General features: G+C 40.6%; 10 protein-coding genes across 25 annotated transcripts; 6 read left to right on the top strand and 4 right to left on the bottom strand.

Moving 5' to 3' along the window:
- The first annotated feature begins 848 nt into the window (after nt 1-848).
- Nucleotides 849-3,050, top strand: LOC138359108 (mucin-2-like). The gene has a single exon (XM_069317817.1). It carries the CDS (start codon nt 849-851, stop codon nt 3,048-3,050), a length of 2,202 nt encoding a protein of 733 aa, XP_069173918.1.
- Nucleotides 3,051-32,505: 29,455 nt separating this feature from the next.
- Nucleotides 32,506-41,677, top strand: slf (C-type lectin domain-containing protein slf). Of its 3 annotated transcripts, none has more exons than XM_069317875.1 (4): nt 32,506-32,687; nt 37,666-37,796; nt 38,183-38,401; nt 40,741-41,677. In XM_069317875.1, exons 2-4 carry the CDS (start codon nt 37,667-37,669, stop codon nt 41,121-41,123), a joined length of 732 nt encoding a protein of 243 aa, XP_069173976.1. In that variant the 5' UTR covers nt 32,506-32,687; nt 37,666; the 3' UTR covers nt 41,124-41,677. The 3 variants fall into 3 exon arrangements, with proteins under 3 accessions (XP_069173976.1, XP_069173975.1, XP_045623203.1); XM_069317874.1 differs by lacking the exon at nt 32,506-32,687 and adding an exon at nt 32,739-32,800; XM_045767247.2 differs by lacking the exon at nt 32,506-32,687 and adding an exon at nt 33,294-33,347.
- Nucleotides 41,678-50,413: 8,736 nt separating this feature from the next.
- On the top strand, nt 50,414-100,851 carry PhKgamma (phosphorylase kinase gamma). 4 transcript variants are annotated; one of them, XM_045767249.2, is made up of 12 exons: nt 50,414-50,713; nt 52,727-52,879; nt 53,030-53,158; nt 56,119-56,239; nt 56,777-56,940; nt 70,171-70,261; nt 74,138-74,167; nt 76,793-76,899; nt 78,872-78,969; nt 90,068-90,109; nt 90,391-90,549; nt 94,770-100,851. In XM_045767249.2, the coding sequence occupies exons 2-12, from the start codon at nt 52,756-52,758 to the stop codon at nt 94,914-94,916; spliced, it is 1,212 nt and encodes a 403-aa protein (XP_045623205.1). In that variant the 5' UTR covers nt 50,414-50,713; nt 52,727-52,755; the 3' UTR covers nt 94,917-100,851. The 4 variants fall into 4 exon arrangements, with proteins under 4 accessions (XP_045623205.1, XP_045623204.1, XP_045623206.1 ...); XM_045767248.2 differs by lacking the exon at nt 70,171-70,261 and adding an exon at nt 61,986-62,076 and having other exon boundaries at nt 50,415-50,713; XM_045767250.2 differs by lacking the exons at nt 70,171-70,261; nt 90,068-90,109 and adding an exon at nt 61,986-62,076 and having other exon boundaries at nt 50,418-50,713.
- Nucleotides 100,852-103,087: 2,236 nt separating this feature from the next.
- On the bottom strand, nt 103,088-146,296 carry LOC123773458 (OTU domain-containing protein 3). Of its 8 annotated transcripts, none has more exons than XM_069317882.1 (10): nt 146,178-146,296; nt 130,694-130,814; nt 127,354-127,471; nt 123,770-123,924; nt 122,310-122,458; nt 120,432-120,544; nt 113,970-114,095; nt 110,760-111,066; nt 109,373-109,545; nt 103,088-106,919 (listed from the first exon to the last, which is right to left on the bottom strand). In XM_069317882.1, the coding sequence occupies exons 4-10, from the start codon at nt 123,922-123,924 to the stop codon at nt 106,749-106,751; spliced, it is 1,194 nt and encodes a 397-aa protein (XP_069173983.1). In that variant the 5' UTR covers nt 127,354-127,471; nt 130,694-130,814; nt 146,178-146,296; the 3' UTR covers nt 103,088-106,748. The 8 variants fall into 8 exon arrangements, with proteins under 8 accessions (XP_069173983.1, XP_069173982.1, XP_045623207.1 ...); XM_069317881.1 differs by lacking the exon at nt 146,178-146,296 and adding an exon at nt 143,155-143,309; XM_045767251.2 differs by lacking the exon at nt 146,178-146,296 and adding an exon at nt 140,131-140,434.
- LOC138359109 (spidroin-2-like) lies at nt 141,072-141,626 on the bottom strand. Its single transcript, XM_069317819.1, has one exon. The coding sequence runs from the start codon at nt 141,624-141,626 to the stop codon at nt 141,072-141,074; it is 555 nt and encodes a 184-aa protein (XP_069173920.1).
- On the bottom strand, nt 142,154-142,708 carry LOC138359110 (spidroin-2-like). Its single transcript, XM_069317820.1, has one exon. It carries the CDS (start codon nt 142,706-142,708, stop codon nt 142,154-142,156), a length of 555 nt encoding a protein of 184 aa, XP_069173921.1.
- A 68-nt stretch (nt 146,297-146,364) lies between the features above and the next one.
- Nucleotides 146,365-169,731, top strand: LOC123773460 (PTEN-induced putative kinase 1). 2 transcript variants are annotated; one of them, XM_045767255.2, is made up of 11 exons: nt 146,365-146,786; nt 147,179-147,490; nt 156,628-156,820; nt 157,281-157,688; nt 158,292-158,460; nt 159,273-159,452; nt 160,780-160,902; nt 162,009-162,183; nt 166,016-166,273; nt 167,016-167,117; nt 168,781-169,731. In XM_045767255.2, the coding sequence occupies exons 1-11, from the start codon at nt 146,646-146,648 to the stop codon at nt 169,015-169,017; spliced, it is 2,298 nt and encodes a 765-aa protein (XP_045623211.1). In that variant the 5' UTR covers nt 146,365-146,645; the 3' UTR covers nt 169,018-169,731. The 2 variants fall into 2 exon arrangements, with proteins under 2 accessions (XP_045623211.1, XP_045623212.1); XM_045767256.2 differs by having other exon boundaries at nt 146,379-146,786; nt 158,295-158,460.
- Nucleotides 169,732-172,873: 3,142 nt separating this feature from the next.
- Nucleotides 172,874-230,509, bottom strand: LOC138359136 (exportin-4-like). The gene is made up of 23 exons (XM_069317877.1): nt 230,259-230,509; nt 225,482-225,587; nt 224,993-225,168; nt 224,760-224,867; nt 223,776-223,892; nt 218,291-218,447; nt 216,534-216,646; nt 215,476-215,633; nt 214,658-214,832; nt 211,082-211,258; nt 209,554-209,643; nt 208,206-208,368; nt 205,278-205,455; nt 203,279-203,438; nt 201,190-201,359; nt 200,325-200,430; nt 197,771-197,951; nt 196,291-196,466; nt 193,979-194,134; nt 193,584-193,799; nt 190,416-190,568; nt 188,894-188,986; nt 172,874-186,622 (listed from the first exon to the last, which is right to left on the bottom strand). Exons 1-23 carry the CDS (start codon nt 230,418-230,420, stop codon nt 186,428-186,430), a joined length of 3,486 nt encoding a protein of 1,161 aa, XP_069173978.1. The 5' UTR covers nt 230,421-230,509; the 3' UTR covers nt 172,874-186,427.
- Nucleotides 230,510-233,719: 3,210 nt separating this feature from the next.
- LOC123773462 (putative defense protein Hdd11-like) lies at nt 233,720-238,242 on the top strand. Of its 3 annotated transcripts, none has more exons than XM_045767259.2 (5): nt 233,720-233,838; nt 234,393-234,604; nt 235,928-236,052; nt 237,561-237,662; nt 237,891-238,242. In XM_045767259.2, the coding sequence occupies exons 2-4, from the start codon at nt 234,394-234,396 to the stop codon at nt 237,657-237,659; spliced, it is 435 nt and encodes a 144-aa protein (XP_045623215.1). In that variant the 5' UTR covers nt 233,720-233,838; nt 234,393; the 3' UTR covers nt 237,660-237,662; nt 237,891-238,242. The 3 variants fall into 3 exon arrangements, with proteins under 3 accessions (XP_045623215.1, XP_045623213.1, XP_045623214.1); XM_045767257.2 differs by having other exon boundaries at nt 237,561-237,655; XM_045767258.2 differs by having other exon boundaries at nt 233,726-233,838; nt 234,390-234,604; nt 237,561-237,655.
- Nucleotides 238,243-246,972: 8,730 nt separating this feature from the next.
- Nucleotides 246,973-273,065, top strand: LOC138359135 (chromosome-associated kinesin KIF4A-like). The gene is made up of 11 exons (XM_069317876.1): nt 246,973-247,171; nt 250,678-250,837; nt 251,737-251,937; nt 252,174-252,369; nt 254,633-254,787; nt 256,865-257,043; nt 258,612-258,786; nt 263,616-263,788; nt 265,181-265,342; nt 266,800-266,907; nt 272,709-273,065. The coding sequence occupies exons 2-11, from the start codon at nt 250,682-250,684 to the stop codon at nt 272,929-272,931; spliced, it is 1,728 nt and encodes a 575-aa protein (XP_069173977.1). The 5' UTR covers nt 246,973-247,171; nt 250,678-250,681; the 3' UTR covers nt 272,932-273,065.
- Nucleotides 273,066-277,861: the final 4,796 nt, after the last annotated feature.

Below are 277,861 nucleotides of genomic sequence, written 5' to 3' on the forward strand. Positions count from 1 at the left end.
CCGACTCCGACTGTGTGTGTGTGTGAGACCATAAACTAAGGACCACGTATATCACCACCACAAACCTGACAGAACCTTTCCAAGCATTTCATCAAGCTGCTCAACTCTCTCTTCCTCGGCCAGGTGTGTAGAGTGAACGCCACGTGTGTGTGCCAGGTGTGGCCTTGCCCCCTCGTGCTCACGTCTACACAGATCTTGACCTTTATATGCTCGGCACTGACCTCTGACCCCTGGCGGGAGGCCACGAATGGGAAACCCAACCGCTCATTAAAATAATTTGCCGGCTAGTCCAGCAGTTACTGGCGTCTTAACACACTGGTACAGCACACACGCAGTCACTAATATGCTCTAACAGTCACTAGTATGCTTCAACAGTCACTAGTATGCTTCAACAGTCACTAGTATGCTTCAACAGTCACTAGTATGCTTCAACAGTCACTAGTATGCTTCAACAGTCACTAGTATGCTTCAACAGTCACTAGTTCCCATTCTCGTCCGTTTATGCGTATTTATATATCAATAAACTTATTTAAATTACAATTTTCAGTGTAACTTCTCAATTCGTCATAAGATAAGTAAACCTTGTACTGTGTCATCATTATCTCCTATATAACAGCTTAGTGCTATGTTGAACCTGCTTTCATTATAATAATTGTGCGGCCAATTCATCTATTGTATGTATAATACTCTTGATATGTAAATAAGTTTATATATTTACATATTTAGGGTGTTGTGTTCAGGCCTGAGTCCCTCTAGTACACACTATCATCTTGAGAATACTTTTAAGAAAAAATGAAAGATTTCTAATGTTCCAAAACCTTTTATTTTTCCTTTCGTGGGTGATAATGATGTGGAGAAGAGAGTCACTGCCAGCACAGCTCCACACCCTCCCTGCCAGCACAGCTCCACACCCTCCCTGCCAGCACAGCTCCACACCCTGCCAGCACAGCTCCACACCCGCCCTGCCAGCACAGCTCCACACCCTGCCAGCACAGCTCCACACCCGCCTTGCCAGCACAGCTCCACACCCGCCCTGCCAGCACAGCTCCACACCCGCCCTGCCAGCACAGCTCCACACCCGCCTTGCCAGCACAGCTCCACACCCGCCCTGCCAGCACAGCTCCACGCACACCATGCCAGCACAGCTCCACACCCGCCCTGCCAGCACAGCTCCACGCACACCATGCCAGCACAGCTCCACACCCGCCCTGCCAGCACAGCTCCACACCCACCCTGCCAGCACAGCTCCACGCACACCATGCCAGCACAGCTCCACACCCGCCCTGCCAGCACAGCTCCACACCCTCCCTGCCAGCACAGCTCCACACCCGCCCTGCCAGCACAGCTCCACACCCTTCCTGCCAGCACAGCTCCACACCCTGCCAGCACAGCTCCACACCCGCCCTGCCAGCACAGCTCCACGCACACCATGCCAGCACAGCTCCACACCCGCCCTGCCAGCACAGCTCCACACCCGCCCTGCCAGCACAGCTCCACACCCGCCCTGCCAGCACAGCTCCACACCCGCCCTGCCAGCACAGCTCCACACCCTTCCTGCCAGCACAGCTCCACACCCGCCCTGCCAGCACAGCTCCACACCCTTCCTGCCAGCACAGCTCCACACCCGCCCTGCCAGCACAGCTCCACACCCGCCCTGCCACCACAGCTCCACACCCGCCCTGCCAGCACAGCTCCACACCCGCCCTGCCAGCACAGCTCCACACCCGCCCTGCCAGCACAGCTCCACACACACCATGCCAACACAGCTCCACACCCTCCCTGCCAACACAGCTCCACACACACCATGCCAGCACAGCTCCACACCCGCCCTGCCAGCACAGCTCCACACCCGCCCTGCCAGCACAGCTCCACACCCTCCCTGCCAGCACAGCTCCACACCCGCCCTGCCAGCACAGCTCCACACCCTTCCTGCCAGCACAGCTCCACACCCTGCCAGCACAGCTCCACACCCGCCCTGCCAGCACAGCTCCACACCCTTCCTGCCAGCACAGCTCCACACCCTGCCAGCACAGCTCCACACCCGCCCTGCCAGCACAGCTCCACACCCTCCCTGCCAGCACAGCTCCACACCCGCCCTGCCAGCACAGCTCCACACCCTCCCTGCCAGCACAGCTCCACACCCGCCCTGCCAGCACAGCTCCACACCCACCCTGCCAGCACAGCTCCACACCCGCCCTGCCAGCACAGCTCCACACCCGCCCTGCCAGCACAGCTCCACACCCGCCCTGCCAGCACAGCTCCACACCCTCCCTGCCAGCACAGCTCCACACCCGCCCTGCCAGCACAGCTCCACACCCGCCCTGCCAGCACAGCTCCACACCCTGCCAGCACAGCTCCACACCCTCCCTGCCAGCACAGCTCCACACCCGCCCTGCCAGCACAGCTCCACACCCGCCCTGCCAGCACAGCTCCACACCCTGCCAGCACAGCTCCACACCCTCCCTGCCAGCACAGCTCCACACCCGCCCTGCCAGCACAGCTCCACACCCACCCTGCCAGCACAGCTCCACACCCGCCCTGCCAGCACAGCTCCACACCCGCCCTGCCAGCACAGCTCCACACCCGCCCTGCCAGCACAGCTCCACACCCGCCCTGCCAGCACAGCTCCACACCCACCCTGCCAGCACAGCTCCACACCCTGCCAGCACAGCTCCACACCCACCCTGCCAGCACAGCTCCACACCCGCCCTGCCAGCACAGCTCCACACCCACCCTGCCAGCACAGCTCCACACCCGCCCTGCCAGCACAGCTCCACACCCGCCCTGCCAGCACAGCTCCACACCCGCCCTGCCAGCACAGCTCCACACCCGCCCTGCCAGCACAGCTCCACACCCGCCCTGCCAGCACAGCTCCACACCCGCCCTGCCAGCACAGCTCCACACCCACCCTGCCAGCACAGCTCCACACCCACCCTGCCAGCACAGCTCCACACCCTGCCAGCACAGCTCCACACCCTTCCTGTTCTCCTATACTGCTCTCAATGCTGTTTTCAGGTTTCCTTTGTGTTTGTTTAACAATGTACTGCTAAATATTGTTTGATAAGTGAAGAGGTTTCGGTTATTTTTCTTTTATTTGTAAACATTGTGATTTGTTTAATAAATTGTATCATCTACTAGTTAAGAATGGCCCGGTTGATAGACACAAGCTCAGTCTTCAGGACTCTGTGGTCAGGGGACTACGAGTACCAGGAGCCTCACAGAGCGGACCATCACCAGGGAAGGCCGGCCGCTGCGGGAACACAACACTGGAAGCTGTCAGTAGGCTATGGAATTCAGTTTGCTGGAGCCGCTAAGACTTTCAGACGGCCAGACCGTCAGTACGTCACAGCTCAGGGAAATAAACGCATTTTTGCTGTGGTGGAATTGTGCAATGATGAGACTGGAGCAACGGCTGCTTCCCCAGTGTGTTATCCCCAGGCTCCTGGTGCTCGGACTGGTCCCCCAGGCTCCTGGTGCTCGGACTGGTCCCCCAGACAGCAGTCACCAGGGACTAAGGCTCGGGACCTCCCAGACAGCCGTTGTGAGGGGCAGTGCTCGCAGTGTTACCGCGGGTGGTTGAGAGGGTGTTATCATGGGTGGTGGAGCCGAGGGCTGCCATTAGCGGTAGGGCGGCGGCGGTGGCCATGACAGTAGAGGGTGTCATTAACACTCAACACGCCGACAACCCTCCCCCCCCCCCCCCGTTGAAACACCGCCTCTAGAAGGTCAGCGAAATGGGCTTATGTAACCCCCATGGGCGTGAGTCACCCATGGTTGGGCCTGTGGGAGTGGCGTGGGGGGCTGGAGGCAATGTATGGGGGGAGGCAGAGGCAGTGAGGAGGACAAGGTAGGGAGGGAATTATGGGTAGTGATGGAACAGGATTTAGGATGGTTAAGGGTGGGAAGGGGTGACCTCTGACCCGTCAGGACTCAAGGCCAGTAATGACCTAACTACTGCCTGCTGGAGACGGGCTGTCCTCCGCTGCCTCTCAACAACACTCACAGCCATCAAAACACCCCTGAAATTGTACTTCTAAATTGCCTTAAAATGTCTGTGAACAACAAAATAAGCGCGAGGTAATATCCCCGGGTCAGGCAACAGTGACCTTTCCCTCACTGTTAAAAACGTTAATATCTTCACAATAACAGCTCGCCGCCTTGATGGTGCTCAGTATTACACCGGAGCTCACACACAACAACCTCCACTCCTGCTACAACTACCGCTACCTCTACTGTCATTATGTCTACTACAATAACTACTACTTCTAGCGGCCAACTACTACATAAGAACACAAGAATATAGCCCAGTTGCCTTTATTCTTGTGTTCTTATGTTCTATTGATATTATTCTTTGTATTACTGTTTCGTTCTACTGTTAATACTACTACTTCTACCACTATTACTACCACAACTACTACTAGTGCTTGTACAACTATTAATAGTTACGACATGGTAAAATAATTGCAACGTGGAGTTCTACTAAACACACGAGGGAATCCTGAGGCTTCCACTCTGTGGTGCGAACACCCACCGCATAGGTTCAAATCCTCATCACGGCTCCTACGAATTTTCTCACTACGACTAACACTAATAACAATAAAACTACCTTAAACTAAAATCAATAATGCTCACCAATATATATAATTCTGTGTCGATGTGACCGAGTCCACACCATGTGAACCTGAGGCTTATATACCTTCTCTACAGGTGCCTCCCACATGCACCAACAGCCTGGTGTACACGCCAGAGAGTGCTAAGCGGCCCAGCAACACTCCCACAAGGGGCGGGAACCGTGCCTAAATATATTCCGGTAAAGAGGGCCCGGAGGTGCGGGTTGCAACACGGGGCCTTGAGAATGATCACGGCAATAGGGCCAAATGTTACCACGGGCTGTCATTCTTCACACGCATCGCCCAGGGTAATCTGCCTGGCCTCCCAGGTGATGGCGGCCCGTGTATGGGGCCCATGGTGAGGCTGGTGTATGGGGCCCCATGGTGAGGCTAGTGTATGGGCCCCATGGTGAGGCTGGTGTATGGGGGCCCATGGTGAGACTGGCGTGCTCAGAGACCTGCCCGCGGCCCGTGCTGGGGGACCCACACGCTGGACTACGACAACAGATACAAGGATTTCATCATAAGTTTCGTCCGTTGGAGTGCGTTGAGGCCGTGTGAGCTCCACCTGCTGACTAATCCTGGGCGGTGGGGAGGGGGTCGTCTCCCACCATAACCCTTGGATGGTGGGGGCGTTGCATAGGCCCTTATATTCACCACTACGACCCATGGGCTGTGTAGGCGGTGGTCAGGAGCAGTGGAAGGGGGGGGGGTGTCTTATCCCCTACCACGACCCCTCGATAATGTTCAGGAGGGGGGGGGGGGGAGAAGGTGGTTGTTATCTCTACCACAACCCCTGGGGGTTGAATGGGATGGTAAGGAGAGGTGGGGTCGTTTCCCCCACCACTTACTCTAATCATTATACTACAACTTCACTGGTGTTTTATTTAGAGAAAACTTTCAGATGTTATTCAGGTTTAGAAAGAGTGGCAAGTCTTCCCACTATCAATATTAATGGTAATAATGAATGCTGACATGTTATACATCTCTCTCATGTTTTATGTTACTCTCATTAATGCTGTCTCATTCGTGTTGTTTGTATCATTCATGTTTTCGGTCACACTGTCGGGCTCACTCACATTCTCTTTCACCTTCACGTTGTTGGTCTCATTCATACTTGTTGGTCTTACTCCTGTTGTCGGTCTCATTCATTGTTCGTTTCTGGAAAAGCAACAGCGAGCAGGACCCCAAGCACGCACCAAGAGGCAAGGAACCACCACTTGCATGATTGCTCTAACATCCTTCCTACGGGGTCTGACACTGTCTTATATATATATATATATATATATATATATATATATATATATATATATATATATATATATATATATATATATATATATATATATATATATGCGAACAAGCCTGAATGGTCCCCAGGACATATGCAACTGAAAACTCACACCCCAGAAGTGACTCGAACCCATACTCCCAGAAGCAACGCAACTGGTATGTACAAGACGCCTTAATCCACTTGACCATCACGACCGGACATAATGAGGTGATAGCCGAGGCTATATGAACCACCCCACCGCCGGCACTCGGATAGTTATCTTGGGCATAGCATTTTACCAAATCACCTCATTCTTTGGGGCACACGTGAGGAACACAAATGCGAACAAGCCTGAATGGTCCCCAGGACATATGCAACTGAAAACTCACACCCCAGAAGTGACTCGAACCCATACTCCCAGAAGCAACGCAACTGGTATGTACAAGACGCCTTAATCCACTTGACCATCACGACCGGACATAATGAGGTGATAGCCGAGGCTATATGAACCACCCCACCGCCGGCACTCGGATAGTTATCTTGGGCATAGCATTTTACCAAATCACCTCATTCTTTGGGGCACACGTGAGGAACACAAATGCGAACAAGCCAGAATGGTCCCACGACATATGCAACTGAAAACTCAGTTCGCATTTGTGTTCCTCACGTGTGCCCCAAAGAATGAGGTGATTTGGTAAAATGCTATGCCCAAGATAACTATCCGAGTGCCGGTGGTGGGGTGGTTCATATAGCCTCGGCTATCACCTCATTATGTCCGGTCGTGATGGTCAAGTGGATTAAGGCGTCTTGTACATACCAGTTGCGTTGCTTCTGGGAGTATGGGTTCGAGTCACTTCTGGGGTGTGAGTTTTCAGTTATATATATATATATATATATATATATATATATATATATATATATATATATATATATATATATATATATATATATATATATATATATATATATATGCTGCCTGTCCATAACAAAACAAATTATTAGATTATCCACCGCCTATCTGGAGACGAACTAGTATATAGGAATGAATATAAACATTCAGTGTCTAATTATTGACGCTGTAAATTAAGTTGTGAGATTACTGAGTCCTAATGTGTTATTGACGGTGGTGTTGTGGGGGGACTCGTCACGGTGGTGGGGTCCCGTTGATGACAATGGAAGGCGTGATTGTTAGTTCTCTTGAGGATGTGAGCACTTGGCGGTGAGAACTGTTGTGTTGACGGCGTCGGATGGTCGCTTCTGACGCTGTTGTTGCTATGTTCACGTTTTCTATGGTTAGTTGTAAGTGTAATTTGGGATGCTTGTATCTATCAGAGTTTGGCTTCCTTCAGTGATATATTGGAGATATTAAGCAAGTCATTTTGCCTAGTTGTTTTAATTATAATAACTAGTTTCCTACTAACAAGTAGTGCATTTCGACGGGTGAGTTCTTGTTTGAGGTTGATTTTGGTCGTTTGGCGTCTAAACCAATGGTTGCGATAATATTGGATAGTATCTGTAACTTGGCAGTGGATGCATAATTGATTTATGTCTTTCCTACTGTGTGATGCTTGTTAGGTACTTCCCAGTCATATTTTGGCCATTAAGATGTTTATTTTTGTTTTTATTTACAGGACATTATGCCGGACCATCAACGGGTAACGAGAGCACTCTTTCCCTCCATATGATAACATATCATACTTTCATCCACGGGATATCGCAGTGTTTTCCTCTATCAGATAACGCAAACGCTTCCTCGACGAGGCGCCCAATATGAAGGAAGGAAATACATATTACAATACATATACATATTTTATTACTGTATTGGGGTTGAACGTCAGAGGCTTCCCTCGCACTTCTCTCTATATATCTACTGGAAGATTATTTACCATTCTGAACGTGTTATGTTTGACGGCAACATTTTCTTAGTTCAGCCCAACGAACCAAAACTGTAAATAGACTGTTGATGTACATGTTCATTGATGCTGTAATATGCGTAGCGAGCGAACTTTGGCCTTCAGGTCATGAGCCTCTTATATGAGTATGTAACATTTCCAGCAACACTCAAAGAACGGATGGGTATGGGGCCCCTTACTGCTCCCTAGATGGGTATGGGGCCCCGTACTGCTCCCTAGATGGGTATGGGGCGCACTACTGCTCCCAAGGTGGGTATGGGGAGTATAGATTTAGACCAAAGTGGTGAATCTACCAGGGCCGGAGCCAGGCTCACAGGAGGACCTTAAGGGAAGGTCTTGCTCACCTGACTAGCGGAACCCACTCACAGGGTTGTGTGAACCTGTGTGTCACCACCTAAAATATAAAGCACTTAACTGAATGTAAAAAAATTCAAGGACTCTGCAAACGACGTGGCTGTGAAAAAGTTCTTTAACGACGGATCGGTTGATGCTGGAGGAGGTTGTGTGTGACAACCTGCTGGAGTGACAGCCCCGGTAACGCAGCTGCTGGGGGAGGCTGTGGAGGGCGCTGAAGGAAAAATGGTGCGTGTGTGAGGTATGGAGATCCTGGTGTTGGCCAGAAGATTGTGAGGGAAGGCGTTTACCAGTGGTGGTGGCACCGGTGTTGGGCCAAGCTTGCCAAGGGTGGCAGGTCACGACCACCTGGCCTTCCACCTGAGATGCCAAACCTGTACAACCAGGATGTACGCTTCCACAACACTTACAGTAATACATTATCTGAATCCCCTGTTTTTGTGAGTTCTTGTGCACGCGCGCGCTCAGGTGGTTACAGCCTTGGAATTCGAACACGTGCCTAATGACGGCTCTCTAGACTATATCCACTCGGCGGAAACTAGAGGTAACAAAGACACTTGGTAGGATACCATTAGGATAGTGAGTGTTCTGGTGCGTATAGTCTTAACCACACACACACACTCACATATACAGAAAACGATAAGGAAACGTGTGAAGTTCTCAATAAAAGTTTCCATTAAATATTTCAAGCTGGATCCAGATCTGCCTATAAAACTATGATTTCTAAGGAAGCGGACACGACCAGAAGAGTGACTGGGCGAAATGAAAGTGACACTGGAAGAAGGAATGAAACAATTACTTATCCGGTCCCTTAGATAGGTAATATATATAGAGTATTAACAGTAAAGAGCCCGAGGATCCAGCCTTGAGGGATCCCGTTTGCCACACATATATCCAGCCTGACACTGCTCTGACCATGACCCTTTGTTTCCTGTTCGTCAGGTATTCCCTCACCCTGAAGATGCTGTGTTCAGTTATTCCAGCTTGACTCTCCAACTTATATTCCAGCCTTTTGTGAGAGAGAAATTCAGTTTTAACAGTTTAGGAAAATATGTTTGTCGTCATATTTTCGTGTTTTGGTGGCAAATATTTCTGTCATGTTTATCTGGCCTGACGTTCCTTCTGAACCCGTGTTGTTGCTGCGTTATAATGTGTGCAGGTGCCAGATATCCTCTTCCTGATTACCTTCTTCAACACCTTGCAAGTATTGCATGTTAGTGACGCCGTTGTATAACTTAATGCTTCCTCTCTGGCTCAGTCTCGGTAGCGCAGGTGGGTTCGTTCTTGATTCACAATCACGAATACAGAGTTTGAATTCCATCCAGAAATAGCTGGATGCGTTTCGTTTTACCTACTGCCGCTGTTCACCTAGAAGTAAATAGGAACTCGAGAGCTGTATCCCGGGGAACATCAATAGTTCGGGACACTGGAAATAAGCCTAAAGCATATATTGATACACAGGTGTCTGTCTCTGGTAACAAGAATTATTAGTGGAAGATTTCCGGTCTTGAGTGTGTTCTTGACGCTGTTCTTCAGCGGATAGCACAGTACTTCTGCTGCCTCCTTCAGGAGCCATGCTGATGCCTAGACAAGCACTACAGCTGTTGTTGCCTATATACATCCTCCAGGTGTATACATCCTCCAGGTGTATACATCCTCCAGGTGTATACATCCTCCAGGTGTATACATCCTCCAGGTGTATACATCCTCCAGGTGTATACATCCTCCAGGTGTATATATGTGACCTACTCATCAACAACTGCTGGAACCTTTCGTTGAGTGCCTCACACACTTTGTTGTTTCTTACCACAACACCTCCACACCCACCACAACACCCACACACCCACCACAACACCCACACACCCACCACAACACCTCCACACCCACCACAACACCCACACACCCACCACAACACCCACACACCCACCACAACACCTCCACACCCACCACAACACCTCCACACCCACCACAACACCCACACACCCACCACAACACCCACACACCCACCACAACACCTCCACACCCACCACAACACCCACACACCCACCACAACACCTCCACACCCACCACAACACCTCCACACCCACCACAACACCCACACACCCACCACAACACCCACACACCCACCACAACACCTCCACACCCACCACAACACCTCCACACCCACCACAACACCCACACACCCACCACAACACCCACACACCCACCACAACACCTCCACACCCACCACAACACCCACACACCCACCACAACACCTCCACACCCACTACAACACCCACACACCCACCACAACACCCACACACCCACCACAACACCCACACACCCACCACAACACCTCCACACCCACTACAACACCCACACACCCACCACAACACCCACACACCCACCACAACACCCACACACCCACCACAACACCCACACACCCACCACAACACCCACACACCCACCACAACACCTCCACACCCACCACAACACCTCCACACCCACCACAACACCCACACACCCACCACAACACCCACACACCCACCACAACACCTCCACACCCACCACAACACCCACACACCCACCACAACACCTCCACACCCACTACAACACCCACCACAACACCTCCACACTCAGCAAATCTGCAAAAAATGTCCTTGTGTTTCAATTATGTGTGATCCAAGGTTGTGTCGTGACCCACGGTGAGGGAGACAGGATCTTCCCTCACAGTGTTACCTCACACTACCCACCATGAGGGAGACAAGGTCAGCCTTCATAGTGTTCCCTCACACCTGCGGTTGATAGGCCCAATAAACCTCAGGCTCATTTTGTTCTACCACAGACGTGGCCAGACATTTACAATGCTAATCAGTATATATACATTTTCTTCTGTCCTCCATGGACAGGGTGACACACACACACACACACACACACACACACACACACACACACACACACACACACACACACACACACACACACACACACACACACACACACACACACACACACACACACACACACACATACGCACACGCACACGCACACACACACACACATACACACACATACGCACACGCACACACACACACAAGAAGAGTAAGGGGAAACATGATTACTACCAACAAAATCCTCAGGGATATCGATCGGGTAGACAAGGATAAACTATTCAACACTGGTGGTACGCGAACAAGGGGACACAGGTGGAAACTGAGTACCCACATGAGCCACAGGAACGTTAGAAAGAACTTTTTCAGTGTCAGAGTAGTTAGTGGATGGAATGCATTAGGCAGTGATGTGGTGGAGGCTGACTCCATATACACAGCTTCAAATGTAGACATGGTAGAGCCCAGTAGGCTCAGGAATCTGTACATCAGTTGATTGACAGTTGAGAGGCGGGACCAAAGAGCCAGAGCTCAACTCCCGCAAGCATAACTAGGTGACTACACGGCTGGAGGGGGACAGTTTAGCAATAGGATACTCAGTCCTGCTTCACTTTCCCACGTGCTCCAGACCCGTTACAAGAGGGAAGGTTCTGGAAGCCGCCGTCGGCCCCTCAAGGCTGCCTCACCGGACTCCCAACGACCTCAGCTTCGTCTGTTTCAGACACGATCGCAGCGAATTTTGGTATTAATAAATATTCTAAAATTTAAGGGGTTTGGTGATGTTCTAATTCCTTATTGTATTACGGAATAAAGACCTTAAGTATAGTTACTTTATATTTTCTTGCATGTACGTGGGTGTTCGTGTGTGTGTGTGTGTGCACCATAAAGATGAGTGACTGCACCTCAGTACCACAAGGGTGAATGTAAAATATACCTCAGTTTACGCTGTTCGTTTATAACTGAATGAAAGTGCTTGGTATGTAGTGCTTCAGCATTGTCTAATCCCCGTTTCTACCCATAACCGGAGGCATTATGTCCAGCATCTCCCAAATAACTGACAGATACAAAAACTGTAGGAGATTAGACATAGCAGAATCCCTACATATCAAACACTCGTCCAACTATTAACATTCAGTTTAAAGTTTAGTTAAGAATTGATCACCTACAAGACCAAGATAGACGTGCTAGCTCACGTCACGTCAACTGTCCCAGCCAGCCAATGAGAGAACGAGGGTTGATTATGCGGGTCCTGAGAATAGGTCAAACCTGACCTATGACAGGGAGAGAGACGGGAGTAATCACCCGCCATCACATTACCAAGAATTTTTCCTCCTATGTCAGAAAGGAGAGCAACGAACCAAGCTGAAATAATGAATACAGGCTGACTGTATATATATATACTGTATATATATATATATATATATATATATATATATATATATATATATATATATATATATATATATATATATATTTTATTAAATATGACCGAAAAATTTTCGGTCATATTTAATAAAATATGTCTACAGGAAAGACTGCTACCAAAATATACTAATATATATATATATATATATATATATATATATATATATATATATATATATATATATATATATATATATATACATTTTTGTCTTGCCCGGGAGATCCATTTTTACAACTATGAACTCTAATGACTCCTCAAGGATTGGAACCCAGGCGGCCAGAGTGATGCCACTGGCACTCTAGTATCGTAACTACTACATCAGCCATAGTCTGAAGTGCAGGAAGGTTCAGAGTGTTATAATTCATTTAATTAATCGGGAACTTATTTTTAAGGCCAATACTGTCGTAATAGAAAATAGAAGCGGCTCGCGGAATTGACATTCTGTCCCGTTTTCTGTTAGTGGATCCTCTGGTAGGTTAGGTTAATGAACTTTAGTACAACAGTTTCTTGATGTTGAGAATTAATTTGATTTTCTTTTTCACTTAAATGACAGATTTTTTGTATGAATCTTCTTAACTATTTATTGATTTTTTTTGTTCAGTAATTGTGTTCAGTTTTGCAATTGGAGTATTATCTCCATGATGTCTTTTTTGACAAATATATTGAAGATGCGAGTCTTTTTTCTCTGATATTACTCTTCCTCACACACACACACACAGCTCCATGTAGCCCCAGCATAGAGTCCATATCTAGTCAAGCATAAGACTAAATTGGAAAAAGTTCATAGGTTTGCCACCAGACTAGTACCCGGGCTGAGAGGTATGAGCTACGAGGAGAGACTATGGGAATTAAACCTCACGTCGCTAGAAGACAGAAGAGTTAGGGGAATATGATCACCACGTACAAGATTCTCAGAAATTGATAGGGTAGATAAAGACAGGCTATTTAACACAAGGGGAACACGCACAAGGGGACACAGGTGGAAACTGAGTGCCCAAATGAGCCACAGAGATATTAGAAAGAACTTTTTTAGTGTCAGAGTAGTTGACAAATGGAATGCATTAGGCAGTGATGTGGTGGAGGCTGACTCCATACACAGTTTCAAGTGGAGATATGATGGAGCCCAGTAGGCTCAGGAACCTGTACACCAGTTGATTGACGGTTGAGAGGCGGGACCAAAGAACCAGAGCTCAACCCTTGCAAGTACAAATAGGTGAGTACACACACACACATATATATAAATATATATCAGCTGGCGCTGTAAAGTGTAGACATTATCCTGGCAGTCAACAAAACACTGCGGCACTTACAGTCGGCATGAAACTTACAGAAAGTGAAATTAGTAAGACCAAGGACGTGTGGTGGGCGTCGACCACTGCGCCACCCCAGCCAGAGGCGGCCTCACGCACACACACACAGCTCAACCCCCGCAAGCACAGATAGGTGAGTACACGCACACACACCCAGGAAGCAGCCCGTAACAGGTATCTAACTCCCAGGTACCTATTTACTGCTAGGTAACAGGGGCATCAGGGCGAAAGAAACTTTGCCCATTTGTTTCTGCCTGGTCCGGGGTCTGGTGTGTGTGTGTGTGTGTTAAAGAGAAATGTATGTAGTAGATATAATAGAGGAAAAAATAGGTCTGGAGTTAGTACATTAGACAACCGACGGTTAGAAAGGCGGGGTCCAAGAGCTAACAGCTTGATCCTGCTGGCACAAATAGGTAAATACATCCCTTCCCTCACCCAAACACGCCCAACCACCTCTCACTCGCTCTCCATTTGAGACCACTAATAAGGGGCAATTTCTACACATAGTCACTATTTCTGTGTTTTACACAGGACCTTCAACGTTGCTGGCACCTATCATGACCATTATAAAAGTTGGCCGCGGATCCCAGGTCACGCTCAGTAATACTATGGACTTACATCACCGAAAATACACAGAGATAAAAAGTTGTAACAAAAGGAAAGGCGAAGGTATAGTTGGGTGTGGGACCCTGGTGGTGGTGGTGGTGGTGACGAGATATGTTGTCTCTATCATATTCCTGTCTGGGTCTTCTGTCATTTGGTGGGGGGATTATATATGACTACTACCATATGTTCCCCCCTCCCCCAATTGCTATGGTACCTGCTATGTATTCACTGAAACCGTCACAGCCCTGGATAACCACCTTTTCAAAACTCCATTCTCTTTGTATCAGCAGAGCTACTCCATCTCCACCTCTTCCTTCCCTCTCTTTCCTAATTCATAGTATTCCTGTGGAAACACTGCATTTGTTATGGTTTTCCATCTGGGGTTCTATTATATCTGGGTTTTCATCTCGTGCCGATTCTCCAAGTTCACTGGATTTGTTTGTAATCCCATCTACATTTGTATACATTGCGTCGAAGCTCACTTTTTCTTCTCCACCCTGATAGTCTTTCTGCTGATGAAGGAAGTCGTTCCATAGGTGTGGGGATTTGTGAGTTGATTAACAGTGTCTCAGAGGATTCTGGGGCGAGGGGTGAGGGATCAAGGGAGGGGGGACAGTGAGGGTATGGGGTGAGGAGTGACAGGGAGTGTATGGGGTGATAGGGGAGTAGGGATAGAGAGGGAAAGGGGTGAGAGGGGACGTGAGATGGAGAGGGTATGGGGTGAGGGGAAAGGGGGTACAGGTAGGGTATGGGGGTTAGGGGGTAATGAGGGGACAGGGAGGGTATATGGTGAATGGTGAGGGAGGGTTGAATGAGAATTTGAATGGGGACAAGGGAGGGTTCAGAGTAAGATCGAGGGTTTCTATGGGGAGGAAGGTGAGGGTGTTTTGTCCTCTCCTCTGGTGTTTCTGGGGTGCTGGTTGGGAGTTTCCCACTCCCCTCCGGGACTGTTGAGTTTGTGGTTGTGGTTCCTGGTTCTCTCTCTCCCCCCCCCTCCCCCACCTTCCCTGCGCTTCCTCCTTGCTTCTGCTGCCCTTACTCTCTCTTCCTTCATCATGTCCCTCTGGAGGAATACTTCCCTTTATCCTCTCACAGAGAACAGATGGTTCTTCTTTCATAGAATTGCCTCCTTCATGATCTCGTTTGTAAACACTATCGATCAGGCGATCTCTGTCCTTGTTTTACCAGCCTAACAAGTAAACCTCTATGGTTTTTTCAGCCCCTTCCATCTGTAACCCCTATGGGATCTCTTTCACTGCTTCATTCCTTACCATTCCATTCTGTCTTACTGGAGCCTTCCTGTTCTTTAATGCCCACTACTACCACGGATCTTTTCCTCTCCAGCAGCTGACTAGTGCACCTTGCTGCTTCCTGTGAGGTAGCTGCTTGCATGTGTACTCACCTAGTTGTGTTTGCGGGGGTTGAGCTCTGGCTCTTTGGTCCCGCCTCTCAACCGTCAATCAACAGGTGTACAGATTCCTGAGCCTATCGGGCTCTGTCATATCTACACTTGAAACTGTGTATGGAGTCAGCCTCCACCACATCACCCCCTAATACATTCCATTTAATGTGTGTGTGTGTGTGTGTGTGTGTGTGTGTGTGTGTGTGTGTGTGTGTGTGTGTGTGTGTGTGTGTGTGTGTGTGTGTGTGTGTGTGTGTGTGTGTGTGTGTGTGTGTGTGTGTGTGTGTGTGTGTGTGTGTGTGTGTGTGTGTGTGTGTGTGTGTGTGTGTGTGTGTGGCTTAAATGACACATCCCGTCAAGAGTTTCTCATCTAACGTTAAACGATTGTCTTGCCTTATTAGAGTGGTAACTGCAGGAAGTGACGGTTTACGTCCTAATAACATAATGTCAACACTTTATGCCACACAACCCGCGCCTGTTGGTGCCGGTGCCAGTCAGAGCCAGCTGGTGCCTGGAGACCAAGTATTGCCACAGTACGAGTCTGGCATTGTAAAACATCTTTCTTAAGGAGTTATCATTAAATGTAATTATATTATGCAAGTGGCTTCTTTTAGCATTTTACTTTTTTTTAATAATACTGTGTTTGTAACAAGTAGTGAGAGTTACAGCATGTACCACTATCACCATCACCACAGGTCTCCTTCACTATCACCACCACCACGAGGCTCGCCATCACTATCACCACAGGACTCCTTCACTATCACCATCACCACCACCACGAGGCTCGCCATCACTATCACCACAGGACTCCTTCACTATCACCATCACCACCACCACGAGGCTCGCCATCACTATCACCACAGGACTCCTTCACTATCACCATCACCACCACCACGAGGCTCGCCATCACTATCACCACAGGACTCCTTCACTATCACCATCACCACCACCACGAGGCTCGCCATCACTATCACCACAGGACTCCTTCACTATCACCATCACCACCACCACGAGGCTCGCCATCACTATCACCACAGGACTCCTTCACTATCACCATCACCACCACCACGAGGCGCACCATCACCATCACCAGTACACAAGAGAGGACGTCTCAGCTCACTGTCTTCCTCACTATCCCAGCGTTCCTCAAACTCTACATCAAAACTCATAGTTCATAACAAAAATATAATAAACAATAGTCAAACGCAACAACCTTTCTGACCGCCAAGTTTTAGGTCATCCCGTATAAAAACGAGAGTATCGAAGTCCGATCTATCATACGCTGCGATGTTCTTTTGTTCAGCCCCGCCGGCCCGCACTCCCCGGAACTATTTCTGACCTTATTGATCAATCTAACCTTGTGTTTTGGGTCACTTGACTTGTAAATGTTTTGCGCTGCGGGGAAATGCAAAGGATATCACGAAGGACTTTTTTGGTATATTTAGATTAATGCGTTTTGTCAGATCGCGCCACTAGTTCGACTTGATGTTTACGGTTTTGCCTTTGTGTATAAACGTTTAGATTTCATGACTTTGTGCCTTCGATGATGTCAACAACTAGTTTTGGGGTTTCTTTCTAAGAACTATACATAACTTGACGTTGCAATTGCAGAAGCTAATATCACGCAACGTCCGCTGGGGCATCAATGAAGACCTTTCGTAGCCCTTGGAGTATATTTTTTTCCTACAGCTCACAAGATTGGCATGTGGTGTACCGCTCACGAGATGAGTACGGTACACTATCACTATCTTGTATTGTGATTTGTGTATATGTACTCACTGAATTTGTGCGCCCCTTGAGGGACTTGAAGTTGGGGGGGGGGGGGTAGAAATAGCCTAAGCTACTCTATCCCTTTGAGATGTATTTTTGTATTGTCTCAATAAACATACTTGAACTTGAAGTGGACGTTAATGTTTTTTCAGCAGCTTTATTTCCTTAGTTTCCGAGCTGTTTTCTTTACCGTGTATGTTGTAATAAACTATTCCTATATTTACAGTTGTTTCTCCCTGTGAAGATTATTAAACAATGGTGATTATAAGGGCGCGGAAGTTTAGCCTGGCCAGGGCCGCCAGCAGCCCTTGGGCCCGCCCCGGCAGCACCCAGTCTTTAATTTGGCACCTTTGTGGGACCTTGGTATAAGCCTAACATGTATATATACACTGGCTGCCTGTCCCTCTACACAATGAATTATTATTACCTATTATTTTATCATTTAATTTAAATATTAAATAAAATAACTTATTTAATTATTATAGTAAGTACTTAATAATTTAATAATCAGTAGTAAGTACATAAAATGATTAAAAAGTACAGTTTAGTCATAGGAGATTCCTAGATTGGAATTCACTACCAAATTTCAATATATCCAAGTATTTTTAGTGTGAAATGTTGTTATTATATGCATAAATTGTTGTTTTAATAATATTACGCTTAACCACTTGGGCTGGACGGTAGAGCGACGGTCTCGTTTTTTACAGGTCTGCGTTCTATCCCCGACCGCCCAAGAGGTTGGGCACCATTCCTTTCCCCCAGTTCCATTCCAAATCCGTATCCTGATGCCTTCTTCCGAGTGCTATATAGTCGTAATGGCTTGGCGCTTTCACTTGATAGTTCCCCCCCCTCCTTGAATAATATTACGAGAGCAGTATTTACGGGCTATTCATGCCCGTGCCACATCTTGGGTGGCTTAATCTTCATCAATCGAGAGCAGTACGTCCTAACCAGACATTATATGATGATATCCTAAACAGTTGATAAATAAAAGTAATTGCGGAACTCCAGTTATCTAATACTTATCATAAATGGTATAAAACCTTATCATAAGCCAAGGGATTTGTAGATCAGTGTTTAAAAGGGAATTTAGAAGTAATAATAACACAGCTGATGCCATCTGTCGGCAGAAGAGAACACTATCAACTGGCTGGTCAACAGTGGCCATAAGGTACAGCTTACGCCATCTGTTGACATCAAATTACACTTATAACAAATTACCCCACAAAATACCACTAACGCCATCTAGTTTTTTTCCAACGCACTATAAATAGCCAAACAGCAACCCATAAGGCGGGTTGTTGTGCTCGGGTAGGAGGTTCCAAGCTCCGCCTAGATATTCTTTGTTGACATTCACACAACAGCCAATCACAGGAAGGGATCAGCTAAAGGCTCCATCCACTTAATAAATCATCTTTATTCAGCACACCATCCTTGCTTATGACATTCTGCTTCAACATTAATCTACCTAAAAAGTGAAATGTTTAGTATTTAAAAATATTAATATAGTGATAATTAAATACTGCAGGATGTAACGAGTGTTACAGAAACATGGACTGGCTACCTAACGTGTGACGTCATCAGTGGCGGTTGCCTCACACAAATAATGATACGCTGCTCTGCCCTCTTATTCGAGTAAATTATTCAGTTAGATGGAGATTTCTGTCAGGTGCAAAACAGAAACTGTTGTTCTTTTTCACAACAACCTTGTTGTTGTGCACAAGGACCTATTTCTCAGTTAAAATTTTATTCATAAAAGAGTGTTGGTATTCCCCGCAACAGCCAATCACAGGAAGGTATTTCCGGAAGCTCCGCCTCCTTATGGACTCAGCACATCGCTCTAGCTCATGGCTCGCTGTTTCATCTCTTGTATATACAAACTGACTTTTTTCGATAACTGTTATAATTAATAATAGGAGATATAAAAGTTTTTACACAATTTACTAAATTCTGCCATTAAATGGACTTTGTCTGGTATACATACAAACATACACCAATTTATTACCATTCATCCATTATTAATTTCAAATGTAATGTATACTGTCTAGTTTATTCCTCTCGCCATTACTTGGTGCAATATTTGAAAGTTGTCTATTTATTTATCGATCTATCTATTATCTTGTATTTATATTTACAAGTTTCTGTGCTTGGAAGGAAACTCTGCATTGAATTGGGACTAATTTATTAAATAATATTATTTAGTATTAATTAATATTTACAATTATTATTAATTACAATTATTTATAGCTTAGATACTTTCATGTAACTCGCAATCGTACATTCTTAACATTAATAGCCCAAATTAGCACATCTTGCTTTTAAATTAGCCCAAAAAGTAACAAGTAGCGAAATTAAAAATTTGGGAGCGCGGGGCTCTCAAAAGTAGCCCAATTCGCTATTTGTAGCCCAATCTGGCAACACTGCACGAGATGAGTACGGGGCGCACAGTACACTACCACTCACGAGATGAGTATGGGGCGCACGGTACACTACCACTCACGAGATGAGTACGGGGCGCACGGTACACTACCACTCACGAGATGAGTACGGGGCGCACGGTACACTACCACTCACGAGATGAGTACGGGGCGCACGGTACACTACCACTCACGAGATGAGTACGGGGCGCACGGTACACTACCACTCACGAGATGAGTACGGGGCGCACGGTACACTACCACTCACGAGATGAGTATGGGGCGCACGGTACACTACCACTCACGAGATGAGTACGGGGCGCACGGTACACTACCACTCACGAGATGAGTACGGGGCGCACGGTACACTACCACTCACGAGATGAGTACGGGGCGCACGGTACACTACCACTCACGAGATGAGTACGGGGCGCACGGTACTCTACGGCTCACGAGATAAGGACGGAGCGCAAGGTACACTACCGCTCACAAGATGAGTACGGAGTGCACGGTACTCATGTGCACTCTTCCCCAGCCCCCCCTTCTTTCTTCACCCTTTTCATTCTCTCCAGCCTCGCCCCCCCCCCACACACATGATAGGGGGCTTTATAGCTGAGTGGACTGCGCTCTAGACTTGTAATCGTAGGGTCCGGGTTCGATCCCCGGTGATGGCAGAAACAAAATGGGCATAGTTTCTTTCACCCTGATGCCAATGATCACCTAGTAGTAAATAGGTATCTGGGAGTTAGACAAGTGTTAGACCGTGCGTGACCTCAGGGCCGTGCGTGACTTCAGGGCCGTGCGTGACCTCAGGGCCGTGCGTGACCTCAGGGCCGTGAGTGACCTCAGGGCCGTGCGTGATTTCAGGCCGTACGTGACCTCAGGGCCGTGCGTGACCTCAGGGCCGTGCATGACCTCAGGGCCGTGCGTGACCTCAGGGTCGTGCGTGACCTCAGGGCTGTGTGTGACCTCAGGGCCGTGCGTGACCTCAGGGCCGTACCATAACACCCCCAACAACACCCCCCTCCTGAGGTCAACACAATCAACAACCATCACACAGGTATCATGCTTGCATTCCCAAACGCGTGGCTGGCTAACCTTGACGGTGTCTTGCAACTCACGAATGGCAGGTGACTGCCTATTGCAACCTTGACTGCAGAGTGCACGGGGAGCGCTGACAACGCACCAGAGGTGGCCCCGTGAGCGCCACCTGGCCGGAATCTGCGCTTGTCATCGAGGAAGCGCGTCAGGGAGTCGTCACCCCATTGACGGGCCGGAGTGCAGTGGTTCGAGTCGCTGATCTGTGACCCTTTAGCTGCTCTTGCCCACAATCAATAGGGCCGTCAGTCACGACCACAGGGTGTTGAAATTGTGCGAAGACGGCACACGAGTGCGCACGCACACATGCACACACACACACACACACACACACACACACACACACACACACACACACACACACACACACACACACACAGATGACGCAAAATTAATGAGAAGAGTTGTGACAGACGAGGATTGTAGGATCCTCCAAGAGGACTTAAACAGGCTACAGAGATGGTCAGAGAAATGGCTACTGGAGTTTAACACCAGTAAATGTAAAGTTATGGAAATGGGATCAGGTGACAGGAGACCAAAGGGACAGTACACAATGAAGGGGAACAGCCTACCTGTAACGATTCGAGAAAGAGACCTGGGAGTGGATGTGACACCTAATCTAACTCCTGAGGCACATATAAATAGGATAACGACAGCAGCGTACTCTACACTGGCGAAAATTAGAACTTCATTCAGAAACCTAAATGAGGAAGCTTTTAGGGCGCTTTACACTGCCTACGTGAGACCCGTCTTAGAGTATGCCGCGCCATCATGGAGCCCCCACCTGAAGAAACACATAAAGAAACTGGAGAAGGTTCAGAGGTTTGCGACGAGGCTTGTCCCAGAGCTACGAGGGATGGGATATGAAGAGCGGCTGAAGGAACTAAACCTTACGACACTAGAGAAAAGAAGGGTGAGAGGAGATATGATAGGGACATATAAAATACTCAGGGGAATTGACAAAGTGGAAATAGATCAAATGTTCACACGTAATAATAACAGAACGAGGGGACATGGGTGGAAACTGGAAACTCAGATGAGTCACAGAGATGTTAGGAAGTTTTCTTTTAGCGTGAGAGTAGTAGAAAAATGGAATGCACTTGGGGAACAGGTTGTGGAAGCAAATACTATTCATACTTTTAAAACTAGGTATGATAGGGAAATGGGACAGGAGTCATTGCTGTAAACAACCGATAGCTAGAAAGGCGGGATCCAAGAGTCAATGCTCGATCCTGCAAGCACATATAGGTGAGTACATATAGGTGAGTACACACACACACACACACACACACACACACACACACACACACACACACACACACACACACACACACACACACACACACACACACACACACACACACACACACAAACATACTCACAATTCAGTAATGATCACATTAACCTGAAGACAATAAACCTAAAAGGAGATGAGACATGGAGAGCAAAGCTGGTAGACAGGGAAGAAAGGAACACTGTGGCGGAGGAAATAGGAAACACTGGGAGGAGGGAAGGTGTCAACCAGCAAGACTAGGTTTGGTCTTCACACACTGAGGCCAACGTTGAGGGAATCGAACATGAAATGCGAAATGGAACAGTAGTGACTGTATTTCAGTCTTTGAATATGTGGTGACAATAACAGCTATATGAATATGTAGTGACAATAACAGCTATACAAAATAGAAGACTATGAAACAGACACAAAAGTATGAGGTCAGAAAATTCCTTGAGTGAATACCATAATAAAGTCAGTGCGATACATGATAAATAAACTCTAACAAGCTAAAGGAAGATTGAATCCTTCTCTTAGAGACAAAGAATCCAAGAAGAGATGAGCCCACCATGGTATGATAGACCAAAGCACCAGCAAAATAGCATTTCCTACTTTTCTATGCAAAGGGCATAGAAAAGTAGGGGATTACAACGTACATAAATGAACAAGTATAAAGGAATTAGAAGAGCATCTGAGAAGCGGTATGAGAATGACAAAGTAATCTAAGGATCATCAGATAACCCCAGGTTATTAGATCAGGTCGTCTCGAGATCTGTTCCTCTGGTGACCTGGTCCTCTTGTGACCTGACATCTGGGCAGTCTAACCCCTTACCAAAATACCTGCCAACTCTGTGATCATGTTCCTGTTGACTGGCTTGACGATACCCCGCGAGTATTGCCCAATGAACACTGCCAGCACAATGTTCACTTGCTCGTGGAAAACACCATAAATGGAACCCACTCAGGCCTTCCATGACGGGGGAGAAAATCAAACGTTTAAATTCTGGTCCAAGGCTCCTCCGGGCGCGGGATGCCGCGCTGACCCGTCCACCCGCCTGGGGGCTCTTCGTCCCCCCAGGTGATTGGGGATCCAGGACCCCTTAACAAGACCTGTTGACCAATACGAGCTCCGTAATGCGCAGTTATGTTGTCAGCGGTAACATGTAGGTGGCCTCGCTGCTGTCCCCCGCTCTTATTGCTGCCCTCACTGCTGTCACCCGCTCTTATTGCTGCCCTCACTGCTGTCACCCGCTCTTATTGCTGCCCTCACTGCTGTCACCCGCTCTTATTGCTGCCCTCACTGCTGTCACCCGCTCTTATTGCTGCCCTCACTGCTGTCACCCGCTCTTATTGCTGCCCTCACTGCTGTCACCCGCTCTTATTGCTGCCCTCACTGCTGTCACCCGCTCTTATTGCTGCCCTCACTGCTGTCACCCGCTCTTATTGCTGCCCTCACTGCTGTCTTTGCAGCTCTCACTCGGTCTTAAGACTGCACAGTCAGTAAAGTGTCATCCGCCTTGCAAGATGAATTGTTGACTATCCTAGCAGCATTCAAAATGATTGAATGCTGCTGGGATTGAATGATTGAAATAATTAGGCTTTCCGAATTATTTCAGAAAGAGTGTATGAAATAATTAATAGACAGTCTAATTATTTCATGCACTCTGTCCTCACTACTAGCATTAAATAACTTACAGTTCAATTGTAACATATTTGTTTCAGGAAACAGACGGGTATTTAGGCCTAATGTGGGGATTAAAGTGAAAATGTAATTGTGGATCCTCTGTCCCATTGCCTGAGGGAAGAAGATAATGTTGATGACTTGGCTAAGATTGCAGTATATGAAGATAATGTTGAATATAATATTTGTCAAATAGACCCCTTAAATGTGCCATTAGACGGAAATCTTGAGATAAATTTGAAGTAGAATAGTGCAAACAGTATTTATGCTTGAGACTAAACATGTGTATGGGGCAAGTAACAAAGGCAGTAGACTGGCAGACCTTGTCACAGCTGCAATACGGCTTGGCTACAGGTATCTCTGGCACTGTGCAGGGAACTAGATGAGGCAAAGTGTAGAGTGGAGGGGGGGGGGGGATATAGACACACACTAGAGCATTACATCTTACACTGAACAAAACTGAGCTATTGAGAAATAGTTCTAAATTCACGCTGCATGACATGCAAATTATCTTATTGCAGATGATAAAATATATGAAATCCTTGCACTGTATCCCTATTTCGCTTCCAGTAGATAAATGGCATATATGAGACTAATGTTTAAGACGAGTAGTGTAGAGCGATTTATAATTTTTGTTGTGAGATTTATAAGTAAGTAATTATGAAAAGAAGTGTGAGATTTTTAAGAGAAGATAAATGTCAGGAGAAAGTACAAGGCCAATACGGCTTGGAGGGAATATGAGGATAAGAATTGTTACACTAAGTGTGTGTCAAGAAGTAAGGGGAATTTATAGCTTTTTATTGATGGTTGAAAGGTTGCATAGAGCGCCACGAGCAGGTGTGTGTTTGTGGGGGGGGGGGGGGATGTGTAGGGGTGTGTAGAGGTGTAGGGGAATGGATGAAAGGTACGAGAGTGAACATAAGTAAGATGCCTCGCTGCTAAGTCAGGATGGTCAGTGGGATCCTTACAAAAGCCAGAGAGGGAAGATGGTGGTCGGGTAGTAGCCATGGCGGGTCGCAGAGGGGGAGGAAGTGATCCTCACCTGCTGCAGGTGTACTGTACAGGTGAGCCACAGGTAGGCTGGCTGGCTGGGAGGGAGGACTGACGCTCCCCACCATAACTAAGCCAGAAACCAGCGGTGGTCTTGGCCTGAGACTGGTGGGGGCAGCAGGGCAGGAGCAGGCAAGGCCGGCCTCTGCACACACCTGTGTACGCTCCTCACTAATCACACACTACACTCACCCATGGCTTAATGGCTTCTTATTGACAATGTAATGTCTTGTTAATGACCACCTGATGCTCCAGCACACTCACACTATACGTGTCACCTTCACCACACTGTTACACTAAGTGTGTGTCACCATACCTACCACTACTGCTCCAACACTCACACTATCAATAACGTTACCCTGTCAGGTGTGTGTTGGCAACACATTTAAGGATCACATGTTTACAGGAAATACGTCAAGCGGAAAGATGTTGCACAGTAGTCAGGAAGTTACTGTGTAGTGGGTTTGTTTCCCTTGACCTGAGTGACGGTGATGACAGTGACTGGAAGAGGCACTGGCGGGCCCGTCACCGTGCCAAGGTTGGCCAACTTAAACCTTACCTCTTATAATTGTCAGTCAACACACCTGTGATGGTTGGAGAGATACACGTGGTGAGGCTCGAGCACCTGGTGGGGTGTCCTCGCTAAGGCTCACCTGTGACATGTATGTATGTATGTATATATATATATATATATATATATATATATATATATATATATATATATATATATATATATATATATATATCTGTCTCTCTCTCTCATTACCTTGGGCCCTCGTGCCCGTCCAGTGCCGCAAGCGGAACTCCTGCCTTGGCCGCTGCTGTTTACCTAGACATGACTTAACAAGGAAGTTAGCTGTAAGAGTTCTAGAGTCATCCGGATTAGCGAGGGGGTGTGGAGGGGGATGGGGGATGTAAAAAAGGCCTCGTCAGAGAAACTTGTCTAACGGGTCAGGGTTGGGCAGGCCTTGATGCAGTCTGCAGGAAAAGTGGAGGGAATTAAAAAAACACTAAATTGCTTGGTCAGAGGCGTCTCAGTCGAGGACTCCTGGGTCAATGTGTAGCATCTTCATGTATTTCCCGATACACTGAGAACATTATTCCCCGGGCAGCGTATCTTGGCCAGCTTAAGGAGCAGCTGTGTACTAGGCAACACTGCCGAGAGATAAATGAAACCAACAAAGCAAATTTTCAAAACATGAAAAGTACCCATCTCAAACGAGCTGAGATGGGTACTAGTCGTAGGTGAATTAATCTCTTGGAGAATACATTCGCAGCCAATTAACCTCTGAAGACGGGAAGAAACATAGAAAGGAAAGCTAGTAGAAAAAATGTAGACAAACTCTTTGATTTAACCTGTAAACGTGAGAGGAAGAGCGAGAAAACAGAAAGTGTATTACTAATGATTGGGGAAACACGGTTTTAGTAGCTAATGCTTGATGTTACAAGTGACTAACTCCAGTAAATATATGGTAGTATAGACGGCTTTTAGAAACAGTCCTCCACTCGTTAACTATTTACCCAACAGTAATTGGGGACCTGGTTGTAAACTGATTCGCGGATCGTGTTCCAGGTAAGACTAGTGTGTAAGCCTTACCATGAGATATGAGAAGGGAAAGCTCTAGGCTGGCTAACAGGAGTCAGAAGCCGCCTATTCCTGTACTCAACTGAGATAGGAAAAAACATTGTACAAGACGTAATACAGAAAGCAACATTCCATGTTCACTAGAAGAATTATAGAGCTCATAAGGACAGAGTGCAGCCATTAATATTGTTCGACGTCAGCAATGTTACATCTTCAGGAGCACTAACTGAGCTTAGGAGAACACTCTATTTCACTAACACACCTTTTCTCAGCTTACAAGGTTGTTGTTGTTTTAGATTCAGTCACTGGAAACAAAACGTTGGAAGTAGCACGGGCTATGGTGAGCCCGTAGTGGATTTACCTGGCACAGGAGCGGGGCTGCATTGAGCCCGTAGTGGACTTACCTGGCACAGGAGCGGGGCTGTAGTGAGCCCGTAGTGGACTTACCTGGCACAGGAGTGAGGCTGTAGTGAGCCCGTAGTGTACTTACCTGGCACAGGAGTGGGGCTATGGTGAGCCCGTAGTGTACTTACCTGGCACAGAAGCGGGGCTGTAGTGAGCCGTAGTGGACTTACCTGGCACAAGGAGCGGGGCTATGGTGAGCCCGTAGTGTACTTACCTGGCACAGGAGCGGGGCTGTGGTGAGCCCGTAGTGTACTTACCTGGCACAGGAGCGGGGCTGTAGTGAGCCCGTTGTGTACTTACCTAGCACAGGAGCGGGGCTGTAGTGAGCCCGTAGTGTACTTACCTGGCACAAGGAGCGGGGCTATGGTGAGCCCGTAGTGTACTTACCTGGCACAGGAGCAGGGCTGTGGTGAGCCCGTAGTGTACTTACCTGGCACAGGAGCAGGGCTGTGGTGAGCCCGTAGTGTACTTACCTGGCACAGGAGCAGGGCTGTGGTGAGCTCGTAGTGAACTTACCTGGCACAGGAGCGGGGCTGTGGTGAGCCCGTAGTGGACTTACCTGGCACAGGAGCGGGGCTGTGGTGAGCCTGTAGTGTACTTACCTGGTACAGGAGCGGGGCTGTGATGAGCCCGTAGTGTACTTACCTGGCACAGGAGCGGGCTGTGGTGAGCCCGTAGTGTACTTACCTGGCACAGGAGCGGGGCTGTGGTGAGCCCGTAGTGTACGTACCTGGCACAGGAGCGGGCTGTGGTGAGCCCGTAGTGTACTTACCTGGCACAGGAGCAGGGCTGTGGTGAGCCCGTAGTGGACTTACCTGGCACAGGAGCGGGGCTGTGGTGAGCCCGTAGTGGACTTACCTGGCACAGGAGCGGGGCTGTGGTGAGCCCGTAGTGTACTTACCTGGCACAGGAGCGGGGCTGTGGTGAGCCCGTAGTGGACTTACCTGACACAGGAGCGGGGCTGTAGTGAGCCCGTAGTGTACTTACCTGGCACAGGAGCGGGGCTGTGGTGAGCCCGTAGTGGACTTACCTGGCACAGGAGCGGGGCTGTACCCGCCAAACACACACCGAAACTACGACGTTGGTACAACGTTCGAATAAATTTTAACATCTAACTAGTTATAACAACCAATATAGCAAGTTGTAACAACGTTCTAATACGTCATAAACACGTTAAGCTAAGACGTAACAACTTTATTACAAGTTGTAACAAGCGGAAATTAGACAGTTTCGGTTTGTGTTTCCTGGGTAGTGAGCTCGTAGTGGACTTACCTGGCACAGGAGCAGGCTGTGGTGAGCCCGTAGTGTACTTACCTGACACAGGAGCGGGGCTGTTGTGAGCCCGTAGTGTACTTACCTGGTACAGGAGCGGGGTTGTAACTTGTCTTACAAGGATAAATCAAGACCTACATAAAAGTGGGTAAACCCCACTCTACCATTCACCTAACTCCCATAATCGTAGGGAGCGGCGAAGGATAGGGTGAGGTGAGTGTTGCCTGACTTCGGCTTCTAGTTGTCCGCCAAGTCTTACATCTTCCCTCTGGGTCAATGGAGGACCATCAAACAGTTGTAAGCTCCAAGCCGAAGTCATCTAGATTTTAATTACTGGTGTCAGCTCCCAAATGATCACAACCTCAACCATACGAAGCCTCGTACAACCGTCGGTGGTGTGATGGTGGTGGTGGTGTGAGGGAGGTGGTGGTGGTGTGAGGGAGCTGGTGGTGGTGTGAGGGAGCTGGTGGTGGTGATGTGAGGGTGCTGCTGGTGGTGGTAGTGAGGGCCCAGGAGGGGTGACAGGGACAAGGGGTCAAACACAGCCTGGAGGCTGGTCTGGACGCCTCCACAAGTCCCTAATTGAGCACACACCTTCCTTCTCAGAACTCCAAGTTGTGCTTTATTGTAAAGCTTGTGGGTACTTTACTGTCCCCCGTGTGGGTACTTTACTGTCCCACGTGTGGGTACTTTACTGTCCCACGTGTGGGTACTTTACTGTCCCACGTGTGGGTACTTTACTGTCCCACGTGTGGGTACTTTACTGTCCCACGTGTGGGTACTTTACTCTCCCACGCGTGGGTACTTTACTGTCCCAGCAGCAGCAGCAGGACCACAACTCTGGCTTTCCCAACTACCTGGCTGACCTTGGTGGCACACACACACATACAGGCTCCTGTTGCTCTACCTCTATATTCCCACACAACACAAACATGGTAGACAAAATGTTGTCCCGCGGCGGCCAGAGCTCCTCCAGCATCCAGGACGGGAGACTCCCAATGGTTCCCCATCTCTGTTATTACCATGTGGCGCCAGGCCTTCCCAAGTGGTGGCTGTAGAGCCGGGCTGGCTAGAGGCTCCGGCTACCATGGTGGCTGTACAGCCGGGCTGGTCCGTGCTGGCCGGAGACCTCTCCTGCCACCATGGTCCTGGACGCACACTAATGAGGCGGTTGTCACCATAATGTTGACTACAGTGACACCGTCTGGCCAGGTCCGCCTGCCCCTCACAACCCTCTATGGTGATGACGCGCGGTGAGCAGTGGTGATGGTGAGGGTCTTGGTGAGATGGTGGTGAGGGCTGTGGTAGTGTCGCTGGTTGTGTGATGGTGACACGGGTGGCTATGAGGGGGGGGGGCAGAGGAAGTTAGGGACGCGGCTAAATGAATGATATTGAAGATTCAGCCGCCACAAGAGGCGGCACGGGCAAGAATAGCCCGTCACTGGTAGACTTGTTGGAGTGTGTGTGATCATTGGTGGTGACGCCACCTGGCTACGTGTTTCATGTTCTTGTTGCAGTACCACCTCCTCTCCCCCTCCCTCACCCCACACCTTCCACCAATAACACTGCAGTAGGCCTACTGGGTCGTAGGAGAAACGCCTTCTATATACCCCAACATAGGCCTACTGAATCATGTGATTCAGGTCTTGGTCAGTAGGCCTACTGGTGTGTGCCAGGCTGGTCATTGTCATACAATAGGCTTAATGGGTCGCACAAGACACGAACACTGTATGGACCAATAGATCTACAGACCTACGTCATCGTCAGAGGGAGGCACTATGTGCTAGCTGAAGTGTGGCGGTGGATCCTATTGATCCCTGGTAGGTCTTGTGGGTCGCCCGTAGCAGGTCCTGGTGATCCCTGGTAGGTCTTGTGGGTCGCCCGCGCCAGGTCCTGTTGATCCCTGGTAGGTCCTGTGGGTCGCCCGCAGCGGGTCCTGTTGATCCCTGGTAGGTCCTGTGGGTCGCCCGCAGCGGGTCCTGTTGATCCCTGGTAGGTCCTGTGGGTCGCCCGCAGCGGGTCCTGATGATCCCTGGTAGGTCCTGTGGGTCGCCCGCAGCGGGTCCTGATGATCCCTGGTAGGTCCTGTGGGTCGCCCGCAGCGGGTCCTGGTAGGTCCTGTGGGTCGCCCGCAGCAGGTCCTGTTGATCCGGCCAAAAGGTGTACTGGTGTTAGTAACATATGAGTGTGAAAGAGTGAATAATACAGCAGAAGCTACTGAGAGACGGGACGCCTGGCTGCTCTTGGCGTGTGTCATCACTAGAGACTGAGCCCAGAGCCAGGCGCCACAACCACGTCCTTCCCCTCTCTCTGTCTTACGGCAGATGCTCCATTGTTTTACAAGACGGTTCTTCAGAGTTCGTTTTATAATTGTTGTGACGTTAGGGTCTTAGTCTATTATTTGGATTAGGCTGTCTTAGTCTATTTTTGGGTTAGGTTAGGGGAGGTCACTACCAGGGAGGCCAATACCTTTAGGCTGGGCTCTGAGTGTTTAAGACCTCTTGAAGCTCTCCACAGGTATAAATTCCACCTTGTACTCTTTGAGCAAGTCCCAGCTGTATTATAATTATATTTACATGTGACAGAGGATTACGTGTGTGGATCATAAGAGAGGAATTAGCTTGTGTGAGACAGGCATTTCCACCTTTATTGAATATCTTTCTTGAGCTGGGACCTTAATATGAGTCCAATGTCTTAGTCTTATTCTCAAGTCCCAGAGATCTCACGACAAGGTACCAGGAGGAGGAGGAAGACAAGGTACCTGCAGGAGGGGGGGAGGACAAGGTACCTGCAGGAGGAGGAGGACAAGGTACCTGCAGGAGGAGGAGGACAAGGTACCTGCAGGAGGAGGAGGAGGACAAGGTACCTGCAGAAGGAGGAGGAGGACAAGGTACCTGCAGGAGGAGGAGGACAAGGTACCTGCAGGAGGAGGAGGACAAGGTACCAGCAGGAGGAGGAGGACAAGGTACCTGCAGGAGGAGGAGGAGGACAAGGTACCTGCAGAAGGAGGGGAAGGACAAGGTACCTGCAGGAGAGGGGGGAGGACAAGGTACCTGCAGGAGAGGGGGGAGGATAAGGTACCTGCAGGAGGGGAAGGATAAGGTACCTGCAGGAGAGGGGGGAGGACAAGGTACCTGCAGGAGGGGAAGGATAAGGTACCTGCAGGAGAGGGGGGAGGACAAGGTACCTGGAACCCAGCATGAACGGGATTTCCAGGCCCCGAGCCACCAGTTGGTGCTCACTACTGACGCGGGACGACATCGCCCACTGCAGGGAGAGGTGATCCCCCACCAGGGGTACAAGAGGATTTTCGCCTACACGTGCACTGTTGGTTGGTGTTATGCTCGCCCTGCCTCGCGGGGCCAGGGCGGAGTGAATCTTCCGACGCCTTTTTTTTGTAATGTTGGGCAGCCGGACATGACCATACTTGCCTCCTACCACCACCACCACCGCCCCCATCACCACCGCCACCATCACCACCACCACTATCACCACCACCATCACTACCCCACCACTACCACCACCACTATCACCACCACCTCCACCACCATCACGAGGATAAATTCGTATTTGCCGTGTTTGCAGATGACGTAAAGCAGAAGAGGAAAATAAAAACAGAGGAGTACTGCAGGAAGTTACTGGAGGACCTTGACAATCTCCAGGAATTATCTAGCAAATGGTTGCTGGAATTCAATTGCAACAAGTGTAAGACAATTAAAGATGGGACAGTGAAAGAGGAGACCAGAAGGATCTACACCATAAGGAGAAGAGAGCTACAATAATCAGAAATAGCGAATGACCTGAGAGCGGCTATAGTTCCCGACACTCACACCGGAGGCGCTACAAACACGCTAATATTAGCAGCAAGTGCGACGCTGGTCAATATAAGACCATTGTTTAGAAACTTAAATGGGTTCACCTTAATCAGCTATACACACACCACACACATGGGTCACCTTGTACACACACATGGGTCACCTTGAACGGATGGGTCTGCCTAATATAGACATGGGTTTGCGTTGTACAGTCATGGGTTCTATCTTCCTAATCACTATTTAAAACAAAAAATTGCATTCTTTCATCACTAACATTCCTCTCTGTTCTCTTGCTGTGATTCTCATTTGTAGTGTGTTTTATGACACAAGTGGACGACTGTGTATTCTCTCAGTGGCTGTCAAGTGTAGACGACTCTGTCAAGAGTGGACGACTCTCCGTGTCAGTCAAGAGTGGACGACTCTCCGTGTCAGTCAAGAGTGGACGACTCTCCGTGTCAGTCAAGAGTGGACGACTCTCCGTGTCAGTCAAGAGTGGACGACTCTCCGTGTCAGTCAAGAGTGGACGACTCTCCGTGTCAGTCAAGAGTGGACGACTCTCCGTGTGTATCAAGTACACAGTGATTCACCTGTACTGGGTGTCGTGGGGTGTCTGGCTACCCTGACTGATGACCAGGAATGTGGTGGATGATATACTGGGTGTAATATATGGAAGGTTAGGTGGTATAGTGTTGAACCAGTGGGAGACGTTGGGTAGGGAAGTGGTAGTGGTGGTGTGGTGACGTAATTGGTCAGTGGTGGACCAGTGGGGTGAAGTGAGTTGAGGTTGAGTGGTGGTGGTGTAGTAGTGAGTTAAGGTGTTGATGGTGGTAGTGGAGTGGTGTTGATACGTGTAAGGTACTGTGACAATGGTAGTGCTGGTAGATGTGAGATATTGTGGTGGTAGCAGTTGGGTTTGTGGTTAGGTAGTGGTGGTGGTTATTGTGTAGTTGACAGGTGTGTGGTGGAAGAGGGGGAAGGGACTGTACGGGTTGAATGGATGGTAAAGGGTTGATGGTACGAAGGAATAGTTGAGATGGTGATTGTTGTGTAGTAGGGAGGTGGTGTAGGTTGGGGGTGGGGGTGGTGGGGGGGGGTGTATGTGGTAGGGGTTATCGTAGTGGGGGTGGTGTAGGTCCCACAAGGTTAGCTGAAGGTGGGGTCCAGTATATAAAGGAGGCGGACGAGGTGCAGCGCGCACTCTACCCCTCTCCACCAACTAGGTAGGTAAGGCGACCTCCTCCTCCACCACTGCTGGTGTGTCTGAGAGCTCTCTCTCCACTCTGAGCCTCCACCAGCCCACCTGACTGTGTTCTTGTGCCCATGTGAAGTGCTGTGATACCTCCAGAGTTTAGGTTACCTAAACTGTGACTGGCCGAGCGGATTGAATACAAATCTTATCTTGTCGAGTCTTGGGTGACGGCATCTTGCAGGACCATCACCAGTGCGTCGACGCTGTGAAAGTGATATGTTCGTGACGCGAATCTCTAACTACAGTCCTAACCTCCACATTTTCCTTTTACTAAAATCTAGAAAGTACAGAGGTTCTCTGCATTTCCTCGATTGGGTATATTGGTGTTTTTCCAGGTGGGGCCCTGCTTGCAGATCCCCCCCCCCCCACATGGTCTAGTAATGGAGGAATGTTAATGATACGTGATATTCTGAAGGCATGTCATATAGATTTCTGAAGGATGTGGTGACAGTCGCCGGGCTGAGCGTATGCTGCTGATGTGATGGTGTTTACATGTGACACAGGTGGCAGTTGTGTTTCTCTCACTCACACAAGGTAGTTCTTTCCCTTCATTGTATATTGCATCTTTGGCCTCCTTTCACTTGCTACGATCATCATGACCTTGCATGTGCTGACTTGAAATCTAGCAATCACTTGTGAAACCAGTCTTGCAATACTAGTCTTCCTGGAGCATCCTGCAATAGTCGTTCCCCTTGACTGTTCTCGATATTTCTTCTTCGTCTTCCAACAATGACACGAAGATGTCCAGATCTTTTTGTATTTCCCGCGTCAACTCACCTAGCTGAGTTTATATCGCTAAGCTTCAGCTCCAGGGCTCGCCTCATGCTGCCTTAACGCCTTGTGTAGTTGGGGATTATCACGCCTGCTTTTGATACCATGTTTAGAGTGCGACTCGACCAGCTTCCTCAGCACCCTAGCTCTGATAATGTTATTCCTGCTAAGGTTTCCAACTTCCCTCCGTGTGGCGTGTTTCTGCTCTCTCCCGCCTCATGTATTGTGTTTTGCCTGACCACAAACTTACTACCAAATAAACCTATTGAAGAGGCTGATACATAAAAAACAGCAATATTAAGGTGATTTAATTTTTCTAAATAGTCGCATTTTTAACAGATTGATCGATTCCGTTAAAAATGCGACGTGTTAGGGGAGATGACGGGGTTTTTCTGTATAACTTTTCGGAAGACTTTGTGAGTGAGAATAAAGTGGCCTCAAGTGGCGCCCTCATGTCCTCGCTGTGAGGGGACATGAGGGCACCTTGGTCCTGTCCCTCCTGGTACACTCACTCCCGGGGCCGGTCTCCCTCACCAGTCATCAAACATTCACGAAACCTGTACATCTTTCACCAATCATGGCAACTTTTGTTTACATTTATTAAACAGTGTATGAGCTCTGATGCCTTACGAGATTGATTATAGCAATAACAATCTTAGCTTGTGACGTTACGAAGCTCGTAAACTGCTTATTACAAATAAACAAAATCCGCCGTCACTGAGGACAACTGTAAAGATTATGAAAGTGGAAGCGTAAATGTTTTAGTCCACTCAGCAACTGCTTCACTTTCTCCACCATCACTCCAACCCGTTACGTCTGTACAGTAATGGCCGTCCATGAGGAGCGTTGTCAATGATCTGCTGTTTTTTTTTCCACATTTTTGAAGGCCATTGTGGCGACTGGCAACCCCTTGTGTTGATGTTATGTGTGTGTTGGATGGTTAGGTTCACTGCGGTGGTTCATCCCACACTGTGTCCTTGCCACATGACTTGAGATGTTTCACAAGCAAGACCTTACCGTACCCTCTGGTATCCTCTTCCAAGCCGACACTTGCATTGTTTCTTATGCTTGCTAGCGTTCAGTATTTGCATATTGTTTGCTGGGCCACGACTGTCATCTGTCCTAGCCTCCAGGTGTGTGTGTGTGTGTGTGTGTACTCACCTATTTGTGCTTAGGGGGGTTAAGCCTTGGCTCTTTGGTCCCGCCTCTGTGTGTGTGTGTGTGTGTGTGTGTGTGTGTGTGTGTGTGTGTGTGTGTGTGTGTGTGTGTAACATGAATGCACGCACACGCACACACGCACGTTCAAGAGATTCACGCAAAGTAGTGAGTGTCGGAGACATGGCTGTATGAACCAGCGAGAGTGAGACTGCCAGTTAGGAGGATGTTGAGCCTTCACTAAATGCTCACTTGAGGTTAAGTGAATGTGTTGTGGTGTCTTTGTGGCCCCCGGCAGGCTTGGACGGTGTGGCCTCCCGGGCAAGCTTGGCCGGTGTGGACCCCAACAGGCTTGGCCGGTGTGGCCCCCAGCAGGCTTGGCCGGTGTGGCCCCCCAACAGGCTTGGCCGGTGTGGCCCCCCAACAGGCTTGGCCGGTGTGGCCCCCAGCAGGCTTGGACGGTGTGGCCCCACGGTTCTGACCAGTGAGGCAAGACATAAAGGGAACACGTGTTCACATCACGTCAGCAGGTGTGGGGGGCGGGAGACCCCCTTCACTGGGGTCCACGTGATAGGGGAAGGGAATTACTTGTGGTTGACATACGGCTACAGAGGGGGGTCTGGGGCGGGGGATGGGGGGAGCACATTTTGATAGGAATTAGAGACTTCTTTCTCTCTCTCTCACACACACATATGTTTGTCACAACACCATCGTGATCGCCATACACGGGATGCATACTTACTCCCGTTGAAATCTCCCGCAAGTAAAGCCACAGTTCTCCTTAGCCTACCATCTTCCTCACCTTCAACACGACCCATTTACATTACACACATTACATATAAGGACATTTTAGGCCATAGTGTCTATATCTAGACCAAAAAATATATAATTTTACTGACAAACATATTTTCCAATGGAAAATGATGTTTGAGTGCATAGTGTCACTATGCACTCATAGTGACACTATGAGTGTATAGAGCTGTCAGTGACTGACACAACATCAGCATGTAACAGGTGGCCGCTATGTTGTGGTGTCTGTCATGTCAACCATGTAGGAAATAAAGGTTATGTGTACAGTTAACAGTTGAGGTGTGAGACCTCCCGCTCTCTAAGGATGGCAGTCACCATAGCTCAGTTACCGGAAAATTCCAGGCAACAATTTATCTCTGAGAAAGTGTGTGATGGTGAGCTCCCTGGTACACCGCCCCCGGTCACTTGAGAGTCTCACCATATCTCCGAGGAGATATGGTGAGTTTCACCATATTTCCCAGATTTCCGCGGTCAGGGGAAAGCTTGAAGGCAATCCAAGAAACCCACAAGGTAACCACAGCGTCGTCGTAGCGACGTTATTACGTTTCAACAACGTAAAAAATAAAGTTTATGTTTTCTTAAATGAGTTAAGACATCAGCTGACGGAGCTCCGTGTTGCAAGGTTCGTTGCAACTCCTCTTGCAACGAACTCCCGTTGACTCACCACCGTCTCCTTACCAACAACACCTTCCTCTAACATAGACTAGTTGTCACGATGTTGGGCATGAGGCCAGGATGTTGGGCATGAGGCCATCATGTTGGGCATGAGGCCAGGATGTTGGGCATGAGGCCAGGATGTTGGGCATGAGGCCAGGATGTTGGGCATGAGGCCAGGATGTTGGGCATGAGGCCAGGATGTTGGGCATGAGGCCAGGATGTTGGGCATGAGGCCAGGATGTTGGGCATGAGATCAGGATGTTGGGCATGAGGCCAGGATGTTGGGCATGAGGCCAGGATGTTGGGCATGAGGCCAGGATGTTGGGCATGAGGCCAGGATGTTGGGCATGAGATCAGGATGTTGGGCATGAGGCCAGGATGTTGGGCATGAGGCCAGGATGTTGGGCATGAGGCCAGGATGTTGGGCATGAGGCCAGGATGTTGGGCATGAGGCCAGGATGTTGGGCATGAGATCAGGATGTTGGGCATGAGGCCAGGATGTTGGGCATGAGACCAGGATGTTGGGCATGAGGCCAGGATGTTGGGCATGAGATCAGGATGTTGGGCATGAGATCAGGAAAATGGGCATGTTGGACTGCATTTGTAATAATGTAGGTTCTATTAATACTTTATGCTGTTAACATTCATTACCAATTTTAATAATAATAATAATAATTAACGTGATGTATAAATGACAAAATCAGCAAGAGCCGTGAGTAGGATCTGAACCAATGCGCTACAAACTTAGAGCGTTTGCCTGGGAGTACACAGTGCATGGGTTCGAATCCTCCTCACGGCTCTTACTGATTGTCTCAATAATAATAATAATAAAAAGGAGTGTAGGGGTGGCGGGGGTAAGAGAGGAGTGTAACAAGGTGTTGTGTTGTCCTCCTCAGAATGCGTCTGATACTGGTGCTCGTAGCGCTCGTGGCGGCCGCCGCCGCTGACAAACTTCAACAGCAACAACAACAGAAACCTGCAAAGGGAACCCTCCTTGCCCTGCCAGTACCTGAACTGTGTGCTTCACGTGAGTACCCCGACTGTCCCTGACAACTGTGTGCTTCACCCGACTGTCCCTGACAACTGTGCACTTCACCTGAGCACAATAACAGTCATGGTGACTACCACCACTAACTGTAAAACGCACGCCAATGTTGTCTATAATGTAGAAGAACATTGCATGTGAATATGTGGTAGTCGCCAGTCGGAAGGTTGTAGCAGTATATATATACAAAGTTGATCTCATACAAAGTGGAATCAAAGTACCTCAAACTGTCAGAGAAATCACTGCATGAATCATATCACTGATCTTCCACTAAGAGCGGTGTTTAGTGTTTACTTAGATAAGTTTGATGCAACAATTAATTATGGTTAATTAATCATTAATGCTGGTTGACTGTCCATGTGCCTCAGGTCCTAAACAATGGCAGTTCGGCATCCACAACTACTTCTTCTCCTGGGACCAGGAGCGCCCTGGCTTCTACGAGGAGGAGAGCGCTAACCCGCAGGAGAACGTGGGCAAGAAGGTGAACTGGCTGGTGGCGCGCAATGAGTGCCGTCGACGCTGCATGGACGCCGTCGGTATTGAGACCGAGGCTGAGAACAACATGATCTTCGACTTTATAAAAAACCGTAAGTTATTATGCTCCTATGGTCCTCTGTTGGTGGTGCTCCCTCCCTCGTCCCCTTGTTGGTGATGCTCCCTCCCTCGTCCCTCTGTTGGTGGTGCTCCCTCCCTCGTCCCCTTGTTGGTGATGCTCCCTCCCTCGTCCCTCTGTTGGTGGTGCTCCCTCCCTCGTCCCCTTGTTGGTGATGCTCCCTCCCTCGTCCCCTTGTTGGTGATGCTCCCTCCCTCGTCCCCTTGTTGGTGATGCTCCCTCCCTCGTCCCTCTGTTGGTGGTGCTCCCTCCCTCGTCCCTCTGTTGGTGGTGCTCCCTCCCTCGTCCCTCTGTTGGTGGTGCTCCCTCCCTCGTCCCTCTGTTGGTGATGCTCCCTCCCTCGTCCCTCTGTTGGTGGTGCTCCCTCCCTCGTCCCCTTGTTGGTGGTGCTCCCTCCCTCGTCCCTCTGTTGGTGGTGCTCCCTCCCTCGTCCCTCTGTTGGTGGTGCTCCCTCCCTCGTCCCTCTGTTGGTGGTGCTCCCTCCCTCGTCCCTCTGTTGGTGGTGCTCCCTCCCTCGTCCCTCTGTTGGTGGTGCTCCCTCCCTCGTCCCTCTGTTGGTGGTGCTCCGTCCCTCGTCCCTCTGTTGGTGGTGCTCCCTCCCTCGTCCCTCTGTTGGTGGTGCTCCCTCGCTCGTCCCTCTGTTGGTGGTGCTCCCTCCCTCGTCCCTCTGTTGGTGGTGCTCCCTCCCTCGTCCCTCTGTTGGTGGTGCTCCCTCCCTCGTCCCTCTGTTGGTGGTGCTCCCTCCCTCGTCCCTCTGTTGGTGGTGCTCCCTCCCTCGTCCCTCTGTTGGTGGTGCTCCCTCCCTCGTCCCCTTGTTGGTGGTGCTCCCTCCCTCGTCCCTCTGTTGGTGGTGCTCCCTCCCTCGTCCCTCTGTTGGTGATGCTCCCTCCCTCGTCCCTCTGTTGGTGGTGCTCCCTCCCTCGTCCCTCTGTTGGTGGTGCTCCCTCCCTCGTCCCTCTGTTGGTGGTGCTCCCTCCCTCGTCCCTCTGTTGGTGGTGCTCCCTCCCTCGTCCCTCTGTTGGTGGTGCTCCCTCCCTCGTCCCTCTGTTGGTGGTGCTCCCTCCCTCGTCCCTCTGTTGGTGGTGCTCCCTCCCTCGTCCCTCTGTTGGTGGTGCTCCGTCCCTCGTCCCTCTGTTGGTGGTGCTCCCTCCCTCGTCCCTCTGTTGGTGGTGCTCCCTCCCTCGTCCCTCTGTTGGTGGTGCTCCCTCCCTCGTCCCTCTGTTGGTGGTGCTCCCTCCCTCGTCCCTCTGTTGGTGGTGCTCCCTCCCTCGTCCCTCTGTTGGTGGTGCTCCCTCCCTCGTCCCTCTGTTGGTGGTGCTCCCTCCCTCGTCCCTCTGTTGGTGGTGCTCCCTCCCTCGTCCCCTTGTTGGTGGTGCTCCCTCCCTCGTCCCTCTGTTGGTGGTGCTCCCTCCCTCGTCCCTCTGTTGGTGATGCTCCCTCCCTCGTCCCTCTGTTGGTGGTGCTCCCTCCCTCGTCCCTCTGTTGGTGGTGCTCCCTCCCTCGTCCCTCTGTTGGTGGTGCTCCCTCCCTCGTCCCTCTGTTGGTGGTGCTCCCTCCCTCGTCCCTCTGTTGGTGGTGCTCCCTCCCTCGTCCCTCTGTTGGTGGTGCTCCCTCCCTCGTCCCTCTGTTGGTGGTGCTCCCTCCCTCGTCCCTCTGTTGGTGGTGCTCCCTCCCTCGTCCCTCTGTTGGTGGTGCTCCCTCCCTCGTCCCTCTGTTGGTGGTGCTCCCTCCCTCGTCCCTCTGTTGGTGGTGCTCCCTCCGTCGTCCCTCTGTTGGTGGTGCTCCCTCCCTCGTCCCTCTGTTGGTGGTGCTCCCTCCCTCGTCCCTCTCTTGGTGATGCTCCTTATATTGTCTCACTCATTACTGTGTAACTGACCAGGTGTTGGAGCACAGTAGTCTACGCTCTTCCCTCACAATTGAAGGACCCGGGTTCATTCCTCGGGCAGGATAGAATTATGGGGAGACGTTTACTTTCACCTGATGCCCTTGTTCACCTAGTACTAAGATGGGTTCACGGGAGTTAGGCAGTTGTATGGGTTGCATCCTGCGAAGGTCAGTACATGACCTAGGAGGACGTTGATAAGCCTAACTCCAGGCCTCCTGTCCCATACAAGACGAATGAATTTGTATTTCACTTTTATTATTATTTAATTTATATTATTATTTATTTATATTATTAATATTTAATTTTACAAAAAATTATTTTGTAAATGTATTTCACCTTTTGAGAAATACCTGTGAAGAATGAGGTTTATGTTATGTAAGGTAATATCAAGGTAAAGAAGACTGTATTTGGCACGTTTAACCTTGCAGGCAACATCACCTACATCTGGACGTCTGGACGTCTGTGTGACTTCACAGGCTGCGAGACCCGCGATGACCTGCGTCCCCTCAACGTCAACGGATGGTTCTGGTCCAACACCAACACCAAGACGGCGCCCACCAACAAGACGCCACCTGGCTGGTCCTACCAGCCATGGAGCCAAACCGGCCACACCGGCAAGCCACAGCCCGACAACGCCGAGTTCGACATTAACCAGACCACCGAGTCCTGCCTGGGCGTCTTGAATAACATTTACAACGATGGTGTTAAGTGGCACGACATTGCCTGCTACCACCCGAAGCCCTTCGTGTGTGAGGACAGCGACCAGCTGCTGGAGTACGTCAAGGCCACCAACCCCAACATCCAGCTCTAAGTCTCCTGCTAGCAAGCCGCTCTCACAACCTCACCATCAACAACACTCACACTTCACCATCAGCTCATAAACAAGGGGCCAAACTTACAACAACAAATGTTACCCTTCATAAAAAACATCCGCCAAAACGCTTTAATGACAAGAACTCTTTTAGGCGCCAGTGATAAACTATTTAACTGACTCTCAAACACCTGCTGCAGACCTCCTCCCTGGGATTTACATATATATATTATATATATATATATATATATATATATATATATATATATATATATATATATATATAATATTAGCGTGTGGCTCTGTGACAGTATGGGGTTTCATCCAGTAGTGGTTCATTCATCCATCTTGGCGGTAGGTTCATCCAGCCGAGGGCTGATGGTAACGTCTGGTGGATGAGTTACACCACAAGTGGATGATGATGCAGCCCGTGATGACCCAGGTTGAGTGTGAGTGACCAGGTCACCCCACCAGGTCACCCACACTAATATTTATTGTGTGATACATTACTTTATTACTATTAACTATCTTGTGTACAATAAATAAAGATTAAATTTGTGTTTCATTAGTCTAAGAACATTTGTAGCAGGAGTATCAGTGGGGGGGGGGGACACTAGTGATACATGTATCACTGGAGGGAACACTTGTGACAGGTGCATCACCGGCGGGAAGTATTTGCAACACCAAATATAAATATGTACAATGAGCCAGAATTTTGCTAAAAAATAAAGCTCATGAATCAGATTTCCGATATTTACGATATTTTGAAAACTGCAGGAGGGTTTGGGCAAAATATGACCCATCGCCGTTTTCAGTAATTAGCATATTTTTGGTATAAAAGGTCGTAATTTGAAAATGAAAATAGATGCAGAGAGTCAGAATTCGGCTCAAAAATCACGCTCAGTAGTCAAATTTCCGACATTTTGGATATTTTGAAAACTGCAGGGGGGTTTGGGCAAAATGTGACCCATCGCCGTTTTCAGTAATTAGCATATTTTCGGTATAAAAGGTCGTAATTTGAAAATGAAAATAGGTGCAGAGAGTCAATATTCAGCTCGAAAATCACGCTAAGGAGTCAAATTTCCGACATTTCAGATATTTTGAAAACTGCAGGGGGGTTTGGGCAAAATAGAACCCATCGCCGTTTTCAGTAATTAGCATATTTTCGGTATAAAAGGTCGTAATTTGAAAATGAAAATAGGTGCAGAGAGTCAGAATTCGGCTCGAAAATCACGCTCAGGAGTCAAATTTCCGACATTTCAGATATTTTGAAAACTGCAGGGGGGTTTGTGTTGGGAAGAAAGCTTACTCTCTATTAATTGATTGATATTTAATTAATAGATTAATTTAAATTAATCGAAGGACCACCCTATTTTGACTGAAAGGGGAAACAGATAAAGTTAAATGATAAGGACTGAAATACCAGTGCCTATGGATAGGAAACTATTAAAGATTATTCTTTAAACTTCTATGGGCTGTATAATATATTAATGTTCGAGAATAAACTTTCCGTCCTTCACAAAATTGGGGGTTAATACCAGAAGTAATCTACTCCCAGTACGCTTCATCGAGGCTGGTTCTTCCTCGAATAAAAATTAGTTATTCTACTAAATACTATTAAGAAACATTAGATAAATTTATCAATGGTCAAAAGATTATATGTTGATTAACCAAGCAATTATTCTCATTTGACATTTATGAGGCTAACATATTACGTTAGATATCTCAAATCAAATAAACTAAATCTCTTCGAGTGATCTAGAATTTTCTCAGTTAAAGAATTAATAGAAAAGGTTTCTGCTGCTTAGCTGTAATAGTGAACGGAGAGGTAGAGGTGCAATGGCATCGTCTGCTACTTGCTGCAACGCGTGGGTTCAAGCATGGCGAGGGAACATGATGACCACGACCGCTTACAACACAAGCTGAAATTTCAACTGAATATACTAATTGTTTACCCCTATTATCTAATATCCTCACTATGCCATAAAAGGAATAAATTTAATTCCTTATGGACGTACTTATTGTTTGGGGAGGTCGCGTAGCATAACGATGGACAGTGCACAGTACAAGGATATAAAGAGTGCTCATTATAAACAATACTAAGGCACTTAACCTGCTGGTTGTCCACCGAAGCAATCCTAGATTGCTACTGGAGCAATTGCACGCTCCTAGGCCGATTAAATGCAAGGGCCTAACGTAGTATTGATGGAAATCAACTCTCCCGGGACGCACGATGTGATTGTTGGCGTCTCTAGCGAAGCAGCATGGCGAATAATAATGGCGTTCAGCAGGGTTGCCAGATGTAAATTGCGGAAAGTAGCGAGCTGACGGTCTAAAAGTAGCGGATTTATAATAAGAGTAGCCCAATCTTTTTTAGTGAATGATATGGGTTTCAAAGTAATATATTTTGATATATATAGTACACTACACGATGTTAATTGTTTTATTAATATTATTTCTGCACACACACATATTATATATATATATATATATATATATATATATATATATATATATATGTCGTACCTAGTAGCCAGAACGCACTTATCAGCCTACTATACAAGGCCCGATTTGCATAATAAGCCAAGTTTTCATGAATTAATGTTTTTTCGACTACCTAACCTAACCTAACCTAACTTTTTCGGCTACCTAACCTAACCTAACCTATAAAGATAGATTAGGTTAGGTTAGGTAGGGTTGGCTAGGTTCGGTCATATATCTACGTTAATTTTAACTCCAATAAAAAAAAATTGACCTCATACATAATGAAATGAGTAGCTTTATAATTTCATAAGAAAAAAATTAGAAAAAATATATTAATTCAGGAAAACTTGGATTATTAGGCAAATCGGGCCTTGCATAGTAGGCTGAGAAGTGCACTCTGGCTACTAGGTACGACATATATATATATATATATATATATATATATATATATATATATATATATATATATATATATATATATATATATATATATATATATATATATATAATCTTTGGACAACACCCACCAGTGGGACTCGAACCCAGAAAGCACAACTACCTTCCAGTAGCTGCCATAACTAGTATGCTTTAACCCACTACACCATCAGACCTTACAAAAGAAGTAGATAGTTCGAGATATATATCCCAAACATCTCTACTTCCCGAAGGCACCAGATGAGTGTGGGGTCAGTCTGCATTTTTCGTCAAGCCACTGTCAATGTGAGAGAACTCGTGTCCAGCTATATATATATATATATATATATATATATATATATATATATATATATATATATATATATATATATATATATATATATATATATATATATATATATATATATATATATATAACTTTTTAGACACTCAACCCACCAGGGGACTCGAACACTGGCCAACAAGGTGGCAGTTGCATGCTGTATCCACTACGCTATACTTCAAAGCCATAAGAGAGGTAGGAATTCTGGGGTATTTAACCAACCAGAATTCCAATCCTCTCCCAGGCGATGAGATAGTGTGGGACCTCGGATGCTCTTTCATCGGTTCCTGTTATATGGGAAAACTCAGTGCCAAATGCTTAATGCACAGACTACCCTATTCCAGTAGCTGAAGTTTATAACTTTTTAGACATGTCTAAAAAGTTATAAACTTCAGCTACTGGAATAGGGTAGTCTGTGCATTATATATATATATATATATATATATATATATATATATATATATATATATATATATATATATATATATATATATATATATATATATATATATATATATATATAAATATATATATATATATATATATATATATATCACTTGTTCCCTTGTAACTCACTTGTAACACTTATATGCTGTGCTTCCTATTTTAACCTGCTATGTTAAATGGGATTCTTGTATTGTGATTTGTGTATTTGTACTCACTGAATTTGTGCGCCCCTTGAGGGACTTGAAGTAAGGGAGTAGAAATAGCCTAAGCTACTCTATCCCTTTGAGATGTATTTTTGTATTGTCTCAATAAACATACTTGAACTTGAAGTGGACGTTAATGTTTTTTCAGCAACTTTATTTCCTTAGTTTCCGAGCTGTTTTCTTTACCGTGTATGTTGTAATAAACTATTCCTATATTTACAGTTGTTTCTCCCTGTGAAGATTATTAAACAATGGTGATTATAAGGGCGCGGAAGTTCAGCCTAGCCAGGGCCGCCAGCAGCCCTTGGGCCCGCCCCGGCAGCACCCAGTCTTTAATTTGGCACCTTTGTGGCACCTTTGTGGGACCTTGGTATAAGCCTAACATGTATATATACACACTGGATGCCTGTCCCCCCTACACAATGATTTATTATTACCTATTATTTTATCATTTAATTTAAATATTAAATAAAATAACTTATTTAATTATTATAGTAAGTACTTAATAATAAGTAGTAAGTACATAAAAATGATTAAAAAGTACAGTTTAGTCATAGGAGATTCCTAGATAGGAATTCACTACCAAATTTCAATATATCCAAATATTTTTAGTGTGAAATTCAGTTATTATATGCATAAATTGTTGTTTTAATAATATTACGCTTAACCACTTGGACTGGACGGTAGAGCGACGGTCTTGTTTCCTACAGGTCCGCGTTCAATCCCTGACCGCCCAAGAGGTTGGGCACCATTCCTTTCCCCCGTTCCATCTCAAATCCGTATCCTGACCCCTTCCGAGTGCTATATTGTTGTAATGGCTTGGCGCTTTCACTTGATAGTTTCCCCACCCCCCCTGAATAATATTACGAGAGCAGTATTTACGGGCTATTCATGCCCGTGCCACATCTTGGGTGGCTTAATCTTCATCAATCGAGAGCAGTACGTCCTAACCAGACATTATATGATGATATCCTAAACAGTTGATAAATAAAAGTAATTGCGGAACTCCAGTTATCTAATAATTATCATAAATGGTATAAAACCTTATCATAAGCCAAGGGATTTGTAGATCAGTGTTTAAAAGGTAATTTGGAAGTAATAATAACACAGCTGATGCCATCTGTCGGCAGAAGAGAACACTATCAACTGGCTGGTCAACAGTGGCCATAAGGTACAGCTTACGCCATCTGTTGACATCAAATTACACTTATAACAAATTACCCCACAAAATACCACTAACGCCATCTAGTTTTTTTCCAACGCACTATAAATAGCCAAACAGCAACCCATAAGGTGGGTTGTTGTGCTCGGGTAGGAGGTTCCAAGCTCCGCCCACAAGTGGTATGAGGGTGCATAATCAATGGCATATCATTGGTAGAAACTCTTTGTTGACATTCACACAACAGCCAATCACAGAAAGGGATCAGCTAAAGGCTCCATCCACTTAATAAATCATCTTTATTCAGCACACCATCCTTGCTTATGACATTCTGCTTCAACTTTAATCTACCTAAAAAGTGAAATGTTAAGTATTTAAAAATATTAATATAGTGATAATTAAATACTGCAGGATGTAACGAGTGTTACAGAAACACGGGCTGGCTACCTAACTTGTGACGTCATCAGTGGGTGTTGCCTCACACAAATAACATCGGCGATACAATGCCTCCGTCCTCTTATTGGTCTACATTATTCAGTTAGATGGAAATTTCTGTCTTGTATAAAACAGAAATTGTTGTTCTTTTGTACAACAACAAGGTTATTGAGCAAAAGGACGTATTTCTTATTTTGCATTTTATTCATATAAGCGTTGGCATTCCCCGCAACAGCCAATCACAGGAAGGTATTTGTTGGAAACTCTACCTTCAACAAAGTTGATTCCTAATGAACTCTAACAATAAATTCGTTTAATAAACGAGTATTTAGGGTCAAGCTACAGATGAACATTATAGGATAACGGTGTTTTAGCTTGCAGCTTCGTTAGACAGAATCCCTGGTCTTAATTTTAAAAATAAAGAACTAAAAAGCGTATTTTATTGCTAACTTTTCGAGAAATAAATCCCAGTCGCATATTTGCCAACATTTATGCATTGATTTTTTGGCTTAAGTTCTTATCATAATCCCTTTTGCAATCTCAACACCATCTGGCTCGTATCTTGTAACTATCTTCGTTACTTAGCCTCAAAACCTTACATTTGTCTTACATATCCTCAACAGTAGATCAAAAAAAAGTAATTGCAGAATTCTAGTTACCTAATACCAGCTTGGTATAAAACCTTATTATAAGCTACCAGACGTATAGATCAGTGTTTAAAGTAATAATAATACATTATTATTAATGTAATAATATTATTAAAATAATAATAATACAGCTGATGCCATCTGTCGGCAGATAAGAACACTATCTTCTGGCTGGTCAACAGTGGCCATAAGATACAGCTTACGCCATCTGTTGACATCAAATTACACTTATAACAAATTACCCCACAAAATACAACTAGCGCCATCTCTTTTTTTTCCAACGCACTATAAATAGCCAAACAGCAACCCATAAGGCGGGTTGTTGTGCTCGGGTAGGAGGTTCCAAGCTCCGCCCACAAGTGGTATGAGGGTGCATAATAAATGGCATATCATTGGTAGATATTCTTTGTTGACATTCACACAACAGCCAATCACAGGAAGGGATCAGCAATAGGTGCCATCCACTTAGTAAATCATCTTAATTCAGCGCACCAGTCCTGCTTATGGAATTCTGCTCTAACTTTAATTTACCCAAAAAAGTGAAGTGTTAATTATTTAAAGTGTTAATAAAGTGATAATTAAATATTGCAGGATATAACAGATGTTATATAAAAATGGGCTGGCTACCTAACTTGTGACGTCATCAGTGGGGGTTGCCTCACACAAATAATGATACGCTGCTCTGCCCTCTTATTCGAGTAAATTATTCAATTAGATGGAGATTTCTGTCAGGTGCAAAACAGAAATGGTTGTTCTTTTTCACAACAACCTTGTTGTTGTGCACAAGGACTTATTTCTTAGTTTAAATTTTATTCATAAAAGAGTGTTGGTATTCCCCGCAACAGCCAATCACAGGAAGGTATTTCCGGAAGCTCCGCCTCCTTATGGACTCAACACATCGCTCTAGCTCATGGCTCGCTGTTTCATCTCTTGTATATACAAACTATGACTTTTTTCGATTACTGTTATAATTAATAATACGCGATCTAAAAGTTTTTTACACAAAATGGCTAAATTCTGCCATTAAATGGACTGTGTCTGGTATACATACAAACATACACCAATTTATTACCATTCATCCATTATTAATTTCAAATGTAATGTATACTGTCTAGTTTTTTTTCCTCTCGCCATTACTTGGTGCAATATTTGAAAGTTGTCTATTTATTTATCGATCTATCTATTATCTTGTATTTATATTTACAAGTTTCTGTGCTTGGAAGAAAACTCTGCATTGAATTGGGACTAATTTATTAAATAATATTATTTAGTATTAATTAATATTTACAATTATTATTAATTACAAATATTTATAGCTTAGATACTTTCATGTAATTCGCAATCGTACGTTCTTAACATTAATAGCCCAAATTAGCACATCTTGCTTTGAAATTAGCCCAAAAAGTAGCAAGTAGCGAAATTAATAATTTGGGAGCGCTGTGCCTCTCGATGTCGTGAGAATATTAGCAATAGGCTCAGATAAAGAAATATTAATTTATGTTAACACTACCGCTAGTGAAATTAATAACTACTGTAATTAGTATATAATAATGATGTATTATAATACAATGGTAGTGTGTTACTGTTGGAAATTTCCAACAGTTTGGGCAAAATGTGACCCATCGCCGTTTTCAGTAATTAGCATATTTTCGGTATAAAAGGTCGTAATTGGAAAAATGAAAATAGGTGCAGAGAGTCAGAATTCGGCTCAAAAATCACGCTCAGGAGTCAAATTTCCGACATTTGAGATATTTTGAAAACTGCAGGGGGGTTTGGGCAAAATATGACCCATCGCCGTTCTCAGTAATTAGCATATTTTCGGTATAAAAGGTCGTAATTTGAAAATGAGAATAGGTGCAGAGAGTCAGAATTCGGCTCGAAAATCACGCTCAGGAGTCAAATTTCCGACATTTCAGATATTTTGAAAACTGCAGGGGGGTTTGGGCAAAATGTGACCCATCGCCGTTTTCAGTAATTAGCAGATTTTCGGTATAAAAAGTCGTAATTTGAAAATGACAATAGGTGCAGAGAGTCAGAATTCGGCTCAAAAATCACACTCAGGAGTCAAATTTCCGATATTTCAGATATTTTCAAAACTGCAGGGGGGTTTGGTCAAAATAGGACCCATCGCCGTTTTCAGTAATTAGCATATTTTCTGTATAAAAGGTCGAAATTTGAAAATGAAAATAGGTGCAGAGAGTCAGAATTCGGCTCAAAAATCACGCTTAGGAGTCAAATTTCCGACATTTCAGATATTTTGAAAACTGCACTGGGGTTTGGGCAAAATATGACCCATTGCCGTTTTCAGTAATTAGCATATTTTCGGTATAAAAGGGCGTAATTTGAAAATGAAAATAGGTGCAGAGAGTCAGAATTCGGCTCAAAAATCACGCTCAGGAGTCAAATTTCCGACATTTCAGATATTTTGAAAACTGCAGGGGGGTTGTAATAGGAGTGCCTCCACTCCCGTCAAGCACAACTAGATGAGTACATCTCCAGAATGCAGCCTGCATCAGCTGTCTAACTTCCAGGTATACCTGTTTACTGTTAGTTCAACAGAGGCATCAAGTGAAAGAAATTCGGCCCATTTATTTCCTTCTCGGTCGGGAATCGAACCCGGTTCCGTGGACTGCGAATCTTAAACATTGTCCACTCGACCGCGAGACCCTTCATGTCCCTATTTTTGTTTATATAGTTTACAGTTAGAATACTAACAGTTGAGAGATTCATTACCTGCTGCCACTTACTATTAGTAGCGATATCTTAACTTAATCCTGACAATTACAATGTCACACTGTCTAGTGAATATGTTGTGCTGTCCGTACAGCCGTACATATAATAAATAAAATAAATGTTTATTTAGGTAAGGTACATACATACAAGAGATTTTACAAAAATTGATAGATTTATAGATAGAGCTAGTACATACAATGCCTAAAGCCACTATTACGCAAAGCGTTTCGGGCAGGAAAAACATTAAAGACTAAAACTTAATACTACTTAATATAATGACTAATATAGTCACACTCTGATTTGTTACACCGATAAGAAGAACTAAACAACTCGGTAATTCTGAACGAAAACTTGTGGACTTGCTTCGGTACAAATACAGATATTCGATTTGACGATAAAGCTGAAGCTCACACAACAATATAATCTATGCATTTACACAAAGGATCCCCAGACTGTCCCTAGTTAAGATATGGTGGCTGGATAGGGTAAGAGTGGAGGTGGAGGCGAGGGAGGAAGTATTGTGAGGAATGAGACATTGTGGGAAAGAGTGAAGGACGAGGGTGAGTAGGTCAGCTGCTTGAAGGTGATCCCTCCAGCTCCTGCCTCCTCTGGGACACGCGCCACCTTCAGGACACACGCCTCCTGCAGGGGCACACACGCCTCCTTCAGGACAGCACATCTCCTCCAACGCGCTCCCAGAGATACATACTGAGAAATTAAACAAGGTAGAGACCGTATAATATGTAGATAGCATGTGATATTTGGTGTGCAGGGCTGGGCTGGTTATCAGAGCCAGGTATGCAAGACTGCACGAGATATGCAATAGTATCAACGAGGTTTCAACACACTGTATTTGCACTCTAAATAATTAAAACTAAATTGTAACAAATTAACTGTCAAAAGTGATCTGGGAGCATGAGGTGGGTGGACTAGTTATGGAGTGAGGAATGTGTGAGGAACAAGGACAAGGCTGACCTACATACCTGCACTTCACACCAGGACAGACACGTGTCATGTGTAAGCTTAAGTATTTGGCTGGAGTGGTAGCAGTTTAGTACATTGTTATGAGTACTGCAGGAGTAGGACAGTGCTATTGGTAGTAGTTCATGTGTGGAATAATTTAATTTGTTTTTTCAGCAAGATTTTAACATTTTACTCTTTAGTTGGGATTGCAGAAATTATCTCCTGTTGGTGTTTGTGCTGCTCGCAGGTAGAGTGTAACTGAGTGTACAGTGAATGAATCGTCAAATACAGTTAATGTATTTGAAATTAAAACACTATTAATACCAGGAACTATACTTTAAAATTTACTGAAATATATATATTTTTCAATAAATATGCAGTGTAATTACATGCAATAAATAAAACTGAAGTTGTGGGAGAATGTGAACTTTCAGGAAATGGAATATTCCATGAGCAACATAAGTACAGTATGTGTGTATCGTGGCCTCTACTCTTAATTTAGGTACAGCATTTACGTCTGTTCTCATGGTGTGGTATATACACAGATATAGATCCGTCTTGCCCATTATGTAAACATAGGTTACATACTATTGTACTGCCAGTCGCGGTGCATATCCTGACACCATCAGACTGTTTAAACATCAGACAAATGAAAGGAGAGCCACTAGATCTTTAAGTTGCAAATTATCTGTTATGCACGTACTGTTAGAAACACTAACTCTCTTGCTAAACTGTTGCAGTTTATATGAAATTCCAGGATAATAAGGCATGCATTTATTTCTGCATGCAAAGAAGGTCTAAACTCCTTAAGTTAGGGCCAACTCCTTCAGGGTACCAAGAGAGAGATGGGCACTGAAGCACACAGTAATAATCAATGATATACCGTACCTGTATATAAACTTGTCAAGTTACAGTGATGGAGTAATTTATGAGACAGTCATGGTGCAGTGAGCCATATGGTCAGGCTTGTGGCAGTCTCTTGTCGAATGGAGAATGTTGAGCAGCTGCGATGAATCTGGTGAAAGAAGTGATTTCTAGTTGGATTGACCTCTGACTTGCTTAGCTGTTGATTGATTGATGAAGATTGAGCCACCCCTAGAGTTGGCAAGGGCTTGAGTAGCCAGTAAGGATTAGCTGTGTGTTTGGCTGCTTTATATAGTCAGCCAAAGCTGTAGCCAGATTAATGGTGCTTCCAAATTGGCTGCCAGCTGAGCAGGAAATAGTTGTTTGAACTGAGGAGTAGTTATATACTGTGGAAGCTGCTGTTCAAGATGCTACAAATGTCATAGTAAACTGTCATAGTATACTGGCATGGCATTGTCATAGTAAACTATGTAGATTTCATTGCTTATGTGCAGAGGCAAATCCCAGGTTTCACTCTTCAGAGTTCATTCAGTTAATACTGATTTAAGAATTAATTTTTAATGAAGGACAACAACAAAAATACACACACAATGGGCAATTTTTAAATGAAGATTAATATTTATGTACAATTTCTTGGGAAGTACCATAACTGTTGTTTTATTGGGAAAATAAATAAACAATTTTCTTGGCACCTAGACTGAAGTTGGTTATGGTAGGGAATGCCAGTTTTTTGTGATGTGACCATAGCCAACTTAAGCAGCAAAATGGTTAAGTAGTACAGTACTGTACTACTTAATCATTTATCTGTAATCATATTAAGCCCTACTTTATATTTTTTTGAGGAGCTTTATATTTATATCAGACAGGAGCACAATTTATTTTAATAAGTGTTTGTTCTCATTTCTCTGTAGTACTGTATAAGTCTCAGAAACACTACAAAATGGCAGTTGACGATGATGGAGATGTGCTGCCAGATCGTGATGCAGCTAAAGGATTTTATGCTAAATATGAGCCAAAGGAAATTCTTGGGCGAGGAGGTTGTTCTGTTGTTCGTCGCTGCATTGGTATGTATAATTCTTTATTAAGCATTATCATAGCATTATAGTTAACAAGGCACATCCATAATAGACTAGAATGTAATTGGTTGCCATATGCAGATGATCATTCTTCTCTAAAAAATATTTTATTTATTATAACAATAACTTTCTTTGCAGAAAAGGAAACTGGCCAACAGTTTGCTGCCAAAATTATTGATCTGAGCGACTCCTCTGATGAGGGTGTGTATGAAGCCACTATTCGGGAAATAGATGTATTGCGCATGGTAGCAGGGCATCCATATATAAGTAAGTACATGTTAAATAATATGCTGTACTGTATTAAGAGAGCTAGAGGTAATATTTTTAGCACCTGGTAATCTCTGATGCTTGGAGAATTCAGTACATTTGTATGTGTGTTACTATTTATTTGATCTTTCTAAATGGGTACCTTTTAGTTTTTACTTAATTATGTGGTACATTTCTTTAAAAAAAAAAAAAAATGTGATGCAAGATATCTGGAGATTTACATGTTTTAACTTGAAACTCTCAACAATTATTATGCTACTGGATAAACCTATAAATCTTGATTGCAAACAATATCCTAGAAAGTTTTACGTTGGATTTTCTGAGCAAGGCTTCCCTTGATTACTGTTGTGAGTCAGGGCCATGGGTCCACCTAAAGTAATGCTAACACACCAAGCTCTGGGCCACTTTGTTCAACTGAGACATCTAACTTTTTAAATTGCCTTGTCCTGTTGTACAGAGGTGTTGTACACTAGATAACATTCCTCAATCTACTAAAGAACATGAAACTTTGGTGATACCAAAGAACATATCAAACCACCAAATGATCATTGAAACCACTAAGACCACAAATTACAGTACCACACTGAAGATGCAGAATTAGCAACTTCCCAACACTGACCATCACAAGATGTAAGCAATAGCTAGTACATTCAGGTCGGAGGAGGTAGCATTTCATATTTTGTGCCTTGTATCAATCATGCAAAGCTCTTAAGTTCTGCAGAGGCTGTTTCAGTGAAGCTGACAGGTTTTTCTTAGAAGCTTAGGTTTTGTATTCAGAGTTTCATGCCTTGGTTTTCATTTCACGGAATGGTTCGAAGTCATTGTGAATTTTAATACCCTCAGCATAGTCTGACTCCTTTTGAGTTGGGCCACTGCCTTGGTGGGGGGCTTTTGGGATTTTGTATCTAGATCAAAGTCTTGATGCTGGTTTTGTTTACCAACACTACAGATATGTAGTCTTATTGGTTTAATTATGTGCTAACCTTAGATAGCCAGATTTTTCACATGTGCTCACGTGAATGATTTTGATTTTCTGGGAAAGTTCTTCTGTATCTCCTAGAGCTACCCACCCGGAATCCTCCAGATCCATGTACCACACCAGGCTCTAATGAACAATGAATGATCTTGAATGTTTACCATAGACTAGGAACAGAATCTGGCCACCTCAGTAGAGGCATAACAAAATGTGAAAGCAAGATAACCTTACTAAAGGAAAAATCCACCAGACAGGTAGAGTGTACCGAAATAAGCAACTGCTTGGATAACGTTTGCAACCTGATCTGAACAATGTACTCATATTGTTCAGGTGCATCTTCTAGTTGGCTCCACTTCCTTGCTGCCAGATGACAGCCCAGGCAACCTGAGGAACCTGGACAGCAACAACAGTCATTTATGCACTTGCTGTGCTTGTCTGCTGTCCTCTTGTTGTCTCCTAACTGTGCAAACCCTTACCTTTTCAGCTAAGTGTTGTTCATTCCTTGAATTCTGTTGTGTGCTTGGTCTTTTACTGATTTTTACTGTTTCATTTGTGTGTTTTGTTACTTGTCTCGGCTGCATGTGGTCAGAGTTGGCTTCTCTTGTTGTCACTGGTGTTGCCCCTGTCCTCAGTCAAGGTCATCTTCCTGTGAGAGGGTTCAGGAGTCTGCCACCTGCGGTTACCTCTCGAGGGGCTTCTTCATGAGTAGTGTATGGGCTTTGGCTCCTATTGGACTCTGTGGTTGGGGTGGGTGGGAGTTTGTTTCTGTTGGTACATTGTGTGTAATTGGCAAGTCTAATTACCTAAGTGTAGTTACAGGACGAGAGCTACACTGGTAGTGTCCCGTCTTCCCAGTACTCTTTGTTGTTTAACGCTTTGAAACTACCGACGGTTTTGGCCTCCACCACCTTCTCACTTAGCTTGTTCCAACCGTCTACCACTCTTTTTGCAAAAGAAAACTTTCTAATGTTTTCTCGGCACCTTTGTTTCCTTAGCTTGAATCTGTGTCCTCGTGTTCATGGCGTTTCTGGTTTCAGGAATTCCTCTTTGTCAATTTAGTCGATTCCTGTTAGTATTTTGTAAGTGGTGATTATATCACCTCTTTTCTGGGGGGAGCCCCTTCAGCTCCCCGGAGCTATCCAGGCTGATATGAATATCATTAGACTTTGGCATCAGTCAGCGTGAATGGAGTTCAGCATCTTCATTGTTGTTGGTGCCTCTCATTATTTGAGTATGTGGTGGAATTCTTGGCTGTGCCCCTGGGCCCTTCTCTTTTCCTGATGTCAGGCCTTGGGGAGCCTGTAAGGAGGCCCACAGTAGTGCCCATGCCTTTTTAAGCATGGGCACTACTTTTTAAGTCCTGTGGACTACAAACACCTTGAGTGTTCTGCATTTTTACTCTGGGGCCTCCTCAGAAGGCATTTCTAGAGACCTGCTGGTTTGTGGATTTGCCTCCCCTTTGTTGGGCATCTTGTTTGCTCACGAAGACAAAAAAAGTCTTCTGGAAAAAATGGAAAATGGCATCACACAAGGCTCTGTCCTAGGACTGATGCTGTTCCTAGTCTATGTAAGTAACCAACCCAAGATATTTAGTTCATGTGTGTCAGTATTTGCTTATTACACAAAACAAATAAGTAGAACCTGTGAAGTGCTGTAGTGTGTTGCAGGAAGACCTTAAATTCCAAGAGTGGGCACTTAAATGATTGTTGAAGTAATTGTGGGAAGCCGGCAGCAGGTGTAAGGAAATGTGTCCAAACGTATCTGTCCTGTGCAGTAATGAGACCCAGGAATTTCCAGTTGTGAGCTGACTGCATGTGATACTTAATCAGCACCTCCGCTTTTCAAACAGGAATTTTACAAGTTAATATCTTGGCTTTCACAACACTGTACTGTATGAGTTGCCAGCACTTTGTTAGGTGTATATATAAACTATGAAGATTGGTACAATATATGAAATTGATGTTGTATTATCTTCTTTTTTCAGTTGAACTTCATGACGTATTCGAATCATCAACATTCATATTTTTAGTGTTTGAACTTTGTGAGCATGGCGAGCTGTTTGATCACCTTACAACAGTGGTTACTCTCTCTGAGAAGAAAACCAAGTAGGTATCTGCAAAATTATTCTTTCTCATTTACACATTCAAACACTTAGTTTTCGTAACTACCTAATGTAACCTAACCTTGCCTCGAGCCTGGCTAGGACTTGGATCACATAGGTACCTGAATGTGGCCATTGACCTGGATGTCCTTTCCCCAAATGTGTACACAAGTATGAATAATGTATAATGCAGTGGAAAGTCACTTGAAAACACATTCATACTGGATTCTCATTACCCAGTGAACTTCACTGGGTTAATTTTTTTAACAACAATTACAGTACAGTATTATAATGCATTTTTTAATAAACAGAAATATGTACAAAAATGCTATTTTCTGGATCTAATACAGTACTCTGGCATTAAAACTTATAAATTTCAGGTATCAGTATTTTATGATCAAGAGTTACTTGTACAGTAAAGTACTTTAAATATTATGTAAGTTGGTGTTACATACAAGTCAATGGTTCTTAACACTGAAATAATTCTTTTCATGATAGTTATGTATTGGCAATGTACAATTTTTTAATTCTTACTCCTCAGGCTAATCATGCGACAACTGTTTGAAGCACTCGCTCATGTTCACGGGAAGGGCATTGTGCATCGAGACCTTAAGCCTGAGAATATTCTTTTAGATGACAACTACAATATCAAGCTCACTGATTTTGGCTTTGCAAAAGTACTGCAACCAGGAGAAACATTAACAGGTATGTTGCATTAACAGTTTATCTGCAGTGCTTTGTAGGTTTATCCCCCACATTATTCTTGAGACTTTAGACCTGCATGTACAGAGGTGCTATCATGGTGATCAAGGTAGTTTTGTATGAAATTTTCCTTATAATATGTTTGTTTAAAAGGATAAAGAGTCCTTTAGTCCTGGTGCCGTTTATGATTTGTATCTTAATTTAGACAAGCACTGAAAATTAAGTTAAAACTGTCTTCGCTCGGTAATCTGAATCATGTGGGGCCCAACCCCATTTAAATTAACCAAACATTTGACTTGGCCGAATTTCTTACCAGGCATTTCCAAACATGATCAAATTGTTTTTTGTACCACAATGAACATAATTCATATTTCCACAGGCAAACTCCTGCCGTTTACTCAAAAACGATGTGTATTTCATAATACACATCGTTTTAACGATGTGCTTTATAAAACGATACACATCGTTTTAACCCAAGTGATGTGTGTGTTTTTATGCTCAAAACAAATTTTAACTCAAATTCTTTTTCTGGTTAAAAAGTCAAGAACTCGAATGAAAATGTATTGGTCGAGTTACAGAAGTTTGGATTACCGAGCTCTTACAGTATCAAGAACAATTGCTTTGCTTTTCAACTGTACTGTACAGTGTACTAGGTTCTTCTGATTACTTTGGCTAGCAATTTCTTTGCTTTATATTTAACTCTTCCGAAGAAAGTTATTATGTATATTTAACTTTTACCCCAAGAGTAATGAAGTTTGTCTATTTTCGTCATTTTTAACCAGAATAGGGGTTTGTTTTGGGGCACTTGCCTTTCTGGGTGCCTGTCCCGGTCGATGGCAGATATAGAATGCTCCAAAATCACACATGCATTACTATAGGCTATTGCTCCTCGTGCCTCTCTGAGGGGGGCCAGGTTCTGACTCATGGTCAACCGTTAGGCCTAGAACTTCACCCACATCGACTGGTGCCAAAGTTAGGGATACAGTAATTATATCAGCCTGGATAGCTCCAGGGAGCCTCCGGGACTCACCCAGAAAATGGCGTTTCATTATATTTAACGCTGGTTTTTTCAGTATTCCTCCAGTAGATGAGGGATATGTATGATGGAGAAAACCTCTTGATATGAAATACGTATTGTATTGCTTTAAGAGGCATTATTGTGAGAGTGGTGATGAGGTTTGCAGATGTAGTGAAAATATAGAGACAAATACAGTAATAGTAAAAGGAAAAGAAAATTGATAAAGAAATTCATTGTTTAAATGTTGAAAATAGCTTTGAACAAGTATGTGTAAATGATGTGTTATATAGTATCTGGACAAGAGGAACTTCCAGTCTGTGATATGTTTTGTTTAGGACCACATTTTGATGAATATTTTACATAACTATTACACAGAAATATTAAAAGTCCCATAAAGTTTATTTCTCAATCTGAGTGTTGTTGCTTTCTTAATTCTATTATGTTGTAAAATTTTAGGTTGTGTTTATATTATAGTACTGCAATGAAACGTTACTGAGGATATAATGTTTAGAATGTAGCTGAAGTAAAGAGGTGTACAGCAGTCTAAATCAAACTTATATTTTTGGCATTAAATTAGTTACATTTAGTTTCCAGTTTGAAATGTGATATATATAGGAATGATAAGAAGACAATTTAAAGAACTAATATAAAGTCATTCTTTAGTTGTATTTCCTAACAATTAATTTGGTATTTCTAGAAAAGTAGGAGTGGCCAGTGACAAATGAGTGCCTGAAAAAAAGAATTGTTTTGAGTTTGCTGGATGGGTGATTATCTTCAGGTAAAAGGATATCATTCATTTTGGAATGATTTCTTCATGGGTGGGTAGGAACATCAGGCCTTACATGAGATTGCAGTGTGAGAGGATGGACTCCTGAGATTCATCTTGAACATTTCCTCCATTAACAGTTATGCTTACCACGGTCAGCATTTTGAAGGTCCCATAGTTCACGTCCATACAAGCTTAGACATTGACTGTTAAATAACTTTACTTTTGACCAGGTATCAAGATAACTAAATTCGCTCATAATGACATTTGTCTGACTTGCAGGCCTCTAATACTATAGCATCAGAAAAATGGACAAGTGGCATTTTGAAGAAATAATGTCCCAGATTCTTTTCAAAAGACCTTATCAGAATATCTCTGCCTAGTAGTTTTAGTTTGGAATCAATATAAAATGAATCCCATGAGTTAAAGGGGACTACAGTACCTACCTTTGCCAGGATTGAATGTTGAGTTGTATTCTGCACAATATCTTTCACATATTAAGTTTTCCATGGCATGTTTAGTTCGTGCAAGTAGAACTCGATCATCAGCATAACATTACTAATTGCCTTAGTACTGCCTATGCAACAGCCAGCTTGAATGGCTCTTAACTTTCTTAAAAATGGATCAATGTAGCATATAATATGGGACTAAAACATCTCCATGATTGGCCCTATTTTTTAGTGAGAAATTTTCAGAGAGGACCTTACTTCATTTCACATTTAATTTGTACACCTGATATGAATGTATAAATATCTAACAATGACAGGGCATACTTTTCTGTTAAAAAATTCTCTAAAATGTTTGGTGTGTTCAACTTTGTCAAATGCTTTGGAAACCTCAATAAACAGAGTAGCCCATACATCACATCACATGTAGTAATCACAGTACTACAACTGTGAGTTGTAGTACTGAATAGTTTCTGCTACCGTGAAACTACAATGTTATTGAGTAGCCAGTTTTGTGTACAAATTGAAAGTCAGAAGTATCCAGTTCATCAGCTAGACACTCAATGACTATATCATATTCTTTGTTTAAAGTGGGTTTATGCACACACTTCTCAGGTTGTCCATCTCTACTGCTCTACCTGTTGATTTTTCGCGTTCATACTACAGTACTGTATATCATCTCTGCTGATCTCCCACTTTCTTCTCCACACCCGCTCAACGTTACCTTCACAAATACTATATAAGCAAGTCATTCCCATTTGTTTCATCATAAATACATAAATGAATACAAATAAAAATAGAAGGAATATGTTTATAATTGGGGGGGGGATATATAGATTGAGCAGTACTAATGATTATGGCATGAATGATCTCATTGTTTTCCCAAAAATTCAGGAATATTTACCTCTGAAAATACTATACTGTATTAAGCAAATGCACTATATCTATAGTATATCTATATCTATACATGTCCTGGAAATACAGCCGGGTTTGTTTTCAACTCGCAATCGAGAATTCTGGGTTCGAATCCCGGACAGAAATGGTTGGGCGCATTTCTTATTACCTAATGCCCCTATCCACCTAGCAGTAAATAGGTACCCAGTAGTTAGCTTGTTGTGGGGTTGCATCCTGGGGAGGGTCAGTAATAAACCCTGCAGGAGGGCCTCAATATAAGCCTAACATCAGCTGTCTGTATAAACTGGTTGCCTGTCTCCGACACAGTGAATTATTATTGTTAATTATTATTATGCTTGCTGATGATGCTAAGCTACGAGGGAAGATAAGAGACCTACATGATTGGCATGTTCTTCATGATGATGACCTTGCCAAAATAAGTGTATGGAGCAACAATTGGCAAATAGAATTCAATATGAATAAATGCCATGTTATGGAATGTGGAATTGGAGAAAATAGGCCACACACGACCTTCAAACTAAGTGGAAAAGCATTAAAGAACTCTGACAAAGAAAGAGATCTATGGGGTGGATCTGGATAGTAGACTGTCACCAGAGGACCACATAAAGGACATGGTGTAAGGAGCATAGACTACACTTTCCAACTTTAGACTCACTTTTAAATGCATGGATGTTCACAATCCATGAATGAAATGGATTCACAACTTCACAATGGAAAAAAAATCACAACTTTTGTAAAACCTAAACTGGAATATGCAGCATTTATTCTTGCAATAACAGGACAGGAACCGTGTTCCTGTTCTATACCAAACCTTGTTTGTTAAACCTTGCAGTTAAACCTTGTTCTCCTTAGTTAAACTCTTATGATAACCTTGTTGCACTCACTTTAGCCAAAAATTACAAGAACTATCCACAGGATTTCTTAGTCATAAAGATCAAAGTATGGTGGTCAAACCAACACCATACTTTGGCTGGAATGTTCCTCCTACATTTTCCTTAAGATGTTAACTTTTTGTGGTACAGTATAAAGAAAATCCATTATTACAGCAAGTAAACATTGACATTTCAAATCAAATGCTCTGGGTCCAAAGATGCTGCATCACTGAGCAAAAAGCCAATAAGAAGCAATGCCATATCGTCACACCATTCCTAGGTGGTGGCGAAGGCAGCAACTAATGCCTTTAGTTTTGTATATGTTTTGTAAATTTAGTTAATTTTATATTTTTATTTAGGGTATTTTTGGGTTATGAATTTTCAGATTCTAAATGCTTGACTGCAATTTGCAAGACTCTGGATGAATAGTGGTGGAAATTGTTATAAAAGACCTGACTAGATAGGGAAAAATAGTGAATCTGAACTTGAAAAATAATAAAGAATCCTGCATATTGATAAATGATTAAAATATGAACAATACTGGCCTGTAGAGAACAGTGAAGGCTTTTACAAATTGGCAATTAGCACTAAAAATTAAACCTATGAATCTAATTGTTCTGAAATTTAAGTTATACAGTATTACAGTATATATCTTTTAGATGTTAAAGTTTTTAAACCATTAGGAAATGTGTAGACACAAAAATTCCTCCATCCTCACCCACTTTGGCTTTACAGTAGAGTGACGGTCTCGCTTCATGTACGTCAGTTTTCAATCCCCGACTGTCTAAGTGGTTAGGCACCGTTCCTTTCTCCCGTCCAATCCCAAATCCTTATCCTAACCCCTTCCAAGTGCTACTATATAGTAGTAGCACTTGGTATAGTAGTAGCACAAACCATTACTATATACAGTACTGTAGTAGTAATGGTTTGGCACTTTTCCCTGACAATTTCCTCCCTTCCCCCTTAAAAAAAATCTTTTATATTAAATTATTTACTGAATGGCAAATGTAAGATTTAGTTGTGGTATGCAGAGTTGTGTGGAACGCCGGGCTACCTAGCACCAGAGTTGCTACGATGCAATATGATGGAGGGCGCTCCGGGATATGCTCACCAAGTTGACTTGTGAGTATAGGAAATCTAAAGCAGTAAATGTCATCACGAGAGGAATTCTTTTTAACATTTTGAGGAAATATTTTTATCTTTGTTACAAGATCTTGTAACATCTTGATTAGATGTTACAAGAAATTATTTAGCAGATCTGTATCTGTCAAGTTTTGATTTATCCAAAATTAGAAGTTTATATCAAATTTAAGAAAGAGTGAAAGATATGTAAGGAAATTTGTAGTAGTAATATACATATTTGAGTATTATTGCTGTCAAGTATTTTTTATTTTTTATAATTGTTACAATAGTTCATTAAATGTGATTGGTGTACAGTATATAGTACTCTGTCATCACTAATCTGATGGATGGTAGTCCATTGCAATTAAAAACTCTCAATTGTCTCAGTAAAATATCTAAAAAGATAATATGCTGCAACCAGTTGAGAATATTATATATTGCTCAGAGAATTATAAATTACCAAGATGTCAATTGCAGTACAGTATTCTTTATCATTGCAGTATATATTGTGAACCATTTGTTTTCTTGTGTGATGTTTTGATTCTAAATTCTGGGATTTTTGTTTTGTTTTGAAATTTTCATTGATAGGTACTGATTATACTAAACAATAATGTGCTGAATAATCTTAAGGTTCCAACCTCTGGTTCAAGTTGTCATAAAATTAATACACTAAACAATGCCTCGACTTTTTATTTTAAAGGTGATGTTACTTGGAATTATATACTGTAGATAAAAGAAATAATAGGAAGGTGTTGTGATGGCTGAGTAACAAGCTGTGTGTGATTTGTACCCAAGATGCACCATTCTCTCTTCTGGGAGTGCAGTGTTTAACCTCTTTGCTTGGTCTTTTCATATTAATCTTCAATGACATCACACATTCATACCTGAACAAGGCTACTAATCAATATTGAATAAACAGACCAAATTAGATTAGTGGTGACAGAGTGATCTTTGATATTGGAAAGTTAATCTGAGCGTGTAATTGTTGAAAGATTGATTTTGGTGAAGGGATGTCAATTCTACGAAATTGTCTGATGATGCTGTGCTGCGAGTAAGGTATGGCAAGATGTGACGAAAGGTGTTCATGATGTGTGCTGCTGCATGAAATGTTTCTATTTGTGTTTTTGAGTTGATGAATTATTAATGTGGCATGTAATGTTCCTGATCAGGATTTGCTTTTTACCAGTGCATGATATGAGGCATGGTTACAGTTTGTAAATAATAAATATGTTCTCACTTTAAAGTTTACTTTTCAAACTACGTACTGAACTGTGTTCATATATTCTCTCTTCTGATGATGTACTGCCTCTATAAATTTGCATGACATACCCACCTGGGCTTGAAAACAGGTAGGCTTACTGTATTTATATTCATATTGTCCAAATTTAAATGTACTGAGGAATACTATTGTAACTTTGGTGTGTTGTATGTTTTAAATCTTTGGGATCCATCCATGATGTACATGTATGTTTTTGTTTATATTATAAGGTAGATTTTCTAAACTGTGTACAAATTTTGTGTATATTTTTAAAATTTTGTGTATGTGTATCTTAGTGTATCAAGTAGTGTATGACTTAGTGTAACGATGATGAACACTTGGGGACACTGTTGTTTGATGTTGAACTTGCTCCTTCACCACATGCAAAAAAATATATATAATTTTAAGAATTTGTGCTAAGTTCTGTAAATATTCAGTATTGTGTCAGTGATATTATAATGTATATAGTTTGATGCAGCATATTTATGAAAGTTAGGAACAGTCAAGCCATTATTATTTTTGTTTTTTTATAAAATACAGTGCTGTTTCTTAGTAGTTTGCATAGGTGCTACAATACACTGTAGCACTTAACTTCTAGTTATCTTCACAATGTAGATAATTGGTTCAGTAAATAGTTATCTTTCTCTCTGTAAGTGCATAAAAACAAAATTTTTGCCAACCTACAACTTGGTAAGATGTAGGTTGGCATCTGTGGGCTTAATAGAATAGACACTAGGTGGAAAAAAAAATGAGCATTTGCTTATTGAACTGCTACTGTATTAAAATTCACCACAGTTATGTGTATACAAAATTTTGCTATGAATCTAGAGAACATTGTTTAGCTCAAATAACTTCTCTTAACTTGTTTCTAATTTTGTCTCCTACCAGTTTTTTTATAATATTAAATGGGTAATAACTGCACTGTAGCCTGCATAGTTCCCGAGATGAATTGTCATTGGTAATTTCTTGTTCAGCTTCTCTGTCAGCTCTTTCATATTCGTGTAACTCCACTGAGACTTGGTAACCAGCAAAATTATTAGGATTTGTGCTTGATAGTCTATATAATTGCTGCTGGATTTCCATGATTATGTCATAGTGTGTTAAGCTGCTTTATTGATTTATGAACACTTTTGAGAGTCTTTGAATATTATATAGCTTTCCCAGTTGCTACTAAAGATACCTCTAAGTGGCAATGAAAATAGCATATTCACAGTCTTCACAGTCTGCTGTGAAGACTGATAAATCCAGTGACAGATGGCAGTGAATCATTCCCTCACTCAAGTATTTACAGCCATCGCTGTATATATGCCTCACACTTTTGTCTTGATGTGCACATTCATTGAATAGATTTCTGATAGAATATCAGAGATCTGCAGTTACTGGATGTGTGTGTGATTGCTCTGTAGAATTTGATTGGAGGCATGTTCCAAGGAATCACTACACTGCGGTGAAAGGGGTGCATATCGGAGACTAAATGAGTGAAGGACAAGTAGGATTTGGCTCCCACTCCATATGTACAGTTGCTTGTATAAGTGTTCACATTGTTAATGAGGCAGTAATATTGGTGTGTATTCCTCCTGTCATATATAATGATGGGATGCCAGCTTTTGCTTACAGACTCTTGGTTAGTGGTGATTTAATGGCACCAAAACTAATCCCGAGACCCATATGGTGAATTGGATTTCTTTTTTATCGGTTTTAGCTACAGCAGAGTTCATGTGGCAACAGTGATCCAGTTTTGATACTATAAAAGAATTGTGATCTTAAGAGCATTGTCCTGTCTGCACCTTTTTTTTTTTTTTTTTTAAGCAATTCTGTAATACTTTAAAAAGGTTAAGAGCTTTTATAATTATAATGGTTAATATCAGATATTGGCTATAGTATCTTTCCAAGTCATTGTGTTAAAAAGAAACCCCGAAATTTTGTCTTTTTGTGTTGTATCCTCTATTTTATGGTTTTTGCTGAATGGTACATGGTAACGGTACATGAATGATATTGGTACATGATTTGCTTATATAAAACTTGAAGCCATGATCCTCCAGTCATTGAGCATCATTACTTGTACCCTCCTGTATTGTTTACTGTATTACCATTCTTTCCTTAATGACTCTTACCAAAAACTCTATTTACAGCCTATTATGCACACTTCTTGGAAATGTGATAGTAGTAGTGTCATTTATCTCTGAAAGGAAGCAAGTTTTGTTTGGTACATTACCCTGTGGGATTCTCTTCATATTAGATCTGTGCTGTGCATTTACATATTTACAACTCTTTACTTGAGATGTTCTGTCTCAGGAAGTTTTCCAAAACCTTTGCTAAGTTACTCTGTAAACTTAGAGAATATTCTCTTAACATTTTCACATTCTGGAGAGGGTGGCCATTTTCTTGTTAGAAGCAAGTAATTATCAAAAGAAGGCACCAAGCCAGGAAGATTATGTAACTTTCTTATATGAAATGAACTGCCCATTTGTCTCCTTGCACAGCTATATGTAAAAAAAATTATAATTGCTGTTTGTGAGCCTATTTATAGAATTAGAACACTACTTTTAGTATGTAAATACACATAAGTTAATATTTTCTAGTATAGGCACAAAACAAATCAAAGAAACAATGTTGAGTGTGCAAAGTACCCCTTGTTTACAAAAGCTTATTAATATTTCTACATTACACTTGCTTATGGTCATAAAAATATATTTTTCTGTGAGGAGCCCCTCCGGCTCCTTGGATCTATCGTGCTAATATGCGATACATTAGACCAGGGCATTAGTCGATGGAGTTCAGTCTACTAGGGACCACGAGCCAGAATCTGGGCCTCTCAAGAGAGGTGCAGGGAGCAATGACCCCTTGAAAAGCCCCCCTGTGGTTGGGGTTTTTCTTAATCTGCCATCCACCAGGGATAGGCCTGACCTGGGCCTGGGGCCTGACAACTGAGTGAACAGCGCTTCGGATTCGTAATCCTGAGGTTCCGGGTTCGATCCCTGTTGGAGGCGGGAAACAAATGGGCAGAGTTTCTTTCACCCTGATGCTCCTGTTGCTTAGCAGTAAATAGGTACCTGGAAGTTAGACAGATGTTACGGGCTGCTTACTGGGGGTGTGTAACAAAAAGAAGGCCTGATTGAGGACAGGGCCGCAGGGACATTTAAGCCCTGAAATCATCTCAAGGTAACCTCAAGAAGATAGGCATGAAGAAAGGTATGCATAACAAAGCAGACCCTACTTGGTAAGAAAATTGCAACCAAAAACCGAACAGAGTGGCAGAACTCCCTCAAATCCCAAGGAAACAAGCACACAATCAAATGTCACTCCTTGTAGCCGCGCCGCTCGTCTGCGTAGCCCTTTCCTCCCTAGGAAGGGCAGGGGGGGGGGGAGGCCCGGACCCCCTGTGTTGGCTACCCAGCAACTCACGTTCATTGGCTAATGCTATCCAGGCCAGTTGTCAACTCTGGCCTCGGTTTCCTGGCAGTGTTTTGCTTTAGAGGTGTCCTCTGCTGTTCGTGGTGTGGTGGCCAGGTGCTCTTAAGTGTACCAGGGCTGCATGCACTTACAGCAGCCTTTAATAAGTGCCCTGTGAGTACCACCCTTTGGTGTCAGGGTTCTCTTCCCTGGTGCTTTTGGGACGGCATTTCCGTAGGGGTTTTTGCTTCTCGGCATTTACCGCGCCCTTGGGGCCAGCTGGGGTTTCGTGGCTCTTGTTTGGCCTTGGTTAGGGGAGTGGTATTATTGCTGGTTGGAGCGTCAGGGTGTTGCGCAGCCAGCTTACCTATGCAGAGGTCATTTCCTGTTTCCTCTGAAGACTTTGTACTTTTGCAGGGTTTTTCTTTTTCTTTCTGTTTTGTTTTGGTTGCATGGTGGGGGGGTCTGCCTGGTGTGATTATAGGACCACTTACAATAATTTGGTGGCCCTCTGCTAGGCCCCCTGTGATTGTACACGTCGCAGGGGGTTTCAATGTTTTGATATCCCCCCTTGTTGGCTTTGGGTCTAACCGGTTAGCAACATCTTGCCCGGGCTTCCTGTAACAGTCAAACTATGGGCCCTGGCCCGGTCCATCGAGCCCCTATCGGGGCTCTCTTCTCCACGGCACGGCACTTTATTCAGTTGCAGCCTTCTCCTTCTTTTCTGTGAAAGACAAGACGGCTGCTTTCCAGAGAGGTCCTTGGGTCATTGTTGCTTGGTTGGTCAGGCTGGGGGTGCATCACATGTTGTCCGGTTGCGGCTCTTCACCGTTACTTGCGCACCTCGGCTTTTGTGGCCAGAAATGCGCTTTGGGTTGATCCGGTTTTCCCTCGTTCCTTGTTCCAGGGCTCGGATCTCCTAGGTCGTCCGCAGGGTTATAAAGTCTACCTAGCCTGCAGTCTGTCCTTGTGCCCATGGCGTTTGGAAGTTTGCTGCTTTGGCTGCAGTCTTCGGCAACATGTCTTGGGTTGATATTCGGGCGTGGGGATTTTTGGAGGTCGAACAGGGTCCTGGGCACCCGTTATTTGCTCAACATTCCTGTCTCGCCTTCGAGTTGAGGAGTGTGTGGCGGCTGCATCCCGGGTGAGTCCCTCTTTTCCTTATTTATTGGTTATGTAGCTGCAGGGAGCCGGAAGGGTTCCCCCACAGAAAACGAGCATTGAATGTAATGAAATGCCATTTTTCTGGGTGAGCCCCAGCAGCTCCCTGGCACCCTCCCTCCCTCCCTACTTCCCTCTCTCCCTCTGGTCAGTGGTTTTTGCATTGTTTTGATGCTTAGCCTCCAAACTGGAGTTGCTGGGTAGCCGGTGCAGGGAATCTGAGGCCCCCCTCCCCTCCCTCTCCTGGAAAGGGGAGGGCTGCACTGACGAGCGGCACGGTGGCGAGGTGTGACGTTTGCTTGTTTCCTTTCATGGTCCCTGCTTCTCTGTTCAGTTTTTGGTTGTACTTTTCTTACCATGTGGGGTCTGTTTTGTTATGCCTACCTTTCTTTGTGCCTAACCCCGGTTGATGGCAGATAAGGAAAACCCCACCCGTGGGGGTTTTCCAGGGGCTATTGCTCCCTGTGTCTCTCTGAATGGGCCAGGTTCTGGCTCATGGTCCCCGGTAGGCTAAACGCCATTGACTAATTCCCTGGTCTAATGTATCGCATATTTGCCCAATAGCTCCAGGGAACTTCCGGGGCTCACCCAGAAAATGGCGTTTCATTACATTCAACGCTGGTTTTTTTAATGAGCTGAAATGATTTATAAATTTCACTACAGATAGAACAACAAAATTACATAAACATTTATTTAAGAAATAAGTGATGTATAATTGCAATGTGGTGCCATTAAGTGTAAGTGGGGAAATGATTGAACACAGTCTTCCTATAGGCATGATGAGGCAATGAAGTCAAACTATAACTCACAAACTATGCAACCAACTTGAGCAAAGCCTCAGTAGCCGGAGAAGTTGACACCAAGGCTGATGATGACTTAACAGCCAAGAACTTCATGCAGACTGCATCTGTGCTGTAAATAACTTGTGAGCAGAAAAGTTACAGAATATCTCCTTCAACTTCATTAACAACCGAGGCCAAAGCCAGTAGAAACTGGCAAGGTCTGGACATGGAACTGCCATGGTCCAACATCATGGGGTAAGGCAGGAGAGAACAGCATCAAAAAAAGGTTCCCAACAAGAATATGCTGAATACTGGGAAAAAAACCCTTCCTACTTATACACCTGAGAGCAGTAATAGAAATTTAATTTCCCCAGCAGAAATATGGAATTGTATGCTGGCCAGAAGGTTGCCTGACCCCTATACCATAACCAGGAATCGGCTGAAGATTCAAATTTGAAAGTACCCAAATCCATTACAAATTCATGGTCCCTGCTTTGCTGCAGGAGTAATGCCAAGTCTCATCTAGCTTATGCCTAAGCTAATTGTTGTTGCAGAAACCTGTGTAAAGGACAAATCTAAATCAAACACAGGCACATATAAATGCTCTTGAGTGGGGACAGAGGAGGAATCTTTCCTAGAATGGGTGGGGAGATTCTGCATATACCCTATTTGGAGATATAAGCCTTCTGCTCTGAGGACTTTACTACAAGATATGTTAAATACCAACCAAAGCCTGTCCTCTGTTACCCCAAAGACCTTGAAACTTACAACACAGATGTAGGAGGACCAGGATCAGAGCCCAACACTAAACACTATTCCTGAACTGCCCTGCCTACACACACTCTCATGTGCTTAATGGGCCTTCACAAACTTGCAAAGGAATTAAACCAGGGAAATTGATAGGGCAGATATGGCCAGATTACTTGGAATGGGTGACAAGAGAGGATCACAGGTGAAAATTAAAGACCCAAAGATGCCACAATACATTAGAATTTTGCCAGTGCCAGAGTAATTAATAAATGGAATGCATTAAAAGTGATGTGGTGAAGGTAGCTATGATAGGACCCACCCAATAGGCTCTGGAACGTGAACACCAGCTGACCGAAGGTTGAGAGGTGGTACAAAATGGCCAAAGCACAAATCCCAAAAGTTATTGCAAGATCTTGTATAAAATAGTGCATACTGGTTTGACTTATCAGATTATCAATGCAGTTATCTCATGGGTGTGTGGGTCTAAGGCTTTGGAGTACTACCCAGAGATATGCTTGGGGGAGCCACTGAAGGCTAATAGGAAAAAAGTATTTCATTACAGTCAGTGCTTGATTTTTGGCATTTAGTGCAAAGCTAATGGAAAACTTGTATTGTACCTGTATTGAGTTGTCATTATTTATGTATATAGTCACTTTGCAAGCTGCCAAGTTTAAAAACTTGTACTTTCAGTGTCTTCCTTTTTTGTTTTCACATTCTTTGAAATTTCATTTTTTTATTATGTTGGTGCAGACGTTTGTGGTACACCAGGATATCTAGCACCAGAGGTTCTGCAGTTTGCCATGTATGAAGGGTCCCCAGGATATACTCATGCTGTTGACTTGTGAGTCTAAACTCAATTCTTGTCACATTTAATAGATTAATACACAGGACGCTCAAAGGATTCTCTTGCATTTGCATTCATTAAAAATATTCGGCTAAACTTGCTGTTCGCAGTCCTCTTTTCGTTATTATTCTTGGTAATTATTTTAATTCTCCACAAACTGCAGCAATGATCATTACTCAAGTGCCAATATTTATTTAATTTACATTTGAAATTCAATTTAATTAGCTTATCAATACATTTGGAATAAGTTGAATATTGAGACTATTTGATATTATTAATTTTATTTAAAGTAAATGGAGATCAGTATTATTTATTTTGCCTTGTACACAATACACTGTATTCAATTATTTTGTTTTACAATGCATCTCTTCAGGTATTGTTGTACAGTATATTTGTCTTCTAGTACTTGTCTCTCTTATGCAAACTTTTGTTTATTTTGTCAACTTCTAGCAAAATGAATTCCTGAAAATAGATGAGAATTGCATTTTGGTGAATCACAACATTTAATACTTGGACTGCGGATGTGTAATATTATGTGGCTAGCATGTGGCTGCCAGCTTAAAGCACCTAGGCTGTGGTTATCAATACCATTAGTAGATGGCTCTCAAGCTCAAATGAGATGCTAAAAAGAATCCCATTCTCTTTATTACAACTATAAAGCTAATAGATTTCTTGTAAAAGTGTAACCAAAAAAATTAAATTTTGTCAGTCTGTAAACCTGTATTATTATATATACAATATGCTGTAGTTCATGGGTAATATGTTAAGTGTAATACCATCCATTGATGCAGTCTGCCCTATGTTATCGGTGGTGTCAAAATCGGTTAGCATGACTGAATTCGCCAGACCATCTTTTAATAATCTATCACTTTTAAAAGAACAAATTAATACCTTGCTAACTATATACTGTACATAACTCCAGTCCAAGTGTTAATTTTGAATTCTACATTTCATAATGATGAGTAACAAATATGATTGGGGAAGATTCTCTACATACCTTTAAAATGGAATACAGTAATACTTATGATTGGGTTTTGTCATCAAGAACTTGGTAATCAAATTCCTCATTTAATTAAGGCTTAAATTATCCAGAGAGATTGGAGACTTTTCCACGAACATTGTATTCACTCAACATTGAACCCACTTAGTAATTATGGTTTTATTGCAGTTGGAGTCTGAGACAGTTACTAAAAGTGGTCTTCATGGTAATATTGGAGAAGTTTTTATGAATTTAATTGGATAGTAACCATTTAGATCATTTCCTGTTGAGCCCAACAATATCATACAAGATAAATAATTTCAACCATATAGCAGTCTCCATGATGAAGTGGTAACACTCGCCCAACACTTCACGAGCGATTTGGCCTAGGTTCATATCCTGGCTGGGGAGGATTGACTAGGTGCCAATCCTTAACTGTACATCTCTGTTCACCCAGCAGTGATTGGGTACTGGTTGTAAGGTTTACTTAATGGGTTTGCTTTGATTTTTATTTATTTGTTTATTTAGGTGTTTATCTATACAGTATCCTTTTCTGAATGGCCTCTCAGAAATGTCTTCACACTTTCGTGTTCCGATGACACTGTACTACTTCATCTGCTACTCTGAGCTTCCCAGTCTGATGACTCAGTACTGCATAGTCCCATCCTGACTTTTCAGCAAAGTTTTGTCCAGCCATTATTTCTGAGTCATTGAGGCAGAGTGATTCACACACCCATCTTGGTTAGTCATTGTTTTTATTACAGTATATTCGAAGCCATTCATTTCTAAAAAAAAATTTTTTTATACCAAAATCAGTGTTATAAACATGGAAATGGCTTCACAAAGAGAAAACTAGTATAAACATTTTTACATTATGCATCACCAGTCGATGGCTTCTCACGCAAATTGTACTTCACTTCAAAATTTATTTGCTGGTAGTTAATATTATTCTAGTAATTTTGTCCTTTCTGCATTGAAAACCTTAATTCATTATAATTCAAAATAATAATTCATTGTGTTGGGGGACAGACAACCAGTGTATATATACTGTACATGTTAGGCTTATATCAAGGTCCTTCCCCAGGATCGAATTACTGACCATTCCCGGGATGCATCCCCACAACAAGCTGACTAAGTCCTGAGTACTTGTTTGTTGCTAAGTGAACAGGGGCATTAGGTGATTGGAAATGAATCCAACTATTTCTGTCCCGCCTGGGATTTGAACCCGGGATTCTCTATTACAAGTCGAGAACAAACATGACTACTCCTAAGACCCTACACACATCCCATGACTGGTAGTGGAAACATCCACAGATACACACAATAGGCTCGGGAACAGTGATACTGTTCAATCATTTGTGCATATTTATATAAAAAAAAGTATTCATATATAAATAGCTGCATAACTTAGAAATGTTTATATATAAAGAATTTTCAAGGCAGCATCTCGTACACCTGGCATTGATATTCATTCTTGTTTACTACTGTTTACTGTATTGTTCTTGAAACTCGTTTATTTCAAAACATTTTGATATCAAAATGTTCTGAAATAAATACCTATAAATCCCTTCTCTAAAAGAAAATTAATATAGACTACTGTATTTCTTGCTGAACAAGCAACCAAAATTGGTATATCGGCTAAAAAGGAGAATTGCCACTCCTTTCCTCGGAATGCGGAAGTATTAATATACATTTTTGGCTTAAAAATCTTACATACATAAGTTTGTCAAGAGGGAGAGCTGGAGGAATGGATGGAAGATGACAGTGACACAGATTTAGAGTGGAGCCACAATGTGCGTGCTCCTGTGTTGAATACTGGAAATACAAAATGTATGGAGAGAACACTCTTGTATAAACATGAGTATTGCTTGCTTGACATAAAAGATAATGTACTGTATATGTAATGCTTATAACTTAGGTGATAAGATTGACAGGGTAGGATAAGTGAGAAAATTGGATTTAAAGATGGTAGAGGCTCTGTAGATTCAAATTTCTGTGAAGAAAGTTGCACCAAAAAAAAGTAGAGTGAAGGACATACAAGTACTCTATTTTCTGTATAGCAATTCAAATTATTCTCATTGTCCATAAATGGTTAATTTCTCTGGCACTCTCACTGCAGTGATACTTTAATATCTGCTGCATATTCATCACTGCTGCATTGCACATTCTATGACTTGACTTTTCTAATTTTCCTAATTCTATTCTCTTGTTCCAGTCTGCCTTTCCTATATTTTACTCTTTGGGTTAAGAATTCCTACAGAGGCAGTTCCTATTCTTACCACAATATCTCCTGTTTAGTGGCATGTGGATCACTTTGGAGACACTCAGGCTAGTACAGTATTCCTTCAAATGCCTTTGACCCTTGAAGGTGTTTAAAATGTATTGAAAAGATTCTAGATAAATCTGTCCTCTTCCCTCTCTCCCATCACAGGGATAGGGAATGAGGTAACAAGGCATCAAAATTTGTGATAAAGTAAATAAAGTGTTATTGTATATATTAATATACTCAAGATATGAACCATTAGAATGATCTGAAGCCAAGTAGGAAGGACTACTGATTAATCCTATTTTTTCCTTTTTCTTTTGTATATATATCCACTGCTTGGTGGAAGCAGCAGCACATAGGGAAGCAATAAGTTTGGGCTCTGTTTTGTGTTGAATGTTGACACAGAGTGCTTAAGCTTCTTTTATCTTAACTTTTTACATGATGGTTGCATTGAGGTGAAAGTACTCACAAATAAAAGCATGGGAAATGTATTGATGTTTCTTAATGTGTCTGCTTGTGAAGGAGCTTGTAGCATGCATAGTTTTGTTGTATGAAATTACTTCTCTTAATCAAGTTGTTTTGCGTCAGTTGTCATGTGTTGTTATTAATATTTTTCTCTCCTTTTCAGATGGGCATGCGGTGTTATTATGTACACACTGTAAGTTGTTACACACTTCCTTTCCCAAGTTTATGATTATAGTTAATGATGGACAATTACCAAATTTGGGAAGACATTGACAAACCACAGTAGTGGATAGATAAATGGCTGCTAAATTTCAACCCCCCCAGGAAGTGTAAGGTAATAATGATAAGAGGTAACGGGAAACTAAAAGAAAGCTACACTATGAAAGGTAGGCAACTGCTGATATGACAATAAGAGAGAATCATCGAAGCAAGACATATCTGCACTGACTCCAGAAGCACATGTAAATAATATAACTTCTTCAGCAATTGGGAAACTTGAAACATAGGTACAACATTAAAAAACATAAACAAGGAGTCTTTCAATACACGTATGTCACTCGCCATACATCAGACCAATCCAAGAAAGTGCAGCACAAGGATGGAATTAATATCTGGTAAAGTCCAACTTTAAAAAAAAATTGTTTATGTAATATCCAGAGGTTTGCTACAAAGCTACTACCAAAAATATGGTCTAATATACAAAGACAAATTAAGGAAGCTTGATATATTAACACCTGAGAAGGGAAGGAACAGAGAGGATATGATTGCCATATACAAAATATTGAGAAGAGATAATTTGGACAAGGATAGTCTTTCAATTTAAAGGTACATGTATGGAGCAAGAATGTATTAGGAGGTTGGAAATACAAATAAACTGAAGAGGTGCAAGAAAATGCTTAGTGTCCTTGTTGTCAGGGACAGGAAACCTGTATTTACACTTGTCAAGGTCTCTTGGCCAACTACCAAACTTTCTCAGGATGTAATCCACAACAATTGTCCAACTCCCTGGTACCTACTTACTACTTGGTGAACAGTGGCATCAGATGTAAGGAAACATGCTTCCTTACTCTTCATTGTTCTGCCAAATCTCTGATTTGTCCAGGAGACAAACTTGAGAGCCATGGTTGTGAGCCAATGAAATAAACCACTGCATTAAAAGGTCGTCAACAAGTGGAGTACACTGAAAAAAATGGCAATGAAAGCCACTTCCATCTCCAGTTTTAATCCCTTCAACTGTGCATCACCTCCACAGATCTTATTACCATTAGAACTTCAACTATGTATTACATTCAGAGATGTATCAAGATTTAAAACTTGCACATTGGCTGGTTGTCATGCTAGTCAAGTGGGCAGTGCAGTGGTAATTATGAGTAATTATGTCAGAATATCAAGAAATTTCAACATGTACAAATAGTGAGGAGGTGGGGAGTCTTTTGCAAGCATACAGCTTTTCAGTTTTTTAACTGGTAATGTACAAGAGGAAAATCGTGGAGAGCTAAGCAAACTGAAACTAAATGACATTAGAAGGGTAGACAATAGGAGATATGATCACAGTGTACTGGTGCTGAGAATAATACATTGGATAGAGAGTCTTTTTCCACATTAGAAACAACAAAATGAAAGGGCACAGTTGGGAGTCGGAAACAGATATGCCATAGAGATGTAAGGAAATACTGTACTATAATGCAGTGAGAGTGGTAAATAAGTGGAATAAGCTTAAACCAGAGGTTGTGGAAGCAACCACCATTCACAGCTTTAAGAGCAAGTATCATACAACACTGAGAAGTCGGGAGGTATAAATGCACTGGATACAACAGTAACCATGAGCTGGGACTCGAGAGCTGGATCTTGCTCCCCGTTAATAAATATAAGTCACCCTATACACACAAAATGAGCGTGAAACAAGGGAAACCAGGCCACATTCAACCTACAAATTATGTGAAAAGACTTAAAGTACTTGGCCAGTGAAAGAGAAAGAGGTGGTTGTGGATAGCAAAGTGTTGTCAGACAGCTGCACCAGGGACATAGTAAGAGGGGACCTTTGCTGCTCCGATCAATTTCAAAGTTCCTTTCAAATACAGTACTGTGTATATGGATAGAGAAATGCTTAACAAATTATATTTGAGAGACTTGAGTTAGAACCGACACAGTTGTATAGTGTTCGTATCTCAAAAAAGCACATTCACAAAATAGAAAGGTGTAAAGACGTGCATCTAAATGGCTCCTGAACCTAAATAAAAAGATATACAGTGCATGGAGAGATGGAAGCCATTAAATGCCAAAAAGACAAATAGAAGAAAGAGGTGATATGATCATGTACAAAACTGTAAAGCAATACTGTAGATAAAATTGATAGGGAATTTTTTTTTAAAAAGGCTACATCAAGAACAAGCAGTTTTAGACTCAAATTTCTTAAAATTAAATGCAATTCTGAAATTGATCAGTATTACAGCTTCTCCTCTTACTGTGTTGTTGGTGTGGTCCATGGAGTTGTGTCCATCTTGGTCTGGGTTTGTCTACCTGGTGCTGTATGCCTGTCTTTCTCTCATCAGGTTGTGTCATGTAGCTAACTTAGTTTCAACTCAGTTTTAAAAGTTTGTGATAAAGTTAGTGTCTATCAGTACACAAGATAAAAATTGATATAAATATAATATTTTAGGAAAATTTGGCTTGTTGTGCAACTGCCTTTTTATGGCAGTTGCACAACTGCAACCTTATCTACCTTATATACCTACTATACCTTATCTATGTATCTTTCACTATATATATATAATTTATTTATTTATGTATTATTATTTTCTGATTTATATTATTTCAGCTTGGTTGGCTGCCCTCCTTTCTGGCATAGAAAGCAAATGGTAATGCTTCGTAATATTATGGAGGGCAATTACTCTTTCCTCTCTCCAGAATGGGAGGATATAACAGGTATGAAAGTGTTAATGCTCCTTTAGGTTTTACGTCTGTATAATAATTGTTTAATGGTAGTAGGTGTTTTACAATTATAGAGCTATCAACATAGTACAGTACACTAATTCCATATCATGAAGACTTGGAAAGTCTCACACGGTGATATTAGTTTTGTTCATGTATCAAACTGATGCTGAAACTTTAGTACTATGTCGATAAGATTTGCCAAAGCCACATTGAGAACAGGGCTATTGTGGTTTTTAAATGACTGTGCTATACTGTATACAGTTTTGGATTTTCATACCAGAGGCAGGCTGTGAGTGCATGGATATCCATGCTAGGCACATTTTATATAGATAATGTGGATTTTGCCTGGCTAAACATGTGGATTCATGCTTATGTCGAGCCACACTGTGAGTGGTCTCTGCATGGATAACCCCAGATTGATTCTTGTTATATAGATTATTTAGAGTTTGCCAAGTTGTAAGTTTGACCTCAAAACATGTAGATTCTGATTTGCTATTTTAGTATTAATTAGGTATTTTAGAGCTTATCTTATTTGGTTGCTCATTAAGAAAATTTCTGCTGTCCTGTAACATACAGTCGGGCAAGACGAACATACAGGCCCCCGATACTGTATTGGAACTTAAATCACAGGGAAAAATTTCACATAGTCCCTGCAGGTTCGTTTAGGTGCTGGGGCCTCATTTGAGAATTTTCAATATGGCCCTGAATGACCACAAAAGATCAAATCATGAGAACTCAAAATCTTTTCAAGCCCTCTTATTATCACAAGTAACCATCAAGAGAGCACTGTCGCACATGACCAGTTTGCCTACTTGGATATCCATGCCAACTGCCACCAGGTGGCAGCACCATATAAACTCTCGACCTAAAGTAATTAAATACATTCTGACTGTTGTCCCATGTGCATTGTAAAGCATATGACATGACAGCACTCAAAGATGCTAAGTAAAAGCCTTTGATTCCTCACTTTCACAATTTAAGCTTTTCATTAATGATGTTGTAATTGTATTAGTAGAACAGCAACAGTTTTCATTGCAGCAATATAACTGTAGAAGTTCCAGCAAGCCTTTAACTATTTGCCAACACTTGCACTGCCAGGGCTGACAGCTGAGTGGACAGTGCTTGGGATTTGTAGTCCTGAGGTTCCGGGTTCGATCCCCAGTGGAGGCGGAAACAAATGGCCAGAGTTCCTTTCACCCTCTTGCCCCTGTTCATCTAGCAGTAAATAGGTACCTCGGAGTTAGATGGCTGCTACGGGCTGCTTCCTGGGGGTGTGTAACAAAAAGGAGGCCTGGGCAAGGACCAAGCCACGGGGACGCTAAGCCCCGAAATCTTCTCAAGATAACCTCAAGATCGCCAGACAGAGGCTAAAAACTAGGGAACTCGGGTCATGTTGAAGAGTACATCAAAGTGTTGCAGAGAAATTAACTCCAAGAGCTATTGGTTCTTGTTAATCAGCAGCAGGTAATAGAACCTTCAAAGCTGAAGCAAAAAGCTATAATTTGAGACATTCAAATTATTGGCTACCATACTGTTAAGCAAAACTAGAGAGAAAGTCAGTTTGAAGGAATAACCAGTCAGCTAAACTGAATTGGCCTCTGCCAAACTGGGTGTAAAATGGGTGATCAGGCAAATATTGAGGCTTCCAGGCCCTCCAATTCTATTGTGGTAAACAACATTGCCACCTGGTGGTTGTCGGGTAGTAATAGTTTATGAATCACTAGTTGAGCAGTAATTGGCTGTTCTGGCAAATGCAATGATCACTTGAGGGGAATGTTGAGTGGTTTGTTCCTATTGTTTTGTCTTATTGCAAGCAGTTCTTTATTGGCCCTATTGTTTTGTCTTTTTCCGAAACAAATGTGATAGTGTTTTTTTTTTATTATATTATTATTTATTATCTATATATTAGGACGTCGTCCATAAATACAGGTAGCATTTATATATCTAATGCATATTACCACAGATACTCCAAAAGACCTCATCTCCAAGCTTCTTGTTGTGGATCCTGCAAAACGCATCACAGTTCAAGAGGCTCTGACCCACGATTTCTTCCAGATTCTGGTAAGTGAAATGTTTGGTTCCAGAGGCAACTTTGATACTTGCATTTCTCCACTTTGCCTTCTTTCTTTTGCCTTCCACCTAAGCCTTTGTTCTTAAAAAGGTGCTCGCTGACTGCTCAAACTGTAAACAAATACAGTACAGTATTTGATATATGATTGCCGAATTTAATCTGGAATGTGATTTGTTCTTCATATTGTGTGATAATCCTTTGTGATTTAAAAAAAAACTTACTTTAAAATTCCCTAAATGAGCAATAAAGTGTTATTGTCATAATATTATTTTTTTTCAAATAATATTAATAAAAGAATACCTGTTTGTTTTGTCTGCAGAAGCAAACATTTATCTCACTTAAGGCTGTTTACTAATGTTTAATGGGCATTATCTCCTGACATAGTTATCTAGTTGTGACCTCATTTCATACATGATATACAACCATTGAGGGATAGAGTAGTTTATTATGCTGTAAACATAATGGTTTTCTATGACTGTTAGAGAGTTAAGGAGTTCATCAGTTATATGAACTTAAGGTTAAGGTAAAGGTTAATTAGAAATGAAACTGAGCATATGAACATGTTTTCCATGTAAACTTTACATGATCTCTCTTGAATATTATTGCAACATGCTAACTTGAGATCAGTTCTTCAATACTGTCTTTATAGCTTTGCTTGTACAGTTTTGCATTCTGCAGTAAAAATGAGCTGATTTTTTTTCTTTGCAAATTTTGCTGCCTTGCATTTCTTTATATTTTAATTTTTACACCATGGTTTCTCTGCTTACTGGATGGAATTCTACCTTTCATCAAAGGCTATGTATGTGTATACAAACTTTTCTTAATAGTACTGCAGTGCTAAATTTCAAAGGTTATAATATTTAGCAGTACTGTATTGAAAGACACCTGGCATTTAGTCATTGACGTAAAGGTTCTATACAATACATAAACTTTGATACCTGCTTGCTTGATTTCTGCTTGATGGGGTGCTGGGAGTTCTACTCCCTAAGCCCAGCCTGAGGCCAGGCTTGACTTGTGAGAGCTTGGTCCAACAGGCTGTTTCTTGGAGCAGCCTGCAGTACACATCCACAACAGCCCGGTTGGCCCGGCACTTCTTGAAGAAAACTATCTAGTTCTCTCTTGAAGATGTCCACGGTTGTTCCGGTATTGTATTTGCTTTCTCAGTGCATGGAAGAAAAAGGTGACTTAAATTTTTTGGGGGGATTGCATTCCTAGAATATCCTTCTAAAACCTAACCAATGGAAATCAAATTGAAAAGGCATACTGTATTAGGAAAATAGGATTATGTTTGGAAGCATCCAATGATCCATACTCAGCCTGTGTTAAGTGAAATACTACACATTCTCTTTTAGAAATGAAAAGAAAATTAATAGCCAGTTATTTCTGAGAAGCTTTTTTTTACTATTGCATAAACCACGAGCTGCCTGCATCCCATTTACATTCTTACTGTCATAGCTATCTCAGTCTTCCTGCTATTGGCAAATTGATTCATACTAAAAATCCACTTGAGTAGAGTCAAGTTCTAATAAGGTACAGTGTAACCTTGATTTGATAAACTACGTGGGGGATCAACCCCGATTCATTGGAGCGAGGGATTTGTTGCAACCAGAGGTGTCTTCTGGAGGCATTTGTGAGTTGTTGTTTTTTAAGACAAGAAACATACAGTACTATTGCTTTGTTTATTCTAATATTGCTCTCTCTACAGAAATGATTAAAAATGTAATTGGAGGCATATTAAGAGTTGCCATCTATACCCTGATACGTCCCATGCTCTGTGGGCTAATTTCACTCAACTAATTTCATAATTCAACCTATCACATGAAGGACAACTACCAGGAGAATCTGTGAAAGGATTCCATCTCATCCAATGTATTTCCCATGTCCCAGCCTCAAAACCTCATTTTCAAAGAAAAAAAGGACCCCATGTTTCAAAATAAAAATAAACCATAGAATTTTATTATTAAATATGCTCAGTGACCTTCCCGAGGCCTTAACTCCTCCTTCTAATATTGCAACCATCTATGAAAATCAGTAAAAATGTGATTGGAGTTATATTAAGAATGTTACCATTTATATCCTAATATTTCCCATGACCTGTGAGCTAATTTCACTGAGTGACATTTTAATTTCAACCTGTTATGTGATAGACAACTACCAAGTGAACCAGTCTGTAAAGAAACTTCACCACATTTGGCTTATTTCTCATGCCTCGGTCTGCAAAGGAACAAGCGGAGAGGAGTGATAGAAAACATTGTCAATTCAAGATGAAAATGAACCATATAATTCAAATTTAAATATCCTTAATAGCTTTACCAAGACTCCAACTGTTTGTGTTAATATTGCATCCATCTGTGAAAGTAATTTAAAATGTGATTGAAGCCATGTTATGGAAGTTACCATTCATGCCCTAATATTTCCCATGCTCTATGGGCTAGGTTCTCTGAGTGGCATATTTCAACCTATCATATGAGGGGGGCAACATTCCAATCAGTTGATAAATTCTAGCCCAACATCCTAAGCAAATCTGCTCATTGCCCACATCCCCTGCTTCCCTGAACTTTAGTTCAAGTATGCGAATTGAATTGGGTGAGGAAATCTGGCTTGTAAAATATGCATTGCAACTGGAGATTCACTGTATCAAGGTTTGAATCGAGGTTCCACTGTACATGGGACTTTGGTAACTGTTGTGAGTTTCATCCTGAAGAAAGTCAGTTGGCTTTGATAAGCCTAATAGACTTCGTGTCTTAGACAACAAAAAACCAAACTACATTTCTTGTGTTGTCCGAATTCAAACTTTTCTTGAGCTACATCCAACTTAGTTGCTGCTTATGGCAAGATTATTATTAATTATTATGTTATGAAACTAATTAAAATTTAATTATTAATTATAACATAAAATTTTCATAAATTTGATTTAAATTTATAAATCATGATCCTAATTTGATCCTAACCAACCTCTGGTTAGGATCATGTGCAATTAGAACAGATTGACACTCTGTACTCAAAGTCTCATCTTAATTCAAATGGTTTGTGTGTGTGTGTGAATGTGGTTTCATTTCCTGTTTAACACTACACATTATATATTATCTCTCATAGTCTTCTATTCACATCCTCTCCTAATAGTTCTATCTGTGTGTAGCAATTTATATCTCTGAATATAGTTCTCTGCTAATAGCTCCCTGGATTCCAGTCACACATGTTTTTGTGAGTGCAACAATGCAATCTAATTGATGTATAAAGTATAGCTCTTAATTTGTGCACTTTGTTCTGACACTTCTGTTAGTGTAGCATGACTTAAATGAATTTTGGTAATTTCTTTATGGTTTCTCATTGTTCTCCCAACACCACCTACCTTCAGTATTTCAGTATGCTACTGTTTATTACCCTCTCTCCCTCTCCCAATGAACTCTACCAGCAGCAACTTGTTGCAAAGAGGTAAAAGCTACAACCCTTGTGCTAGATAAGTAATTACCTAAGTATAATTACCCAAGTGTAGTTACAGGATGAGAGCTATGCTCGTGGTGTCTCATCTTCCCAGTACTCTGTCATATGATGCTTTGAAACTACTTACAGTTTTGGCATATACTGCCTTTTCAGTTATCTTGTTCCAGCTGTCTACCACTCTATTTGCAAATAAAAAATTTTGAGTATATTTTTGGTATCTTTGTTTTCTTAGCCTGAATCTATGGCCTCTTGTTCTTGAAGCTGCAGGTTTCAATAATTCCTCTTTGTCAATTTTGTTGATTGCTGTTGATGTCATGTATGCAGTGATCATATCACCTCTTCTATCTTCTAGCTTTGGCATACTTAACACCTCAAGCTCTCTACATAGCTTGTTTTTCAGTCCCAGAAGTCATTTAGCTGCATGTCTTTGCATCTTTTCCAGTTTATTGATGTGGCTCTTAAAATATGGGCACCATACAACTGCTGCATATTCCAGTTTTGGTTTCACAGAAGTCATGAACATTTTCTTTAATATTTCCCCATTCATGTACAGTATTTCAAAACGATTCTGAAGTTGGAAAGCATAGAATAGGCTCCTTGTGAAATATCCTTTATGTAGTCCTCTGGTGACAGTCTACTTGCTATCCACCCTTCTATCTACCCTGGATCTGATTTTTTTTTGTCAGAGTTCTTTAATGCCTTTTTACATAACTTGTTGATTGTGTGTGACCTTTTTTATCCTATTCCACATTCCATAATGTGGCATTTATTCAAATTTCATTTCATTCGCCAAGTGTTTGCTCCATATACTTATTTTGTCCAGGTCATCTTGAAGGGCATGACAATTGTCTAAGTAGCTTAGCATTATCAGTAAATATGTTCATGTACTGTAATTCTATATTCCTCTGGTAGATTGTTTATATAGACAATGAACATCACTGGTGCTAGAACTAAACCATGTGATACTCCATTAGTAACATTTCTGCATCAAATGCTTTGCCTTTAATTACAATCGTCACTTTGTTGACAGAAAATTTTCATCTATGTCAGAAATCGCCAAGTCTCCCCTAGCAGTATGTTTCAGTTTCAGTCAACCCAACCATCTCTTTCCTGTAAAATCTCTGGCTCTATCATTTCTTATTCAGGATCTTCCTATTTTAAAACCATACTGTCTGTTATTATATAATTTCTTTCTAAGTGTTTTGCCCATTTGGATTTAATTATTTAATTTAATGTTTTGACTACAACGCTTGTCAACAATACAGGTCTATAATTAGTCTTCCTTACTCCATTTTTGTGGAGAGCGCCTCCGGCTCCCCGGAGCTATACCAGGCTGATATGTATGTATTAAACCGTGGCAACAGTCCTTCGACTGTAGTTGTAATGCCTACCGGGGACCACGAGCCAGAACCTAGTTCCCTCAGAGGCATGAGGAGCAGTGGCCTATAGAAACCCCCTCCATGTGGTTGGAAGCATTCTATGTCTGCCATCTACTGGGTTAAACATCCAGAAAGGTAGGTGTTTCAAAACAAACACCACCTGGTTAAAATTGCCTCCGAAAACTGAACTATCAAGCAGAACTCCACAATCTGAAAACAAGCAGACAAGCATGACATCACGACCGCTACCATGCCACTGTCTGCGCTGCTCCTCCCTCCATGGGAGGGGAAAGGGAACCCCAGACCTCTTGTGCCATCCAACCCTAGTTCTGAAGCTGATATGTTGCATGGCGGTCGTTCGACTCTGGCTTCTGTCTCTGAGCAGTGCTGTACCTTTCCAGTGTTGTTCTGCTGTGTGGTGGTGTGCAAGCCATGAGTAATTCACAGAGTACTAGGGCTGCATGCGCCTAGGGCCACCTTCCCTAGGTGCCCTGTAAGTACTGTACTTGCGGCTCTGAGTTGCCTTCCACAAGTCATTCGGAAACTACCTCTACATGGTCTTTTGCTGCTCAGTGATTGCCTGCCCTTGGGGTCAGCTGGGGTTTTCATTTCCACTGTTTGACCTTGGGTTGGAGGGTAGTATCGTCGCTGGTACTGTGGCAAGGTACTGTGCAGTTTGTCACCTATTATACAGCTGCCGGTTCTGCTCCTCCTCTAAACGTGCTTTTGTAGGGTTTTTCTTTTTCTTTTTGTTTGTTGCCTGATGGGAGAAATCTGACAATTGGTTATTGTCCGCCCTCTGTTAGTCTGGTGGTTCCCCACTAGGTCCCCATGATTGTACACGTCACAGGGGTTCGCCTTTAATTGATCTCTCGATAGTTTGGGCCAACCGGTTAGCAATACCTTATCCGGGCTTCCCTTGGCAGTCGGCCTAAGGACCCTGGAAAACCCCATTGGGGCTCACTGGTCCAATGGAAGTGTCCTCTGGGTCCCATCTCACCTTGTGCGAGTTAGAAGGTTGCTTTCCACCCCCCCCCCCCCCCCCCCTTGTCTCAGGCTGACATTTACCGGTTTTGCCTCCGTCATGCTGCCTGTTGGGTCGGTGACACCTTCAATCTGGAGTCCTGCGAGTGGTGTTCCTTGCTGGTTCTCCATTTCACCCGGTCCACTAATATTGATAATAGTATGAAGGCAGCACCAGTGTTGCATGCAAGGTTTCAGATGCTGCAGCGAGCTATGTTGAAAGATTTTCGAGAAGCCCCGCGGCTGCCTGTCTTTGGTTATAGGTATGTTAGGACTATAAGACTTAGGGGCGTTAGTTGCTTCGACTTAGGTTTCATCCTCCCCCCTCATCCTTCTCCTCCTGTGGTTTGTCCTGCTCCTTCCCCCCCCCCCCTTCCTTCCCCTCTGCTTCTGGCTCTCAAATGTCTGAGGGTTTCAGAGTCGGGGCAGGGTCTAGATGGTGGCGAGACTCAGGCGGTCTCAGAGGCTGCCCCTTCCAGTTCGGCGACAGAGGCATTCGAGCCTGCTCCTCCAACTGGGGCTTCTGGGTCTGACCAGCGGACCCTCCCCTCTTCCCAGCTTTTCTGGTTGACTGATTTTTTTCTTCAGGGGCAGAGGAGGACAGCTCTGACCCGGGTCCTGGCGTGGAGGATTCTGGGGCTGGAGAGGAGTTGACTTTGGGTGCTTGGGCCCTGTGTGACCCCGCTTGGGTGTTGGTACCCTCGGCATGGGGCTTGTTGCAGGGGTAGGGGTTTTCTTACCCCCCTTCCCCTTCCCTGTATGAATTAGATAGGGGTTCAGCTCCTCCTTAGGTTCTTTAGTCCCTTCCTTCCGGAGGTTTTCGGCTTTCCGTATCACTTATGTGGGATACGGAAATTATGCTGCATAATTCGGGAGGCCATTACCTCCTGGATGACCTGGAATTTGCCTCGATAACGATCATTTCCTTGTTTGAGCTCCGTTCTATTTTTCATTATTGGGTGCGTTACGAGGTACCGGAGTCATCCTGGTTAGCAGACTGCACTTTCTTTTCATTGGGGGCGTGGCATTCGTTTTGTTGGACCTGCATGCTTGAGTGGCGGGAAACGTCTACTGTGCTTTAGGTTTACCTTGGGTGCAAGTTGGGACACCTCAATGCGTGCTTGTTCACTTGCATTCTTCCTAAGGATATTGGTCAGGTGCAGCTCCATGTGCAGGTTCCTGTCCTTTTGGCATTCCTGGTGGTTGCAGATTTGTGCCCTAGGGCACAAGTACCCCAAGTGCCCCAAGGCACACAGTGCCTTGGGGCACTTGGCTTTGGTTATGCATTTCTTTTCCCCTGCTCGAGCTGCCTTCAGACTGTCTTGAGGAGGATGTGGAGGCGCTGGGAACCAGGCCTGTGTCTGGCGCACTTGCCTCGGCGGCTCGGAGGTCAGCTGCCTTGTTGAAGTTGTATGCGCCGATTCTGAAAGAGGTGGTGTCTCTGTTCTTTGCTTTCCACCTCACGTGCAGGCAGGATGTGCTCTTTCATTCTATGGATTCCGTTGGACTTTGGCTCCTAGATTTTCATTACCATTTTGTTGCTGTTTGCGTATTCTGCAGTTATGCAGTATCTGCAAGCGGCTTCTACTAGCTGTTGCCCTATGTCAGACTGTTGGTTCTTTTGGGGGACTGTGGAGGTCATTCCTGAGGAGGTCGTGCCAGGGTTCAGGGTTCCTCCGGTTGTGGTGGGCCAGTGGTGCCAGCTTTGGAAAGGAATTTTGAGGGGGAGGGAGTGCCAAGCCATTATGTCAGCTTCGGAGCCAGCGCTTCCTTCGGACCCGGCGGCGTCTGATCGGTGCGGTGATTGCTCTGCACGTCGTTCGGGTTCGCGTTCAAGTTGGCCCTTTCATGGTTCACCCCATTGACAAGGCGGTGGGGGAAGGGGAGACTCGCTCTGTTTGCTCACGCCTGGTCCCACAATTTGTGGGCATTTTGAGTCGTTTCCTCTGGCCTGCATTGGTGTTGGGTGGCTCCTACTCCTTCGGGGGTTCGAGATTCGTGAGGCAGGCCTCCTCTGTGCTCTGTCTGGTCATCTTGGAGTGGGTTCGCTTGGGCATGGTCGAAACGACCCTGTCCCTCAGGTGGGTTTCCCACCTGTTTCCGGTTCCGAAACGAGACTGTGCGGATCTGAGGTTCATTCTGGACTTGGGCTGTCTAAACTCCTGAGTCTTTTGCCCTTCCTTTTGGAAATCAACAACTAGTGCTAAACAAGTATTTAATCAAATGTTTTCTGAACCAAAACTTTTCCAATTTGTATACATTTTCATTTTCTATTTTGTTGATATATTTAGTACCCCTATTAATATTCCCCTTGTTATACCATATCATCCATTCAGCATTCAGTTGTGTCTCCCTTTACTCTTCAGCTTTCTAAAGATTGTAACGAAGCATTATAAATCTCTTTTATGGGAGGTTTCTAATGGTCATAATTAACTTCATTTGTACACTTTGTAGAGAATTTATGTTCATTCTATAGTACAGTGCACAAAATTGTGCTGCATAATCTCTGTGGGACCTAACAAGAGACAACATAAAGCTGGAGAATAGCATTAGCTGTCATGATAATACCACTTCTATTTATGAATCGCTCAACTCCATATACCTTGCCTGTGCTCATTATGATACCCTGTAATAATTGTATTACTTATAATCATCATGCCATCTTGTAATCATTACTCCACCCAAATCATATCTTGAGTTATGTAAGCCCTATAATCAGAGCATTTCTGGGGAAGGCCCAGTCGGCTCCCCAGAGCTATCCAGGCTGATATGTATCTAATAGCTTTCTGACACCAAAGTGCATGGAGTTCTTGTCTACCAGGGACCACAAGCCAGAACCTGGCCCCCTGAGAGAGGCACGAGGAGCAATGGCTTATAGAAACCCCTGTGTGGTTGGTAGCATTCTATGTTTGCCATCGACTGGGTCTGGCACCCAAAAATATAGGCGCCTCAAAACAAACCCCTATTCTGGTGAAAATATTGCTTCCCAAAAGCCGAACGAGTGGACAGAACTCTCCAAATGAAAATTAGCAAACGAGCATGATGTCATCACGTTGCTGCATCGCTGTCTGCACAACCCTTCCCTCTCTAGGAGGGAGAAGGGGGAGCCCCAGACCCTCATGCCGGCAATCCAACCGCCAGTTCTTGGCTGATGTGATACTGGCAGGTCAGGTGCCTCAGGCTCCTGTTTTGATTTCAGTTACTGTGCCTTGTGGCAGAGTAATATTCTACGGTACTCAGGCTGCATGCACCTAGGGTTTCCTTCCCTAGGTGCCCTGTAAGTACTGCCCTTGAAACTTGAGGCCACCTTCCACAAGTCACCTACCTCTGCAGTGTCGTTTACTGCTCGGTACTTGGCCGCCCTTGGAATCGGCTAGTTTTTGTTGCCTTTGTTTGGCTCTGGGTAGGTAGTTTTCGTTTCTGGTAGGGGCACCGGGTACTGCACAGCTAGTTATCACCTACTATAGCGACTGGCTCTGTTCCGCCTGGGTACGTTGTCCTCTTGCGGGGTTTTCCTGCCTGGTGGGGGGGTTTGCCTTTGGTTGGTTGCACCTTTTCTACATTTGTGGGTCTTTCTATATACGTGATTTTGGTTGTACCCCCCTGCTAGGCCCCCCAAGAGTGGACACATCCCAGAGGATCAGTCCGGCTCTCCTGGTGGTTCATGTTTGGGGGAGGGGGGGGGGGTTGTCCAATGTCCTGGCAGACGGCCTGTTCCAGTTCATTTCCCTGTCCACGGAATAGACGGTCGACGCCAGTGGCTCTGCCGGATATTCGGGCCTCCGGAAGTGGATTTCTTTGTGTTAGCGTGGTCGAGGCGTCTCCCAGTATACGTTGCACCTTTTCCTGACTGCGAGGCCATCGATGTCGACGCCTTCAGGTAGGACTGGGTGAGGTGGGGTTACCTGTATCTCCTTAGAGTCCCTGAGTCCTGGAGGCTTCCCGGCATCCCTCCCTCCCAGTCGGCAGTGTTTTTCACATTGTTTTTACATCCAGCCTAAGAACTGGCGGTTGGATCGCCGGCGCGAGGGTCTGGGGCTCCCCCTTTCTCCTCCCAGGGAGGGGGGGGGGAGGATGCACAGAACGGTGTGGCAACGGGATGACGTCATGCCCGTTTGCTAATTTTTGTTTGGGGAGTTCTGTCCACTCGTTCGGCTTTCGGTAACAATATTTTCACCAGGATAGGGGTTTGTTTTGTGGCACCTACCTTTCTGGGTGCCAGACCCGGTTGACAGCAGGCATAGAATGCTTCCAACCACACGGGGGGTTTCTATAGGCCATTGCTCCTCATACCTCTCTGAGAGGGGCCAGGTTTTGGCTTGTGGTCCCCAGTAGGCAAGAACTCCATGGACTTTGACTGATCTCAGAAAGCTATTAGATACATATCAGCCTGCTTAGCTCTGGGATGCCTCCAGAACTCACCCAGAAAATGGGGTTTCATTACATTCAACACTGGTTTTTTGGCCTCATTTACTGCATTTCCTTTTTTTTATTATTCCCTTGTTTCTTAGCTTATTTTCTTTTTTACTTCATGCTAATTTCACCAAATATTTCGGACACACATTGTGGGATGGAGTTGTTTTCACTTGCTTATTTTGTATTACATTATACCTTTCAACATTATTTTGCACCTGTAATTTTGAAGAGGTCATTGCACAACTTAAAAATGTTGTATAATCCTGTAGTTTCAATGTAGATTATGGGTACAGCTGTTTATACTCAAGTCTCAGGGCCATAGGTTTACCTACCTATTTGACCTCATTCTTACTCATTTTGGCTTAATAATATTATCTTTTGCACCCTATTTATGGTGTGTGCAGTTATTAGTGAAGTTTGGAGAAACTAAAGTAAATAATAACTTCATGCATGATGAATCCCAGATATTATGTTTGATGCATTTTAAACTTGCTTGTATAATCAGTTTTATTCTTATAACTATTTAATAATTACAGGATTAGCAGGGATAAGTGTGTATTGTATGGTTGTCAGTCTTATGGGCGACAGAGATGGTTGCCAGTGGTATTATATTGACACATAGATTAGTTGCTCTTTTATTCATTATTCCACAATTCTTTTGATTGTAGATGATAATTACATACCAATTGTCCTTATTTATTACAAGCACTTGTTTCAGTAACCATAACCTGTGTTTCTAGGGTTAAAAGGTATATTTTTCCTTGTACTGCTTTCTGTTTGTGCATGAATCTGTTCTGTAGCTTTTCATATTATATGCATCTTCTAGCCTAGCCGGAGTCAAATAATTGTCGCCACTCTCAGAAAGGAGGTGAGTTGGATACTTATATTTGTACAATTTTGTTTCTATATGTTTTCGAATGGCATATAAATTTCTAATATTAGGTCACAATTTTATTCGTATATATTTGAGTTATGCAGTGAAATTCTCATGTCATTTTTTTTTAATATTTGAATAGATAAAAACTCTTATATTTCTTACAATTTTGTGTGCTATGTATTCATAAAAGTTAGCTTCAAATTGGAATGTGTAAAAAATCATTAAAATTTGAATGTAATTGGAAAATAATAATGTTTTTCCTGTTTCATCAGCATTACAAAGGTCGCCCCTTCAATGCCAAGAAGATGTTTCAATTTGGAGTATTGTGTGTACGTGCGGTGATCAGAATACAGCGCCTTCGCTTCACTCCAGAACCCGTATCTCTGGCAGTTACTCGGGTTGATCCATACAGGATAAAGACACTTAGAAAGGTTAGTATTACCTTGTATGTGAAGTGTTAGTGGTAATTATTACAGTACTGTATATTTAAAAGTTGGCATGATAGATGGGTGATGAACGTTCTGTTCTCGGGCTCTCGCATGTTAACCACTGCACTGCGCACCTGGTTTCAGCAAAAACTTCCTGTTGACAAAAGTGCAATTGTCAAGGACATATTTTTGTTGTTTTTATAAATATTCGGGTAACGTTATTGTCAAAATGTTTCCAAACTCAACTATTTCCATTTCAAAACACAAAGTAATGAAAACATTAAAAAAAATTAAAATATAGCCTAATTAAAAAAATAGCACAACTCTCAGAGTTGTTTCAAAAAGTTTCACAAATTTCTTCTCCAACATCTCATAGTGACAGATTTCGCCAATCGTTTCCACAAAAGATACAGTACCGTGAAGCTATACTCTACTGCCCAATTTCAACAGGACATTCTGCATTATATAGTAAGATGCATAGAAGTTTTGAAATTAAATTATAACCAGAACAAAGATACAGTATTTGAAATCCATTGGGTATACGGTGAAAAAGTTGATTCCCACATCTACGAATCAACTGATTTTAAACTCCTTTTAATGAAATTGAACAGTGGTTCCACCATTACATTCTAAGATAACATTTCAAAGCACAATATACTAAACTCCCCTCGAAGGAACAAATTTGTAACACCCTGCCCAGTGCAACCAAATATCCATTGCATCCAAATTTGCTCAATTCCACAGTTTTTCTTATTTTTGTTTTATTGTGAATGGTAGAACAGTTTTTAATATACCATAACAATTTACAGACTATTCATGCCTGTGCCACCTCTTGGGTGGCTTAATCTTCATCAGTCATCATAAAAATGCCCTTTTTAAATATGCAAAAAAAGAGTAAATTTGTATAAAAAATAAATTTTTTACTTTAAAGTGAAAATTCAGTTGCATTGTCACCTTCAGCGGTCCAAATAAGATATCCCTGTATTACTGAAGGAATTTGTATTCATGAGCATTTTAACATCTGGGTTACTTGAAGTAAAGTCATCTGATGCATGCTTGGTGCATCTGACAAACAGGGACATCTGGGGACAGAGTGGCAATGTTGTTAAACATTAGCAAGTCTCTCAGTGCCCACACAACTACTATGAGCAGAGTATGTCGCCTGCCTACTGCTCAACATGTCATTTTCTCCTAGCACCAATGCTTTAGCAAACAGGTTGTTAGGGGTATGAATCCTTGAGAGTCCTGGTGTGTTGGGCTGCAGCTTGATGGTTTGAAAGTTAAACTTTTGGCAAATCACCAGAAAAGGATATTTCATTACATTTAACACATGATTATGTGGAGAGCCCCTCCGGCTCCCTGGAGCTTACCGGGTTAATATGTATGTATTAGACCGTGGCATCAGTCAGTTCGATTGGAGTTTTATGCTTACCGGGGACCATGAGCCAGAATCTAGCCCCCTCAGAGAAGCACGAGGAGCATTGGCCTATAGAAACCCCCATGTGGTTGGAAGCATTCCATGTCTGTTATCAACTGGGTTAGGCACCCAGAAAGGTAGACGTCCCAAAACAAACACCACCTGGTTAAAATTTGCTACTGAAAGCCAAACTATCAAGCAGAACTCCCAATCCGAAAACAAGCAAACAAACATGACGTCACAACTGCTGCTGCACCACTGTCTGCGTAACTTTCCCCTCCCTGGGAGGGAAAAGCAGTGAGCCCCAGACCCGTGTGCTGGCCATCCAACTCCAGTTCTGAGGCTGATGTGTTGAGTGACAGTCGTTCGACTCTGGCTTCTGTCTCTTTGCAGTGCTGTGCCTTAGCGGTGTTGTCTTGCTGTGTGGTGGTGAGCAAGCCAGGAGTAATTCACAGAGTACTGGGGCTGCATGCGCCTAGGACCATCTTCACTAGGTGCCCTGTAAGTACAGAGGAACCTCGATTAATGAATTTAATCCGTTTCGGCACTGAGCTCGTCATGTGAAACGCTCATTTTGCAAAACGAATTTCCATCAGGCGTCTTAGGCGTCCGAGAATCAGCGGGAACACGAGGAAGCACAGTGTGGTTTTCTTGTCAATTGAGACAAATTTTCTTCGAGTGGCTTGCTTGTTACCTGAAATGCTCATAGATGGGGCTGCTCGTCACCCGAGGTTCCTCTGTACTGTCCTTGCGGCTTGGGGTTATCTTCCACAAGTCGTTCAGGGACTACCTTTGTAAAGGTCTTTTGCTGCTCGGTGATTGCCCCCCCCCCCACTCCCCTTTGGGATCAGCTGGGGTTTTCATAGCCGCTATTTGACCTTGGGTAGGAGGCTGTATTGTCGCTGGTATGAGCTCAAGGTACTGTGCAGCTTGTCACCTACTATCACAGCAGCTGGTTCTGTTCCTCCTGAAGGCATTGTACTTTTGCTGGGTTTTCTTTTTCTTTTTGTTTGTTGCCTGGTGGGAGGTCTGCCCCTTGGTCATTGTCCACCCTCTGTTATTCTGGTGGTCCCCTGCTAGGTTCCCATGATTGCACATGTTGCAGGGGTTCAGTTTTAATTGTTCTCTTGGTAGTTTGGGCCAACCGATTAGCAGTACAATACTTTAGGGTTTCCTTAGCAGTCAGCCTAAGGGCCATGGGAAACCCCATTGGGGCTCATTGGTCCAATGGATGCGTCCTCTGGGTCCCATCTCGCCTTGTGCAAGTTGGAAGGTTGCTCTGTCCCCTTGGCTCAGGGTGACATTCACTGGGTTTGCCTGCATCATGCTGCCTGTTGGGTCGATGACACCTTTGACCCAGAGTCCTGTGAGTGGTGTTCCTTGCTGGTGCTCCAATTCACCCAGTCCACTAATACTGATAATCGGATGCAGGCGACTTCGGCGTTGCATGCAAGGTTTCAATTTCTGCAACGCATTAGGTTGGTTTGCTTTCTGGATGCCCCGCAGCTGCCACGCATTGGTTATAGGGGCCTGAACTTGGGTGCGTTAGTTGTTTTGACTTTGGTTTCGTTTGCACTCCCTCGTCCTTTCCCTATTGTTGTTTGTCCTGATCCTTTCCCCCCATTCCCTGCTGCCAGCTTCCAAACATCTGAAGGTTTCGGAGTCGGAGCAGAGTTTAGATGGTGGTGAAACTTGGACGGTCTTGGGGCTGTCCCATCCGGTTCGGCGACGGAGGCATTTGGGCCTGCTCCTCCAGTCAGGGTGTCGTGGTCTGACCAGCGTACCTCTCCTTTTCCCAGATTTTAGTAAGCTGGGGAAAAAAAAGACTGCCTTTTCTTTAGGGGCGGAGGGTTTAGAGGACGGCTCTGCCCCAGGTCCTGGCATGGAGGATCCCAGGGCTGGGGAGGAGTTGACTTGGGGGGGGGGGCTTGTTCCCCATTTGACCCTGCTTGGGTGTTGGTACTCTCGATGCAGGGCTATTTGTTGCTTGGGGAGGGGTTTTCTTACCCACTCCCCCACACTCTGTACGAATTTGATATGGGTTTGGCTCCTCCCCGGGTTCGGTTCCGGGTTTCCTTGGGTTCTTCGGTTCCTTTCTTCCAGAGGTTTTCGGCTTCCCACATCCTCCCTAATGAGGTTCGGGAGGCCCTTGTGGCATACCTCCTGCACGACCTGGATTGTGCCTAGATACTGGACCCTTCCTCATTTGAGTTCGGTTCTACTTTTCCTTATTGGGTGCGTCATGAGGTTCCTGAGTCATCCTAGTTAGCAGACTGCTCTTTGTTGACCAGACCACACACTAGAAAGTGAAGGGACGATGACGTTTCGGTCCGTCCTGGACCATTCTCAAGTCGATTGTGGTCATCCTAGTTAACAGACTTATCAAGTCAATTGTGGTCCAGAATAGTCCAGGATGGACCGAAACATCGTCGTGCCTTCACTTTCTAGTGTGTGGTCTGGTCAACATACTTCAGCCACATTATTGTGACTCATCGCCTGCCTACTAAGTGGGGTTTTTATTATGTCTACCTTTCTGGATACCTAACCTCAGTGCCTAACCAGAGGCCATTGCTCCCTTGCCTCTCTGAGGGGACTAGGTTCTGGCTCGTGGTCCCCAGTAGACTGAACTCTATTGATTAATGCCCTACATTAATATATCACATATCAGTCCGACAGCTCCAGGGAGCCTCCAGTGCTCAACCAAAAAATGGCATTTCATTACATTCAATGCTGGTTTTTCGTTACCTCTTCGCAAATTTTGGATCTGAATGGGTCACCAGTGTTCTGTTATTTTACTCGTAAACAGGTAATCGACAATTGTGCTTTCCGCGTGTATGGACACTGGGTGAAGAAGGGCGAGGGTCAGGACCGTGCTGCACTCTTCCAGAACTGTCCCAAGTTAGATTTTCCACGTACTCCAGTGGATGCTCCTCTGATATTGAGCAAAGCATAAAGCTTCTGCTATAATAGACAGAAGAGTAATATAATGTACAGTACATGGAATACCAGGTTACCTGTTTCTTTGATAAACTTGATTCGGTTCCACATATTATTCATTGTCTAGTGGTGAAACAATTTGCTTTAGTAGGAAGCACTTTAGAAAAATCATCAGTTAATTATGAGTATAAATTTTTACTTCTTAGGTTATTATGGCAAAAACTATTTTGTTCATTGTTATCATAATTGATTATGACAAAAAAAATTGTCTCATTTCTGGAATAGTTTTCACAAAAATTACTGTACACTACGGTACTTAAAGTTAATTGATAAAAAGTATCTTGTTGGTTTTTGTTGCATATGCAAGACTTCGTATTGGAATAAGTAATATTTATTTCAGAGATTAAATATTGATTATCTACTTTATAATTGAATTCAATTGCTAATATAATTTATATTTAATTTTAGCCATTTATAATTGTATAGTGCATAGATATTTTTTCTAAGAATATCTATTTCTTGTATAATTTTATGCAAAGTGTAGATATGTGGTGTAGCGAGATACTGTATACTGTAATAAAAAGAAAATTGGCATCTATTGATGTTGTAAGTGTGTCTAGGCAGATTTCATATACAATAGTAGAAGTTCATTAAACTTTTGGAGGGAATAACAATTCAACAAATGTGAAACATTGGAGTATGAATTTACAGTACAGTATTTCAGTCTACAAATCTATACTTGAGCATCATTTGATAGTGTACAGTGTATGTAAACTTGGTGTGTGACTTTTAAGGTATTTTTAAGTTTTATGTTCTTATGCTCGCTTCCCTGAGTTTTTCAGTTATATGTGACAGGTAGAAGCTATGAACTTAAGCAGCATACATTTGTGAGTAAACAGTAATGTATTCATAATACTGAGTAATATGTTCACCAAATGTCTTGAAATCTGGATAGAAAACAATACTAGCCTTTTTTCTTTTTTTTCATGTAAGTTAACATAGTTTTAAGTAGCATTTAAGATATCTGCCACTTTTTCATTGTGGAAAATGAGGCTACTGTATATGTAACATAGACCAGTTATTTCTTCCGTATTTTTTCAAGAGTAGTTGCATCAAAATTCCCACTGCTGTCCACAAAGTGGGGTTTAACAAAAATGAAGTTGTGTAATTGTAAAGCAATATGTTTTATGCAGGAAAAAAAAAAAAAACAAGCCAAAAAGGTTCACTTCAGGATCCTGCATGAAAAATTATTGCTGGCATGGAGGGAAGGTAGGTGGCAGGGACCTCTTTGCAAACCCATTTTATTGCATAAAAAGATGATGCAAGAGTTATATAGTATGTGTTCGCAAATTCCCTATTTTCCTAGTCACTTTTATTAAATATTATACAGTAATTTAGAATTCTCTTCACCTATGTAATTTTTGTGATGTACTGTATAGTGTAATTTTTGTACTGTACAGTATATTCAAGAGTGCAGATGTGTACACACATCCACATATAAAAACATACTGAGGAATATTGCAATAATTTGCCCGAAGGTCTGTGTAATCATGTCATACCTGTAATAAGTTTATTGTTACCAATTCACATGCTTCTTATTTCAAATGTGCCGGTCAAAGTGCATTCTTAAAGTGACATGTCATATACCAGATATAACATTTTATGTTAAATTTAATAACATGTATTCAAAATCATTACAGGATTATTTCTGAAGCCCATATTATGCACAACATCTGGATAAGCATAGTTGAATAATGCATCAAATACTTAGATTATTTGGATTACAGTATTACTAGATATGTACACTATGTTGGTCACATAATATATACATTTTACGTTTTAATGTCATAAAAATGTTGTTATAAATACTGGAAAGAGTTAAGCATATCATATCTAACAGCATTATCTTTGCAAAAATATTTAATATTGAATTTCTTATTTGGTTGAAACCTGAATTTCAAATTAATTTTAGGCACCGCAGTATATAAAATATCTTTGAGTACAGTATTTACACAGGTAAAAGTGGTTGTTTGAATGTGAATTCTTTGTTATGGCACCCAAGCAAGGAGGAACCTACTAATTTTGACCCCATAGCACGTGACATCTAAGCGATCACATCAGACACGTATTTTTTACCAATATTCTACCTAATAATTTAAGTATAATAATTAGATTATACTGTGTTGCTTCTCATACATATCAAACTCCTTTTACATTAGTAAATGTATCGGTTAATTCTTTACTAAAAATTAAAAGTGCTTTTTATTTTGTAAAAAAAAATCTTATTATAGTGCTGTTATTTAAAAGATCCTTAAAACTATATTGTTTTAATTATTAACTTGTTTTATGTTTTCTGAACAAAATCTTTTAAATTGAAACACATGATTAGTAACTGGTATATGGACTGAGGGAAGGGGCACATTCTTCACACTGCTGAATTACTGCTTGCTTCTGACACAGCAGTATGTGTGTGGTGTATTTAATGGTTAGACAAATACTTATTCATGGTAAATCTAACAAGAATTGTCAATTTTTTTTTTCTGATCCCTCATTTTGTAGTGGATCCTTTTGCCATTTAGCCGACATTCTTTATTATTACATTATGGACGCATATAATGAGCATGTGATATTTGTGTATATAATACATGTACCAGTATTATATTGTAGCTGGTAGCATTTTTACAGTGCCACCTCATAACTATTTACAATGTATGCAATACCACTTTGAAGGAATTTCTGCAGTGTTCAATAACAATATAAAATTTCTTCTCTGCAGTTATCATTTTATAGTTAGTGTTGTAAGATTTTGTCTCGCTCTCATTTTCAAGCACCTAATATCTATATCTGTGAAATGGTGTAATTTTGAGAAATAGCAGTTTAAGTACAGTATATCAGATGCTCTTGTCTGTTGTGCACTACCTGAAATACAGATGTAAAGGAAATACCAAATACATCTGTTGGCTTAACATATAGACATGTGTACAAACCAAGAGCTATACGATACCAATAAGAAGAGGTATAGAAATACAGTACAAGATGTTTCTGCCTTGGATAAATATTTCTGTTAGGTACCAAATATGTTCTAATTTTTTTTTAGAAAATTGAAAAGAATTTTTTACAAAAATAGTTACTACTGTATACATAGTGCTATTTGGTGAATTCCTCACAAATATAAATAATAGAATTATAATCAAAAGTTCAGTAATAAAATATACAGTATTTAAAATTTTCACGTCTATGCAAAGGTTTTTAAAACTAAATACATGCAGTCCCAGTATGTACAGTGTTCATTAATAAATATATTAATTATATGATTCTTTAACTATATCTATTATGCTGGTTTTATATAAGTATAGAAAAATACCAAATTGAGAGTAGGCTTTGTTTGTAGACAATTATGTGGCTGTGAGGATTTTATCATGTCTAACAGAGATACACCGTGCTTATAAATAGTGTAAGTTGAATGATTGTGTGTCAGATATGAGACAGTTTTAAGCAAGTTGTAATTTACGTACTTGAGGGATTTAGTCAGTGGGGGTCACAAAAATAAATTTTCTTTGTTGGTGTCATTTACAGTGGTCATACAGGTAATTGTATTGTGGTGTTGGTGATGTAGTTGTGTGTGTGTGTGTTCAGAGAATAAGCCAGCATTCTAGTTCTGTTCTGTTAATTGTTACTGTTGATTTTTTAAGCTCACTTTCTGTATTCCGTAACTAAACACAATGTATAATTAATGTTTAGAAAGGAATTAGTGATGTTTTGATACTCATCTTCTAGGAACTGCTAATTACATACTCTAAATGCCCCGAAAAAGAATCCAAGTACCATGCTTCATTCTTTTTTTCTGTTTTATGCAATATGTTCAGAGTAAAATTGTCATTTATGTACGTAGGCTTCCTGTAGATTTTAAACTTGGCTTGCTACATTTTTCATTATTACTGTGTCAAGGACAGTCATATTTCTTTTAAGTAAATTGTATAGTATGGTCTACTTACCATGTCTATTCCTAAGATTATCCAGGTGATGTGGTGTGGTGCACTAATCAAAATATTGTCAACAGAAGAAAGCCATTTCAGTGCTGGAGAATGGTCCTGTTTCAATTAATTTTAGAAATAAATTTGCAAGTGCATCACTAATTGATGATAGAATTGAGAGCTGAAGTAGAAGTTTAATAATTGTACCATATATACAAATTGACAAATTGATTAAATCATTGAACAGTAGAGGAAGGGTGTCTAGAAAACGAGATATAATGATCCTTACATCAGGCTGCGAGCACCTGCGTCCAACAGCCTGGTTGACCCAGCCTGTACTCCAAACAAAGACCCAAAAGTGATTCTATGCACCCCCCCAAACCCCCTGTTTATGAATGAAAGATGGTTTATACACTTCTCACGACCGATGACGTTCGAACAGTTTCAGAACAAGTGCTTCACTAACGAATTTTGTTCGAACCACAACGATGTAAATGCTTCACCCACTTACAACAAATTAAAATAATCCCAAACAGAACCTAAACACCTAACCTAACCTTATATATGCACAATATGCTAATATATTATAATATTAATTTATATTTGAGAAAATTCCTGTTTTGAATGAACAGCATGTAAAATTTATGAATGAGTGTGGGGTCGACCGCTGGATGTAATGGACTTGAGTCGAGGACGGGTTGGGTTGACCAGATTACCAACCAGGAGGCCTGGTCAGAGACTGGGCTGCGGGGATGTTGATCTTCAGAATGTATTTATGATTTGTAACCGGTAACTCCTTGAAGACGAACACTTAACACATCACAGATTCCTTCCTAAACTTTATTTATCCTATATATTTCAAGAGAGAATGCAGAAAGTAAACAACAAAGATCTACTGTAACACCAAAACATTTTTCCAAGCAGACAAACAAAAGACAACATATGCAATAAAGCCAATACAGTGTGTGTGCACAAACATCTTTTACAATCAATGTGCTCATCAAAAGCAGAACTGACAAGGTCACCATGGCATAGGTTTTCACTGCACCATGTAGTTCAGTAGTTGACAAAGTTTACATGAAAGAAACATCCAGGAACTTGAATGACAAGGTTAACACACAAGTATGCCTGCCTTGTAGATGACACTACTTGCATCACACACAGGAACCAGAAGCAACACCTCATCAGCTTTTAAGATGTTAAACTCATCAGAGAATAAAACAACATTAGAAGATAGTGTATAGAATCCATTAGTGTCAAACAGAACTGAGGAAAATGTAGCACTGCTATTCCACTTTCCAAATTAATACTGGTACAGTACTTTAAAATATAGTGCATTTAAACCTCACACCATCAAACATTTTTCCCTTATAAATCCTAGCCCTGTGTGTATCTCTTGTTAGATTTGATGAAGCCCTCACAAGTAAATGTTATCTGCAAATAAAGTCTACTTTTGACTGTCATTGTTGGCAGTTTGTACTCTGGTCACTAAACTATTATAAAATTGGAGCAGAAACCATTTATTGGCACCAGGAAACAAGAATGTAAGAGAAGCCTGAGGACTGTTCTTAAGAGAGACATGAGAGAAGAAGTACAAAGAGGGGAAAAGCATTAAAAAGTAAAATTCAGGAGTTTGAGAGAGATGTACAGTATACCAGTGTTAATGGTTACCGAGTATGTGAAAATACATTCCCATCTGAATATCTGTGCAGTTGTATAGCTAAAGCTTCTCTAAGAGTTCCTAAACAGTGTCCAGTGGTAAAGCTGTATTGGTTATTTGTATAACAAATACTTAACAAGGCATTTAAGAATCTCATGCATTCAAGGAACACAATTTTTTTTTTTTTACTTGCCCCTCACTTATGTCCCCACTTACAGCCTGGCACTCCTACTGTGTTCCAGGTCATTCTAGTCTTATAAACCATCCTGTATTTCTATTTAAGAATTATTGATGCTAATAAATTCAACCAAATTACAGTATACTCTTTGATTATCCTTCTTGTTATCCTAAGACATACAAGAAATATTGTAAAGTGTTTATAGACTGAGAAAGAATACGACAAGTAAATAAAGAATAATGAGGTGGTATCGAGAGTGTGAAAATTTTATTAAAGGTTGTGAAGAGATCTTGTTCAGGAAATACAGCACCTCTAAAGAATCAATGGTTAATGTACAACTAATTTAGCATTAATGAAGTAGTATGCCAGGGCTGTGTTATGCCCTCATTTCAGTGTTCAGTATGTTCATAGATGGTGTCATGAGAGATCAAGATAATGATAATATTAAGAGAAGGGTAAGAACTTAGTATACTATGAACAAATGGAGTGAAGAATAATCTGATGTATGCATTTTTTTTTTTTGGCAGGAAATACCTGTAGATATACAGTGAGTATGGATATAATTAATGTAGTGGTAGAGAAGAAAGGAAAAATTATGCAAAGTAGATGTAAACAAAGAAGAAATCAGTTTAACTCTTAATTGGGATTTGTGTTAACCAAAAACTTATAGCACTTAATTTGAGAAAATGCACCGACTTTTGTGTCTTGGAGCCGCCCTTTCTTATGTCGTTGCTACAGTCTCCTCTGCTTGGTGCCCTCTTTTAATGATTTTTTTCTTTTATACCTCGTGACTGTAGCTCATTGTGAACCTTCAATTATGTGGCTGAAGTTCTCTTTCTCCATCTGCATTTAGAGTTGCCGTTTTGTGGAAGCCTGCTTGTCTCGAGTCAGAAGCCGGGAAGGTGGCCACTGCTGTGCAGGAGTAAGCTGCACATTTGGCATTCTTGTACATGCCTGCTGTCCGTGTCTGGGACCTGGGGTTTATGGAGCTCCATGTGGGTGTTATTAGCACAATGTTTCTCCCTGTTGTGACTATGGCCTGCACCTCTGCTCCATCTGAGTTCTGAGCCTAGGATTCCATCTGCCATAGTAAAACCCATCCTTATTTTTTCAGCATTTCTGTTATATATCATAAATTTCTTGTGTGTAATCAGATTTTCTGTGAGGGAGCCCCTACGGCTCCCTGGAGTTTATCAGGCTAATGTATGTTATATTAGACAGGGACATTAGCTAAGGAGTTCAGGCATACCAGGGACCAGCGCCAGAACCTGGCCCCTTCAGAGAGGTTTTAGGGAGCAATGGCCCTGGAAAATCCCCTTGTGGTTGGGGTTTTCCTTATCTACCATCAACCGGGGTTAGGCACCCAGAAAGGTAGGCATAACAAAACAAAAACCCCACATGGCAAGAAACTAAAACAAAAACCAAACAGAGATAGAAACTCCCTTCAATCCCAATGAAACAAGCAAACTAACAAACATCACACTTTACTGCCGCGCCGCTCGTCCATGTAGCCCACCCCTCCCCGAGAGGGGGAGGGGAGGGCCCCGGACCTCACCACACTGGCTGCCTAGCACCAGTTCATAAGCTAATGTCAACCGGGATAGATGCTTCTCTGTGAGTTTTAACATCTGATACAAGCCACTGAACATGGGGTGGCTGATGCTCATATCAGCTATAGCCTACAGTTAATCATGGGCTGTGGCCAAGGGTCAGTGGTCAGCCAGGGCTGAGAACTGGCATTGACCACCCTCATGATCAGGCCATGAGTAGACATGCCAAGTCATTTTCGTTAAGTTGATTACTATTTAAAAAATTATGGGCATCTTACTAAATGGGAGCATTACATATGTAAAATATGGAGATACATTCCTCCTCACTCCTTCATTTGTAAATAATTGCAAGTAGGGTTTCATGAATAAATGAAACTAACCAAAACGTTTGTACAACTAACAGAGAAAAAGGATCGCTGTCTTGAGAAAGAGGAAGTAGAACAGCTGCTGGACTCTGATTCAGAGGAGCTTTCTGAGATTAAAAATGAATTTGGCTGCAAAGGGAGTAAAGGAGCTTTCCACCCAAAGCTACTCCAACAGAAACAATGGCAGAGGTCTTCTAAGAATATTAATGAAGCCACAGCAATTTTGAGACAATAGACCCCAACTCCGGGAGAGATGAAAAACTTCTACATCATCCATAACTTACTTTTTCTAAAGTCTTGACCCAAAATCAACAAATTCCTCAAATCACAACTTCTATTTAGGTTCTACTTCAGCATCACCTGCCTGCTCTTCCAGCAGTAATTAATCTCAAGTCATCAATAAACCTCTGTTACAGTATGATACAACTTCAGTATTCAAGGTAAATGAAACGAGTGTTCATTTATTTTCTTAAAAATTTATTAAATGTTGAGAATTTTTGGTGGCCAGGAACCTAATTCCCATTCATTTCATAGCCCCTGTGGGAAAGTTCCAAAGAACCAAACATCTTATAAATGGTTGTCAGGAATGAATTGTGTCTTAAGTTGAGGACTCCAAGTACAGTATGAGGGAGAGTTATACGGATCAACAAAGAAGAGACCTATGGAATAGATGTAACATCAGCATGATCTGCAAAACTGGCAAACATAAAGATAACATTCAATAATTTAAACAAGGAAATTTTCAAAATACTATACATTAGACCATACATTAAACCAGTCCTACAACAATAACAAAGCATGAAACTCAAATTTAATAATTCACAAGAAGAAAATTGAGTCAAAATATGCTAAGAAACTGGTACAAGAGATAAGAGGTACGAGCTAGAAGAACTGAATCTCTCGGCACCAAAAGACAGGACAAGAAGCGATATAATGATAACATACATGACACCGGGGAATTAAGACTATAGACAGCAGATAAACAATGCCTTTTCCAGCTGAAATAACAGAACAAGGGCACACGGGTAGAAATTTTTTAACACACAACCAGCTTTTTGAAAGATTAAAGACAATACTTGTATGTATTGAGTAGTAGAACAAATTACAGCAGAAATGCCTCAAAACAACCTACATTCACTGCTTCAAGAGAAAGTCGACAAAGAATTGGAATGTTGGGAGGTATAAATGCACCAGGTGCAAAAGCTATGTTAAACTTTAAAGCCAGATATTGCTTACTTAAGATGCTGATGACATTACTCAAAAGAACAGGAAAGAGAACATGTCAGTTTCACTCTAAAAGATGAATAAATCTGCCAGATTTGTATAAATTTTAATACACAAAATATATGACTGGTTTAATTACTGTGTATTATTTCTTTTCATTATGTTTGTTTTTCCAAAGCATATTTCATGCTTTCTCTCTCAAAAATCCCTGACACTTTTAAAATTATTACTGCATCTTTTTATCATCGTATATTATGATCAAAATACACATGACTTGACTGAATTTTCTTAATAAAATGGAAACATTATTTAACCTTTCTGATTTTTATATAAAATACTTAATTGCACCTGTTTAGACTCCTTATACAGGGTTTACTGTTTTCATTCCAAGTAGAGCAGGACAAACAATTTTCTCTAAAAAAATTCTATTTAGTGAGCATACAAGCCCTCCCAAGTAAAAATTCAATAGCAATATGCACAACATTTACAGAAGTATATTAAATATTAATCTGTTTATTATACAAGTGAAGTCACCAATAGGTTTCACAATGCAGATATTTAATCGTTACACACTAGCTACAGTTGACCCTCCAAAATCTGGATTATTATATATAGTGCTGAACTATTCAGTGCAAATAGTACAATTGCAAATAATCTTAATTTTCTAATAATTACCATTCATACCCTAAGTTTCCCCATTGGTCTATGAGCAACTTTATCCCAGCAAAATTTTATTTTCAATCTGTCATACATTTGCTATCCACCAAGAGAACCTAACTGAAGAAACTTCTGTCATCTGAATTATTTCCCACACCCTAAGACTTGCTTGTTCAAAAGTATGGTCTTGATCCCTAAACAGCGTAAATGAATCATGCCCAGAACTCTTTTGTTCAAAATTTTCAATAAAATATCATGGGGCTCCTTTTTAATTAATACTTATGGCGATACTGTACAATGAACAATTTTCAGAATGAGGTTTCTGGCACCTCCACTCCGACCTTTACTGTATGACAAGAATAACAAATTTTAAAAACAAAATACCACCTGATGGAAATTACTTAATCCTGATTTTATGATGTATTAGAATCCTGTCTAGAATCAGATTTTTTTTGACACAGAATATCAGAGTGGAGATCTGATGGTCAGATTTGGTCAAATGTTTAATGCAAACGTTATATGGAGATCTGGATTTTGAAGGGTCCACTGTACATACATGTGACAATTTAAAATAGAAAGAAAACTAATCTTTCTTAACATTAAATGTTTGTGTGCTTGTGTTAACTAAATACAATATAGTACAGAACTTCAAGACTAACAAAAATTGTACTTGATGTAGCTATCTATCCTCTGATGTCATTTTTCTTTGGCCCCAAGTACATAGCACATCCACCTAGTGCCTCGTTTCAATGTCTCATACTCCACATAATCTACAGTAATGCTGGAAAAAACTAATATTTTCCTTCCATTTCTTATTGAGAAAGAAACAGACAAGTATTGTACTTCACTTGCAACACATCCAGTCTAACAAAGTATCTCATCAGAGTCCACATGCATGCCAGCTTACACATGCAGGAAAAGATACTGAAAATTTAAAGCTAAAGCTCTTCTCCCTTTGTTTGAAAGTATATTTCATATGCAATGCCAACAAAAAAATGGTGAAATTTGTATTCATGACCTACGTGTCCTAAGTCACAGAACTTCCTTTTAAGATCGGTTAAAATTGATTTGAAGGTACTTTTTGTGCTAGTCTACAGTGTTCAGTGAGGTACTTGTACAGTCTACAGTGTTCAGTGAGGTACTTGTACTTCAGTCAATTATTCCAATAGAGCTGCTAGATCATAACAATATTTTCCTGCTCACAAATATACATATATAGTATTAACTGTAGAAAATTTTACTTTATGTATCCACAAATTTGTATTTTTGTAGGGTTAAAGCAATTGTAAGTTCAAATATCAAAAAGGTATAATAATTAAATAGATCCCACATTGGTTTCAATATAATGTTTAATATGCATTGTGTCCAAAAGTCAGTGTTCACACCAAAGCCTCTAATTACAGAGGAAGTTCGTTCTTATTTACTGATAAGCTTTTCAAATTCAGATGACAGCCAAGTTTGTCTTGATATCAATAAAAAGCATAATTGTCAGAAAAATGCAGATTCTCAAGACATTCACAACAGTATATACTTAGATACTTAGGATCACCCACAAAATAAATAAAATCTCTAATTCGTAAATTATAAACTACCTTGATTACAAGGCTGAGTGTGCAGTCAAATAAGGTTTGTTGGAAATAAACATTACAATGCGAGCCCAGAAAAATGTAAAGTTGCTCACTTAAAAAATATTATTCATCTACTGTACTGTATATTTGATCACACTGAAGTATTCCTTTGGTGTTTTTACCTATGGATCCAAGGGGTCGAGCATGTAGCCATAAAGATTTTTACATCGTTACATTGTTTGCTCAAGATTGTAGTAAAAGCTAACTTAATGTAGGACTAGTTTTATGACTTCTCTATTTATAATTACTTATACAGCATACCAGTAAAATATACCAGTATTGGAACACACATCATTTCTGAGAAAAATATTGAATGCTGAGCATCTGTCACTTTGTGAATTTTAAAACTAGTGGAAATTTATAAACATCAAAATATAGATTACAATGATATATCCACATTTATGTTAAAACTATACAATACTTTTAGCAAATATCTCATGTTGAATATTTTTGTATAGCTTCTGGATTATGTCAACAATATTGTCATACATACTTTATGAAGCTAACATTAATGACATTGTTGTAGCCATTAAGTCAGCACTCCATTCCTGGCCTTGATATAATGGAACATTTACTAGTTATCATTTCAAAAAAGACCTTATCAACTAATAACTAGATACTCAGACACCCAATATCTTTAACAATGATTACCTCAGACTCATCATTAGAGTTGGAGGTTACCTCATCAGTATCAAGACCAGCTTGGTGTTGTCGTTTACGATCGTGTGCTTGTTGTTTCCTTAACTGCTTCTTTAATTCTTTGCGCTTGGCATTGGAGATATGCTGTAAGAAAACAATGTTAGTGTCATTATATTTTTACACAAATTGGTAAAAAAAAAAAAAAAAGATGCCATACTGCGTCGTTAACGAGCATTCGTCTACTAAATTTTTTACGCAATACTGCGTCGTTAACGAGCATTCGTCTGCTAAATTTTTTACGCCATACTGCGTCGTTAACGAGCAAGTGTTAAGAGAGAAATACAAGCAATGAGCCACAACCAGATCCTAGTGGTATGCAGGCAAAATGTAGGAGAGAAAGTACCGCAGAGAAGTCATCACTGCTTGATGTTATAATGGAAGGGGACGTCCCTTTCAAACACTAACACCTCCCCTCCCTCCCCCTCCTCACTGTCTTCCATACACCAACAAGAATCATCAATAAAGGTAAGCTATAACTTGTACATACTATAGTACAAAATATTTGTGTTTATTATGTATGAAAGGTATTTTGAAGTTAATATTTTTGGGAATGTGGAACAGATTAATTCAATTTACCTTATTTCTTATGGGAAAATTCGTTTCGTGGTTATGAATTTTTGAGTTACGAGCCATCTCTGGGACTGGATTAAATTTATAAATGAAGGCACCACTGTATTAACTTTTTTATATAAAATGTACCTGTATATATACAGTACAATACAGTATATACGACTGTAGATCATAGATTATACTTCATTTGACATCCTCAAAATACAACCAGCACAAGCACAAATGTGTACAATTACTGTTCTGTATTTATTTTACAATTTTACAATAATGTTAATACTTCCTACTTTCACTTAAGGTAAAGTGATTCCTATCATCTTCTAACTACTGCACTCTTAGTCTATAAACAAAAAAAATCATCGAGTAATTTTTGGCGAGGGTGAAGGTATCTCCATTATTATACCATTTCTAAGAAGTTGGTGCATTCTTCCCATATAATTATAAATACAACTTTAAAAATAATGAAATGCTTCTTTGTGGGTGCCCCTCAATGGCTCCCAAAACCTTATGTGCTGATACCCCATCTTATGACCTATCAGCATCTGGTACCACAGTAATGGCCCCTCAAAACAAGGAGAAGCTGAACAAGTCATTATACCCGACACAAAGAAAATCCTGCCAATATGGCTAAAGAGAAGTGACAAAAACTAAAAAAAATGAACAGATAAATATTTTATTAGAACGAATAGCAAACAAAATCACAACTACAGTACTTCAAATACACCAAAATAGCACCTCGTCGCTATCCCCTCCTGCCACAAGATGGTGACGCTAGTCAACCAGAAGCAAGGTGAGGCCATCAGTGACAATCTATACTGAACTAACATGCCTAGAACCATCAGGTACATAGGGTAAACAGGGCAGTGGCTCCCTAGGGCTTACTTCCTGCAGTGTCTCACATAAGAAACCCATAGCACATCACCACAAGACGTGAGAACCTGAAATGAGAAATTTATATAAAGGAACAAAAAGAAGCTTACCCGAGAATGTCAGTGCCCTGGGACATCAGGCCCAGCATACATATACAGCACGAGACAATTGGTAGAGGAGTAAATGCTGATCTCATGGAGAGGTGAATCCAAAGAAAAAGAAAGAAAACACTATCAGTAAGTCTCCAACATGAAAGGCCCAAGAAGAACCTGAAACAGGACATGGAATAGAAATTCTATTGGGACCATCTCAGGTGAAGGGTATCTACAGAAACCCTTTCAGTCCAAAATTAAACTGCCCATACCACTGTTGGCATCTTCACTGAGGGCAAACTTTTCACAAAACCACAAGAAAGAATTCCTGTTTACCACCATCTACACTGAACAGACTGAAGCAGGAAAAGGTGATCCAGGAGAACAGTCGCTACCCAGCAGATCTAGGCTGCCATGAAGACAAAGTTCTGACAAACAAAGAGTGCCCCTGTCCACAAGAACCATCACCAATGGGAAAGAGAATGAGCAGATTCCTCCATGTGCAATTAAATTCACAAGAAGACATGTCAAACAAGACAGCAAACAAAATCCCATCAGAGATTTTGGAATTTCATTCTTACAAAGAAGAGTGAACCAGCCAGCCACACTGCTCAATGAAAGTAAAGTTTTTAAGGATAAAAAATAAGTAGTTTAAATGAATCCAGTCTTGAGCCTTCCAAATCACTATAGAGAACAATCAAGAAGAAAGTGATTGGCTCAAGGTAGGGGATCAGGTGTTGGCATGGGTGCTGCCATCTGGTAAATTATTAGAGGGGCAACAGCTATTGTGGGCTATTTGGCAGTCTCTGATGCAAAGTAGGTCTTGAAAAGGTTTTTAGTATTTATGAGTGAGCGTTCCGTGATCAACCAACAGCGACTAACTGAAAAGATCTCTGCTGCTTTGCTGCACATTTTTGGGACCAGGATAGATCTTTTCTTAGGAAGCACCCAAGTGAAACATCTTAGAATAATTACAAATTAATAAATGTATCTCTTCACATAATATACCTGTTGTGCACGTAGGCGTTGCTGAATCTTCTCTTGCGGAGTCTTCTTCTGATAGCTTGGATGAATAGAAGGTGGAGGAGGTGCAGCAGCATTTTCTCCGAATATACGAGATCCTGTACCATTTGGAGCCCAGAGACCACTACTACTGTTAGAGGTAGTTTGTGGGTATTCTCCTAAACAAGAGATGAATTTATACTTAAAAAATTAATGTTACTATTCTTTTATATAAAAAATAAAACAAGTCTTTATTATAAAAAATCCTATTCTAAAGACAAAATTTTATTGGAGATTAATGGTTATTTGATTAAATAATTACCCAATTTGGATTCTGTGGAAATGTGGAAATGCACTCCACAATTATTTTTTGGGTTCTGATTTAGTCCATTTACCTGAAGCACACAGCTTAGTCATACTATACTTTAATTAAACAGACTAATTCCATGCAGAGTGTCAAGGTTGAGATAAAGGTGTAGATATAATAACATGTACATATAGTATCCCTAGACCTCACAATAATGTGAACAGGTTTTTTCCAAATATGCTCACTTCATAGAAAGAAATGGAGACTGTGTTAGCTTGCATGATTACAGCCAAGTAATCATGCAAGGTATTAATCCAGATCAGCCATCTTTGATATCTGATTAAAGCCTCCTTTGCCAACAAGTCACCCTAATTACAAATACAAATTAATAGAAAAATAACTAAAAGACAATCTGCAGTTGGTTGAGATAGGGAAAACTTGAAAGAAATTTTGGCCTATGGTGATATCACTGTAATCCTCTGCCCCAGACGGTGTTATTAGGCCTGAAAGTGCCACTGTAGTTGCCACCTCTAGACAGCCAGAAAGAGGCCAATAGTGAATCTCAAGAATCTCATCTCAAGCTGCCCACATGACACCAAACACCATCATTTCACTGCCTTCACCACTACAGCATGCACCACCAAGGATGTGTGGAAGCTGCTTTGATGTATGTTGCAAGTGTGACTATTGAAGCAGCAAGTATTTTAATGATTTTGAGCTTAGTCCTTCGGTGTTGATTGATCTCATGTATGGTGGCCATGTGGTGTTCAAGAAGTCTAACTGGCTACATATCACTGCTACAGTGACTAGATTACTTCTGGGATGGGATCGTGGACAAAGTATCACGTGAGCAAGCGACTGCGGTAAACATCCACAGGATTTATCTTCAGGAAGTAACAATACTTGATATTAATTTACTGCTTCCATGAGCACCTGCAGGAGCAAACCCACATTTACAGGTATTTAACTGCCCCACACACACCACCACTTTTTTTTTTTTTAATCATGCAAGATACAAATGATAAATGTCATTACATCCATACAGTGTAAAGTTTGTTACCTTCTCCTTCCACATCATATGCTCACCTTTATGCTGCAGAACAATATAATTAAGTATAGATTCAATAGCTTCATGGACATCGTATTCGTGAGCCTGAAGTTGATGACGGATCAACTGCAAATCGTCACATTCTGTCTGATCCATGACCATCTGTTCAGCTTTGGACAAGCCTTCATACACTGGTTCAGAATAATCCAAACCATCCGCTGACCAATTGTATTCTTCACTTGTATAGTCTTGACAGTAATCTTCAGGATAATCACTTGCATACTCCTTATCTGAGGTTTTGGTTCCATTTTTCTTTTTATCTTTACACTCTTCTGATTCTTGAACCTATGGTTGATAAATAAAAATTTAAGATTATGAAAAGACTGATTATACATCATAATAAGTACAGTTACATAGATCACCGACGGTTTGTTTCCGAGTTGAAAGGTAAAGTTATACACTGATTTTCTCAGTGAATTATAAAAATTATGTTGAATATAATAAAACAATTTTCTGGGCAGCACTCTTCCTGATGCATTGGCTCTGATAGAATATACAGACCCACATAACTACCAGGTACCTGGACTTTCATAAACCTAACAAAGAGCAGACCAGAACCTGGTGTGTTTGAAAGAGACAAAGGAAGCAAGGAAATCTAAGAATCTCAAAACTGGGTAAAACTTCCAATAAAGCACAGTAAAACTTTGTACAGGCATACCTCAGTTTAAGAGTTTAATTGGTTCCTGGAGACACCTCGTATTCCGAAAACTCGTATTCCGAAGCTAATTTCCTCATAAGAAATAAAGGGAAATGAATTAATCCGTTCCTGACTACCCCAAAAACCCCACATCAAACTAAATTTTTATACCTAATTCATCTAAATAAACCTACAAAACTATGTTCAAGTTATTACTTACCTTGCTGTTGAATGCTGTAGGCGTATGGAAGATGGTGAGGAGGGGGAGGAGGAGAGGAGTTACTGATTGGAAGGGGAGTCCCCTTCCATTATCACATCAGGCAGTGAGGACCTTTCTGGTGTGCTCTCCCTGGGACGTTTTATCTGAGTGCCACTAGGTCCTGGTTGAGGCTCACTGCTCGATTTCCTCACCACAAATCTGTCCAAACCCTGGTTTTCTAACAAATAATGGCCTCCGAAACACTATCACCCTTAACTCCTTGTCGTGTATCCAAATTAATAACTTTTCCACTTCTCCAAGTATTTGTGGTCTTTGTTTCGTTATTGTTCTGACTCCTTTTGCCACTTTAGCACTCAATCTCATTTTTCTTCTTAAGTATAGTGCATATTGTTGATGTGGCTTTGTTGTACTGCCTACAAAGTTCAACAACACGTGTACCGTTCTCATGCTTCCGAATGATCTCTTGTTTCTCCTCTATTGTCATCCTCACATGGGCTTTCTGGCATTTATCCTTACCACTGGATTTCTTGGGACCCATGGTGCGATATATGATAACAAATTGTATAGTCAAATCACCAAAAATCCAACAAAACACTGAAAATCCATGAGAAGAATTGATGTGGGGTAGTCACTGGGCGCGAGACAATGGTAAACTGAGGGGCGGAGGGGCGACGATCGCCGAACCACCACGCGCTGGGTCGGCCTGTACGCATATCAACAAACTCGCGTCCCGAGGTAACCCTCGCGTTCCGAGACATATTTTCCGAGGAAATCCTGCTCGTATTCCGAAAAACTCGCATACAGGGACACTCGCATTCCGAGGTACCACTGTATCACGATTAAAGAGAAAAAAGATGGTATTGAGGGAAGTGGTAATTTGCCAAATGTCAACAAACCATGCACTACTATCCAAGTACACCACCAGGTGACAGCAAAGGTCACTCAAGAGTTCAACCCGCCTGTTTGCCTTACTCGCATGCCTTCCCCAAAATGTCCCGAGCTCTACAAGAAAGAAGGGTAAAGGACAGGTACTGTATTGGGAATTATGTACATCTTCCAGGAAAGGACTTCATTACATTCAAAGATTAATTTCTGGGCTGGCTTTAGTTAGCTCCCCAGTGTAAAACTTTTGCCAATTGATTGGAACCCAAATTGTGCTGCCTGGATGGGGTCACAAGTGCTGAAAACTAAACACTCATAAAACTCCTTGGAAAAAACAGCAATGTATCCAACTGTTGAGCTAGCCTTAAGAGTGAGATATCCTCCAATCTTATATACTTGTCAGTATCTGGAGGCAGCCAAGGTTTGTTTGTTTACCCTGTTACATTATTCCCCTGCATAGCAATGGATATGCATCTTCCTACCGCTTTCAACATCAGACGGGTGCAACACTCCACCACGGTCTTCCCCCTGCCCTGCCCGAGAGCCCGACAAGTCAGGTGCTCGCCAGTTACTTGTTCAGCCTGGCTAACTACCCTTATTCTGCCGGCTGACTATTTCAACCCTGCTACCCACCAGCATGACGTCACCCGCTGGTGTATATAAACAGTGGCTGGCGACCCAGCACTCAGATTACTCCTGATGCTCTCTCTTGGTGCATATGTCTTCCCTCACTCAATGTGGTCTCGTCTATGACGTGTGACGGAGGAAGTACAGCACAGTGTATATAATTCTATAGTAACTATTTTTGAGTAAAGTAAAATAAAGTGTTTTTGTTCAGACATCTTCAAGAGAAAACTAGATCATTTTCTCCAAGTAGTGCCGGATCAACTGGGCTGCGGTGGATATGTGGGCCTGCGGGCTACTCTAAGCAACAGACTAGTGGACCAAACTCTCACAAGTCAAGCCTGGCCTCGGACTGGGCTTGGGGAGTAGAACAACTCCCAGAACCCCATCAAGCAGGTATCACCGCAAGGGACATAAAACAAATTGAAAAAACTGCTTATCTTTTTTTCTTTAATGTGCGTTAGGCACACAACACCTGCCAGGGAAGTAGCTGCGCTATCTCCAACACGTCACAACCCCACAAAAATTTAAGGGGAGTTTGTGTACTGTGATGCATTTGTGCCTAGGCAGGTAGTTTCTATCAGTAGTGAATTCAATCATGTTCACTATGCAGCCCCATCTATTGTCAAAGAGAAATCAATTTGCAAGGATACTTGTCCCTGTAGCCATAAAAGACATCCAAACCTGACATATTCAATATCCTGATGGTATCAATGTAAAGGCAGAGGGGAGTTACTGGGGAAACATTGCTCAGAGCCAGTATAACACAAACATATACCAAATGTATTAGATAAAACTATCAGTAGGCATGTAGAAGTTACTTACAGATAATTTGATGCAAGCAGGACTAGATGAACAGTCACCAATTCTCCGCACACTGTTATAATGGTCTCCATTATGGTATGATATGTGAAGTTCTGCCATATTCTTTTTGCCGTCTCTTCCACAAATCTTCAGGATTAAAATAATGACATAATTAATAATTCAGTTTTTTAAATTTCAGAATTGTTCTTAGAGCTTAGCTAATACAATTTTCTACAGCTAAAATAATTAAAATCTTACCATCAACCCATTAAAAAGTTAAATACAGTATATTAATGTGTGTGTGTGTGTGTGTGTGTCCCTAATGCTGCCAAAAAACTGTCTTAGTGAGATATTAAAGCAAATGCAGTAAGGTGACAGGAAACAATTGCAACTTACTGAGAGGGTTCTTCTTTAGATGTAATCACTTAGCCCCCCCCCATTGCAATACACAGGAATTTTTCCATCAAAGTTGTTTGACACTATTGTACACTTCTCAAGGAGGGAAGGAGATTAATTATGGAAGGGTGAGGGAGGAAAGGAATGTTTCCATCAAGATATTTGCACAACCAAAACAACTCAACTCTGGAGGTGGCTGACCAGGCAGAAGGGTAAGTCTCTGGGTGTTACACAGTGGTGGTCCAACACTAAAGTAATCTCAGACAAATAGATATATCCAGATGGTGATACCCACTGTTGGACAGCACGGCTTGACCAAATACACAAAAGATAACTGAATGCCTACCACAGAAAACTCTAGTTACTGGATGATGATAACACACATACACATCCCTCACACCCATGCACACATGTGCTGAAGCATTTACAGATGTAGCAAAAGCCTACTGCACACATGGTGAGAAGACCCTAAGGATAACAAATGACTTTGTGAAAGAATCAATGTCCATTTGGCAAGACTTGTCACTTATGCAAGTCAGAATGAAAGATGGAAGCATTATTGTGGTGAGGTGGAAATCAGTGGTTGTACCCTAAATATAGTTTGCCAGGACACAGTTTGATGATCTGTGTTGCCAAGCTGCACCTAGAAGGTAAGCACTTCCTGTTTACAACCTGGACGGGTTTGAGTGTTCTTCTGTGTTTACCTAGGCAGTATGATCTAGAGGGAACAATTTGGGAGGCTCTCCAGTAGGCCACTGTGGAAGTTTTGAACTGCCAGATTGTTGCCAATCCTGTCCAGAGGCAAGTAAGATCTTGGCTGCTTTAGGGATCAAGTGGGATAGCTCAGAAACCAATATCTTCTAAGAAACCCATATTTTGTGAAAGAATCAAATTTTTACATTAGCCCACCCCCAAAAAAAATTAGAGCATAATTATATATGTTAAATGTGCAGCCCTACTGTAAAGCTGTAGTTAATTAATACACAGTATAACAAAATATTTATGATGGGTTGGTATTAAATGCAACTTTCTCAAAACATCTTAATAATGTTCAATATACAGTACATGTCTTTTTTTATTATAGCATTCTGAAAATTTAAAAAATCCTACACCTTGTGACTCAGTTGCACAAGCTGAAAATATTCTGCTTTTGTCTCTAACTAAAGTCTTAGTCCTTCTTTTCCATAATCACCACTACCTAAAACCTCATTCCCATAATGAATCTGAAAACAATGCAATAATTAGCCTCTTCATCTTCTACAGCCTCACAGAATTTTCCAATGAACCTACCTTTATCTACGATCATCTAAAAGATATAGAAGCACTTCTAATTGCGTCCTGAAAAACCATACAATTATTTGGTCCATCCAATTGGACTGGTCGGTACATTGATGCACTCGTTTCGTGCAGGTCAGCATTCGGTCCCCAATGGTCCAAGTGGTTGGGTACAGTTTCTTCACCCCGGCCTCGTATCCTAGTTCCTATCCCTTTCATGTGCCTTATTGTCAAACAGGCTTAGTGGTTTCTCTTCATAATTACTTAACCTTACCTTGATCACTACTCTGTTCCAGCATTGTCCCCACAACACTCTTGCATCATTACCACTACACCAAGGCTCTACTAACCTACAGAAAATTTCACCAATGAAGCTTCACTTATGCAACAAATATATTTGTTAATATTCTTAAAATAGAAAGTATTTGCTGCCTAGTAACCCTTGCAAAAACATGTCTACCTTCCACCATTTAATATATAATTAGACCTTACCTCATAATTATTTTGAAGCTGTGGAAAGTATCACACATAGCTCTTCCATCATCTAGAGAAATGCAAGTTAGTCTTTGATAGTGTAAACAGGCTAAAAGAAACATAAACAAAGAACATAATCCCAAACGAGCTACTAAAGGGATTTTGTCACATCATGACCCCTTTAAAAAAGAAAAAAAGCCGTTTCTATGCTCTACAACCAATCCTGCAATAACAAATTATGCTGGTCCTATCATGATTCTGTTCAGTGTTATAATTTCATCTCTTATTTGCCCTAATGATAGCATTTTAACTAAAATTCCCAGAACATGCAAAATTTGTATACTCCATACTGATACATATTAACCCTTAATCAAGTCCATCATCTTGCTTTACATCTTCCAACCAATCCCATGCATGTGTTCAACAAATATTTAATTGCCATGGCAATGAAAGTCCTACACATTTTCTTTAGCACAAAACCCTCAAGTTAGGCAATGCCTTTTGCAAATATTTATTACCCAGTTTACTCCACTACACTTCCCTAACATACTCAATTAATTCTTGAGTATGTTATTCTGCTATTTTGTATGCAGTAATAGGGATATGTTACATAACTAATTTTTAGATCAATAGGGCCAGGTTCTGGCTCATGGTCCCTGGTAGGCTGAACTCCATAGACTAATGCCCCAGTCTAATATATCACACATTACCCTGATAGCTCCAGGAAGCAGAAGAGTTATCCCCACAGAAAAATAGGTTTTGCATGAACTTTTTCACACTAGATTTCATCTCTCTTAAACATTAAACTGCTCCCATCTCCCTCAACTGATAGGGGTCTGGTGCCCTGTATTGCCCTGTATTATTCAAAAGTCCTAAAGATTCTATTTGAACATCATTTGACACTAGAGCCCTCTGGCAATCATTTGCCTTAATGGAAAATAATCAAGAAAGTCTGAGATTCCTTCCTCGGCTTTATTAAAAATCCACACACCATGTCAGGTGAGTCACCATCCATTGACTGACACCCATAGTAGGAATCCTTGATGATATGTAAAATTTCAAGGACTTTTATGGACCATGAAGATATTTGTGATGAGAAATTTATTACAAATATTTAACTTTAAAAATTATTTCTCAGAATATGATTGTCAACATTATCCTAAATTCAACCAATATCCTAAACTTAATGCCAGAAAACTTTGAGAGGAACTTTCCTTGTGTTCTAGACACTCAAAACCTCAGAATATAACATACACTTCTTGCCAAACTTGCTGAGGAAGCCATCATTACCACTCTACTCTCCTGACTTTATTATTGTAACATTTTTCTGTTACAGTAAATGGCCAGCTGCTATTAATGAATAACTGTACAAACTCAAGTGAATATACAATTTTACAGCACTCTTATCAAGTATCTTGCTCATGTTGCTGAAATTGATAATATTGTTATGTATTGTATTATTAATTATGACTTTACTGTCAATATTTCCAGAGCTCAATCATTAACCATCAGTTTCAAAACTAAACAATTATCAACAACCTTAATCTTCATTTTTTTCAACATCAAGATTTTTTTACCGATTCCTGGAATCAACAAATCTTCATGTGTGTCCAAGTGTTTCCCAAAAATATGTTGTTTTTAGTTTCAATATTACTTCTACCTTTAGTCTTCTCATCTTTAATTAAAGGCATGTGTATTCATATATAATATCCCTTTCACCTAGGGGTCTGGCCATTTCCATGATCCAGTTCTATATTGGATAAACAATGGTCTAAAGTCATACGCCTTCCACATACAGTCTCCTTTCCTTTTTATCTCCATGTCCAGAAGCGAAAAAATTTCTTAACACTTTCGCGCTCTCCGCAAAGGTCACTCAGCCAACCGAATGTGCGCGCTGCGTTTTTATCGCTTAAGCGTAAAACCAAAAATGTGTATACAGTACTCTTTTTACTCTTCTGACCTTAGTTCTCATGCTACGTATTTCATTTTGGTACCAACGTGTTCGCAATAAAATTCTCTAGAAGAACATTAGTAAAATAAGTCATGAAACATATAGGGATACCAGCACCAAATAAATAACTACGTAGATGACTCGCCGTGAGCGCCCATCAGCAACAAAATGTTTTTACTCTTGGGATTGTAATCACCTCCACACTTGTTCTACAGCGGTAATTTTGGTATCAATGGACTCGCAATGAAATTCCCAACACGGTGATATGGATATAAGCGTAGAATAATGATGCAGCCCGCCCGCAAGAGTGTGGGAAGTGGTGAAATTGTTACCCGATATCGGTGACGGGACGACGCACGGCGCTTTGAAAGTTTATACTTATTTCACTCTCATGACATTAATTTTCTATGTACGTCATTCATTTTTATGTCAATGTGTTCGCAATAGAATGTTCTATGTGCCCATAGGTAAAAAATATCAACAAAGCGTAAGTTAGAATAGCGACAAATATAAAACAACGCTGGAACATATCAGTGAGCGTCAAACACACACGAAATATTTTTACTTTTGTTATGTTTGTCAAGATTATACTTGTTGCACACAGTTATTTTTGGTTGTATATTGATCGGAATAAAATTCCCTAAACAGACATATGCATATAATACATGATATGGGGGAAGAATTACCAGTATAAACGGCTAAAGTCACCCACCTGCAACCCGTTTGGGACAAAATACCATTTGATCGAAGTTATCCACACCTTTCATGAACTTATTGTACCATGCAGCCTAGTGGTGAGAAAGAGAGCCTCATAGCGCGCAGTTTGAAACAAACCCAAAGTAAATCGGATAAAAATTTAATTTTATACAAATATTTTAAAAGTAGACATAACTTTATGTCCACTATGCGTTTGTGTTAGACGAAACCGAACGCGCCAGCGCGTCCAGATAGCGCGAAAGTGTTAATTAATACTGTACTCAAATGAAATCCAGACCATCATAAAATATATTTTGACTCTAGGGCCCTGTACATGGTATTGTGGCAATTATCAACACATTTTTCAAATACTGCATATACAGATATTAACTATTTTCTCCCACGTATTGCAACAAATTTACTCTTCAGATATAAAAAATGACATCAAAATTCTTAATCCATGCTCATTTGCCATATGTCTATTACATCCACTTGGCAGTTCAGTATTCATTCCCAAGTCTTGCATAATTCCTCAAAGATTATTTGTCACTTCCTTAATTCCAAGACCTAACTCTTATCTACACTTCCATTCTTCCTATATCTCTATCAGCTTCACCCTTGTGCACTATTTTGTGTACTACTATATCTTAATGCAAATAAAAATGTTAACACTCTGCCTATTTTATAGCCAAACAGTTTTAATTTGATTACTAGATTTACTTCATTACAAAACATATGCATGTAGAACAGTGGCTCTTAACCCAAGGGAACATTTCAATTTTCCAGAGGGGGCTCAAAAATTCAAAGACTGTGTTAACACATCTGACTCTGAATATATACTGTAATTGCTGTGGAACACAATTATAATCTTAAGAATTTAGGGAGACACACCTGACGAGGGAAAACTGGATGTAGAAAGTTCTCTGGACTCGTGAATTAAAAGAAATCGGTGCACCAGTAGGCCAGATTCAGGGGAAGAAATTATTTCAAGAGCATGATTATCATACTTGTTTGTAATGGTAAATAATGGAGGTCTCATGATGAAGCGAGGCTGTGAATTCACAGAACTGAAATTTGGTGACAAAAAGTAAGAAAATCAACAAACTATTCACACACGTTTCAATTGATTTTTATATTAAAATGCACGCAAAAGCATGTTCAATTATTGATGCTAATATTAACAATGTTTGATATAAAATAGCAAAGAATAATGAACTTCAGATTCAACAAAGTCCAGGAGGGAGCAGAAGGATCGTACTAATCTGGCCATTCAAGCAGGAGTTAGGTTTACTGCCAGAGTAATGTTCATGTATCATCAATGCTTATGAGGAAGAATCAACTCCAATATTTCTATGGATTATGAATGAGCTTGTGAAAATGCATCTAGAAACAGATGGGGGGTGCCACTAGTTGAACTTTGTGAGGGAACACCAAGAGTTGAAGCTTGATCAACAGGGGACGTTAGGGGCCAGCTTCAAAAAGGTTAAGAACCTCTGGTTTGAAATGCACAAACTAAACCTCTGTAAGACTCACAAACTTTAAGGACACCACTTAACTGCCACCAGTACTTGCAAGTAGGGATATGTCTGAGTAAAAATTATTTATGCATCTTCTAACTTGTGCAAAGGGAAATATAAAATGGTAAAAACAACCAAAACAGAAAAAATATAAAAAAACAGTTAAATACAAACCTGCCACAATGGTGCATTCAATTGGTGGATCACAACCACAACTTCATGTAGACGGGCAAAGGCAACAATACAATCATTTCCTGCATACGTGCCAAGTTCAGCCAGGTTGCTCACTGTGGATACAAGACTGCATTAATTGAAACTGAAATAAAAGCATAAGCAGCAGACACTGAAAGAATACTTTGCATAAGTATTCTCACACTAGAAACAGACATGTTGATACCCACACAGACCTTTGAAACAGAAGAGAATGAATTAAGGGATATATACAAAACCCATGACATTTAAAATAATCAGGAAGAGCATAAACAAATTAAAGGAATCAAAAGTTCCAAGTGCAGATGGCATTCAATCCAAACTCATAAAGGAAATGGCCAGTGAACTGTGTCTATCATTCCAACTCTTATTCAGAAACTCCCTAGACGAAGGAAAAGTCTCCCTGGATTTGAAATATGCAAATATCATCCCTCTCTTTGGGAAAGGCAGATAAAGCTACGTGCAAATATTGCTTGTTTGTGAGTGTTTGAAACAAACACAATGCTAAGACCCCTAGAGGCAAGAATATTTAGCTATGCTACAGATCCCTATCCTTACATTAAATTACTGACCAGTACTTTTCCAAAAAAAAAAAATGACAATACATACCACTCCCCACACTTACAACAGCATATTTATTAACAACACTTCTTAAATTTCAATAAACAAGACTTTCAAAATATTTAGTGTGGCTATGAATAAATTAATTTTTTCATAACTACCTCTATACATTACATGACATGGCAATAAGCTTCACCACATCTTATACAAAATTAATGTCCTTGTAAATTCAGTCATCATATGAATAATAAATAATCAAAATTTAAATGATTATAGGAAATAGTAAAGAGTAACAAAATCTTCCATAAATCAAATGCAAAGATTTTAATTAACTAATTAATTAAAATACAAATGACTGGGTGTTTAGCAAAATATAATATACCTTTTTGAACCAGTCACTTGGTTTTTTCATAAGCCAGAACCTATACAGTCCACCCGTTTTTCTCAACCTTTGCATTTTGCAAGGGTTGCACAACATTATCTGAATGCACACAAAATAGTTTTAAAAATAAGGTTTTGTCTTTCAATATAATTAAACACCATGCTCTGAGCATAGGGACAAGGTCCCCAAAACATAAGCCACTTTCTAAATGTCAGATGTTTATGGAAGGCCTCAAATACAAATTGGGAAACTGTATACCAGCAGGATTGTTAAATATTGCAAAGTGTTGTACCTAAAACATCGTGATGTGATGCACACCACCGGTTGATCAAATGACGTTATGCACAGTGCACGAGTTAATACCCCATCAGGCTCTCGTCAACCTTGTTACTGCACTATGGCAAGATTCTTTGCAAATGGTCTTATCAAGGATTTTTAGGGAAGGTAGACAGTAAGAAGTTTAACTCGGATCACCACTGAGCCACTGAGGAACTAGCTCTCTATTGGACAACAGAGTGAACAATATCTTTTACACCTTCAGTGACTACTACCACCTGGTATCAGCATTTGTATATAACTTTGTTATATATGTGTATATAACTTATATGTTAATATAACATATAACTTTGATTCTGAAATGATAGTTAGCAGAGCAATAATTTGCATTCCTTGTGTTTCTAATTATTACTTGCAGGGGAGGGGGGTGTTGAAGGCATTACTCTCTTATCAGATATTGAGCTGGTCCCTCAGTGGATTATAAAACCATTTGCAAAGATACTTGCCATAGTAAGGAACAAAGTTGCTGAAAGCTTGACGGGTGGACCATATGGGCCCTGGTACAGGCAGGATACAAGGAGCCTTACCTCAGAAAATTAAACATCTAAATAATCACGACTCACAGTGTCTATCAAATGGGACATCATCTTCAACAAATGGCTCAAAATCATTTCGGTGCTGTCTCATATAAGCGACTACATCTTGTCTATGCTTTTGGTGAGTATTTGGTGTACCATCTAGCTGGTCCCCAAGAGCTCGAAATAAGCAATTTCTGGAAAAAAAAACATATGCTGAATAAAATATTCAATCATAATGGCTCAAACCAATATTTTATGTTAAGCAGACGAGGAGTCACAATAACGTGGCTGAAATATGTTGACCAAACCACACACTAAAAAGTGAGGGGACGATGATGTTTTGATCCATCCTGGACCATTCTCAAGTGATTGTGAATGGTCCAGGACGACCATTCAATATGCAACTTCACAATTGACTTGAGAATGGTCCAGGATGGATCGAAATGTCGTCGTCCCTTCACTTTCTAGTGTGTGGTTTGGTCAACATTTTATGTTATGTTTTCCTTTTCATACCGAGGAAGCTAAAAGTAAAATCAGAATCTCCACAGAAAACATATTCACTTCACAGGTGGAACTCCGAGCTTACTGAGAACAGTAAAGCTTTCTTTTTTTTAGCAGGCCACTCTGATGCTCTCTTAGGCAATACCTGCTTGATGGGGTTCTGGGAGTTCTTCTATTCCCCAAGCCAAAGGCTTGACTTGTGAGAGCTTGGTACAACAGCCAGTTGCTTGGAAGTAGTGCTTACTACTAACTACTACTTACTACTACTAGTGCTAACATTAAGGTTATGCTTGCCGGTCGGGGAGCCAGTCGGCCGAGCGGACAGCACACTGGACTTGTGATCCTGCGGTCTTGGGTTCGATCCCAGGTGCCGGCGAGAAACAATGGGCAGAGTTTCTTTCACCCTATGCCCCTGTTACCTAGCAGTAAAATAGGTACCTGGGTGTTAGTCAGCTGTCACAGGCTGCTTCCTGGAGGGGGGGAGGCCTGGTCGAGGACCGGGCCGCGGGGACACTAAAGCCCCGAAATCATCTCAAGATAACCTCAAGATTGCCACATGACCTTAATGTTAGTTTTGCAACCCTTTTAAATGGCTGAGGAGCAACCTAACACACATCAGTCCACAGGAGTACTTGCAACTGTTAGATTTAGCTCTCAACCCTCTCTTGGATCAAGTTGTGTGCAACCAGAAGGCAGGCAAGTCACAGTCTCTCACCTTGGAGGTGCCTTGAAATAACTGTTGCATGTGCTTTTACAAACCCAAATTAAATTTATTTAACAAATTCTAATACAATACTGTATTTATATAAATTTCTGAAATTTTCTGCACTAAGTTGATATTTGATTTGAAAACACAAGAAATTTTTTTTTTTTTTAAATTTTAGCCAATAGAAACATTGGTGTGTGCAATCATGTGAAACACCACTTTCTCACCACAGATGAGAAAGTCAGATTAGTCCCAATACTTATTTCATTATGCCTCAGAAACTACAAACAAAGCTTACCCATCACCAGGAATTTCTCTGAGAGTGAGTCCCATAGCAACTAACTGCTGCTTTAATGACATAAAACTTGGGTCTTGTCCACCCTGGCTGGCACGAGCTTTTCTTGCAGCACGCTGTGCATTTTTGATGGCCCTTTCCTCACGCTTACGAGCCATCTGTTGGACAAGAATAGTGTATACATTAAAGATTCAATGTTTTTCAGGCTAATTAAACAATCTAAAAACAAACTTTTTTTACAATTATTGTTTACACTTTCCTATAAAAACATGACAACTGAAAAGGGACAAAATGTCTCAGATCAATTTCATTCAAAATAAGTTTTAGAAATTTATTACAAGGGGGGCCAAGAAGATTAACAAAGAGCTCCAACATAAAAGAAGTTTGTTATTCGGTAATAAAACAGACTGAAGTCTCCCTCCAGTAGAATAATTGGGACTACCTTATCGACTGGATGGAGTCTTCTGTTGTGCTACAATGCAATTTTTGGCTGTTGTTAGGTAGACAAGAGAAAATATTAAACAGAAAGAACACATTTTCAAACAAATTTTAACACCAAAATTGCATGGAAACTATAGACATTTAATATATAATAAAAACTATTGACTGAAAACAGTACCGAGTGCAATGAAATGCTTGTCAAAGCTGCAACAGTAGCTCTACTAAACCATAATACTGAATTCACCCAGTGAGTTGCTTGCATGTCATACTGAGTGACTTTCAGCATTACCAAGATATGCAACCTTCTAAAGTCTCCTGCATTCTAAGAGCAGGAAGCATAATGGAAGACACATCTCAATTCACCACAGATGAGAAACCACTTTCTATAATATTAAAGAATATCTCAAACCACTCACCACCCCTTCTAAACAATCCCTGGGACCTCTAGGGTAACCCTGCATCGTTCTGAAATTAATTAACTATCAAGTACCCACTACAGCCAACATTACAGGAGTTTTGAGTGTTCTCACAGTTTATCCTGGTTTTGTCTGATAGGGATGGAGTATGCTGCTCTGAGTGAGGCCTCCCTCCATTCGATATACAACACATTCAGAGTTCCTCAGGTAAGTCTAGTCTGTCTATCTGCATGGAATCACCAGCTGCACATGTACATGGTACTGTTCCTCAATCATAAGTTTGTTGTGAAGGTGCTGTGGGTCTATTGAAACCAGTAGGAGTAAATTAATCTGTTTCCACAAAGTCCAGATGCTTTTGGTGTTCTTTGGAAGCTAGAAAGCTTTGTGGGTCTTGTTATCTTGCTAGCTTTCTTGGTGCCAATTCTGACTTGGTTATCTAACACAGAGGATTAGCCCTCATTGATACAAAATTACCTTTCAGCTCTTCACCAATCATCATATGTTGAGTTTCAAATAGCATCTCTACAACTGCCTGCATGGGGAGGTAGTAATGCTTCACATCCAAAACTTCAGGGACTGTTCTCGTCGCCAGTAACAGAGAGTCTGGCGAGTTCTACAGCTTTATATTGCCCAGTCTCAGCCTTCTGCTCTCTGTTCTCTGTTCCTGTCCTCTTCCTCCTCCTCCTCCTTTTTCAAACATGCAGCTCATACCCAATACTATAGCCTCATATCGGGCTGCTTTCTTTAACCTAAGCCAAAGAGCTTACCCTAAGTGCATGACATGCACAAATAAGTGACATACATGTGATATACTTTGTTCCACATCAGGAGATGGACTGCAGAAACTAGTCATTTACTAGTTTGCAAATCATAAATATATATAAGAGACAAACAGTTCCACAGCATGAACAACAGATCCGAACCCAAACAAAGCTCCAGGAAAAACAGTCAAGCATGAGATGCATACAATGCCCTAGATAATCAACAACATGCAAGCCAAAGACAAGCAGCCTCTGAACTGGGACAAAAGGTGCACTACAACCCAAAAAGCATGCCACATAAATAAAGTTTTTGAACAGAAATAACAGAGGGATATATATCGCTGAGATAAGAAAGACACTGACACTATTAGCATTGAGACCGAGGCAAACACATGGAATGGGTAACTAGTCTGAAGCCCCAAATAAAGTTTTGGAAAAAACAGCCAGGCAGGAAGCCTGAATAATACCCTGGAGAAAATGGCAAGAGATATTCCAGAGACAACAAGGATGTCAAATGATGCCCAAAAACACAACACAACACACTGCAAGATATACTCTAAACATGGTGGAGAATACACAACACCCCAGGAGCAGAATCAGCACAAATAACAAAGATATCTTTCAATTAATTTTCAATCAGTTTCAGGGCCTGAAACACTCTTCCAAAATACAAGTGACCAAAGCAGCCTTTTGAACTGGGTAGGCAATACATTATGGTACAACTACCAAAGATAAGAGGTAGACCACCTCCGTGCTGCATAAGGCTGAATTTACACAGTAAACTGGCTTTCAAGCAGAAAATTAGGCACTAGGGCAGGTGTACATGCCTAACAGGGAGAAGAAAAGGCATGAGGAATTACAGAAATAATTAACTAATAACTTTACACCACTCACTCCACACACCCAGATAAATGGACAGGAATCTGACACCTACTGAAGTGAAAGAGCACCACAAACAGTCTCAAGTAGTATGTGTGTGGTGCTCTGTGCTCTGACAGTACTATGTTCTACCTGCATCACTTTCCTCAACAGGTCTTACTTTGGTGACCAAGCCTGATGCACTACCTAAAACACAAAAACACTTGAAAGGAGTCCACCTATCAAAAGGCATCTAAAAACCATACAGAATGCAACTTCAGTGGTTACAGATCTTCACCAACAGCTTCAGGGAAGAGAACCCTAAACTAAAACCAAAGTAGATTAAAGCAGCCCAAAACATGCAAGGTGACTAACAAGCATATTTTGGGAAGTGTTCAGCAAACACTTTCACACACACACACTTATTGGAAATACAAAGCACTGCTAGACACCGAATTAAAACTGGCCTCTGCAGGACACTAGACGGAAGAAGAAATTAGTCATTTCTTCGTTTTCTGGTGTGTGATTTGGTCATCACATCTTCAGCCACGTTCTTGGGACTCATCATCTGCTAGTCAGGTCAGGTTAGCACCAGGCAAGAAAGGGAGAGGGTAACCTCACTGGAGCCCTGGATGGCTGACATTGGCATCTTGTCATGGTGGGATAGTCATTGAGGTGGAGTGTTGGTTGTCCCAAGTATTTAGAGATTGCTTTTTACTGCACATTTATCTAGCATGTTTTGAGCTTTTATGACTTTTTGGCTTTCAGGGCAATTTTCCTTAGTAGTCAGTTGATCTCTGATCACTACCTATATGAGTAGGCAAGATTCTGGTCCTTGCTTCAGATACCTGGCCAAAACTGCCACAGGTATCTGGCAGCTTGGTTTTAGACCTGAACTCCTTCCAATGCTGAAGCTCTGGGAAGTTACTGGGGGGGCTGCCTAAAAAAAAAAAAAAAAAAAAAAAAAAAAAAAAAAAAAAAAAAAAAAAAAAAAAACCAACCTTCATGGAGAGAAGTGGATAAAACAACAGTACAGTATTTCTACTGCTCAGAATCAATATGCTGCTAAACTAGGACTGCTCAAGTCACATTAAGAGTGCATAAAACTTACAATAGTGCTTTGTGGGGTGAGTGTGCAGCCCAGTTCCCTTCCCACAGTGCCTCTCAGTGAGACTTCACGTGTAGTGAGCTTTCGAACTTGTGCTTCTACGCATGCGCCAATATTTGAACTGAAATTCAAATTGTAAAATTGAGTCAATCAATGAATGAAGCTTTAACTAAGCAAAGTTAACCTGTTCTAACCTAATGCCACTTAACCAAGTTATGGTGGATTTGACTGGACCAAATGTGGGTAGATTGGGCAACCTTAAGCACAGTAATAGACATTCCTCAGGATGTAATGCAACTCCACCTGTAAGTGACCTGGCACTAAGGTACCCAAATGAAGAATAAATATTAATTACAACAATTATTATTATAATAATAAAATTAATGAATAATTATTGCTCCTCCAATAATTATCTCTTCCTCTGCTGGGTTATGAAGGAAGCCGGACTCGGGTGAATGGGGGCTATGACAATCTCTGTCTGGAACCCGTAGGTGCAGGGCTCAGACATCCACCTCCTGGGGCTCGTGTGGCCCAAGCTCTGCCTCAGGAGACTGGGGTCGTTCCTGCCCTTGCTGGGGTGGTTCTTTTCCAGCTCCCACCACAGCAGTCTCTGGGTTTGTTGTCCCTGTGCCTTCTTTTACCAACTTCGAGGTAAACTTCAGAGCTGGAGCCCCTAGGACAGTACGTTGTTGAATCAACTACATAATGACAGTTCCTGCGACGGCGCTGGAACCAATCGTATTGGCATTTGCCTTTCCATTGGAGAATTTCTGCGCTGTGGATAAGGGGGACCTGCTGCATGGGTGACAGCTTCTCCCCCGTATCATCCTACCCTGTCTTTGCGCCATGAGTAGGTCACTCCAGACCGACAACCAGAGCACAACTCCATAGTCTCCCGAGACTGATGGATGCCTACTACTACTACCCAAATGAAGATGAATATTACAAAACACTAAAAGATATTCTTCTTAAAGCTTTCAAGAACACAATGACAACCCACAATGGATCAACACGAGATTAAAGGCTTTACTTGGAGAAAATAAAATACCCTGTATGTAAAACTAAGGCCACTAAGCCTACTAATAGGCGTCAAAACGTCAAAAGTCATTTACTCCTATACCTTCCTGTGTACAACAAAAAAGTGAACCTACCAATCAGGTCCTGTGACCCCTCTTTACACTACTGATTCTCCTCAGATTCTAATAGGTTATGTTTAGTTTGCAATTTACTTATACTGTATGGACAATATATTCAAATTTGGCTTGTTCCTTCCACAGATTTTTTCCTCCAGCTGTAGAGTTATCACTGTGAGTTCATAAGCATTGTTATCACTACAAGTCCATAAGCTCTACTGGGCTACACCCTGATATTTAGAAATACTAATCCACCAGTAATCTGTTTATCAGCACTTGATAATTTATATTCCCACTGGTAATTGGTTTTTAAAATAACTATTGGGCACTGAACTTCATAAATCATTGCCAATTGATTACCTGTTGATGATTTTGAAATTTACCCCCTGCAGCTCTCCCCAGTGAATGTCTGATCTGTGAGAGCTTGTCTTCATTGTCTGAAGGCTCTCATACTGTCACAAAAATACAGTAGCTATCGTGCCCTGCACCAGGTACTACATATCTCTGTTAAGTACTGTAACAAAAGTGCTATTGTACATTATTCATAAACATCACATACATGTACATCACTATCCTCTGCAGTTTTGCCATTAATTTAGTATACTATGGCTTTTAAGTCACTATACCAACAATACTGTGATCTGCCTTACAGCCATGCACTGTTTTATCACCAATAATAAACTCTGGGTCTTGCAAATCACTCCCTCAGTGAATATTAAACAAATATTGTGCAATAAACTTCATAATTCACTGTCCCTTATTATTTTATCATTAATTATGGGCACTGTGTCACTGTTACTCACCACTACTATTTAGTGGGTCACCTCACAAATTTTAGTTGTCACTAATATCAATTGTTTATTGTTATTCATTAAAAATGTTCATTGAACACCACTCACTCACTTTCATCGTCCTTCATGTACTACAGTTCTCAGTAATCTTATCAGGTTCTTCACAACATCACTAACACTACATATTGGTAGCTAGAACAGTTAGAGTAACACACACTGCCTCACTGCTTTCAAAAACTATTAAAAATTTCCTGTCTTGAAGTGACCAACTGCCAGCCCTTAGCACTTCTGTGCTTGTCAATAGTGTACTGGAGGTCTATTATCCAAAGGCCACGTCCCACATGATGGCACTTCCGAAGCCTGCCAAACAAAGCTTATGAACCAGACTGCTGAAGCCAATTGCCGATCCTAGTAGGAATACAGATGCTGCCATACATAACTAAACTGGCAAACTGATACTGGAGCCTCGGCTTACATACTTTAAGGGGTCCCATTATCATTGCTTACATGTTATCATCACTTCTGTGTCACTACCGCTGCTCATACTGTGATTACCCAAGAGCCTTCAGACCTTAACTGATCTGTGCTGACTCCTCTCAACCTAAATTAAATATACATTTCTGCAACAAATTTCTTGAATATTACTTATTTCCAATGATCTGCTAGTCAAAGTTATTGGTTCAAACCATATTGTCCACCTGTTCAGCACTAACTGATTATAAATTAAAGGAGAAATGAGAAATAAACAGGCTCATCATGTTACACTTAAGAGATTCCCCCATATGGATTATGCAGTACAGTTTAGGCAACTCTATTATAGAATGGATATAAATTCTTTAGTTAATGCCAGGAATTAGAAAGATCAACTTACTTTCTAGATAGAGGTAGCATAAAAGTTGATATGAATGAAGTCTACAAATGGATGAAAGGGTTTAATAAATGAATATAAATAGGGAGAAAAAAATACCAATTAAAATCAAACTTAAACAAATAAATTCAAGTTTGATAGGTTTAAATTTAGAAAATAAATACGGTAGGCAAACACTGCCTCTGGAATAGGGTTGCAGATCTATGGCACAAATTACCAAGTAATATCACAAACAATTCAATGGAAAGGTTTAAACATCATTTAGGCATATACAGTATACTAGTGGAAGTGGAACTGCCAATAGGTCTCCTACAGATTCTTTTAGTCTTATGTTCTTAGGCCTAAAATCAAAAGCAAAGATAGCCAAACCTAAAGTAAGAGTCACCAGTCACTGGAATACCAGTTACTAATTGGAAAGTTGCAGCCAGTACAACAACAAAATTCCCATTCTCTTCATTACAAGTTGTTTGTTAGGCAAACTATGGTATGTTAGTAAGAGTTAAATTAGACTAAGATGGGTTAGGTTAGCACGAGTTAGAAAGTAAACTCACTATGTGGCACTGGTACTAATACCAGTGATTAAGCTGCCCTAGATCCTTTATGGCAGTATATGAAGTACAGGGTATAATTTTCAGTGGCAATGCATGCTGAATACTGTATTTCACAGATGCTCTGCAAAGAGATAACATAATTAATCATTACAGTTTCTGAATAGTATCTCAGCAAATAATGCATTGGTATAATATTGAATTCCTATTGTATGGCAGATGATCATGTTGTATGCAACCTGTTGATAAGAACCACACATGTCTGGGTCATCCAATAAGGTCATCGTACTCTTAGACATCACTTTTGTTAGACTTACCATTGAAACGTTTTCACAAAATATATTGAGACAAAGAATACAAGTTTTAATGCCCAAGCCCAATGTGTGACTGTTCATGTTAGCAGTGCAATGACTAATCCTTCTCACATCCTGGAGAAGGATTAGTCATTGGCAAGGGGGGACCGCAATAAGCAGAACAGTCTTCCTGTACCCAACAATGGAAACCAATATGCACAGTAGACTAAGCTAGAACTGTAAAGATTCTATTGATTCCATTCTAACAGACCAAATAATTCATCAATGCTGTAAATTACTTAACTAAATAAATATTTGGGACCCAGTCCTTGAGCCCATTATGTGCCTCTGTAACCTTTCCACCTATGCTCACAGGACAAATACAGGGTACATAATAAATTATCTAAATCTATATGAGGTAATTAAAAACTTATAAATAATCTTGGCATTATTTAAACAAACATTACCATGTCTAACAATTAATAATATAATAATCCATAATTTCATAAAAAAAAGCTACAGTAATTCAAATTCTCCTCGTTACTGTATAAAGAAATAAATCACTTCAAAAGAATTGGATAATTTCCAGGCAACATTTTACTGAAGATGCTTTGTCAACTTGGGAAATATTTTATCTCAACCAGGAATATGACTATTTACTAGGTATATGCTCTATAGTCTATGACTAAGGACATACAATTTGAGGTTATGTAATGTGCATAAAAAATATGACTGGCCTGTGTTACCTATCGTACGTTACGGCTCGTGATCCTACAGCAGCCAAACTTTAATAAGTCTAGGGATACGACACAACTGCTGTTCTCAATAGCGAATCACCAGTATAACCCCTTGATAAGTAATGAGCACATATATAACAATCTTCGTTTAGGACTGAAGAATAGATGAATAAATTATATACATATATATTCAAGACAGTATAATATAAAAACACAGAGGGTAAAGTTAACTTATAGAATATGATTGTATAGTCATGTCACAATATATATAATAGTAATTATGGCAACAAATGAATAATAACAGACTTATCTCCCACTTGTTACTCCTCCTGGTCCAGTATCAGCTACTGAACTCTCGCTCTGTCGCCACCCACATTCTCACCTCCCGTCTGCCTCATCCCAGGATGAGGGATGGAAACTAAGGACTTTTTAATATTATAAACTAATTGAACAACCACTTGTTCTCAAAACACATAAGACTGCAAGTTACATATAATAGTTGCTTACAAAATATATAAGTATAATGACACCTGTTTAATTACAGTATATAAAACAATTCTTAACTAAATAAAAGTGACATCTGGAATTCTCAAACTGAACAGGTCCAGCTTTCCCGTATCAATCAAGTAATAGACGTGTGCAGAGACAACCGCTCTCCTGTCCACTGACGCTGCCAAACCACACGACAATTTACCCAAAACACAATATGTGTACATATACATGCAATGATAAAATAAAATAATATTTATTTTAAATTTATATACGTATTCTGCTAGGAGTACGTAACACTTCCACCTCCAAGAAAAAAAATGCAATAGATTGAAGATCAATGGCATTTTTTCAAAGTAAAATGTATGACACTTGAGATTTATGGTATTAATTACACCAAACATGTATAAGTAATAAGAACACATTTCTGGACAAAAATGAAAACACTCCAAATATAGTCTTACAGGAAACTCAGAAATTTCAGTCTTATGACTATGTTCAACATATGTGTCACTGGAGTATGCAAATTTATCTCTCCAAGGTACTATCTCATTTATTTCACTTTGTTTTATATCATATTTCACACTCCTATCTACAACAGTATGAATAGAATTGTCAATAAAGGTAGCTGCTTTCACACAGTTATCATGGCAATTTTGCTTTTCATATGTTTCTACTATTTCTCCAAGATCAGTTTCATTTTTCCATTTGATTCCTTTTCCACATGGTGAATTTTCCCAAGACAGCCTCGATTTTCCATTACTCCCCTTTTCTGGAGCTGAACTGCTTAAGTGAAGCAGGCTGTATGTTGAGTTGAGTTGGGACTTCTCCTGGGTATGCTCTGACACAGACATCTGCTCATCACTCTTGATCCTCTGTGGAACACATACTCTCGCCCAATGGATACTAAAATTAGAGAAAGTAGCATTAAACCTCACAATTATGCATAAGACTTTCCCATTCATAGAACCTTCCGAAACACAAGACACCGACTTATCAAACCTTTGACCTTCCAACCAAGAAATACAACCCAAGACAAGTGCAAAGACTACCTGATCGAACTGACTCAGATGATCCATAAGGAACACAGAAATCAATTGCCTCATAACTCTGTCATAACGATCAGTGAAAGAAAACAGGCATATGCCTAGGCACCATATCTCAATCATAACTCTCAAGACAAGTTCACACCCTCTGATGGTGAACTTGAACACAACACACACGTTCATCAACCGTCTAGTCTTCCAAGAGACTAAATAAAACATGCCGAAAACTTTACAACCCTCACCATCACTTCCCAAGTGATTTACGTCTGATGACAACCAATCATCCAAGAGGTTTAAGGGTCTTAACATCTTGAAGATGAACAGCAGATTACCTGGAAAACGCCCAAGGACAATCTGAAACCCTTCACAATGATTAACACTAGGTAGGATAACCTTATCCTCCAACTTGAATTGCACACCTGGAGCCTCAAACATCTGCTCCCCAGTATGATTTAATCTTTCACCCACAATATGACTCTGAAAGTCAACTCCAATATGACTCTGAAAGTCATCACCACACTTAAGTGGAACATACACTTTTAACACTCGTGCATCAAAATTAACTGGATCTGAATATAGAGACACTGCTCTAGCATAACTCACCACTTCCTCAGAACTGGATGCACAACCTACTTGAGTAAACTCTCTCTGCTCCACCACAAGGCTTGACAAAGATGTCCCACAGTCCATTACTTCACAAGAAAATGGCTCCTGCAGAATAAAAGTAGATTTCAACATCCTACACACACTCTGACTCAATGTACACAATGAGAAATACTTCCTCCATATAGAATAAGAATCACAACTCCGCAACTTAGATCCAAATGCTACTTTACCACTCTTAATGATTTTACCAAAATTTCCTCCCATGACTTCTGGAGCTGCTTGGAGTACTGTCTGCTCACAATCAACAATATCACTACCAAGCTGGGTCACATCCTCACAGACAACTGAAGAGGGAGGCTCAATGGGTCTCCATCTACTCAACAGAAGCTGATCCTCTGGCTGCTTTCCCACACTCTCCAAAACTGGATCTACAGTACAGACTGTCTCCTTGCTTCTCTCTGAAATCTTAGGGTCAGTTCTACTCAAAGCACATAAATGAAGGGAATCTGAAGCGAGCGGGCAAGTAACAGGTAGTTTGACCTCCACCCCTATTATATCACCTTGACTAGGGTGAGGCGGGGCCTCTACAACGGACTTACTCTCGACAACTGATTCTAAACTTGGAGTGAGCGGGAACACTTCTGCCAACCCGACATCTTGTCCTAAACCATTCACTTGGCTGGAATACAGAGTCGTGGCTTTTAAGTTTCTCTCAACTCCTGGCACAACGTTCGTAGTGAGCGGGCAAGACAATGGTACATGGACATCCTTTCCCAATTTATTGGAATAAAGCAGAGTCATAGTATCAAGCTTACTCTCAACAACTAAATCGGCCACACAGGAATCTGGAACAACCACATCCCACTTCTCCACTGAAGGGGTACTGGTTACTGGAACAAATGCTTGAGTAACAACATCAGAACTGACAACTGGATTTATATTAGTACTGACATCAGCACAGGTAGAATGGACAAAACCATCTTCTACAACAGGTTCATTCATAGAACTAACTTCAGCACAGGCAGAATAAACATGGTCTGCAACTGGCTGTTTACACAAACGGGGATCAATCTCACCCACAACATGATTTATGGCCACATCATTACCCAATATAACATCCACACCTGGGATGGGCAACTGTGTACTAACACCCACAGTGCATAAACGTGGTGTAATGGTGGATCTGAAATTAATGTCTATTAGAGGTACAGTTTTACATCCTGCAACACTCTGAAGAACAACAAACTTTCCAGTATCTCTCTTTTCAACATCAGAAAGAATACTGGATGAAATTATGGTTTGGGAAGCACCTGTATCACGAAGAATAACCACTGGCTTCCACTTCCCATTAATACACAAAACTTCACCTGAAGACATATATGGTGAATACTGTTTCACCCAATTGGGGTTTACAGTTACATGTTTATTAGTAAGTTTATTTTGCACACCTCTGCAATAAATGAGACCAGTTGGTCGTAACTCAGGGTGCAATATAAAACATGAATGAATTCCATGGCCTTTTCTCTTACAATGGGAACAGGACCTTACAGTGGACACACTGGTAGAAACAACTGTAGGTTTAGAAATAACCTTATTATTATTTGACATTCCTGACAATGAAGTAGCAGGGTTAGGTTTTGTAAGAGGAGAGCTCATGGGAGTAACTGGAGTACTAGGACTGGATGGATTCTGATAAGGAGTTCGGTGAGCATGATAATTTATTCTACGACTAGACTTAGGTGAAGTGGCCGTAAACGGGGCCTTAGTCAACAACTCATGCTCATCCGCGAGCTTTGACAGCTCATCAATATCTGTTACATTCTTTTGTTCTGCCATAAAAGTAGACAACTGGTCTGGAAGACATGACAATACTTCTTCCATTATAAGAAGATTCTTTAAAGCATCAAAATCAGTGACTGCAAGTGACTTTAACCATCTGTTGCAAAATTTCGTCTTCTGACGAGTAAAATCTGCTATTGTCTGATCACTTGTCCTCCTTAGATTTCTGAACTTTTGCCTGTGTGCCTCTGGATTTAGTTGATAAGCATTTAAGATGCTTTTCTTTACAAAATCATAATCAAAACTATGAGAGTCAGGTAGGGATGTGAAAACCTCCTGACTACGCCCCTTGAATTGAGACTGCATAATGGCTACCCACTGATCCCTTGGCCAGTTCATACTGATGGCAATTTTATTAAAATGTGCAAAGAAAACCTCAGGATCTTCCTCATTGAACTTGGGCAACTCTATATACTTATTCATCCTGATGGGATTATTATCACTATTTGTTGAAACATTACTAGTATTTCCATGCCCAGCTGCCATACGCTGTGATTCAAGCCTGAAGTTAGTGTCAGCCATTTGTTGTTGAATCTCTAATTGCCTAGTTTGTTCCTCGGCTTGTTGCTTCTTTGTGGCTTCTATTTGCAACTGTACCGCAATTTCTAAACGCCTAGTCTCTAGCTCCCTTTGCTGAGCTTCAGCCTCTAATATTTGCTGTTGCTGTTGAGCTTCAATCTCTCTTTGACGAGCTTCAGCCTCTAATATTTTCTGTTCTTTTTGAGCTTCAAGCTCTAATTGGCGAGCTTCTAACTCAAGACGCTTTAACGTCATCTGATCACTCGACTCCTCTCTTAACTCCTCTAGAATTTCTTCACCTAACTCCCCATTCTCAACAAAATGCGTCACAATGACTTTCAATATTTGGGCTTTAACCATTCTATTGCTGGCGGTCAAATCCAAATGATTTGCCATTTGTATTAACTCAGTCTTTTTAAGGTTCTGAATCCCTTCAAAGTCTGGGTGAGCCACCAACGCTGCAACTTTCTCCTCCATCGTTACTAACACTTGGCACTTTATTCACAACAATAATTAAAATAATGGCACTGCACTACACTTCACTGTAAAATTGTCACCACACTGAAAATTTGCTTGGCCTCACTGCACAAACAAAATATATAGGATGACTTACCTCAAAATCGCGAAACGTTGTTACTTGACACACAGGAAGGCTTGCTTGGCACATGGAATAGTTCTTAAGAAACACACAGAGACACTTGACACTGGTACCTAGGAAGGCAAGGTTAGATTAGCATAGTTAAGTTAAAGTGGGACAATATTTCCCGGCACAGGCCCCCATAACTCTTTGTTACCTATCGTACGTTACGGCTCGTGATCCTACAGCAGCCAAACTTTAATAAGTCTAGGGATACGACACAACTGCTGTTCTCAATAGCGAATCACCAGTATAACCCCTTGATAAGTAATGAGCACATATATAACAATCTTCGTTTAGGACTGAAGAATAGATGAATAAATTATATACATATATATTCAAGACAGTATAATATAAAAACACAGAGGGTAAAGTTAACTTATAGAATATGATTGTATAGTCATGTCACAATATATATAATAGTAATTATGGCAACAAATGAATAATAACAGACTTATCTCCCACTTGTTACTCCTCCTGGTCCAGTATCAGCTACTGAACTCTCGCTCTGTCGCCACCCACATTCTCACCTCCCGTCTGCCTCATCCCAGGATGAGGGATGGAAACTAAGGACTTTTTAATATTATAAACTAATTGAACAACCACTTGTTCTCAAAACACATAAGACTGCAAGTTACATATAATAGTTGCTTACAAAATATATAAGTATAATGACACCTGTTTAATTACAGTATATAAAACAATTCTTAACTAAATAAAAGTGACATCTGGAATTCTCAAACTGAACAGGTCCAGCTTTCCCGTATCAATCAAGTAATAGACGTGTGCAGAGACAACCGCTCTCCTGTCCACTGACGCTGCCAAACCACACGACAATTTACCCAAAACACAATATGTGTACATATACATGCAATGATAAAATAAAATAATATTTATTTTAAATTTATATACGTATTCTGCTAGGAGTACGTAACAGCCTGCAGAGAAGAATAAAGAATAACACACAAGAGTTCTATCTGAAATTTATAATATAATTCATTGTGTCAGGGGGACAGGCAGCCAGTGTGTATACATATTAGCTTATATCTTTGTCCACCCCCTGCTATCCCCACCCCCAAGGGTTGAATTACTGACCCTGCCCAGGATGCAACTCCACAACAAGCTGACTAACTTCTGGGTGCCTATTTACTGCTAGGCGAACAGGCACATTAGTTTAGAGGAAATGCACACAACCAATCATGTCCCGCCTAGGATTGGAATGCGGAAAGGTCATCAGTAGTTGTTGGCCTAGGATGATCTCAATAAGCTTAACAGGCTTCCTGTTCCTGACTATGGAAAAACCAAGGCAAAGTATTGGTTTCCTATTGATGGAAAACCATTACCTTGCATACAAAATTGTCCCCAGGGAAAGCTTTACTATATAGATACAGGATAATGCAATACAGTATTCTATGAAAACATAACCTGTGCAATTCGTAAGGCTGTCTACACATTCACCCATCCAGTACTGGCTTTAACCTGATTAACTGAGTGACACACACATCATACACCGCCTAAAAACACTAGCAACATACTGTATATATCATATATCAGGTCGTAACTCGAAAATTTGTAACTCAAAACGAATTTTCCCATAAGAAATAATGTAAATTGAATTAACCCATTCCACACACCCCAAAATATTAACTTAAAAGATACATTTTATACTGAATATCACTTTTTTTTTTTTTACTAGCTACAATACAGGATGTATATCTTACTCTCATTGAGGACTCTTGTTGGTGTATGGAAGACAGTGAGGAGGGGGAGGAGTGAGGTGTTACTATTTGGATGAGGAGTCCCCTTCCATTATAACATCAGGCAGTGATGACTTCTCTGAGGTACTCTCTCTCTTCTACGTTTTACAGGCATACCACTAGAACCTGATAGTGACTCACTGCTCGCTTGTCTTACTAAAAATTTATCTAAAGACACTTGTTTTTCTTCAACATTTTAACACTTGTCAGCGAGACATTACATTGTCATTTAGAAGGTCAATGCAACGACCTGCAGCAGCTTTATCTGGGTGTGTTTGATCTTTATCTGGGTGCGCAATTTTTGTTAATAAAACTTTCCATTTCTTCCCATACTTCACACATTTTCTGAATGAGGAAGGGGCATTTTCTTCTGCCTATACTCATAACTATTTTCTTAGGTTGAACCTTACCATTGACCTTCTTGGGACCCATGGTGTAATATATAATAATTACTTTTATGTTAAAAAAAAAATAATAAGTTGTTTACAAGCGGGATCATCACTAAGCGCTGGCACCAATCACTAGGCGCTCGGTTGACCCCATACGTGTATCAACAAAGTTACTACTTGAGGCAATGGTCGCAAGTCGAGTCGCATTTTCCGGCGAAATTGGGATTGTAACTCGAAAAATTCATAAGAAGGGGCAGTCGTAAGTCAAGGTGACACTAATTTTGTACAGCAAATGACTCACATACGAATTTTAAAAATAAACTCAAGCCATAATATAGTATGCAGCAAGAAAAGGAAGCACACTACAGTCTGGGTGTACAAGTTAAAAACAAAATAGATTTAAAGAGAAATTTATGGGCAAAACAACTAGAATACAATATGCCCATCTACAAAATTACCATGTCTTTCTGTACACTTCAGTACACTACTGAAAATACTGAACTGCTTAACAAATCATAAACAATGTAATGCTGTATGTGCATTAGTCCAAAAATTCAGGTACTTGTTCAGGAATCCTATGTTTGTGCTGGCAATAAAATTGTAACAACACACTTTCTGCACACAATGATATATAAAACAAACAATTTTTATAAACTGCTTTTGTTGGGTTTATTAATGGAATAGTGATGACATAGCCCACTTAAATTCATCTGAGGTCTAAGAACCTACTCCTGAAATTGTGTAAGAATATTTTCAAGATATGTGGCTTTAGGTGCTTGGAGGAAAACTATATGTACTTGGCTCATATAAAATAGTAAAAAACAAAGCCACTTTATAATAAAATATCAAATACAAACTGGTAAAATGTCTGTCAATCACACGGAAATAGAGAGAATGCAGTTGTGGATGTCAGCTCAGAGAGGGAGAGTGAAGTAAGTGTGAGGAGAGCATCAGGTTAGGAGGGAATGAAGTTAGGAGTGTGTAAGGAGGAATGTGAGATGGGTGAGCCGAGAATAAGGTGGGTGAGCCGAGAGTGAGCAGAGTGTAAGGTGGGTGAGCTGAGGTGAGTGTGAGGCGGGTGAGCTGAGCAAGTGATGGGTCCATGCAGCAGGATGAGTGTAGCCTTACCTTAAGGTATGGAGCAGTGCTGGCACCACAGACTACACTGCCAGCTTTACCCTGGACACCGTGATAACGTTTCCCCCCGCGGCCCCACCGACAGGAAGGTCCTCAACTGTCCGCTGAGCGGCTCACGCTGCTTCTCTAGAGTGCGTGAAGGTGGCAGCAGCTGGCGGTGATTTTTACCCCCATTTATGACAGGTGTAAGAGGAGAGCGGCCCAGAGGGAGCTCAGGCATCAGAGGTTTCCACAGATGCTTTCTCCCGGCGACGCCTCCACCCAGTGTTTTGTTTACCGCGGCCTTGCTTCCCCTGACGTCACCAGCAGGAAGTGATGCCACCCGGGTAAACACCGCTCGGCCCGCTCGGCCCGTGTTCCGCTCGCCCCACTCGGTCCATGTTCCGCTCGCCCCACTCGTTCCACGTTCCGCTCGCCCCACTCGGTCCATGTTCCGCTCGCCCCACTCGGTCCATGTTCCGCTCGCCCCACTCGGCCCGTGTTCCGCTCGCCCCACTCGGTCCATGTTCCGCTCGCCCCACTCGGTCCATGTTCCGCTCGCCCCACTCGGCCCGTGTTCCGCTCGCCCCACTCGGTCTATGTTCCGCTCGCCCCACTCGGTCCAAGTTCCGCTCGCCCCACTCGGTCCATGTTCCGCTCGCCCCACTCGGCCCGTGTTCTGCTCGCCCCACTCGGTCCATGTTCCGCTCGCCCCACTCGGCCCGTGTTCCGCTCGCCCCACTCGGTCCATGTTCCGCTCGCCCCACTCGGTCCATGTTCCGCTCGCCCCACTCGGTCCATGTTCCGCTCGCCCCACTCGGCCCTTGTTCTGCTCGCCCCACTCGGTCCGTGTTCCGCTCGCCCCACTCGGCCCGTGTTCCGCTCGCCCCACTCGGTCCATGTTCCGCTCGCCCCACTCGGTCCATGTTCCGCTCGCCCCACTCGGTCCATGTTCAGCTCGCCCCACTCGGTCCATGTTCCGCTCGCCCCACTCGGCCCTTGTTCTGCTCGCCCCACTCGGTCCATGTTTCGCTCGCCCCACTTGGCCCGTATTCCGCTCGCCCCGCTCGGTCCATGTTCTGCTCGCCCCACTCGGTCCATGTTCCGCTCGCCCCACTCGGTCCATGTTCCGCTCGGCCCGTGTTCCGCTCGCCCCACTCGGTCCATGTTCCACTCGCCCCACTCGGTCCATGTTCCACTCGCCCCACTCGGTCCATGTTCCTCTCGCCCCACTCGGCCCGTGTTCCGTTCGCCCCACTCGGTCCATGTTCCGCTCGCCCCGCTTGGCCCATATTCCGCTCGCCCCACTCGGTCCATGTTCTACTCGGTCCATGTTCCGCTCGCCCCACTCGGTCCATGTTCCGCTCGCCCCACTCGGCCCGTGTTCCGCTCGCCCCACTTGGTCCATGTTCCACTCGCCCCACTCTGCCCATGTTCCGCTCGCCCCACTCGGCCTGTGTTCCGCTCGCCCCACTCGGTCCATGTTCCGCTCGCCCCACTTGGTCCATGTTCCGCTCGCCCCACTCGGTCCGTGTTCCGCTCGCCCTACTCAGTCCAAGTTCCACTCACCCCACTCGGCCCGTGTTCCGCTCGCCCCACTCGGTCCATGTTCCACTCGCCCCACTCGGTCCGTGTTCCGCTCGCCCCACTCGGTCCATGTTCCGCTCGCCCCACTTGGTCCATGTTCCGCTCGCCCCACTCGGTCCGTGTTCCGCTCGCCCTACTCAGTCCAAGTTCCACTCACCCCACTCGGCCCGTGTTCCGCTCGCCCCACTCGGTCCATGTTCCACTCGCCCCACTCGGTCCGTGTTCCGCTCGCCCTACTCAGTCCAAGTTCCACTCACCCCACTCGGCCCGTGTTCCGCTCGCCCCACTCGGTCCATGTTCCACTCGCCCCACTCGGCCCTTGTTCTGCTCGCCCCACTCGGTCCGTGTTCCGCTCGCCCCACTCGGCCCGTGTTCCGCTCGCCCCACTCGGTCCATGTTCCGCTCGCCCCACTCGGTCCATGTTCCGCTCGCCCCACTCGGTCCATGTTCAGCTCGCCCCACTCGGTCCATGTTCCGCTCGCCCCACTCGGCCCTTGTTCTGCTCGCCCCACTCGGTCCATGTTTCGCTCGCCCCACTTGGCCCGTATTCCGCTCGCCCCGCTCGGTCCATGTTCTGCTCGCCCCACTCGGTCCATGTTCCGCTCGCCCCACTCGGTCCATGTTCCGCTCGGCCCGTGTTCCGCTCGCCCCACTCGGTCCATGTTCCACTCGCCCCACTCGGTCCATGTTCCACTCGCCCCACTCGGTCCATGTTCCTCTCGCCCCACTCGGCCCGTGTTCCGTTCGCCCCACTCGGTCCATGTTCCGCTCGCCCCGCTTGGCCCATATTCCGCTCGCCCCACTCGGTCCATGTTCTACTCGGTCCATGTTCCGCTCGCCCCACTCGGTCCATGTTCCGCTCGCCCCACTCGGCCCGTGTTCCGCTCGCCCCACTTGGTCCATGTTCCACTCGCCCCACTCTGCCCATGTTCCGCTCGCCCCACTCGGCCTGTGTTCCGCTCGCCCCACTCGGTCCATGTTCCGCTCGCCCCACTTGGTCCATGTTCCGCTCGCCCCACTCGGTCCGTGTTCCGCTCGCCCTACTCAGTCCAAGTTCCACTCACCCCACTCGGCCCGTGTTCCGCTCGCCCCACTCGGTCCATGTTCCACTCGCCCCACTCGGTCCGTGTTCCGCTCGCCCCACTCGGTCCATGTTCCACTTGCCCCACTCAGTCCGTGTTCCGCTCACCCCACTTGGTCCGTGTTCCGCTCGCCCCACTCGGTTCCGTGTTCCGCTCACCCCACTCGGTCCGTGTTCCACTCACCCCACTCGGTCCGTGTTCCGCTCGCCCCACTCGGTCCATGTTCTGCTTGCCCCACTCGGCCCATGTTCCGCTCGCCCCACTCGGTCCGTGTTCCGCTCGCCCCACTCGGTCCATGTTCCGCTTACCCCACTTAACCCGTGTTCCGCTTACCGCACTCGGCCAATGTTCCGCTTACTCCACTCACCCGTCTTCCGCTCGGTCCGTGTTCCGCTGGCCCCACTCGATCTGTCCGTGTTTCACTCGGCCCGTGTTCTGCTCGCCCGACGCGGTCCATGTTCTGTTCGCCCCTCTTGGTCCATGTTCAGCTCGACCCACTGGGTCCCTGTTCCGCTCGACCAACTCCGTCCATGTTTCACTGGACCCATTCCACGAAAGTTAGACAGTTTTATTTCCATGGAAATGTGGATGACAATTTTATTAATATTATTATTATTATTATTATTATTATTATTATTATTATTATTATTATTATTATTATTATTATTACCTTCAATTTATTTATTATTATTATTATTATTATGAAGAAGAAGAAGAAGTATTGCTTTAGGTTAAGGTTTGGTTAGGTGTAACACGTTGATCAGTCACAACGCTGTAAATGCTTCACACACTACAAATACCAGTTTAGAGACTTGTACACATTTCAGTGCGAAGAGCAAGGCAAATAGTTCAGTCTGAAGGGTAGAAGCCCATGCAGTTGTTTATGCGGACTCCCCACTCAAAATATAAGCCATCGCCCATTGTCAGGACAACTGCACTTCCAGCTGTCCCCTTGGAGCGGTGTAGGGAACCATCAGTGTATATGATTTGAGAGAGAATGCTCTGTGGACAAAGCATCAGTATGGCTTAAGGTGTTGAGAGTTTTTTTTTTTTTTTTTTTTTGCCTCAAGACGAAGCTTGGGCTGATGATCTCTAATTTACTTCTTGGATGGAAATGCTAGCTATTATTCCCATCTCACAGGATGGTTAGTCATACATGGAATTAGGGGGAGATAATACCTGCCTTAATACAAAAACAAATCAGCTATGACTAAAAATCAGGTGATAACATAAAATGTAAGGTTAATCTATTAGCTTCCACTAGCAAAATCAGGGTACAACGCAAGAATTTCTTCCAATATTCCTGAGTGTATGAAGTAATTACAGATTTCAAGGTACCTCATACCATTACGGCTGAAGTCACTTATCACAGGGCAATCACAGATATAGTGTTGGAGAGTATGTCCCAGCTCTTGTTCACATAGTTTACAATTGCAATGTTCCCCATTGTTACAGATGCACTTAATGGGCTCAGGGACTGAACCCCACAATTTATTCAGCTAAGCAAGTTACAATCTTGATGAGCTAGTTACAAAATTCAATATACATCGTCACATCATCATTCAGTTCGAGGTCAACCACAAGTACAGTTTCTAAATTAAGCAACTGACATATGTGGAGAGCTAGTGTCATAATTGATATGCTTGTCCTGCACAACGTCCCCCATCGGCAACTTTGGATAGGTTACATTTACTTAGTTACTACCTACAGTTAACAAACTGGGGATATTTGGCTAAGATTTCTGGTAGCAGATCATTTTGAATGGAATATATTTACACATCTGGTACATTTGTTATAAAATTGTCTATGAATTTACGTATCTTTTCGCACTCCACATAGTGACGGAGGGTGTGCAAATAATTTTGTTGACAGCTTACATTTAGTCAGGTCTACATCAGCAGTTACTGAGAATTCCCAGAGATACTTGTAACCGAGTCTAAGCCGAGCAGTAGTAACATCTCGAAGTCTGCTGATTTTATTGGATGATCCATAAATGTGTAGCTCCTCTTGCATGATAGTATGATATCGCATCAGCGGCCTATGCGAGGCTGGCTAACATCAGAACTGCTTTGAGAAACCTGTGTAAGGAATCCTTCAGAACTGCTTTGAGAAACCTGTGTAAGGAATCCTTCAGAACTGCTTTGAGAAACCTGTGTAAGGAATCCTTCAGAACTGCTTTGAGAAACCTGTGTAAAGAATCCTTCAGAACTGCTTTGAGAAACCTGTGTAAGGAATCCTTCAGAACTGCTTTGAGAAACCTGTGTAAGGAATCCTTCAGAACTGCTTTGAGAAACCTGTGTAAGGAATCCTTCAGAACTGCTTTGAGAAACCTGTGTAAGGAATCCTTCAGAACTGCTTTGAGAAACCTGTGTAAGGAATCCTTCAGAACTGCTTTGAGAAACCTGTGTAAGGAATCCTTCAGAACTGCTTTGAGAAACCTGTGTAAGGAATCCTTCAGAACTGCTTTGAGAAACCTGTGTAAGGAATCCTTCAGAACTGCTTTGAGAAACCTGTGTATGGAATCCTTCAGAACTGCTTTGAGAAATCTGTGTAAGGAATCCTTCAGAACTGCTTTGAGAAACCTGTGTAAGGAATCCTTCAGAACTGTTTTGAGAAACCTGTGTAAGGAATCCTTCAGAACTGCTTTGAGAAACCTGTGTAAGGAATCCTTCAGAACTGCTTTGAGAAACCTGTGTAAGGAATCCTTCAGAACTGCTTTGAGAAACCTGTGTAAGGAATCCTTCAGAACTGCTTTGAGAAACCTGTGTAAGGAATCCTTCAGAACTGCTTTGAGAAACCTGTGTAAGGAAATCTTCAGAACCTTGTAAACCACATATGTAAGGTCAATCCTGGAGTATGCGGCCCTAGCATGGAGCCCGTACCTAGTCAAGCACAATTAAGACGAAGCTGGAAAAAGTTCAGAGGTATGCCACTAGGCTAGTCCCAGAACTAAGTGACATGAGTTATAATTACAGGCTGCGTGAACTGCACATCACTTTGCTGGAAGACAGAAGAGCTAGGGGAGACATGGTCACCACATACAAAATTGTCAGGGGAAATGACATAGTAGACAAGGATGGATTATTTAACACTGGTGGTACACGCACAAGGGGACATAGGTGGAAGAGTACCCAAATGAGCTACAGAGACATTAGAAAGAACTTTTTCAGTGTCAGAGTAGTTAGTAAATGGAATGCACTAGGAAGTGATGTGGTGGAGGCTGACTCCATGTACAGTTTAAGATGTAGATATGATGGAGCCCAGTAGGCTCAGGAATCTGTACATCAGTTGATTGACGGTTGAGAGGCGGGACTAAAGAGTCAAAGCTCAACCCCTGTAAGCACAACTAGGTGAGTATAGATGGAATTGCTGGTGTTGATTTCACTTTACCTCAGATTTACAAGATTTTGTTGAAATTCTTGGTGTACTACTGCTCTCAGACTGCTTAGTGACAATCGAAGGTTATACTCAATTTCTCCTTAAATTGGGGGGCTTGAGAACGGCTGAGTCTTGTAGGGGGATGAGTAAGAGTGAGGGGGATGAGTGTGGGGGTGAGGGGGCCCCTCGTGCCGGCGGTGTTGTGGCCAGTCAGCTGACACACTCACAGCTGTGAGGGAGTCCCGCTGCCCTCCCCCGCGGTGCCGCTCTGCTTCCTGCTGCGTATTTACTTACAAATCACGACCGTCGGGTTTTCTGTCCACAGTTCTATCGGGATTCTACACTCGCCACAAGGCCAAATACGGCCTCAAGTTTTGTTAATATCAGTGAGGTGAAGGAACAACGGTGGGCGTGTGGTGGTTGGTAGGAGGTGGTGGTGTCCGATTATGGGCGGCGGGGCGGGCTGAGGCTGAGGCCAAGATGTGGAGCCTGCGAGCTGTGATAGAGAGCGCCGTGCACCACGGCAGGCGAGTACTTGAAGCTCAACGGCGACAAATAAATCAGGTGCAGCAGTCCCAACAGTCGGCCCGACCCCCCGACGCTCGCCACAAGCTGAGCAAGGTGAGTCTGGTGTGGTCCTATAGCCTTGCCCCACCACACTACACACTACACTTGTACTATCACACGGCTTCCCATAGTAATATAAATACACCATATAACCTGAAAAAAATCATAAATGTTTTCTATGGTATTAGGATGAGTTGCAATGCATTCAAATAGCCTTGGCATGATTTGCTGAGTAAGGTTTGGTTAGGAATATGCACACAACTCGTCTTGCACTGTCATTGTAGAAGCTCTGCCCAGTTTTTTAATTCATCAAACGTTTTATAGAATTATTTTAGTGGTAGAATAACAATCATGATAATCTCTAGGAATTAGTGCAATATCATTTTCTAAGTGTCAGCAAGATAAAAACTTTCATAATTGCTTATCAGACACTTTTTCTCTTACAGTGGCAGAGTGAAGGGGGTCCCGGGGTGAGCAGGAGCGCTGCAGAATGTGCTGGTGAAGGTCAGGCATGTGCTGGTGTAAGCACTGGCTTGTCTGTACCAGCAAATGGCTTGGTTAGTCGCTGGGTTCAGGGCTTGGTTCGCAAAGTCTCTGCACCTCTCTGGGCTGAAGCTAAACGATCCACGACCAAACGACTTGTGTTTGGGGAAAGTGCCCCCTATTTTGCACTGGTGGGAGTAACACTAGTGTCAGGGTCACAACTGGGGTTAGTTACCAAGGAAGATGAATTGGAAGCCCTCTGCTGTAATATTAGAGTAAGTACAGTATTTATAACTTTTTTTGTTAGTTTTTTTTCAAGAGATGACTGTAAATTGGATTGATTTTTCATGCTAATCAAAATTATGCAAACAGTGAAGTCACACTACTTCACACCTTGATATTTATGAAAAGGAATTCTGTATGTAATGGACAAAGTGTACAATGGTTAAGGTTGTTCATTACAATGTATCTGTGGAAAATGGAAAATGTTAGGTGTCTGTGGAAAATGCATTTTTTTTTTGTGACAGCTTCACATTTAGCTGGTTAGGTGTAAATCCATCCTTAAACAATATTAAATGGATAAAAAACTGCACATTAACACTTTGAGCTGTCCGGCGTGCACGCCCCAGCCCACCCCAATGTGGACCTGGCATTTCCCGTGAGAGTGCAATCACACTAAAATGTATGTACTCTTTTTTTTTCAGTTTTCTCACATCAATTTTCGTGTTACATCGTTCATTGAGGTATCAAATTGTTTGCAATAGAATTCTCTAAAGAGATATATATGAATAGAAGGTAAAACAAACAGGCGCACTATCCACAGCAAACCAGAAAATCCGCAGAGCATTACCCATGAGTGAGCACCCATCCACACACCCACACTCAAATGTGTATACCATAAAATATATTATATCATGTGAAAAACCGGCTTTGTCATTATTTTACATTTGTTATGCATTCCTGACATTATTTGTGACAATATCATTCGTTTTTGTGTTGCTTCCTTCACATAAGTGTTTGTACCACAGTATGATATATATAAATAAATTAAAAATCTCGTACGTTCGTGTTGATATCAGTTATATTTACAGGGGTTTGGATATCATGCATAAAGAAATTGTCTGAATCTTCCACATTCATGTTGTTTATTGGAGTGCTAAACATGCCCTCATACTGCTTTTTTAGGATTTCACTAACTTCTTTGTCATCCTCCGTGTATGAACCTTCACTCGTACAAATAGGCCCAATACTGGACCAGAAAGTGTCCTTATTTTTACCAGACTTGTAGTAGACATGACACTTCAGACCCTTCTTGATCTGAATTAGGGAATGGTTCAAGTTCCTGGTCAGACGTTGGGTTTGTCCACAATACGAGGGATTCTCCTACTAGCAGCCAGCTGAGTAATCTGTAGTACAAGCCAGCATGTACAGCTTTATGCCATGCTTATCAGGTTTATTTGAATTATAAACCTTGAAAGCTAGTCAGTCCCTCCATGACATTGTGTCACATGGGCCATCACAGAAAATAGGAAGACATTGGTGCACATTTTAAAACACGTCCCATAATGATGGTGAAAAAATTGAATTTTAACAAATATTTAAATTTTGGATGCAAAATGTGTCCCTGCTGGACAACCATAGAGTTATTTATATACGCAATATCCGTCACCGATGGCCGAAAGTGTTACCAACTACTGCTGAAATTATGACAACTCAGGAAGGTTGACGCCTAGGTGAGACAGCATCTTATAGGAGCTTCCAAGAAAGTGCTTGGGCAGTAAGGCAACTCAGAGTTTGAAGCCTTGTCTCTTTACATAAACTAGACCCTTTGAGAGGTAGTTTATTTATAGACGCAATGCCTTTTGACTGTCCTAGGCATTTGTCCTAATCAAACTTTAGGTGGTGTCTCGGTACTACTACAAATTCACATTAATTGAATGAATTGTCAGAAATGGGATATTTAAAGATGTTCAGCACTTGAGATTACAATAATGTTCAAGGTTCAGAGAAAATCTAATGTCTTAACATTACTTTATTAAATAACTGTATAAATAAAACTAAATACGGATAAGTGTTACTTTACATAAGTGTCAATGAAAGATAGTTTCACAGATAAACATACTGTATAGGTCAAATAGAATGATACATGGGAGTTCACACAGAACAGAACAGTTTCCTACACTTAACACTGTTGATTAACATTTATCTATGCTGTTTCTATCATTACAGCTGATTGTGGAGAATTGCCGAGTTATCAAGGTACTTTGGGATAACGGTATTGCCTTCAACATTGGTATCATGGAAATCAATGACTAAACTAGAATACAGTATTTAGATGTTACTAGAAGCACTGCATTTCTGGGATTAAATGCATTAACATAGATAATGTATAGAGTAAATGTGTTGACTTATCAATGCTAGAAGGAATCTATTCTCACCTTACTTGATTGGGTGATGAAAAGGAAATTTGTGGCACCTGGTTACAGAGTACAAGATACAGAAAGAGATCTGGGCAAATATTTGTTTGAAAATAGGGTTGTTTTATTTATGTAACATGTTGCCTAGTTATATAATAATGTGGAATCACTGGATTGTGCAAAGTACTTAAAGAACATTTTGAATTCAGTGCCAAGTATCAACTTTTGCAACTAGAGTTAATCACGTAACCTGGAAGTGGACTGTTAGTGTGAGGAGGTGATTGATTAAAATGTTTTGTCTCGGGTTTTTGTATACTGTACAAGCAACCCTCCCCAGATACTCATTGCGTGTCAGAGGATAGAAGAAAGGCAAATAATTTTTTTTATATATAAAATGGCAAGGCTTTCTTCACTAAAAAAATGAAAAAAAAGATTCGCAGGAAAGGGTATCTGACTTTATTCCTTTTACTTTCCTTTGAATGGCCTGCACATCACGTGAGAAACCCATTCCCTTCCCTTCCCTTGTAGATTTTTAAGGCATGAACTGTAGAATTAAAACACAACTATTATACCGTAGCTATAAACTGTAGGTAGGCATATATACCATAAGTTCCAGGGGTACGTTACGTTTCAAGATACTGTATACAGTATATAGATTGTGTGATAACAGGTTTCATGATAAATTGACATCAGTGATTTTAGTCCTCATGATAGTATCGAGTATTTATCTTGAGTGCCAGAGTTATGCCAAGTTTAACCTATATATTTGTCAAAGTGTTTCAGATTACATATGGCCTGATAAGACAAAGCTGGGGAAAATAATCATAAAAATTAACCAAAAAGAAGCATTGGATAAAGAGATAATGACAGTGAGCTGACCAGAATTGACCGAGACACCAAAATACTACAACTAGCATTGAATACTACAACCTGTTAACTATATAATATTTGAAACAATACAAATCAAATGTACATGTATTACAGTATCTCATAAAAGGAATTACTAATTATAATAAATGAAACTTTAAAGAACAAATTATCTACCAAATATATTTAGAAATACTGTATCGCATTCTTCCCTCCTTTAGATTGTATGCTAATAATAAGCGAATACAGCAAATAACTTAAGTACTTCTCATCGCACTAATTACACATTACATGATCCCAGCTATAATGATCTCCCAGGAGAGGTGGAATATTGTCACTGGGTATCCCATATGACAATTCACAATCTTGAATATTAGGTGTAGTTGGGGACTCCATCATTCTTGTCTCTATCATGGACTGGAGAGGGCAGATTCTTGGGATCAGGCCCTACATCATGTTGCTTCATGGGAGGTGTCAAACTTGGACATAGAGTAAAATCACAAATAGATACTGTAGATTGGTGTCCAACTGGATATATAATGCTTGCATAAGGTGGATTTACATCACTGAGCACAACGTGGTCAACAATACAGAAGGAAGAGGCCAGGAGAAAAGGAGGAAGTAAGGAAGGGGGCGAGAGAAAAGAAGGAAGGAAGGAAGGAAGGGGGCGAGAGAAAGGAAGGCAGGCAGGCAGGGGGCAAAAGAAAGGAAGGAAGGGGGTGGGAGAAAGGAAGGAAGAGGCGGGAGAGAGGAAGGAAGGGGGAGGGAGAAAGGAAGGAAGGGGGCGGGGAAAAGGAAGGAAAGGGGGGCGAGAGAAAGGAAGGGGGCGGGGAGAAAAAAAGGAAGGAAGGTAGAGGGCAGGCGGGAGGAAGGAAGGTAGGTAGGTAGGTAGGTTAACCTTAGAGTAGAGGTGCGGTAATAATGAGGTGGAGTGAGGGAAGAGGTGATGGAGTCAGCGGTGACAACAGCGCCAGAAATAACCAGGAGTGGTGCTCAACTGGGACATCCCTGGATCATGACCTCCATCATAGTTACTTCCTTCACCTGAGTCGTTCCATTATCCATCTCGAAGGTTTTCATCTAATTATATTGATTCTCTCGTTTTTTTTAAAGATGACGTGTTTTTACCTTGTATTTTCACGTTTAGAACAATATTGTTTGTGTCGGTTATCATCTTACTTTAATAGCATATCACTTGTACGATAAGTCGATCGATAATGGTAGCGTTTTCCCAATTATGTAACAAATGTTTACCAATTTCGTACTCGCACAGAAAATATTATTCTCTGCTAGTGTATTTTTCTCCTAAATAAAAGCGTATTCCGTATAGATGTAAGGCTTACTGTACACTTACTTGGGAAGGGGGAGTGTTATGAAGTTGTCAGCGCTGGAAATAGTGTATTTTCTAAAAAAAAAAAAAAACTCATCACTTCAAGACCATCTGGATAGGCTTTTGAAATGGTCGAATGATTAGTAGATGCAGTTTAATGCTGACAAATGTAAGGTTTTGAGGGTAGGCAATGATGGTAGTTGAAAGATATCAGCTGGATAGTATTCAAATTGCCAGTCTGATTGCGAAAAATATATGGTTGTCATGATTAGTAAGACTTCAAAGCAAAAATAATCAATGTTTAAATGTTCAAAATACAAATCAAATAGAATACTGGAATATGTTTCTAGAAGCGTTAGCATTGTTGTTGTTAAAGATTCGCTACTTGGAACAAGCAGTTCCAGGTAGCACGGGCTATGGTGAGCCCGTAGGTACTGTAAGCGTTAGCAATAAAACGCCTAATATTATTCATCGGCTATATCTTCCTCGTGTTAGGGCCTATTTAGATTATACAGTTCAGTTTTGGTCGCCATACTCTAGAAAGTTCATAAATACCTTGAACGCGTTCATCAAAGAATGTTAGTTATTCCCACAAATTAGAAACCTCCCGTAAGAAGAGATTGAAAAACTTAATTTATGTTATCTATAGAAAGGCGAAGAGTTAGGGGTGACATGATTGAAATGTACCAGTGGCATAACAATTAGGGGATAATAATGTTTTGAAAATAGATCACGAAACAATGGATATAAATTGGATAAGTTTAGATTTGGTCGTCTTTGAGAAGGCTGGAAGGCTTCTAAGACGCAGGAAGGAAGTCGGGCAGGCTTTGTGAAGGCTGGAAGGCTTCTAAGACGCAGGAAGGAAGGCAGGCAGGCTTTGAGAAGTTCCAGCCTTAAGACGCAGGTTCACCACCCATACTGCAGAACTTGTCATGGCTGCTGGCCTGGTGGGTAATGGTGACCCAGCTCGTCAGGTATCCTCCACTATCCTGTTCACACTGGTTGTACTAGTTTCACTTACCGCGCTCCATAAATCTTATTATATGATACATGGGTATGATAATTTGGTATTCTGACAATGTATGCTGGAAGAATTAGAAAAATGGTTGCAACATGATTGATGCTTTAGTCCGTGAGATTCAGTTGCCACTTCAATTCATTCTCTTGACGCAGACGTGTTAGTTGTGTGTGCTTATTAATTCCAGTAATACCCAAATGAAATTATTATTATTTATGGCTGTAAGAATAAAATGTAGAGGAAAGGCCAAAGTAAAATGATAAATACGTAAACATTGGTTAATCGTTGTGACCTTGAAGCTTCTGCGGGAAGTGTGTGTGGGGGAGAGGATACAGCAGCCTCCGTGAAGCGTTCCCAATACTCACGCAGTCCACACAAGAATAAACTTCTTGGTGTGCAATGGAACAAAAGCGATATTGAGACATGACCCTACCAATAATTATATATTTATGATCGTATCCCTTCACTGTACGTACTGGTAAAGTGCGCAAGTCAAATGTTATATACAAAATAGCTTTAAATGTATATATACAATAAAACATAATGGAAGTGAAGTACTGTAGTTTCATTGCGCCAAGCCATTTGCAACTAAAATCACGAGGCTCAGGAAAGGGGGGATCTTAGCTTTACATTATTATGCAATTTGTACACATTACGAAACTCACAAAAATAGCTACAGGTACAGTTATTTCACGGGCCAGAGCAATAATGCCCATATTACTGCCAACTTTACTCAGGTAGTAAGTGCTAATCTGACTAGTCTACTCGTTTTAACTCGAACCAAGAAAAGGCCAATAAAGTATTTGGAGAAGTTGAACAGTGACCAAAATTATCCCAGGACTAGGTCATGTGTAATACATGCAAGGAGCAAAAGCTTCAAGCTCAACAAGCCAAAATGTAGGGCAGAAAACATGAGATGCTTTTTTACCCAAGCGACCAGCTTTCTGTCCCTGTTAAGGCCATTAAATAGATGGTGGTCCTCACGTGAATTCAGGTAAAATTCTCATACCAGAAATGGTCGAAGGCATCAGGAGTAACAACACTACAAACTAGACATGATGTGGCTTATCTCATTGAGATCATGGATGTGAAATATTCAGCATCGAGTCCATAGACTTTAACATTACAGTAGTTTAACACAGTACTAGTGAATTAAGATACTGTACAGTACTTTATTCAATTTCAAAACATGTTAAGATGACATAAAATATTAGCATTCTGGGCACAACATTTTGGTTACTTTGATGGGGGAAGAATATGTGGGCAACGGGGGAGAGGCGAGAGAAGGGCGTTTGTGGGCAGGGAGGGAGAAGACTGAGGACTGAAGACCTGTACTCGCCAGGAGGAGACGAAGTATATATATGCTGGAGGAAATGGGGGAGTGTTTGACGGTGGGGCGGGGATTGTGAAGATGTTTTAGATATTAATAATAATTTATTGTCCAAGGACAGACAGCCAGTGTATATAGACATGGGTGACGTGTATTGAGCCCCCACCCCCTTAGGGTCAAATTACTGACCCTTCTCAGGATGCAACCCCACAGCACGCTAACTCCTGGGTACCTATTTACTGCTAGGTGAACAGGTACATTAGGTGATAGGAAACCGCACCCAACCATTTCTGTTCTGTCTTGGATTCGAACCTGGAGTTTCCGATTGTAAGTCAACAAATTTGACTGGTAAAGGCACTCTCAGAACTTAGGGATTAATGAAGATTGTTACAGCAATTTTTTTAATTATTTTTTATATCACAAACTTGGCTACACATTTACAATGCTAACTAGCATAGATTAATGCCATAGTGTCATTAATGTGCGTTTACAAAGGAGAAATGCAATTCGGATCAGCTTCCACATAGTTGAGTCGAGTCGAATCACCCCCCAGGACTTCTTCCTGCCCCAAGCAGGAAGAAGACCTGGGGAAGACCTAAGCCCTCCATCCCCCACTCCACCTCCCCCTGACAACCCATTCTCGCAAATTTAATAAGTCAATATTGACTTATTAGTTGCGTGCATAGGTGACATACTAAACATAATAATTTCCCTTGAAAAGCTTCATAGAAAACACCGACCTTACCTAACCTACTTAGTATGTTAAAATAAGCATCTTATAGCTTCGTAATTACAATTGTTACTTAACCTATTATAGGTATAGGTTAGGTAATAATTGTAATTACGAAGCAATAAGATGCTTATCTTAACATACTAAGTAGGTTAGGTAAGGTCGGTGTTTTCTATGAAGCTTTTCAAGGGAAACTATTATGTTAAGTATGTCACCTATGCACATATTTAATAAGTCAATATTGACTTATTAAATTTGCGAGAACGGGTTGCCCCTGAACCCCTGGCAACTACCTCACAGGAGGATGAGCCTACCCAAGTAGCAATGACCATGGAACAACTTCCTACACTTGTGGGGAGTGAGGGTGAAAATAGATATAGGAAAGTGAGCTTCAAGATAATGTACTCAAACATTAATGGGATTACCAATAAAGCAAGTGAACTGGCAGAAAGGGCGCAAGAAGAAAACCCAGATGTAATAGGACTCATGGAAACAAAATTGTCAGGAGTCATAACAGATGCTGTGTTTCCAAAGGAGTACTATATAGTAAGGAAAGAGAGGGAAGGGAGAAGAGGTGGAGGAGTGGCCCTGCTGATAAGGAAGGACTGGAGTTTTGATGAGATGGAAATTCTGGGCTGTGATGGGTTCAGAGATTACATAACAGGAACTACATGGAGAGCTAAACTCTTGGAAGTGGCAACAAGGAACTTTCTGAGCCAGCACGTCAGGGAACCCACAAGAGTGAGAGGCAATGATGAACCAGCTAGACTCGACTTAATATTCACCCTGAATGAGTCAGAAATAAGGGATATCAAAGTTGAAGCCCCCATAGGAATGAGTGACCACAGTGTATTGACATTTGAGTACATGGTGGAGGTAGGGATAACCTATCCAAGGATGGGATCGGAAGGGAAAAGACAAAATTACCGAAGAGGAAATATGACGAGATGAGGAACTTCCTAAGGGGAATACCATGAGAAACGGAACTTAGAGACAAGACTGTACAGGACATGGGTGTGTGGAAGACCTGGGCACTGCTGGGCACCCCTATCTACTAGGGTAATAATTCCATGGAATTGCTTACCTGCCAAAGTCATAAATGCCAAAACATTGCTTTATTTTGAATTTGAACTTTAAAAATTCCTCAGGAATAATGGGGTGGGGGTACCTTTGACAAGCCACCAGCTTCCTAGCCTTGTTGAGCCCACTAGATATTGTGGCTCTCAAGTAGATTCAGGTAAATGTTCAGACTTGAAGATCTGGTATGTAGATGATGTCTCCTCTGTTACGAAGGCCAAACTGATCCTCCCGAGGATGCAACCCCAAATCAGTTGCCTAACTCCTGGGTAGCTATTTACTGCTAGGGAGAACAGAACATTAAGTAAAAGGAAATGTACCCAACCATTTATGTTCTGCCTGGAAACTGAACCTGGGATTCCTGATTGTGAGTTGAGAACTGCAAGGAGCCAAATGAAGTAGAGTATTGTACTGTTCAGTACATACTTGTATGTATCTTGTTTTATGATACTGTAATGAAACAGCCTGCAAAAGGGCTAAATTATAATATTATATACTTGTGCATTGTGTGAAGGCAATTTATCCATGCATGGAAATTAGCCCATAAAAAATTGATTCATTCACATTTATGTTCATATTCTTGACAGTTGAACCTGTTTATTACAGTTCAGGAAGGAATGAGGTTAACAGAATATTTTTGCAGGAAGCCATCTCTCGAGCAGGATGGCTACACAATCCTGAATACTGGCAACATCAGAAAGATTTGAAAGAAGGGAAGGATGAATCATTTGAAGAGTTTGAAGCTGAGCATGTCTTTTCCTTGACTGACTTTGTGCTAGGACCAGTCATTGATAAGGGCTGCAGTGCTGTAGTATACGCTGCCAAATGGAATGCAGGTGTGTGTTACTTTTAAACAAATTTGTTTATGGTAAGTGTGAAGGAAAATGATAATGGTGCATATATTAAGGAATATATAATTATAAGTAGGCTATGGTTTTAATCTTACCTGCCAAAAGTCCTATATGTAGGCATAATTTATATTTTCTTATTTTATAGTCTCCCCAATTATTAATCTTTTATTATTTTACCATGCTTACCCTTTTATACAAGGTTTCATTCCGTTAAATTTACAAATTTGTATTATAAAAGGATTACTTGAAATGTAATGGTTGAGAAAGGTGTCAGATTTGTGGAGTCAGTTTAAAATTCCTTGCATTTTGCATTTTTATACTTGGTGCAGCAACACAGTCTTGTATTAATGGGAAGGCTTGCTCCTTTCCATTAATTATTTACTTTTAATTTCCTAGACATTTAGGTTGCTTAATCAAAGAATATATTGCTCTAAATTTATTTAAGATGAGCCCGAAGTTAAGGACTTCGCTTCTCAACCTCTGAAGCGACAAAGGTCAGAGTCTCCAATAAGGCCACTCGAACAGCACGAGGTGGTAATGCAAGATGAACAAATGGCATCATTCTTTGTTCCTGTCACTGAAGAAGTAGAATCTTTCAGTGGTTCGGATGAAAGTCGAATGAATCTGGATCGTGAATTTTCTTTAACTGACTTGCGTCAAATTGATATAGATGAGTTGAGTGTAGAATTGGAAGCAGAAAGTTTGGCCTGCAATACTCAGAAGCCACAGGATCACACTAAACGTGTCAAGTTCAAGACAGAAGAGAAGTCGAGCAGCAACATGAAGAGGACATTGACCATGGAATCTGTTCAAGGGGCTGTGGCCAGTCCAACAACTACACATCATGAATCGGGTAATAAAGAAATATATTTTGGAAACTTCAATGAACAAATGTTGCTCTCTCTTGCTCGTATCTTTTTCTTTTAGAATTTTCTTTCTCTTCTCATCTTTTAATTGTTCAAATGTCTCCATTCCTCTGCACTTCTTAATGAACTTTTCTGTTTTCTCCTTTATAGTTCTCTTTTACACTATATTTCTAAATTTTAAATATTTTTGAAGAGGCCAACTGTTAAAAAATGCATGGTTGAAATTTTACATATACAGTAGCTATTTAATAAATGGCTGTGGTTGGAAGAGTCAGTGTGAGACAAACGTAGTTATGTAAATGTTATCTTGTAATTTGGTATAATAGACATGTAGGCTAAGACAAGATTGTTAAAACTGCATTATTTTAATAAACATACTGTACTTCCATTGCTCTATAATGTATTTTTGTCATGTTTTAGAATGATCTCCCTCTAGTATAGTTAGTTCAGATAGCATTAAGTGAATGCACGAGTCAGAGTTTTAAATGTTTTTTACACAAGTTCTTAATTTAATGAATCTTTATTTAATATTTTTTTGCAGGGTAATTTGTGTGTTAAGCAAGAATAATTTTGGTTATTTTTCTTTCCAGCAGTGGTCAAAGAAAAGACTAATATACAAGAATACCCCTTAGCAGTGAAGATGATGTTTAACTATGAAGCTGAGTCCAATGCTCCTGCTATTCTTAGAGCTATGTATAAAGAAATGATTCCAGCAAGAAGTTTACAATTGGATGAAGAACAAATTGAGTGGCAGGAAAGGTATATATTTCTTTATCTTACAAACTATTGAGAATTTACATTAAATTTGTACATAAATTGTCAGCAAACATATAAAAAGAATGAGGTGATGAAAGATCAACTTGGGTAGGTTAATCAGTAGATGCTTTCCTTTTAAAATTCAGTTTTTGCACAGGAGGGTATTGGGGCTGATGAAATCATTGGAGGGTAGTGGATGGGTAGTGTTAAGAGGAAGGTAGTTTATTCTTCAGTAATCTCAAGGATTTGTTAATTGGAACCTTGGTGGAAAGTGAAGTAGTATCTGTATTATCTACCTAGGTATTCTTACTTTGTCCCTTATTATTTGCATTAAGTTGCCAATGTATTCAAAATATGTATTATTGATGGTGCCTAGCAGTTTAGACAAATTTTGCTAAAATGTCAGCAAGTCTGAGGGGCGATACTAATATTAAAGTTGATTGAATGTATGGAAATGTTAGGTTTGTGGGTTTAAGGTAAACTATAAATGACTAGGTCTGGGATTAGGAACAAAACAATTCAATGATAATAAGACATGATGAGGTATAGTTATTGTATTTTTCTCAGGGGTTCTAGAATTTGTGCCCAATAGTTCCTTAAAGATGAGTGGCAATATATCAATTAACTACTTAAACTACATATACCCATTAACCTTAATTAAAGAAATGAGGAATTAACAGGATCATCAACACCAACACTAAAAACACAGCACCTGAGCATCTGTTCATGCTCTGGTGTAATGGTTATAAATACTGTGTAAATGTGATTTAATTTGTAAAAAAACTTTCATAATTAGATGAATTTTTTTTCATCAGGTTTTGCAGTAAACACATGAATCTACCACCCCATCCAAATATTGTGGAGATGCCCTGTGTATTTGTTGATCGCATACCCTTCCTAGAAGACTCAATGCACCTGTATCCAGATGCACTTCCAGCACGAATTAACCCACGAGGATATGGCAGGAACATGAGTTTATTTTGCGTTATGAAAAGGTGAAAATTGTCTTGACATTGATATTCTTAATTGCGTGGTACATACAGTATTATGACTAAAGCACGAGGCACCATGTATGTCTGGTGAGAGACTAGGCATGACTTGTCAGTAGGCACATGTATGTAGACCATATGGGCTATTATTGACAAAGGCAGTTGGCTTGTTAGTGACATGGAATAATTACCTTGGCTACCTAGAAGTGGATCGGTGTCCTGGTGACCCTGGTTGGTGGTCTGGTTAACCACGCAGTTAGACACCACTTCTCGCTGTCTAACATACAGTTGTTTATCAAGTTTCTTTTGAACACTTAAGAGGTAACTTTGTGGTGCAGTTGTTAAGGAATTATTAACTTTTAACTGAAAATTTAAAAGAAAATGGAAAAATGTTAAAATGTTTCTAAATTTAAAAGTTTTAATTGCAAATCACAGAGTGAAAGAAACATTAAAATACATATTGCTAAATTTAATGGGTGGTGCATTCATGTGCATACATAAATTTTGTGCTTAATTTTCACATGTGCATAAATGAATGCACTCTTCAGAATTGCTTGGTTCACCACATGATACCTGCTTGATGGTGTTCTGGGAGTTTTTCTACTTCCCAAGCCCGGCCCAAGGCCAGTCTTGACTTGTGAGAGTTTAGACCACTAGGCTGTTGCTTGCAGCGGCCCCGCAGACCCACATACTCACCACAGCCCAGTTGGTCCGGCACTCCTTGGAGGAAACTATCTAGTTTAGTTTTCCTCTTCAAGAGGAAACTATCTAGTTTCCTCTTGAAGATGTCCATGGTTGTTCCGGCAATATTTCTAACGCTCGCTGGGAGGATGTTGAACAACCGTGGACTCTTGATGTTTATACAGTTCTCTCTAATTGTGCCTATGGCACCCCTGCTCTTCACTGGTTTTTGAGTGTGTTTTACTTTTTGTTATTACTTTCCTTGCCAGGCTGTTTTTGATCTGGTTACATTATCATAATTTTAGTTGTATATATTTGTGATTCATTTATTTTTGCTATTAGTGTTAGGTGTTGCTGCTAGAAGAAATTAAGTACTGTACTGTATTACTAATGCAAGTGAAATAAACAATGAACTTAAAAGTAGATAGAGAGAAGCATTTGCTAATCTTAATGCACTACTGATTGTTCATGAAATGTTCAACTCTTGCTGCTTTTAACAGACCTGATACAGATATTACTTTTGTGTTACTTAAGATTGTTCACTATTTAATGCATTGATTTTTTTTTTCCATCAATGAGTTTGGAAATAATTTATGTAGGTTGCCTTTGAACCAGGACAATCTCTACTATATATTTTGTGCATCACTTGCAGGTATGATATGAGTTTGCGTGAATACTTGACTAGGCACACTCCTCCTGATCATACATCGCTTCTACTGCTGACGCAGCTGTTAGAGGCTGTACTTCATATCAATAACCATAATGTGGCTCACAGGTAATAGTAACCAGCAAAAGATTTGAGATTTCTTTAGTAACAAAGATCATCTTGTGTTATGCAGCACTGAAATGTTTTATAGAATACTGGAAGATATATTTATGGAATAGATACTCATCAGCGCAGAGGCTGAAGTGTGGGAAATATGCAGACATTGATAGATTATGTGCAGAAGTTATGAAATGCTGCCGAGTAAAAATAATTGATTGGTTGTCGAGAATTTGCCAGAAACTAAATTGGAAAATTGTACTGTGCAATTACAGTAATGGGAAAAAGTGCTGTGATTTTCTTAATAATGTGTAAACATTTCATACATACAGTATCATAACTGTATCCCCTGTTTTCCAATATCAGCCAAGAGAAAAACAAAATGAGCAATATAGTGAAAGAAGGTTACTGCAATTAAAAAATAGATTGGGAAATATCATTTCATTTTATTATTCAGCAGTATAAGTAGTACTGTATACCTCTTGATTAGACAATGTGAACAGTGCTTCTTGTAAATTGTCATAGGGATTACTGTATGTTAAAACACCAGTACATTTGCCTCAGTGTTACAAGCTTTCCACCCAGCACTGACTCCTCCTATGTCTTCTTAATTGTCCACATTCGCCTGCATGTCTGCCCATCTTTTTTGGCCTACTCTTTACTTCTCTTAGATTAGCTTTAGTGCAGTCTCTTCACCTTGTTTTGTCATCATTTTGTCACCAAACCCAGACCATATATAAGTAATCGTTTCCTAGTCTTGTGGTTTATTGACTCGTGTGTCCCATGATATTTTCATTCCTTTCTAACACCACACACGAGCTAGATTATCCATTTCCACTGCTCTACTTCTTGGTTTTTCACATTTATGCCATTCATTTGTCAACATTTGTAAACAACTGTTGTTGTACACTTTCATGCACACTGTAGGCTGTATCTATTTCAATTTTTTTTCTAATGAGATTTTGTAGAACCTGATTGACCATATTGTGAATTTTGTGAATTGCTCTTTTATTTATTTTTGGAACATTGGCTCCACATCCAGTTGATGTGGAAAATGTGGTACTGATTAGCTGTAAACTTTGTGCATACAAATTGTAAAAGGATAATGTTTGTTTCAGAGATCTCAAATCAGACAACATTCTTCTCTCACTGGCTGAAGGAGAGCAATACCCATTGCTAGTTTTGACTGATTTTGGTTGTAGTGTTACTACTGATTCATCCAACATGACTGTACCTTTTCCTTCTCGTGAATCAGACCCGAGGCAAGGCAATGCTGCATTAATGGCTCCCGAGGTAAGAAATTGCTGATGCATGAATTTAATCGGTTAGCTTAATTATAAATATTGCAGAAGTGTCAGTTTCTGTATAATACAGTATTAATAGTAGTTTATTTGCATTAATTAATAATATAGCCATGTAGTAAGGAATGACACATTTGGCCTAGGATGCACTACCACTTTACAAGTGGTTTAATGTTTCACACATTTCCTTTTCATTTTCCGTGTATCTGTCCCTCATTTTCAACCTCTGAATATTATCCTTTACCTGCAACTTGCTTTTAATGAATTTATAGAAAAGGCCTGGATCTGATTTACATTTGTCTGCAATACCGTTCTCAAAGTTCCTCTCTGCCTCTCTCCTTATTGACGTGTAGTTGTTTCTTGAATCTTTGTATCGCTGGTATGTTTCAGAGTTTGGTCTCTTTCTATAATGATTCCATGCTTGTGTCTTGATCTGTCTGTCTGTTTGCATGTCTGTTTTGGTATGAATGTTTGTGTGCCTTTATCGTATATTTTGAAAAATTTGGCATACATTTCATTTACTTCCTTGCCTAGCAACAAGTCTGTCCAATTATACCCCATGAAAAAAATTTCTAAGTTCCCCATAGCATCCTCTCTTAAAATTGGGTTTAACAGCTGTTTCACTTTCCCCATTCCCTACTAGATTATATCGCATAGCGTATTTAATGTCCAAGAGGACGTGATCACACTTTCCCAAGGGAGGAAGGTACCGCATGTCAAATACCTCTTCTTCTTTCCTGGTGAATACTAGATCCAGTACTGACGGAATATTCCTTTCCCTCATTCTTGTGGCCTGCTTGACGTGTTGATACATGAATGTCTCCAAGATGAGGTTTACAAACCTGCCTGTCCAAATGTCCTCTGTTCTTGCCTCGTAGGCCTCCCAGTCTATTGCCAAAGTTGAAGTCCCCCAGTATCAACAATCGGGATTTATCTTTGCCAGCTCTTAACATAATCTCTATCATGACCTTTATGAGGCCCTCTCGTTTGTCATCCAGTTCTTCCTTTGTCCATGTGTTGCTTGCTGGTGGGCTGTAGGCATTTAAAATTATCAGCTTATCATCTTGATTCCAGAGCTGCAATGCCATTATGTCAATATCTCAAGGGTTTTCAAATATTGATTCTTTACCTTCAGGTGTTCTTTCACCAGCACAGCCACTCCTCCCCCTCTTCCTAGTTTTCCTGTCACATCTCCAAACTGAGTAGCCCCTTGAGAATACGACCTCATTTAATATATTTTCTTCAAGTTTCGTCTCTGTTAATGCAACAATATCTGGGACTTTGAGCTGAATTATATATTTCAACTCCAATATTTTCAATCTCACTCCATCTATGTTGGTATATACTGTACTACTTTCAGGGATATGTTCCCCTTCCCTTTGTTCTTTACACCCCTTCCTTTAATGATTTTGTTGCTTTGTCTTTATGTACCATTTCACAAGCTTTCCAGTCCCTGACACTGTAGAAAAAAGAATTCCTTTCTTCTTCATTTCTATCCCCATTTAGATGTTTTGCTTCAATCAGGCTCATTTTCAGTTTCTCTCTGTCCTCTTTTGAGAGGTCTTGTCTTATTGACCAAAGTTTGCCATCCTCGTCACATTGCAATTTTCTGGTATTCCGAAGCACTTCTGTCATATACTTCACTCCATTAGACGTCACCCTTAAGGGGTGGTTCTTGTCTTTCTCATATTTTCCTATTCTCCTAAAATCACTAACATGTTCCTTTGAATTTAGGCCTTCTCCTAATCCTACTATTTTTTCTATGATTATCATCTCTTCTACTGCTCAGTCCACCCTAGATGAAATTTCCTTCTCTAAACATCCAAAAATTATTATGGACTTCTATCGACAGTGTTTTGTACCCGTTTACTGTTGGTTACCAGTTCATTGCTTGCCTAAGATCCGCTTCTTGTTTATCATTTCTTGTTTGGACTTCCAAACACACTTCCTTAACCACCGTGCTGCGCTGAGTTTATTGTGAAATTCCCCCTGTGCACATGAAATAACGTGTTCCCAACAAATTCTTTTTTCTTCGTAAAATGATAAATTCCCTTCCCTGAACATATCTATGTAAACATAAATACCAAATTCCACTTACTTTGGCTGTGGGGACGTGGACAAGGTGCGCTGTGATGTCATCAGGGGCTGGTCGCCCGTGCGTGACACGCCCAGACACGGTCGCGCGGGCCATTCAAGCACCGGATGTTGCCACAAATATATTTTCAATTATTTGTTCTATGTATTTCCAATGCGGTTCTATTTGTTTTTTTTTATCGTATATGCATATTTGTGTCCTTTACAATATGTATACAGTAGAACGTTCATAATGTTCCATGGAACTGTGATACATGTCATTAATGTGTCAACAATAAATGTTTATTGTCGCAATATTACTTGTTAAAAATTCACTAAAATTACAATATGTACAGTTTCATACACTATTTACACAGTAACACACTGTATTACACACTCAGTACTTTGGAAGTGAGTAATAATTAACGAAGTAGTCCATGGTACACAGCGCGACTTCGATCTCGTTGCACCAGGTACAGATAGATTTTCCCTTCCTGTTTCTTCGTTCAGTGTGCTTGCAAATAACGCACTCGCGTACACCCTTGGCATTAGTACCTGTAGGTGGTATGTAGCCAAGCTTGTAAAACGTAAGGTAGTCTTGAAAAGATTACAGGAAAAGATCACTTTGTAAGGTCCCACACACGAAGAGATTCAGCCAGCCGCAAAGTGTGTCCATGAGTCAAGAAGAGATTCAGCTTTTCTTGAAAATATCTATGGAAAACACCACCATGGAAGCCGTTAACACTGTTAATCTATGATACTTCTATCAGATGAATCATCACTGAATGTAGTAAACGATTCATCTATGTATCATCTATAAAAATTGGAGATGACATGGGTGGGCAAGAGTGGCGCTCAAAGCTACAACTGGATATGCTCGCTATATTGTCCTCGTCAGTGCTGTATCACTTACATCCGACCTTTGTGTTAGGTCCTTATTGCGCCTAGCTTCACCAATATTATGACCCTTCTGTTCTTCAAACAATAAGGTTTGAATTTTATGGACAGAGAACGATATTTCAACACTGTCAGACAGGTGTTTGGGAGCCAGAGGCACGTGCACCACTCATGGTTGCTCACTCAGTACTAACCCAGCCAGCAGCCCTAGGGCATTCTGGGGATTTTTTCTAAGATGGCTGCCTCTCACTGGAGGTCCTAAGAATCCATTTCGTACACAACCAACCGCGCACACATTTAGAATGGGTACGAAAAAATCAGAGTTTTCTTGGTTGGCGCAGTTTCCCACCGATTGAGAATACTCGGTTGGTGCAGTTAAGTGATTAAGGAATCCAGAACCTTGTACTGTACCTGTATATCACTGGTTAGACCAATCCTGGAGTTCATACTTTGTTAACACAAGACAAAGTTAGAGAAGATTCAGAGTTATGCCACCAGACTAGTCCCAGAGCTGAGAGGTACAAGTTACTGTACTAGGAAAGGCTGCAGGAATTAAACCTCACATCCCTGGAAGACAACAGAGTTGGGGGAGAGATGATCATCACCTACAAAATTCTCAGGAATTGACAGGGTGGACAAAGACGAACTATTTTGCATGGGTAGAACACAAATAAGAGGACACAGGTGGAAGCTTAGTATTTTACCAAGGAAATAGTTTCAGATAGTTAGTAAATGACTAATTTTTGTGTAATAAAAACTATTTGTACTGTAATTTATTTAGCAATTACGAACATATTTCCTGAATTTGCATATAGGTGCAAACTAAATGTATAATTGGCTTATTTTGTTCACAGGTTAAGACTGCTACACCTGGCCTCTTGCGATCTGTGAACTTCACTCACTCAGATCTATGGGCAGTTGGAGCTCTGGCGTATGAAATTTATGGACTTGAAAATCCATTTTGTGGTTCTCAGCAGAATACATTAGGAAACAGACCCAAATATTTGGACTCTGCTACCTACAAAGAGTCTCAGTTGCCTCGTTTACCAAAGTGTGTTCCGTCTTCTGTGAAACACTTGATTCATGACCTTTTACGCCGTAACCCAAGAAATGTGCGTACTTTATGGCTTTAAATTCTAATTAAGTAGATGTTAGAAATGTGGTGTTTTGATTGGCTTTGAAAGTGATGCTTAATTTCGAGGTTAGGAAACTTTATGCTTATTTTCCTGAATATGGAATAAATATGGATAAGTTCAGATTTGGAAAGGACCTGAGTAAATACTAGTTTAGGAAAAATGATTATTGATTTATGGAACAAATTGCTAGATAAGATAATAAATGTGGGTTTGCTAGATTTTCAGTGGAGGTTAGACAAATATATAAATGGGTTTGGTTGGGTATAAATTGTTGTTGTCTTGCAAGGGCCAATATGCCATCTGCACTTTTCTTTATTCATACAATATGTTCTTGTTTTATAAAGTACTGTATATATAGTACAGTATTTGTGCAAGTATACATTTTTTTTTTTTTTTTTTTTTTTTTTTTAAGTTTTGAACAGCTGAGTGACAGTTCTTGGTGATGCATAATTTAGATTTACATTTGTTTTCCCCAGAAGACATTCCCTGCATGAATAAAAGACAATTTAGTTTTGGAAAATACTGGTATTACAATAATCTGTTACTGGAATGCATGATTGGGGCTTGGATTGTAGTGAACCCAATATGTGGGATGAATTGAAATGTAAGTACAGTATTCCTAGCTCTCTTTGCAGTAATGCAAGGCTAAACTAGTACTGTATCTCTTTATTTGTGAACAGGCATGTAAATTTATTTTAAAATATTTTCCTTTTGCCAGCGACCCAGTGTAAACATTGCAGCAACATTATGCCAGTTGATACTCTGGGCTCCAAGCAAATGGTTGAGTCGACGTGCACTTACGCTGCCCACGCACACTGAGGTAAGAATAAATCATACAGTATTTAGTAATGTATGATGTTTCTTATAACTTTTCATGGAGCATCACTAGGGCTATGTGAACCATATCTGTTCATTTATCTATATATCTTGCCATTTATAATTCTGACGTCTTGTTTCCTCTCGAAACTTTCCTTAATTAAGGGAGATATCCAGTACGGAGCATTTCATGGTAGTTCTTCATTAATTTAATCTATTTTAGACTTTTCATTCCCTACATGCCTTGAGGCCACCTTGGTTGTGCACTCTACCTCTCTGGAACACAGTACCAAGTCTTTCCTATCACCTTTTGTGGATAATACCAAATCAGCATGAAAATGTACTTTTTTGTAGAAGACACGGAAACCCTACAAACAGATATCCATAAAGTCTTCCAGTAGTTGATTGATTTGTTCATTTATTATGCACCCCATTTTCATCCCATGGGGAGGTAGTGGAAAAAGTTACAGAGGAACATAATGGGCTCAGGAACCAAACTCCAAATTTCATTTAGCTAAGCAAGCAACAATTTTGTGATGCTAGTTATGCAGTTTAATGAATGTCAGTGGCTTTTGTAGCATAAATGCATCAAGAAATGGCTAACAACAGTCTCTGAGCTGAGTAATTAGCGTCTGTGGTGAGGCAGTTACTAATTTAATTTTATTTTTGTACCTGGATTGGGTTCTGGGAGTTGTTCTACCCCAGAGGCCAGCCTGGGGCCAGGCTTGACTTGAGAGTTTGGTCCAACAGGCTGTTGCTTGGAGCGGCCCGCCGGCCCACATATCCACCACAGCCTGGTTGGTCCAGCACTTCTTGAAGAAAACTATCTTGTTTTCTCTTGAAGGTGTCCTCGTTTGTTCTGGTAATATTTGACAAGCCGGCGACTTGGCAAAGGCTTCCCCATTTGCTCCGATGATCTTTTCTAGTTGTATTTTAAAATCCAACAGTTTTGGCATTTATGGCTTCAGCAGATAGATTGTTCCATGGGTTTATAACCCTATGGGTGAAACAGCATCTCCTGTTCTCAGTTCTACATTGTGGCTTGTTGAGCTTGAAACCGTTGCTTCAAATCTTTTTTTTGGTGGTACAGTATTCTGATTTTTGCGGTTTCACTAAATTTTTGATATAGCTAGCTACAAGACAGTGCAGCTGCAGTACACTGTCTCAATTTTCTTTAATAACCCCATGTATTTTAATGAATTCTTGAATGTTTGTTCTCAAGTTTTTGGGGAAAGCTTCTTTAAGGGGGTTATGTTCAGTGATGTCAAGTTTTAACACACTGAACAAATAAGCTAGATAAAAGCTGGTGTTCTGTTCACTTTGAATCTGCTTTTACTTGTGAGTTTCCATTAAACACAGAGGAGAGATGTTTTTTCATCTTTTTAAAGTTCCAGTATTTTCTGTGAGCATTTTATTGAAGATATGTGGAAGTTTTGTACATAAAGTCATCACGTGTGCCATGACATAATGACAGAACATTGAGATGAACACACCTAGTTTTGCAGCACTTCACCAAAAACAACTGAATTATGTTCATACAACCTTAGATACCATACCTTATGCTCCCTTTTAAAAATTAAAAAAATGCCTCCCATTTCAGCCTTAACAATGTCTGTTTTCAGAAACAAAGCAAAACTTCCTGTAACTTCGTGTGTATTATCTTCTAGATCATGCAGTGGCTATTGTGTCTTACCACCAAAGTGCTATGTGAAGCTCGGCTCTCACGAACACACAGCACAGATGGAAAAAAGAATGTTGGACAGAGAAGAAGAATGGAGGAGATGAGAGGAGGAGCATCAGATCGCCAAGGTGGACAGTTGGAATATGAATTGGTATCAACATTTTTAGCTAGGGTTCATTATATGGATATTATTCAGGCTATCAAATGGAATCGGGCTTTTTAAGTATTGTTTCCATAGCCTAAATATGGTTGTAATTTATACCATCAAAGGCGCTCTATACAAATAATTTGCTTCATAGGAAATCCTAACATGTTGGTTGATCAGAGGGTGCCATTGTTATGGGAGAGTTGGTGTATTGTGGATAGAATTTTAAAATGTCAATGATTTTTATTAGTTCTTAAAATCTGTAAGTTGTAGTAAAGCACAAATTTTAAGAATCCTGTAAAGTCTATATATCTAATAAATAATGCCTTGGAAACATGAAATTGTTTCTGAACTAAGCACCAGCTGGAAAAGAGAATGATAGTTTTAAGGTTTATTCAATATTGTCAGTGCAATTAGTATATAAAATAATAAAATACTCTATACTTGAATTAAACAAATAATTATTCAACATAAGTAAAAATTAAGGTTACCTACAAATTGGAAACAAAAAACTTAACATGTAGTTTATACCATAATATGACAGGTTTTGTAATGCATTTTGTTGTGCTTTATCACTTATAATAACTTAGTCTTTAGTTAATATGTAGTCATTTTAAGTAACGGAATGAGAGAAATTAACATGATTAAACTCCTGAAAATTTTCTTGTGGGTGTGATGATTTGAGCTGTAACGACAGGCTGAAAAATATTGTCTTCAAGGGGTAACATTTTGCTGTAATATTAATTCTGCCATTGCAATGTAGGGTCATTAAAATATATTATGCTTAATGAATGGACTTTCCTTAAGTTGTAAGTAATATTTGGGTTACATTTCTTAATTTCCCTAATAGGTCATTTCTTAATTTCCCTAATAGGTCACTAGTTAAAATATACTTGCATGCTGCTCCAGATTTGGATGACCAGACAGCCAGATTATATCAGGAGATTCCTGATAATGGTGATTTGTCAATCCCTCCTTGTGACATCACAGGTGGCTGGCTGATGGGCAACATGGCTAACAAATTGAAACTACGCATTTATTTCCCAGAACAGTAAGAGTACAGTTATGTTCTTTTTCAATAATTTGTTGTTTTTCTCATATCTAACCGATCATGGAATAACTTTATTTCTAAAGAATTGGTTGACAGTCATTGCATATGACTGACCTTTAAGGTGGTCTTGTGTATCTTAACATATTTTTTGTTTGTGATGGAAAATGATTTTAATTGTAGCAAATTATCCATTATTGCAATTAATATAAAATACAGCATTAAAATCAATGCTGAGCATCACACCCATAAATTACTGTATTAACACTTTACCGCAAGTTGGCATGCCTGTGTGTCCGTTATTTTTCTCACGTGTGCGAGCCGGGGACGCACGTTGCGTCCCTGGTTAAAATATTTTTTAAAATTCCATTTATTGTTCTATTATGGGATAGTTTTAAAATGTGCACCTTTATATTGCGAACAATTTGATACCAAAATGAAAGACAATACGAAAATTGATGTTATCAAACTGAAAAGAGTGTACACATTAGGTTGCGGGTGTGCAAATTGGTGCTCGCTCACGGGTAACAGTTGGCTGACTTTAGGATTTGCTGTGGGGGGGGGGGGTTCATGCCGGGCTTTTGAACCTTGTATGCATACATCCCTGTAGGGAACTCTATTGCGAACACAATGATACCACAAGGAACGACGTAGCACGAGAATTAAGGTGAGAAAACTGAAACGAGTATACACATTTCAGTGTCGCCGCACGCTCGCCTGAAACATCGGGAGCATTTCGGGAAAGTCTGCAGCGCTCGTGCGCCAAGCACGAAAGTGTTAAAAAAAAAAAGTTTCTTTTAATAAAACAAGAATGCATGAACTTTGAAATTTAAGTAACTGCTAATTTTAAGATATTTTCACAATGATTTTTGCATTGGCAAATCTATTAGTTTAGAAAGAAATCTTGGGTATTAAAAAGACAGCATTAGAAATATTGAAAGTGATTAAAGTACTGTGATTAGTATGTATAGTAGTTAACATATAGACCTATGCAGTAGTGTTAATAATAATAATAAATATGGGTAGTAAAATAAAATGAAATTCTCTGCATGTTGTTTTGGTAAAGTAATCATTCTATAACCAAGAAGATAGTGTTGAGTAGTAGATGCAGTGAGACTGCTTGTCTTAAAGGCATGGAAAACACAGTTGTAAATTATAAACTATATTTAAACTATAAATTAATCAATTAAATGAGTGTGTCCTTCCATTAGCACATCATTTGAGGTTTTTATAACTGTTGTCATTTGTTCTTGCTGACTTCAGGATTTGCTATTGTAATGCTGACTTTTACCATATTGTATATAAAGAAAACTTCATACCATCAGCAGTATGTAAGAGTACTGGGAAGACAGGACACCACAAGCGTAGCTCTCATCCTGTAACTATGCTTGGATAATTAGTAGTACTGTACATCATCCCGGACACCTAAACAAGGTTTAGAGTTCTATGTTGCTAAAACATATTCTATGACATTCACAAGAAAACATGCTCATCATACACACACTATTTAAAATCCAATTGTTTGTAAAGGTTAATGTGAAACTTTTCATATCCTTTACTTATGTCATGAATGCACCAAACACCTTACCCTCCTCAAAATAACTAATTAGAAAAAAAACATTATTGCAGTATGGTTATATAGCACTGTCTATAGTACAGAATATTAAAAAATTGCTAGATATGATTCAGAATGCCAACATTACAGTAGAAAGACACAAGATGATTAACGTCAGTGGAGTTTGATATGCTAAGGATTTTATAGAAAGACATGTGGTATACAAGAACAGCGGTAAGGTAAAATTAATGATAATTCTGAAATTCAAGTCTTCTAGGCATTGAGTAACTTGGAACAATACAGTTCTGACAAAGCTGCAAGTCTGTCCCATTAAGTCCCTTTGAGTTAATCTTGTGTGACCAATACATAACCTAGCTAAGGACATTCCAACTATTTTTGTGTAGGACAGCTGTTGGGATAGGTTACATTTTAGTACATAATTTATTTGTTAACATCTCTCTAATGGCGGGGATCATATTAACACAGTAGAAATTAGAGTGAGGAATTTATTTCTAGATTAGGTACCTTATTCATTTAGTCTTGTATTATCTGATGTGTAGAGAGAACACATCTAAAACTACACATTTCTAATTTTGTGAATTAGATTATGGCTGCCCTGCAAAGCCAGCTTCACCATTGTCTTGGTACAGTACTGTGCATCATGTAGTGGATGGAGTTGGTATACTCTGTTATTTTCAAACATAATTATGTACCACCACTACCTTTCTGAGACTACATATTTGGACATTGCAACTATATACTGTAATTCTCTTTCCTCAACCAAAATAATGTTGTAACAAGTAATAGTGTTCTTGTAGCTGTTGCATCTTTTATCTCCTCAAATCCAAAAGTAATGGGGATTCAACAATGGATTTATCTTCAGTGAACACACAACCTGGGTACCCAGTCTTATAGGCATTATCCAGATTAAACTAGTTGATTCAGCTGCCAAAAAGTCCCATGAAGTTTAAACCCCATTTAGATTTTAGAAGCATCGGTAATAAATTTGAATAGCAACGATAGATGATTCGTCCAAAAAGAAAGTAGCATGAATATGATTTTCCCTTGTCACTTGATAGTGACTCTAACCCTGTATCTTTTATTTGTAGGCACCAATTTTTGAAATGAGTGGAACATATACTAATGAAACATTCTACACCACTGTTGTTTGATGTTTTAGATTCAGCTACTATGAACACAAGTTCCAAGTAGCACAGGCTATGATGAACCCCTAGTCTACACTTACTAAATACACAGAACGGTAATTTAAAATGTGATTTTGCTCTCGATATCAGCATCGTTGATTTTCTTTGGGTTAAAGAAAAAATATAATCTTTCAAAGATATTTAATAGAAAATAAGTAGAAACACAAGTTTGAGAGACTGGTGTGTTAACACTGGTACAGCTACACAATATCACAATGCAGGACTTAGCCTGGTGGCAGCACCAAGTGCTAAGTCCCAGTTAGGGCTCTTCTTTTTTTTTTTTCATTGAACTCATTTTATTATTTCATAGACAACCATCAAGTGTGAGGCATAGTCATTTTTCCCTAAGTATTGCAATTTTTCTGATGAACATTAAGCTATACACAAATATATATGAAAATGCAAATATACATATAAAAACTGGAATGCCTTTTAAAGTAATCCATACACTAGCAGCTATGACACCTATCCCCTTGTAGAAAAAAACTTAATAACTATACTCCTATGCTTAAAATTATTAGTCTGCAATACTGAAACAATGCTATAAACACATTTAAAACTAATCACATTGTTAAACTTTCTACCATGACATGTTTCACACTACATATACAAAATACTTGTTTGGTTATTCCAGATAATTTTAGGACATATCTGGCCAAAAATTACTAAAGTGAGTCGATCTTCGGTATAGTACCAAGGCAAATGGGTTGCCAAATAATTTGTAATATTTTGCCATCTGTTCATCAGATGAAATATTGTATTTTCAACTGTCTGATAACTTTTAGCACATCAGTCTTTAGCGTGTCGGGTATTGTCAAGTACAGTAATCTAAATTTATCAACTGTATTTTTACTTTCAATACTTAAATTCCTATTGTATATAGAACATGCCTTCATTTATAATCAGTGGATTCTTATAAAACAATATATTCTGAAAAACACAACTTTGTGGTGTAGGGCTAGGGAAGATTTGTGACCAAAAGATTTAATTTAAGAGTTGGGTTTAAGGCCAATTGCAGGACACTTCTTGGTGTATACTGTGTATCTCTTTATGGGAAAGAAAAATAGATGGGGATGGGAGGACAGACTGAGTGCTTCCAACAGTTATTGGCAAATTCAAAGTTAACCTCCTTCACTTGCATCGGTACTTACATTCCCTGTTGCGAAAAACACACATTTCCTCCAGCAACAATTTTTTTTTGTAATTCTTTGGTTTAATTTGCATTTCTAAATGCATTCTAATATTTCTAACTTTTGCTGATGCTGTACTGTTATCAGCAAGCAAGCAAGCAAAAAAAAATATCTTGTGCTGGGTTGGTAAGTGCAAAGTACCACATTACATTGACGTTTAGCTAGTTTTAAATCTTTCACGAAAAGTACTAGTGGATTTGGTAGAATTTTCTCATTTAACTGTAATGTAATTTATCATTTGGTATTATTTATATTTTCCTATGCAAATGGGTTTACATAATTTACATTTTTATAATGTGCACAACTTTTGTTTAAGCTGATTGATTGTAATGGGGATATTTAACATGAATAGTTGAGACAAATTTGCAATACAATATAGTACAATACAGGTGAAAACAAAATATAGTACAGTACTCTTGTTAACTGATAAAAACGTTTGGTATCACACAGGCATGCGAGACACCATCAATTCCAATGCAGTGTACTAACTTACTTTTAAGGATGACAATGAAATTGGATTTCAAATTCTTTTATTAATGATTAAAATATTTTAAAGCATCATCCATCATATTTAATGAATCGAGACGAGTACAAAACTGTTATTCAAATATTCATATCTGGTTAAGACTACAAACTAGATGTGCTTAAATCTAACATATAATGGGCTTAATAATTACACCTTTAAATAATTTATGATAATTTAGTTGCATTTAACTAGATGAAACATTCCTACACATGTATTGGTGTGAAATTTGAATAGGAATACTATATGTGCAAGCAGTTATCCATCGTGAACAATGAACATGGCCAATCCTCGAAATTGTATACAGGACTGTTTACAAAATATTATGATTTACTGTAGTGCAGTATATGTGACTTTAATATGGCTGAATATTTGTCGTGTAACCACCCACATTTAGATATGTACGTAATTAGGTTTTAACTTTACCAAACAAGTTTATTTGAATGAAAAGCAAATAGTACTCAAGAAAATAATCATAGATTAACACTAAATATATTTAAATTTGCTCCATGGCCTACTTTGCACATCAGGTTTTCATTTTTATAAAAAACCATACACAGTAGTCAGTACAATTACTGTCTTCAAGTATTTTTTAAACGTTAATTTCCTTATTGCACAAAAGAATGTATACAAATAAATGGTTTAAGTCTGAAAGACTTGAAAGAAAAAATTCTGAAGCAAATTTATACATAACTAGTTTTGTTCTGAAACGTACTGGTACTGTATTTACAAGTTTATTTTAACCATTTCATTGCAATTCTCAGAACTGAACAACACTCATTTATCCCCAATGCTTCACAAGTCAGTTTCAAATGCTGTAATCTTTGATCAGACATATGGCCCTAAGAAGAGGAGTTTGAACCTGTAGGTGCTGCCACATTTGGTTGAGAGATTAAAATGTCATCTGATACTATAGCTCAAAATATGCCAAGAATACCAGTCATACCTTGCACTCATTTCTGTGATTTCTTTCTACATGATTAAAGTACAATGCAGTCTGATGATTTGTACATCATAACAAAGTGTCCAAGAGATTTACCTGTATATATATTTATACACATTGATTCGATTTGCAATCCTAGCAAGATAGAAAAGATGCTGTGTACTGTATATACTTTTTTTGTTAATGTTCTTGAATGTCGCCATCATAAATGCTATAATTATTAATAGTAAATATTAAAAGAGCATAATTTTGTATTAGATCTGTAAAGAACCACAATAAAAAGATATAAAACAGTGAAAAAATGACAACTAAACATTGGGGACAAAAGCAAAAGAATAATTTTTTTGTGTATTTAGGGACAAAATTCCTTGGAAAGTACTGTACTGTATATTAGTTGGTTATCTGTATTTCATAATTTATTCATTGGAACACTGATTACCTCATTGAGTTACTGGACTGTATTTTCCATTACAAAATGGAAATTTAAATTCTTTTAATTCACTGCAGAAAAAACTAATTTGTTAATGGTACAGATGAAATTTAACTAAAAAAATGTGAAAACAGTCAATTTTTTTTTTAGTAGCAATCCAATGCCAGATAATAACCGAGCCAAAAGCATAGTGCAAGGGTCAACTTGGTGAAGGTAGACACACCAGGAATAGGAGGTACTGTATGTCCCACACTAGTACATTTATGTACAGTAGTCAATCATAATAATTAAAGACTGTACTTAGTTTGAAGTGACAATCACTGTTGTCCATCAACTTAGGACACAAAACACTAATATGCATATAAAAGTTTTTAAGGTATAACAAAGTAATTGTACTTTAAGTAACTACTCAAATTTTATACACCTTCACATTTTTTTACTCTGTCTCATACTGGCATAACAAATGCTTTGAGTGTCTTTTCAACATGTTTTTACCATACATATATTTTTAAAATAATGCTACATAAAACAGTAGTAGGAATTTGTATGAACCTATACTGTGACTCCTCTAAAAAAAAAAAATAATTTTGGGTATTTACTGACTAAATGAAACTGAAAGATCTAGTTTTTAGATATTTGAAAACCAAATTACAGCCACTATTATGCTAACATTCAAAAAGAGGAAAGCCCACTAATGTATAAAGCTTCAATACATAACCTGAAAGGGTTAAATAATGCCCTTTGCTCTATCAATTCAACTTTTGCAAGAATAACTACTGTACTAAAGCTAACAATTGAGGCCATGACATTAACAATTAGCAAAGAAGAAATAGAGGACGGTTTTTTTTTTGGATTGTCACAACCAGACAGTTTGCATTGCTTGTAACACTAATCTGCATACAGGCAAGGCCATTTATTAATACTATTTTCCTATTTAATGTTTGTACAGTATAGTACTTGTCAACACCACCACACCTTTATTTAGGTCGTGAAAAGCTGTACTGGCTGGCACAACTCTTCATATTGTAGAGAAAATTTTAGAGAAAGTTAATAGAACACTTCAAAATTACTGCCTTTCTTACAAACTGAATTGCTGTTATTTAATGAAAAAGCTATAAAAATCTATATTAATTTTTTTTAGGGCCCTTTAATAATGTGCTAACTTTATATGCTGTGAAGTAACATCTTGCATAGAATACACAGGAATTTGTAATGGCATTTAATAATGAAATACTGGAAAAAGGAATAAAATTTCAAGCAAAGGCAATATTTACCCAGACTGCTGTGCAGTAGCTGTGTCGAGGACAGTACGGTCACCACACCAACTGCATCTCATTGATAAGGTAATTTTGATCAAATGAATTTATTTCTTGCTATTAGTTATACAACTTACATATGGAACTTTAATATTCCATATTTAATGTTAAAAATTAAATCAAAATAGGAAAAAAGTTCCTAAATCATTTTGGATTTAAACAACATTCTGGTAAACAACATTGTAACCTAACACCCATTATTCGGTCTGCACTTGGAAAACCACATTAAAAAAAAAAAAAAAATCCTACAGCAGTTCCCAATCACACACTACCCCATATTTTGATGGACATAAACCTGTTTTGGTGTAGGTGTATCTCAAACTAGAATATGAGCCAGCCTTTGGGTTATCTATCTGAAAATCGATTCAATCCCTTCCTAAATAAACAAAGTTGGTAGATGCTTATTATTAAAATGTAGACCTAATATGACACATTAAGGATTGTAACCCAGAGTGATGATCTGTTGAATTTAATATTGGAAGACTGATATTTGAAGGCAAAATTATATTTCAATTGTATCCTGGTAGTAAAGTTGGCACAGGTACAAGCTTAGTAAGGCAAAACTTGATACTCTACATTATGTGTGACTGAAGCATCTTTGGGAGTACAAGTAACTAAATCATTTTGCTATTGTTTTGTTTTAATTTTCATACTATTGTCTTTTCCTCTATAACTGGTGAAGTATTTTGTTATCCGTAAACTGTACATCACCCAGCAAATGTCAGATAATAGTTATGTACTGTACTGTTTCTAAATGGCTGGAAAAAATATACTGCATAATATACATTCACTATAAACTTAAATTTGTTCAAAGTTTGCAAAATACCTTTCATAACAAATTAAACAAATGTCATCAGTTGGCAAAGATAATAACCTTGGTTAAACATAAAGACACCAATTAAAAAAAAATCACATTTTTTCCCTAGTTATCCACTTTTTCAAACTCATCACTTAAGAATGCTATTTCTTTCACTTGTATATCTCCCACCTACATTCTCATTCTTGCCTCTACTGCACCAACTTTAAAGTCCTTATTTAACACATTTTCTAGCTCAATTATAATTTTTTTTTAGCCAAGCAAGCAACCCCAACATGCAGAATATAGTGGTAAATGTTACAAGCATTATTGTGGTGCCTTAACAGGTACTGGTGTGGAGGTGGACAGTTATTTAGGTGTTTGGCAATTGTGTGGCATATACTAATCTGGTCTGAATGCATGACAAAGAAAAAAATGTTGCAAATATACAAATATGTTTTGGTCTTAACACTGACAGGTTAAGTCATATTACTGTACTTAGTAGCAGTTAATCACAGCCTTGAGTTGCCTATTTGCAACTAATGACTTTTGGGTTAGCGATAACATTGAAATGGAACATTTGCTTCACAACTAAGCGCACTATTTAAAAGCCATTAATATTTAGCTTATAACTTGGTAGTCAATATATTTTAAATTAATGTTAGTGTATACAGTACATAATATTCCATTAAGGGATGCATGTTTAGAAGAATGTATGACAGCAGGAATATCTGATAATCAGATCCCTGCCACAGCCACCACTAAACATTGTCTCCAAGGACTTGCACGGAACAAGTGACAAGGGATTGTCAGCTCCTCCTTCAGCCGATATCCTTGGAAAAATGTAATTGCTTAATAATATAAAAATCTTTTAACATGCATGAATATCCATTGTACATGATATAGTTTGACTTACGATGGCCTAACTCCAAGAATTGTACTTGCAGCTGGCACAACTTCACCTCACCTGGTATGACCTCACACTACCAGTTAAGTCTTAAAGAGATCTACACCACACACGTACAAACATTAAATCTTCTCTCACAGTGATCATGGAAAAACAAACACTACTGTGCTTTCTATACACAAAAAAGTAAAAATATATAAAAATAGCAAAGACCAGTGTTGAAAGAAAGTAAATATAAATCTTGACACTAAGAAAGCATAGCATATTACTAAGAAGAAAAAACTGTTGCATGACATTTTTTCCTATGTTATCTTAATAGGTAAATGCATCAAAATCACTTGTACGACACTAACAGCGTGGGACTAATTGTGACGACAAGAGCGCAATCCTGAAGATCTTGAGAACCTTGCTGCCATGTTAACTTTCTTATTAATAGTTGTGTTTTAGTACAAAACAAACTTACTCACAATTTACAGAGTACATTAGTAAAATTATTTGATACATAATGTAATTTACAAGTATTTTGTATTCTTTTTTTCTTAAGGCAAACAATTGCAACAAGTTTCTTCAGAAATTAAGACTGCATTATATCTTTGGCTCAGCAACATGGAGTAGGCAAAGCATCAATAAAAATGTTAACACTGTATTTTTGTACAATTATGTCAATTAAAAAACACAGTATTCTCTTCCTACTATATTTTAAGCCCAAGAGATTCTCTGGATATTTTATGACTAATCAGTTCAAGAACATAAACTAGTTAATCCCGTATAATCAAAAGGAATCTTCTGATGCTAAACAGGCGATAAGTCACAATAATGTGGCTGAAGATATATTGCCCAAACCATCCATCAGAAAATGAAGAAACGACGCTGTTTCGGTCTGACTTGATAATGGTCCAGGACGAACCAAAATAACATCGTTTCTTCATTTTCTGATGTGTGCTTCGGCCATCATATTTAGTACAGGAAGATACTCCATCCAATTTCTAAGTTAACCCCTTCCAAGTAGAGCCCTAAAACTCCAAGATCTACACAACTCCAAATAAAGTACTGTACATGGTTACCACACAACCTCCATACAAATACAGTACAGCAGTTCTGCTTGAAACAAGCAGCAATATAAAACTTCTTAATTATGACATTACTTGTAATATAGTTTAGTTCATGGCAAGCTAAATGGTACAAAGTAAATACGAACAATATAGCTTCGTAGGTTTTAATACTCTTTGAAGAAAAATGAGGTGAAAAACAATATCACATGAACAATCTACAAGTGATGACTCTGTGATTATATGTGAATGTTAAGAGCAATGATGCAAGATGGTAATATAAATAAAATTAAGCTACAATTTGTAAAACAAAATAATAGGTAGGAACACTTGTGGCAATTTACCAAAATACAATATTTCTAATAAAAATCTATGTACAAGGACATCACGAAAAGTCACTTACAATGGCTATTATGAATGCAAGAAATGATAGGAATAACTCAATTTGTTTTAAATAATGAACAAAGTGCAAGAATTTTGAATATAAACACAGCCATTTGTAAAGTCCTGGTTATGCATCAGTTTAGGAACAAAGTCAACATATTAGCATTTTCTCATGTTTGATGAACATTTTAATATACACTTATGTATGTGTGTCAAATCCAAGTAAATCTTACAAAGAAAGAAGTATTAATGCATGTATTAATTTTAAATGACAAAACAACAGAAAAATAAACAAATATATTAAGCATAATTTCACATGCCAGTTCCTGAAAGCATGACTTCTCATATAAAGTAGCTACCATGCCTATTAGTAGCTGCAATAACATGTTGCCACAGTTGTACAGTGGGTATTCTTCAACGTTAAGTTTGTGGACATCTAATATATATTTTTCTCATGGCTTTGGAGACGAGCACCATGTTGCCCATCACTCTCCATTGAGAAATATTAGCATTCAAGTTTAATTTGAATTAAAAAAATATCTAAGCAGACATTTTTAACACACATACATTTTTGGAGCAGCAATGCCATGCGGAGATAATAAACAGTAGCACTGCTGAAACAGATCCTTTAACAGCTGCACTGACTGACATGAGCAATACATGTATGACTTACTAAACACCTCGTGCTTAATGATGACACACATCAGCTAAACAATAAGACACCTTAAAGAATTATGCATGGGTCATTATGCTTTCATTAGGAAATATGAAAATAGTAGACTCTCAAGAAAGGGTTTTCACTACAGTCCTTGGATGGGTCAACAAAGCATACTTCTGAGAATGTCAAGTGGGGAAGGAAATTAGGAATCAGCTGGACTCTATCTCTCGATATAAAGGGTGTATTCAAACATTATTTTATACCTTACTATTAAGTGACCTGGGTACCCCTAAACTCGTTCAACAATGTATGATAAATTCAATATACATACTTGTTCTTCCTAATTAAAACTAAAATTAAAAGGCAGGTCCAATTATCAGTATAGTCAGAGTGAATGCATGTGCGTGCCTGCAACCTGTCTTAAATGTAATATAAAATAAAAACTGCCGACTTTCCTTATGCTAGAGTAGAAAATGTAATGACAGTAATTATCAACTGTTGATCAGCCAGTATACCTGGAACAGTATAGCACTAAAATGCATTAATTGTCGACGAAACACAGATGAAGGCTACAATCAACACACTTGGGAGTTTTTACCAAGGTTAATACAGCTAATTAAAATATATTATTAAAGAAATAGGGGTCACAGCCATATTCTTAATGAATACAGATTAAATTTATTTATTTATTTCAACATATGGTTATTAACATTAAGGTGATGTGCTGATCGGAATAAACTAGAGTTGCCATCAACTAAAACTCGACTATTTTGGCCTATTGGTAGGAAGAGATTTTGTAACATGGTATCACACTGTTAAAGGCATCCTTCAGAGACCAAAGGCATAGAATTAATGTAAATATTCTACCAACATGAAAACAAGTTAGCCATGTAACAGGTTTCACATATGTATTCATGGTTTTCACTAGACCAATTTGTCTGTCTCTCTATAAAAGAACATAAAGAAATGTCATATAATTAGGAAAAATACAAATAATTACTAATATATATTCTTTAGTATAGTGCTAAAACATAGAGGTCAGTCCCTAGCATTCCTGGTAAGGGGGCAACTATTACCAATACTGAATAACACTTCAACTACAATGCTGACTTTTGCCAGCAGAAATTCAATTCAATGCTGAATTTCTAGAACCTGCTCAGTCATTCCCTAAGCTTACTCATAATGGTGCCTCGATATAGAGGAGGCTAGCTCTCCTGAAAAAAAGAAAAGGTGGACAGGCTGACCTTTAGGGGAAGAACAGCAAGAGGGTATTCTGCAGATAGATAGATAGCTAGGAGAGTACAGCATATGTTAATATAAAAAGCTGCACACACCAAAAGCTCAAGTGAACACAAAAGCCGAGACTGATGGACGTCCAACAAGGAATGAGAGATCATCAACAGAAGGACAGCTAGAAGCCCTGAGCTATAGACAAAATAGTAATGAAAATCATTAAAACATCAAACATCTGAAAAGCCACATATTGGGGACAACCAACCAGCTAGCTGAATCAAGCAACCACATGGAAGACCTGGGAAAGGCAGCCCTTAGAACAAAAGACATGAAAAAATAGCCCTGACACCAACAGTCAGGCATGTATAAAAATGCTAGGCCATGGCCATAGGACACCATGTAATGGACTCCAACCAGAGTGCAAAGAATGTCCGAGATAGCCGAAAACAAGATAAGAACGCAACCTCCTTCATTTCCTCCAAACACAAGCGAGAAGGGAATTAAGAACCTCACCAACGGAGAGAGATTAAGAACACCCCCATCTATACCTGATAAAGGCACAGAGTAAGCAGGGGCATGACTCAAGTGTACAAATAATTTAAATAGTTTTACAAGTGGAATATAAATAAGGCACTCAAAATATTAAGCCAGAATATGAAATAATGGATTCAAGAAGCATAACTGATTCAGAAGTAGGGTTGCAGGCCTATAAAATAATTTACCAAATAAAATCTGAGAAGCAAATTTACTGGGAAGTTGAAAAAGTCAGTTGATAAATAAGTGGACTGCTTAGATATAAACAAACAGGAGCTGCCTAGAATAGGCCTAATAGGTCTTCTACAGAATTCTTAGTTGTTGTTTATATTCGGTATAAAAGTGGGAGTAAGAATGTGGACCAAACCTCAATGGTACACCAACAAATTATCCAAAAAGAATGAACACAAAAGAGGCAAAGTGAATATTTACTATTACATGGGTTAGACATGAAGATTTACATATATAACAATTTGACCACACGTTATAAATGTTTAATTTTCAGCTTTTAATGCATTTAGTTACGTTCTTAATCTTCAATTATTTTTTCTAAAATGTGTAACAATTGTTAGATATGGTGTGTGGTTGTGTACAAGTAGACAAGTGTGTGCATCTGTGTATGAGTAGATGAGTGAGCAAGTGTGTGGGGCTGTGCTTACAGATCAGTAACTAAGGGGATGTGATACAAAGCTCTTTTTGCCCTGCATCCTAGCTGTTTATACACAATGTACTACCTTTCAACATTATCATTTTCATCTAATTTTTCTTTTATTACAATTATCCCTGATTTCACCTAATGGAAAAACTGATATTTACTTTATGTTGCTGTTATTCTTATTTAACCCTTAAAGGGCTCAATGCATATATAGCTGGGCTGAGTAACTATCGTGGAACGGTGCACCAGAGCTATGTATGGCTGGGAGTACCAAGTAATATTTAAAAGTCCCATGGTTACACAGGGTTCACATCAGCTTCTTTAGGGCTCTTGTAAACAAACGCCATTTTTAAACAAAATCGTGGGTGATCTCAGAACCACAGCATCACCTAAAAATGTCAAAATATATGTAACTAGTATTATTTAGCCATGATAGTATTACAGAAGAGCCTGACCATGATAAAGACTGTGTACAATGTTCAGATATCAGTGAACACAATGTTCACATGATGTTCACAGCGCTAGCCACAGCACACTGCCATTGTTTCGTCCATCTAAGAACCTTCAATCTACTTCTTATGTTCCTTTATAAAATAAACTTGTGGAAAATTATTAATTTACAGGATTTAGTGACCAGGATTCTGATAATAGCAGCACTGTGGTGAGAATTAGCAATGTGCATAGTATGATGGGTGGAGTAATTTTTGGTGAGGAAGGAGGGAGGTGGTGTCGTCTGCTGACTGTGTGTGGCAACCTGTTATTGTCTTGGCTCACAATACCAGCTTAGTGGTTTGTTATGGTGAACACAAATGTAGATACTTACATATAACATGTGTGTATATCAACAAAAGGAGTATGTTGGAAGGAGCCATTTTGGTGAGGGAAGGAGTGAGTGAGGCTGTTGTCTGCTGGCTGCTGTGCAACATGCCATAGAATATTGCACAGGATGACATGACTGCATGACCACTATGTTGTTTGGACATCATACCAGCTTAGTTGTACAATTATGGGGAACAAAACATGTAGATACTTATATGTAACATGTGTATATAGTGTAATAAAACCACAAACAGTATTGTAGGAGGAGGAATGTTGGGGTGGAAGGTGTTGAGGGCTGGCTTGCTCGGTGTGGCAACCCACTTTTGCTGTTTGAACTCCCCATACCAACTTAAGTGGTTCACTATGGTGAACTTAAATGTAGATACTTATATATAATGTGTGTAATAACAGCAAAAGGTGTACTGTATGTTGGGAGGAGCCATTTTGGTGAGGGCGATGGGGTCATCTGGTAGCTGCTGTCTCTCTCGTCAAGCAGTTTTTTGTGGCCACTATGTTGTTTGGACACCATATCACCTTAGTTGTACAGTTATGGTGAATAAAACATGTTGATACTTATATATAAAGTGTGTGTATAGTGTAAAAACAGCACAAACAGTATAGTGAGAGGAGGAATGTGTGCGAGTGAGGGAAGGAGTGTCAGCCGACTGTGGGGTGACCTCAATTATTGTCTTGACTCACCCTACCAGTTTAGTTGTACAGTTGGTTCACACATTTTTTTATATTAAATATATCACACTACACACTATTTAATATTACTGCAAATAAAGAGAGAAAAATCAATCAGACACATTGTAATAATTAGGTAATATCTTTATGGCAGCTCCCGCTTGTCAGTGCGGGTGGAGCAGACCACCACAGGACGCCTAGTCTGTCAATGCCTCAATTTTGCCAGACTTTCCTGCTCTATTACAGACAAAATATGTCACCTACGATTTTTGTATTATTTTTCCCATGATCAGGGAACACAAATGAACACTTTTATACGACAAAATTTTTATTTATATATTTTTTTGTATTTCTTGCACCTGGATGTGTTGCAGGCTATAATTGCAAGCGCCTTCCAGGAGTTAAATGTCACTACAGATAGGTTTAGTACTTGCTGAACTATTTGCTTTTGAGTTAGCAAATGTCCATTCATTATAATTCCTACTTGGCAATCAGGATGCATATGACTAGGCTCACGTGCTCAAAGTTTGAAAGTCTCCACTGTTGAGAACATTTCTTAATTGGCCTTTATCATGTACTCGACTCATTTCCTCAAATAAGTCACTGATGTTTATGAGATAAAAAATAAAGTGTGCTATGTTTAACATAAAAAATAATGTAAATAAAATTCATTCCTTATTCGAAACTACTGTACTATACATTACACTTTTAAGCATTTAAGAACAAATAGAAATTCATAAAATACAGAATTATAAAAATCTAGGTAACACTGTTCATATTTTAATTACATTACAGCAGTGATACAAATCCTAACAAGAGAGAACAAACTAAAACTGTCCCTTTCAAATAATAAGTCAGTCCTTGGCAATTTTTTTCTTTTTTCTTTTTTTTTTTTAGATAAAATAAAGAAGTGCCGCCTCACTTATTTAGTTGTGTGAATATATGCACTTTTTAGTCACATGTTTACTAAATTCAAGGAAACATACAGTACATACAACTTAGTCAGAACTTTATCATGGAGAAATAAAACCCTTTAATGTCTTCTAATAGAGTCCACCTGACAACTCTTGGGTAGGGATGGAAGAAGGGGGGAAGGGAAAGGGAGGGAATAAAGGGGCGGGGAGAGAGACAGACAGAGAGCGAGAAAGACAGATAGAATTTTCCAATGGGCTTAAAAAAGTATCCTCTAACATTGATCTCAATATAATCTTGTTAAGGATAAGAAGACACTAGAAAAACCCTCCATACACCAGCAAGGGTAAACAATCTTGGACTTTTCTTTATATATGTGAGCCTCACAAGGCTATCGGAAACCTTAACAATAATAGTACCACAATACTTGTTATTCTATATACACAACATTTGTGAAGCTCATCATTACACTGTTTACTTGTGGTACATCACAGCTCCTGAAAATTCTGAATTTCAAAAGAAAGAGATTCGTTTAATTTGTAAATAAAATAAAATTTAATATTCTGTAGCCTTACCTAGGTCATGGGCTTTCATAATTTACTAAGAATATTTACAGATCTCTTATATTAAATTTATTGTGTATTCTACTTAACAAGAAGAAAGCCTCTAACATTAGCAATGAATCTTTCAAAGTTATCCCTGAACTTGACACGGTTCATGCGGTCAGCAGTAAGCTCAACATTAGTGGTGAGTTGTGTAAAGGATTCTGCCAACCGCTGCCCTGTTGTTTGGTCAGTCTGACTGTGAAGTAAAGATTGCACCAGCTGCTCATACTCACCCTGTAAAAAAACAAAAATAAAATTAATATTTGTTTCTGTACCCATTCAAATTATGAAAAAAAAAAGCATTGAATGTAAAGAAACACCATTTTCTGAGTGAGCCCTGGAGGCTCCATGTAGCTATTGAGCTAATGTGTGATATATTGGACCGGGGCATTAGTCTAAGGAGTTCGACCTACCGGGGACCACGAGCCAGAACCTGCCCCCTTTAGAGAGGTAGCAGGGAGCAATGGCCCTGGAAAACACCCCCCTGTGGTTGGGGGGTTATCCTTATCTACTATCCACCAGGGTTAGGCACCCAGAAAGGTAGGCATAACAAAACAAACCAGACATGGTAAGAAAAGTACAACTAAAAACCGAAGAGAGGTAGAACTAACTCCCTTCAATCCCAAGGAAACAAGCAAACGTCACACTCCACTGCCACGTCGCTCATCCACGCAGCCCTCCTCTTTCTACGCCCGCTACCCAGCACTCCAGTTAGAAAGCTAAGCAAAAAAAAAAAAAAAAAAAAACACTGACCGGAGGGAGGGAGGGTTGCCAGGGAGCCTCCGGGGCTCACCCAGTGTTACGTCAGCAAGGTGGAAAAACATCGTCTTGGTCCACTTCATTGTTTTCTGTACACACTCGACAGCACTCACCATCATGTCACATTTATAAAATAAATGCATGTTTATGTTGTAGTCCTTAACACAATCTGGTTTATAAATCTTTTGTTTGGTGATTTTCTGTACCTTGCCACTGTCCACCACTGTACCAGTGTGAATAGTGGTCAACATGTTCATTTCACGCCTGTCTTTCCACTGCACTGAAAGCATTTGACTAGTTTTTCTTAGCTGGCAATCACCTACAAGAAAAGCATTGTCAAACACTAGTACTTCCCTTCGTTTTGCCTTTACTGTGCCACACACACTCCAGTTCTACTATCAAGCAAGAACCAAATTAGCAAGAGACTGGGATAATAGTTATATGTATAATATGTGGCCCTTGTTCAGCCAAGGTGCAAGCAGTGTCTTCACTACACTATCTGAGAAGCCATGTTGGTCATTACCAGGAATGTCTACATTGGTAGCAGAATACATTATCAGGTGCAACATAATTCCTGTTTCACAGTCACAGAGAACTAAGAATTTCAATCCAAATCTGTCGCATTTGGAGGGAATATACTGCTAGAAGGCAACACGTCCTTTGAAAAGTACAAGGGATTCATCAATCACCAGCTTCTGAGCTGGTACATAGAATTCTCAGAATTTTCCAGTAGTTCATTCAGAACGTGCCTCACCCTCCAAAACCTATCATCCTCAGTCTCATCTTCATTACTTGCAAAATGAAGACACCTGAGGAGTATCAAACAAGCTTAGGCCCATAAGAACTCCATACACATGACTGATGCCAAAGTCTGACATTAGCATATCAGCCTAGTAAACTCCGGGGAGGCGTAGGGGCTCCCCCTAGGAAAAAAAAAAAACACACGCGGAAGTACAACATTCTCAGAGGAAACAGGAACTGGCCGCCACGTAGGTAGGCAGGCTGCACAACACCTTGATGCCCCAACCAGCATGATACCACTCCCTACCCATGGCCAAACAAAGGTCACAAAACCCCAGCTGGCCCCAAGGGTGGTGTAAATGACAAGCAGCAAAAACACCTAAGGAAATGGATCCTGAACACACCAGGGAAGAGAACCGTAACACGCAAGGGCAGTTTTGAATGATTTGAATGGATACTTGGTAAGATTTTTCCTAGGGCTAATTGAGAAAATGCTCTCCACTGACTTCTCTGCCCCTAGAATATACAGTCAGAAAAGATATTTGATTCCTGGGGCATACAGATCAATCAAACCTGGTGTAAATTCTAAATGCTACCAAGGCCATAGGATTGCTACCAAGAGAGCACCTGAACTCAAACAATACATAGTATGCAGAAAACCAAGCCTCCTTAACACATGAAACTCTTCTAAGATTAAAGATGAAAGAATACATTGTTTACAGGGTGATAATGATTATAATAATTTTAAATTTCAATATACATTACATGGCACTATTGTATGGAAGCATAATACCTCCTATCCTATTTACTTCATATAATCACTGCCTCACACTTCTGTGATACAGTACCTTAGTAACATGATAAAGAACAAAAGATCTTTATTATGAGAGAAAGAAGTAATAATACTGTACTGTATTTTGAATGATGAGTTTTACTAACTTTCTGCAAATTTTGTTTCTCAAGTTGAACTTATCATAAGAGACAATGACAGACACACCTACATACCTGGAAACAACATATGAGGGTGTAGAGTGCGGCAGACGCTGCTTGGAGAAGGTCTGAATTTATTTGCTGTGACAATATCAGGTCAAGAACAAGCTGTAGAAAGTAAAGTTCAATAGAAAGTGATAACAATACTGTACCACATAATTACTTAACTTAAACAATTATGATAATGTAAACAACATTAATAGCAATAAGTAGTATATTGTACATATTACAATATTAATAGTCAAATAATAATCATTAACATTTTTAATATAGTATTATATTTTTTGTTTTCAAGTGTGTCAATTTTTTTAAAATCACTCTCCTCATAAACTTCTTTCCCCCAGCCTTCACACATATGCAATTACCAGTACATTGTCTTATCTTTTCTTGCTACCTTTCCTTTTCCTACCACAAAATTCTCATCAATACTCTTGCCTCACTAATTTTATCTCCTAAGATCCTGAAGTGCACAATTCACCGACTTCCACCACTTCACATCTTTAACCCTTAAACTGCGCATGGCATATATATACGGCTGGAGTAACATGTCTCACCGTGCACATGGAAAATATACCAAAACTAAACCGTGCGTGCGTGTGGGTGGGTGGGTGCGTGCGTGGCGACGTCTCTTATATTGCCTGAACCCACCATACTAGCTTAGTTTTAGAGTTATGGTGATTAAAACATGTAGATACTTATATATAATGTCGGTATATAATGAACAAAAGCAAAAAAAGTATGGTGGGAGGAGAATGTTGACTAGTGAGGTGTTGTTGAGGGAGGGAGTGGCGGCGAGTGGCTGCCACTCCTCGTTGCTTTTTGACTCACCATACCAACTTAATGATTCGTTATGGTGAACAAAACATGCAGATACTTATATATAACCTGTGTATATAATGTAATAGCAGCAAAACTATTGTTTATTGTTTTATGAACATAACTGAATCACTAATATGCACACCATACTTTTGAGTATAGCGATGTTTTACCCCTTTTATTCTATAAATATATCACGCTACACACTATTGAATAATATTACTGCAAAAAACTAAGAAAAAATCAATCAGAGACATTTAAATAATTAGGTAATAATATCTGTGGCAGCTCCCGCCTGACAGCTGTAAGCTGTAGTGGAGCTGACCACCTCTGACACTTGCTCTGTCAATGCCTACATTTTGCCAGACTTCCTCTGACTATTGCGAGCAAAATGTGTCACCTACAATCTTCCCCCCCCCCCTTCCCTGTCCTGAGGGAACATAGATAAACATTTTTAGAAGACAAAAATATTTAGAATTTTTGTTTTTTCTTGCGCATGGGGGTGTAAAAGTCCTCAGGACCCCTTAGCAGCTTAAGGGTTAACTTACTTAGCTTCTTGAGGAAACAGCAAGACTATAGCTAGGATGTTTTCAGGTAAAGCAGCAGGTCTAAGACACAAGAGACACATCATTAAAGACAGAGTATGTCACAACAATGCACTGTCTATATATGTAGAACTCTTCCAACCACCTTTGAACTAAATAGAATATTTTGGGCTTACCTTTAGAAACGGTCTAAGACCTAGTCTTACTGTCAATTCAGGACCACAGTTCTTGTGGATGTAGGATCCCAGCACAACCAAAAAATCAAAAGAAAGTGTTCCTACATCTGCTCCAAAGCTTGTCAGACCTAATTCTATGGATGCCAGCAAATTCTGTAAATAAAATAATACATATAAATTGACATGTTAAGTCCAGTAATTTAAATTAAGTCAGCAATACCAATAATTACACAGTATATGAATAATAAAAAACTGAACAGTAAAATAAAACAATTATACCCCTCAGTCCTAATAATTAGACTGACAAACATAAACATCCTCATCTTTCCAAATACATTTTCAACAAATTAGAAAATATAGAACATTGAGAATAGTGAAATATTCTTAACTGAGCTGGTCCCTTGGATGCTTCCTGAACCAGATCCCATATGGTACACCAAGGACTTATCACCAGGATCTCATTGACCTTGTTCCCCACGACAAGTATTTTTGCAAATGCTCTATCTAAGGAATTACAACAGTGGTGAATCTAACTTTAACCACCACTGATGGAGCAGCTTGCTATTATACAAAAGATGGCCTCAACACCCCATGCAAGTGATAACCCAGGATACACTATTGCACTGCTAACTACTATCTAAATTACTGTTTGCTATCACAAAGTGTCAGCATTTGTCACAACACACAGTGGTGTGTTGTGACACCTAATCTCTCAACTGAGAGAGCACCTACTGGTCCGGGCTGAGAGTACTACGCCTATTCTCAGCCCAGACCACCCAATCAGGCTTGGAAAAGTGGCTAAAAACAGAAGAAATCAAGAGTATTCAAGGGGGCCAGCCTAGAGAGGAGTGTATCACCAAACTCAACACCTTATTTCTGTGCCAAGGTCCCCCAGATGCTCCATGAGGCAGCTTCCCGTCTCGAACAATACTATACAACTACTGTAAAGCAACAGGAAAAAATTCATCAGAAAAGAGGACTTTTTTTTATGGAAAAATTAGAGCAGTGATTTGAGGCAATATATTAAGAGTGGAAAAACGTCCATAGAGCAGTAACACAAGGTTCAGTCCTTGCATAATCACGTTCATTACCTATACACTACTAGAGGGGTGGCTTCAGAGCTACATAAATAAGTTTACAGATAATGCTAAGTTACTAGGAAGACTGGGAGAATAAAAGACTTACATAACTGCCATGTTCTAGACAAAATAAGTGAATTGAGCAACATATGGCAGGTGGAATTCAGTGTGAATAAATGCCACATAATGAAATATGGAATAGAGGAAAACAGGCCACACACTCGACCTACAAAGTTTGTGCAAAGATAGTAAAGAACTCTGACAAAGAAATAGGTACAGGGGTACTTCTGGATAGTAAACTGTTGTCAGAGGACTATTATCAAAGGTGCTGAGAGAAATGTTAGAATTGCATTTAAATATATGTATGGAGAAATATAAAACTGTTTATGATATTCACAAGACTGAAATTGGAATATGCCATAGTTGTGTGGTGTCCAAATCTCAGGAAGCACATCAATAAACTAGAAAGGGTGCAACTAAATAGCTTCCAGAACAAAAAAAAAAAATACAGGAAGAGGTTGAGGCATTTTATATAGATGCCAAAGATGGAAGATAGAAGGAAAAAGAGGCAATATGATTACACATACAAAATAGTGATAGGAGTCAACACATTTGACCAGGAATATTTTTTGAAATTAGAATTACAAGAACTAGAGGCCATACATTCAAGCTAAGAAAACAAAGGAACAGAAAAAATATACAAAAATTCTGTTTTGTGAAAAAGAGCTCTAGTATGTTAGCACAATTTTTGTGCGAAGGTGGTGGATGCCAAAAAACCAGCGTTGAATGAAATAAGACGCGATTTTCTGGGTGAGACCCGGAGGCTCCCTGGAGCTATCCAGGCTGATATGTAACTATTAGCTTTCTGTCATCAAAGTGCATGGAGTTCTTTGTGCATAGGGGGAGGGGCTGCAAACAACCTATGCACTTCAAAGTGCATGGGTTCTGGCTCCTGGTCCCATACCATGGACAAGGAGCCAGAACCTGGCCGCCTCAGATGGGCACAAGAAGCACTGGCCTATAGAAACCCTCGTAATTACCGAAGTGTAGTTACAGGATAAGAGCTACGCTCGTGGTGTCCCCGTCTACCCAGCACTCTTTGTCATATAACGCTTTGAAACTACTGACGGTTTTGGACTCCTCCACCTTCTCACTTAACTTGTTCCAACTGTCCACCACTCTGTTTGTGAAAGTGAATTTTCTCATATTTCTTCGGCATCTTTGTTTAGTTAGTTTAAATCTATGACCTCTTGTTCTTGAAGTTCCAGGTCTCAGGAAATCTTCCCTATCAATTTTATCAATTCCTGTTACTATTTTGTACGTAGTGATCATATCACCTCTTTTTCTTCTGTCTTCTAGTTTTGCCATATTTAAGAAAAGTTTTGGCATATTACGAAAATATGCAAAAATGAAAACGGGTTCGATTTCAATCAAACTTTTTGACTAGTAGTATATGAAATCGGGTTCAACTGGCCCAAGTCTCAGCATCGTAGCATAAATAGGAAGGGAGAAAAACGAGTGATGACATCATGCTAATTTTCTAGTTTTCATTTGGGGAGTTCTGTCCACTCGTTCGGCTTTCGGTAGCAATATTTTCACCAGAATAGGGGTTTGTTTTGGGGCGCCTACCATTCTGGGTGCCAGACCCAGTCGCTGGCAGACATAGAATGCTTCCAACCACACGGGGATTTCTATAGGCCATTGCTCCTCGCACCTCTCTGAGGAGGCCCAGTTTCTGGCTCGTGGTCCCCGGTAGGCAAGAACTCCATGCACTTTGAATGATGTCAGAAAGCTAATAGTTACATATCGGCCAGGATAACTCCGGGGAGCCAACTGGGCTTCCTCCAGAAATTGATGGATGTCTACCTCAATATTTGGTTAATTTTTTCTATATAGTAAAACATTTACAAACTTTCTGGGTGAGTGCATCCCAGTTTCATGAAAATGACTAGTGGAAAAATCATAAATAATAAAAGAAAAAGATACATACACAATATATCAAATAGGAATATCTAATAAGCCTTTAATATTAATCTTAAAACTTGAATTGTCTTGGCTTTAAAAACATGTGTGTGGCTGCAATGCATACCTTCATGAGATCTTCTGGTAGTTGACACACTTTACTAGGATATATTTCAGCAATAAATGTGACCATCTTAAAGTAATGCGAGCAAAGAGTTGGTAATCGCAGTAGTTCACGGGACATAAGAGGCATAATAATGTTCAAGCCAAATAAGCACACATCTGCAGCAGCTACGACTTCTTGATCTTCCCCGTGACCAGATGGCGCAAGGTCAATGAAATCCTGAAATAAAATACAGTAACTCATTATTTTATACCACTATAAAAACTATATCACAGTGTACACCATGAATGCTTTACAAAACATTTTGCCCCAATCAGGCTCTATTCTGTCCTAGAAGCTATTTTACACTTTCAATGGTTGAGTGCATCTCTTCATCATAATTTTGCATGACTTCTTACCTTTGAGAGTAGTGATGTCAAAAGTTCCATGAGAAGTTGTAGATCTCTCCACTGATCTTCTTCTCCCCGTGACTCGACTGTTCTCCGTCCTATGTTGTGCTTAGCGTACGTACCTACCAGATGTACTGATGCTTCATACAGCTGCTTGCTTGCACTCTGAGAAAAAACATACCGAGGCAATTATGAGATACTGAATATTTATTTTATTTTTAATTTGCTTTAAATATACACTAGCTCTTGAAAAATTAGACATGCCCAAAAACTTTGGCCAAGATTGGAAAAAACTTAATTATATTTATCATCAATGTAAAAATAAAAAACAGCGTTGAATGTAATGAAATGCCATTTTCTGGGTGAGTCCCGGAGGCTTCCCGGAGCTATCCAGGCTGAATAGATATGTATAACTTTCTGGCATCAGTCAAAGTGCTTGGAGTTCTTGCCTACCATGGACCACGACCCAGAACCTCGCCCCACTCAGAGAGGCACGAGGAGCAATGGCCTATAGAAACCCCACTGAGGTTGGGAGCATTCGGCTTTCGGTAGCAATATTTTCACCAGAATAGGGATTTTTTTTGGGGCGCCTGTCCCAGTCAATGGCAGACATTGAATGCTCCCAACCACAAGGGGATTTCTATAGGCCATTGCTCCTTATGCCTCTCTGAGGGGGCCAGGATCTGGCTTGTGGTTCCCGGTAGGCAAGAACTCCAAGCAGTTTGATGCCAGAAAGTTATACATATCCATTCAGCCTGGATAGCTCCAGGGAGCCGACGGGGCTCCCCCAGAAAAGCATTTAATATAATATAACTCTGGAAATTACAACATGGTCCACCAGATGAGAGAAAACACAAACAACCTAAGTCTCTTCACATGAAAACACTGGGAAATGTCACAGATCCTTGCCTGCTGAAGAAGGCAGGCAGGAGTGCTTGAGGGTTCAGATGTAAGTGGGGGCAGGGGGTTATAAGGGTTGAAGTGGTTATAGTATGGGTGGGTAGGGGAAATAGCCACTAAGGGTGGAATCAGTGGTGGGGGTAAGAGCAGGAATGGGTGGTGGTGGTGGTGGGCCAGTGGTTGGTGGGCATAGGAATGTGGTGCTGCCAGGGTATGGATGGGACGGAGGGATAAGTAGATAGCTAGTTGGTTGCTGGGTCTCTAAAATACCCAGCTGATACCATTCATATGTGTATATATATACATAGTCAATACTACCTGGTCAATAATATACAATGAATTTTTGAAAGAATGTACCCAACATATTTCTTTATCCATATTAATTAAATGGTAGCAATCTATTGCATTAGTATGAATGTACTGTATGTATGAAGCCTATGCTTGAAAATTTGTACAAATCATTACATACCTTCTTAAATAATGTTTATCAAGTATGTTTGTGCAGTGAGCTATGTGAGCACAGATTACTGTAGCCTCATAACATAAACCATAACCTGTCATTTCTCCCTATCACAATCCTACCTAAGGGAAGTGGGGAAATCAGTTCCTGTTCTGGTCATGTCACTCATTGGCTTGGCCTACCACCATAACTTGCTAAGAGTGCACTTTATTACAGTCCGTTGCTCACCCTGCCCACTAGCCAGCAGTGAAGGAAGAAGGGCTCTAGAAATCTCCATAGTTTTCCTAAGATTTGGCAGGGATATCCAAGCTATATTACTGTGAACAATTGCCCAACATTGCTTGACAAAATGATAATCAAGACAAATTATTAACAAATAAAATAGGACAGTAAAGGAATAAATCAACAGCATATCATGTTTGTATATATCTGTCATCACAACAGTATTTAATTTTACCATTTCTTCCATCCCTTATTTTGAATGCTAATACTTTCCACATCACCAGTGAACTATCTCCAATAATAATTATACTGTAGCTCTATTCTGAGTGGGCTTAATGTCTACTTTAGCTTGGATGCAACTTCAATCTGTCATAGCCAAACCCTCTCAATTCTGGTGCTAATCAAGTTGCAAACCTCAGAACTTTCTCAAGTTTCATATCGTGTCACAAAGTGTTGCTTCCATGCTGAGCCTGCATAGCCAAGTAATGGTCTCACATACGCAGGGTGTATGGACTTTAAAGCCTCCTTGTTTAGATTCTTAAATGATCTCATAATTGCCTTATTGGGAATATTACATAATGATGACTGATATTGAAGAGTTAACTAAGAGCAGAATTTTACTGCCAATAGGCACTTTTTATACAGTATCCAGATCCAAAAGATTTAAATTAGAATTTTGGTAAAGATCCTCAAATGTCAATACCACTGAAATTGTTTGAAGACTAAAAGAGTCACTCACCGGTGTGAGGTAACACAGCATTCGCCGACCACATTCTACAAAAAGCTCTAGAACTGTCTCCACCACAGTTGGGTAGTTGTGATAGAGATCAAGAAGCCGAACACTCTCCCCAAGAATGCCCACTAAGCGTGTGAAGAGACACTGAGCCGTCGGCATTAAGCATCCTTGAACTGCACCTGCAAAACATAATACAGAAATAAATACAATATAAATGGCAAGGAGGTGAATACAATCTATTTAGGTTTTCATTGAGAAGCTATGAGAAAGTCACAATACTAATAACATGAAAACTGCAATACTTAATAAATGGAAGCTGAAGTAGGAAATAAGCTCTTAACATCAAAGTTTAAGACTATATACCCAGTACATATTATTTAATCCAACCATTTACATAAAAAGTCTGAAAAAGCTAAGGCATCTGAATACATTAAAATACACCTTTCTGAGCCAGGCACTCAGTTTAACCGGACCCCCAGAAAATAAAATCACATGAGAAGCATTGGCTCTGTCAGGGCAATCTGATATGAGGCAAAGCTGTTAGGCATACTAACTACCAGTAAAATACCTGGAAAATACACAGGCTTCCCTAGATTTAAACAGAGTTTTGTTGCTGTAAATGCTATGCAAACCAAATACTGCACAAATGAAACTTACAAGCATATTGGAATTTAATGAAAATTTTCCAGATCTTTCAAAAATCCACTTTCTCCACTCTTACTCAACAAAGGACCTACTCATGCAAATGTCTTAAGGATGCCACATTCACACTTCTGAAATTGCTGACATTCCTGGTGCTATCAGAAAAAAACAGACAGATGTTGATAAAATTGAGCAAGAAATCCAAGGCACAACTGGGAGTGACCGATGGATAGGAACAGAAAAAAAAAACAGCTCCTGATGTGCCCTCAGATGTGGTGGGTGGCTGGCTTCTGCTCTGCTGGGAGGCACTGGAAGACCTTTTGAATTTTACCCATGTGAGTATGTGTTTAGGAGGGGCCATGTTTTTGCCTTCACTACCCAATGTTCTCTGCATGGGTTGGGGGCCAATGCTTGCCTCCCTGAGAGACCCCTGGCACTCCCCAATCATCTGCCCATTGGTGTGTTTATTTGCCGCAAGGCGCATTCATTTCCACTGACAGACAACGTTAGTTTAGCCAAATGGCTTTGCAATTTACTCTTCAGGGGTTTGCCGGGGCACTTATGGGATCTCTGCTGCTTAGTTTCCTAACCAGTAGTTAGCAAAGCAGTAATTGGCATGCCTTGTGTTGAACACTGCTCACTTTTGAAATATAGTAACCCTAGCATTTGATATGAATCTTTGGTGGACCATTATGGCTCATTTGGGGAGCATTCTAGGGGGCTTCATTTCAGAAAGACTACTAGACCGTGATACTCTTACATAACTAAATAATAATGCAATAATGCCAATATAAGAAAACCAAAATAAGCATACAATATAATCAATGAGATCTGATATTACCTATAAAGTTATCAATATGGTAGAGAATTTGCTTCTTCATCTCCTCTTGTTGATACTGTTTTGTAAAAGTTTCAGAGGACATCAACTGCTTGAATGATGTCACAGGAGGGTCTAGCACGTGTGTCCAGAATTGAGTACGGGCATCTGTGTCCCCCAGGGCAGCTGCGCACATAACTAAACCCTAAAATAGTACAACAAGAAACAAGAAAATAGCATTGAAAAAGAATAAAATTAAACACTTCTAAATACATCAGCATGGTTTATTTCCACTTGTATTTAATGTTTTTTTTTTTTTTAGGGTCACGTTTGCCTGCTCATCGCTTTAATTCAGGCGTGAGGAACCTTCAGTGCATGACAACCTTGGACCTGGCCTACATGGCCGTATTCTGTTTACTATTTTTCATATACATTATGTAGTAATACAGTACTGTATTAGGTCACAATTTATATCTTGTGTAGTAATTTTCTTAATTTTCATAAGTTTCATATAAGAATATTTGTAAGCTTAAAGACCTAGATCTAAATATTGGGTCAAGGATTACCATGATTCCTCTAATTCTTTGTTTCTTTACCAAAAAAAGGATTTCACCAAGGGGCTATGGAGATATGATAAAGTGTTATTACAGACCATTTAGGACTATATTATCAAGATAACTTGATGGCCTAAGTATGGATTGGTGATATGCCATACATTTTAATGTGTGTAATGTGTGCACATTTTGCAGGTACTGTATAGTAATTATTGCAGTCATGGCCTTGTAACTTTTTCAAACAGTATATAGATCTTAGTAAATTGTGGAGCTCATACAAAAGAATGCACATGATTTCAGTAAAAACTTCAACTGTTATAATTATTACTAGTAAATTATTGACCAATACAAGGTAGCTGCTACTTATATCCCACATCTATTATGCTACCTGGTAATATATTTCACAAGCAATTTATTCCACAAATTAACACCCCCTACTTTCAAAATTAGTAGTTATCCATATTCTTTAAATCTAATTTCATCAAATTTACATTGTTTTGCATTCCATTTCGTGTTGATATATTGTATTTAGCATTTTATATCTCACTTGTTATACCCTATCATCTAATTGCATATTTCAATCACATCCTCCCCCTATGCCTTGCCTTACTTGAGAATATAAAAAAACCTCTTTTAATTTCTCTTGATAAGGACGGTTTTAATTCTCTGGATTAACATTGTCAGCTTCCTCTGTACATATTCTAAAGAACTAGTGGCCATTCTATAGAACGGTGCTCAAAATTAAGCTGCATAATCTAAATGGTAGTGTTCAAGTCATTTTAAAAATGACAAGTGCATTATAAGGAGTCTCGCTAGAGTAAATACAGTGCAACATCGAATCAACGAACTACATGGGACCAACCCCAATTCGTTGTAACTGGAGATGCCTCCAGAAGGCTCATACATATAAATGAAAACTGAGAAATCTCAAAAGCAAACCATAGAATTTGGTTTTAAATACGCTCAGTGGCTTTCCCAAAGCGACAACTCTCTTTTTTTCTTCTTCTAATGTTGCGTCCATTTACAAAATTCATTAAAAGTGTAATTGGAGTCATATTAACAGTTATCATTCATACCCTACTCTAAGGCATTATACCCTAATATTTCCCAAGCTCTATGAGCCGATTTCAGTGAACAAAATTTTAATTTCAACCTGTTATATGAAGAATAACTACCAAGAGAACCTGTCTGAAAAAAGAGATTTAACCACATGTAGCCTATTTCCCCCACACTAGCTTTGAAATCACATTTTCAAAGGAAGGGGCCCATGCTTTCCTGAATGAAAACCTCTGCAACTGGTAATAAAAAAGAACCACAGAATTTTGTTTTAAATATGCTCAATGGCTTTCCAAATGCTCTTATTTCTAATCTCATGTTCATCCATGAAAACAATTTAAAGGGTGATGGTAGCCCTATTATGAGTGTTACCATTTATACCCTCAGATTTTCCATGCTCTATGGGCTGATTTCACTTAAGAGAACTTTAAATTTTAATCTATGATATGATGACCAACTTTTCCACCAGTCTGTGAACTCTGTCCCAACATCCTAAACAGATTTGCCTATCTCCCGCTTCAGCGAACTCTTGTTCGTAAAATCAGGAAAGTAAATCTGGTCTAGAAAGTGTGTTTTCCAACCTGAGATTCACCAAATCAAGGTTTCACTGTACTGTTCTTTGCAAACATTTGTAAGTCCCCTTTGTAAAAGCAACATTTGTAAATTTGAGAATGTAACATACACATAAAAATTGTAAATTAGAACAAACATTTCTGTACAATTAAAGCAAAATTGAAGGGATTAAATTCATGCAAAAATATAACACTACCTACAAGTTGCAGATAGAACTCAGCCCACTTGTTACAGCCTCAGGAGGGTGTGCCAGCTAGGTCAACCCAGAGGGAAATATGGGTCTGCACTTTCCTCAGCAATAATTTAACATTTCACAAATATTTCCTTGATTAGTTCTGCCTAGTCTCATTCTCCTTGACTATAACACTGTCATTGACCAAAAATTATTAACTTACCTGCATAAGTCCTCTTTGAGCAACTGAAGAAAGTGCACTGAGAGTTCCACTCTGCTGAAGCTTTACTAACTCCATGAGACCCTCAGTCTTTACCAGATGCTGACCTCTGCAAGACCATACAGTACTATTATTATTTAACATACACACACACTGCTGGAAAATCTAGAAAGAACAAACTTTTAAAGAATCATTTTTTTCAGAAAGGAGAATCGTGCTAAAATGTTTTAACAAAATTCTATGATAGTGATTAATACAGGACAAGGAAGGGAAGGGAAGGATGGATGGGCTGTACACTTCTGGACTGCCAGAAAGCCATTGACAATTCTCCATAGTAGTGTGGTTTTGCAAAATTCCATCCAATGAAGTACATCTGGATTGGTCCATGTCTATGAAGGAAAGCAGATGAGAATATGGACAGAAAATAAATTGCTGGAAAGTAAATTTAACAAGCTCCAGGAAGGACCACACAGTAGCTATAGAAATCTGATCCTGGTATATGTAAATTAATGATTGTGGAAACAAGAGGGAAGGCAACACTTTAGTTTTGGAAAAAGTGAAGAACTTAAAAGTTTACTGAGCCTCTGAATCCTCATCTGAACTATTATTGTGTGTCAAGTGCACTATAGACATGTGGTCACCTTTTCATGACAAGTGAACAAAATTCCCTCAGGTAACCCTTATCTACCTTACCTTGAGGTCCTTCCAGGGCTCAGCGTCCCCGCGGCCCGGTCGTCGACCAGGCCTCCAGGTTGTTGGACTGATCAACCAGGCTGTTGGACGCGGCTGCTCGCAGCCTGACGTATGAGTCACAGCCTGGTTCTGTTATTAATCACAAATCCATCACCATAACATAACATGAACTCACCTCTCTTTACTGTCAACCATTGTAACCAGCAGATTGACTGTATCCTCGACTAGACCTGGTTCAGCACTGCGAAGTCTCATGGTTTGTTCCACAACTGACAATAAGTAGTTCAATGTCCAAGTTGCTCCCTCAGAATCACGTCCAAATGCTGATGTTAAGGCTACGCTTAGCTAGAAAAAAGGGGAAGAGAAGACATTTTCAGTTAATGTTTGGATAAATTTCTTTTCTCTAGTAGCTTAGCATTATCAGCAAACATTCACATAATTCTGTATGCCTTCTGATAGATCATTTATATGGATGATGAACATTACTGGTGTTAGAACTGAACCCTGTGGTACTTTATTGCTAACATTTCTCCAGAGACATTGCCTCTGATTACTGCCCTCATTTTTTTGCCAACATTTTTTATCCATGTCACAAGGGTTTCTGTGACCCTTTCAATATGTTCCAGTTTCCAGAACACCCTCTTATGCATAACTCAGTCAAAAGCCATTTTTAGGTATACAGTGGAACCTTGATTAACGAATTTAATCCGTTCCGGCACCAAGCTCATCATGTGAAATTCTCGTCTTTCAAAACAAATTTCCCCATGTAAAATATTGGAAATAAAATTAATCCATTCTACTGCCAAAAAACATCAATATGATATTCAATTTTTTAAATAATGGAGCAGCCTACCTGACATACACTGAATAAACCTTTATGACTTTTTTTAAATTTGTTCAATTTTTGTTTAGTTTTTCTTTTTTTTATATAGAAAAAGGTTTGTTCAGTGTTTGTTAGGTAGACTGCTCCATTTTGTAAAAAAAAAAAAAAAAAAAAAAAAAAAAATTAAACAAATTTGAAAAAAAAGGTCATAAAGGTTCGTTCAGTGTTTGTCAGGTAGGATGCTCCATTATGACATTTTTTCTATTTTTCATATTTGTTCAATGTGGTTTATATTTTTTATTTTTGTATTAATAATGCAGCAGCTTACCTGGCACACACTGAACGAACCTTTATGACATTTTTCCCTTTTTCAAATTTTTTTTTTTTATTTTTTTTTTTATACAAAATGGAGCTGCCTACCTGACAATCACTGAACAAACCTTTTTGACAATTTTTTTTTTCAAATTCTTTCAATTTTTTTTAGAAAATGTAGCAGCCTACCTGACATTCACTGAACGAACCTTTTTGACATTTGTTCTTTAAGGCGTTCAGATTAAGGTTCGTCTGAGATCCTTTCGGACGTAGGTTCAAACCCAGGAATAATTGAACTACAGGAATTAAGATACACAATCTAATGTAAAGAAATAAAGATTCTGTATTTTTTTTATACAGTAATTCATTAATGCTAGTAAGAAATGAAAACCAGCATCTCTAATCTAAATGCTTTTTAATATTTTATTATTCGGCTGATTTCTAATGATTTTTTTGTACTCTGGCACAAAAATATAACATTAATATTTAGTGCACCTTCCACTTTTCTGCAACAAATTCAGTATACAATGATGTCTAGACTATTAAGGAGATACTGTATAATGAATCACAACTCTAATCGATAAAGTTCTCAAAATAAACGAATAAACGGTTTGTGGGTGTCAGACTAATCCTTGCAAATTTGTGTTAATCAACTTGCAGCCCTTTAATTGCAAAACTCAGCTATATTACAAACTTTTGTTATATTGTAGTGCGATTGTCATCTACATCTATACATTCATGTAACATCTGACTTAGTTTGGGTGTACTACTATGAACATAACAAATTGAACATAGAGTATTGAGTCACCCAGCAGTCATGCGTGTCACCCAGCAGTCATGCGTGTCACCCAGTAGTCATGCGTGTCACCAACAACTTGTAGAAGCCTCCATAGTATGTCGTATACAATACCACCATAATCAGAAATGAGCATTCTCTAATACAGTACATATTTGGTCACTGAATTTTGAGTTAAGCTAAACAATTTACTAATTATTCCAGGCTTTGAGACATAACAGATTAAAACAGATACACAAATTGTATTTTTAAAAGTATAACAATGCATATAAGAACATTTATTATTAATATATTACAAACAGTAAAAACACCATGCAAAAAACAGGGATTTACCTCTGTGTAGAATGATTCATTTGGAAGAAGATATGAGAGGCAGAACCGTCTAAGGAACCACATTAGAGATGAAGAAACTTCTGGACTTAGAAGATGGCTCAAATTGGCTTTCAGAGCTTGGGACTCTGTCTCACACAGTCGCATCACAGTGCTCATCATCCTGAAAATAATATTTTCCTTAGCTAACAAAAACATAACTTTGTAGCTTCTTTATGCATACAACTTATGATGTCTCCCAATGTACACCATTATGACACCAACTGAACAGTCTATTGCTAAGAAATATTGCCGGAACAACCGTGGACATCTTCAAGAGGAAACTAGATTTATTCCTCCAAGGAGTGCCAGACCAACCGGGCTGTGGTGGGTATGTGGGCCTGCGGGCCGCTCCAAGCAACAGCCTGGTGGACCAAACTCTCAAGTCAAGCCTGGCCTCGGGCCGGGCTTGGGGAGTAGAAGAACTCCCAGAACCCCATCAACCAGTCTCAAACTACTGTAACTTGACCACTGACTAGACCCTTGAATTAAATATTAGAACTCAGTTTCTAGCTTAATGATTAAACAAATTTGTTACTACTCTAAAAACTATAATTTCCTTAACATACCCTCCAAATAATTCCTCCGTTTTAAATAAACCTCTCTCAATATCTTATTTTATTAATGATGATGAGAACCAGCTACAAGACTAGTCTAATAAGGGGCTACTCTAATTCAATGCCAACAAATACAAGATAATGAAGATGGAAAAATGGAAAGGGAGACAATTTTACATGAAACTTTACAATCTGCAGAACATTCATAATTCTGCAAGAATAGCAAATGTGGTTCCAATATTCAATAAATTCTAGACCAGTGTCGCTAACATATATTCCTTGAATGAATGAGTCTGCTGCTTTCCGCAGGGATCCTTGGGTTGTTGATGCTTGGTTGGTTCGTCTGGGGATGCATCATGTTTTATGTCCGGTTACGACTCTTTACCGTTATTTGCGCACCATGGCCTCCGTGGCACGGGACGCGCTTTGGGTGGACCCAGTTTCCCTTCTTCCCTGTTCCAGGGAATGGGTCTCCCAGGTCATCCGCAGGATTATTCGATCCAGCCAGCCTGCGGTCTATCCCCGTGCCCACGTTCGTAAGTTTGCGGCTTTGGATGCTGTTTTTGGTAATATGTCCTGGGCTGACATTCGGGTACAAGGCTTTTGGAGGTCGAACAAGGTCCTGGCCACATGGTACCTTGTTAATGTTCCTGGTCTTTTTCAGGCGTGTGTAGCCTTGGGTCGCAGGTTGCAACCAGTTGTTTCGACTTCGAGTTAAGGAGCGAGTGACGGCCACCTCCGGACGTAAGGGACGGTAAGTCCCTTTAGTCTTTATCTTTGGTTAGGTAGCTCCAGGGAGCCGAAGGGGCTCTCCACAGAAAACCAGCGTTGAATGTAATGAAACGCCATTTTCTGGGTGAGACCCGGAGGCTCCCTGGCATCCCTCTCTCCCTCCAGTCAGCAGTTTTTTCACATTTTTGATATTCAGCCTCTGAACCGAGGAGAGTAGCCGGCGTGAAGGTCTGGGACCCCCCTGTCCTCCTCTCGGGGAGGGGGAGGGTTGCACAGACAGATGCGCGGTGAGTGTGGTGACGTCATGCTTGTTTGCTTGGTTTTGATTGGAGAGTTCTGGTTGCTAGTTCGTCTTTCGGCTTGCAGTTTTTTACTAGCAGTAGTTTGTGTTGGAATTCCTACCTTTCTGGGTGCCTGACCTGGTCAATGGCAGACAAAGACTGCTTCCAATTACATGGGGGTGTCTTTAGGCCATTGCTCCTAGTGCCTCTTCTTGAGGGGGCCAGGTTCGGGCTCTCATCTCCGATAGGCCTAGAACTCCATCGATTGACTGTTGCCACGGTCTAATATATACACATCAGCCCAGTACAGATCCGGGGAGCCGAAAGGGCTCTCCACAGAAAGACCAATGAAAACAATGTATAGTCATTAAAGACATGAAGGCAAAGTAAGACCTTATAAGAGGATCTGCTGCAGCGCTGTTTGGCACATCTGTAGGCATCTGGGCAGGAGCTGCTAAAAGTCGGAGAGTAGCCTCTAAGTTGACAGTTGCAGCAGCATTGATACTGTAAGTAACCATTTCTGCTGGGATAAGTGCTGTTTCTCCCTCATTATCCATCGTTGTAACATGACCTGCAAGATATAAACAAAATCTTACTACAATACAATAAGATTCACATACATATGATGTACAGCACAGAATTAAGCATGCATATGGTAACATAGACAATGTAAATTGTCTTTTGCCTTAAATAGATTTAACACTTTCGCGCTCTCGGCGCTCAAAAAAAAACAATACCCCAGATGCTTTCGGCACTTCGCGCGCCTACGCGGTAAGACCGAAAAGTGTACACTCTTTTGACTGTCCTGACAATAATTGAAGGCGAACGTATTTAAATTTGGTATCACTGTGTTCGCAATGAAATTGTCTATAAGAGCATACCTATAAAATGCCGCCCAATCATAAGGAGTATCAACACCAAATAAAAAACTATGCAGATCACTCGCCGAGAGCACCAAACAGCAACAAAATGTTTCCACTCTCTTAATGGTTGCGAAGCCTACAGTTGTCCTACATCGCTAATTTTGGTATCATTGGAATCGCAATAAAATTCTCTACACGGACATATGCATATGAATGTTTAATATAGGTAATTGCCCACCCGCAAGAGTGTGTGAAGTGGAGAGTAGTTAGCCGCGAGCGCACTGGCGAAAACACAGGGGGGAAACCATGCTTGGAAAGTTTATACGTTTCCTGACCCTACTTTTCTATGTACATATTTCTTTTTTATACCAATGTGTTCGCAATAAAATTTTCTATAAGATGAACTGTATAACATTTGTACAAAGCATGTGTAAGAGAAGCGCCAAATATAGAACCACGTCGCTCAGTATGCGTTCGCGGCAGAAACGAACGCATTGTTTTCGTTCGTTTGATGTTTGTCATGTTTATACTTGTTGAAACATTTTATAATTTGTATGACAGTGATCGCAGTAAAATTCCCTACACAGACATATACAAAACACATACAAATATTTCCCACGTGTTGGATATATCAACGGCTAAAGGGAACCCACTGCCACACGCTCGCCACACCCCCAAACATACTTTGTGTATTTTTTTTTTTACTCATAGAAGTTTATGCGATATAATATTCATTTTGGTACCAAAACATTCGCAAATAAATTCTCTACAAAACAAAAGTATCCCCATCCATTTCGGTTAAAAAATGGAATTTATAGAAATATTTTTTCGATGGACGAGAAAAGTAGGCAGTTATGCGGAATCGTAAGAGAAAACGGCGACGAGTTATCTCTAATATAAAGCGCGAAAGTGTTAAGAAACTCTAAATTTTGGTTTTATTTTTCTAGTGCAACACTGTCATGTGACATTTTAACAATGACACCTTAGGTCTGGTTCCACAATTGCCTCCTACATATATTCAATTTAAACAATAAAATTTCCCCTGGGTAATGTTATTTTATTATTGGTTATATCTCCAAAGTATAGGAAATGGTTATTATTCCCCTTAACCTTTACTTTGACCTTTGCCTAAGACAGCTCAGTGAAGATGTCTTAAAGGTACCTAAAGGTTGTAGACTTGTGAAACAATGTATCATAGCTCTAGATGAGGAGTTGGCAGCCTTAAAGTACCTTAAAGACATCATCCCTAAGCTGTCTTTGGCAAAAGTCAAAGCAAAGTTTGAGGAGAATAAAAGCCATTTTCTATAATTTGGAGGCATAAGCAATCAGAAAATAACACTTGCTATCCAGGAACAAAAATTATGTTACACTGTATTATCATCAATCAATGTCTCATTTCATGTAATCACCTAAGTGTATTTTCAGGATGAGAGCTACGTTCATGGTATCCCATCTTCCCAATACTCTGTTGTAAGACGCTTTAAAACTACTGTACTGATGGTTTTGGCATCTATAACCTTCTCACTAAACCTGATCCATCTATAACTCTATTTGCAAAAGAAACTGTTAAATTCTTAACAGTAGAGAAATGATAGGAAATGCAGTGAATGTACATACCACTGTGCATAGTTTTGTAGTAAACACAAAGAGAAACCAGATACAAATCTGTGAACATGAACATCAGGAAAAGGACGGTGGGCCTTAGATTCCCATTCAACTTTGAAATTGATAGAAGGGGCCAGATTGTTAAGAGAGGAAAGGTAAGGCTGGAAAAAGACTAGTCATGAGGCCATACAGCAAAAAATCATCAATATAGCAAAGCCAGAGAGAGGGACAAGTGTCAATAGTGAGGAGAACAGTTTCAAAGTACTCCAAATAGAGATTGGCAAGAACAGGGGAGAGAATGGAACTCATTGACACCAAAAGCTTGAGAGAATTATTTTCCATTGAAAGAGAAGGGTCAGCACAGAGTCTGATGAGTTCGAGGAAACTGTCAGTATGAAGCAGGAGATGAAGAAGGCCCTCAGTCACCTTCTGACGAAGGAAAGAGAGATCATCATCAAGGGGAACATTACTAAAAAGAGAATCAACATCAAGACTCAGCATCTTACAGAAGAACTGCATGCGCTATCTTTTAATGAAGTCCTGAGAGCGACAAAGGCGGGCAGGAAAACGTACCAAGATAAGGAGTGAGAGTTTTGGCAAACCAGGGCACAAGAACCTCTTGAAGAAATAATAGGACAAAGAAAAACATCAGGTTTGCGGTTTTAGGTAGACCATAGAAATACCGCTTATCATTTGTCAATAATTTAACAATATTTAATTAATATAATCTTACTGCATATACACAATAGCTAAATAATAAGCAGAAAAGCATATATATCCCTTGCAAATCAGCATATACAGTATTTGGTTTAATTCAACAAAACCTGAATAATTACAATTATAAACCTCTAACCTGATATGAGAAGAAGCCAGTGGATGTCTTCATAAAGTTGATCCAACTGAGAATTTTCAGCAATGGTGAGGTTGTTGCTAAGAATGTGAGTGAGTTGCGTTCTCATCCGACTAATGCGATCTTCCATGAGTTGTGTCAACAAAGGTACACTATGTTCTGGTGCCTGTGCAAAAAAAAAAAAAAAAACACCTCTCATGATTTTGCTATCAACACGAGCTCAAGGTGACAGTAGCAATGGACACATTGCATAAGAACTTTTCACTGAGCTGACACACACTACAGTATTTGCAAAGCTAATTTTGTATTGGCCTGGATCTGTCTTCTTTCTCATTTCTTAACATGATACTGTAAAACATTTTATTACATCCTCTCTTTCCATGCTCCATTAGAACCTGCTTGGTCTCTTGATATGGTTATTTATTGAGTTTTGTGTTCTCTGTTTTGACTGTCACTGTTGAGTGAGGACTATGCACTTCAACCTTTATTCTTGCTAGCTTTGGCTATGGAAACTGTATGCTCTCCTTCACCATTCTAGGTACTGTACATCTAATTTGGTCAAGGGGGATACATTCTTTTATGCATCTCTGCCTAAATTCCACATTCTTCGACAAGAATTAAATGTATTTTCGTATGGGGTCCTATCTTAATCCAAGCCTGGTTCATTATGTTATTTGTCTATAATCTTCTGCATCTTATTCCAACCTTTTACGGTTATTTTCCCCAAGTGGGAAAATTTAAGTCATCCTCGGGGCCATCACCTGCAGAAGGAACTGTGCTGATATTTGCGTCCAGCTGCAAGTCAAATTTCTTGCCTATATCACTAAACCCACAATGCCTCATGTATTTAACATATCTACTGGACTACTAAAATTAATTTGTATATACCTTTTTTAAATTTGCAGTCATTTGGGTGCTTGAACTGTTAAGGTTTATTAGCACCATAATTAAAGTTCTCTATTTACCTTGGCTTTTCATTCAAAACAGTTGGCTTTTGTAAAGCTTAAAGTCTTAACTGCGATAATTTGATAATTTGAAATGAAGCTCAAGTGCTTAATAATTTCACAAGCTATGTAACCAGTTCAAAGGCAAAGGCATCCAAACGTACCATGTAGCCAGACACTATACAGTACATTCAAACAACTCTTTCATTTGCTTGTATAGACTTAAAATGCTATAATAATTCATAGATTGTACAAGATATATATACAGTACTGTATATGGAAAACATGAAATACTCTGGATTAATTTCTTGCTATAAATTAATATTTGATATGATCAATGTCATAAATCAAGCAAATTATTAAAGAATATCACAATACCATACTGTACTAATCTATTAACACAATACCTGTCTCCCACAAAGGCCAATTAACACCAATTGTTCCTTGAAGGCTATTCTATCAGCCTGAACTGTCTCCGAGATCTCATCTGCGTCAATCTGAAATAGAACAGAGTAAAATGTATTAATTAACTTGTATCATCAGAGATTCAAACTTGAGTCTCAAAAATACGAGACTGTTGTCCTACCAGGCAGGCTGTGATGTTCACTACAAGGAAGGATCTCAGACATACCTAACTGACAACCAACTGCAACTTTAAACTTTCCCTGGAGAACCATTAAGGTATCTAGAGAGAATCCACTCATTCACCCATGTCCTGTAATATGTAATCCACATTAGTGTGGGTAATAACCTACACTATTGCTGACTGCATCTAAAGAGCAAAATTCTTCATATCGAGATATTGTAATGTTGTCTAGTGCTGAGAAAAGCATCGGTCAATCCTTTTACACAACTTGTGTTAACTTCACATTACCTTCTGACAAGCAATACCATTCATCAATATTTTTCTTTTATGTATATTTATTCAGAAAACTGTTACTATATTGAACAAATCCCTCACATCAGAATGAATGCACTCCATATTTTATTTCCTATCAACAAGAAAATTTGTTGTAACAAGAAGTCAATGGTATCACCATTGTGGCAGCATCACTGCTGGTAATTACACCTCAAGGAATGGGAGCTAGATACATTATATTAAAGCACTAACTCTTCCCACCTTCCCTATGTGATAACTAAACACTTAACTGTTCCCCCCCCTTGTGTGACAACCAAACACTAACTGTCCCCCCTTGTGTGACAACCAAACACTAACTGTCCCCCCCCTTGTGTGACAACCAAACACTAACTGTTCCCCCCCCCCTTGTGTGACAACCAAACACTAACTGGTCCCCCCCTTGTGTGACAACCAAACACTAACTGATCCCCCCCCCCCCTTGTGTGACAACCAAACACTAACTGATCCCCTTCCCTGTATGACACTTTTCAGCAAAACTTTGCAATTCTTCCCATGCTGCACACATTTTCTTAATGAATGAGGAAGGGCCATCCTCTACTCTACATCAACAACCCTCATACCATTTTCATGTTTACAAATGATCTCTTGTTTTTCCTCTATGGTTATTCTCACATGTGTTTTCTTAGCTTGAACCTTACCACTGGCTTTCTTGGGACCCATGGCGAGATATATAATTACTTTTATCTTCAAATACCAAAAAATCCAGAAAAAACTAATTCCTTACAAAGAATTCAGGCGCGATTGTCATTAGGTGGGAGGCACTGGTAAAACTGGGGCACGGTCGCCGTGCCACCATGTGCTAGGTCGGCCATATGCTTATCAACAAACTTCATTTCCTCGAGGCAAAGCTCGTAACCCGATTCGGATTTTATGAAGAAATTAGGCTCGTAACCCGAAATTCATCTGCTGTCAGAAGTTGAAACTCATTAAATAGTATTAAACCTTATTTACAAATATTGAGCTATATTACACATACCTTAGTAGTGATTTTGATTTTTATACCATCATTTACTTACTGGTACTCGTGAGCCTTCGGGAGGTGCTAGATGACACTTGAGGTACGTATCAAAGATGAGAGTGGCACTCTGTTTGACCTGAGAACTGTTGCAACTGCTACCTTCTTGCAAGATACAAGCCCAAGACTGAAGCATTTGTTCAAAGGCTTCCATGTAGAGTTGGTCTTCATGATCCACCTTGAGAAAAGAATGAATCGATCATCTTCAATACATAAATTTCAGATCATTCATGACTTTTATGAACTTGGTTAATGCTTACAGCAAAGTTAATAAATAAGGAGTTTTTAAAGGTATGCAGCTTACAGTGTGCTGTTAAATGATGTGAGATGTACTATGTAGATAACAATACAAAGGTACAGTTAAAGATGTTATGACTCACTGAATTGATAGTAGCTGTAATGTTGGTGTATGTCAGTGTTATGTTAACTTGCTGCTTCAATACATATACATGGATGGGGTCATGAAGGAAGTCAAGGTAAGAATGTAAGAGAGGTGCAATCCTAGTGTAAAGGAATAATATGAGTAATTAGAATAATGAATATTAATAAATTTAATGTGTGCAGATGACACAGTTACGTAGAAAAGTTATTTTTTTTTTAGGCATGAAAAAAAGTTGTGAATAGATAATGTAGACAAAAACAAAGTTACAGTGGTGAATGGAAATAGAAATTCTGTGTGCGCTAAATATGTTTGGTGAAGATGATGAGTCACAATAAGGTGGCTGAAGATATGATGACCAAAACACACACCAGAAGATGAAGAGACGACGACGTTTCGGTCCATCCTGGACCATTATAGTGTCATGTCGTGATAATGACTTGATAATGGTCCAGGATGGAGAGAAACGTCGTCGTGTCTTCATCTTTTGATGAGCGGTTCAGTCATTTTGATTGGTGAAGTTCAAGAAGTGGCTGATCCCTTTCAATATCAAGGATGTAAAATCTTACAAGAGGAACTATTGTAAATGAAGTTGAGATAAAGGCCAGTCAGCAAGAAAGGCCAGAAAGTAGCTAGAGCAATGAAAGCCCTGATTAGGAATAACAAAGTTGAAATATTTGCTGCTACGGGTCTGCATGAAACAGTGACAACTAATGTATGACTGGGGAAGGGCAGCCAGATGTGCCCAGGTCGCTCTCTTCCACTCCATCTCCACTCTCCCCTCATCTCCACTCTTCTCTCTCTCTCAATCTCCCTCCCATCTCTCATCTATTCTTCTCCTAATTCCCCTCTCCACACTTCTCCCCCTTTCCCTCTCTTGAAACATTCCCCATCTGCCCTTTCTTCCTTCTCTTCCCTCTAATTTACTCACTCTGTCTCAGGAAATGTAATACTGAATTCAGATTCATCATTTCTAGTGAATAAATCTAGTGACTCGGCCAGCCACCCTTCACCAATTATGAAAGGTGGCTGGCCAAAAGATCATAAGAAAAATACTACAAATGCTCCAGACCAATCTGCTTGAAACATGCTACACAGACTTGTATCAATAAGCTGCTAATATAGAGGAGATGAGAATATGAAGTCACACAGAAAATCACACCAACATGGTATATATCAATGAGAAAAGCCACCGGGGCTCTGAGGTGATGGAAACCCGTGATCATGGCACTGCCAGCCGCATACTCTACCACTGTACCACCACTGACTTGGGAAGTCAGTCATCAAAAGTCACAACTGGATTTCAGTAGAAATCTGGTTGTATGCCTTCTGCAAGTCAGTAGTGGTACAGTGGTAGAGTATGTGACTGGCAATGTCTTGGTAGCGGGTTTGCATCACCTCAGAGCCCAATGGACGCCAGGTCAGGTCAGGCCAGGTCAAACCTGGCTTTGGGCCGGGCTTGGGGAGTAGAAGAGCTTCCAGAACCCCATCAACCAGGTAATCAACCAGGTAACCAGGTAAGTGGATTTTCTCTATATAAAGTGTAGTGTACTCGAATGTGTAGTACTATATATCCAAAAATACATCAATTGTATTTTTATAACTATTCTTATAAATTAAATTTTATATCAATTACTCAGTTCTATTTGCTAAACATTATTTCATGTTAAATGCACTAAAACGTGTTTATTTGCAAGACAAAGTCAAAATTATACATGTACTAATAAACAAGGAAAATTAAAAGAGCTGAACACCATGTCAGATTTGTCATATCCTGAAGCATGAACTATACCTTAACCCCTCACACTGTTCCGATCATTATCTGCAACTTCCTCTTGTGCTCAAATTGCTATTTACTATTTTTTCCCCATTTGATTCGTTAAGTATTTTTAGTAAGGCACACAGTAAGGCACACCATGACATAGTTGCACAATTTTAAATAGCTGCCCAGTTCCATTTTTAAGAAAGCTAAAGCTTAACACCCAAGAAGAAAGAGCAGAGAAAGATCAAAATATACAAAATACTGAAGGCACAAGACAGGAACAGTTCTTTCCAAGTGAGGGTAAATTAGACAAGACACAGAGAAAGTAGAAACACAACGAATTAGTGTTTTGAGAAGATACTTGTGTTTAATTGGGCATGTGAAATACACTGAGAAGTAATTGTGCTTCCCTCCTCCATTTTTCCATCATTCGCAAACATATTCATGGAATTACTCACATCTTCTGGAAAATCACTTATATACATCAAGAAACATAATTAGGGCTAGTACTGATCATTGTGGGATACTAATTAGTCATTTTCTCTCTCATGCTCACAGCTACTTTTCTATTACCGTTCTTAATATGCTTTCTGATAAAATATACATAAACCAGTTCAGTAGTATGCTTTTTATGTCTTATATTTTCAAATTACAAAATTATCCTTTAATTAGGAATTCTGTCACAAACTTTTAAAGTTAAAAACTGTACAGTAAATGTAATCCTTCCTAATGTTTCTTGTGTGTGTAATCACAGTAAGAAGAAATCAATTAGAATGAAATTTGGGTTAATGTAAAGGTTCTCCACATCATTCTTACAACAAAAATACAAACAGATACTTCACTACATTTACCTGGTATTCTCTACTGATGAGAAAAGTGGAAAACTTTGTACCAGATATAAATTCTCATCCCTGATAACGAATTTATAGATAATGATAGGGTACTAAGGAATGTGAATATTGTACTGAATTTACAAGTAATTTTAATGCATATAATGGGATAATGGATAGTGTACTTACAGATTGAGATAGTGAAAACAGATGGAAATAAGGTTATATAAAGGAAACATACATACAAATAATTTATGGGAAAAAAAAGAGAGTAAAAGACTGAATCTAGAATCAGGAAGCCTGATCAGAGACCGAGCCGTGGGGGACCTTGACTCCAACACAAGGTACGGTAGATGAAATAACATAAGCAAGACATAAGGCACAGTAGATGTGAAAATAATAGTACAAAAGAAGTCCTACATGGATAATGTGCCAAGTTGCATGTGAGATTAAGAAAACAGAGCTTATTATAGAGGGCTATTTATGTAAAATCATGAGATACAAGTGAGTTTAAAGAGTGCAACTGCTGTCTTTCTTAATGGCCATTTATGGATTTTTAAGTTTATGTTCTTTTTCAGTTAACATGTAACTGCTCTTAAAACTCACCATCTCTTCCTGTGCAGCACCCTGAGCAAACTTGCATGTCAAAGCTGTGAGGTTCTCTACAAGCTGACGAAGCATCTCCTCTGGTAAAGCTACTAAAACCGACGGCGGGAAGAACAGCAATAGTTTTCGGAAGATATTGCTGATCCCTAATGCTTCTAATTCATTAATCTCAGTACTGAAGTGTGAAAAAATAATGCCATTAATACTACATTAACTTAGAATATATGAGCACCGTTTTTATACGGCAAAATTAACACTGCAGATGACTGATGTTAAAGTCAAAGGGCTGTAGCTAGGAACAAGTCTTTATGTTACTCATAACAAATGCAAACAATTAATTAGAAGTGACATCTACTGTATTTATGCATTTTACTTATAAAATGCATTTATCTAAATATATTTTAAAATCTATGTATTTTATGAATCATAAGCTGTCATGATCATGTTATGTCATGATTTTGAACAGGGTGAATTTTATTGCAAAAATGGGGTAAAATGTAAAAAAAAAAAAAAAAAAAGGGCAGAGATTAAAATCCTTCGTACTGTGTTGCAGTGTTGTAGAGAAGCAACCCACCAAGTGGTAAGTATTACCTTAGCCCACAACACTAATTACACCAAATAATGCTCTATTATGCCTAATCATAACACTAATCCAGTCCCTTGATTTGGGAGTCCGTAAAATTATTATCCGACTAACTAAATGAAACAGCTACATATATATCCAGGCTACCACTTAAATAGTTAAACAATTCAGTTTAAATATTATCTAATTACAGCCTGTTTATTTAAATCAAATGAAGGATACCCAGAATAAATACCTTGATAAAAGGGAGAAGAGACATTCTAAATATTGTGTAAGGTACTTGATGCGCACTTGTCTGTTGATAAGCACAGCTCCATTAAGAGAGGCTAATTGTACTAAACAATTAAGTGCATGGTGGCCAAGTTCCCAGTCTCCACGAACACGCCAATATAGCTGAAAAATAATAGAGCTCAACTATGAAAGAAGGCTAGTGTTTAAGAACAGAATATGGTCACAAAGGAATATTTTAAATAATAAAACATTTGACACCAAACAAAATCTCCCAAAAAAATTTGTTCCACCAATATATTATTAGTGGAACTATAGCCACACCAGGCAAGGAAAACAAAAAAAAAGAAAAAGCCTGCAAAAATACAATGCCCCAGAGGAAACAGGAACCAGCCGCCACATAGGTAGGCAGGTTGTACAACACCTTGACGCCCCAACCAGCACGGTACCAATCCCTACCTAAGGCCAAACAGGGGCCACAAAACCCCAGCTGGCCCCAAGGGCGAGGTAAGTGCCGAGCAGCAAAAACCCCAATGGAAAGCTTTCATAAATTAAGTTAAATACATTGGGCACATAGTTAAGTGGGATAAACAAAGTCTCTCCATGTGCTCTTTTTAGTTCTGTGAATGGTTGAACTACAATCTCCTGAGAAGACAAGTCCTTAAGCAATAAGGACACAGGGAGGGAAAATTGGAAGAAATGACTACCGCAGATAAATAAATTGCAAGAAACATTAAAAAATATATAGATCATAATTCATGAAGATATTGTATATACAGTATTTCAAAGAAGAAATGAACGGTCTCAGGTAATCTATATTTAAAATGTTTAAAATGGGTAAAGGGAAAGGGCTATTGAGAAGGTATTACTGGAAATTTAGATTTACAATATCTCTACTAATTTTTTTGTTACAAGAAAATGTATAATAATCAAAACCAAAACAATAGATAAATAAATGCTAAAATACTCACAAGATATAAATGATTTATAAAAAACCAGTACATATAAATTTATATAAATACAATTGTACCATATAAAACAACTACAATCCTCTCATACACTCACCTTGAAAAACAATTGTACAATTGCAGGGTCAAGGAAGGTTTCTCTCCACTGCTGACCTGGTCGGAGGGATGGATTCTGATCCTGTTCAAACACACTCATCAACCTCTTTGGCAGTGCACAATAGTTAAGAAAAATAAACTGACATCAATACCCCATTTCCAATTTTAATGGGGATGGAGAGACATCAAAACAAGAGGAAAATGGGAGAGTATTGTAGAGAAAGTATTTATAACAGAACAACTGTCATAATATCAAACATTATGTAAACATCCGAACAATTTGATACAAAAATGAACTAGGTAGCACGAAGATTGAGGTCAGAAAACTGGAAAGAGTATAAACACTTGTGTGGTGGTGAGCGTCCAAAATTAAAATATTTGTTAAAATTCCATTTATTGTTCAATTATTATTGGACTAGTTCTAAAGTGTGCATAACCGAGTTGACAAAACTGGCAAAAGTATAAACATTTGAGTGCAGGTGGTGGGTGTGTGCTCACCGGTAAAACTCGGCCTAACTTGAGGTGTAATGTGGGTAGCACACTGGGCCATTTGACCTTGTATGAATATACAGGTATCCCTTTAGAGCATTCTATTGCAAACAATTTGATACCAAAATGAACGACGTAGCACAAAAATTGAAGTGAGAAAACTGAAAAGAGCACACATTTTAGTGCGGGTGTGTGCTCACGGGACACACCCGGTCGACCTTCGGATGTGCTAGGGGGGTCGTGCACTGAGCTGGGCAAAGTGTTATCATCAGCAGCACACCTGGTCGTATGATGCAGACTGCTGTTGTGGATGACTGCTGGAGTGTAGTGGTGCACATGGAGCACTGTACACCTGGTCTGATGAAGTGGTGTTGCTCCTATGGATGACTGCTCAAGTGTTAAGTGATTTGTTGATCCATGAATGATGTATTGAATGGATGAGTAATATTTTATTTATATACCTCCTTTTGCAACACTGAATGTTTTTATCTTGATGGACTGATGGTTACCCCCCCCCCCCCCTCCCCACCATGAAAACAAGTTTGGATAATAATAATGTACACCTAGCATGTATGTATACAAACAAAAGAACAACTGTACATTAACAAATGAAAATACCTGTACAGTACAATATTGCACCTACAAGAGCAAGCATTTACTGTGATACAGCAAATAGCAAGCCTTTTAATTTTGTTACCTACTTTATCCTTTTATAGCAAAACCTTGAAGCTCAAATAGAACCTTGTCCACAGACCCTCACTATCACACAATAGTCTTTTACATTGGATTATCTTTAGTATGTTCTCAGCTATACACAACATGTTCAACATGTCCTAATATTAATGCATAACAACTTGATAGAAACACAGACAATTGCCCATACTACAGTATTAAGAATTTACCCAGTTCATTAATAACGTGTTAAGTATGCAGTTAGCCCTAATTGGTCACAGTTAGAATTTGCATGGAAGATTAGGTAAGTTAAGCAAGATGCACTTTACATTATATGGCAATATTAGACATTAATGTGCACAAGATAGTACTGTATGCCTGCAGGAAGATGAAACAGCTAGCATTCAAGTTCAGAACTACCATGTCTACTTGTCAGCATTCCTAAATGCAGAGTGCATCAAGTGTGATGTGTATTCTCCCATGGTAGTTTGTACTAAAATGACATCAGGTCCTATATTAAATATTTCTGACTAACAAAATAAATTTCAATTAGACAAAAAAAATCTCCTCCACTGAGGAAACAGCATAAAAGGATATAGTGTAGAGATATGAATGACCATGTGAGTGTCGTCTCAGCTATGCCTAATAGTTTCAGGAGGAGAGAAGACAATTCTTCATTCATCTTGCCTTCAACTTTCACAACCTCACCGAGGAGATTTACAATAAAGTGGAATATACGCCGCAAGTCTGTGCCCTGAAAAGATAAAATAATACAGTATTGTTTATTATTAAGCAATGACATTCCTTAAATTCTTTTGTAAATTTAATAATAAATCACCACTGAAATTAAGGTAAGGTAATTACTAGGAGAAAATGCTATGACATTATGACTATATAGTAGCATTGAATATAATGAAACATTTTTTTCTTGAGGGGAAAGGAGGCTCAGGTAACCCCCCTTCCCTATTGCTAGCTGCACTGATATAGCTCCACATAAGTTCAATCACCCCTTGTGAATTCTTAAATAGCCTACCGGAGATCAAAGGCAAAATCCTCACCCCCCCCCCCCCTCATAGAGATGCAGGAAGCAAAGGATTCATGATCACCCTCACCAAAGAAACAAACCCCCAGAAAGGGGCACTGCAGACAGACAAATACTGCCTATGCTCACTAATACTGATCATATGGACCTCACCCCTTTGAGTTAGCTGGACATCCAGATAGGGAGGAATTTTTTAACAGGGAGGCCCAAAAATTAACATACAGTATTCAAATTTGTTTGTACCTCAACCAACAAAATTCACATTTTTACACACAAACATGAATTACAAGGTTAGGGTGCCAAAGAACGATTCCATGATGCCAAATAGATGAAGCAAAAACTGGAGAAGGTCCTGCAGCCTGAAAATCTGTCTCCAACAGAAGCCACCTCAGAGCAGCAGGGAATACCCCTCTGCAAAGGAACCCAACTGAGCGGTTAGAAAGAAGCAGATGAAAGCGCCAAAGAGATAGCCACCTCAGGAAAAAATGAGATATGAAAAATGGGAAGCAAACATAAGGAAAAGGGACCAAGCTGAATCTAAAGCCTGGGCAAGCACAGTGCCAACTCGTGTGATGAGCCAGAAAGAAGGAGAAAGTAACTTGGGCAGTCTCTAAAGCCGGACTGCAGGTAACAAAGTTGCAACACTTGACACGGAAGACAAAACACCCAGGCCACCCCAGAGAACAGCTCAACCACATTACAGATGCACAAAATGGACACCAAATGAACACAGGAGCCCTTGTCAACCTCCACAGCCTGGACTCCAGATGAAAAAAGCTATGCATGGAGATACATGTTCATATCTTGGGGTAAGACTAGAGCAAACAGGCACAACTCTAGTGACACAACAGAGGCACTGCCCAACACCTGAAAAATGGAGCCTACTTCTCGCCACTCAAGCATTTGGGTACAAGCAAAAGCTGTACCAAGCCCCACAAGGAAAACAAAACATTATCGGCAAGCTAGGAAGAATTGGGAACTTCGTAATGCAACCAAAAGGCTTAATACCTGCTTGATGCTTGATGCCAGCTGAAGCTGGCCTGAGATCAAAAGAGGCCATGCCAATCAAGAAAGTGAGGTCTTGATCTCACAGACAACCCAAATTAAGTTTGACTGAGCCAAATGAGGTGGAAGGTGAGAGAACAGAAACCTCCAGAAATAAGATGCATCCGAGGACTCTAGAGGGACTCACAAGTCAGGGAGGAGCATCCGAGAAATCAAGCTCAAACATCAATGCACAAAAGATGAGGTCCTCTACCCAGAGCAAACATTTTCCCACAGAATGAACTACAGACCAGGAAAGGTTGAAGAAGGGCACTCAGGGGACCCTCCTAAGGCTCCCATCACTGCACCCCCCCCCCCAAACTCCAGAAGTCATAAATGAAGACTCCTGGGCAGAGCCGTGTTCCTCACCTGATGGCTGATCAGACAGGAAGGAACTATCTCAAATTAAAGGATTGGAGCCAAATACACTACCTGAAAAAATTGGGTAGCAAAGGGTGGATACAAAAAGCCTGGTAAATCATGCCAGAAAGACCCAAGGGGGAGGATGGACAAACATAAGAACGGTGGAATTCACCAACTGCTCCAACTTCGAGGCATCATCCATGTGAGTACCGAGCCGCAACAAACAGACACAGGAAAAACAAACCTGTAAGGCAGCAGCTGCCTGATAAGATTCTAACATGAGCCTCCCTAAAAGGAGGCTCTGCTAGAATAGAGACCCAGTAAACAAATCTTTCACAGGTCTTGGGGCAGAAGGTATCTCCACCCAACAGACAGCAAGGCAGAAACAGAATGAATATATGAATATCTATTAGCATGTAGCAAAGTTGGATATCCCTCAAACTAGCAAGAACAAGTGTGGGCTCAGTGGGCTGTTCCATACAAACCATACCAAAGACGTACAAGATTTGCAAGGACCAAGCAGGACACCTAGGCACTAGAGATGCTCACTGGAAGAACTATCATAATATGCAGCACAAAGGAAAATGCAAATGCGAAGGGCATCAGCAGCATACCTTATGTACAAGCATGTCAACCCCTAAAGCATTCCTTCAACAATAACTCCAGAATGCCCTGCACCCTCAGAGCCTCACAGTGGCATCAAAGACCCTTGCACTTCTCTGGATGAGGCACCCTAAACAAAAGGCTGGCCTCTATGGAACAAACACCCGAACCCAACTAGGAGGCAACCCTGCCAGGGCAGGTGCAACATCAACGAGCAATTTGTGAAAGGCAGCACTAACCACATGAAGCTAGAGATAAACAGTTTCTAAGTCCCACAAGTGAGGCAAGTAGACATATGCACGTGAAGCAAACACTGAAGATTGAAACGATACACAGGCAAATGGGCTACCACAGGACTGGGTCCAAAGAATGGCTAATACTTATTAAGAAATATCTGGGACCCAAAGAGCTCCTCGGATCCTCCCCTCTCTACGAGGTGCATCAATTGGTTTTCTCAGACTGTTGTCATGAGGAGCAGGAAGTCCCTATAGTGTTGCTACTAGTAATACTGAGAGTTGTTAGCTGTAACTGGGTGGATCATTTGTCACGTTGTTTGTTGCATTGTTTGTTTACTTTCTGTGAACTTGCATTTCTCAGTCTTGCTTCACTCTTTCTGGTGCTGTGTTTCTTCATTGAGGATATGTTTGCAAGGATTCCTAGAGAAGTATAGATCAATCTAAAAAGACTGGACTAATTCCTTTTAGATATGAAGTGGACTAGAGAGGAATCCAGATTTTGACTTTATTTATCATGGAACATTGCCTAATGCAATGTCTGCCACATTAAGACTAATGGTATGAGGCATGTGGGGAACTACTGAGAGCACCTTGCTCAGGAAAGTAATATTATGCTAGTCATCCTAGCAAGTTAGAATTATTAAGCAAGTGGATATTGGGAAATAATAATTACCAACAACATGATGTAAAATGCTTAAATATGGGGTGCAAGTCTGAGGAGCAAGTTATACACAGGTTTACAACAAACATCTTGAGATAATCTGGATGTCTGATTGGGTGGAAAGAGATGAAGTAAAAGCAATGTCAATTTAGGTGATGAGAGGAAAGTGAAGACTTGGTAGCATTGTATTTGGATATGACAGCTTTAAGGCTTTTTCTGTTCCAGCCACATAATGAATGGGATTGCATACAATACCAAAATATCAGATCATAAAAGACAATACTGAGGGCCAATCTTTTGCTACAGTGCAAGAACAAATAGGCATGATACATGAACAATAAAAACACACTGAAGGTATTATGTTCTCGAGTAATTCCGAATATTAATTTTAATTCACCATCCAACGTTCATGATATAAATTGTCCTACTAAATTTTTAAATGAAGTTAATTTATTAGTTTGTATTAAGAACATAAGGGTCATAATATTGGTGAAGCTAGGCACAATAAGGACCTAACACAATGGTCAGATGCAAATTATACAGCATTGATGAGGACGATATAGCGAGCATATCCAGTTGTAGCTTTGAGCGCCACTCTTGCCCACCCATGTCATCTCCAATTTTTATAGATGATACATAGATGAATCATTTTCTGCATTCAGTGATGATGCATCTGATAGAAGTAGCGTAGATGAACAGTGTTAGTGACTTCCATGGTGGTGTTTTCCATAGATATTTTCAAGAAAAGCTGAATCTCTTCCAGACTGATAGACACTCTTTGAAGCTAGCTGAATCTCTTCCTGACTGACGGACACTCTTTGATGCTAATTGAATCTCTTCCTGTGTGGGACCTTACAAAGCGATCTTTTCAAAACTACCTTACAAATTGATCTTTTCATGTAATCTTTTCAATACTACCTTATGCTTTACAAGCTTGGCTACATACATCCGACAAGTACTAAAGCAAAGAGTGTACGTGAGTGCGTTATTTGCAAGCACACAGAACGAAGAAACAGGAAGCGAAAATCTATCTGTACCTGGTGCACTGAGAGCGAAGTCGCACTGTGCACCATGGACTACTTCGTTGATTATTACTCACTTCTGAAGTACTGAGTGTGTAATAAAATGTGTTACTGTGTAAATAGTGTGTGAAACTGTACATATTGTAATTTTAGTGAATTTTTAACAGTAATATTGCAACACTAAACATTTATTGTGGACACATTACTGACAAATGTATCACAGTACCATGAAACATTATGAACGTTCTACTGTATACATATTGTAAAGGACACAAATATGCATCATATATGATAAAAAAAAACAAATAAAACTGCATTGGAAATACATAGAACAAATAATTGAAAATATATTTGTGGTAACACCCGGTGCTTGAATGGCCCACACGACCGTGTCTGGGCGTGTCACGCACGGGCGACCAGCCCCTGATGACATCACAACGCACCTTGTCCCCACAGCCAAAGTAAGAGGAATTTGGTATTTATTTTTACATAAACATTCAGGGAAAGGAATTTATCATTTTACGAAGAAAAGATAATTTTTTTGGAACATTTTATTTCATGCGAACAGGTGGAATTTCACAATAAACTCGGAGCAGCATGGTGGTTAAATCAAATCAAATGTAAGAATACTGAAATATTAAAAACTTTATTATTATAATCCTTATTATTATTCCCTAGCACTAAAGCTATGGATTATTTAATGCTGGTGCAATTTTATTCTCCATAACATAGGTCTACATTATGTAGAAAATGTCAGTTAAACAATAATCCTACCCATCACTTGTACCAGGCACTTTCCTTCCAAAACATCCTGAACTCTTTGGTTTGTTGCACAAAATCTTTATACCAGTAACTTTCCTCAGGTATTTAAACTGATCAACAGAGTCCAGAACTGCTTATAACCCTGATTTCTGATTTAGACTATCCCTCTTATACCACTTATAACCTTCTAAACATGTCAAAACTATTTCCTGTCCTGGAATCTAGAAATTTATTAGGAATAAAGTAATATAAAAAAAACTCTTTAATGGAATAAAAGTATATATATTCATTGTGAAATATTATTTTAAACTAAACATGAAATAAATATACACAACAAACTACAGCATACCTCAAATTGTTTTTTGGCCTTGAAGTGCGTTTCCCAGGTAAGTCCTACATCAGTAGACTTAACAGTTACAGCATACTCCTGCATTAAAGCACTGATAATGCTACACCCTATCATGCGCTGAAAAATATAAATATTCATCAAATACATACAAATTTTGGCTAGTATTCAAAATTCAAGAGAATTTTCAACAAAAATGTGACCTGTATATTTCTGTAATGTAGCGGATCAAGGGAAGTAACCATGGTCAAGAATCTCTCTCAATACAAACAACATTATGAATACTAAATGCTTAACCCTCAAGCCAAGACTGCAACTCGCCTCCAATTACCTAAACAACAAATTTGGAAAAAACCCAGGGTCGAATGTAATGAAACACCATTTTCTAGGTGTTTTTCTAGATCTCAATCACAGAAATGTTCCAGTAAAATAAGAAAAATAATGTAAATAATGCAGACTGTAGAGCATTTCCACTTAATTTGTAAGTTACTCTTTGGTATGAAAGAAATATATTTGATAAAACCCTTACAAACAAAAATGCTATCTTCAAAATGTGATTCATCTTCTTTACGTTATCGCCAGCATGTTTATGCTTTTTCAAGCAAGACAAAATTAGCATGACAATCATAAGGTATCTCCTTATCTGTTTTTCCTAATTAACAAGACAGAACCATGAAGAACTATACCCATTTATCACACTAGTTCTTAATCTGTGGTGCAAAACATGCCAGATATTTAGTACTGTAGGTACTAAATAATCGAAACCACAAATTAAGAATACACACAAAAACTTATGTACTTTACTGTAATTTATATCCATGTAAAAATTAATGTTATAAATTTGAGCAGGACTATAACTTTTGAAAATGAAAAGGGGTGCATAAAAATATTTTCAGAACCAAAGGGGTAAGAGCTGTAGTAAGTTTAAGAAACACTGGTTTACTGGGGATAACTAATTCATCAGCCTGGCATAAAGTAGTGACCCACCATTGTATTATCACCAGAAGATATAAGTTGCTCCACCTCGGTCAACAGTCTCCCTCGGTCTTCGCCCTGGTCCTCTACACTACCTCGTTTTACCATTATGCCAACAACCTAAAGCATGATTAAACAATTTTTTAGCAGTTTTTGAGCAATATTAAAAAGCACTATAAAACCAGTAATACTGTATATTTGCATGTTCTCAGTGAAAGTAGCACATGTGTAAATACTGTACAAACCTGTACCAGAGTCTCCCTGACATAATGAGGGATAGTACGCCGGCTAACAACATAATGAACAATGTACTGTCGAAGCTGCAAGCTATCTTCCTTACTCAAGTCACGCCATTCTCTGATCACCCCGACCCGCAGGAGAGTTGCTGCCTCAAACAACAGGTAATCAACCTGTGATGTTTCTGTGAATGGCAATGTTAACAAAAATTACAAAAAACAAAGTTTGTAGTAAATAATTTATTATACATAAGGAACAATTACTTCTTACCTAGAATAAAAGGGAAGTTACTTAACCCTTTTCACCATAATATTCAAATAGTGCTAGCAATACAAATATTAATTTTTTCCTATAAGGAAAAAATGGTTAAGGGTTTGCAATCCGGGAGCCCCTTAATATTGTTAGCAATAAGAGTAATATGTAGATATTCATACCTCACCCTTAAAAAATTAAGAGGTATACCAATAAATAAAACTTGAAATTAAAACATAACTAACCTAATAGTTGTCGACAAAGATTAAAAGGATTTTTTGTGTTGCGTAACTGAAGAAAAACTTGCTCTGCTTCATGTCGTTGCTCTGCATTCACCAACTCTGGTGGTGCCTGTAAAATTCATATAATACTTTACTTGGGAACAATGTACAAGTTAATATCCATGTATACAAAAATATATCAAGCATTTAATATACCAGTAGCTAACCCAAATATAGAGTTTACACAAGGGCTGACTAAGACAGCTTGTCTTGTTATTCAAGGCGGACTCTCCCATCTGGTGTGGTTCAGAAAGCCATTAGCTAGGTGCCTGTAGCCAGCATCCATTGACCTCCAGGCTTCCTCCTAACCTCCTGGCCTCCTGACCTCCTAGCTGCCTCCTGATCTCCTGGCCTTGCTGGGAGGTACTTCTTGGAGGTTTTTCCACAGTTATTGAAGACCCTTGGCTGTCAGTTGACAAATCATGTTTAGTGACCATGTAGCAGCAGGCACCAGGATTTCCCATGGGATTACTTAACCATGTGTCCCAGGCAAGAAATAACGGTAGGTCAACAGATTCCTTGGCCTTGTGATTAGTCCTTTGATGCAGGCGATGAGTCACAATAACGTGGCTGAAGTATGTTGACCAGACCACACACTAGAAATTGAAGGGACGACGACGTTTCGGTCCGTCCTGGACCATTCTCAAGTCGATTGTGATGAGGACAGGTAGGGACAGGCATTAAATAGGCAAGAGAGAGCTGAGGAGGAAAGTCAGGTGTAGGGGATAGTAGTAATGAGAACTGCAGCAGGCCTATTGGCCCATACGAGGCAGCTCCTATTATAACCACCGAAGGAGATAGTAATAGGAATAAGAAGAGGATAGCAAGGGAGCGTAGAAGACAATGAACAGAAAAAGGGAGAAGAGAGAAAGAAAGGGAAAGAGAAAGAAAGAAATGGAAGGGGGAAACGTCGTCGTCCCTTCAATTTCTAGTGTGTGGTCTGGTCAACATAGTCCTTTGATGCCTGGAGGCATGGTCATGTTCCAGGGGCAAAGTTTCATAGCAAGTTTTAGTGTAAGAACTTAAGAGAAAATAAGTGTTGGTTGAGGCTCTGAGGAACATACAGTAGTTTGTGTCAACCAGGGAAGGATTTCAGCTGTACTACCCGTCACGTGAATCCCCTGCATAGCAATGGAACTGCCTTTTCCCTTCACCTTCAATACCTCTGCACTGGAAGTATACATCTACACCAGCCCAGATGAGTCATCAGTCCTGCCACGGCCTGGTATGACTCAGAGGCAAGCCAGGTGCCTCTGCTAACTGGTAGTTTGCCCCCCACAAACAAGCAGTTAGCCGCCTTCAACTGACAGTGGTGCAGCTCAACACAAAGGCACAGCCAGCCACAACGAGCAGTTTGCTAGTTGACCAGATGTCTACCTTGCGTTGACACTGGAGTCATCACCGCCGGACTATATAAAGGGCGCTGCCACCCTGGAGAGCCAGTCTCTCCCTTAGTGCTCTAGGATCACTTACGTGTCTCACCCGTCGTCCGCCTCCAGCCAACGTCGTGTGACTGATGCCATGGTGGTATGGTAGCTGTCTTCAGTATATCTTTATGCTTTAATTCATTGCTTATGGTTTATTTTTGTATTAAAGTCATTAACTTGTTTACTCTTGCATTACATATTAGCCAAGTATTTTCAGGGGCATTTATGTTCATTAATATTTCAGTAAATTGTTTAATTATTTATTTGATGATTTTCATTTGTTTCTACCTGCCACTAACACACTGCAAGGCCAATAGCAGCATTTTGTTTTATTTGTGTGAGGGAGAGCCATACCATCTTGGTTCAGTATAGCTGCGATACCACAACCCATCACATACCAAATAATAGCAGGTTAACCCTTAAGCTGCTAAAAGATCCTGAGGATATTTACACCCCTCTGTGCAAAAAAAAAAAATTAAAAATTTTTTTTTTGACTTCTAAAAAAGGTAAATTTGTGTTCACTGAGCACAGAAAAAAAAATCGCGGGAGACATATTTTGGGCGCAATAGTCCGAGGAAGTCTGGCAAAATGTGGGTGTTAACAGAGCGGTCGTCAGAGGTGGTCAACGTCACCCGAGCTGACAGGTGGGAGCTGCCACAAAGCTATTATCACCTAATTATTTCAATGTCTCTGATTTTTTCTTAATTTTTTGCAGTAATATTATTCAATAGTGTGTAGTGTGATAGATTTATATAATAAAATGTGTGAATCATCGCTATGCTCAAAAGTATGGTGTTCATATTAGTGATTCAATTATTACATTCATAAAACAATAAACAAATAGTTTTGCAGTTATTACACTATATATACACACATTATATATAAGTATCTACATGTTTTGTTCACCACAACTGTACAACTAATCTGATATAGTTAGTTCAGTCACTAAGAGACATCGCTACACACACAGTCAGCTGGCGGCTCCCTCCCTCACTGATTCAAGGTCAGGCGCACTAAAATTTCTCCCCCAATAATACTGTTTGGGGTGTTATTACACTATATACACACATTATATATTAGTATCTACATGTTGTATGCACCGTAACTGTACACCTAAGCTTGTAGAGTTTCCAAAGAGCATAGTTGCCACCCTCTACACAGCTAGACAAGTCATGCAGACGTCACCTCCATCACCCAAATGGCTCCTCCCAACATAATCCTGTTATTACACTAATACACACATTATATACAAGTATCTACATTTGTGTTCACCATAGAGAACCACTGGGTAATAAAATGGTGATGGTGAATGCAGACAAAATAATCCTGCTATTATCACAATCCTAGTCATTTTTATCATAGTCAGGGGTCATCTGTAATACTGTCATCGCTAAATAATGGCAGTTACATATTTATTTTGACATTTTTAGGCGATGTTGTGGTCACAAGCTGAACAGCAATGCTGTTAGCTCATGCTGCGTACGCCAACCTGTGGCTCTCACACCAGAGAATATTGCCCACGATTTTTTTTAAAACATGGCATCTGTTTACAAGAGCCCTGAGGAAGCTGATGTGAACCCCATGTAGCCGCAGGCCATTTGAATCGTGCCTGGCACCCTATGGCGTATATATACGCCATGCGCTCGGTAGGACATGCTACTCATGGCATGTATATACGCCATGTGCAGTTTAAGGGTTAAGCTAGCTATTTCCTGAGTTTTACTCATTGTATTCCAGCACCATCCTGCCTCGATAGTCATTGCAGAAATTTTCAATGCTTGTTTCCTTGAGAAAAAATGGCTGTTAGGGTCTGATATTACAGCATATCCTCCTGCTTAGATAGTACAGTACTTATATTAATGATGTGGACCATCATACATATATTGACATATTGGACAATTCAAAATTAAAATTGGTAGTATTCAATATGGACAAACCTGAAAAGGTTTCATATTTATGTTGCTAATAAAATCTAATCTAAAACTATCCTAGGGCCTAATACACACTTTGTGAAGCATAATAAAGCACATATTTGTGCTATACGAGGCCTGGGAATATTTAAGGTTAGTTTTTATCTTCATTTTCCCAAACTATAAATTAAACAGTACCAAATTCTACTGGCCATTATGGCAATATATATACAATAATCCACACACTTGCAAAAAGTACTACAGTATCTAAACAGGTGGATGGGTTGGATAGGTTGGATAAAGTGTTAATATGCAGGATGGCATGGCATTTTTAGCAGGTTTGCAAAAATTTTAACCGATTTGAGGAAACAGTACTGAATTTTATTTCTTTTGGAGGCTGAGCAATTACATTGTACTGTAGAATATATTACCTACCTACATCATTAATTACACACAATGCCCCTTTCTAAATATTTCCCTGCAATATTGTAGTTTTGGAACCTTACAGCTAGAATATAAAAGAAAAACTGTATGTTTGAAGAAACCCTTTATGTTTGATGACCACTTAAATTCTTTATGATTTTTTTAATTACATCTTGGAGAACTGGAAAATTTTTAGGTTTCATATTAGATACTTCGCATGTTTAGATGTTATTAAGTATATTATATTTGAAGAGTTCCTGGTATTTTTATCATTTTGATTTATTAACTGATGCAGGTGCTAGGCTGTTAGGGTCTAGAGTTAGATCTAGACTGTTAAGACACTAGATTTACTCAGATCTAGTATCCAGTTATCAGCAAGTCTGGATATTGTTTCTTGTTGTCTGGAACAAGAGGCCTGTACTTAGGTTGATAAATGTCCTTTCCTATCCTCTACTCACCTTTCTCAGGATGCAACTCACACCAACTGTCTAATTTCTAAGGTGAACATATACTGCTAAAAGTAGAGGTATCGGGTGAAAGGAAACATGACCACCCATCTCCATTCTGTCTGGGGATGAAACCTGCTACCGTCAGTTGCAAACCAATGGCAAGTCATAGACCCAGGTGAGGACAGGTCAAGGTGAGGAAGGGTCAGGTGTGGGCAGGCAGCCCCAGGTGTAGGCAGCTCCTTCCTAACTGCGGATCGAGGTGTGGGTGGACCAAAGTGTGGGCGGGCCCTGGCGTGGGCGGGCCCTGGTGTGGGCGGGCCCAGGTGAGGGCGGGTCCAGGTGGAGCACACAAAGGGGCGCCCTACCCTGTTTGTTTACATCCTGTGCACCACCCCCACCCCGGCCGCTCCCTCTTGCTTCTCTCCTCCTAGCCATCACCACCTCATTTATCCCTCTCCTACTATCCCCCGGGCTTCTACGAGCCCTAGTAAGTCAATTATAGGCAGCTGGGAAGCGACTTGAGCACACTAACCATCAATATCTGCGCCGCCTTCTCCAGTTGCTCCATGTCAGACCGTGTGGGGCGGCGCGCACTGCCATCTGGCGACCGTCGCGGACCTTCACCACTCGCACCAACACACACAGACACACACACACAAACGCACACATACACATACACACACACACCCTCCATGTTTACCTACTCCAGTGGAATCAACAGAAACTGTGGATGGAAAGAAAAGAGTCAGCTTCAAGGTGATGTACACATAGATGGGATTACAAGCAAGGTAAGTGAATTTAGGGAAAGAGCAAAAGAAATAATCCCAGATGTAATTGGAATCACGGAAACAAAACTCTCAGGAATCATAACAAATGCTGTGTTCCCCCAGGATTACACTGTAATAAGGAAAGAGAGGGAGGGTAGGGGAGGAGGCAGAGTGGCCCTACTCATGACAAAGGGATGGAGTTTCAAGGAGATGGTTATCCCAGGCTGTGAAGGGTTTAGAGACTACATAACAGGCACCATGATGATGGGAGGACCTAGAGTAGTAGTAGTTGCAGTGATATATAACCCTCCACCAAATGACAGAAGACCAAGCAAGAGTATGACAGAAATAACATGACAGTTAATAACATAACTGAGAGGGCAGCCTCTGCTGCCTGTAGAAATTGATCCCATCTGCTCATCATGAGGGACTTCAATCACAGAAGGATAGACTGGGAGAACAAGAAACCGCACAGAGGAGAGGATACATGGAGAGCCAAACTAGTGGAGGTAGCGACAAGAAACTTTCTAAGCCAACATGTCAGGGAACCCACTAGGATGAGGGGAAACGATGAACCAGCGAGACTCGGCCTAGTCTTCACTCTGAATGACTCCAACATAGGGGAAATTGACTTCGAGGCCCCAGTAGGAATGAGCGACCACAGTATACTGACGTTTGAGTATCTGGTCGAAGAAGGGCTAAAGTACTCGAGAAAGGGAACGGAAAGCAAAAGGCTAGCATTCCGTAAGGGAAATTACGAAGTGATAAGAAAATTCCTAACGGATATAACATGGGAATCAGAGCTAAGGGAAAAGACGGCCGAAGACATGATGGAATACATCACGCAGAAGTGCAAGGAGGCAGCAGAAAAGTTTATCCCGACCCAAAAGGTAAAAAATTAAATGTAGATGAGAAACCCATGGTTTAATCAGAAATGTAAGCTAGCTAAGCAACAAAGTAAAAGAGCATGAAGAAACTATAGCAATAACAGGACACTTGAGAGCAGAGAAGATTACCAGAGAGCCAGGAATGAATACGTCAGGGTGAGAAGAGAGGCAGAAGGGCAATATGAAATCGACAGTAAGCAAGGCTAAGACCCAACCCAAATTACTGCACAGCCACATCAGGAGAAAGACAACAGTGAAGGAACAGGTAATGAAACTGAGGATAGGGGCAGACAGATTCACTACAAACGACAAAGAAGTGCAAGAAACTCAATATGAAATTCCAGGAAGTCTTCACATTAGAGAAAGGAGAAGTTCCAGCGATAAGAAAAGGAATAATTAACCAGGCACCACTAGAGGAATTTGAGATTACCAGTAGAGATATAAGGAAGCTTTTGCTAGAGTTGGATGTGACAAAGGTTATAGGCTCCGACTGAATATTACCATGGATAGTAAAGGAAGGAGCAGAAGCACTGTGCCTGCCACTCTCCATGGTGTATAACAAATCACTGATAACAGGTGAACCGCCAGAAATTTGGAAGGTGGCAAACGTAGTCCTGATATACAAGAAATGGGATAGACAGGAGGCACTGAACTACAAGCCAGTGTCCCTAACTTGCATATCATGCAAGCTAATGGAGAAAACTGTGCGAAAAAACTAGTCGAACATCTGGAGCGAAGGAACTTTGTGTCACAACACCAACATGGTTTCAGGGATGGCAAGTCATGCCTCACAGGATTAATTGAATTCTACGATCAGGCAACAAGAATCAGACAAGAAAGAGAGGAGTAGGCAGACTGCATATTTTTGGATTACCAGAAAGCCTTTGACACAGTGCCACACCAGAGACTAGTGCGAAAGAGATGAGTGCCTGCATCTCTGCTGGAGATGCAGGCAGGAGTGAAAGGGAAGGTACTCCATTGGATACGGGAGTACCTAAGTAACAGAAGGCAGCGAGTCACTGTGCGGGGTGAGGTCTCAGATTGGCGAGACGTCACCAGTGGGGTCCCGCAGGGACCCATACTGTTTCTAATATATGTAAATGATCTCCCAAAGGGTATAGACTCGTTTCTCTCAATGTTTGCTGATGATGTAAAGATTATGAGGAGGATTGAAACAGAGGAGGATAGTAGGAGGCTACAAGAATGACCTGGACAGATTGAATGAATGGTCCAACAAATCGCTACTCAAGTTCAACCCGAGTAAATGTAAGGTAATGAAACTAGGCAGTGGAAACAGGAGGCCAGACACCGGATACAGAATGGGAGATGGAGTCCTTCATGAAACGGACAGAGAGAAGGATCTAGGAGTTGATATCACACCAACCCTGTCTCCTGAAGCCCACATCAAAAGAATAACATCTGCGGCGTATGCGAGGCTGGCTAACATCAGAACTGCCTTCAGGAACTTGTGTAAGGAATCATTCAGAACCTTGTATACCACATATGTAAGACCAATCCTGGAGTATGAGGCCCCAGCATGGAGCCCGTACCTTGTCAAGCACAAGGCGAAGCTTGAAAAAGTTCAGAGATATGCCGCTAGGCTAGTCCCAGAACTAATTTAAGGGACATAACTGGCCGACCCCTCATAGTGTTCAAGAGAGAACTTGATAAACACATCCAAAGGATAGTATCCTGATCAGCCAGGCTGTGACTCGTATATCAGGCTGCGAGCAGCTGCGTCCAACAGCCTGTTGGACGCGGACAAGTCCAAGTCCAGGCAACGAAAAGGCCTGGTCGAGGACCGGGCCGCGGGAACGCTAAGCCCCGAAATCATCTCAAGGTAACCAGCAATGTGCTGCTACACTATTCTATATGAAAGATTACACAGTGCAGATAAAAAACTAGCTATAAGTTCATATAATATTCCCATCTCCCAGGATGGTTAGTCATACATGGAATCAGAAAAGAAAATACCTGTCTTTAGATAATTACTTATTATTAAATTAGGACAGGCTTATTAAATATTTATTAATAAACTTAATAAACTTCATATTAAATCATTTTCCTTTTGTAAATGAATGGTACACAAACTGTGGTTGTTGTACTAAAGTAACTAAACTGTTCAAGTCTAATCGTAAATATATGGCCACCAAGGAGAAATTGAGAAAACGGGGCGACGGGTTTTCTGAGCCGTCGCCCCGTTTTCTGAGCCGTCGCCGCGACGGTTCCCCCCACCTATTGGTGAAGTTCTCAACATATGGCGGGTTAGCAGTCATGTTTTTGTCAACTTGCAGTTGCCCTTTTGTGATAACTCTAAATTGAGGTTTCCACTTTTCTCTCTACAGTACATAAGCAGCGTCAACGCTGGGAGCAACAGTCGATAGTATTATCAGTGTCCGGGTAAACTCACTCGCGTCAAATTCGGGTGTCCACTTCAACAATACTTAATCAATTACAGGTGTGTGCCACTTAGTTTTTGAAGATCTATTTAGTTGCTGGTGTCTGGCGTTTAATATATATTTTACACGACTGTCTTGTAATAGTTTAATGTTCTTTTAAAGTACTTCACGCACAATTAATTTATTTTATAGCTTGGGATAAATTTTCGAGCATCTATAGTTCTATATTGTATTGATGATGAGTTAAGAACTTGTAGGCCTAAAAGTGATATTTATTTTAAGTTCGCAATGTGGATTGGTAAACTTGGCCGGGGTTTGTGTATATAGTGACCATGGCTGGCCTGTAGCTACTGGTGCTCAGTCTCCGTGTATGGGCTTAGTTAGAACTAGGTAACTGGAGTAGTGTTGTCCTTGACAACGTGTATGGTGCTCGACAGATCTATTCGGTGTATATAATGGCTGCCGTCCATAAATACTAGTTTAACAATTGTGGGTTAGCTTGTCAAACCTTACGGGTCTTGCTTCAGAGCAAGACCCGTAAGGCTGTGTATACCAAAGTTTGAAAAGTTAGGTCACTAAATCTTGTGCATTGGTCTCCCGCTTTTACCAGCAGTATGACTAGGACAGTCGTCATGGTGACGAAGGTGTGCGTGGTGTACGCAATGTGCGTGAGTGTGGCCTGGGTGCTCCCGGACAGGCCGCCAGACTGTGCGTGCGTGTGGACGATGCCCTGGCACGTGCCCTTCACCCAGCCCTCCACAGACCCGCCGCCCTACACACTCAACATCTCCGACACTCGCGTCCTGACAAACATGACGGTCACTAGTAAGTATTCTCCCTTCTTGCAACAGTTATAAAATTGTTCTGGAATAGCAGAATGCTACTGTCTCCTAGATGGCATGGCCGACTAATTACTTTAGATTTGTAATGTCAATCTGCTTATATAATGAACACAGTAACGTCAAACTCTGTAGCCGAATACATCGTAATATCAAAGTAAACCATAGGCATGTTTTTATCCTGGCAAGTTAGACTTGTAGTATTTCTAGAGTAAAATTTGCTAAGGTCTTTGCTAGTATACATTTGTCTAGCACCATTGACCTTTTTTACACGGTGATTTAATATTGTATGAAGTCGGTGGTCGGGATCTACCTCCAATGCTCCTCTTTAAAGTATAGGCTTCTGTTCGGGAATCCCAGCGATTCCTAAGGAGTCTGACTTTAATGAAGGTTTGGTTTTCCAGATGTTTTTGAAAGATTTGCAGCCGTTAACAATATCACATTTGTGTAATTTAAGTTTTAAACTACATTGTTAAAATGTTGCACGAAAGTAACAATTTTAAACTTGGTAGTTTGCTGGGATTGCACGCTTTAAGAAATGGACCCAGGCACTGCCAGGCACCCCTTTGTGTATATTTAGGCCTACTGATGGTCGCCTGGAGTTGTGCTGTTACCCTTGGGACAGCTGGACTAGTACAAACTGTTCTTAGCAGCAAGGTTTATAATGCATTAGATGGGGTAGCTGGCAGTGACTGGGTCACCCAAGGCACCAAAAGGTTGCACCTAGGGAGGGATAGCCTCTATATAATAGACCAGTTCCATGGGGGGAAAGCCATGGTGGGACTACTCCCATCTTTTCCTTTGAGGGCAATGGGGTCGGCCCTTACTCGCTTCTATTGGTCACAAACCCTTGCCAGTCTCCTCAGTGTTGGGAGATCTTAGCCCCTAAGCGTCTAGCCTCCTACTTTGGCCAGTAATCTTAAAAAAAATTATAAACCCTCTAGAAGAATTTGAATAGCGTCTAGTAATATTGCTTTCATACTTGAAGGGTTGGTGTATTTGTAGGAGTTTGCTAGTCTTAAAAATTACAGAAACACCATATGAGGACGAATAGGATGCTAATTAACCAGCATAAACGTTACGGAGATGGACTAGAAACCGTAACTAGAATAGTTAGCTAGTCTAGACTACAAATAACGATGCTTTGTTGGAGTTCCAACGTATCCAGAGTTCTTGAGTTGTCTGGTAATTCAGTTACTCCAAAGCCTTATAATTTGGGCTCTGACATAAGTGGTAGTTTTAATCCCTTGTCTGCCCCCCCCCCCCCCCCTCGTGAGCTGGCAGCTAAGAGTAACTTCCTCTCCGGCAGTGTTGTTGGTGGGGAAGACGCCGGCGGAGGGGTTCCTGGTGCAGGTGCACGACCCCAGTGGCAACACTCTGGGCGCCTTCACCCCAACACCAGGACTCGTACAGACCATGACCTGTAAACGTCCGGTAAGGAACAATATTGTATTCTTGGCAAGAACATTACCAATAATTACTAGTAAATATAAATAATTTTTTATAAACAAATTTAAAATTGCCCATTGCAGTAGTCTGCTGGGAGACTGATGCAGTTCCACAAAAAATCTAACTGGATTTTGTATACACACGTAAAGTCGGATATAATCCCATAATGTTCTGCCAATGCGAATGTGAAGTCATATTTTACATTTAACTTTCATTCTTGTTAATATACAAAAGTTCATAAATGGTTAAGCAGGTTTTTGTTAAAGTAACCGTTGTACTAATTATGGATTTCAGCTTTGTGTGGCGGCCCCCCCCCCCCCCCAATGGGTAACTGCAACCCTTCCTCAGTCCATCCAGCGGTCGACCCCAAAGACGCATTCATAAATTTTAACCTTCTGTTCATTCACAATTAGAAATTTTCTCAAATATAAATTGATGGTTATCATGCTGCTTGGTTCAGTGTTTAGGTTCTGTTGGCGATTAGCCAATTAGCAGTCTCCGTGGCGCAGTGGTAAGACACTCGCCTGGCGTTTCGCAAGCGCCTTGCCTTGGGTTAGAATCCTGGCCGGGGAGGATTGACCGGGCGCCAATCCTTAACTGTACCCTCTGTTCACCCAGCAGTGAATGGGTACCTGGTTGTTAAACGATTCGGCGGGGTCGTATTCCGGGGAAATTAGGGTTAAGGACCTTGCCCGAAACGCTACGCGTAATAGTGGCTTTACAAGAATGTAAAAACTCTTGTATGTAAACTCTTGTATATTACTTGTATTTGTAATACGTGGGTGAAGCATTTACAGCTTTGTGGTTCGAACAAAAGTTTTCAGCGAAGCAATTGTTTGATTAGTGTTCGAGCGTCATAAGTAGTGTAAAATGTTCATTCATAAACGGGGTTTGGCGGGTGCATGGAATAGACTTTCGCCTTTGCTTATGAAGACGGGGGCTGCTCTCAGGGTTCGGTGGGGTTACTACGCCCCTTCTCCAGGCGTTGTACGGCAGAACCTACTGACGTAGAGGTCTTGTTCGGGTCAACGAACCACCCGTGCAGGACTGTGGAGTGTCCATGCTGGAGAGAGGAGCAAGGTCTTTGTAATAGTGTGGTAGAATGTAAACTAGAGTATGCCACACTCAAATGTTAGAGGGGGAGACGACGTACACTCCTGCCCTCTGTCTCCCTAGCAGCTTGGGTACAGGTGGTATTCCCTGACTTGACCCCAAACTTGTGTAATTGAGACATTTATTTTTAATGGTAACTAGGTGAACTAGGACTGGTTACTGCTTGGTGAACTGGGTGCATAAAGTGAAGGGGAAATGTGTCTAACCATTTTTTTCAATCTATAATCGAACCCGGGAACCCCTTATGGTAACTGTTCAAATGACTTATTTTAGGATGTGTTAACTAAAGTAGCTCCCCTTTAGTGCTGCTGTATGTGAAAATCTAGGAATCGCTGTTAGTTGTATTGACTTGAATGTGTAAATTTGTATTCTCTTGTCAGAATGACACCGCAACTCACGTCAGTAACAAAAAGAATATGATGGTGACCTTCCAATGGCAGCCACCAAGTGATTACAACGGGCAAGCTTTCTTCAAGTAAGTGGTAATTTGCCTCCTTCATTACTGTACTTGGAGACGCAACAGAACAAAATTGACCTCGGTAACTTGAGCGTTGAGAAATCCACATGTCGGGTGAATGAGAATTTGATATAATGGCAAATATTTTATCTTGCTGTTGCAAGATAAAATGTCGCTGGCTTTAAATTTAGAAGTACCACTTTCAAAACCTTGAAAGGCGCAAAATTAATTTTCTGCCGTTACTACATTACAGGGCGACCGTGGTGAGGACCTACAGCACTTTCTGGACTGGCATTACCTCCAATACTTTCAACGTCAGTAGCTCTTGAGCTGGACTCCACCACTTCCTTATCATTAACAGCAACTTTATGATCCATCTGTATCTCTTCCTTTCCTGGAATATCCACGTTCTCTAACTTCATCCACAAGCGACTTTGCTTATACCTTCTGCTTACCATAAGTCCTAAACGTGCGGGAGCAGTGTATCTGTGCTTCGTACTCGCGGCGGCGCACTCTTGTTAACCAAGTTACTGTTATACTGAAACTGATGCATGAAGTGCATACTAAATGGACTCTCGACTGAATAATAAATTTACTCTAATATTTTAATTAGTTTGATTTGGGTAACCTATTTTCCATCCACCAAATTACTAGATCATGATTTGCGCAAGATATCAAGATATCCAATGGAGTGACTAGTTTGTCTGAATAGTTTGCTAGAGAATGTTTACATTGCCACAACTTTCAACACTGGGGCTCCACCTCTGCAAAAAATAACTTTCACAATTCGGTAACTGATGAATAAAATTTTATAAATTTTGGCCTAGTCGTTAATTTAAATTACATTGGCTAGCATATAAGAAACGATGTATTGTCTAACCATATTATACATTCATTGGGTAAGCTTTTGTACTGTACCTGAATTAATATTGGATTGCAGTAAAATAATGGGTGAAGTACCTAGAGCTATACCCCTCGCTGGACTAAGACGGTTTGTAATGGCTAAAAGGAAAAAAATAGACAAATAGACCACTTAAGACTAGTTGCACGAGTCTGTGCTCTTTTTGGGCAAGTTTTAGCAGTTATGTCAACATGACATGTCAACTCCCTTTTCTGAACTTCACAAGGTCAACCCATTCTCTCTCTCGTACTTGCGTCCTTTCCTGTATTGATCTTTTCATTTTTTAGTCTTCAGTTTCTATAGAAAAGACAGGGAAAGTTCTTGACTTGCATAACGATAACCATTTTCCCATCCTCGTAACCTTATTTAATGTCCTTCTTTCTCCACCTTTGCCCTGCTCCTTATTGTCCTAATTGCATTGTCCCTCTTACGGTCGTGCATGTCTTTCACAATCACAGTCTCCCTACACTGAGCTCTGTAACTAGACATGACAGGGCGAATCTTTATTTATTTATTATATTTATTTATATACAAGGTGTATTGGGTTGTGAGAGTACATAATATCATTCTGGCAAAGCCACTAACACACAGCGGTTCGGGCAAGTCCTTAAGGTAACTGATAAAGGTAAGGGTATTGAATCTTAACGGTCTTAACAGATATCCCTTATCTTATGGGATAGTCCTGGTAGTATAGTCGGGTTTGTTCTCGACTCACATTCGAGAATTTCATGTTCGAATCCCGTGCGGGACAGAAATGGCTGGGCGAGTTTCCTACAGCCCGTCCCCCTAAGGTTCTTGTTGGCTTAGGGTCGATAATATCCTCCTAAGGTTCCCCAACGTCAAGAAACTGTCGTACTAAAGTGCCCGTATCCTGACCTGCCAGAAAACGGGACAGTATGTCAATTTCGCGAGCCGCTACCATTTTCTAGTACGGCAATTGTTGGCCTAAAGTAGACTATACGTCAAAATGCGACGCTCTATTAATAGGATCCCTGTCCAGAAAATATTTACCAAGGAGTTAGTCAGTTTGTCATAGGATTGCATTCTGGGGAGGATCAGTAATTCGATGATTTTCCCAGAAGTCTTGGCCAAATATCCCCAGTTTGCTAACTGTAGGTAGTAACTAAGTGATTGTTGAGCTGCGCGAAACTCTTTGCGTAATAGTGGCTTTAGGCATTGTATGTACTACCTCTCTATAAATCCATCACTGTTTTGTATCTCGCCTTGTATGTATGTACTTTACCTGAATAAATATTTGATTTGATTGTAACCTATCCAACGCTGCCCACTGGATGGGGTGCGGTGTGCAGGACAAACATCAATTGTGACACTAGCTCTCCACATATGTCAGTTGCTTAATTTAGAACCTGTACTTGTGGTCGATCTCGAACTCATTGTTGATGTGATGACTTATATTGAATTTTGTAACTAGCTCATCAAGATTGTAACTTGCTTAACTAAATGAATTGTGGGGTTCAGTCCCTGAGCCCATTATGTGCCTCTCTAACCCTTTCCACTACCGCCCACAAGATGGGTATAGGATGCATAATAAATGAACTAAACTAAATGATGTGTTTAGTGTGTGTGTTGGTTGACATTCATGAGTGCACTTTTATTTTAATTCGCTATTTACAGCATTATTTAGTGTGTGGGGGGTTGGGGTTTGACTAGATGAAGGTCGTAGCGTCAGCAAATAGTATTGGTTTAAGAATGTTAGAGACAGTTACAAGAATACAAGAGTTCAACATGGGAAACAGCTCAGAGGAAAGACGGCACAAGACAAATACATTTACATGAGTTCTTTCAAGAATGTAAGAATTCTTGTATGAATTCATTATGAACTATAAAAATATATATATAAAAAATTGGCAAATCATTGATTTATATAAAAAATATGAGAGATCCTAAGATGCTTCCCTGTGGCACTCTTACTGTTAATGGTAGAGGGGGGGGGGGAGGTTATGTCATTGATGGATACAAATGGTTTTATTTTTGGTATTTTTGTAATTTTTAAACTTTTTTTGACAGACAAATGGCGTCTGTCATTAAGATAGGATCGAATATAGCTCAAACTAAGGCCTCGGATTCCATAGTGGTGAAGTTTAAGTAAGAGGTAGTCATGGTTTACAGTATCAAAGGCCTTTCTCTGGTTACTTGGAGGAACAAAGAGGCCATTTGGGAACTAATTTTTGTCAAGGGTTGTGTCCATTATATCAAGCAGACTTTTGGGAACGAAAGCCAAACTGGTAGAGACTTATTAATATGTTTAATTGTACACGGTAAGAGTGGATTTATTTTGATTAACCAGCTTAGGTATACTCAGCAATGTGTTGCTATCTATATGAAAGATTACACAATATAGATCAAAAACCTAGCTATAAGTTCATCTAATAAGAACATAAGAACAAAGGCAACTGCAGAAGGCCTGTTGGCCCATACGAGGCAGCTCCTATTTATAACCACCCAATCCCACTCATATACATGTCCAACCCATGCTTGAAACAATCGAGGGACCCCACCTCCACAATGTTACGCGGCAATTGGTTCCACAAATCAACAACCCTGTTACTGAACCAGTATTTACCCAAGTCTTTCCTAAATCTAAACTTATCCAATTTATACCCATTGTTTCGTGTTCTGTCTTGTGTTGATACTTTTAATACCCTATTAATATCCCCTTTGTTATGTCCATTCACCCACTTGTAAACCTCTATCATGTCACCCCCTAACTCTTCGCCTTTCCAGTGAATGCAACTTAAGCTTTGTTAATCTTTCTTCATATGAAAGATTTCTAATTTGGCGAATTAACTTAGTCATCCTACGCTGGACACGTTCAAGTGAATTTATATCCATTCTATAATATGGCGACCAAAACTGAACTGCATAATCTAAATGGGGCCTAACTAGAGCAAGATATAGATTGAGAACTACACCAGGTGTCTTGTTACTAACGCTGCGATTAATAAATCCAAGTGTCCGATTTGCCTTATTACGAACATTTATGCATTGATCCTTTTGTTTTAAATTCTTACTAATCATAACTCCCAGATCCCTTTCGCAATTCGACTTCGCAATCTCAACACCATCTAGCTCGTATCTTGTAACCCTATCATCATTACCTAACCTCAGAACTTTACATTTATCAGCATTAAACTGCATTTGCCAATCCTTCGACCATTTCAAAACCCTATCTAGATCAACTTGAAGTGATAGTGAGTCCTCCTCCGAATTAATTTCCCTACCGATTTTCGTATCATCGGCAAATTTGCAAATGTTGCTACTCAAACCTGAATCTAAATCATTTATATATATTATAAACAACAGAGGACCCAGGACAGAGCCCTGAGGCACCCCACTTACAACATTTTCCCACTCTGACTTGACTCCATTTATACTAACTCTCTGTTTCCTTTGGTATAGCCATGCCCTAATCCAGCTTAATATAGCACCCCCAATACCATGAGACTCTAACTTTTTAATCAGTCTTTCATGTGGCACTGTATCAAAAGCTTTGCTAAAGTCAAGGTACACAACATCGCAATCCTTACCACTATCAACTGCCTCAACAATGCTAGAATAAAAAGATAACAAATTTGTTAAACATGAACGGCCATTTATAAAACCATGTTGCGACTCAATTATTAATTTATGTTTTTCAAGATGAAGACGAATTTTATTTGCTATTATAGATTCGAGTAACTTTCCCACAATAGACGTTAGGCTAATTGGTCGATAGTTAGATGCAAGTGATCTATCTCCTTTCTTAAAAACTGGTATCACATTAGCAACTTTCCAAAACTCTGGCACTCTGCCTGACTCTATTGATTTATTAAATATGGTTGACAGTGGGTCACAAAGCTCCTCTTTGCATTCTTTAAGCACCCTGGCAAACACTTCATCCGGCCCTGGGGATTTGTTTGGTTTGAGTTTTACTATTTGTTTAAGAACATCCTCCCTGGTAACTGTTAAACTAGTCAACCTGTCCTCGTCCCCACCCACATAGACTTGTTCGGCTGAAGGCATATTGTTAAGTTCCTCTTTAGTAAATACAGATACAAAATATTTATTAAAAATACTACTCATCTCTTCATCACTATCTGTTATTTGACCTGTCTCAGTTTTTAATGGACCTATCCTTTCCCTAGTCTTAGTACGATATAACTGAAAAAACCCTTTAGGATTTGTCTTTGCTTGCCCTGCTATGCGAACTTCATAGTTTCTTTTTGCTTTCCTTATCTCTTTTTTAACATTTCTAACCAGTTGTACGAATTCCTGTTCTAAAGTGACCTCCCCATTTTTAATCCTTTTGTACGAAGCTCTCTTTTTACCTATAAGGTTCTTCAAATTCTTTGTTATCCACTTTGGGTCATTAGTATTCGATCTATTCAATTTGTATGGTATACTACGTTCCTGTGCTTTGTTTAGAATATTCTTAAATAAGTTATATATTGAATCCACATCGAAATCCCCATTTACGTCACCTATCGCTGGGTTCATGTCTCGCTCCAAGACCGGCCCACACCCCATACCCAAGACTTTCCAATCAATTTGACCCCAAAAAATTCTTAGGCTATTAAAATCAGCTTTTCGAAAATCTGGCACTGTAACAGAATTTTCTCCTACAGGTCTATTCCATTCTATGCTAAATCTGATTTCTTTGTGATCACTGTTCCCTAGCTCACTCCCTATTTCGCTGTCATTAATTTGTGTTTCCCTGTTAGTTAACACTAAATCTAAAATATTATTTTCCCGTGTTGGTTCCTTAATGTGTTGCGTAAGAAAGCAATCGTCAATTAATTCTAGAAAATCTTCTGCTTCACTATTCCCTGTTTTGTTCAACCAGTTTATTCCACTAAAATTAAAGTCACCCATGACATAAATACTGTTAGATCTAGATGCCCTAGATATTTCATCCCATAGATGCTTTGCTTCCATTCTGTCTAAATTTGGTGGCCTATATATAACTCCTATTATAATATTATTTGCTTTTTCGTATAATTCTATCCAAATAGTTTCTGTGTGTGGCTCAGTTTTGATTCCCTCTTTGAGACTACATTTCAAATTGCCCCTAACATATATGGCTACTCCCCCTCCTCGTCTAATATATCTATCTGTGTGAAATAGTTTAAATCCATTTATTTCATATTCAGCTAATAGTTCTCTATTTTCTACATTCATCCACGTTTCGGCAAGTGCAATAATATCTATTTTTTTCTGTGCAGACAAGAGCATTTAATTCGTTAATTTTATTTCTTAGACTTCTACTGTTAGTGTAATATACCTTAAGTGAATTGTTATTTTGAGGCCCTTCTCTTTCCCTGATCATTTTGCCAATTCCTTTCTCAAACAAACACGTACTTTTATTATCTCCTTCCTCCAAATCAATTCCCATACCTCTATCAGCTAACAGTTTAAACCCAAACAAACACGTCTAACCACTTCTTCCAACGAGTTCGCAACAGCAACAACCCCAGCTCTCGATAGATGCACCCCATCACGAGCATACATTCCATTTCTTCCATAGAAGTGTTGCCAGTTGTCTATGAAAGATATTGCATTTGATTTGCAATATCTTTCCAGCCGGCAATTGACCCCAATTGCCCTCGACATCCATTCATTTCCTACTCCCTTTCTTGGAAGAATGCCACATATGATCGGGATTCCTCCCTTGCTCCTAACTAATTCAATGACTGTCCTGAATCTCTGTATTAGTTCCTCACTCCTAACTCGTCCAACATCATTACCCCCTGCACTAATACAAATAATGGGTTTGTTCCCATTTCCTGTCATAATATCATTCATGTTTCCAACAATATCACCAATTCCAGCTCCCGGATAGCAAACCCTTAATCTGTTCCCCCTATCTCTGGCACAAAACGTTCTGTCTAAATACCTCACCTGGGAATCTCCCACAACCAAAATTTGCTTCGATTCTCCCTTTTCCTTTCAAGCAGTTTGAGGGACCTGGGCTTCAATGCTCCTCGTTACTTTGTCTTTGCCACCTCGTTGAACAACAGGTTCAACACAGCACTCGTCCTCTAATACGTCAAATGCGTTAAAAGTCCTTAGGTGTAGGCTATTAGTTGTCGATTTTGCCAAGGTCTTCTTAAGACCCCTGTCTTTCACAACTTGCCAAGACGAGGACTTCTTAATACTGGTCCCGTCAGTCCTTCTTAATGAGGTCCCGTCAACACCGGCCTCCTCCTTCGTTTCCTCCCGAAGTCTCAGCCGTCGTACCTCCTCCCGCAGGGAATCCATCTCTGCTCTCAGAGCTCCAACCAGACTCACCAAATCTTTTACTAATCCTTCCATTATTGCAATAATGATGTTATTAGAATCGGAGCTCCAGCTAACACATCTCACTGTGACTGCACCTGACTGACTGTAATACAGTATTCCCATCTCAGAGGATTAGTCATACATGGAATCAGGGGAAAAAATACTTGCCTCAATACAAAAATAAATTAACTTTGACTAACTAATAAATTTACTACTTTCAAAGGGATAAGCACTAAATCATGGAAATATTATATTATAATTATTTTTACCAGTTTCTATAAAATTCCTCCCATATAATATCTGTAGTTGCTTGTAAATAATTGTTTCAAATATTTTTGATAGTATCGGTAGATTTGATATTGGTTTGTCATTGTTTGTCAACTGTCTCGCCTTCTTTATGAACTATAGTAATAATAATAATAGTTTATTTAGGTAAATGTACATACAAACAAAATAAGTTACAAGCCAGAGTTCTCTTGCATGCATGTATACACTGGCTGCCTGTCCCCTGACACAGTCAATTATCACGGTACATTTTGAAGTACGTCACGGTACAAGCAGTGCATTCTGAAGTACTTCATGGTACAAACGGTACATTTTGAAGTACGTCACGGTACAAGCAGTGCATTCTGAAGTACTTCACGGTACATATTGAAGTACTTCACTGTACAAACAGGATATTTTGGAGCACTTCACATACAAACGGTACATTTTGAAGTACTTCACGGTACCAAGTACATTCTGAAGTGCTTCTCGCTACAAACGGTACTTTTTGGAGTACTATTGTGCAAACGGTACATTTTGAAGTACCTCACGGTACAAGGAGTACATTCTGATGTACTTCATGGTTCAAACAATATATTCTGAAGTACATATCACAGTACATTTTGAAGTACTGTGATATGGTACTGCCCGAAACGCTGCGCGTACTAGTGGCTTTACAAGACTGTAATTACCATATTATGTATCCTCACATTCCCAATGTACATTCTTGTATATGCATAAATAAATAAATAAATAAAGTAGCTAGTACTGTACTGTACTTCACTGTAGAAATTGTACATTTTGAAGTACTTCACCGTACATATAATGCAATACATAAGAACTTCACTGTACAAACGGTACATTTTGAAATAGTTCATGGTATATACATAGTACATTGTGAAGTAGGTGAGAGTACCAGGTAAATTCAGGTACAAAGGGTACATTGACGGGAGGGCCAGGTAGATTGGGCTACTTACAGACCCAATTTGGGCTACAAAGAGACCATATTTGGGCTACTTATAGCCCAATTGAACAGCTCTATTACTTACTAATCAAATCAAATGTTTATTTAGGTAAGGTACATACATACAAGATATTGTACAAAGAGTGATGGATTAATAGATAGGGCTAGTACATACAATGCCTAAAGCCACTATTACGCAAAGCGTTTCGGGCATGAAAAACTTAAATGACTAAAGCTTAATACTAATTGAGCATAAAGAGTAAAATGAGTTGAGAACAAAATAAAAAAAAAAGATAAAAAGGGAGGAACATGGCCGAAAAAGCAGCACAAATACAATTCGGACTACTCTATTCGACTAATATTACAATAAGCTGGGGGTGTACTCTGAAAAACAAATCAGTTGCTGAAAAAAACACATGATTTGGCTACTTTTATAGTAAGGTTTGTGACTGTTGTTTGTTGAGGACGCGAGTTTGAGGAAGTGAGCAACCCGTCCTCGACTCAAGTCCATTATATCCAGCGGTCGACCCCACAGACGCATTCATAAATTTTAATATGCTGTTCATTCAAAACGGGAATTTTCTCAAGTATAAATTAATATTATAATATATTAGCATATTGTGCATATATAGGCATAGGTTAGGTTAGGTTAGGTGTTTAGGTTCTGTTGGCGATTATTTGTATTTGTAGTACGTGGGTGAAGCATTTATAGCGTGGTGATTCGAACAAAATTCGTCAGTGAAACACTTGTTCCGGATATGTTCGAACGTCAGCAGTTGTGAGTCGTGTGTAAACCGCTTTTCATTCATAAACAGGGGGTTTGGTGGGTGCATGGAATCACTTTTGGATCTTTGTTTGGAGGACAGGCTGAAGTGAGAGGAAGCATCGCTGGAGCTCCGGGAGGTGGCAGCATAGCGGCCGCCGCTCACAGTTCAAACACTTCCCAACGGCCCCCTCGCTCCTCCTGCTGCTACTGCTGCTGCTGGTACTGCTGTTGTTACTGTTCCTGCTGGTGGTGGTGGAGTGCCTGGGTACCTGTGTCCTGGTAGTAGCCGTCCCACGTGGCCCCAGGGGCACAGTGAAGGGCACCATCGCTGACAGTGCTGGTGCTGGGGCAGCCTCGCAGGTGATTTGACGCAGCTGCCTCTCTCTTATTTATTTATTTATTTATTTATATATATATACAAGGTACATTGGGATTGTGAGGATACATAGCATAGTATTTACACTCTTGTAAAGCCACTAGTACGCGCAGCGTTTCGGGCAGGTCCTTAATTTAAGAAACTAATAAGTAGGTAAATACTTGCAAAATTTATAAAAATGTTAAGTTACATAGCATGAATCCTCGTGGTGAAGGGACCCATATGCGGCCAGGCTGTGTGGGCTGGGGCTGGGTTGGGGGCTGGGGCTGGGCTGGGGCTGGGCTGGGGTTGGGCTGGGGTTGGGGTTAGGCTGGAGGTTGGGGTTGGGCTGGGGGCTGGGCTGGGGCTGGGCTGGGGGCTGGGGTTGGGGTTAGGCTGGGGGCTGGGCTAGGGCTGGGCTGGGGTTGGGCTGAGGGCTGGGGTTGGGCTGAAGGCTGGGGTTGGGCTGAGGGCTGGGGTTGGGCTGGGGGCTGGGCTGGGGCTGGACTTAGCGGGGCTTGCGTCATATTGTGCTGGTTTTTAAATCCATGAGTGAGGTGTCTGGTACAATGTCAACCCTAACCTAACCCACCCCACCCCAGTCTAGCCCAATTCCAGCTTAATACTGTATATACAATTAAGAATTGGAAAATGAGTTGTGTGAAACATGTGTGGACAATTTGACCACAGTACCCTGATTATAATTGACCTTTTGAAGAATGATCAGAATGAACATTCCTCCAAATTGTTCAGTATTTTGAACGTTTCACTGAGATCCGCCCTGTCATGCCTGGCTTGAAGTGTTGTTAACCCTGTGGCCCTCAACCGTTCCTGGTACGAGAGTTGACTTACCTCGATCTGGAGAAATTTTTGTTGCCTGGTGTTGCACCTTCTCCAGAGCAGCTGTCCTGAACATGAGGTCTCCGTGCTTCGATACAATAATTGAAGTGTAATTATGTAATCCAAGTACAATAATGTACCAGAGATTTATACAGTTGCATAACTGCCTGCTTTTTCTTTAAGTCGAAGGTACTCATGATTATCCCTGGGGCTTGGTTTCATTTAACATAGTAAAGACCTACAGTACTACATTTTATTTGGAAGTAAATCACACATTCATTCGCGCCATACATTCTCTTGTGCTATTTACACGTACAAATCGTTGTTCCTGAATGCTAATCCTGATCTGAAACTCTTCCATGACAGATGTAATAGAACCTATAAGCACCACCACAGGTAAATATCTTTGATGTCCCCAGAGTCAAATTAAATCTGTGTAAACACTCCATGCAAATAAAAGCACCCAGTCTATATCACTCACTCTCTAATGACATGAAAAAATTAAATTAATAAAATTAAATTAATAAGTCAAATTTTTTTTCCAATCTATGCCTTATTCAAAAGTAAAACCAAAGAGTACTTAATTTCATCCTCAAAGTTTCCTAGCCTGTGAGCCGGAGGGAGGGTCGGCCGAGTGGACAGCACGCTGGACTTGTGATCCTGTGGTCCCGGGTTCGATCCCGGGCGCCGGCGAGAAACAATGGGCAGAGTTTCTTTCACCCTATGCCCCTGTTAACTAGCAGTAAAATAGGTACCTGGGAGTTAGTCAGCTGTCACGGGCTGCTTCCTGGGGGTGGAGGCCTGGTCGAGGACTGGGCCGCGGGGACACTAAAAAGCCCCGAAATATCTAAAGATAACTCGAGAAAAGTTCAAGATAACTGTGCTTCAAACTCCCACTGTCTTGTGCTACCCACTTCCCCTAATATTAGTACTAGTGCTTAAGACATGCATCTTTACCAGTGCAATCGTCCCCCCTGTCAATTTATATTGTAGTTATGTTGAACTTAAATTTTGCCACAATGTATCTCTTCATATTAACATATGTTAGTTTAAGGACCTGCCTGAAACACTGCATGTTAATGGCTTTGTAAGACTGTAAAAACAATGTTATGTACTCTCACACACCCAATGTACCTTCTTGTATATAAATAAATAAATCAATAAAAATAATGTATATGAAGGTAATCATGGTGGTTTTCAGTTAATTTACAGCACCTTAATAGCACTTGCCAAGTAAAGAAATATAATATTACTATGCAAAGTTTGTGAAATGATTTTAATGGAAATTTAATACTGTATATAGTTCTTATATTAAATTAAGGGGATGTAAAATGTTTCTCAAACTTCCTCAAACCCCTTCAATTTTTGTTTTGCATAATCTACATGGCAAATGCTCCAACTTTTTCTAAATGATCACCAACGTAACATGAGAACCAAGAAACAAATATATATAATATTTATAAAAAATTGAAAATTTCAGATTTTCAAATCGACGTTAAAATGTAAAGGACAGTTTTAGTTAGTTTTAGTTTAGTTCATTTATTATGCAACTCCAAAAGTTTGGCATTTATGAAAAATCCATGTAACGACATTTTAGAAGAGACAGCTTTGCACACTGTGTGAAAATGGTGATAATTGGTCAAAAAAGGACTTTTTGATGCTGACTCAAAGTTGAAATTCCTATTTTAGAGATACTGTACTATAATTGACGAATCATTTGTACTGAAATACAATACAGGTATGTGAAAGTTGTAGGTCAATGTAAGAAAAAATAACTTCAAAAAACAAAATATAGGTATACTGTAATTATAATGGGTTAGGGGATATATAAGTATACTTTAAATAGCTGATAAAGCCCTAATCTGGTCCCCATTCAGCAAAACAACCTAATGAGACAAAGAAAATAGTTTGAAATCTGTGAAAAAATTGGCCCAAAAAAATTAAGTCAAATTCTGCCACCTGTGGCTGAATTACATGTTGACCAATTTCATTCACACTGCACATACTTAGTGACGGGTATGCATTCTCCAAGATGTAGAAGCCACAACAAAATCAAATAAGAAACAAAGGAGAAATCTCCCCCCCCCCCCCCCCCCCCCCCAAAAAAAAATGGAGGACAAGAAATATTGGCATTGGGAAAGTTATTTATATGATATATAATAAAATACAGCAAACAGTATTTACAGTACTACAGTAGTAAAATACAGTACTTACTCATTATTATTTGTGAAATTTTGTCGTCTAGGTGGCAATCGGCCATCCTAGAAGGCACTAGTTGCATACCCACTCATCCTTACTACTACTACTACTACTACTACTACTACTCTTCTCTGTGTGTCGGACAAGTGCTGCATTTCTTTATCACTGCATTAATATGAATTCCACTAACTAGGTGTTATTGTTATCAGTACCAGTTGCACACTATTTTTTTAATTCATATAAAATCCATTTCTTAGCATATTGGGATGTAATTTTCACAACACTGATGCCAAATAACGTTGACTTTTTTAACATTTTATACTACAGTATATATCATATGTGGATGAATATTTTTTTTTGTTTTATGTCCCCTTAAAACAATCCTGCTGCACTGTAATATGAGCTATATTTATAGCTGATATGAAACCTGTCGGTCTTCTGACAATTAGATCTCTTTGTTTAAACTTTTCAGGAGCATGTTTATGACGCCTAGAAACCTGCAGGTGTCTGCTGGTGTTGGCGGCACTGCCTGTACAATGGTGAAGGTGTACGTGCGTACACGTCCTCTTCTTCAACAAGAATTAGAAAATGGAGCAAAAAACATCTTGGATATTTATCCCTCTGACAAGCAGGTATCTGAATACTGTAATGTATAAGCTATCGATTATATTAGGTATACAAGATTCTTGTAGTATCCTTAGCATACATACATGGTAAGGCCTCCTTGCCTCCTATTAGGAGGCCGTGGATACAAACAGATTGGCACTTTAACGGCCTTCTGGAACCAATTAAGTTAAGAGTTCCGAGGTTCCACTTGTATCCTTACCCTCATTCTGCATTCTGGAACGTAATTAATAAAAACATTTCTGAATCATTATAGTTTTAAAGATTTCTCAGCATTCTCCAGTGGTGTGATCAATGTAAATACAGTATCCCTATATACCACCTAAATCCGGATCTTACAACAGATTCCTCGATACTTCGGACTGAATTTAACCACTGGATCTTCCTTCCAAATGTTGAATGTTTCAGAAAAAAGTCCAGATTTCAAGTGGATCCTTGTGAAATTCCAATCATTAGGCAAAGTAATGTCCTGCACATATTTTTACTAAAAAAAATTCAAATATTTCTGGATAAACAGAAAAGGGAAGATTTCTAAAAAAAAAACTCAAATATCATGCAAATCTGGATCAGGTGTAGAATGTTATGCTGTAAAACAATCCAGATGATGGAGGTGCATATGTACGCCCTGGAAACACAAACCGAAACTGTCTATTTTCCACTTGTTACAACTTATAATAAAGTTGTTACATCTTGGCTTAACGTGTTTATGACGTACTAGAACGTTGTTACAACTTGCTATATGGGTTGTTATAACCGGTTAGGAGGTGTTAAAACTTGTTCGAACGTTGTACCAACTTCGTAGTTTCGGTGTGTGTTTGACGGGCATTGTGTTATATAGTGAGGGGCATGATGTTTTATAATATGTGCTGTCCCTCATTTGATTAATAATTTTTTTTTAATTTTTCAGGTAGTGGTTGATGGGGCTGATAAAATATTCAAGTATGATGATGTATTTCAAGACAGTTGCTCACAAGATGAAGTATATAGGACGGCAGTGGCACCTCTGGTGGCCAAAGTAGAGAGTGGTCACAATGCGACAGATTTCGCATATGGCCAAACTGGATCAGGAAAGACATTCACCATGGGCACAAATCCCTGTATTGCAAAGGTTAATTTTATTTGTATTTAAGTTTGTCTTATGAACTGGGTTAATTTTCCTATAGTGAGTTTTTTGTCATTAGTTTCACTTCTCATATTTGCCTAATTGATAAGATAAAATGGAGGCTAAAATTAAGTTTAGTATATACTAAACCTTTAATTACTTTATATTAATACTATCTATGACATGCAGGTTTATGTAAGATTTGTTTAGTATTGGTGCTGATATCACAACACTGCTTACAGGAGGGTGAAGGCATTTTACAAAGAGCAATGCAGGCTCTCCTTGGCAAGGATGAGAATCATCAGCCGTCACAAGACATGGGAACTGAGGGTTCGCGGAGTCTCAAGATCTCGATGATGGAGGTCTACAATGAGGCCATCTTTGACCTCTTGGGCCCAACCAGAGTGTCTCTGGAAACAAAACCTGCAACTGATGGAGGTAGGATTATGATGGTGAATCGTAATATTTGTGGTAGGCATATTTGTTCATCTAAATCTGTAGTAAGGTTGGACAGTAACCATGTAAGGCCTATTATGTAAACGTTAATTACTGTATTTCATAGTTTATCATGTGAGTTTTTACTGAAACTTCTTTGCTAATTTAGTCAGTCTTAATGTTGTGACATTTGTCCATTTGTAAAAGTTTGTTTTAATTATTTGAAATAAATGATCATATTTTATGCAATCGCTCCTTAACTTTGTATTATAACTCCGTGCGGTTTCATGTTCTGAGTGTGTAGGTGGGTTTGTGTATGTTCTCTCCTGTTTGTCTGATTTCAAAGTAGTGGTCAGTGGGTGAATCATTCCGTTGGCTATGGAAGACATTTGGGTATTCACGGGTGGATCCATTCACTTTGTGGAATTAGTCCCCCTCCCCCCTGCTAGGGTGGTGTGGAGGCATTTTTATTTTTACTGGTGTCAGTGGAATTTTCTGTATCTTTTCCTCTGGTCTGGGGCTTCTCCTTTGTCTTGATCAACAGGGCTGGTTTATAGTCACCTGTAAGGGGACCAGATGACTAGTTTTGTCACATTTATAGCTTTCGTTGGAGCAGTATAGGGTGGATTGACAGGCCTATTGCCTCCTGCTTCTTCAGCCATTTTCTCCTGTCTGTTCCAGTGGTTGTTTTTTCTAGCTTGGATCTCATTAGATGGCCTGTTGATGCTTACACTGTTACCTCTAACCATTCAGCCATGGCCCAGTTCATCTTATTGGCATTTGTGGTTGATGTATGTTCATCCCCTTCCTTTAAGATGGCAGGCTTTCTTTCACCTCTGGCTGGCCAATTACAGTGCATCGTGCCCGGCCCCATTGGAGGTGCATCGTGCCCTGTCCCATTGGAGGTGGGTCGTGCCCTGCCCCATTGGAGGTGCATCATACTCGGCCCCAGTAGAAGTGAGTTGTACCCGGCCCCATTGGAGGTGCGTCGTGCCCTGCCTCATTGGAGGTGGGCCGTGTTCGGCCCCATTGGAGGTGCATCATGCCTGGCCCCATTGGAGGTGCGTCGTACCCGGTCTCATTGGAGGTGCGTCGTGCCCTGCCCCATTGGAGGTGGGTCGTGCCCTGCCCCATTGGAGGTGGGTCGTGCCCTGCCCCATTGGAGGTGGGTCGTGCCCTGCCCCATTGGAGGTGGGTCGTGCCCTGCCCCATTGGAGGTGGGTCGTGCCCTGCCCCATTGGAGGTGGGTCGTGCCCTGCCCCATTGGAGGTGGGTCGTGCCCTGCCCCATTGGAGGTGGGTCGTGCCCTGCCCCATTGGAGGTGGGTCATGCCCTGCCCCATTAGAGGTGCGTCGTGCCCGGACCCATTGGAGGTGGGTCGTGCCCTGCCCCATTTAAGGTGGGTTGTGCCCTGCCCCATTGGAGGTGCATCATGCCCTGCCCCATTGGAGGTGGGTCGTGCCAGGCCCCATTGGAGGTGCATCGTGCCCTGCTCCATTGGAGGTGCTGTCATTTTTGCATACTCCACAGGAGCTCATGTGGATGCACTGTTTGTTAATCCTGTGATGTTGGTCACTTGTTCTCCGGCTTGCTTTTTCCTGATGGTTTGACATGTCGTCTGGTTTAGCCATCCTGAGGCTTATCCTTATGCTCTTGTGTGCAACTTAATGGCTCTTGTTAGCCTTCTTTGTCAATGTCTTCCATGGTGAATATTCAGGTGGGAGATTTTTGGTGCTATAACAGGATGCTGGCTGCTTGGTAAATGTCTCTTGGTTGATTCACCTTGTTGCTGAGTAGCTGTGTCTGTTCTTTGTCTTTTTCTCCCCCTCTTCAAGGTAAGCCCTGGCCGATTTATTTTATTTTTAGGATCGTCTGATATTGTAATGGCTGTATAATGAGGTAGCATTGGGGAGCATTTGTTAAACTACTGCAGTGGTTTAACACTGTGCAGTGCTTCTTGTTCTTGCCCATGATAATCATAGACAGATCATACATATGAAAAAAAATTAGTTTTTTACCATCCTAGGACTGTTAGTCTGACTTTAATGGACCTGTTTGTGGCATCGCCTTCAAGTGGCGCCCGAGGCACGTGCCACACCTGCCGTACACCACTGTATAGCAAACATCCAAAGTTTTGTTTAGTGTATTCTCTTTAAAGTTTGCTTCCAAATTCAAAGTGCTGTGCTGTTCTGGCTTGTGTAATATATGATTATTTTTCTATGACAATTTAACAGTGGTACAATTTATTTCTTAAATTGCATCAAAGGTATGTCAGCAGTTGGAATGGTGGAGAAGGAAATAAAAAGCATTGAGGAAGGGCTAATATTTCTAGAAAAGGGGAATAAATTACGAAGTGTCGGATCAACGACGATGAATCAGCATTCTTCACGCTCCCATGCTATTATATACCTCACATTAAAAGTAAGTGTTTTTCTTATATGTCCTCTCTGTTGTGGCTATTTGTGAAATGTCAGTTATGCCCAGTACTATACTCTACTGCTGCTTCTTACTGGTTGGCCTTGGCACTGTCTTGCTTTGTTTGTTGGTTGGCCTTGGCACTGTCTTGCTTTTTTTTGGGTGAAGGTTTCTTCTTCTCCTTTCAAGTTGCCTTGGTAGCTCCCCATACCTGCCCCCCTTTAAACCCTACTTCCCCGTGGGGGCTTTGGGCAGTGTGTTAGTTGGGGAGGCAGGTGGAACCCTGGGGTGACCTGAGCTGCCCTCTGCTTGCTCACTGGTATACTAGTGCTTGATTTGTTGGCATCAAGCAAAATACTGCATTCCTTAGTTCTGTCTTTCCTTTCTTTCATCAAGATACATAACTTGTTTTGCTTTGCCTGCATGGTATCATCTGGTCATTTTATTTCGTTATCGGGTTGTTTAGATCTCTGCTTCTTTTGTCTCCGAGCACACCAGATTATGGTCCCGGTGATGGGTAGGCTCGTACAAGTCCAGAAGTCTGGTAGCTGGCTGTCTCTGGTACTAAAGCCAGTGTTGTTCAGTAGGCCTGCACAATTCCAGAAGCTTGGTGCTTAACTTGCCTATCAGTGTTTACCTATCAGTGACGATGGAGGAGTGAGATCTAGCTCTTTATGCCCTGCCACCTAGCTGTTTATTCCTGCTGTGCTAATTATCTTTTTAATCATTACCATTTTCATCATATTTTGTCTTAAAAGTTGTGGATGGAATTGCTTCAACAATCTCTTCCTTCGATGCATTCCACTTGCCGACCATCGTTACCTGGAATGAGAACTTCCTGACATCTCTTCGACTCTATTGCATGTGCAGCTTCCATTCTTATCCCCCCCTTGTCCTACCTCTAATTAGTTTAGTTTAAATAGCCTTCCGTTATCCACTTTATTTTCCCTAAAGATCTTTTACATAGTTGTCATATCCCCTCTGTTTCTTATCTCCTAAAGTTGTGAGGCTGAGTTTTCTCATCCTGTCCTCATAGGTGAGGCCTCTGAATTCTGGTACCAACCTACTTGCAAACCTCTAAACTCTCAAGCTTGTCTTTATGCTTAACAAGGTGGGTATTCCATGTTGGTATACTTAGTTATTGTTTCATGTAAGCAGTGTGTATGGACTTGAAAGCCTCCTTGTTTTGATTCTTAAATGATCGTCTTATGTTTGGTAACTTCCCACATGCTTCTGATGTTATCCTCTCAACATGAGCTTTTGGTGTTAATGTTGGGATTGTCTACTCCAATGTCTATTTCTCTTATTGTTTAATTTTCTTTTCCTTATGATGTAATTAAATACAGTTCTCATCCATTCTACCTATTTTCATTAATTTACACTTATTTGAACTGAATTCCAATAACCATTTATCTACTCCTGAAGTTTGCCAAAATTTTCTTGCAGCACCCTACAGTCCTCTTCACTTCTTACTCTTCTCATTAACTTGGCATTATTTGTAAACATCAACATGTATGAGCTCACTTCCTCTGCAAGATCATTTACATAAATTAAAACGAGTAATGATCCCAGGACATCTTGTTCAAATATTCCTATACCCAGTTGCCCAGCCACTTGGGCTGGACGGTAGAGCGACGGTCTCGCTTCATGAAGGTCGATGTTCAATCTCCAACTGTCGAAGTGGGTGGGCACCATTCCTCTTCCCCTTTCCATCCCAAATCCTTATCCTAATCCCTTCCAAGGTCTATATAGTCATTATGGCTTGGTGCTATATTGTGATAGTTCTCTCCCGTATTCTGTCCAGTGTCTTTCTGTTATCCCTGCTTGTCTCTGCACTTTGTGCAATGGTCTCTTGTGAGGAATTGCATGAAAAGCTTTTTGGCAATCTAGAAAGATGTGTACTTATCCTTCCTTCTCTTGTCTTATTTTGGTGAACCTGTCATAGAATTAAGTGAAAATGGCTAAACATGGTAATTGTGTGGCTGTCTCTGTGGAATCGGAACCACTGTTGAGCTACTGAGTATGCCCAGTAAAGGGGATTTCTTTACATTCAATGCTTTCTTTTTTGGGGGGATCATTGCAGAATGGCAAGCATTGTGGATGCCTCAAGCTCGTCGACCTAGCTGGAGCGGAGGGCGTTGGCCGAGCACAGACGTCGGGACAGGAGTTTACTGAAGGTGTCAACATTAATAAAGGCTTGCTAACACTAGGAAAGGTTCTGTCTGCACTAAGCAGCATAACAGTTGTTCATGTTCCTTACAGGTATGATACAATTTTAGTACTCTTAGACATTCCTCCAATCTGATTACACGTACTGTACTTAGGTTCCAGTCGTGATTGGATATGTACAGTAGTCGTGATTGAATATTTAGTTGAATCCTCCCAGCCACAAAAAGTTATAATGTTGTGTACAAAAGTACATGACAGTACATTATAGCTTCACTAGATACTTTAACCAAGCACCACAAAATATTGTATTGGTAATAACACAGCCTTGCCTTCTAAAATGGCAGTATATGCTTATAGTAATTATGTGGCTGATAGTACAAATGTCGTGATGGCTCAGGAGAAAGTAGACTTTTGTATTATTGAATTTGAACAGACTGAAAGTTTTCTATTTGATGCTAATGAAACCTAGCCATCTTAAGCCTAATATAGTGCATACATGTGCTATACTAGGCCTAAGAATATTTAAGTTTGGTTTTTAGCTTAATTTTTCCAGACTATATAAAATACAAAAATTGGCTTACTGGGGCTACATACCAAAGTTGCTGGCCGTGGTGGAGTGAGGAAAGCTCACAAGGACATTACAATTCAAAAGTGCTCATGGAACAATTGTTCAGCCGAGCCTTGCATATTGCACCACCTGAGATATGGAAAAAGTTTAAAACTAGTTCACCTGAGGGAGGAATTGCCAGCATCAGAGAAGATAAGTGTTTGCTTATAACCTTTGCTAAACAGCATACCAGGGATGCTAATTCTAAAACCACCAACTCAAGTCGATTAAAATACAAGAGACTCGACTGATAAAGTATGCACAAAAAGTAATTATTTAGGAAAGCCAATGCTTAACTATGACAACAGAAAACCAGTTACTGAGGAAAATGAACTAGTGAGAGGTTTTAGCACCAGAGGAGTGTAATGGGCTGGGTGGCCCCAGACCCCTGGTAGACTAGCACTGCAGGGGGAAAGCAGCAAGGTGATAATTTGCTTGTTTGAATAATTTTGAGTTTTGTTTGGTGTTCTGTCAAAACTATTTTTCTGCGAGTGTCTTGATTTTTTGCATTTTATCTGCCTTTCTGGGGAGCCCCATGGTGGTTACTGGAAGCCATCTTGCTGAGATGGCTCCATACTGGTGGGTCACATCAGTCAGGAAATATGTTTGGCCTACTGAGGATGGAGCCACAATCTAGGTACCTTTAGAGGTGCAGGGAGCGAGTGACACTCCGCCACACCACAGGGAAAGCATCCGGAAAGTTGGCAAAACATTTTAGACAACTGGAAGGTTCACAGAAAGTGAAACCTTGAACCTGCCAAGCAACTCTGTAAGAGAGTTGCAGAGTTGCATGAAACAAGGGCCTCTTTCAAACTAGCTAGAAACTTCTTAGTACTGAATCCCCACGACCAGGGGGGCCTGACCACCGCTCTCGGCCAACAGGTTAAGCATGTTTAATGAATATGGTATGGTGATAATATCTGGACCTTCTTCAGTTTTGATATGCATGTCTTTGGGTATTATTGCGAATTTAATAATCATGTGTGCATATCTTTAACCCATGTTAGTGTGAAATGGTATTGATGATATTAGATATGTTTTTTCATATTTTCAGGGACTCTATATTGACAAGACTTCTTAAAGATTCTCTTAGTGGAAACTGCCAAACTGCAATGATTGCTTGTGTGAACCCCGCAGACTTCAACAAGTATGAGACAACGAATACATTACGATTTGCTGAGCACGCTAAAAATATCAGACTGAAACCTCAAGCCTTGTCCACTGTCAAGGTATGTTATGATTTTTATACTTCCTAGGCTGGAGTTGACCTCTCCCACTATGTGAGAAGCCTCATAAGAGCTGCATAAAGAACACCACCAGTTCAGTAGTGGTTATAGATCTTCACTATCAATGCTCCAATAGAATAGAGCAACTTCAAAAGTGTGTGCATTGGCAGGTGTGTTGGTATGGCATGACCTATTGTTTTGATGGGTGGTGTTTAGTAGCTTGACTGCTTGACTGCTAACCTGCTTGACACACCTCCCTGACAAGAATGTACATTGATTACCATTCCATGTTGCTTTTGCTATATTATTTCCTTTCTCCTTCATGGCTATACTTTATGTTGTCTGCATTGCAGGTTCCCGTGCTTTGTATTTAACTGATTATGGTTCTGGGTTCTCTTCCTAAGTAGTTAATTGGCCTGCATTTACCCTGGCCCACTAAAATAATTAAAACTAAATGGGTAGAACACTTGGAGAAAAATGATATAATGACAGACAGACTGTATGGTTTTCAATCTGGAAGATCCTGTGTAAGAAATTTACTCGGTTTCTATGATAGACGCAGAGATTTTACAAGACAGAGATGACTGGGGTGACTGCCTGTATCCAGACCTAAAAAGTGCTTTCAACAGAGTTCCCCATGAGAGGTTGTTCTGGAAACTGGAACATACTGGAGGAGTAACAGGTAACCTTCTAACATGGATGACAAATTTTCTGACAAAAATGAGGGCAGTAATTAGAAGCAATATATCGAACTGGAGAGATGTCATGAGTGAAGTACCACAGGGTTCAGTTCTTGCACCAGTAATGTTCATTGTCTACATAAACAATCTACCAGGTGGAATTCAGAATTATATGAAATGTTTGCTGATGATGCTAAGATAATAGGGAAGGAAGATTAGAAACTTAGACGATTGTCATGCACTTAAAGAAGACCCGGACTTGGATTCATAAAGCAGTTACGCAAAGACTTGTGAACATGTAAATCTTTCCTCAATCTTTGACACCTTTGGTTACATTTATTAAACGGGTTACAAGCATGAAAACTTCCCAATCGACTGTTGCTATTGTTATAACTTTGGTGCTTCGGAGCTCATTAATTGTTTAATAATTGTAAACAATGCCACCAAAGATTGCGAAAAGATCTACAGGTTCGTAAGTGCTTGCGTAACTGCTTCGTGAATCCGGATCTTGGACAAAAACAAGTGTATTGAGCACAACCAGGCAAATGAAATTTAATGTGAATGAATGCCATGTTATGGAATGTGGAATAGGAGAACAGACTTCACACAACCTAAAAATTGTGAGAAATCTTGAAAGAATTCTGATAAAGAACAGGATCTAGGGGTGGTTCTAGGTAGAAAACTATCACCTGAGGACCACATAAAGAACATCGTGCAAGGAGCCTAGCTATACTTTCCAAATTCAGAATTGCTTTTAAATATATGAATGGTGAAATACTAAAAAAATTGTTCACAACCTTTTATTAGACCAAATTGTAATATGCATCAGTTGTATGGTGCCCATATCTTAAGTACATCAACAAACTGGAAATGGTGCAAAGACTTGCAACTAAATGGTTCCCAAAACTGAAGGACAAGAGCTACGAGGAGAGGTTAGAGGCATTAAATATGGCAAAACAGGAAGATAAAGAGAGTCGGTATGATGTTGACCAAACCACACGCTAGAAAGTGAAGGGATGACAACGTTTCGGTCCATCCTGAACCATTCTCAAGTCGATTGTGAGAATGGTCCAGGACGGACCAAAACTTCGTCGTCCCTTCACTTTCTAACGTGTGGTTTGGTCAACATATTTCAGCCACGTTATTGTGACTCCTTGCCTGCACAGGCAGTATGATCATTCCGTTCAAATGGTAACTGGAATTTATAAAATTGATAGGGAAGAATTCTTGGGACCTGAAACTTCAAGAACAACAGGTCATAGATTTAAACTAACTAAACAAAGTTGCTGAAGAAATAAAAGAAAATTAACTTTTGCAAACAGAGTTGTAGATGGTTGGAACAAGTTAGGTGAGGTGGTGGAGGCCAAAACCATCAGTAGTTTCAAAGCGTTAAATGATAAGAGTGCTGGGAAGACGGGACACCATGAGCGTAGCTCTCATCCTGTAACTACACTTAGGTAATTACTTGGGATAGATGCTAAGGTGTTGAGGTTTTTCCTTTTTGAGCATCCTCACTTCCAGATAGTTCTCCACAGGTAGGCCTGTTGATGAGGGAGTGTAGTAGTTAGTTGCGTATTGTCTTGTCTTGCTGTGATAATGCCTAACCCTGCTCCTTGTACATATTAGGGCGTTGCTCTTTTACCAAGGGTCGGCTAGGATTGTGTACAGGGTACCTGTACTTCGGTTTACGAACACTCCTGTTTACGAACTTTTCGGGTTACGAGCCCGATTTGTTTGAAAAATTTGAATCAGGATACAAACTTTACCTCGGGATATGAGTTTGTTGATACGCGTACGGCGACCTAGCGTGTGGTGGCACAGCGATCGCACCTCAGTTTACCAGTGCCTCGCGCCCAGTGACTATCCCGCCTGAATTCTTCGCAAGGATTTAGTTTCTTTTCGGATTTTTGGCTATTTGACCATAAGTTATTATATATCTCGCCATGGGTCCCAAGAAAGCCAGTGGTAAGGTTCACGGCAAGAAATCACCTGTGAGAATGACCATAGAGGTAAAACAAGAGATCATTCGTAAGCATGAAAATGGTACTCGTGTTGTTGAACTAGCTAGGCAGTACAACAAATCCATGTCAACGATATGCACTGTACTTACCAAGAAAAAGGACATTTTGAGTGCTAAAGTGGCAAAGGGCATTTCAACAATCACGAAACAAAGAATACAAATACTTGAGGATGTGGAAAAGTTGTTATTAATTTGGATACACAACAAGGAGTTAGTGGGTGATAGTGTTTTAAGAGGCCATTATGTGATGGCTCACTACAGACAAGTGTTGCAAAGAAGGGAAAAACAATCTTCAATGGAATGTTTCCATGTGAGAAAATCAAGCAGTGAGCCACAACCAGGACCTAGTGGTATGCAAGCAAAACGTGCCAGAGAGTGCACTCCAGAGAAATCTTGACTGCCTTATGTTATAATGGAAGGGGGACTCCCCTTCCAAACAGTAACACCTCTCCTCCCCCTCCCCTCCTCACCATCTTCCATACGCTAACAGAAGTCATCAGCAAGGGTAAGTAATAACTTGAACATACTTTTGTAGTGAAGATTTGGGTGAATTAGGTATAAAATTTACTTTGAAGTGAAGTTTTTTGGGCGTCGGGAATGGATTAATTCATTTCCCATTACAGTATTTCTTTTTGGGGAAAATCGCTTCGGTTTACAAATTTTCCGGTTACGAACCTTCTCCAGGATCGGATTAAATTCTTAAACCGAGGTACCCCTGTAAATCATTGTTCTTTTCTGTGGCTGCTAGCACTTTCCCCACCATGTACTTATGAAAGGGGGGTTCAAACTTTGTTCAATTCAGCTTAGATGCTCATTTTGCACCTGGAATGCCTGCCACTGAGTGGTTAGTTTCCCTCATCCCCAACATGTTGACAGTCTTAGGTGGGCTGTTTTAGCGTCCCCCTTTCATTTATATACATGAATGCAATTTCAGCGCAGTGGTTGCGTGTTGATGAAAGGCCACTCTTTCCACCCTGGTCCTCCCCCTTTCCCCCACCAGGGAGGCTTCGACTCTTTCTCTTCATAGCTGTGTCGGTTTTAGATCTTTGTCCACCTGTGTGCAAAAGAAAAAAGAAAAAAATATTTATGTACAATCCTATTGGCTCATACGAGGCAGGTCCTGTTTATATCCACAATACAGTATAAATTGATGCTATCTCGTATGGGCCAGTATGCCTTCTGTAGTTCCTTTATTATTATGTTCAAATAATTGGTTGACCTGGTTTACTTCATTAAAACTGTGGAGTTGTGAAAACAATATGAATATCAATGATATACATATCATGTAATAAAAATTAAATTTCAAACCATGATGATTACCGCACTGGCATAGTAACATTTCTGGCGACGTCCACATTTGCATAGTAAGCAATCATGAAACTATAACAGGATATTCTTCATGTGTCAAAGTCAATTTCACTACTACCATATAGAGCTATTATATCCATATTAGCATCATTGGTGTGTAAAACCCAGACAATAATAGTGTAAATCAATGTATTGTGATAACCTCATTACTGTATGTGTGAATGAACGTATGATAACTGCACTTTAAATGTTAATACAGTCCTGTCTTAAGCTCACTTATCCAGTCTATATGGAAGAGATCTCCTCACTGGATAAGCCAGACATGTGGATAAACAGAATTTTAACCATGAAAGTCCAAAAATTACCATATTTGCAATTTTTTTTATACCACAACTAATTCAAATTTCCACACCTATAAATCAAAAATATTATTTAAGACAAATGTCAGGTTACCTTCTAGTAGTTTGTCTTGTTTGATACTGTAGATCTTGAAATGTGTAGTTCTTGAAAATTTACTTAACCTAATCTCTGGTTATCTGGACTTCTGTCCAGATATGCCAAAGTTATGGCAGAAATTTCAATTTTGTTCAGATTTTGTCAAGTGGGCTTGGTGCAAAGCCCACTGTTGAGCAGGCTTGGGATAACAAGCTCGTACAGTGTCTATAAACACCTACTACACTGTACTGGTATCTCACCTTTTTGTCTCCTGGTTGATGCCTCCCTCACACTAAGACTGGGAGATGCACTAATGATGATTCATGCATTTATGTTATGTATGTGTACAGTATTCTGTAAATTTTAATTATTCATACTGCTTTTTTCAGAGGCATGGTGTGAAACGCCGCTGTGATGAAACATTTGCCACTCCATTAGTAAGGAAGAAAGGTACAATGCCTTTGGTTTCGCACAATAGTACAATTTCCACTCCAGGACACAAGCCAACAGCAAGACCTTTGCTTCCCTCGCTCAATGTCACTATTGCTACTCCATCAGGCGGGTAAGTTACAACATGTTCATCTTTGGTAACTGTGTCCTTCCATTAGTCACATTATTCTGATCAGGCACATTGCCTTAATGGTGGATCTCACCATAATATAGTAATTTTATTCATTAAATATACATATGAACATACAACAGTGGTTTATTTGTAGATACAGAGGTTGCATATAAAATAAAGCCACTAATATGCAAATCATTTTTGGGCAAATGCTAGTCTGATGAATTGTAATTGGAACAGGAAACTATAGAAGAGAAACACAATTTCAAAATATTTTTCACATATGCAAAATCAAAATCAAACACCTCTGCCAGTATTGAACCAAGACTTACAACTGAAGATTCATTCATAGAAGACAACAAAATTTGTGAAATCCTAAAAAGATCCATATGAGGCTATGTTTAGCACCCTATTAAACAACAAGAAAGTTGAAGATCTAGACAGCTTCTTTATGAATGATATCCAAACCCCTTACAATATAACTGATATTAACATGAACACAAGACTTTGAAACTTTGAAAAAGAAATTGACAATATGCCCATGCACTCAGCTCTGGGCTGTGACTTGTGGAATTGAATATTCATGAAGAAATGTAAAGTACCAGTAGCATGAGTGCTCTCAGTGTAATATGGAGAAATGTTTGGATACAGGAGAGATTCCAGAAGCACTTGAGTCAGCAGATATAGCTCCACTACACAGGGGAGGTAGCAAAGCTTTTGAAAAAAAATATAGGCCGTTGCAGTAACATCACACATAATGAAAATTTTTGAACGAGTGATTAGGAATCGTATCTCCAGTTTTATGGTAAACAATGAACTTCACAACTCGTATCAACATGGATTTAGAGCAGGAAGTTCCTGTCTTTGATAATTACTCAACCACTATGACAATCATGAAACCATTAGAAGAAAAACAAAATGCAGATACTGTATACACAGACTTTGCAAGAGCATGATAAGTGTGGACAACGAGTGATAAAAAAGATAAGATCAGTAGCATTAACAAAGTGGGCATTTGTTTTTAATTTTCTGTTAAATAGAATGCAAAGAGTGACAGTCACTCAAAGTCCAAGTACAGTGAAAAGCTCTGTACCCCATGGCACTTTGGTTGGTCCCTCTGATACTTTTATTGGTTCCTCTGATACTTTGGTTGGTTCCCTGATAAGCTGTGTGGGCTGTGCTCCAAACTAAAAATAATTTTGGGGAATTTCTAGATGGATGATGCATTTAAGCACCATTGGAACGTTAATGTTTAAATTACAGGTATTGGAATTACGTAGTTGTATTGTCCAGTCTGGGAGACTTGTATCAAACCGTTTTGCTCCATTTTAGGTTTTAGATTTTATTTTGTTCCTGGTTTTCTATTTCCCTTAATTTGTTTGTTTGTTACAGAAAGAGTGAAGTGTTAAATAATCGTAAAGTCAAGCATCAAATGCCACCGCCTGCTTCTATTTTCTCCTCCATCACCCAACCCATTTTTGAAGATTGCTCACCATCGAGATTGTCAACTGTGTCGGCTATTGATAACCCTGACGCTCGTCCATCAGAAATCTGGTATGTTTAATTTATGCATTGTGGGATTCACATGGAATTATAGAGGGTCTCTGGAGAGTGAGTCTTGTAGTCACGGTGGTTTCAAAATTAATGTAGCCAAATCGGAAGCCCAGTAGGCTTTTTATCTTTATCTTTGTTCACTGTTGTTGATCATTTAAAGAAAATTATGATCTGGTCTTCACGACTGGTCTTTTTGACGCAGGTTTATCACCATCTCTTTGGTGATCAGGCGGCTTCTTTAATAGTGTCCCTTGTGTGAACTTCATCTCGGCGACAGTATGAAGTTTCCTGGCGTTCTTTTCGCCATTTTCTCTTTTCGTAGGTTGTCTTCTATTTCTGGTCGGGTTGTTTTGTCTTTTCTTTCTTGGCTTTTTCAGAACCGTCTCTTAATGCCCAATATTGTCGTCTCGTATTGTGATGCTGGTGGAGCTGCTCTTGCTTGCATTTGGGGTGGATGTCACTACTGCCCTGTTCCGTAAGCTTTCTCGTGCTTTGTTTCACCTCTGGCCTGCTCATGGCTGCCTGAGCCGTACTGGTCTTTGGACAGGGTGCTCTCCTATCTCTTTCTCCTCGGTTTGCGGTGGCCCCTTTGGTTCAGGTTTGTTTTTCTGGGGCTCCCTTTCTGTTTGCATTGGCCCCTGGGAAGTCAGGCTGGTGAGCTTCATGCTCTCCTCTGGCGCAGAGGTTTCTGCTCCTTCGGTCCTGGTAGTTGGTTTGTTTGATTGCAGCCTTCTCCTGCAGGCATCATGTGCAGTACTTGCAAATATTAGGATGGCCAAATAGAACTTGAACAAGTAATCCTTCAGAATACTATTCATTGTGTATGATGGACCAGTCTTAGAATATACGACTCCAGTGTGGGACCATCATGAACAAATCAACAAGGGCCGTGATGAGGGTTCGAACCTACGTCCGAGAGGTTCCCAGATGCGCCTTAGTCGACTGAGCTATGACATGGTAAAAGAATTGTAACTGGGAGTTCAACTTGACCTACCACGGATCCTACAGTCTCTCCGAGACACAAACTAGGATTTTACACAATTTCCCCAAGGCGAGTCTGGGATCCTCTTGGACGTAGGTTCAAGCCCCTCATCACGGCCCTTGTGGATTTGTTCATTTGATGCATCACACTATTGTGATTTCTGTGTGTAATGGGACCATCGCTTTGTAAAGCACAAGACAAAGTACATAAGAATGGTTGATGAGACCAGAAAGTACCAGAAATTAGTCTAAGGGACAGGCTGTCTTTTTTTCCAGGTGAGAGAGTAGGGACCTAGGGGCACAGGTAGGTAGGTGTTGGAACTTAAGAAGCCAGAGAAATACTACACTGGTCACGTATTTCTCAAGTATCTCTCCCAGCTTTTGTTCATTTGCCATTTTCTGAGCAATGTATTGTACAATATACTTCAATCATGTTGTGACACTTTTATCTAAAATGTTCTGGGTTTGCTTTACAGTTCCAGCATAGAATGTGAAAGACATTTAGATAGTCCCGAAGACTGTCAGTGTGCAGCTAAGAAGTTTTGCTCAAGACATGCATGCAAGAAAAAAAGCAGACACCAAAGGTGGGTTTATTTTGTCTTAGGGAATACTGTAAGATGGTATCCATAATAGCATGGATAATACTACATATGCTTAAGTATTATTATTCATTTGTTCATGCTTGTTAATTGTCAGTTTGTTAGTCTTATTAATGATGGAAGGATTCAGTTTATGATGTGTTGAGCACACAATGAATAATGCACTTCACCTCTCAAGAGTCATAGGATTGTGTATGCAGCCACAAAGTTAAAAGACAATCATTAAACTCTTACATTATATGCTTTACTGGGGTGAGTCCCTTGTGGCTCCCTGAAGCTACAATGCTGATACAGTGCCAAACTACTAGGTGCCATCAGTCGTGGAGTTCTTTTAGGGCTATCGGTGACCATGAGCCAAAACCTGACCTCCCCACTAATGAGACGCAGAGAGCAGTGGCACTATGATAAAATTGTCAGCTAATTTTAATTGTCCACCACCATCAGGGAAGCAGCCACAAAGTCAGTGATACAAAACACCACTTTTCTTTTTTTTAACACTTTTGTTGCCCTGGCGGGTGACCCGCCATGCACCTCAAGGTAGCCCTAGCGGTGCCCTGGAACTCGTCACCACCCACAAATGTTTATACTCTTCTTTTTAGTTTTCTGACCTCAATTTTTGTGCTATGTTGTTCAATTTGGTATCAAATTGTTCACAATAGAATGCTGTAAAGGGATATTTGTATATAAGAACATAAGTCTCATTTCCCTATACTTTCGACGAAAACTCAATAGCTTTTCCCCTCGTACGTGTTCAATGCTTTTGTCATAGACTGGCTCTTTTCTTGATCAGTATCCAAGTAGAAGTCAATTTGCAGTGTTTATAAAACGGGTAACAAAAATACCTGAGATAGAATAACCAGAATGGGGGAAACTTTTCGACTCGAGGGAAGGCCGCGGTTATCACGAGCGAGGTCATGAACAATTGAGCCTCCAGCGTTGGTGGGCGCCCACACGGTGGGGTCAGGATGCCATGTGGGGTATATAGAGTATAGGAAGGAGTTGGTGCTCATTTTAAAACAAGTCCAATAGTATTCAGAAAATAAATGGAATTTTTACAAATTTGTAAATTATTGACGCTGTTTGCGTCATCCCACACACTCCTTATTTTGTTCTTATGACAGAATATGTGGCATTAGGCAGCAAAAGTGTCAATAAGGGATTACTTTAAGGTTTTATAAGGTTATCACTCTTTGGGATTTGAAAGTAAAATAGTTGAGTTAGGAAAAATTTTGACATTAACTGAAGGTTATCTTGAGATGATTTTGGGGCATGGCGTCCTAGTGGCCCAGTCCTCCACCAGGCCTCCTTTTTGTTACACATCCCAGGAAGTAGCCCGTAGCAGCTGTCTAACTACCAGGTACCGATTTACTGCTAGGTGAAAGGGGCATCAGGGTGAAAGAACCTCTGCACATTTGTTTCCGGCTGGGAATCGAACCCTCAACCTTAGGACTACGAGTACCGAGCGCTGTCCACTCAGCCGTCAGCCCCCAACATTTATAAAAACATAAAAAATTGTCCTTAACAACTGCACCATAAAATTTTTGCCCAAAAGTGTACAGTACAGGGGTTAATATAAATGTAATGGATTGCTTGTAAAATAAAAATAGAGCTTTGAGTATAAAGAAACGTGTGTGGTGTGGCCAACTTCCCTCAGCGACTGCACGATGCCTCATGTAAGGAACCTCGCAACACACTGGCAATACTGTACAGGAAATCCAAATGAGAAACACATTTAAGATAACTTAAAAGGGATTTACCTGTGAACATCAACTTCCTTGGCACTGGTCCCAAACACTCCCAACAAAAAGAGGGAAGGCTAAAAAATTCTGTATCATGGCTGTATGTCTTACAAAAGAAAACAGGCAGTGTAGTAAATTGACAAGATGTAAAGAAGCTGAAAAAGAAAAGAGGGTGACCAGAAAGATGGCCCCGACACTGGAAACTAGTTACTTGCAACAGTCAAGTAAAAATGGCAATCACAGGACAAAGAAACTAAGAAACTTGTCACTAACAAGAAGAATCATTAATAAACAAAAGAATGATGTTTTTAAAAAATGGAGGGAATAGAGGAACCCACTTGACAGTCTGATTCATGGCCAAAATAGATGGTAACTAGACTTTAATAGACATTACTAATGGAGCAATTTGAAACTATTAAGGGGCCTGAGCATGAAGTCTCTCATGAAGCATGAGAGGGCCAGCCAAGAGATGACCCACTCACCCAGAAGCACCACTGCCCACTTAGATGAACACATAAGGGGAGGAGAATGAGAAGATCCCCCTTCCCCTTACACTGCCTAATCCAATGGAAGCCAGGTCAAAGAAGCTTGAAAAAAGTACAGAGGTTTAGAACAAGACTAGTTCTGAATAAGAATTAAGAGGAGAATGATGCAACAGTAAAACTCTCCAACCTGGAGTTCACAGAAAGCAAAACTACGCACAGAAATCCCACTGGAATTTTTGTACGTACAGGACAAGGGCATCCAATGTGAACCTTGCAGTCTGAAAGTGAACTGCATAAATCAGAAGTTGGAAATGTCACGTCGAAGCAGATTCACCTGTGGCCTACCAAACCACAGGAAACAATTCCTGCCTACTGCCTCATCTGCCATGAACTGGCAGAAGCAAAAATCCAACCAAGAGAAGTTTACCCTGTGGATCTGGACTGCCTTGCGGAAAAAGACCCAATACGCCAGAAGCACCACTGTCCACTTAGACGAACGCCTAAGGGGAGGAGTATGAGCAGATCCCCTTCCCCTTACACTGCCTAATCCAATGGAAGCCAGTTCAAAAAAATTTGAAAAAAATAGAGGTTTAGAACAAGACTAGTTCTGAATTAAGAATTCAGAGGACTAGTTATGGAGACAGGCTCGGAGAACTTGCTGTGCTCCGAGAGAATGAGCAGGAGGGTAATAAGAACTCCTGTACTGTGTACCATGTCCAAAAAGAGTTGCGTTGCCTTGACACAAAAATAATGGTTTATGACACCAAGTTTGTAAACTTGCAGATAAAATGACAATTAAATTTGTCATCAGATTGATTACCATAACACAGTGGATGATGCTAAAACATTGGACTGCTAAAATATTAACAGGCATATTTCTTGTTTACCATGTATCTCTTTTCATTTTCATTCAGTCTTGTTCTTATAGTATTTAATCCATTCCATTATATGGAATGATGCTCAGCTACTAGGAAACACAAGAGACTTAACACTTGTCAAGCCCTTCAAGATGACCTGCACAAAATAAATGTATGAAGTACACTTATCAGATGGAATTCAATGTGAATAAATGTCATTTTATGCGAAAGAATGTTAAAAAAAACTGGCAAAGAAAGTGATCTGGGGTGGTTGTGGATAGTAGAATATCACCAGAGGACTACATAAAGAATGGTGTGCAAGGAGCATATACTGCACTTTCCAACTTCAAAATGACTTAAATACATGGAAAGTGAAATATTAACCCTTAAATGGCACATGGCTATATACCATTTGAGACCCACAGGCACATACAAAAAAAAAAAAAAAAAAAAAAAAAAAATTTTTCTTCCTAACCTGTTAATTTGTGTTCACTGATTATGGGAAAATAATAAAAAAATCGTAAGTGGCATATATTGCCTGCTATAGGGCGGGGAAATCTGAGAAAAAACAGGCGCTGACTCAGCGTGCGTCCCAGGCGGTCTGTTGTTCGCCAGCTGTCAGGCCGGAGTTGCCACAAAGAGATAATTACCGAATTATTTCAATGTCTCTTAATTGATTTTTCGTAGTTTTTTGCTGTAATATTATTCAATAGTGTGTAGTGTGATATATTTATATAATAAAATGAGTGAATCATTGCTGTACTCAAAATTATGGTGTGCATATTGTTGATTCAATTATGTTCATCAAACAGTGAACAAATACTTTGTCGGTTATTACACTATATACACAGGTTATATATAAGTATCTGCATGTTTTGTTCACCATAACGAACCACTAAGTTGCTATTATGAGTCGGAAAGTAACGAGGAGTGACCGCCACATTCCAGCCAGCCACTCACTCACTCCCTCAACACCTCACTCGCCCACATTCTCCTCCCACAATACTGTTTTTGCTTTTATTCACTATATACAGACGTTATATACAAGTATCTACATTCGTGTTCACCATAACGAACCACTAAGTTGGTATGCTGAGTGGCAGTGGCAGCCCGCCACTGGCTGCCACTCCCTCCCTCACCTCACCTGACTTGCCACCATTCTCCTCCCACCATACTGTTTTTGCTTTTATATACAGACGTTATATATAAGTATTTACATGTTTTGTTCACCATAACTGTACATCTAAGCTTGTATGGTGAGTAACGGCACAAAGACGTAGAACCTCACACAGTCGGCTGGTGGCTGCCGCCCTCAAGGCCAGACCCACTAATATTTCTCCTCCAACAATACTGTTTGTGGTGTTATGCTATATACACACATTATATATAAATATCTACCTGTTTCATTCACTATACATGTACTTGTACAAGTAAACTGGTATGGTGCCCAAAGACCATCGTGGTCACCAGTAAACAACATAAGTCGTGCAGACGATGCCACCGCCCTCGCCAAAATGGCAGCTCCCAACCTTCTCCTCTTGCTGTTTATACCCTCTATACACACGTTATATATAAGTATCTACATTTGTGTTCACCATAGCGAACCACTAAGCTGGTATGGTGAGTGCAGTCAATAAAAGGTGGCCACACACAGTCGGAAGACAACGCCACTACCCTCCCCTCCCACAGCATTACTCCTCCCAACATGGAGCACAGCGCTAAATATCACCACAATCCTGCTATTATCAGAACCCTGGTCAGTTTTATCAGTCAGGGGTCTTCTGTAATAATATCATCGCTACATAATAGCACGAACAAGTATATTATGGCATTTTTAGGCGATGCTGTGGTCACAAGCTGAACAGCAGTGCTGTGAGCTCATGCTGCGTGTGTCAGGCTTGGTAGCTCACTCAATACTGAGGCCCCTAACCCCCGGGAATTTGGCCCACGATTTAAAAAAAAAAAATGGCGTCTGTTTACAAGAGCCCTGATGAAGGTGTGGTGAACCCCGTGTATCCGCGGGCCGTTTAAATCTTGCGTAGTACTCCAAAGCATCATATGATGCGATGCGCTATTTAAGGGTTAAAGAAATTGTTCATGACTTTCACCAAAATTGGAATATGCTGTGGTTATATGGGCCATATATCAGGAAGCATATCAATAAATTGGAAAAGGTGCAAAGAAATGCAACTAAGACATACAGGAGAGGTTTGAGGTGTTAAATATGCTAAAGCTAGTAGGTAGACAGAAGAGACAATATGATTACTACAGTACGTATAAAATAGTAACAGGAATCTACAAAATTTGCAAATAAGGAATTCTTGAAACCTGCAACTTCAAGAAAGAGGTCATAAATTTAACCTAAATAAACACAAGTGCCCACAAAAATATCAGGGTTCATTGCAAACAGAGTAGTTGATGGTTGGAATAAGGTAAGTGAGAAGGCAGTGGATGCCAAAGTAGTTGTAAAGTGTACAACAGATTACTGGGAAGGTGGGACACCACAAGTGTCTAGGTCATTCTCTTAACTACACTTGGGTAATTGTTTCCTTTTATTGTTGTCTCCCATAAACCTAACAAGATTGTCTTTCTTATATTTAAATTAATGGTACATGAATTATTTATATGGATTTACTATTTTAAAAGGTGTAGTTTTGCCAAATGTCCTTAATAGCATAATAATTTTTTTTAATTAATGGTTGTAGAAAGAAAGTGTGCAGCAAATCGCGAAGTTCAACCCCTACAAATGATAGTATATCAAGTGACTCGTCAGACGATATTTTAGGGACTACAATTGTTAAGGCTTTCACCCGCAACCACGAAATGAAACGTATGCTGCAAGATATTATCTCGAGTGCTTTCAAGACATTTAATCAGGATGGCCAATTAAGAGTAAGTACAGTACTGCATTTTGGGCAGGTTCTCTAGGTACCTCGCTTCAGTCTGTGGTACCAACATAGGGACTCATTCAATGTCAGGCTGATGTGACTCTGCTCGTTGGTTGAATGTTCCATTTCAACAATTGTCTTGCTTTCCTCAAAGGGGCGGGGTAGCGTGTCAGGATGAAGGATAAATCTAGAAATACCGCTCCAACAATTAAAGTTGTAAAACAACATAACATAACTGTTTGCAAATAATTTGCAAATTAAAACACTTTAGCGCAGTGGGCGAGTGAGCGCTTGTCCTCCAAGGTGCGCTTGGCATTCCACGGGAGCGCATATTTATATTTTCAATATTTCTCTCAAATATTGGATTTACATCAAATTATATATTTTTGGGTTATACAGTATACAGTGGCACCTCAACTTAAGATTGCCCCGACTTACGATAATTTCGAGTTACGATTTAAATTTTATCGGATAATGCGACTTGACTTACGGTAGTGTCGTTGACTAACAATATTTGTTGACACATGTTCGGGTGGACCGAGCGCATGGTTCCCGGTCATGCGGGGCGACCTGCCTCCGTTTACTAGAGCCACCCGCTTAGTGACGATCATGCTTCTAAGAAATTCTAATTTTTGGTGATTTTTGTTTTTTGAACATAAAACTGATTATTATGTATCATGCCATGGGTCCCAAGAAAGTCAGTGGTAAGATTCTACATATGAAAACACATGTGAGGATGACCATAGAGGCAGTATAGGATATCCCTTCCTCAAAAATTAAGAAAATGTGTGCAACATGGGAAGAACTGTAAACTTTTGCTGAAAAGACTCGCCCAAATCAAGCTGCCGTAGGCCGTTGCCTTAACCTTTTCAATAACACTGATACATCACTGCAGACAAATGTTAAAACGAAGGGAAAAACAAGTGTCGCTAGACAAATTTTTAGTGAGGCAAACTAGCAGTGAACCACAACCAGGTCCTAGTGGTATGCAGGCAAAACGTAGGAGAGTGAGTGTACCCCAGATAAATTATCACTGCCTGATGGAAGGGGACTTCCCTTCCAAACAGTAACACCTCTCCTCCTCCCCCCTCCTCACCATCTTCCATATGCCAACAGGAGTCATCAGTAAAGGTAAGTACTATAATAACTTGTACATACTTTTGTAGTGAAGATTTGTGTGAATTAGGTATTAAATTTTCTTTGAAATTAATTTTTGGGGGAGTCGGGAACGGATTAATTAATTTCCCTTCATTTCTTATGGGAAAAATAGTTTCGGCTTTAGATATTTTGACTTACGATACGACAAAAACGTAGTGGAGGTGGGGTCTCTCGATTGCTTCAAGCGTGGGTTGGACATGTATATGAGTGGGATTGGGTGGTTTTAAATAGGAGCTGCCTCGTATGGGCCAATAGGCCTTCTGCAGTTACCTTTGTTCTTAAGTTCTTGTGCCTCTGGGAACGGATTACCATTGTAAATCAAGGCCCACTGTATTTAGTTTAGCAACATTATTACGATAATAAGAGGTATAAAAAATACTTATTTTAGAACTGATTTATTAATTTTATTATTTCGGAGCCGTTGGTCACAGAACTGTGGCGATGAAATCGAACAAAACACGCATGGTGGTGTGTGCACACGGATTAGACCCGTCCACTCGCGCTGGAGTTGTGCCACCAATAACATGAATAATTTCTCAAATAGCAGATATCTATCATATTACAGTATATTTTTGTTTTTATTTAGTTTAGTTTAATTAGGATAATAAAGAGCTATTAAAACACCAGTTTTAGAAATGATCTATTAATCTGAAACGTTCAGTCATGGATCACTGAACTATGACGACACAGATGAAAGTGAGTGAAACCCCACTGTAAAGTGAGGTTTACTGTACAGTATTCCCTTATCTGTCTACCCTCGCTCATCTTCTTTCATCACAGAAAATGTATATAAGAAGATTTCAACACATTAGCTTGCTATTCATGCCTCAGCCTTTAAATTAATTTGCAAAGATACATGTGCCACAAATCGGTGAACGAAAATCATGGAAACACAGTTGTTCACTTTTGTGGACCATTCTGGCTGGTGTTTGGTTCATATGGTTCATTTGTTGTGTGGTCCACCTGTGTGATCCAACTTGTCATATGAAGGCATTATTAATTATAACCTGTGATAGAATGGGAAAGTTTTCCACCAGTCTGTGAACTCTGTCCCGACATCGTAAGCAAATCTGCACATCCCCTGCTTCGGCGAACCATTGTTTGACAAACCAGGTGAGTAAATCCGGCCTGAAAAGTGTGCAACCTAGCCGGAGATTCGTTGAATCGGGGTACGTTGAATCGAAGTTGTACTGTACACACTCTTCATTTTGGTCACCTCAATTCTCGTCGTAGATCTTTCATTTTGGTATCAATGTGTTTGCAATAGAATTCCCTACAGGAGCATATGCATATACAGTAATGTCAAAAACGGCAGCACGCTCCACCTGCAGACAAGATGAAACCACCCCAAGGTGCGCCTGGCATTCCACAGGAGCACGTGGTAATACTGAAAAGTGAATACTCTTTTCAACTTTGCCATCTCAATTCTCATCCTGGGTTTTTCAATTTGATATCAATGCATTCGCAATAGAATTCTCTACAGGAGTATATGCATATATAAAGTCCAAAAGCGTGGCGTACCACCTGCAGCAAACAGAAAGTGAAAGTGTATTACCCGTGAGCGCTCATCAAGAGCAGTAAAATGTGTATACTATTCAACTTTGTCACCTCAATTTTCGTCGTAGGTCTTTCATTTTGGTATCAATGTGTTCGCAATTAAATTCCCTACAAGAGTATATGCATGTAATGTCCAAAACCATGGTGTGCCCCACCCACCGCCAAGCCAAAAGCAGGCCAAATTTTATCATTTTTGACCCCATACTGCGTCATTACCGCACGTTCGTGTACTAAATTTTTTACGCCATACTGCGCCATTACCGTGTTAAAGTGTTAAGGGCCTTTGTTGCATAATTTTTGTAAATTTGAACTACAGTATATTTGCCTCTTTCCCTGTATCTGCCAAGACTCCTATATACGAAGTTGTAGGAAAAATTAATTGAAGTGGAGTTCTGAGCTTAGAGGCACATTCTTTCAGAACCCAAGGTAAAACTCCAACTGGACCCCACTGTCTTGTTTTTACTAACTCATGTGGAAGGCTGGTTCCAGTGTCATTACCATGTAACACCCGCTACACTCCCGGTAACCCCACCACTCGGTTACCTGGGACGGTGATAATGACACCATTCACCGAGCCGACACCTCCCACCACACGAGGTTGTCCAGGCCAGAGTTCCTGCCAGCAGAGCACAGTTGTCCAGATGTCAACGTACCATGGTGGGCCCCAGTCTTGCAGTTCATCATCAGGGGCACCCACCTGCCTGCTGCGACACACCGTGCAGGCACACCGGAAGTGGAGGCGCGAGGTCAACAAGCGGGTATGCCAGCAGCAGTCGCCTATCAGTTCCCCCTCGTCCTTGGGGATGCCACGTCACTGACTCCACCAAGATGCGCAACGAGGCGGTCACATTCCAACGGCACCTCCCTACTGAGTGTGCTTGACTCGCCAATAGGGTGCACGTTTCGCACCATCGGCCCAAGGTCAGGCACATTAGGGCATGCGCGATAAGGCGTACCGGCTCAGTAGAATGTGACACAAGCAACGCCTGTGTAGTGATGGGTCCCAGGAGCTGAAGTCGGGATCCACCTGGCCTGCCGCCACGCCACCCACGCCCCAACACCTGCACCTGCTACTTCTATTTGGCAAGACATCGTCGACGTCACACTCTCTGCCCTGCTGTCACGACTCCTGCTATGTAGCTGCTGTCACTCATCATCGACCGTCAGCTTCAAGCAACTGGAGGTGAGATGTGCCTCCATACATCTCTCCTAACACCGTTCACCTGTGACCGGCCAAGTCCCCGGCCGCTGTCACTTGCCGCTGCTCTTCACACCACCACCTTCGAGCAGTTGGATAGCTTGACGAGGAGTCTGTCACCAGTAGACTCGCTATGTCACCAGACGTACCCCAGAGCTGTTACAAGAAGATCTCAGGGTATATGCAGGCATCATCGACGGGCAGACGCTGGACCAACATCAGGTCTCCAACATCGCCACCAACATCACGTCTCCAACATCACGTCACCAACATCAGGTCACCAATATCGCCACCAACATCGGGTCTCCAACATCAGGCCACCACGCGAGAGTATAACGGATGCACGATAGGAAACGCGTATATCAACACGAACATTGATGTCAAGATTTACGAATGATGGTTCAGAGAAATGACTATTATTAACGGTGTCAAATAGTTTTGTCTAATCGGGTTAAAAGTGTAACATTTATGGGGATGTAAAGTAACTAGGCCTAGAAAAAGTGGTCATAGACAGTGTTCTTAGCTAGATGACTTCGGTCTCTAGCACAAACTTTTCTTGAAATTTATTTTGTTTCATGTATGTATCTATTTTATTTTGTTTCATGTATGTATCTATGAGATAAGTCTGTCCTGGTGATGAGTGTCCAGGTTCCCTATTTGTTACCAGTGTATGGGTACATAATTTTTTTTATATTTGCATGTCTTTTTATTTCATTAAAATGTTGTAATGTTAAGCAATGTTTCTGTTGTGGTAACAGGTAGTCTTATTTTCAGTGTGTGCAGGGTGCATAGAGATTGACCCTGGCACTATTGTCTTGTGCGGTATATGGATTGGCCCACAAGTATTCTGTTAACGTACGGTTCTATTGAGGAGTTTTCATGTCAGTTGTATTTTTTACCATGTTTTATAACTTGTATACTCATATGTTTGACTGTGGGTCATGAGGTACCCAGCAGATGTTTGGGGTATGCCCACTTAGGTATAATGTTTCCTGTTATTTTTAATTAGTTAGATTTAAATGTTAGAGTAGGAATATTATATATATATTTTTTTTTT

This window comes from Procambarus clarkii, chromosome 89, assembly GCF_040958095.1.
Source record: "Procambarus clarkii isolate CNS0578487 chromosome 89, FALCON_Pclarkii_2.0, whole genome shotgun sequence".
Classification (NCBI taxonomy): Eukaryota; Metazoa; Arthropoda; class Malacostraca; order Decapoda; family Cambaridae; genus Procambarus; species Procambarus clarkii.

Bases quoted from the DNA above. Each gene is read 5' to 3' on its own strand.
- LOC138359108 (XM_069317817.1), top strand. From the start codon at position 849: ATGTGGAGAAGAGAGTCACTGCCAGCACAGCTCCACACCCTCCCTGCC.
- slf (XM_069317874.1), top strand. From the start codon at position 32,754: ATGACCAGGAATGTGGTGGATGATATACTGGGTGTAATATATGGAAG. The intron at 32,801-37,665 runs GTTAGGTGGTAT...TGTCCTCCTCAG, and splicing joins CTGGGTGTAATATATGGAAG to AATGCGTCTGATACTGGTGC. The intron at 38,402-40,740 runs GTAAGTTATTAT...TTAACCTTGCAG, and splicing joins CTTCGACTTTATAAAAAACC to GCAACATCACCTACATCTGG.
- PhKgamma (XM_045767249.2), top strand. From the start codon at position 52,756: ATGGCAGTTGACGATGATGGAGATGTGCTGCCAGATCGTGATGCAGCT. The intron at 56,941-70,170 runs GTATGTTGCATT...ATGTTGGTGCAG, and splicing joins ACCAGGAGAAACATTAACAG to ACGTTTGTGGTACACCAGGA. The intron at 74,168-76,792 runs GTAAGTTGTTAC...ATATTATTTCAG, and splicing joins GGTGTTATTATGTACACACT to CTTGGTTGGCTGCCCTCCTT.
- LOC123773458 (XM_069317882.1), bottom strand. From the start codon at position 123,924: ATGGCTCGTAAGCGTGAGGAAAGGGCCATCAAAAATGCACAGCGTGCT. The intron at 114,096-120,431 runs GTTTGTATTTAA...TTAATCCTGAAG, and splicing joins TGAATGCACCATTGTGGCAG to ATTTGTGGAAGAGACGGCAA. The intron at 109,546-110,759 runs GTGAGCATATGA...TCTCTTGTTTAG, and splicing joins TATTGTTCTGCAGCATAAAG to GAGAATACCCACAAACTACC.
- LOC138359109 (XM_069317819.1), bottom strand. From the start codon at position 141,626: ATGGACCAAGTGGGGCGAGCGGAACATGGACCGAGTGGGGCGAGCGGA.
- LOC138359110 (XM_069317820.1), bottom strand. From the start codon at position 142,708: ATGGACCAAGTGGGGCGAGCGGAACATGGACCGAGTGGGGCGAGCGGA.
- LOC123773460 (XM_045767255.2), top strand. From the start codon at position 146,646: ATGTGGAGCCTGCGAGCTGTGATAGAGAGCGCCGTGCACCACGGCAGG. The intron at 147,491-156,627 runs GTAAGTACAGTA...ATATTTTTGCAG, and splicing joins CCCTCTGCTGTAATATTAGA to GAAGCCATCTCTCGAGCAGG. The intron at 167,118-168,780 runs GTAAGAATAAAT...ATTATCTTCTAG, and splicing joins CGCTGCCCACGCACACTGAG to ATCATGCAGTGGCTATTGTG.
- LOC138359136 (XM_069317877.1), bottom strand. From the start codon at position 230,420: ATGGAGGGTGTGTGTGTGTATGTGTATGTGTGCGTTTGTGTGTGTGTG. The intron at 214,833-215,475 runs GTATTTATTCTG...TTCACACTTCAG, and splicing joins CTCTTCTCCCTTTTATCAAG to TACTGAGATTAATGAATTAG. The intron at 196,467-197,770 runs GTAATATCAGAT...TATGTTTTGCAG, and splicing joins CCATATTGATAACTTTATAG to GTGCAGTTCAAGGATGCTTA.
- LOC123773462 (XM_045767257.2), top strand. From the start codon at position 234,394: ATGACTAGGACAGTCGTCATGGTGACGAAGGTGTGCGTGGTGTACGCA. The intron at 234,605-235,927 runs GTAAGTATTCTC...CCTCTCCGGCAG, and splicing joins GACAAACATGACGGTCACTA to TGTTGTTGGTGGGGAAGACG. The intron at 237,656-237,890 runs GTAAGTGGTAAT...ACTACATTACAG, and splicing joins AACGGGCAAGCTTTCTTCAA to GGCGACCGTGGTGAGGACCT.
- LOC138359135 (XM_069317876.1), top strand. From the start codon at position 250,682: ATGTTTATGACGCCTAGAAACCTGCAGGTGTCTGCTGGTGTTGGCGGC. The intron at 251,938-252,173 runs GTTAATTTTATT...CACTGCTTACAG, and splicing joins CAAATCCCTGTATTGCAAAG to GAGGGTGAAGGCATTTTACA. The intron at 263,789-265,180 runs GTAAGTTACAAC...TGTTTGTTACAG, and splicing joins ATTGCTACTCCATCAGGCGG to AAAGAGTGAAGTGTTAAATA.